The sequence below is a fragment of the Rhinolophus hipposideros genome, assembly GCF_964194185.1.
Source record: "Rhinolophus hipposideros genome assembly, chromosome: 10".
In the NCBI taxonomy this organism is placed as follows: domain Eukaryota; kingdom Metazoa; phylum Chordata; class Mammalia; order Chiroptera; family Rhinolophidae; genus Rhinolophus; species Rhinolophus hipposideros.
Window position 1 is genome coordinate 3,806,143 of NC_138056.1, and position 268,379 is coordinate 4,074,521.

General features: G+C 52.6%; 8 protein-coding genes across 22 annotated transcripts; 5 read left to right on the plus strand and 3 right to left on the minus strand.

Moving 5' to 3' along the window:
• Positions 1 to 627: 627 nt before the first annotated feature.
• On the minus strand, positions 628 to 29,290 carry TPCN2 (two pore segment channel 2). Of its 5 annotated transcripts, none has more exons than XM_081062835.1 (25): positions 29,119 to 29,290; positions 24,776 to 24,840; positions 23,961 to 24,037; positions 23,389 to 23,566; positions 21,918 to 22,034; positions 20,900 to 21,006; positions 20,234 to 20,306; positions 18,212 to 18,314; positions 17,221 to 17,286; positions 14,650 to 14,714; positions 14,040 to 14,137; positions 13,424 to 13,505; positions 13,113 to 13,199; positions 10,545 to 10,664; positions 10,323 to 10,382; positions 9,834 to 9,962; positions 8,967 to 9,016; positions 7,356 to 7,455; positions 5,045 to 5,116; positions 3,725 to 3,801; positions 3,169 to 3,250; positions 2,966 to 3,048; positions 2,413 to 2,494; positions 1,922 to 2,019; positions 628 to 1,274 (listed from the first exon to the last, which is right to left on the minus strand). In XM_081062835.1, the coding sequence occupies exons 1-25, from the start codon at positions 29,216 to 29,218 to the stop codon at positions 1,196 to 1,198; spliced, it is 2,250 nt and encodes a 749-aa protein (XP_080918961.1). In that variant the 5' UTR covers positions 29,219 to 29,290; the 3' UTR covers positions 628 to 1,195. The 5 variants fall into 5 exon arrangements, with proteins under 5 accessions (XP_080918961.1, XP_080918962.1, XP_080918963.1 ...); XM_081062836.1 differs by having other exon boundaries at positions 18,212 to 18,311; positions 29,119 to 29,276; XM_081062837.1 differs by lacking the exons at positions 7,356 to 7,455; positions 8,967 to 9,016 and having other exon boundaries at positions 629 to 1,274; positions 29,119 to 29,274.
• Positions 29,291 to 45,469: 16,179 nt separating this feature from the next.
• MRGPRF (MAS related GPR family member F) lies at positions 45,470 to 53,961 on the plus strand. The gene is made up of 3 exons (XM_081063720.1): positions 45,470 to 46,233; positions 49,069 to 49,186; positions 52,065 to 53,961. The coding sequence occupies exons 2-3, from the start codon at positions 49,139 to 49,141 to the stop codon at positions 53,043 to 53,045; spliced, it is 1,029 nt and encodes a 342-aa protein (XP_080919846.1). The 5' UTR covers positions 45,470 to 46,233; positions 49,069 to 49,138; the 3' UTR covers positions 53,046 to 53,961.
• An 11,754-nt stretch (positions 53,962 to 65,715) lies between these two features.
• On the plus strand, positions 65,716 to 67,098 carry MRGPRD (MAS related GPR family member D; the record flags this gene model as incomplete). Its single annotated transcript, XM_081064298.1, is given in 4 exon segments — positions 65,716 to 66,048; positions 66,052 to 66,234; positions 66,236 to 66,628; positions 66,982 to 67,098. Coding segments are annotated over 4 exon segments (1,026 nt in total).
• A 24,981-nt stretch (positions 67,099 to 92,079) lies between these two features.
• IGHMBP2 (immunoglobulin mu DNA binding protein 2) lies at positions 92,080 to 115,088 on the minus strand. 3 transcript variants are annotated; one of them, XM_081062585.1, is made up of 15 exons: positions 114,936 to 115,088; positions 112,904 to 113,077; positions 110,809 to 110,992; positions 110,521 to 110,618; positions 108,540 to 108,703; positions 106,863 to 107,063; positions 105,394 to 105,541; positions 104,410 to 104,584; positions 101,847 to 102,029; positions 101,454 to 101,569; positions 100,778 to 100,872; positions 99,723 to 99,846; positions 97,802 to 98,827; positions 95,445 to 95,617; positions 92,080 to 93,236 (listed from the first exon to the last, which is right to left on the minus strand). In XM_081062585.1, the coding sequence occupies exons 2-15, from the start codon at positions 112,983 to 112,985 to the stop codon at positions 93,042 to 93,044; spliced, it is 2,964 nt and encodes a 987-aa protein (XP_080918711.1). In that variant the 5' UTR covers positions 112,986 to 113,077; positions 114,936 to 115,088; the 3' UTR covers positions 92,080 to 93,041. The 3 variants fall into 3 exon arrangements, with proteins under 3 accessions (XP_080918711.1, XP_080918710.1, XP_080918712.1); XM_081062584.1 differs by having other exon boundaries at positions 112,908 to 113,077; positions 114,936 to 115,079; XM_081062586.1 differs by lacking the exon at positions 114,936 to 115,088 and having other exon boundaries at positions 112,904 to 113,122.
• Positions 114,283 to 126,904, plus strand: MRPL21 (mitochondrial ribosomal protein L21). 4 transcript variants are annotated; one of them, XM_081062587.1, is made up of 7 exons: positions 114,283 to 115,257; positions 118,616 to 118,673; positions 120,637 to 120,722; positions 121,629 to 121,792; positions 123,553 to 123,605; positions 124,007 to 124,110; positions 126,470 to 126,904. In XM_081062587.1, exons 1-7 carry the CDS (start codon positions 115,158 to 115,160, stop codon positions 126,532 to 126,534), a joined length of 630 nt encoding a protein of 209 aa, XP_080918713.1. In that variant the 5' UTR covers positions 114,283 to 115,157; the 3' UTR covers positions 126,535 to 126,904. The 4 variants fall into 4 exon arrangements, with proteins under 4 accessions (XP_080918713.1, XP_080918716.1, XP_080918715.1 ...); XM_081062590.1 differs by having other exon boundaries at positions 115,140 to 118,289; positions 118,616 to 118,686; positions 126,470 to 126,607; XM_081062589.1 differs by having other exon boundaries at positions 115,144 to 115,410; positions 126,470 to 126,589.
• Positions 126,905 to 152,391: 25,487 nt separating this feature from the next.
• CPT1A (carnitine palmitoyltransferase 1A) lies at positions 152,392 to 212,459 on the plus strand. Of its 5 annotated transcripts, XM_081063814.1 has the most exons (20): positions 157,550 to 157,690; positions 158,833 to 159,007; positions 176,946 to 177,098; positions 179,595 to 179,734; positions 182,326 to 182,497; positions 184,314 to 184,415; positions 185,353 to 185,490; positions 186,342 to 186,419; positions 187,770 to 187,877; positions 189,278 to 189,365; positions 191,222 to 191,417; positions 193,254 to 193,442; positions 194,484 to 194,589; positions 198,622 to 198,738; positions 200,566 to 200,730; positions 206,297 to 206,431; positions 208,010 to 208,162; positions 208,817 to 208,930; positions 209,133 to 209,225; positions 210,290 to 212,459. In XM_081063814.1, the coding sequence occupies exons 3-20, from the start codon at positions 176,958 to 176,960 to the stop codon at positions 210,374 to 210,376; spliced, it is 2,322 nt and encodes a 773-aa protein (XP_080919940.1). In that variant the 5' UTR covers positions 157,550 to 157,690; positions 158,833 to 159,007; positions 176,946 to 176,957; the 3' UTR covers positions 210,377 to 212,459. The 5 variants fall into 5 exon arrangements, with proteins under 5 accessions (XP_080919939.1, XP_080919937.1, XP_080919941.1 ...); XM_081063813.1 differs by lacking the exons at positions 157,550 to 157,690; positions 158,833 to 159,007 and adding an exon at positions 152,392 to 152,555; XM_081063811.1 differs by lacking the exons at positions 157,550 to 157,690; positions 158,833 to 159,007 and adding an exon at positions 154,243 to 154,387.
• A 3,410-nt stretch (positions 212,460 to 215,869) lies between these two features.
• TESMIN (testis expressed metallothionein like protein) lies at positions 215,870 to 251,062 on the plus strand (the record flags this gene model as incomplete). 2 transcript variants are annotated; one of them, XM_081063723.1, is made up of 10 exons in its annotated part: positions 215,870 to 216,367; positions 218,263 to 218,418; positions 220,929 to 221,049; positions 222,855 to 222,931; positions 227,162 to 227,253; positions 231,501 to 231,572; positions 243,628 to 243,730; positions 246,054 to 246,191; positions 247,979 to 248,154; positions 249,832 to 251,062. In XM_081063723.1, 10 exons carry the CDS (start codon positions 215,870 to 215,872, stop codon positions 250,019 to 250,021), a joined length of 1,623 nt encoding a protein of 540 aa, XP_080919849.1. The 2 variants fall into 2 exon arrangements, with proteins under 2 accessions (XP_080919849.1, XP_080919850.1); XM_081063724.1 differs by lacking the exons at positions 231,501 to 231,572; positions 243,628 to 243,730; positions 246,054 to 246,191; positions 247,979 to 248,154; positions 249,832 to 251,062 and having other exon boundaries at positions 215,870 to 216,349; positions 227,162 to 227,257.
• Positions 251,063 to 254,832: 3,770 nt separating this feature from the next.
• Positions 254,833 to 260,232, minus strand: GAL (galanin and GMAP prepropeptide). The gene is made up of 6 exons (XM_081064271.1): positions 260,044 to 260,232; positions 259,725 to 259,805; positions 258,933 to 258,987; positions 256,901 to 256,987; positions 256,411 to 256,494; positions 254,833 to 255,070 (listed from the first exon to the last, which is right to left on the minus strand). Exons 2-6 carry the CDS (start codon positions 259,803 to 259,805, stop codon positions 255,006 to 255,008), a joined length of 372 nt encoding a protein of 123 aa, XP_080920397.1. The 5' UTR covers positions 260,044 to 260,232; the 3' UTR covers positions 254,833 to 255,005.
• Positions 260,233 to 268,379: the final 8,147 nt, after the last annotated feature.

The following is a 268,379-nucleotide window of genomic DNA, read 5'->3' on the forward strand; positions in this document are numbered from 1 at the left end:
CCCAAAGTTCCCCCAAACCTGATTGATTCCAGGTGAATGCCCGGGATTTCAGATAAACTCCAGGACCAGGAACTGCAATGTGCATGGACACATGAAGCATCACCAGGGCTTACAAACCCCGAGCACTGCGCTCTCATGACATTTTAGAAGTTACTTTTTAAAACTTTCCTCTAATCCCATTTCCCAGACAGAGAAGACTGAGGAGCTCCCTTCCCAGGTCAGGGTCAGCACCCGTGCCCACGGCAGACATCACTAATCGATCCCAGCGTTCTTCTCCATGAGGGTCCCAACCTTCCTCAACAGAGACCTCCAGGAGCTGTCGCTAGTCACTCGAGTTGGCACTTGACATGAGAAAACCATCTGTCATCTGTATCAAGTGGCAGTGTGGCCTGCCACGCCCTGCTCACTTTCCCCTCCTCCCGACCCCAGACCGCTTTGCCCCACGTCCTGGGGAGGGCCACCACTGGCTCATACATGCCTTCATGCAAATTAGAAAAAGGTGCCCCTGGCCTCGGGTAGACAGCTCTATGCCAGAATACACCCTGCAGCCAGGTACCCCTTGTGCAGTACACAACCTAAACAGCCTTACCTGGCAGCCCTGCTCCCAAGAAGCAGACTAGAGCTGTTCAAAGTAAAGATGAGAATCTCATTCTTAGCAAGACTTACTGATATTGCATTCTGACCCATAAAGAAACACACCCAACACATTCATCCGAGCCATACAATAGTAAAACACCCAAGATGCACTTCATATAAAACCACCAGGATCCTGAACTTAGAGCCGGGAGAGCCGCCGATCGCCTGTGTGGGCCTCAGGGGGGCCTCTGGTCCCTGACGGCTGCCAGCAGCCAAGGCACCGGGGACATCGCAGGGCACATGGGGGAGCCACTGCTTCTTGCTTTTCAGACTGTCTGAAGGTCCCTCGGGAGTCACCCTCTCCGTCCTTAGAAAAGTAAAAGCTCACAGAGGAGCGTGGCGTGAATGCCACCACGAGTGCTGGTGACCGTCCCAACACTGCAGAGAAGCTGCAGGGGGTCCCAGGCCAGCGCCCAGGGGCCTCGTTCAGAGATGCCCCAGCGTCAGGTGGGCGGGATGTTTCTGTCCCAGGGAAAGTCTCTGCCTCCGGGCCGCGACCGGCATCAGTGCCCAGGCTGCAACACCATCCGCGCCCCAGCCAGGAAGGCGCCCCTGGGGGTCACCTGCACAGCTGCACGTGTGGGTGACGTTTCAGCTTCTCCACCAGCTCTTCCTCTGCTGGTTCCTCCAGGATGTCCCTGCAAAGTGGGGAGAAGGTGCACAGGGCTGTCTGGAGAGAAGGACCCCGGGCCCTTCCGGAAGAGCAAGCGAGCAGAGCACGTGGGGCCCTCTTGTACGAGCTCCCTGTGGGGGAGCCATTAGACATGCACAGGGAATGTGGCAGGGCCTCGGACGCGGGACTCAGATCCATCTTCAGGGTGTTTACATGGCGCTCTCAAAAGCCTGGGGGGAACGCCCCTCCACGCTGACTGCCGGCGCTGGATGGATATTGCCTGCGAGAGCACAGCCAACGCTGGGAGGGAGATGGGGCCGCCCGGAGCTGGGCTGTCCCTGGGATGACCAGCACCATTCAGGAACAGAGAGGAAGTTTCCACATCCACCAACAGGGTCGCCCGGAGACTAAGGGGAGATGAAGGGTGCTTCCTTCAACGTGCCCAAGTGGAGAACACATGAGAATCCATAGCCCGGGTGGCACGAGCAAAGAAAACACAGGACCCTGACCCCAGACCCCAACCCCAGCTCGGAGCTCTGCAGGAGGCAGGCAAGGTGCCTGGGACATGTGGGCGTGTCACCATCACAAAAGACACTGCCCCCCACCTCCCTGCCTCTCTCTGCCTCCCTCCTGGCCCCGGAGCCAAGCAGAAGCCCCTTCCCATCCACACACCTGAACAAGAGTTCCACAGTACTCATCTCATAGGTAGTCTCCAGGTCCCCAGAGACGGACTGCAGGTGACTGCGGCGGTCCCACTTGTGAAGGAAATTCTGGTGAGCGAGGGGGTGGAGGGAGGCCAGTGAGTGTGGGTCCTGTATGGAAGCAGCCTCAGCCCCCACAGCCCCAGTGTCAGCCTGGCGTCCACTTCAGGGAGCCGGAAGGCTCATCCCGGATGCCCGGGGCCACGGCCAGCAAGGCTGCCAGCCACATGCCCCAGCCTGTCTCTGACGGCCCTCCTCCGACAGGTCAATGTCAGGGGCGTGCCAAGAACGTCCCAGCAACAGGTGAGCTGCACTGAGCCCCAAGGGAAGGACACAGCCTGCACTCAGGGCCACCCAAGGACTCTCCCATCCGAGTTCCAGGCAGGCCGGCCAGCAGCTTCATGCCCACCATCAGCAGGTTAGAAAACCCCACGGAATAGCCCCGGCAGGGGTCTCTGATACCTCCAGAATCAGAGCCAGAAACAGGTTGACCCAGATGACAGATGATACCAGCCACCACAACACAAAATAGATCTTCGACCACCTGTGGAAGACAAGAAGGCCCGCCCATGGCCCTCCGTGAGCAAAGCGAGATCATTCAAGGGACGCCAACAGCCCCGCGAGTCTGACAGCTCCCACTGAATCCTGCCCGGTAATTCTGTGATGTTATTATTCCCGTTTTAGAGATGACCAAATCTAGAAAGTCAATGAGTTGCCCAAGGAAGCAGGGCCAGCAAGAGGTGGAGGCAGGATTGGAACCCAGGGCCGTCCCCTGGGCTGGTCTGAGCTTTCCAGGATCCAGGATGAACTCCTGCGCTCAGGTCTGCCCCCTCAGGGCTCCCCCATCCCAGGAGCTGAGGAGCCCTGCTATCGTGGGGTTCCCCAGAGCCATATGGTCCTCCCACACACACCCCCAGGGTTGCCCAGCTGTAACCCAGTCACAGGCAGGGGCGCAGGACATGTGCCTTGCATTATGATGAAAGGGGAGGGGAGCCCCCAGGACAGCATCACTCACGGGCCCGAGTAGCGCCGATAGGCGTCCAGGAACACCTGCCAGTTGTTCACCACCATCACATTCCACAGCGTGACCAGGGCGGCCTGTGGGCAGCAGACATGAGGTCCAGGGTGTGGACAGCTGGGAGGGGGGGCTTGCAGGGAGCGGGGAGGGGGGCTCGCAGGGAGGGGAGGCTCGCAGGGAGCAGGGGAAGTGGGGCTCACCGCGAAGTCGTCGAAGTTGTTGGCCCAGTACTCCAGCTGCTCGTAACTCCCACAGGCCACCGAGCCATTGTCAGGGGCCAGGCTGCGGGACACAAGGGGGTCAGGGTGGGGGCTGGGACACGCACGCCAGACATGCCCCAGTGCAGCATGGAACCCTCTCTGGGCCCCTGAGAAATGGGGGGGAAAAGAAATGCCCCCAACCTCCAGAGGTTCCGTGAGGGCAGCAGGGGGGGAGAGCTGAGGGCACATGAGAAATTGAACACAGAGTGGCCAGCGGGAGAAGCCGTCCCAGAGCTCCAGAGCTGCTTTCAGCTCTACGTGGCACACCCCCCTCTGCCAGGGCAGGACCTTGTCTCGAGGCCCAAAAGGGGGTGCTACACTGAGCCACAGGAAACACTCAGTGCAGACTCTAGTCTGCGGCGTCTAAGACAGCGGATGGGAAGGCAGGGGAGTGGAGGAGGAAGCAAAGGGAGAAAAGGAAGGAACCAGAGGCTCCCTCGTCCCGGCCCACCCCCCACCCCACGTGCTCCCTTAGCACCTGTAGGCCCCACCTCACCTGCCGTTTCCAGGAGGCACCACAATGACGCCACGGAACAGGTTAATGCCTATGATGGCAAAGACATAGTACACCACCTAGGGGGGGCAGGGCCGCTGGTCAGCACCACCCACCGGTGGGCCACACAGCCAGGCTGGCCTGAAGGTTCCCAGCCCCCACCACAGCCCCCAAACATGGGTGCTGCCAGCCTGCCACGAGGAGTGCTGGGATTCTGCTCCCAGGCACACACCCCCACTGGACACCACCCTGTACCAGAGGCACAGGATGGTGGGCCGAGGGGAAAAGGGACGGGTTACCACCAAGGGAGCCCCAAAGATAAACGGGGGTCCAAGGGGGAAGGCCAAGGAAGACGAGCTGTCTGTCCCTCCTCCAGGACAAGTGTGACAGAGACAGGGGTGAGGACTCCGCTGACAACAGGGCCACTGAAGATGGTCCCAGGAGGTGGTCCCAGGGAGGGGTGGGAGCTAGCCTGGCCGCTCCAGGAGGAAGTCCCGCTGTGAGCCCCACGTCCACCGGGGGCGCCCAAGGAGCGCCGCCAGGCAGCCTCTAACCAGTGGCCTGACCCTAACATGCCGGTCACTGCACAGCCTGGGCTAACCCAGCCCCCTCCGGGCCTGTTTCCAATGCTGTACGACTAGATGTGGGGGGAGAGGGCAGTGCCCCGTGCAAGATTCTATTTCTAGCACCCTGTGACAAGCCCTGAGTGCTTGCAGCGCCACTCCCAGCTGGCTCATCCCACATGGTGTTCAAAATAAAGGCCAAAAAGGCCAGGAGCAGCAGCAACCACACAGCAGGGCTCTCTGCAGCTCATCGTCCCTTTGTCACTGTCTCTCCTGTCCAGTGGGCCGTGTGACTAGAGCAGCACCAGGGCCCCCCACCTGTCAGGGCCCCCTGCCTGGGCTGGACCATGGGGCGGAGCCAACACCCTTCCCTCAGGGGAAGTCCTGTGAGTTCCTGAAACCACCCCCCGCCGGAAAGGAGAGCCGACCAAAACCTCAAGTGGGAGGTGTGGACTTTGGGGGTCCCCGGTACCTCATACACTTTTTTTCATCAGACCCATGACCCAGAAAGCAGGGGGTATTCGAAAGTGACCGAAAGGCTCTGGCGTGAAGGGGAACGCGGTCAGGCTGCATTTCCAGCCAGACCAGCCCTGAGGTCCACTCTGGCTTCCTGCCAGCCCTATGCTGCCCTCACAGAGGGACCACGCCAGACAGAGCGCTCCTCGGTCAGCGTCCCACGGAACCCGGCTCACACAACCCAACAGCCGGCCGGAGTGCCCTCATCGCCCCCCCCCCCCCCCGCGCAGGGGGGCAGACTCACCACCAGGATCCCGCCGAAAGCCCGCATGTTTTTGATCAGGTCCAGGATGGTGCTGGCGACCACAGCCATTAGCTAAGGACAGGGACAAAGCAGAGCCTTATTTCTCCTGGTGCCACTGAGGTGGCACTGACCACCCTCCCCCTGGAAAGGCAGGTGGATTACCGCCCACCCACACAGCTGTGCACACACCCCGCAGCCACCCCTACACCCCCACACATACGCACACTTGTACGCAGCTACACACACCTGTACACACTCACACAGCCACCCCTACACACTCACACTGTACGGACGTGCTCATTCACCCCCACACATCCAGGCACCTCCGCCCCCAGCCTATGTGGGTCTGGGTTCCAAATCCCGGTGGTGACGCCCCGACACACGACAGACCCCACTGTCCGCCGACCCGCTGAGGCTGGGCTCGGTCCTCTCTGGGCTGGAGGCCTCCAGGTCAGCCCCTAGTGATGGAGGCTGAGGAAGGGGGCCTCCGAGATGCAGCCGGGAGCCCTAGCTACAGGGCTGCTGCCCTGCATGCAAACCGGCCCCAAGTAAGCCTTTCCAATCAGCCTATTTACCCCCCTGGGGTGTGAGAACATCGTAACGCTGGGTGCCAGCAGGTGGAAAGCGTTGTGGATGTGTGCGTGTGCATATGTCTGCACATATATGCGTATGTGCACACGTGCATGCGTGTGGACTGTATGTGTATGCAATTTGTGTAGGTGCACGTAGCTGTGTATACGTGTATACTGTGTGCGTGTGTAATTACACGCATTGTGCTGAGGACTTAGTTACATGTATATGTATATGTTGGGTGTGTCTGTGCATGGAATTACGCATGGTGGTATGTGTACAATCATATGGGTGTGTGAGTACGTGCATGTGTTCATGAGTGTGTTCACATGCACGTACGGCTGTACACATGTGCATGATCACACTGCATGTGGGTGGCGTACACAACGGCTTCTGCACTCAGGACCCCCTGCCTTCAGATGGTAACACCGCTGGGTAACACGTGACCACGATGGGACAGAGGACAGCTAGGTAGGAAGAACAGGTGTGCACAGGGGAAGGACCTGGACACTCAGAGGCCTGATGTCCTCGACGTCCTTTTCTCCTGAAAAGTTCTTAGGAAAATAGACAGGAGCAGTGAACTCCACCTCCAAGCCGGGCGGGACTGGGCCTCAACTCGCTGAAGACTACCTGTCCTCCCCTCAAGGGTGGTGTCACTCCCGAAGGGGACATTGAGAGAAACCAAGGCTCATCATGGTCATGAGCCACCCCGTTCCTGCACTGGGGGCCCTGGAAGTGAGCGCCCAGCCTATCCTGAACCCCACTCCTGCACTGCGGGTCCTAGAAGTGAGAGCCCAGCCTATCCTAAACCCCACTCCTGCACTGGGGGTCCTGGAAATGAGTGTCCAGCCTATCCTGAACCCTGTTACTGCACGGGGGGTCCTGGAAGTGAGCGCCCAGCCTATCCTGAACCCTGTTCCTGCACTGGGGGCCCTGGAAGTGAGCGCCCAGCCTATCCTAAACCCCACTCCTGCACTGCGGGTCCTAGAAGTGAGCGCCCAGCCTATCCTAAACCCCACTCCTGCACTGCGGGTCCTAGAAGTGAGCGCCCAGCCTATCCTAAACCCCACTCCTGCACTGCAGGTCCTAGAAGTGAGAGCCCAGCCTATCCTAAACCCCACTCCTGCACTGCGGGTCCTAGAAGTGAGAGCCCAGCCTATCCTGAACCCCACTCCTGCACTGGGGGTCCTGGAAATGAGTGCCCAGCCTATCCTGAACCCTGTTCCTGCACTGGGGGTCCTAGAAGTGAGTGCCCAGCCTCACTTCTGCACTGGGGGTCCTGGTAGTGAGCGCCCCAGACGATCCTACCTCTCCCCTGGTTACTGGTAGCCACCAGAAGCCCATGCCTAAGGCTTTTCAGAAACCTCAGGACACTCGGAAACATGCAAGGGTTCCACCCTGCCACTCACAAATGCCATGGGCCCCAAGGAGCTTGAAGCTCCCTCCCACGCCCACAAGTGGCCAAGGGTCTCATACCAGTCCCAGCGTGGGGGCCTGGCCATCCTCATCCATTAGCCTAAGCCGGGCTGGACTGCTCTCACACTTCTAACTGCACCCCATCTCCCCAGAGTCACCCAGCTGCATTGCAGGGCTGGGGGCGCACCCAGAGGGTCTTGATCCCTCCCGGGGGGCTCACCCTCCCTAGAACAATGAGCAATGGGAACGGATGGCGGGAGGGGAGGGGAGGGGAGGGGAGAGGAGGGGAGGGCAGGACAGGGGAGGACGAGGGGTAAGGTCAGACCTTCATGCTGGGCACAATGCGCAGGAAACGGAAGACGATGAGCATGTTCACCAGACGGAGCATGTCCCACAGTGACAGCAGGCCCTGCATCTCCGGCTTCCTGGAGACACATGGGAGACAGATTGAGAGAGGCCCAGGACTCCGACAAGGAGACAAGGACGTACGTGGTCAACAGAGAGAAAGACAGATGCAGAGAGAGCTTGGGGCGCAATGGGAACTCGCCCTGCAGCGGACATCAGCCAGAAGCACTCCCTCAGTGTAAATCACGCAGCGGCACAGCCCCTCACGGTGGTGCAGGGTTAGCTGACCCTCCGCCTTACACAGGACACCACGAGGTTCCAGGCACTGGACGCCCCAGCTCAGGTCCCAGCAGAACTGGGAGAGACTTGTCCCTGACCCCGTCCCTTGCCCCACAACCCCGATTCACATATCCTGTTCCCTGACCCCCATCTCCTGACCCCATCCTGTCCCTGTCTCCTGACCTAACCCTCTCCACTGTCCACCAACCCCTGACCCCTAACCACATATCCTATCCCGACCTCTTCCTCTAACCCCATCTTCCAACACTTGATCCTGTCCCATCCCATCTCTTGCCCTCTGAACCTGGGTGAGGATAGGTTTACATTTAAATAGAAATGAGAGCACGGCCTTCCCATGCTCTCATTTCTATTTAAATGTAAACCCATCCTCACCCAGAATGTCTCCCTCGTGGTCCTCGGACAAGAGCACTATAGACACGAGGTGAGCCGGCCCCGCAGAAGCCAGGCAGTGCAGTATCACCGCTCCCAAGGCATGTGCACGCTGGGCTCCAGCCGGGTACCCCAGAACGGCCCAGCCCTGCTGTCTTCCCCAAGACAAACCTTCCGCAGCCAGCTCCCGTGGAGCTGACGCAAGAGTCTTTCAGGCCCACTCCCCATCTGAAGCAATTTCCAGCTGTTCAGCTAAGACGGACGCAGCCCAGCAGAGGTTCCCTCCACCAGGGCTGCCAAGGGCCTGAGTCCTGTGTTCTGGGCAGCACAACCCAATGGCTGCCACAAGCTACACCACGAGGCACCCTGGGACCCCTGCCCAGAAGTCAGTTCCTCTGTGTGGCCAGAACTGGAGGTGCTAGGGCTCAAACAGCAGCGTGAGAGCAGCGAGCCCCAGGCCCCACCCTTGCCATACAGGGAGGTAGTAAACTGACGCCCAGAAGTAGGAAATGACGACCCAAAGTCCTACAGTGTCCTGCTGGAGGCGGGCCCCAGCCCAACTCCAGTGCTCAGCAGTCACCCAGCCCTGAGCTACCTACTGCCCGCAGTACACCTGGGGTTGGGGCTGGGCCCACGGCACCTAGCGGGGCTCCTTGACAGCCTCCTGCCACAACTCTGGGAACACGACCTTCTGAAGGCGAGTTAGGAGTGTTAGAGGAGTCCTGAGAGCGAGAAGGGTCTGCTCCCACAGCCCTAAGGAGCAGGGGTGGTGCAGCGCTCCCCATCAGCCCACTTTCCTAACAATCGAGTGTTTTGCCCTCAACTCCCCGCAGCCCGGCCGCGGACGGTGGGGCACCCTTCCCCGGGGCGCTAGCCCTGGGCGCTGGTTGCTGTAACCTCCCTCAGTTCTTCAGTCACATACCAGCCTGGGTGTGGGAATCGGTACACAGCCAGAGTTGAGAGCTCCAAAACCTTTAATTACAAAAGAAAAGAAGGCATGCTACAGCAACACTAATCTGGGGGGCTTTTTCATGAGTTATAAAAGCTCAGTCTAACACACATTCTCCCCAAAAGGGGGTTCGGGAAGAAATCAGAGCTCGGTCCAGTCCCCATGGGTTGGTTCCAAACGTCAGGACTTCCTGAAGCTGAGAAAGACACTCTGGTCTCAGCAATTGGGGAGCCTGCACCCATGAAGGGCGGGACAAGGGAAAGGCTGGCGAAGCCCCGGGAACAGAAGCCAGTTGCTCAGACAGACTGAAAGGCCCTTCTCAGACGACTTTCGCTCCTGTCCCGAGGGGCCCACAGTTCTCATTAAATAGGAAGAAATGTCGCACTGCTATCGCTGCTGTGACACACACATCGGGCATGACCCCTCACTCCCACCCACCATCTCTGAGGAAAGAAGGGGACATTTCCAGGGACATCCAGGTGCCCGAGATGCCCCTGCCCTCCCTACACCCACACCAAGGTCCCACTGTCTTTAGTGGCGTTACAGGCTGTGCCCAGGGCTGGGGTGGCCGGTGAGACTTCCATCCGGGTCCTTCAGGGGTCGAGAGGCAGCCTGATCCCACCCACTCACTCACATGCAGCGGAAACCCAGGCTCTGTAGCGCCCATCGGCCACCCGCCAAGCAGCTCAGTGTGGGAAAGCCAGCCCCTTTGTCACTGGAGGCAGGAGCCCAAATCCCTGTGACCCTCAGGTCCTCAAGGGCAGCCGGAGATGGCGCAAAGCTGGGTGTAGAGGGTACTGCCCACAGAGAGGCTGGCACCTCAGCCACCTCAGACTTTACCAGCAGGACGATGGTGACGAGTCCGTCGAACATGTTGCTGGGGTAGGACAGGTACCCCGACAGGCCCAGGGCGAACACCTTGAGCAGCATCTCCACCAGGTAGTACAGGACGAAGACACAGTTGAGGATCTGAAAGGGGCAAACAGGGACCCTGCCTTCGGTCCCAGCGCAGCTGGCCTCCCCAACCCCACCCGCCAGCCGCAGGGCCCATGGGGCCATTCGGCCATTCGGCTCAGCCCAAAGGAGACCGCGCCTCCCTGTCCCCTCGCGCCTCTCTCTCCGCGACCCTCCCTCTGCCTGCACCAGCTTTTTCCAGCCTCTCCCACGGCCTGGCCCCCCTCCTCTGGGGACCCCATGACAGAACGAGTCTCTCAGCACTTGAACGGCCCTGCCTCCCACCAGACCCGGAACCCCAGGCTACACCCTCGTTCTTTCTGACTCCCTGTCACCCCAGCAAAGGCCTGACAGCTGAGTGGCCTTGGCGCTCACCCCCAGGACGAAGTCGTCACGGTTACGGGGCAGCACGTCTGCATCTATCACCAGGAACACCTGCAAAGCCAGAGCGGCAGGGGGCTCACCAGCCCGGCCCAGTGCTGGGGAGATGCGGCGAGCCGAGCCGCAATGGGGCAGTCCCGAGGCAGGGCAGGTGAGAGCGACGGGGTGGGAAACGAGGCGCCTCCCACGTCAGCACCAGGGCACACCCACACTCACACAGATGGACACGAGGTTCGCAAGGACGATCAAGTTCCCCAGGTAGTCAAAGTAGACGTGGCCGAAGAGGAGCTGCGCACTCTGCAGAAACGGAGACTGGTACTGGGGCCGCGGCGGGTGCTGCGGAGGGAACGCACGCTCAGGAACGTGGGCGGCCGTGGCCACGGCGAGCCCAACAACGCCCGTACCCCCCGATTCCAGGATTCGATGTTTCCCTCCCTTCTCTCCTCTATCCCAGTCTACCCAGCCTGAGGAAATCATTGCAAACACAGAAGTGGTTTTATACACCAAGACGTCCATCACAGTCGTCTCTACAACCCCAGGACAGAGGTAGACGTAACCCAGCACCACTGATACCGTAAGGAAACCAGGCTGGAATATGACAGACATCGTAAGTGGACGCAAAGTGCTCTGTATGATGTGACAAGTGTCACACGACAGAATATAAACTGTCTGCTGATAACTACGAACAGTTAGCACAGAACACAAGAACACTGGACAGACAGAAGTGGAAAGAGACGGAGGCTAATTTGGCAATAAATGCTAACATGAAAACACTCCCAAGAGGCACAGGACAGCCCCTGCAGCACTGAGCATGATGACAAACAGGAGAACCACCCAAAGGTGCCTCAGGAGTGGACGCCGACGCAGCATGATGGCGTGACAGGTGCCCACGCCTGCGCTGCCCACACAGGGGCCACTGATGGCACAGGGCTATTTACATCCAGTCAAATTAAACACTCAGTTCCCTGTCACAAGAGTCACATTTCAAGGGTTCAACAGCCAAATGTGACCGGTGGGTGGCTACCGTATCAGGCAGGCAGATAAAGAGCATTTCATCCTCCCGAAAAGTTCCACATGAACATAGAAAGATCGAGAAGACCTTGCTGAGTGAAAAAGAGGAATCTGCAGAGGGAAAGTTATGATACCTCAAAAAAAAAAAAAAAAAGCGATTCTTCAGGCACATAATTGTACGGGGGCAAGTCTGGCAGGAAAACACTGAGACTCCAGGTTGAACACGGTGGCTCTTCTGGAGGGAACCCCAACTGGCTGTGCTAGTTCTTGACCTGCAGGCTCTGGGCACCATGTTCTCCATGCAGCCCTTTCAGCACCTCTCGCCTGTGGGAGCAAGGCTACGCTTTCTCAGTAGATGGCACTGGGGGGGACCATCAGCGGTGTGGGGGGTGGGACCAGGTCATCCGGGGGAAGACATCAGTGGAGCTCCGTCCCAGCCACACACCCAAGCATCTGACTGCCCCCCCCCGCAATCAGCATTTTGGGGGAAGAGTGTGTCATGAATCCAAGGACATCACTGCTCCCCAAACCTCTAAGGACCCAAATTCCCACCTCAGTCCACATTCTGGACTCTAGACCCAGGGCACCGTGGGAAGATGGAACATCCACAGGTCACAGGAGGAAAACACTGGATGTGCGTTAACATACAGTGTCCACCTCCAGTACCCCACTGAAGGACGCTGCTGGGAAGGGACGCCCTAAATGAGGACGGGCCTAGGACGCGGCGCCCTCACGCACTACAGGTCGAGCAGGGCCTGGCTCAGGTGACCTGGAAAACCCATCCTAAGGAAACCACATCTGACAGGAGCCCAAGGCCATGGGGGCAGACAAGGAATACTAAAAGTTGACTGTCATCATGGGCTGAATTGTGTCCCCCCAAAATTCATATGTTGGAGTCCTAACGCCCAGCACCTCAGATTGGGACTGTATTTAGAAATAGAGTCTTTAAAGAAGTAATAGGTTTAAAGGAGGTCACTAGGATGGGCCCGAATCCAATATGACCAGTGTCCTTATGAGGAGATCAGGACACAGACACACATAGAGGGACAACCGTGTGGGGACACGGGGAGGAGACGGCCGTCCACACGCCGAGGAGAGAGGCCTCAGCACCAGCCCTGCCGACACCCGGCTCTCGGACTCCAGTCTCCAGGACTCGGGACAATAAATCCTGTTGTTGAAGTCGTGTCATTTGTCATAGCAGCTGAGCTAACTAGCACAACAGTGACAGAGCTGTTAGGAATCCGGCCAGCAGATGCCTGACTCTACCCCTTTGCCCCCGTCCCCCTTCTCAAGAGCAAGCAGCCCCCTCCCCTGCCCCACAGACTTCCTGTCTCCCAGGACCTCTGCCCACCCCCCAGAAACCCACAGTGTAAAATGTAGGAAGTGGGGTCCTCAGACACAGTGCTGAGGTGGGTGCCAAGGCCCATCTGGTAACTTTACAAATCAGTGTCAAGGACAAAAGACAAGGCTTTACACCAACTCAGGGGTCTCCCGGAAAGGTCACACAGGAAGAACACAAGAGTTTGCCATGGAGACAGAGAAACCGTTCAGAGGGTTCCCCTGGGGCAGGCCAGAGCTCACAGTCTATGGATTTTGTGAGGTCAACCAAACCTCCCCAGTCTCCAGGAGCCATTTACCATCCCAGGGCCAGGATCCCTGGGCAGGCCAGTCCTGGCACTGGTCACTAAGCTGCCCCGGTGATCAACGCCCCAGACTCCACAGCCCTGGGTAGCCCTGGCCCTGGGCAGGGGACTCCAGCCTGGCCCCGGTTACCTCTTTCGTCATCCTTTTGTCAAGCTCATTGAAGATTTTCTGAAACTCGTCAGCTGACAGCAGGCTGCCACCGTAGGATCGCACCTTCTGCAAAGCAGGGCAGCCAGCTCAGTCAGGGTGGCCTGGCCGAGGGCACCACCCAGGGCAGGAGGGTGAGCCGCCCCCACCCCACCCAGACTGGGCCAGCCCTGGCTACTCGGAAATGATACCCCTGTCCTGAAAAGGGGCCACTGGCCCTTGTGACCCCGGGGAGGAGTCCAGAAACGCACGCTGGGGAGGCCGGGGAAAGCGGGGAGGGCGGGGACTGATACCTCCATGATGGCCTGTTTATAGGTACTGTCCACCTGCACTTTCTGAAGCACCTGCAGGAGGTCCTGGGGCTTCACCCCAACTCTGTGGGGAAAAACACACCCACGCCCGAGTGAGCCCACCAGCTCAGTGCCTGAGAGCGCTGGTGAATCGACTATGCAGCCTGGGCGATGATAGGAGGCGGGAACACGGTCACTTCACGGCCATCCTGTCGTCTGCAACCCCAAGACACTATCAGCCACCTTACGGAGGCTCAGAAGCAGCTGGGACTGGAGCCTTCCGTGCTGATGCCGCCTCCAAAAAGGCCCAGGTCCCCCTGCTCCTGACACCCACATAACAGCATAGGGGTGTGGGAGGGGCACAGGGGGCATTAGCAGCCCGAGCGCTCGACCCCTCCCAGCCCAGGATCGCAGGGGTCATGAGGACAAACAAGTTCGCTCAGATACAGGAAGCATGGGGACACTGGAGCATGGGGGCGGGACGTCTTTGAGACTCCAGGGGCCTAGCCCAGTCCGACTGGGCACTCGGCACAGAGCGCTGCTTGGGAAGCACCCGCATGAAGAGCAGCAGCAGCCCCCACTTCCTCAGGGAGGGGGGCTCCAGGGCCTCGGCACTCACCCCTGAGCCTGGCCGTCTCCCTCTGCAGTGCTGGAGAGGACCTCATAGGCAGCCCGGGTCCCCAGCCGCTTCCGGAACAGTGAGGCCTGGAGCGATTTCTGCAAGGAGGATGGCTCTAAGGGGCCCGGCTCAGTTCTCTCCGGGGCCGCACACCCCTCGTCCCCAGGAGCCTCTGAGAGCAGCCCCTTACACCCTCGGCATCAGACGAACAGTCACAGAGTCCGGGGGAGGAGCCCAACAGCCACATGCTATGTCATTCACTGAGGTGTATGTGCCTTCTTAGTGTACTTGGGGTCCCCGGATCCCCACACAGTGGGTTTGGGGTCATTGCCCTGGGAGCTTCTTGCAGCTTCCCTCTAGAGAAGGGGGGGCAGGGGAGGGAACCTCTGGGTGGCCGTGGGGACAGCACCTGATGGTGGAGTGGGGGAAGGAGCAGGATGGGACACAGTTCCTGCTCATCCACAAGAGGGAGCCAGAGGGCAGTGCGGGGACCACTGTGAACCCCCACCGGGCACCTGGCCACCTGGCCACCTGGCCACCGCCCTCCCACACCAGGCTGCTCAGCCCAGGCCACGCCTGAGTGGACTTCAGGGACAGCAACGTGCCTCACCATCAGGTAGCCCCGGAACTGATTGTAGATGATGGCCGTCAGCAGGTTCATCAAAAACAAGCTCCCTTCAAGAGGAAAACGCCACAGTCAGTGGGGACCACCACGGGTTGTGGGCCCAGAGGGTCACACGGGCACAGCAAACCTGGGGGTGCCAGCGCAAAGGGCCAGGACGATCGAGGAGCAGGGAGTAGGGCCTGGGGCACATCACTCAACACCCCGGCCTTCCTGTCCTTGTCTATACAACGGAAGTGCCACCTGGTGTGCCCAGCCACACACACTAAGGACAGAGGGCATCAGCGGTCACAGACTACAAACCACTAGGCGGGTCACACTGAGGCGAAGTCAGAGGTTAGGGGCCACAATGAGGCGAAGTCAGAGGTTAGGGGCCACAGTGAGGCGAAGTCAGAGGTTAGGGGCCACACTGAGGTGAAGTCAGAGGTTAGGGGTCACACTAAGGCGAAGCCAGAGGTTAGGGGGCCACACTGAGGCGAAGTCAGAGGTTAGGGGCCACAGTAAGGTGAAGTCAGAGGTTAGGGGGCCACACTGAGGTGAAGTCAGATGTTAGGGGCCACAATGAGGCAAAGTCAGAGGTTAGGGGCCACAGTGAGGTGAAGTCAGAGGTTAGGGGGTCACACTGAGGCGAAGTCAGAGGTTAGGGGCCACACTGAGGCGAAGTCAGAGGTTAGGGGTCACAATGAGGTGAAGTCAGAGGTTAGGGGGTCACACTGAGGTGAAGTCAGAGGTTAGGGGGCCACACTGAGGTGAAGTCAGAGGTTAGGGGGCCACACTGAGGTGAAGTCAGAGGTTAGGGGGCCACACTGAGGTGAAGTCAGAAGTCAGGGGGCCACACTGAGGCGAAGTCAGAGGTTAGGGGGTCACACTGAGGTGAAGTCAGAGGTTAGGGGCCACACTGAGGCGAAGTCAGAGGTTAGGGGCCACACTGAGGCGAAGACAGAAGTCAGGGGGCCACACTGAGGCGAAGTCAGAGGTTAGGGGGTCACACTGAGGTGAAGTCAGAGGTTAGGGGGCCACACTGAGGTGAAGTCAGAGGTTAGGGGGTCACACTGAGGCGAAGTCAGAGGTTAAGGGTCACAATGAGGTGAAGTCAGAGGTTAGGGGGTCACACTGAGGTGAAGTCAGAGGTTAGGGGCCACACTGAGGCGAAGTCAGAGGTTAGGGGCCACACTGAGGCAAAGTCAGAGGTTAGGGGCCACACTGAGGCGAAGTCAGAGGTTAGGGGGCCACACTGAGGCGAAGTCAGAAGTTAGGGGTCACAATGAGGTGAAGTCAGAGGTTAGGGGGCCACACTGAGGTGAAGTCAGAGGTTAGGGGGCCACACTGAGGTGAAGTCAGAAGTCAGGGGGCCACACTGAGGCGAAGTCAGAGGTTAGGGGGTCACACTGAGGTAAAGTCAGAGGTTAGGGGCCACACTGAGGCGAAGTCAGAGGTTAGGGGCCACACTGAGGCGAAGTCAGAAGTCAGGGGGCCACACTGAGGTGAAGTCAGAAGTCAGGGGGCCACACTGAGGCGAAGTCAGAGGTTAGGGGGTCACACTGAGGTAAAGTCAGAGGTTAGGGGCCACACTGAGGCGAAGTCAGAGGTTAGGGGCCACACTGAGGCGAAGTCAGAAGTCAGGGGGCCACACTGAGGTAAAGTCAGAGGTTAGGGGCCACACTGAGGTGAAGTCAGAAGTCAGGGGGCCACACTGAGGTGAAGTCAGAGGTTAGGGGTCACACTGAGGTGAAGTCAGAGGCTAGGGGTCACACTGAGGTGAAGTCAGAGGTTAGGGGTCACACTGAGGTGAAGTCAGAGGCTAGGGGTCACACTGAGGTGAAGTCAGAGCTTAGGGGTCACACTGAGGTGAAGTCAGAGGTTAGGGGCCACACTGAGGTGAAGTCAGAGGTTAGGGGCCACAGTGAGGCGAAGTCAGAGGTTAGGGGTCACACTGAGGTGAAGTCAGAGGTTAGGGGCCACAGTGAGGCAAAGTCAGAAGTTAGGGGTCACACTGAGGTGAAGTCAGAGGCTAGGGGTCACACTGAGGTGAAGTCAGAGGTTAGGGGTCACAGTGAGGTGAAGTCTGAGTTTAGGGGGTCACACTGAGGTGAAGTCAGAGGTTAGGGGTCACACTGAGGTGAAGTCAGAGGTTAGGGGCCACAGTGAGGCAAAGTCAGAAGTTAGGGGTCACACTGAGGTGAAGTCAGAGGCTAGGGGTCACACTGAGGTGAAGTCAGAGGTTAGGGGCCACAGTGAGGTGAAGTCAGAGGTTAGGGGTCACACTGAGGTGAAGTCAGAGGCTAGGGGTCACACTGAGGTGAAGTCAGAGGTTAGGGGCCACAGTGAGGTGAAGTCAGAGGTTAGGGGTCACACTGAGGTGAAGTCAGAGGTTAGGGGTCACAGTGAGGTGAAGTCTGAGTTTAGGGGGTCACACTGAGGCGAAGTCACAAGGTGGGAAAGGTCGCACTGAGGTGACACCATGCGGTCAGGGCAGCACAGGCACGTTTGAGCATTCGGGATGCTGTCACAGTGGCAGCATCTGGTCCCAATGTCCCCTACAGTCCCTCCTGGACTCACCTATCAGGGTGAAGATTATGAAGAAAATGGCGTAGGCCCGGTTCTTGGAATACGCGGGAACCATCACTGAGAAAACACAAATGAGGAACTGAGACGTGCCCACAACTTCAGCCTCTGGTCTGACTCTGTTGTGACCTATACCATTTGCCTTCTCCACAGAGACGGCTCTGCTTGGGAAGGGCTGGGAGGCCTTCCAATCCAAACTGCGATCCTCTCACCCTGTAACGGGGCGCTCACTATCTGTCGGGATGCTGAGCTGATATCTGCCTCCTTGCGACCACACCCCACAGAAAGTTCGGCTCTCCCTTGGGGGACTCACTAGGGCTCTCAGGACATGGGGGAGAGTCCTCAGGGTCCCACTGCACGGCTCTGGGTGTGGAAGCCAAAGGCTGCCATCCTGGGAAGGACTGTACGGCCGGTGACTATCCCTGAGCCCCAGATGAAAGGTACCAGCTGGGTAGCCGGAGCACAGGAGAGCCCCAGAGGACTACAACCACCCCATCCTGGCCACACCCCCGGCCCGAGCGCACAGAGGCCCCACCAGCAACCCCAAAAGGAGTGTCATGGCCACCTCAGACCCCAGGGCCTGTCACACACACTGCTGCTGAGCCACACCCCACCACTGGGCCCAGTGGCAGTGGTTGGGCCTCAAAGAAGAGGCCACGAGGGGGACCGCACTGAACACACTACCATTGGTCACCACGTATACACCGTTCCTTTTTAGCTCTTCAGAGGAGAGAAGAGGAAAGAGGAGACAGAGGGAACAGAGGAAAACGGAGGGAGCAAGAAAGTAAGATGGAAAGAAAAGGGAAGAAAAGAGAAAAAACTAGAAAAGGAAAAAAAGGGGAAAGAAGGGCAGGATGGAGGGAATCTGACGTCCTTTTGTATCTTCCACCTGCTGACAGAGGCCTAAAGACAGCCCCACCTCCAACAGCCGGGTTCCCCGGCTCAGCAGGGACAAAACCTTCCCCCCACACTGGTGCCCACGCACCGTCGGGGTTGTTGGCAGTGGTCAGCAGCACGAGGAGGGACGTCAGAGCCTCGGGCAGGTTGCGGAAGTATGTCAGCCTCTCCCTATCCTGTCCGTCATCCTGCTGAGAGCAGATACAGCAGCTTTGAGCAGCCGCTCGCGCCTCCTCCCCACCAGCCCAGGCCTTAGGCCGGCAGAGCTGCAGGCCCCGGACCCAACCAGACGGAACAACCCGCCGTGGGCTCAGCCGCCTCCCACCTGCATCTCCCATCATTTCCCAGCAGGCTCTGAGCTCAAGGCCAGAGAGGACTGAACTCAAGGCCTCCAGGCCCAGGCGCCAGCGTCCAGGGAGGCCACACACCGGCATGGATACCAGCCACTGACGCAGGCCTGCTTGGAACCGTGGTGAAAAGCTCTGGGCCTGCCTGGCTGAGAGCGTCAGGGCCCAGTGACCAAGAGCCCACACGCAGGTGCCAGCCAGCCTGCTTCCAGCCCGACTGACACGCTGCATGTGTCGTGAGGCCAAAGGTCAGGGGCGGAAGGAACAGAGGGGCCAAGCTTCGGGAGACCCCCACACCAGCAGGCTGCCATGGTGGGGAGAGAAGCTGGAATTGGAGTGGCCCTCCTGAGAGAGCCACTCTGTCTTCCACTCAGGGGCCTCACCTGCCCTGTGGTCCGTGTGTTCGGGGATTCACAGGGACTCACAGGACATAGGTGGGACACTCACGGCTGTGATTTTTCACAGCCACTGGCAGGGGACATTCAAACCCGGGCTCCCCACCCTCTCCTTCCTGGGGTGGGGGTCCCACTCACTCCTGACATGTTCCCCCAGTCAGGCTAGATGGGACCTGAGGGGGCTAAGGAGAAGGAACCCACATGGGTGGGTCACTGTCACTCTCCTCTGAACTCCGACAGCAGGCAGGGAACTGGACCCTCACCAAGAACCACACGCACAACCCTCTTGCCCCACAAACACACGCCGCTTTCATCGGCCCAGTCCCCTCCATGAGGCAGAACTCAAACCCGGCAAAGGAGCCAACCCTCCCGGGCACCTTGGGACCCTCGGCATTCCTGGGTCAGAGGCCCACCACCCCCCACGCCCACTCTGCCCACCCCACCCCTCCTGGGCTCTGAGAGACAGCAGCAATGGCAGTGGTACTGGACAGGCAGTGGGGGCCTGAGCTCTGTCGGCTGGTCCCACCTCACAGCCCAGCTTACCTGCCACTGCACAGGCACACAGACACAGTGCACACAATGACACAAAAAGGACACACACACACACACACACACACACACACACACACGGCTGGCTCAGTCCTCGGTCTTCCCTCATGGGCGACACAGCCCCAATCCCCTAAAGGTTGAAGACCAGCCCTGGCAGAGCGCAGGCCACATTCCCAGGACAGAGATGCAAGACAGTTCCAGCCCCGAGGAGGACAGTGACCCTGGCCAGGACACAAGGACAGATACACAGGACCACAGATGTGCAGGATGGGGGGGGCATGGCTGAGACCGAGGGCCTGGTGGCTGGTGGCAGCAGCAAGCTGCTGGGGGCCAGGAAGCAGGGAGGGGCTGGAAGGGAGGGGACCCACAGCTATGGAAGAGGGAAGTGTGAGAGGCACCTGTCCGGACAGAAGAACAGGTGAGAGGGGGACAGAGGGTAACCCCAAGTGCCAATCTGAGAGGGCCTATCTAGAAGGGGTGCAGAAAAAACCTGGTCAGTGACCAGCCTGGGAGAGAGGAGGAGGGAGGGAGGGAGGGAGGGAGGGGATGGAGGGAAGGAGCAGGGGCAGCCGGGCAGAGGCAGCGCTATCCCTGAGCCCAGGAGGCCCGGGACAGACAGGTGCCCTGACAAGGAGCAATGGCAGGCTAATGCTGCTTGAAGGAAGACACGTGGACACCTGGCAGATAAGCCACCCTGCCTGTGAGGTGGGCAGACGGCCCACCCTGGTCCTCGTGCCTGCTGGCCCAGCAACCACCCAGCAGAGCTCCCCTGCGGCACTTCACGGAGGGGCGGGCCCCAGGGCGGAGCGCGGTCCGTACCTTCTCGCCCGTGAACAGCAGCATTCCGAGCATGGTGAACACACACAGGTGCAGCGCCAGCAGCAGCACGACACTGGAAGGGGGGGCGCAAGTGCTCAGCACCGAGCCGACGCCCACATGCCCGACAGGATGGGGATCCAGGGACCAGCCGCCCAGGGAGCTCCATGCCTGGCCTCTGGGGCACACACAGCCTCTGCCCCACAGCCTGCCACGCGCTCAGAAGCCCTCTCCTGGGGCAGGGACAATCCACACTCAGAGGGGAGAGCCCACTTCCGTCCACTGGGCTGGACGCTCAGTAGTCAGCCACTGCGGGAGGCAACTAGAGGCAGAGGGAGGCCTGGCGGGCCCCTCTGAACAGGGCTGAGGGGCAGGTGGACACCTAGGGCTGGGATGGAAGTAGAGCAGGAGGGAGGCGAGGGGCCGCAGCCTCATGGGGACAAAAGGGGAGCAGCAGCAAGGAGCAGTGCAAGGCCACCAGGGGCTGCCAGGAACACGGCCTGAGTGCCTGACGGCAGAGCCCCAGGCTGGGGACAGAGCCAGAGCACACAAAGCACCCAGTGGCCCCCAGACTTCATGCACGGGTGCCAGGATGGGAGCCCGGGAGCCCCAACTGCACTGCAGGGAGCAGGAGCGCCCCCCACCCTGCAAGTCGGCACAAGAGCCCACCTGGCCATTTCCGGCAGCGACCAGCGGATACATTTCAGTGTCTTCTTCATCATGGAGGAGTTCTGCAGCAGGAAGAAAGGCCGGAAGAGCCGGCGGATACGCAGGGGCTGCAAGAGACCAGGGCACTGAATGCCAGGCCACACCACGAGGGGCGGCGGGCAAACGGCAGAGACCCCGGCTCTCAGTCCCTCCCAGTCCACACGCCACCGAGGCCCTGGCTTCAGACTCAGACGTCCTCCTCGCTGTCCCAGCTGCCCAAACTTGCAGGCACGGGAGGTCCCTGGGGGTGGCCCGCATGCCTCTCAGAGCAGCCCCGACTCGGCCCTCGCCATGGCAGGTAGTGTCTCTGTTAGGAAGCTGGCCAGGGGCTGCTCCCTGCCTCCTCTCCTCAGCCCCACGCTCTCTGCTCTGGGCCTCACCCTCCCTCACTGAGAAGCAAACTGGCAGGAAGTATGCACCCTCCACAGACACGTGCACACACGCAATGCACCCTACACACACACACACACACACACACACACACACACACGTGCACGCGTGCACCGTTTCCCAGCCCTATTCTACCAAATCACACAGCGTTGCTGCCGGGTGTTTTGAGACAAAAAACAAAGGTGCTGCAGGCAGAGGCTTGGGGCTAGGGACATGCCAGCTCACATAAGTTTCCTACTGTCGGGGCTCACAGAGCTTTGGGCACATGACCGGGGTGAGGCCCTGGGGTGGTGCTGTCCTGGGGGCCCAGACAGTGGAGGAATCAGCTGGACCATGGGAGGCAGGAAGCAGGAGCCCTGGCACTTGCCCCCAGGCCTCATGCATCCTCTACGCCTCAGTGACTTCATCTGCAAAATGGGAACAAAGCTCCCAGGCAGTGGTGACTGATGTACTACAGGAGACAGGCAGAGCGGGGGCGGGGGGCGGGTGATTGCAGGGCCTTGAGACCCCCGCCTTCAGTCACCTGGGCAGCTGTACCCTGCAGCCCGCCCAGAGCCCCCCCTCCCTCCTGAGCCCCCTGACCATCTACCTCCTGACAGACGAGGCTCAGTGACACCGTCCAGTCCGTGAGAGACACGATCAGCACCAAAAGGTAACCCAGCAGCCAGAGGTTCTTCCGGAACTGGACCCACCCAACCAGGTAGCTCTGCAAGAGAGACGGTGGGTGAGCGGGACAGCAGACACCGGCCCTGCAGCAAATGGGCCCATGGGGCACACGGGCGAGGCTGGGACGGCCAGAGCACAGAGCTCCTGGGCAGGCAGTGTGGTCTCCACGTGACTTGGGGAGCGGCGCCGAGCTCCCCGCCCAGCCCCCGAGTGACCTCAGGCAGCTAGTGACCTCAGGCTCGGCACTTAATGGCTCCGGTTTGGTTTCCTCATCCAGAACATGGTCCCTGCCTTCTCTGCCCATCCAACCATCAGCTTAGCTTGTGCGGCAAGATGCAGAGGCACAGGACTCAGGCTAGAAAAGACTAGGAGACAGAGCAGACGCGGGCGGGCATTCTGCACCGCAGTGAGGGGGTCCGGGAGGGTGGGCTTTTGTCACCGGGCCTGCCCTTACCTAACTGCTATTTCCCATCATCACTAACGCCTTCAGAGATCACAGCTTGCAGATAAAAAAGTGCATTCTCTCGCTTTTTAAGACTTCCCCAACATACCAACCATTCAAAACACACTAACAAGAACTCAGTAGTTTCAGTTCCAGTTTAAAAAACCCCAAGACCTCCTAACCTCATAATGGGCTACAAAAGAAGAAATAAGAAACTGACCAGGGCCCTCAGTCACCCACGCCCCTCATGGTCTGCACCCACGGGCTGACCCACCCTTCCCACAGCAAGACTGTCTCCAGTCGGGCAAAGGCACCCCGTGACCCAGGGCCTACAGGCAGCCGGAGGACCCAGACGGGAGCACTGGAATTCTGGTTGTTGGACAAACTGACAGTGTGGCCTGCAGCAAGACCCAGTCCCTCTGAGCCTCCCAGGAAGTCACTAAGGCTCTGACACGGATCAGAAACTCAAGTCAGCAAGGCTGAAGCCCGCCTGCAGCTTCTGGAGGGACTCGGGTCACAGACAGAATCCAGAGTCGGACACACAGCAGTAGCCCCGTGAAGAACAGACCCCATCCAGCCTCGCCCAGCCCCTCTCCTGTGTTTCTCTATCTCAGCGTTGGGAGGGGGGGGAGAGACCCCCAGTCCTCACTCGTTGGGGCAGGGTCTCCACCCAGCGACACTGCCAGACCCTCAGCCACTCCCAGAGGTCCTGCAAGGCTGTGTACCCTTGATGGCTCCACCCAGACTCAGCTTACACTCTGGAAAGGGGCAAGAGCCTCTGCTTTCAGGCCCAGACATCGCTAAGAAAGTGAGCCCTCTGCTGAGCAGCTCAAAGTGCACAGTGAGAAACAAAGGCGGCCGCTGCAGGGGCGTCAGAGTTAAGTGAGAAAGGCAGTGGCAGGGCTGCGGGGCGCTGAGGGCCGGGCTCGGGCCCTGTCGGCGCCCGGCTCACCTTCACGGAGAGGTCAGCCACGAAGACCAGCAGGCAAAGCACCTCGATGGCCTCCGTGAGGCCGCAGGGCGGGTTCCAGGCGGCCGTGCGGTAGCGGACATCCGAGGTGCTAGTGAACGAGGAAGGGGTCTCAATGAAAGCCAGAGACAGGATCAAGAAAATGATGAAACTCAAAATCCTGGAAAAGGAACAAAACCTGGTCAAACTGCGAGCACCAGCCACGCTCTGGTGCCAACAACGCCCCTCAGCAGGCGGAATGTACCCAAAGGGCAGCAGGACAGACTCCACGGGCCCAAAGGGCAAAACCTCACTTCCTGCTTTGTGGTCACTGTGTGTGTGGTCAGATAACAGTAACCAAGCCAAAGTGCAATTGCCATGCCTGACCAGAATGTTCTGGAAAGAAACACCAGAAGAGCCCTTCTGTTTACAGACAGGCTGGGGTCCTTTCCAATGAGGGTAGACAGTGCCTCCTTCTCCACCGTGGGGACAGAGAGGCTGCCTGGGCCCTGAGACCACCCTCCCCGACCCAGCCAGGATGCAGGAGCCCACGTCCCCCATGCGTGCATTCTCACCACTGGCACGTGTCCGAGTAATACCATCGATAAAGCCACATCGACCGCGCGTCCATGCGGTGGTTAATGGAGCGATACTGGAAGTGGAAGTTTACACGGGAGCGTGAGTGGGAGTCCCCTCGGCACCACACACGCAGCCAGCCACGTGCAGGCCACCCCGCTCACCCCACAACAGGCCCAGGTGGGGAGACAGGCTGTGGATCGCGGGGGGGCTTCTCTACTCAGCACGTGGATACAGTGCTCCCTGGTGACCCAGCAAGGTCACACGGTCCCAAGCAGACGGAGAGCCCCCTGAGGGCCAGACCCAGGGCACGCAGTGTCCCCACTGAAGGGACCCTCGTTTTCTGAATGACAGCTGTGCCCTCCGTGTGAGGCCCCCACTCTACCCCAACCCTCCAGGATGCCCCCAGCCTAACTCCGAATGTGGGGCACTGCTCAGTTCCATTTTCCACTTCCCTAACTGAGCCTGTGTGCCACTTGCAGGGAAGGGATGATCTTGCCACCTTTGGGCATCTTTCACAGGACCTGGGATGGGGCGGCAGACAACAGGCCCGCAGGAGGTGGAAAACCAATGATGCGAAGGACTGGGGACTGAAAAGAACAGTGCCCAGCGGGGGCCCCCCTGCTTCAGGGAGGACTCGAGGAAACCACGCCCGAAGCCGGACCGTCACGGTTACGGTGACCACCTGGCCTGCCAACCCCAGCCTTAGCCTCAGGACCACAGGGAGTAAAGGGCACCCCAGGGCACCATCACCCAGTCCTCACAGCCCTGGAGATAAACCTTGGCCCAGCCACCGGCAGCAGGCACTGCCCACCTGGATCGCGTCTTCGATGAAGACCACAGCCTGGTCAAAGCACAGATCCCACCCGGCCTTGGCACCTGTGGGCAGAGAGAACCCACTCGGTGAAGGGAGATCCCATGGCATTCACCAGCTACAGGACAACTGAGATCAAGGAAAGACCCCGGCTTCGTTCTTTCCCAAGGCTCCGGAACGAGACGCCTTTCACCCTGCAGGGGGTCTACACCCCGCTCACGCATGCGGTGCCCCGTGCGGGACAGGGTCTTAAGACGTAAAGGGTCGTGTGCACAGTGCTCCAGGCCCACGGCTCCCACCCGGGGGCAGAGTGAGGCCTGGAACCAGACCCGGAGGGCTCATACCCCAGCTCCCCATACCACTGGCTCAGCAGCCACAGGCCGAGGGCTTAAAACTCTCATCCATCACCCCTCTGTCAAATGGTGGTGTTAGGGGGCACCCAGCTCAGCCCCCAGAAGGGCAATGTGGGCACAGGAGCCCCAGGCCCAGCCTGGCACACAGAATGCTCAGTACACCGGTGGCTGTGGCTGCCCCCTTGCCCACCCCACCACCGGCCTCCACGCAGCATTTGTCAGGACCCCGCACCCCACTTTCCTCGACTGTAAGGTGGGGTGAAACTACCTGCCCACCCTCCATCAAAGGAGATCACAGATTTAACACTGACACATAAAATGGACAGCTAGAGGTGCTACGTGCCTCTCCATCAAATACTGAGCACAAGGAAGGAACTCTGACGTCATCAGGTCCCATCTCACAGGAGAACGGGAGGGGGCCTCTGTGGGCCAGGCAGCTCCCGACTTTCAGGGGCCTTCAGGACAAATCAGGTGGCCCCAAAGCCTTGGCCAGCACCCCAGCCCCTCTTCGGTCAAGGAGCCACAAGTGACACACATGGCCTTCAGGCCTGCCTACGTCTTCCTGGCAGAAGCTGCTAGGTGACAGAGGAATCCCAGGGCCCGAGGCCACAAGAGAGGGCAGCCCAGGCAGCCAAGCCCTTCTGCCCGGTCTCACCACCGGCCTCGAGATGGGGTGTGGAAATGCGGTGGACAGCTCTGTCACCACTGCCCTTTTCCATCTGGTCCCTCAGAGCCAACAGCTGCCAAAACTGCCCTTCGCAGCCCCGAGAACACGGAGCTATACACAGACCCAGAGCGGAGGCCCCAAAGCCAGAGGCCAGGGGGCGGAGGACCACTGCCCACTTGGCCCACCATCCCCAGGGAGGCAGCTACCCCTGTCCTCGGGGCTCATGCAGCAGGCCCGGGGACCAATCGGGGACGGGGGGAGCCCCGGACAGAGGCAGGAGACGAGCCCGTCCTGGCACTGCATCGACCTACTGCATCACCCAGAGCGAGAACCTTCCTGTCTGGGCCTCAGTTTCCCCACCTGTACAACCTTCATGCTCATCCCGAGGCCCCTAAAAGTTCTTCCAGGGAGACTGAGGGTGGTGACGGCCTGCTTGCCCGGAGAGCGACCTGGAACACTGTGGTCAGAAAGCAGTTTTGTTCCCCGCTGCACCCGCAGGGCCAGGCAGCATGGGCTCAGCACCCAGCAGTCCCCAAAGCTTACTAATCGAGAGAATGAGTGAACAGCCCTGAAGGGAGCACGGGGGGTGGGAATAGTGTACAGGCCTGCAAGAGGCCCCGTGGTACCAAATCCTCTGGGAAGAGATGGAATCTTCTTCGACAAGAAGCGACAGCTGGTCAGAGGCCCCAGGCTCACTCCAGGCCCAGGACTGGAGCAGGTGACGGAGCTCCATCCTGGGCAAGCCAGGCCAAGGGCATCGGGCACCCCGGGAACTGTCCAGCACTCATCCAACACTCTCCCCTGGTTTTTGGTTGCTGGTTTGTAAAATTCTGGGTGTGGCCCCGAGCTCCCCAGGCCCTCGGCTCTGGGGCACCAAACCTCAGGAAAGCCCACCCCACTCTGCTTTGCAGCCCCTACACCAGCCTCCCTTTCTCATCCTGCAGCAGCCAGAAAGATCTGGTCACAAACCCTCATGAGCACCTCACAGCTTCCTGTGAGTCCCCACTGCTCCAGCAGAAAGGCTCCACCCCCAGCCTGGCATTGCGGGCGCACTCCTCTGCCCACCGGCCTCTTCTCCTGTTGCTTCCTCCACCCTGTGCCCTCCAGGCCACTCACCCTGAACTTGGCTCCCTCAAGGCCAAGCTCTCCAAGGCCTCCAAGCCCTTGCCCAGGCAGTGAGCCCCACCAGAACCACTGTCTTCTAACTTGGTGGTCCAAGAAATCATCCCCCTGGGTGGCAAGCACCTGTGGGCACCCCTGGTACCCCACTGGCCACAGCAGGTGGGAGCGTCAAGGCGGACAGTGCAGAGGACAACAGGGGCCCAAACACTGCATCCCACATCAGCCCTGGACCAGTCTCCCTGCCCCAAGCTTCTCGTTCCCAACATCCGGGTCTAAAGCCCCCTCTCTGTCTTGCTACAGGCTCCACACTGCACAGCCTGGGTGGACCCCCAACCAGCTCACTGTGTGACCCTGGGCAAGCCTCTTAACCTCTCTGTGCCTCAGTTCATCGAAGACCCTATGCCACAGGACTGATATGCAGATTGAATGGGTTCCTGCAGCTAAAGTGCTATGCCCAGTAACTTTATAACATCTGTTATTGTTATTATTAAAAGGCCCCTCTGACAGCACAGCAATCCTGTGTCCTGAGACTTCTTCACTGCCAATCAGAGGAAGGAAAACAAAAAACAACTGTCCTCACCCTGTGGCAATGGCTGAGTCAGAAGGACCCGACCGCAGGGTCCACTGAGACCCACAGGGCACCCATCAGTGGCAGTTCCCCACCCTTGCTGGTAGGAGAATCCGACTTTAAGACATGCAAACCCGGGGCACAGGGCCCCATCCAGGAGCCCAGTAAGGAGAGCTGGGCTGTAAGGAGAGCAGGGTCGAGGCTGAATGAGCCATTCTCAGGCCCCTCTGCCCCCTGCAGAGACGTTGTTCACATGCTCAGAAGCAATCCCTGAGGCCACAGCATCAGGACAAAGAGCCCTGCCCCCACCCTGATCCTGTGGGTACAGTACTGATGTCATCCTTTCTGCCAGGGCTGGGACCTGCTGCAATCTTGGTACTCCTCCGAGAACAACCATCAGCACCATCGCACCCACTTCCTGGACATGCCCGGCCCTGTGCTGAGGGTGTTCCCTGGATTCTCTCAGAATCCTCAATGCCCCTCAGGGCAGCATCGATATCTATGCCCCTTTCACTGAGACTCAGAAAGGTCAGGCAACCTGCCAAGATCACACAGCCAGGAAGTGGCAGCCCCAGAAAGGCACCCAGACCTCCAGACACAAAGTCCGTGGCCCCTGAATGCCACCAGATGTCCCTGTCCAGGGCTCTTCGGGGCCTGGCAAGAGCTGGATGGAGAACTTTCCAAGGACAGTCTCTAAGATGCGCAGGTACGTGGCCACCTCAGCCTCCAGTTTTCGCATCTCCTGTCAGGGACCCGCCACTGATATTCCACGGCTGGGCACCACAGATCCCTCCTGGACAAGGGAAAGTGGCCCCAGAAGAAGCGTCCCGCGTGTGCTAGCAGCGGAAGCACCAGATCCCAGGGCTGTGACCTTGGATGGGTCCAGAGACTCCCTGGGCCTCAGTTTCCTCTCTGCAAAATGAGGCTGAGGCCCTTCAGTCCTTAAGCCAGTACCCAGTCCCTGTGGTGTCTGCCCGGGGGGGATGGACTCCACCCTCCCACCCTCCTCGGACTCAGCAATCTCTCTGCCTGTCTGCGGGGAAACAGGAAGGGCAGGAGGGAGCTGCAGAAGGCAAAGGGAGGAAGCCGCCCTGTTCTGGGGAAGCCTGGCCCAGCCCCACGCTGATGGGGCTAGCTTCTGCGGAACCTCCTGGGACCAGGAATGAGAAGGCCGAGCAAAAGTCACTCCCACCTCGATTCGAATCCCACCTCCGCCATTTCTTGGCTGTGTGACCTTGCATAGGGGAACGCCCCTCTCTGTGCCTCTGTTTTCCCCATAAGAACCGGGAAAAATGCAACCGCGGCCTCCCCAGGAGTCACCAAGTCGAACCACAGAAAGCAAGTGCTGGGGGTCCGCCCCGGGCGCTCCGAGCGGGCTGCGGAGGTCGGGCTGCCCCCGGGCTGTGTGGCTCCGGGCTGGGCGAGGCCCAAGAAGCACTCTCCGCCCGGCGTGTCCCGGGCCGGGGTCCCGGGCGCAGCGGCCCGCCCTGCGGAAGGCCGCTCGCCTCGCACCCCCACCGCCAGGCGCCGCGGGGACCCCGGCCGGACGGGGCGCGCCCGCAGTGACAGCCGCGACGCGGCGCGGGCCGGCAGGACCCCCACGCCCCACCCCCGCGCGGCTCGGTCCCCTCACCAGGGCCGACTAGGACGCTGCGGCAAGCGGGTAAGCCGACCCGGCAGTCGCGGCCGCTGCCGCCGCGGGCTCGGCTCAGGAGAGGGTCCGACTCCGCCATGGGGTCGCCGCGCGCCGCCGGGACCCGCGCAGAAACTCGGGGCAAGAGCAACGAGCTGCACTGCGCAGGCGCAGTGTCCCCGCCCCTGAAGTTCGGGAGGAGGAGCGAACAGCACTGTGACGCAGGGGATGCCCTTGGCTACCAACCAATGAGGACGGAGGTCTCGCGGGTGGAGGCGGGGCTTCCAGGGCCTCGCCGCTCAGTTTTCTTCCACCAGGGAAGAGCCCACAGGACCCTCCCAGAGCTGGGAGGGAAGCGTTGTCCGAGAAAGACTCCGGGCCCTAAAGCGGTAGCATCACCTGGGCACTGGGTAGGAATGCAAATTCCTAGGCCCTCCCCTACCTGCTGAACTAGAAACTCTGGGGCCAAGGCCCAAGCATCTGTGTTTTGCGTGAGTGTTGGGTATGTGGGGATGACCGCAAAGGACACCTCCCCAAATGGAACTCTGATAATGAAATTAGGATTAAACATAATGGAGGGTAAAGTTTAAAAAGACAAATGCCACACTTGAGAAAATATATACAACATATATAAAAAGTGTTTGCAGCATTAATATAGAAAGAACTTGTTTTCTGTTGCTGCTGAGACACATGACCACACAATTAGCATAAAAGAACTCCTGTTTATTACCTCCGAGTCCTGGAGGTCAGAAGTCCAGCAGCTGGGCCAGCTTCTCATCCGAGGGCCGTACAAGGCCTAAGTCAGGGTGTCAGAGCCTGGGGCAGGCTCATCCAGGTGGTTGGCAGAATTCACTGCCATGGAGCTAGGACTGAGGTCTCCATTTCATTTTTTTTTTTTTAGATTTTTTTTTTTATATTGGGGAAGGGGAACAGGACTTTATTGGGGAACCGTGTGCACTTCCAGGACTTTTTTCCTGGTCAAGTTGTCCTTTCAATCTTAGTTGTGGAGGGCGCAGCTCAGCTCCAGGTACAGTTGCCATTACTAGTTGCAGGGGGCGCTGCCCACCATCCCTTGCGGGACAGGAATTGAACTGGCAACCTTGTGGTTGAGAGCCCACTGGCCCATGTGGGAATCAAACCGGCAGCCTTCTGAGTTAGGGGCATGGAGCTCTAACTGCCTGAGCCACCGGGCTGGCCCAGGTCTCCATTTCTTGCTGGATGTTGTCCGGGGACATTCTCAGCTCGTAAACGTCACTGCATTTCTTTGCACATGGCCCCCTCCATCATCAAAGCCAGCAGGAAAGCATTGGATCCTTCTCATGCTTCAAATGAGATGCTTCAAGATGCTCCCAGGCTCTCAGACTTCCCTCTGCCACATCTCTTTGCTGTCAAGGGCTCATGTGATTACACTGAGCACATCAGATAACCTTTGCAGACAATCTCCTTACAGTATTTAAGATCAGCTGATTAGTAAGTTTAATTACATCTGCAACATCCCTTTTGCCTCTAACCTTCCATAACCACAGGCATGATGCCAGGAGTTGAAGGTCATAGGGCTAAGAGTCTGCCTCGCACAGAGCTCTGAAAAATCAGTTAAAAAAGAAAAAAAGACTGAATTCTCCACAGATTGGAAAGGGGCAAAGAACAAGAACCAGATGTTCACAAAAGAACTATCAATGGTGAATGCTTGAAACACAACACCTCATTAGAATACAGAGATGCCAATTAGAATAACAATGAAATCATTGAGCACATCAGCTGGCAAGTATTTAAAAGATGGTGCAGCTCCAGAGTGTGAGACTGTGGCTATCCCAGGAGGGTAGTGAGAAATCGCAGGATGTGTTCATGTATTCAATTTTTTTTTTTAACAAGAAGCATGCATTTTAAAATTTGACAAAAGTATTTTTATTCTGAAAAAAGGAAATAATAGATGCATGCAGCTCTCTGCAAAAATGGCCCGTGACCCAAGACTTGTCTTACTGCAATTAAAGAATTCCCTTGGTATTGAGGCAGGTTAGTTAGTGTGAAATCAGGCAGTTAGAGACTTCTTGGCAGATAGAACAAAAACAGAATAAAAACAGAACACACCCGGACAACCGTACCAGGGCAAAAATATCATCCATCATGCTCTGGGGCAACTGGGTTTTTCAAAGGTCTCGCCCAGGCTGAGCAGTAGAGCGAGTCTGGGAAACATCGTATCCATAGACACGAACATTCCAGCATTCCCCTCCCAGGTACAAATAATGATATATAAACACCAGCTTTTGGCCTTAGCTAGTGGGCATCCCAGTTTCGGGTACCCCCTCCCACTCGGGAGCTGTAACTCTTTGCTTGCTATAATAAACTATCTTCCTGTGCAACTCTTTGCCTCTCCCTGGACCGTGTATCCATTCTTCAGCTCCACGAGACCCGGTATTCACTAAGCAACACCCTACATCAATATTTGGGTGCAAACTCACAGAGACACAAGGGGCGAGTGGAATTGGGCGCAGTGTAAGCAAACATTTACACCGGCTTCACGGTCAAGGGAGGCTTGTTTGGATGCAGTGGGGGCGGGGTGGCTAACAGAAGGAGCTCTCACAATCAACCATGGGAGAGGGGGTCCAGTGTGGTCCAGCAGCAGGGCACTGACCCTCAGATCCCATTGTACTGCCCTTGGTCCAGCCAGACTGCCCCTGGGGTGCAGGCAGATGGCATCTGGGCTGTGTCCGTCACTAGCTCTCAGTAGGTCAGTCAGTACTTACGGGTGCCTGCAAGGACAGAAAGGGCCGGTGGGGCCTTCTGGGTAGCTGGGTCCTCCCAGCAGGCTTGCTGTCCCATGAGTGGGTCTGCCGGGCCCTGAGCACTGAGTAAGCAGGGCAGTGTTGAGGGAGCAGTGCTGGCCTGAGAAATGCCAACCTGGCCTCTGTATGACCATAACAAATAACCCCCAGATTCTGTGGTTTAAAACCGCACTTGTTGTCTCCCAGTTTTTCTTAGACTGGCATCGGAATGAGGCTTAGCTGGGTGACTTGGGCTCGGGGTCTCTCCAGGGCTGCAGCCAGCTCAAGGCTCAAGGTGGGTCCAGACTTACTCGGCGGCCGTTGGCTGGTCTCATCTCATGGGCTGTTGGACTGAGGGCCTCAGTTCCTCGAAGTTTAGTGCCTGGAGGTGGCCCTCAGTTCCCTGCCTTGCGGCCTCTCCACAGGACAGCTCACGACACGGCAGCTGGTTCCATCAGAGGGAATAATCCAGAAAAGCCAAAAGAGTAGGACTAACAGTCCTTCTTGACCTCGACTCAGAAGCAAGATCTCATCACTCTCGCTCTGTTCGATTGGTCAGAGGTGCACTGGGTCCAGCCCCGCTCAGGGAGAGGGAATGCAGCCAGTACTCCAGGAAGTGGGGACTTTGGGGGTCACTTTAGAAGACCGTCTACCACAGTAGGTGACAAGTGAGGCTTTGTTTTCATGTTATTCCTGTGCCCCTAAAATCATCTCCCAAGCCACAATTCTCATCTGGTTCTCACCTCCGCCCTGTGAACCAAGACAACTGTCACTCTCCCCATGACACATGAGGAAACTGAGGCTGGGGGTGCTCCATGCCATTCCTCCCAAGGTTGCATTGCCCAGTGGGCTGGAGGCACCATGTCTGAAAACAGCCGTGGCCCGCCATCAGCTAAGTCCCGGAGCACAGGACCCGCGTAGGGTGGGATAAACCCCGGGTGGGCAGGCCACAGTCAGGCCTGGGGAGGGCCAAGCTGGGCCCTGCCTAGAGCAGGCTTACGTCACTGTGCAAAGCCATAAAGCAGTGGCTCCCTCCTGCAAGTGAGCCCAGCCCAGAGGAAGTCACAGGGCCGAGCCCAAGCCCCTGGTTTGCAAAGTAGTTGAGAAAGGGGGTCCTTGGCAGGAACCCAGTCCCTGCCCTGCCCCCAGGCAAGAAAACAAACCTGAGATTCATAAGCGGACAGTGTCCTCCTCTCTCACCCCCCTCCACCCACACACACACCATAAATGAATGAAGAATCTGCCCACTCGCCCACAGCTGCATTGCCAATGTTGCTTTTGTTGCCCATCCTGTCCCTTGGAACCTGCAGTGGAGAAAAGCGTCCTCTTGGGGGGGACACTGAATGGCTCAGCGTGAGGATCACTTCATGTCGTCCCAGGGCCACTGTTGGAGGCTTGTGCTGTCCACAGAGAGCTTTTTTCTCCAGGGATATGCACCTGCAGGTTGCACCAAACTTGGTTTGAATGTCAGAAGTATCCCCTTCGGCTCCCAAACGTGTGCCCCGAGCTATGTTACTTTGGGACAAGTGCCAACCACGTCTGTGTTTAGTTCCCACTTTGTCTTACAGGGGAAACAACAGAAACTTTCTGCAGAAGCTGTGCAGGTGCATAAGTGGTTCCAAGAGGGCCCCTGCCACCCTCGCAGCCTGGAGGCCCTGGCCATTGCGGGCTGGGCACTCTGGGCCCACTCTAGACTCTTCTTGTCACATTCATTTCCTTCCTGGATGCCTCAGCCCACTGCCCAGGGCAGGGCTGGGTTTCCTGTTACCTGCGTGAGCAGTGAGCAAGGGACCCACCTGGGTCTTTCTAAAGATAGCTTCATGGTTGTTATTCATTCATTCACTCACTCATCCATGCATCTATTAGGCACCTACTGCATGCCAGGAACTGACCTAGGCACTATTGACTGATACAAAAAGTGCTTATCGTAATAGTTTCAAGTGATTTCTAAAAGCACATGGAGAGGAAAAAAAAGCACGTGGCAACGTGGGAAAAGCACGGACCCTGAATCCTTCAGATCCGAGTTTATACCCCTCCCCACCACTGGCCTCGTGAGCTCTGGCAGCCGCGACACCTCACTGGGCCTGGTCTCTGCACCCATAAAATGGGGTCTGCAGCAGATGGGACACACAGTATGGCCTCCGTCCCTCTTCCTGCTCTTCCACCCACCTCCCTCTCTGTCATCTCTGGGAGAAAAATAACACAGTGTGTTAAGATGACAAAGAACTCTCAAGTCCCTGTGGCACTTGAGCCTCGAAACTCCTGCCAAGAGGAGCACAGCAATTCTCTTTCGGCTGCTCTGGGGGAAACTGAGACTTAGAGAGGCCATGTGCTTCGTCCAAGGTCACACAGCAAGTGAGGGACACCAACCCAAAGCCGGGCCCACGACCCGAAGGAAGGGCTGTGGGCTAAGCAGGGGCCACAAGCAGGGGCAGTGGTGAACACACCCCTTGTTCATGCCCTGGGGGCCATATTAGGAAAACCAAATAATTTTCGGGTCAGCACAGGCTGCACTGGCTATTTTGAGTTCTCTTACATGACACAAGAGACAAGAATCTGGGGAGAACCGAATCACTTGTCACGTTGGGAACTGAGTTGTGGTGGCATCCACAGGGCCTGAAGGTGACGAGGGCCAGCAGGGCAGGCGGGAGAGCGGAGAGCCGAGGCCGAGCCCAGAGGCCTGCAGGGTTGGGGTGCAGCACTGGGGAGAAGGCCCATGGAGAGCCTGGATTGAGGGCCTGGGAAAGGCCTGGGCTCTGTGGGGCCTGACTGGAAGGCCACTGGCCAAGGGGGCACCTGGGGCCTTACCAGGTGAGACCAAAGCACAGACATGTCTTCCTGGTCTGGGAACCCCTGAGACAGGGTCTGAGGATTAGGTCTGAGACAGGGAGAAAGCTGCAGAAGGGAAGTTATCAGCTGGCAGCAATTAGGCTCAGTCCCCTTGGGGTCCTCGTAGAACGAGCCCTGGGGTATCATCACCTCGGGACAAGGAAGCTAAGTGTCCCTCCCCAAACCCCTGCAACACTGGCAGTTGGCCAGGGGCCACTCCTAGGGCACGGAGCTCCCTGCACAGAGAGACGCAGGCATGGGCAGGAGGACACCATCGGCCTGGCCTGGATTGGTGACAATACCTCCGGCACCCATAGCATCCGAGGCAATGAGACCACCCCACCCAATCTGCCCGGCATCAGCCAGGCCCCTGGGGCAGTCAGGCCTGCCCTTAGGCGGTGACCCTCTCATCAAGGAGATGGAGAATGAGAAGAGCACCTGAGAAAGCATAGCACACGTTGGACCGGTGCCAGGAAGGGACTGCTAGACAGATAAACACGGTGTGGCGTGGCCATGCAATGGCTTGGTATTCAGCCGTAGAAAGGAATAAAGTGCTGAATCTCCACAATAACCGTGCTCAGTGGATGAAGCCAGATACAAAAGGCCGCGTGTATGGTTCCATTCACGTGACATGTCCAGAACAGGTAAACCATTTAGAGACAGAAAGTAGGTTAGTGGTTGCCAAGGCCTGGGGTAACATGGAGAGGGAGGATGGGGGGTGATGCCTAGTGGCTACAGGGTTTCTTTTGGGGGTGATGAAAGTGTTCTGAAATTAGAGTGGTGGTGGTTGCACACCCCTGTGAGTATACTAAAACCACTGACTTGTATACTTTAAAAAGGTGAATTTTATGGTAAGTGGATCATGTCTCAATTCTAAACAGCCCACACAGGGCAGGCCATCTTTAGATGAGATGGTCAGAGAGGGCTTCTGGGAGGAGGTGACATTTTAGCTGAGGTCTGAAGAAGGAAGAGTTGGCCATGGGGTGGGGCAGCAGGGGGTGTGGCGTGGGGGGGTGGGTTGACACCAGACTGGTGGCAATGAGCTTGAGGGGAGACGACCACAGAAAGGTGAGGGGGCAGCAGAGGCCCCAAGGGGCCTGGCATCCATGCTGAGGGGGGCAGCTCATTCTGGGAGGCTGCTGGAGGGTCTCACACAAGAGATAGAGACACAATGGAATTTATGTTTTTAAACGTGGTGGGAGGGGGCTTGTGGATCAGAGGGGGCAGCAGGCAGACCCCCAGGAGACCAGATGGCTCCTGGGAATCACTGGGACAGTTGCTAGTGCTAAGCGGTATGAACATGATGTCACCACCATGACTTAAGAGGGGTTGTAGGGGGGTCACCTTGCTCAGTGTGGCCATTTGCACCCCACAGTGTCTTACAGGCACCTCTGCCCTGAGGTGATGAACCCCAGGTGGGGAGAGAAAAGTCCGGGGGTGCCACAGCACAGAAAGGGGGCTCATCAGGAGGCCCACATCAGGGCCAGAGGGAAGGTAAGCTGTGGATGAGCAATAGGCGGGGCCGGAAGATGACCCCGTGCTGCCTGGAAAGCAGCTGGACGTTGAGCCTGCTGCCAGGCCAGCTGCCCGGGGCTCCTCGGCAGAGCACAGGTCCAAGGGGCAGAGAGGACCAGGACCAGGGAGCCTGGAAACGGAGGCCCCCCTGGACTCGAGGCTGAGGAGGGCTGGTCCTGTCTCACCCTGCAGGGGCCTAAGCCAGGCTCGGGGACCTGGTGGTTCATGGTCTGTTCACGGAGAAGCCCCCACCCCGCTCAGGCGGCTGATGGACCCTGTGAGCCCCTCAGAGAGCAGCAGCTGAAACCAGGAGGCCAGTCCGAGAATAATGCCAAGGGACTTCTGCTCCCCTTCAGAGCTGGCTGAGTGTGCCACACTGGGGACGATGGTCCCATATCAAGTGTCTGCTGTGTGCCAGGTCTTCTTGGGGTATTTGGTCAGCAAAGAATCAGCCGTGGTGCCGTCCCTGAGGAAAGGCAGGCAAACACAGGACAGTCAACTAAACTGCGCACTCCCAAGGGACAGGAGCCAGGACTGTCTCATTCACCCCACCTCAGAAGCTGGACACATAGTAGGTGCTCAACAAACGTTTGTTGAATGCCTGACTGAAGCCATGTGTGTTGAATGGAGGCAGTGGTGACAGCACTTAGGAAGGAATGACAAACCGAGCGTGGGTGGAGAGTGAGGCTTTCTGGGGAGGCTTCCTGGAGGAGGTGACATTCAAACTGGGTCCTGCGGGATGCATGGGAGTTTTCCAGGGAATAACAGGTACAGAGAACCTCATGAGCACAGACCTAGAGGTAGGAAAGGGCCTGCACCAACCGGGAAACTGAGCCGTCCATGCCTGGGGCAGGGGTTGGAAAGCTAAGCGACTCCTCCAGGAGGGCCTTGGCCCTCGGGTCCCTCTGCCAGTTCCGTCGGGCTGGGCCACACTAAGATGGGCCAGCAACTCCCTAACTGGTTGGATTCCTTTCACTCTCCGAGTTTCTGTCTTGGCAGAGGGTCAACCTGTTCCCAATTCCTGAAGCTTCCTTCCCAGATAAAGCTGCAGACACATAGGCCCAGGACAAGGGTAAGGGAGCCCTGCATTTCTGCTGGAAGTGACCTCAGTGTAATTCAGAGCCAGGGGGGTGAGCACTCACCATCTTGGGGAGCAACCTAAGGCCCAGCCTTCACTTTGCAGAACCCCCTGCGTGGAATCCCCCCACAGAAAGACACCTCAAAGACATGTGGTCATGCCCTCTCCTATAGCCAGGGACGACACTAGTAATCACGGTGTGTCCTTGGGGTGGAGGGTGCAGCCCCAGGGCTCAGCAAACTGCCCAAGCTGGAATTCAGCCCCACTCACCCTCTCAGCCAGGTGCATTTCCAGAGGGCGCAGCCCAGAGACAGTGCATGGTGGCCCTGCTTGCAGCCCTCTTCCCAGGACTTCTGCAGTCCAGGGACAGGGGCCTGAAAAGGCCCAGATCCCCAAGCGTGTCATGCTCTGCTCTTTGGCACTGCTCATTTCATTGAAGAATGGCCCCACCGTGAGCTGTCAACAACCCTTTAACTTTCAGGACAGATGTTTCTGCTTTTATTTAGAAAGTGAGTGTGAAGGCAACTTTGGGAAGAAGGAACAGTGATGCTATAGTGTTTGGGTCGCCCAAAGTTCCCCTACAAAAATGGACAGAACACCTCGGATAGCCAAACCCAAACCTCATGGATCACATCCACAGGGAAACCAAGAGGCAAGGTGTCCACAGCACGCCAGAAGGTGGGGACCAAACACCAACTGCAAGACCTACGAGAGTGGTATCAGCCACTGCAAGAGAGGATAGGGAGGGAAGTCGGCGGGGCCTGATGATCCTGGGAGCAAGCTTGGAGGTCCCACCACAGAGCAGGAGTCACAACCGAGAGGGGGACCAGGCAGGCTTCCCCTGGCAGTGAGTGTAAGGGGACAGCAGTAGGCCCAGGTGTGGCAGCAGTCTAGGCCCCAGGAACTAACAAAAAACACAGCCTCCTTCCAGGACAAAGCCTCACAGAGAGGAAACTGCTGGGGAAAGCATCCGAAAGGACAGGAAGGGGACAGTGGGAGGATACAACAGAGATCGGCTTATCTCTCCTTCAAAAATATTCAGAAAATTTCATCTCACTGGGAAAATCATGAGCAACGGAAAAGAACTATAGTCAAGACCCAAGTACAAAGACACTACATGGGGGAGAGAATGAGGAGCAGAATGACAGCCCATGAAGACATGCCAAAAAGATAATGTCCTCCAAACACAAAAGCCTTGAGTTTCCCAATCTGTTCTCTGTTTCTATGAGTTTGGTGTTTTGGGATTCCATACACACGAGGTCAGACAATTAAGTTCATGAACTCATCCTAGAAAAAGTGCTACATACCTCACTGCTGAATATCACTATGGTCACCTTTGAAATACTCCCTTTGGGAAGCTATGCACTGATGCCAAGGCCTCCCTTTAAAGCAATTTTGGAACTCTTTTTCTGGAATGACCATCAGAGCTGTCATCGTATTACCCTTGATGTCCTGAATGTCATCAAAATGTCTTCCTTTCCTCTTTTTTTTCCTTTTTTTAAGGCGGGTGCAGCTCAAAGTGGCCCATGCAGGGATCGAACTGGCAACCTTGGTGTTAGTAGCAATGAGCGCTAACCAACTGAGCTAACCAGTCGCCCAAAATGTCTTCTTTTCAATATTTCCTTTATCTCTGGGTAAAGAAAGAAGTCACTGGGGGTCAGATCAGGTGAGTAGGGAGGGTGTTCCAATACAGTTATTTGTTTACTGGCTAAAAGCTCCCTCACAGACAGTGCTGTGTGAGCTCGTGCATTGTCGTGATGCAAGAGCCATGAACGGTTGATGAAAAGTTCAGGTCGTCTAACTTTTTCACGCAGCCTTTTCAGCACTTCAAGTAGTCAACTTGGATAACTGTTTGTCCAGTTGTTAGAAATTCATAATAAATAATCTCTCTGATATCACGAAAAGGTTAGCAACATCGTTGCAACAAGTTCATGAACTTAACTGTCAGACCACCTGAGATGACAGTATTTGTCTTTTTCTGACTGGTTTATCTCACTCAGCCTGAGGCCCTCAAGATCCATCCATGTTGTCGCAAATGGCAGGATTTCCTTCCTTTTCATGGCTAAATAGTGTCTATTATTTTATATATTAAGAAACTAATAGAAGTTGTAAAAGAATAGCTTACATCAGAATCAGAAAAGAAACTCAGAAACGAAGCAATTGGAGAAAAGGAAAATTTGAAAAGAGGTGACAGAACTTAGAAAAGAATTAAAATAATTTAAGAAACTAAGACTATAACTAATGGAAACATAAGAGCAAATGAATACTACAAATACAGCCCTAAGAAAAACAGACTGTGGAAAGCAGGAACATTTAAAAATCAAAAAGAAATATTGAGACAAAAAAAAAAGATGGTAAGGGAAAATTATAGATATGGAAAATCGGCAAAGAAGATCCAAGAAACATACAATAGGAATCCCAGAAGAAAACCAAAGCAATGGAACAGAACAAGAAACAAAAAGTATAATCCAAGAAAGTCTCCTGAAATAAAAGCATTTTAAAACCACATGATGGATGAGCTCACTGCTCAAGAGTAGGAAACCAATTATCAAAGAGCAAACAGCTGAGGGACGTAGGGTGCTAGGTAGAGTATGATGGAAACCACAAGAACAAAGGACATTATGCTCAGCGAAAGAAGCCAGGCACAGAGGGACAAACACTGTGTGGTTCCACGACAGGAGGTCCCTGGAGGAGTCAGATTCACAGAGACAGAAATTAGGGTGGTGGGGGAGGGGGAAGGGAGGAGACGATGGGCAGTGAGTGTTTCATAGGGACAGAGTTTCCACTTGGGCAGATGAAGTTCTGGGCATGGATGGTGGTGATGGGGGTGCAAAGTGTGAATGTACTTCATACCACAGAACTGTGCACTTAAACATGGTTAGCATGGCACATTTTACGTTGGCTGTATTTTACCTTAATTTTTTTTAAAGATGCTGGTCGTTTTTTAAAAGTTTTATGACTTGAAATACACACACACACTGTAATCTGTGTGATCTGTTCAGCTGGCAGATGGAACCAGAGCTCAGGGGAAATTCCAGATCAAACTGCTGTCCCAGGAGCTAAACAATCTTGACTTTCATCTGGAAAACAGCGACTTCTGCCAGAAAGTTTGGGAAGCATGGCCTCCCACAACAGAAGACACCTGAGCACTCAGACTTGAGGCTAAGTCTCCAGTCCTGCACTAGTGCCAGGGAAAACGGTGACTAATTGGATGTGGGCGTCAAGGCACATTTTCATTTTGTTTGCACACATGTGCCAATGGCAGGCCTGAACCCAACTCCAGAAGGTGATCTCGGGTTGAGTGCAGCACCACCCCTGGCCTCCCTCCCTCCTGCTCCCCCACCCCTTAGTCAGGAGTCTTTACACCAGTGCCCAGGAGGGTCTGACAGCCACCTTGACGGCTGCTAGAAGCTTGACTCTTGCCCTGCACTGCCTAGTTTTCGCAGGTGTCACAATGACCCACTGAAAGGGGCAATGGTGACCTGAAGACAACTAAGATTTGCTCGGGCAGGGGTGGGTGTGGAGGGGAAGGAGGAGGGGTGTAGATGAGCAGAGGGGCACCGAAGCTGAGATCACGGTTGCCCATGCAGTTTAAGCAGGTCAGGGCAGGGGAGCCACGATGCTGGACTTCTGAGGTGTGAGTAGCTCGCACAGTGGGGCAGAGTGGTGGCCAGGCCACCGGCAAGGAGTCCGGGCAGGAGATGCCAGAGGCCTGCACCCGGAGAATGGCCGCGGGAAGGGAGAAAAGTGGACACAGCTGGGAAGTGTCTGGACATCAGGGACGTGAGGAATTGGAAACTGAACAGAGTCTCAAACTAGAAAGACGGGAAATCAGCCAAGGCCCAGTGCCTGGAACATCCGATCTATGGTTCCAGGAGGTGGCACTACACTGGGGCTTGCAGGGACCTGGAGACCCCACCACCCCCAGCCTTGTCACATGCTCCCTCCCACGCCTGCCCGCCAGCCACCCTCTCTGTTCCCCTAACACACCAAATCCTTGCCCACCGGGGGGCCTTAGCGCCTGCTGTTGTCTATCCTGCAAGGCTTTCCTGTGGACTCAGTGAGTAACTGGCTCCTGTCCTTCCCCCATTCAGACCTCGGCTCAAGCAGAAAGTGCTTCCAGCCTGCTCTCCATCAATAGGCCTATCTGTCACCCTGCATGAGCTTCCTCTTGCTACTGTAACAAATGACCACAAACTTAGTGGCTTAAACAACACACATTTATTCTATTGTGGTTCTCGAGATAAGAAGCCCAGAAGCAAGGTGTCTGCAGGGCTGGATCCTTCTAGAACCCCTAGGGGAGAATCCATTTCCTTGTCTTTTTCAGCTTCTGGAGGCCACCTGCATCCCTGGCTCTGTGGCCTCTTTTTCACGTTCCTCCCGCCTCTTTCTTCAGACATCCCATCGCCCGCCTGATCTCCTGATAGTCTTCCATCAACACCTCTCTCCCTGAGCGTCCTGCCTCCCTCTTATAAGGACCCTTGTGACTCTATGGAGCCCACCTGGATAATCCAGAATAACCTTCCTATCCCAGGATACTTAGCTTCTCACATCTGCAAAGTCCTTTTCTCCGTGGAGGGACACGTATTCTCAGGATCTGGGGATTAGGACATCAAAATGTTTAGGAGGCCGTTATTTAGCCTGTGCCACACCCCTCCTCGCCCACCATATACTTTTCTATCACCGCAACTCTTCGTCTTCTTCACTGCAATGATCCCAGCTGGAATTCTTCTGTTCATTTGTTTCTGTTTATCACCTGGCCTCTCCCCTCATGTCTGGTTCCTCCATAATTCTTTTCCCAGGATCAGCACTGTTGGTGTTCAGTAACTATGTGTTGAATGAAGATAAGAATGGATGAATGGATGGATGATGGACGGATGGATGATGGATAGATGGATGGATGGATGATGGATGGATGATGGATGATGGATGGATGGATGGATGGATGGATGGATGGATGGATGGACAAATAAATAGCCAGTTTCCCACATGTGGGACAGAGGAAAATGTAGGCTTCTACAGAGATCCCAAAATGTACCTTCTATCACAGATGGTCCAGCCTGGCTGGAGGAGGGCAGAGAGGAGGAGAAGGGGATCCTACTCACCCTTCCCCATCAGGAAAGCTAACTAGACCTTGGAGAGACTTTTTATCTCAAGGGTTGAAACCAAAGGGCCTCGGGGATTTACCTGAGACCCAGACCATGTGCACATTTGCCTGGTCTCCTGGAGGATCTCAGCCACCCAGAAGAGAGAGGGGCCTGGGACCACACAGACCTAAAACCCCAGCCTATCACCACGGAAAGGAATGCAGCACCGACACATGCCACAGCCTGGATGAACCATGAAAATGTTATGCTCAGTGAAGGAAATGAGACCACAAAGTGTGTGATTCCATTTCTATGAAATGTCCAGAACAGGCAACCCCACAGAGACAGAAGTACGTGGTGGTCACTGGGGGCTGGGGCATGGGGGAATAGGGAGGGACTCTAACGAGTATGGGGTTTCTTGAGTGTGGGGAGGAGACAAAAATGTTCCGTGATTAGATTGTGGTGATGGTTGCATAACTGTGAATATACCGAAACCATTGAATTGCACGCTTTAAAGAGGCGAACTGTTTGGAATGTGAATTATATCTCGATAGACCAGCTGAGAAAAATGACGACGCAGCCTGTCAGAGCTACAGTGACAGGAGAGGATGGGGTACCATCGAACGCCACCCCCCTCTCCATGGCACAACTGGGGGTTCCCGAAGTTATCAGAGGCAGAGCCAGTGCCAGATCCCGGGGCTCTGGAGCTCTCCTCACATCTCGATGCTCCATGCCCAGGATAGAGATATGGACACGAAGAGGTCCCAGCCCCCGGAGCAGGCCCTGAGGTGGCGGGGGGGGGTGTCTAACAGATACACAGAGTGACTCCCTGGGCCTCAGTTTCCTCATTTCCAGAATCTGGGTACCTCGCCGGCAGGGAGCCTCCCTTGTTTCATTCATCAGTGGATTCCCAGGGCCTAGAACAGGGCCTGGCACATAGTAGGTGTTCAATAAATGTCGGAGGACTCCGTAAGTGGGGGATGTTATGAGGATTAAATGATTCAACTTATGCAGGCCCTGGCTCACAGGACACAGTAAGTGGCAGCTGTAGTTGTCGTTACCATCACTGCACCTGTCCCCTGAGCACATGGAAAAAATGGCAGCAGGAAGGTGAGAACGGGATAAGGAGCGCAAGATCTCCGACTGGAGAGGGGGAGGGGCGTCAGAGCTGCCGGCCTTGGGCTTCATCCACCCCTGCCCGCTTAGCGTCCCCTCGGCCTCACACAGCCCCCTTCCCCTAATCACCTGTGCACACACCTTCCTGCCTCACACCACACAGCCTTTGCTCATACCGTTTCCTGTGCTGCGATGCCTTCCTTCCCCTTCTCACCCGAGTCACTCCTGCCAACTTTCCCCACGGGCTCCACTGTCACCTCCTCAGAGAAGCCGTCCTGATCTCCCTGGAAAGCCTGGCCCTGGCGCCTTCTGTTCAGGCGTGGTTTTCCTTGTGTTTGGGTCATCTGATTTTGGCCTGTTTCCCAGCTTGCCATCACCTGGGGAAGACTCCTTGCCTGTCCTGTTCATCAGCCTGGGGCCCAGCAGGCGCTCTATGAATGCCTGCAGTCTGAGAGGTGTGTGCAAAGGCTCTGGGGCCCGCTGGCTCAGAGGGGCTGACCCGCGACCCAGGGAGCAGCTGAGGACCACAGAAGGGCCCTGGCGGGAGGCAGCCCTGCCCAGAGCCCCCAGTAGGGGAGGATCTTGGCCTGAGGTGGCCTGGGGTGGGGTATGGGACCACAGAGTCTACCTGTGAGGCCTTTGGAAGGGGACAATTCAAAATAAAGTTCTTTTCTGTCGGGCGGGGCCAAGGAGGGCACCTGATGGCGGGGTGGTGGCTGTTTAGTGTGAGGAAGAATGTGAGAGTGGGCAATGCAGGGACGGTGTCCAATGTCCGAGCGGACCGGCACGGGGCAGTCACCGCAGGACTGAGCCCTGAGCCTTGTGGCCGGAGGGAGGAGGTGACTCCATGCTGCCCATACACTGGCTTGGGCAGGGCCCTCTGAGGTGCACACAAGCACTTTTCTACCTGAATCTGATCCCTTCCTCACGGCCACTCTGTGATTCATGTTTTTTTTTTCCCCACCTGACAGGCGAGGAAACTGAGGTCCATCTGACAGGTAAGGAAACTACTGAGATTGGAAGCAGCCACAGAAACCCCACATGCCAGCTGGGCTCTCTCCACTGTGGCTGCAGGAGCCCTGCCTCCAGCTTAGGGACACCTGGTGGCAACAGAACAGCAGCAAACCCAGGCGAAGGATGGCTTTCCCACTGACAAGCACCTCTCATTAGTTTTGAAAGAAACAAATTTCCATACCAAATAAGGTGGTGGACTCCAGAGCCGCTGCCCACTTCACACAATTCCTTTTAAGTGTCCAGATGCAATTACACTTGGAACTTGCCTGGACTTGGCCTCCCCCAGCCTCTCCCCACCTCCCCCTGGCCTCCCCACATAAACAAGAGGCCCAGCTGGGCCCCAGCTGGCCAGCCCTGGGAAGGAAGGGAGGGTCACCAGCTACCTGCTGCCTGCCCAGCCTCTCAGCCCCTTCAGTAAGCAACTAAAGCACTCCTTTTGCACCTTCCGCGCCCCAGGAGGTCAGCTGGGCCAAGCAGGGAACAACAATCCACACTCCCTCCTCACCTGAGGTTTGCATTTGGGCAGGGACACCCGGGTTCCTGGGGGGGTAGGCGGAGCCGGCAGGAGGTCTGCGGCCCTGGCCCAAGTGCAGGGGAAGCTCTATTTCAGGTTGCCCACAGAGGCACCCCCACACCCCACCCACACACACAAACTGGGCACCATTTGCTCCCGCAGAGAAAGCACTGTTTGGAATTCCCTCGGGCTCCCTGGGCCGTGAGAAAGCTGGCCCAGGGCAGGGGGGCTTTCCCGCGGGGCTCCCTGGGAAGCCACTCCTCACCACCCCGTCCTAAGGCCATCCCTGGGGTACTGCAACCCCCAGGCTTTGGCTTGGTGCCCCAGGACCCCGCGGGTGCTCGTGGGGGAAGGGGGGAGTCGAGGTTGACTCATCCCCCCGCTGAACGCGCGCACACACCAGGCAACACAGCCGCCAATTCCCTGCTCGGCCCCAGGCGAGCGCAGTGATTTTCCACTTGCACCATCTGATTGCCATTAGGGCCGGGAGAAGGGAATTCCTGGTTCCATAAGCCGGCGGGGGGCCCTGAGCAGATTGGGGCGGGGAGTGAGGTGCCACCTGGGTGGCCTCACCGACCTGAGGCCAGGTCTGCCTCTCAAAAGCGCCTGCACCACCTCCTCCATGGAGCCTTCACCCTGCTGCCTCCCGGCTTCTCTGTGTCAGCCCCTTAGCACACTTGAACCACCAGCTGGGACCCGCCTCTCCTGGGCCTGCACGCCCCCGAGAGGCCCCGCTGGAGCCGCGCGAAGGCACCAGGCAAGTGGACAGCCAGGCGCTCCCTCTCCTGGGCAGCGCCGTGGAGCTGCAGGACGCTCCGGAGATTAACAGCTGGACACTGGCAAGAATGCGCGGGGCCAACGTGACGTCACCAGGCAGAGAGATGAGTTCCCAGTGGGGCTCTGGGGGGGCTCCTGAGTGGGCATTCCTTCCCGAAGCCTCATCCCCGCTCAGCCCCTCCTCCTCCTCCCCCCTCCCTCTCCCCTCCCCCCTCCCCTTCCCCCTCCCGCCGGGCCTGGAATTGGGTTTGGGGCGGGTTCTGCTTCCAAAGCCATCTTCTCCGGCGGCAGGCGAGGGCTCTCCTCTACTCTGAGCTCGCATTGCCGAGGCTCAGGCCTTACTCTGCGCGGGACTGCTGCCTCGTGGGTCACAGCCAGAGGCAGGCGTCACCGAAGGAGCCCTCCACAAAGGGACAGCTGCAGGTAGCTCCGTGGGGCCCAGGGCGTGGGGGGGCGGAGGGGGCTGAGGATGAGGTCCAGGAACTGGGGCTGCAGGGGAAGGCCAGGCAGAGGAGAATGAGGTGGGCACCTTCAGGGCAGGCACCTCCCAGAAACCACACAGTCCCAAGCAGGAGCCCTGAGACCCCTGACAGGGCTGTCACCTCCTGCAGCCTCTGAGGCTCCAGGAGTCCCAGGGACATTGGGGATCTTAGAGAGTCCCCCTCCTATGTGGCAGGCCCTGGCCTTCTGGAAGTTCCTGGTCCCCAATCTGTCCTCCACTTCCAGCTCCTGCCCTGTCCTGCTGTGGGTTGGGGCTCCCCCTCTGTCCCTCCACCACCCTCACCAGCAGCTGTCCAGCTCTGAAAGGGTGGGGAGGGAACACCCAGCGGGCAGCATCCCAAGCCTGGTGAGATGGCTCCCACTGCTCTCACGCACTAGGGGCACGCCCCTCTTTCCATCGGGTGCTGAGCTCCCACAGCTGTGGGGCCGGCTCCGGGGTGGACACCAGGGAGGGGTCAGCCTGGGCAGCCACGGGAGACTGGGTAGCTGCATCCCCCCACCCCCAGGCCCAAAGCTCCTGATGTGGTGTTGGCGTTGGATGGAGGCCTGGAGATCTTCTGGAAGGTCTCTCTCAATCCCCCCACCCCCATAAACCTCTTCAATCCAAATTGTGAGCCAGGGAATTGAGGACCTGGAGAGAGAAAATGCTGGCTCTCTGTGTCTGGGGGGAGTGACAGCCAGCGCTCTCAAGCCCAGCCCTAGTGGCAGCCTGGGGACAAAGAAAGGGGTTGGGAAGATGGATTGGAGAAGTGGGGTCTGATGGTTCCCACCTGTGCCTCTTGGAAGCCAGCCTCACCTAGTAGCCTTGGAGCCCTGGGCATAAGGAGCGGGGAGGAGATGAGGAGATTCCTCAGGCTGGGGGAGGCAGACAGGTGGCCACAGGGACCCATCCTAGGGCCTGTGTTTTGAGGGGGAGGGTCAGGAGTGAGCTGAGCTGGCAGCTTTTTTCTTTCTTTTTTGTCTGCTTTAGCGGAAGCTAGCTGTCACAGGCCAGAGCCTGACCTGAGGAGCACAGTATTCTCACATGCACTCACACACGTCCCATGCACATGTCACACACATGTCTTTTTATGGCCCATCTGGGGTCCACTTGGCTTCTAGATCTCTCTGCATGAGTGCAATAGCTTTTCAGATTGCCAGTGGCAGGGCTCAGAGACCACCCATCGAATCAGTCAGCAAAGGTGAGCTCAGGGCCCTGACCACATGCGGGGTCCAAGCTGGGCATCATGGGTAGGTCCCAGCCGGCTGCCTTTGGGGGCACCTGTGTAGTTGGACGTCTGACCTGCCTAGGTGAAAGGGTGAGGCTCTGGATAGCCGGGAACCCAGACCTAAGGGGTGGCGCACGTCTGGAAGGGCCACCAAGAATAGCCACAGTGCAGGGGGTGTACCTGGGGCCAGGAGGGATAGGGGTGAGGCAGGTAGGTTTGGGGTTGCAGGCACCAGGAGAGCTTGGGCAAGCCCCAGCGCGGGGAGAAGCATGCCTGTCGGTGGCAATGGGGACAGTGGCCCAGCTACAGTCAAGACTTCAAGGGGGAGGGAAGAGGCCCAAGGTGCACCCTTCCTAGCACGCGCTCTGTGCAAACCTGCACTGCACACGCATCACCACAAACTCTCACTTATTCTCGCGCACAAGGGCTCCCCCCAACCCCTGCGAGTAACGCCCTGGGGCACCTGTGCAACCCCCACGCTGTCGGGGCAGCTGTCCAGGGTGGCGCCTTCCAACTGCGCGGGGCCCTGGCGTGGAGGGGATCCGGGGAACCAAGGGTTAAAGAGGGATGGGCAACCCGCGCTTACCGCCCCAGCCAATAATGGGCGCGCCTGCCGAGGCCCCGCCCCGCACTGGGAGTGTGGGAGGGAGGGGCGGCAGCCGAGCGGGACGCGCGCGGCGGCGTCTGCAGCCGGGAGGAAGGAATTCCGGGGGAGTGGAGCAGAGCGGGCTGCCCAGCGCTCGCTCCAGGCTGAGGAGAGGTCTAGCAGCCTGCGGCCTGGGCTGTGCCCCTGCAAAGCCCCTTCTCTGCTCACAGCCTCAGTTTCCCCACCTGCACAGTGGTCAGGTGCTTGCCTGCAGGGGCAGAGCTTAGGTTGGGGGACAGGAGTCAATTCCAGGGAACCCCTGGGCAAGAGGACCAATGAGCACTGCCTGGCCAGGGTGGAACAGTCTTTGGCGGGGATGCCCCCACTCCAAGGATATTCACCCTTCCCAGGCCTCCCCACCTGCAGTCCAAAGGGGTGATGGGTATGGGCCAGCTGGCAGTCATTGACACAGGGATTGATGGTGGTAACAATGATGCCGATGGTGACCAAGCTGTCCTGCCTTCAAGGCACCTACAGGAGAAAGACCAGGCACTTTAGCATCTTATAAACACAAGGTCCGGCCAAAGACCTCCTCCACCGGGAAGCCTCCCTGCCTTCGGGCCTGACTGCTGGGAACCCCTGGCGCACTGCAGGCTAAGCACAGAGGCACCCAGGACATATGGGGGGCTCCAGAAATCTGGCACCCAAGGGAGAAGGAGAGGGGTTTCTTCCTCAGCAAGGTCTCACTAGCATGTCAGCACGGGGTGGATGAGGGACCCAGCAGGAGGTGACCTGCTCTGGCCTCCGCAGGACAGTCACTGTGCTTCCCAAATGGCCCTGCTTTTGAGGGAGCCGGGTGATTGCTTGTCAGCCTTTCCTCTAAGGTGAGAGGCCTGGGGACAGGGGTCTAAGTGGGGCTGGAAAGCACAGGTGGCCTGATGTGGCCCTTTCTGCCTTTCGCAGGTGGAGTGTGCCAGTCGGCGGGTGAGCTGTGAGCCGAGTTGTGAGGAATCCAGACTCGCCTGGCCTGGAGATGGCTGGAAACTGTTCCTGGGAGGCCCATCCCACCAACAGGAATAAGGCAAGGCCGCACAGGCACGGCAAGGGGCTCCGCGGCCCCAGGGCTGCAGCGTGGGTGCGGTGGGAGGGGGCACACGTGGCCAGCATCTCCCCTCCCACCCATATGCACTGCACTGCCCAGGCCCCATTCTCTAGCTCAGGACCCACAGGCGGGCAGCAGGGACCCCCTGGGCTGTGTGGCCAGGCATGTTACCTCAGATCTCCAGGGTCCTCATCAGTGATGCCACCACAGGGGACTGGGCACCCTCCAGTCCCTTCCCCTGCTGACCTTGGGGCATCTGTTACCAACCGAGAGTCTCCTTCCATCTCCTCCCTGTGGAGATGGGGTAGTCAGCTACTTCCCATGGCCTGGCCCTGCCAGGAAGCCCTGAGAGGCTGGCTCCAAGGTGGCCGTGATGTCACGTGCTCCACAGAGCACTGCCCGCTCTGGGCCACCCTACCAGGGTTGCTCAAGGAGGATCTATGAGTTCTGGTTTACCTCCCATCTTCAATCACCAGCCAAGGCTGAGATTCTGACAACCCATCGGGTTGACCCAGTCCTTCTGCCCCCACCTCACCCCCAGACCCTTACTTCTCAGAGGGCTTCGAACACTCTGAAATTCCCTCTGAATTCGGGCAAAATACTGTCAAGTTGGAAGGACCTTGGAGTTTACCTAAAGCAGCCTCTTCCACATGTGAGGAAATGGAGGCTTCCATCAGCGTAGTAGCTTGGCTGGGATGAGCCCAGAGGTCGGGGCAGAGCCAGGACCCCTCCCTGGGGCCCTGAACCTCAGACCCTGGCATTTCCCTCCTCCAGTAGTGACCACTATGGAATGGCAGCCAAGGGGAGCAGAGATGGGGCTGGCTGGGGGGAGTGTCCAGAAATCCCAGAGAAAAGTCAGAGCTGGGGAGGGGGCCAGGCTCCAGAGCAGGCCTTTTACAAGGCGGTATGTGTCTGGGGGTGGCAGCTCCACGCCCAGTGACTCACCCAGCCCTCCCGCTCTGACTCCGAGGACGAGGATGAGGATTGCAGGCTTTTTCCAGCCTGGAGAGGCACTGAGTGATCTGACCAGTGAGATTCAGCCCTGCAGCCTAGTCCACTCCCGGTCTTGGAGCTGGCTCTCCACAGGCCTGTCTAGGCCTCTGGTCTCATGAATTACTGGGTCTGGTTCCCCAGGTGAGCAGAGACTACTCTATGGCCTCCAACCAGAAAGGCTAAGTAAATAGCGAGCCAAGGTGTTTGGGGGTTGACAAAACAGAGACATTGAGCCAATAAATGTACTTAGAGGATGATGGGATGCCCGTCAAGTGCTTGCCCTGACCTCACGGAGTCTCCTCAAAGTTTGGCCAACACCCTCCGGTCCCTGTTTACAGATTCCCCTTGACCTGACCCAGAAGTTCTGTCCCTTTGTTACAAGGTATCAGATCCAGAGAGCATCTGGCTTTCTGCCAGAGCTGGGGCCACCTGGAAAGTGGCAGAACTGTCCTGCTTCAAGAACCTTCCCGCTGGTTTTGTTTTGGAGAGTCATGAGCTGTGGGACTGATACCTAGCCTTAGATGGGGGGAGGGGAGAGGGAATGGGGAGGCAAGGCCAAGGCCAGGTTCAGGCGGTGTAGTAAGGAGCTGGGATGGATTAGTGATGTCTGCCAGGGTGTGGGAAGGGCAGTGACAGTGCTTTCGGCAGCCTTTGCACTTGGAGTGAGAGGTCAAAATCCACAGCCTGAGAACTGAATCCAGCTTGAAGATGTGTTGTGTTTGGCCCACACAGTGTTTTTTAAATGTGAACATTTAAAGATCAGGAGGGTCACATTACAATCGAGAGTTCTGGCTTTTCTGGGGACGGGGGAAGAATGATCATGGCTGGAGCAGAGTGGTTGTCCACTTGCTCAGTACAGGTGCTTTCGGGTTTGCCACCAGCACCGCCCCTGCCCCTTGCCATGCCTGGTCCACCTTCAAGCACTGAGATGCCAGCCCAGGCGAAACAGGTACTCAGCTAGATGCACTCGCGCTATCAGAGCAATTGTTAAAATACTGAAGTGCTTCCCTACAGCTTGATAAATAGCCGCAGCCTTAAGCCCTTCTCCCTCCTCAGAGACCCCCCCAGACCAGATCCAGTTGCCTGGATTCAGAAACCCAGAGGCTTGTCCTCGCCCAGCAAGGGGCACCTCTGATAGCAGGTGTCTCCGACCCCACTAGGAGCCAGGTTCACGCTTTTTTTTTTTTTGTAACTTACAAATGATTTTCTTTTTTAAATAAATATTTTCATATTTTAGTGTGAAAAATTGCAGCATACAGAGAGCTTGGCGGAATAGCGTGACGCACACACATTCTTCAGCAGTGCAGTGATTGTTAACCTTCCTCCACGTGCACTTTCTCTCTCCCCGTGTGTCTCCATAGACTTTTCCTCCCACAACTATCTAAAAACATTAGTTTGGTGCAAAAGTAATTGTGGTTTCAAAGGTTAAAAATAATTGCAAACACCACAGTGACTTTTGCACCAACGTAGTAAATTGCAGACACCAAGCCCCTGTACCCCCAGACGGCCTGTATCTTCTAAGATCAAGGACATTCCAGACCGTGACCACAGTCTGTCTTCCCTTTGGTCCAGTGCCATCATCCACAGAGTCTCATTTCCCCAGTTGTCCCAGTGTGAGCGATGGATCATTTTCACTGTCACTCCTGTAGGCCGCTAGCTCCAGACCCGGGGACACAGAGTGGAGGCACTGCGTGGGGTCAGGGGTGTCTTCTGCTCTCGCTGGAGCCAAGTGGTTGCTCCAGAGCCCGTGGCTCTGCATGTCTGTAAGGAGGACCAGCACACGGGGATGCAGGTGCGGGTAGGGGTAGGGGTGGGTGCCAGCGGCCTCACTGGGTGCCTTCCTCCCCCCTCTGTGGCTGCACAGATGTGTCCTGGGAGCGAGGCCCCCGAGCTCTACAGCCGCGGCTTCCTGACCATCGAACAGATTGCCATGCTGCCGCCGCCGGCCGTCATGAACTATACCTTCCTGCTCCTGTGTCTGTGCGGCCTGGTGGGCAATGGGCTGGTGCTCTGGTTTTTCGGCTTCTCCATCAAGAGGAGCCCCTTCTCCATCTACTTCCTGCACCTGGCCAGCGCCGACATGGGCTACCTCTTCAGCAAGGCCGTGCTGTCCATCCTGAACACCGGGGGCTTCCTGGGCACCTTCGCCGACTACGTCCGCGCTGTGTCCAGGATCGTGGGCCTCTGCACGTTTGTCACCAGCGTGAGCCTCCTGCCGGCCATCAGCTCGGAGCGCTGCCTGTCCGTCGTCTTTCCCGCCTGGTACTGGCGCCGGCGGCCCAAGCGCCTGTCGGCCGTAGTGTGCGCCCTGCTCTGGACCCTGTCGCTCCTGGTCACCGGCATCCACAACTACTTCTGCGTGTTCCTGGGCCGCCAGGCCTCCGGGCCGGCCTGCAGGCACATGGACATCTTCCTGGGCATCCTGCTGTTCCTGGTCTTCTGCCCACTCATGGTGCTGCCCTGCCTGGCGCTCATCGTGCATGTGGAGTGCCGGGCCCGGCGGCGCCAGCGCTCCGCCAAGCTCAACCACGTCATCCTGGCCATAGTCTCGGTGTTCCTGGTGTCCTCCATCTACCTGGGGATCGACTGGTTCCTCTTCTGGGTCTTCCAGATCCCAGCCCCCTTCCCCGAGTACATCACCGACCTGTGTATCTGCATCAACAGCAGCGCCAAGCCCGTCGTCTACTTCCTGGCTGGGAGGGACAAGTCTCAGCGGCTGTGGGAGCCTCTCCGGGTGGTCTTCCAGCGGGCTCTGCGAGATGGCGCCGAACTGGGGGATGCCGGGGGTGGGACACCCAACACGGTCACCATGGAGATGCAGTGCCCCTCTGGGAACACCTCCTGAGAGGCGGGCACTTGGAGAGGAGGCCGGGGCTGGGAGCAGCCAGGACCTCCAGAGACCCTCTGCGGGGACAGGAACTGGGCAGTCGCCCTGGTGCCTCAGTGCCCGGTACCCGAGTGCAAGGAGAAAAGTCTGCTTGCCGCCCCTCTGGCCTCCTTCTCCCTGGGCTGGAGGCTCCATGGGTGGCCAAGAGACCACGCAGCCACCTGCAAACAGACCCTGTGGTCCTGCGAGGCTTTCCCAGCCACTCTCGTCTGTCAGTGACCCACTGTACAGAAGTTGTCCCAAGGGGTGGGGCTCTCCCTGCCACAGGTTGGTCTGGAAAGGAGAGGAGAAGGGCCACCCAGCCCTGTCCACCTCCTGCCCCTTTCAACCAGCCCTCATTGAAAATGACACAGCCAGCAGCATCACCGATCAGGCCACCAGCTTCCTCCCTGCCACTGGGGTACCTGTTCTCGCCATTCCATCTTCTCAAGTCCATGTTAGTGGCAGACCTGAATGAAACCATGCTACCTGGGAGAGGGTTCTGGGTAACCTGACTGGTAGCTCCGACTCTGCAAATGACATCTCTGCCCGAGGGATGTATCCTATGGTGACTTAAACGGGTGCATTTCTAGTCATGGGGAGCAGCTGGAGACAGGAAGGACCTTCAGCCAGCTTGGGTGGGGCGCTCTTTTCTGACTCCATGCCAGCCAGCCCCGGCAGCCTCTTAGAGCACATGGTGTGTCCCCTCTGCTGCCCACATGGACCCTGGGCACCTGTAGACCATCCCGGCAGTCTCTGGGCTCCAGCCCCCATCTGAAAGTGGGCATTGGCTCCACCTGGTCACCCCAGCCCACCTACAAGCACAGTGGCCCAGTATAGCCAGAGGAAGTTTTATGAGAGAAAAAAAATGTACATCAATAAACGTTTTATATCTTACTGCCTCTGTCGTACCTGTGGTCTTGTTCACACACTTAGGGTGCCCTCGGGCACCTGGAGGCCCTGACAGGTAGCCTTTTCACCCCCTGAAACCTGCTCTGTCCCCCAGCTCTTATGCTCCCTCTCCCAGCTGGTCTGTGTACACCTCTCCTGATAAGGTGTCTGTTCTCTGGAGGAAGGAGCTTCGGTGGGCCAGCCACACCATCTTCTGTTGGCGAACCCCAGTGCCCACCCAGGCTCCCTGCTCCCCCTGGGAACCTGTTTTTGTCATACCTACTCAGTGCCAGTCCCTGAGCTGGCTACTACAGGCCCTGCCTATACGGAGCACAGTATTTCCACATGGAGGACCCCTGGGGTGGAGGAGCTGCATCTTGACCTATTGCTCCCATCCAGAACTCTGTCCCAAACTGCCTGAGGCAGCGCTGGTGCCCTGTGCCCATGGGGTACCTCCCTGCATCTCGGCATAGGCTGCAGCTCCTTGCAGGAGACTGCTTCTAAGAAGGCCGTCAGAAAGAGTCCTGATGCCCCTGGCTCAGCCCCATCTTGGGCTCCTGGTGTCCAGCCTGGGCCCTGGGCCCTGTAGGGAAGCTCTGGGAAGGCTGCTCACTGCATAGGCGCAAAGAGAGGCCCAGGTCAGAAGCAGGCCCCCCTCCTGTGCGGAGAGCGGGGAGAGGGCAGGGAGGGTGTCTGTCCAAGCTCTGGACAGGCGGGGCGGCTAACAGTGACAAGCCCATCAAGGGAGCAGCACCAGCGCTGGCATCTGCCGCAGACCAGGACCTGCTCTGCCCTAGCCTGGTGGTCCCAGCATGGGGACTGCAGCCCCACCCTCAGGCAGGCTCACCCCCGCGTGCATTTCCCTGGTGACTGGCCCCCTGGCAGCCCGACTCGCCTCTCCTGGCCTCTCCAGGCCACTGCTCCCGAGCTCCCCTTTCCAACAGCCACTGCTCCCAGCAAGGCAACTTCTCTGTGGACAGAGGGGACCCAGTGTGTTTCCAAGAGCTTCACGTGCCGGAGGTCGGGTGCCCGCCTGCCCTCCCCATCCTCCCACCCACCCCTCCCTATGCCACACAGAGAATTCCAGAAAAGCAGAGTTGGAGACCACCACACTGACACTTCTGGGGACTCAGAGAAACCAGATGGGGTCCTGAGGACACACAGGAGGTGGGGCCAGGACCCATCTGCCCGAAAGCTTGCGCCAGCTTTCCACATAAGGGAAGCACCTCCCAGGCCTGAAGGTGGTAGACGGGACCTTGGCAGGGCCTGGCTCCTCAGTCCTCATTTTCACCTCTTTCTCAGGAGACCCCACTCCAGGCCTCCAGCCCTGAGCCCTTGTGGGGAGCTGCCTCCACCCCCAGGAGCTTGAAGGGGCCTCTATGAAGAAGTTGAGAACCCCTGCCCAGTGGGTGGGTGGGCAGCCCTCCCCCACTACCAAGGCCTGGAGGTGAGGAGAGGGCTGGGCCCGTGTATGAACATGTATTTGCCCTTACTGGGTACTAGGCCTGGGTGGGCGGGAGTGGGGAGGAGGGTAAACTCCAGGAATCGGGCCTCTCCCAGCCTGTGGACCCTTCTCATGCGCCCTACAATATAGTCTAGCGAGGGAGTGAGCCTTCCCATCCTCCCCGCCCCCATAGTCCGGGGAGAATTCCTGCCTGTCCTGCCCACACCCTGGACCACCTCACTCCTGTGCTGATGGAGGGAGGCGGCACAGATGCCCCTCTGAGCAGAAGCTGCAGGCCTGCACCAGCTCCCTCCTCCCTCCTGTGGTATTTAATTATCAAGGCCCAGGGAGCTGCTGCAGGGGTGGGTCCATGTGCTACGGTCCAACTCTGCCAAGGCAGCGCTCCTGGGCCCCCCAAAGCTTCCCTGCAAGCCTCCTTCTTTCTGGATGTCTGGTAAGGGCAGGAGGTCCCAGGCCCTGAAACTGTCTGGAGCAAGGGGTCTGGCCATTCCCCCCCCCCCCCCACAACAGCTGGTCCACAGAATAACCTAGTTGAGATCCCGGTAGTGGGAACCGCCACTCCTACTAAGGAGCTTCTAGGTCGCTGGACAGAGAAAGGACACGTGTCCCCCTGCCAGCTGCTCTGCTTAGTACTAAGCCTGACTTTCTACCCCCACAGGACATGCAGAGGGAGAGGCGGAAGGGACAGGGCTGGCCCGGGGCAGGGCAGGGCTCTACGCTTTCTCGTACTTCCTGTCACCACTGGCTCTACAAAAATGAGCAGGTGGAGAAGCGCACTTGTTTAGACAATGCAAGGGGATGAACAGGGCCAAATTTGGAAAGTCAAGAGGAAGCCTCGGGGAGGCGGGGCCGTCACTTACCAGCCACAGGACCTCGGACTTGCTGTGCCTCAGTTTCCTCTAGCACTGCGGTCAGGCATCGAGGCACTGGGTGGAGGGAAAGGAGCATGGTGACCTCAGAAGGAAGGACAGTCACCGGAACAGCCCCCCCCAAGCACTGGTGATTAGGGCAGTGACTGCCACTTCTCGAGGACCTACTATGTTCGCTAGGCCCTGTGCTAAGAGCTCCACACACAAGTCTCATTAGAGCTGCACAGCAGGGCTCCACGGTACCAACTGTCGGCGCCTGCGGCAGAGCCAGGGCTGACAGATGGAGCTCCCCGTCCAAGGTCGTCTCACCAGGTGGACAGCCAGGCTGGAGCCCCCGTCACCGTCCATAGGCTCTGGCACAGTGGCCATATTATCTTGCTTCCCTGGAAGCTCAGGCCTCTTAGCTTTGTGTTTCCCGTCAGCAAAGCACTGGGAATTGGAGTTCGGAGTGGTGTGTGGACTAGACAGGACATCCCCAGCACAGCCCAAGGACGCCCCAGGCCATTCTTGTTGGATTCTGCACTCAATCGACACCAAAGGCACAGCACCGTTTCAGGCTGTCGGCTTCTGAAACAAAGTGGGGGGTGGGACAGGGGCCCGTGCCCACCAGACAGCACAGCAAATGTCCTGTAAGCTGATGCCTCTTCTTGTCTCCAGCTTCCATCGTAATAAGAGAATCGGAATGCCTCCCTGGCGTCTGCCCAGCGTTCCCGAGTCCCCTGCCACCGTGGTTTTGAGACAACGTGGGTTTTGCATTGTAGGCCAGACTTTTAATGTCCCAGATCCTTTGGCATGTGCTTGATCACAACCCTTAGCCAAGAGGGTCCCTCCTTCCCAGGAGCCAAAGGCTTCGTCTAGAAGGTGGGATGGAGAGACGGCTGCATTGATGATGCACCCTCTGAATACCTGGGGAGAAGCCCAGGTCCCAGGCAGCTGGTGATAAGGCCAAGAAGCTACGCACATGCAGCACAGAGACCTTCCTTCTCGAATGGGGACAACTGAGAGGAGCACAAAATGCTACATTTTGAGCCAGTGGAGTCTGGAAAGGAGCCAGTAGGGGCTTGGAGAAAACAACAGGGCAGAGTTCACAAAATTAAGACTCATGGAAAACTCTGCTTCAGTGAGTCACAGTGCCAGCGTGAAAGCTTCCTGGCAATTCAGGAGAAGGTTTACCCAGCTCAGGCAGATTTTAAAAAAACTCTTTGTAATCAGTTTAATTACAGTCTAATTTACACCCAGTATATGTGCCCACCTGATACATAGTTCAGTGACCTTGGACATGTGTGTAGACCTTGTCTTCACCAAGTTGATATATAGAATGTTTCCATTCCCCCAAAAAAGGACATTTCCATGGTCTCCCGCAAAAATTTCCTAGTGAACCCAGGGCCCCCAGCCCCTGCGACAGCCTGAGTCGACCACTCATCTCTGCTTGAAGCCACTAGAGATTATAGATTATAGATTAGTTTCATAGCACATGTTTATACCTTATCAGCCAGGATGATTGCTGACAAGTAACAGAAACCTGAGTTTAATCTAACTTGGGGGGTGTAGCTGGGAGGTGGGGGTGTAGGTGAAGGTGGGGGTATAGGTAGGGGGTGGAAGAGAAGGTGGGGGTGGGGGTGGAGGTGGGGGGGTGGAGATAAAAGTGGGGGGGGGTGGAGGTGAAGGTGGGGGATGGGGGTGGTACACATGTGTTCAAGGGAATTTCCTGATTCACAAACCAAGGAACTTCCAGAAGTAATCTTCACTTCCCACGTAGCTGGATCCGGGGCCTCAAATAATGTTCTCGAAGTTACTTCTTGTTTCCTATTTCTCATCTCTGCTTTCGTCTGTGTTGCGTTTCTTCTCAATGAATAAACTAAATGGCAGGTTCCCAGTTTACATTCGATCAATTCAACAATCCCAGCAAAAAGAGAATGTCCCTTCCCTGATAATTCTAGCAAATGTCCCCACAACCAATTGACTGCCCTCTCTGGCCAGGCCCCAGTCACGTGCCCTGCGCTGGAGCAGGAGGCAGGGACCTGGTGTTGAGAACGATGGGCCATCTCACCTAAACCCACCAGGCTGAGAGGGGGGATGGGTGGGCTCACGGGAACACCAGGGTGCGATGGCATAAAAGGGAGACACTGGCAGGCAAAGTGCCAAACAGACCACGTTCCTCCTGGACATTACCTCCCACACACCCACTTCTTTCCCACGGTTGATTTTAAAATGTTCCCACCCCAAACCCATAGCTGTATTATTTACAGCAGCAAACGCACTCCCCTCTCTGCCCACCCCAGAGGACAGAGACAGCCCAAAGTCAATTCTAGCACCGAGCCCAGAATCTGGAGACTATTTCCATCCCTCTTCATCAGATGCAGACACTTCCTCTAGGAGTGGTACCCGAGAGCCAAACTGTGGCAATTCTCAAGACACACAGATCACAGTGCCCAGAACCAAGGGCATAATCATGATTTTCTTTTTAAATCCCATTTGGAAAGAACGGAAACAGCGCGCAATGGCACTGGTCCATAGCACAGTCCGTACCAGACAGGGAGCAGGAAGGAGTGGCAGATGGGAGGCCCTTGGTCAGCTAAGGAGCATGGTCGTGAGAATTCACGATGGAGCCAACGATCACCGCCTATGTAATCCCATCCCCGGAGTGTGGGCTGAACCAGGTTACTTGCTTCTAACCAGTGGACGGGAGCAAGGATGATTAGGATGCAGGAGGCTGTGACTTCCATGTCGCCCTTGCTGGCTTCAACGAAGCAAGCTGCCGTGTTGTTAGCTGCCCTGTTGGAGAGTCCCCGTGGCAAGGAGTTGAGGGCAGCTTCTGGCAACCGCCTAAAAGGAGCTGAGCCTCTCGGTCCAATCGCCTGCAAGGAACTCCATAACGTTTGGCTTCTTTGCTTTCTGTCAGCTCCACGAGCTAGTAACCAGAACTAGATCCCTCACTGAATCACAGGCCCTGAATCTACGCCCTCATCCAGGGTATTTTCGCTTGCGTCTTAGCTGAATCGCCTCCCTGAGACCCCCAAGCAATGAAAACAACCGCCTTGGGGATGGTAAAGCAGAGCTGATGTGCCTCCTGGTACAGAAAGCATGTCACTGTGTCATCGGAGCCCCCATCCATCAATCAGTAACTGGTTAAGAAACATGAGCATCTGTACATGCCAGGCGGTGTTCTGGGATAGAAGTTACAAGAATGTGGGGATTCCTGCCTTCCGGAAGCTCATGCCCTCTTGGGTAGTTTGTCTCCATCTCTTGGGTCTGTGGTCCTGTGTTTCTCTCCCGGCCAATTCTCAGGCTGGTCGCACTCCTGGAGCCAAGATGTCCACCATGGCCACAGCTCAGCAAGCCCAGAATAAAAGCCTATGACAGTCCGAGCTGTTCTTGTAAAATCAGGATGGCCCATGTCCCCGGGGGACGGCCACGAGAGCGATGGAACCTCCCAGTCATAAGTCACTTGTTATCAACATTGATCTGGGGTCAGCAACAGTTTCGACGTCTGAGTTCCCGCTCTTTCTTTCTTCTGTCACATATCTTTCTGGAGCTGATGTCCTGAGTCTCTCGCCCTCTTCCTCCCTCACAAGCAACAAACTCCTCAGAAGGTCACTGCACAACCAAACTCCACAGCTGGCTCCTCAGTGTATTTTGGGGGGGAGTCTCTGCTGCTAAATACACCCTCTTTGGGGGGCTTCTGGAACCACCGCACCTAAAATACCAGCTCCACCCACCCCTTGGCACCCTATCCCTTCATCCTGATCTGTTATCTGCTAGCTTCACATAACAGCTGTGCCCCACTCGGGAAGAGCTATCACGTGGGAAGCTGTGTTCTCCCCGCTTACCAACCACCTCCCACTCCAGGGAGGCAGCGAGTGTCTGTCTTCTTGTCCCCAGTGCCCCAGGACCTGGAACAGCGCTGGCCCAGTCTGCCCTCAGTCAGCGTTTGTGGGTGGACACCGAGTGACCATTAGGAGATGCCCGGGTAATCTGAGGACCCTGTCCAGGCCCCTGGACCCCTGACCCAGAGCAGGCAGGGGCAGGCTGGGCCTGATATGTGTGGGGAGTAGGGGGGGTGTTGGCCTGGGGACCCCAGTGTCAGAGGACTGCAGGCAGGAGTGTGCAGGCCCGCCCTCCCCACTCAGTCCAAGTCCCCCCTTCTGGGACGGCTGCCCAAACACTCGGTGGGGTGGCCTCTGAGTAATCACGTGTTCACCGAGCCCCACGGCATCGGAGGAGGGGTCTCGTCAACTAGGGAGGGTGGGGAGTTTGGGTCTGAGCCCCCAGGGGAGCCCCGCTCAGTCTTTCACGGGGACCCTTCACCTGGCCTCTCCCAGCTGCCCTCGGGCCTCGGTACCTCTGGCCCCACCCACCTTCTGAGTCCCCCACCTTGTTAGTTTCCCCTGGGCGTGGTAGCAGGTAATCATGTCTAATGGTGTGTTTCCTCCCCTGGACTGTGAGTTCTGGGAGGATAGGCTTTGTCTATCGTGGTCATTGCTGTGTATATGCTGTGTGTGCATGTGCACATATATCTGCATGTGTGTGGTGTGCACGTATGTGTGTATGCAATTGTGTATCTGTCTGTGCTATTACGTGTATATGTGCGATGTATGTGTGTGTATTATGTATATATACGTATGTGTGCTATTGTATTGCTTCATGTGTGCACATATACATGTATTGTGCGATGTGCACACATGTGTATGTTATGTGTACATATGCATTGTGTTTTATGTGTGTTGTTACATGTGTACACATATACTACATGTATGTGTATGGTGTGCATATGTGTATGCATGTGCATGTGTTGTTTTCATGTGTATATGTGCCATGTATATATATGTGTGTATATGTGTTATGTATATATGTATGTGTGCTATACATACAAGGTCTGACAATTAAGTTCGCGAACTCATCCTAGAAAAAGTGCTCCATACCTCATTGTTGAATATCACTATGGTCACCTTCGAAGTACTCCCCTTGGGAAGCTATGCACCGACGCCAGTGCCTAGTCCACCCTTTATAGCAATTTTGGAACTCTTTCTGAAATGGCCATCAGAGCTGTCATTGTATTACCCTTGATGTCCTGAATGTCATCAAAATGTCTTCCTTTCAATATTTCCTTTATCTTCAGGTAAAGAAAGAAGTCACTGGGGGCCAGATCATGTGAGTAGGGAGGGTGTTCCAATACAGTTATTTGTTTACTGGCTAAAAACTCCCTCACAGACAGGGCCGTGTGAGCTGGTGCATTGTCGTGAGGCAAGAGCTCCTTCAGGACCATGTTTGCACACACCTTTCTCATGCCAAGATTTTCAGTTAAGATTTTCCTAACTGTTCTTCTATCGATATTTACTTGATCTGTTATGCTTCTTAGTCAGCCGACGATTTTGACCCACAATTCGATGAATTTTTGCAATGTTTTCATCAGTTCTGCTCATTACTGGCCGCCCTGACCTCTCTTCATCAATGACGCGTTCTCTCCCCTCAGAAAAATGTTTAATCCATTTGTACACTGCCGTTTTCTTCATGGCATTATCCCCATAAACTTGGACTAACATGTCCCTGATTTCACTTCCACTCTTGCCAAATTTAACAATAAATTGAATATTTGTTCATTGCTCTAATTCAAGCTCAGACATTCTCACGACAGCACACAAAAACATGCAACAACAATAATGAACGCCACTCAGCAAGACACCGCCACACGTCAACACGAACACAGCTGTGAGACACTGATCTATGAGGGTTATGAAACCTTACTGAGCCGCTTGTCCAGTGCTGCCAATGTAAGCACACAGTGGCAAGTTTGCGAACTTAATTGTCAGACCTCGTATGTACATGTGCTGTGTCTGTGTGTTACATGTATGTGTGAATATATGTGTGCTATGTGTATACATGCTGCATATATATGTACGTGTTATGCATGTGTGTAATAAGTCTGATAAACACTATTTAACTTTGCATTGAACCTAAAGGAGAGACTTCTGATGGTAGTCACAGTGCACCTATGGAGGTTGGAAGTAAAAAAGCAATAGAGATGGGGGAAAAAACAGTTCTCAAAATACAAACTTTTGGCAAACTGATAAAGAAAATAAAAGGAGCAAAGGCACAAATAAATCATGGCAAAAAGAATTACATTTTTAAAAATTATAAGAATACTGTGTAAAGTATTATACCAAGAAACATGAAACCAGAAAGCATGAACAATTTTCTGGAAAAATAATATTACCTACTCTAACTCAAGAAGAGATTAAAAATTTGAATAGACCTAAAACATTAAATACATTGGAGATGTAAGATTTTTTTTCGAAGCCATGTATATCCACTAACACACAAAAATTACCAGACCAGATGGTTTTACCTTCTGCCAAACCTTAAAAGAAAGATAATCCTTTCATGATACAAATTGTTCTTGAGGGTAGAGGAAAAGGGCAATCTCTCCAAGTCATTTTCTGAAGCCAGGATAACCTTAAAGCTTTGGAATTAAGAAAAAAACAAAACAAAACAGACAAAGATAGCACCAGAAAGCAAAATTATGGTCCAATTTCACTTATGAACATGGATGAAAATTTGCTAAATAAAACCAGAACACCTGGGCAGGGGGAAACAGAATAAACTAAAAATGGTTTTTCCTAGAAATATAAGAGGGAATAAATACCAGAAAACTTGTAACTATATATTTACCACAAATATAGATTAAGGCAGAAAAAAAGAAAATGATTAAGTAGATGCAGAAAAAATAATGATAAACTTTATCATGCATTTATGATTTAAAATAAATGCTCAAAAAACCAAGAAGGAAATTTTCTCACCTTGATAAAAAATAGTTCCACAAACCTAGAGTAAACATCATATCTAATGGAGAAACTGCAGGCACAGTCTCTTTAAAATTAGGAAGAAGGTAAGTGTGCCTGATTCTAGCCCTTGTTCAGCAGAGCACTGTATGTTCTGGACTTTGCTATAAGACACGAAATATAAATTGGAGCTATGAGGATAGTTGAACAGAAAATCAGAACATTCCACAGACAAACTGATAGATATGATCAAATAAATCAGGATGTTTGCCTGCTTAATAAAAACTACACAAATGCACAGAGCTCCTCTACACCAGCAATAAACTAGAGGAAGCTATAACAGAGGCATTTCTGTCTGTGACATGATGGAGTGAGTGGTACTGGGCCAGCCCTCTCACTGGGAACGACAAGAAAACTGGAGAAAACATAAGGAACAACTGTTTTCAGACATTGGACAAGAGATGTCCCAGGACTGTGGACTCTGAGAGAAGAGAAGTAGAAGAGGTGAGCCCTGTGATACCCTGGCTTTCTGTCTGGAGGGACCCTCGGGCATGGGAAAACCCAAAAGAGCACGGTGGTCTCCCTGAGCTGAAGATACAGAAGTCAGACTTCAGGGAGATTGAAGTGGTTGGAATTTGAGAGCTGGGGAATCAGTCAGAAGGGAGCAAGCTAACTCAGAGAAAGGACTCTAAAAATCTGCGTAGGGGTCCCCTTGAGTCTTTGGCTGAAAACTAAGCTGTGCATGGGATAAACCTCCATGACTCTAGGCAAAGAACAACAGCCGAGTAGCTATCAGCTGAACAACTCCCAGAGCTCACACAAAGCCATATATATTTTTAAACACAACAGTATAGGAACAGACAAACCAATGGGGCAGCATGGCGAGTTCAAAGCAGTCCTATATGTAAATGGGAACTTGGTAAGTCAACAGGGAAAGGAGTAGCCATTTAGGAGACGGTGTTGAGAAAACTGGCTAGTGATACGGAGGAAAAATCACACTGTATCCTTTCTGTATCCCACAGAAAAATAGATTCTGATTGGATTCAAGACCAAACTCTACAGGGTTTTTGAAAAAGTACAAAAGTAAGAGAGAAAATGATAAGGGAATATTTTTTCACCCAAGGATATGGAATGTCTTAAGATCCAAAAGGCACAATATTTTGGGGTAAAAAATGTGTGGAAGCCGGTTATACCAAAATTGAGCATGTCTGTCCACCCAAGTTCACAACAGATAAAGTTACCACACTTGAAGAGCATTTTCATAAAATCATACCTGCAGTGTCTAAACACAGAGAGTCAAACAACCCCTGCAAATCAAAAAGGAAAAGAAAAAGAGAAAAAAGGAAAAAAAAAGGGAAAGAAAAAAAACCCGCCTGAAAAGTGGGCAATTGATATGACCAGCCAATTCAATGAAGAGGAACCCCACGTGGCCGGCAGATATATGAACTGATGTTCGTGCTCGCTGTAATCCCAGAAAGCCAAGTTCTGGAAACAGCAACAAAAATTCTGGAAACATCAAAATTCTGGAAACAGGCAAGTTCTGGAAACATCAACAAAAGTCCCCATTGCCACCATCAGACTGGCAGACATTAGAAAAGTGGATAATGCCAAGTGTTGGTGAGGGAATGAGGCAACAGGTCCCTTCCTGCCTGCTGGTGGAAGTGACAGCTGGAGTGGCACTTTAGGGAAGTAACCAAACAATACTCAGCGAAGCTAAGCATGCACATGTCCTACGACCCAGCAATCCCACTTCCAGAATGGATCCCAGAAAAATCCTCAGCCATGTGAAGATTTTTGTGAGGATATTGGACATGATGTTTCTGGTGACCGGGACAAAGGAATGGATAAACAAAACGGTGCCAGTGCACATCATAAAACTTTAAACCACAACAAACTACTTTTCTATAGTCACCTGTAAATATCCTAAAGACACACTGTTGAGGGGAAAAAAAGAAAAACAGCAAGAATTCTAAATCACATTTGTGGAAATTAAAAACATTTCCAGAGAACCCCTCCATTTTGACAGATGTTCAAGGACATTTTGACAGATGTTCAAAAACATATGTTGAACAGGTTAGAACAGATGAGAGGGAGGGAGAGAGGCTGGGATGGAGAGGAAGAGGGAAACTTAAATCATTTTATTTGACTTTTAAATGGCCTGATGACAACGGTGTGCTGTAAAGTGGGGACGTAATTAATTCTACTCTCTTGCATTTGAGGTCCAGTTTAAAAAAAATTAACTCACAGGATTTGAAGATTACAGCAGAAAAAAAAGTGATATGCTCAATAGATGCAGAAAAAGCCTTTGATGAAACTCAACAACTCTTCATGATTGAAAAAGTAACTAAACTCAAAAATAGAAGAGAGCTCCTTAACATGGCAAAGGGCCTCTGAACAATTCAGGGTACATATTGGTGGGACTGGTGGCAGATTCAGGAGGGGTGGGAGCCACAGGGATTGGGGAAAGGGTCCAGCCTCCGGAGCTTGGCCTGCTGCCAAAAGAACCTGAGTGAGGGCCCCGAAGCATGATACTTGGGGGTGGGGAGGTCCCGAGAAGTCCCCCAGGGCCACACAGCACAGCATGTCATGCTGTGCCATCTTCCTTCCACAGGACGAACCAGACTCTTAACGTCATTTGGGCCCCGATGACGGCCCCGAGGTGGCCCCAGGGTGGATGCGCTGGACATGGTCTCCTGGGTCACGCCCTGGTCACATTCACCTGCGTGTGTGGCATAGCCGGCAACAGCCTGGTGGTATGGCTTCTGAGCTGCTGCGTGGAGAGGACACCCTACAGCATGTACGTTCTCCACCTGGCTGTGGCCGACCTCCTCTTCCTGCTTGGCATGGCGTCCCTGGTCAGTCTGGAGACCAGCCCGCTGGCCAACACGCAGCCCCTGGCCCGGGAGCTGCTTCCCAGAGTGAAGTATTTCGCCTACACCACCGGCCTGAGCCTGCTGACAGCCATCAGCAGGCAGCGCTGACTGTCCATCCTCTTCCCCACCTGGTACAAGAGGCACCGGCCCTGGCGGCTGGCGGCCGGGGTGTGTGCAGGGCTCTGGGCACTGTCCCTCGTCATGAACACGCTGGGCTCGGTCTTCTGCCGCTGGTCCTGGCACTCGGACAAGAAGCACTGCTTCCCGGTGGACTCCGTCCTCATCTCCCTTCATCTTGGGCCTCTTCACCCCCGTGATGGCCGTGTCCAGCCTGACCCTGTTCGTGAGGGTGAGGAGGAGCTCCCTGTGTGGGCGGCGGCCCACGCGGCTGCACGTGGTCCTCCTGGCCTCCGTGCTGGTGTACCTCCCCTGCGCACTGCCCCTCGGCCTTCACTGGTCCTTCCTGTACTGGCTGGACCTGCAGCCCCAGGTGCAGCTCCTGTACGTCTGCCTGGCTTGCCTCTCGTCCTCCGTGAGCAGCAGCACCAACCCTGTCATCTACTTCCTGGTGGGCACTCGGAGGGGCCAGGGTCTACTGGAGTCCCTGGGGGCCATGCTCCGCAGGGTGCTGCGGGGCACGCTGGAGCTGGAGGGGAAGGAGACGCCCTCCTCCTACACCAACGAGGTGGGGGGCTGAGAGCTGCAGCTCTGGAGACCCGCAGGCCTGCCCCAGCCCAGAGCCTGGCTGGCCTGTGGTCAGAGCCCCAAGGACTTTGCGTCTCACCCTGGTGGTGTCCCTATCCTACGAGCCAAAGTTCCCCCACAGCACGTCGTGTCCCAGTCTCACAATGCCACTCAGCTGGAAGATAAAATGTAATTTCTTTGTTTGTGGAGGACCCTCCTGTTAGAGGACAAAGGTTAGCTGTCAGCCCTGGCCTGGCACATTCTCTCAGCCTCCTTCTCTCCTAAGGTGGCCTCTGTACAGGAGGTGGAATGTGGCTCCTGTGACCTTATGGCCCCATGCTGGTCCTTGGGCAGGTGCTGGTGGCATCAGATGGCCCCCAGGGCGATGCCTCTGGTCCTCCTTCCAGCAGTGTCCTGCTGACGCTCTCCAAGCCTGCAGCCTGCCGCCAGTCAGCTCGTCCCCTTTGCTGACCCAGCTGTTGCTTATCCTCCCTAGGACCCCTGCACTTCACCCCTGGCCTTTGCCTTCTGGTTGCTGTGCACCACCACCCATGCACCCATGGCAGGTCTGCTCGCTGTTCTCCAGGGGCTACACTGGCCTCCCTGGAGATGCAAGGTGCCTTTGATGGGATGTTGGCCGGATGGTGCAGGCAGCCTGGAGGCAGCTTTCTCCCTCAGGCCCCAGACAGTAGCAGAGAGCTGACCCCTGATTGACTGCCCCTCCCAGGGTCTCCCTCAGTTTGCCCCAAAGGAACTGGGGACACATGCTTAGCTGTCCTCCCTCACTCTTTCCCTCCTACAGTCTCCTGGGTCCAGAACAAGGAGTGCTCCTGCCATCCAGTATCCAGGTTTGTGCCTGGGGGCTTGGGTGGGAAGGGCGCCTAACAGGAGGTCCCTGCAAAGCGGGCCTTGGCCTTGGACATAAAGAGGTGGGAGGAGTAAAGACAGGAAGTGGAAAGATCTGCCCTCGAGACCACGGCCCAGCGCACACGCTGGCATCGGCTGCTGCGTAATCCTAGTTGGTGTGTTAGAAGCTGAAGAACACCTGTTCCTTGTATGGGCACCTTCTGAAGCAGCTCCCAACCTTCTCCCGAAAGATGGAGGCTTCCCGCCAGCTGGGCCAGAGGTCAGATCCTCCGAAAGAAGACAAAAGCTCACTAATAATCTATAAAACGTTACCCGTGGCAGCAAACCTCCCAGTCTGTAGACCTGAGTGGTGGAAGGCAGCAGGGAGTCCTGGGAACTGAGATACTCGTGTATCTGGACTGGGGACCCAGGTCCCGGCTTTCCCTTGGCCGTCACTGACCTGAGCGGGGCTGTGCAACCCCTGGAAGGAGAAGGCACCCTTTGAGTGCCCTCAGCTTCCCAGTCGCCTGCTTCCCCATCTCAGCTCAGACCCCTGGGTCTGTGAGTCTCAGGGAGGCAGATGGGCTCGGGGGCTCCTTCTCAGTCCTTCCAGGCCCCGCCGTGTCCTTGCATGCCGTAAGCACCTCAGAAGTGCTCGTCTGGCTACCAAGAACAACTGAGAGCTGCACGGTGCTTTGTAGCGGTGGGGCGCAGAGGGGCTAACGTTTTGCCCAGCGTCACACAACCAGTCACTAGAAGAGCTCTGATTCAACCCTTATCTTTTGAGCACAAGCCCCATGCTCCATGGCCCTTCTCTAACCTGGGCAGTGACAAAGTGGTCCGTCTGAAGCAGACGGTTGGGAGGAGCCCTAGAAATTGCTCAGTTATTTATAATATTATACATCAGTAAAGACCACAGTCTCTGTCTACGCCAACTTTCCCTCCATCATGCTCCACCTCGGGCAGGTGGCATGGGCGGGGCCGCAGGTCTTTGGAGGGTCCGGCCAAGGGAAAGTTGAGTTGGTGGTACCTGCAGTCTGGGCTGCATAGGGTACCTTTCGGCAGTTCACTGTCACTTCTGTGGATAATTGGGTCATTGCGAGCTGTCCTGGCTTAAGAAAGACTTCCCAGAGCCCGCTGTACCAAGAGACCTGGCATCAGGGAGACAGACGCATGGCCAGAGGCGGCACGCAGATGGGAACACCACCAGCAGTGCGTGCGTCGTGGGGAGCAGAGAGGAAATGAGATTTGAAATGTCCAGAACCGGAAGCCAGGCTCTGGGGAATTGCTCCAGTCGTCAGCCGTGTAAAATCGTAAGCGCAGGTTCAGTTCTCAGGGGTGCCTGGTGGGAAGAGTGGTCCTCCGTTACGCTCCATGTGTGATCATAAAACATGCTATACTTTTTTTTTTGACTGGAAACGTGCAAAATACAACTTATCAGACGTCCTGTCTCTGTAGACATGATCCTGGAGCATGAGAGCTGTGGAAATGCGTGTGTGTGAAGCTGCATGTCTTTTGCATCCCAGCTACCAATATTTACAACTAAAGCTGATCAATGAGGAAAGACCAAGTGATCTGTCTGCTCTGTAGATGGTATTACGCAATGGGCCAGGACAAGAACTCTGGGTCGCAGAATCGGGGTGCAGGGAGGTGGAGCCTGCCTCCCTCACACACTAGCTCCGGTCTGGTCGTCGTGAAATCGCTCGAACTCTCCATGTTTGCGTCTTTGGAGTGGGGCAATCTTAGTGCCTGTGTCACGGGTTTGCGGGGGGCTCCGTGAGACGGGCATACGTGTTTAGCTGTATCTGGCACACAGCAAGGACTCAGTCAATGTTTACTGGTTTTACACACTGGATATCTTGGAGGGCTGGGGACGGGTGCTAGGCAGCCTCTAGCCCCCAGTTTGCTACCGTCCCTTGCCCTCGCTGCAGGACAATATCAACGAGTCCACCATGCCAGAGACGGTAGGGTCCCTGAGTCCCTTCCTACCAGGTCCTCAGCTTCCCTGAACATCTAAGGGGCCGCCCAGGACCTGACGCGGCCAGGCCAACTCTCTCCCAGGACTGAGTCCTGACCAGAGTGATGAAGACAGGAGAAGCATTTGGAAGCCATTCCCACAGTGGCATCCTGACATTTAATTTCCATCTTGTTCCCACGTCTGCTCTGTTTTTATGCCACATCCTCTGGCCTGCGCTCCAGCTGGGTGAACTCTTTGATCTCTTTCCAGTTAATTTCTTTATTACTTAACTTGACCATAGTGGGGTTTTGTTGCCGGCCACCGAGGGACACTAACTCACACAGAAGTATCAGAACGGGTGTGGCAGCAGTGGGGGAATAAACGCATGACCTTGAGGCCTGAGACCCAGTGAAGCTGATAAAGCATGAGTCCCAGAGCTCCCGCCATGAGGACTCCATCTGAGGCCCCACAGTGTCGTGAGTTCACGCTGTCGTGTGTTCGTGACATTTGCACTGTGGCATGTTCTATCCAGGACGTGTTACGCTTGCTGGTTCATTCTCCACCAACTTCTCTGTCACTCTCCTCTTCATGCCAGTGGCATTGGAGCGGCCACAGACTGGACATTTGGGGGGAAGCTGAGTTGGGGACATATTCAGGTCGGGTTTAGTGGAATAAGTTTACATCGCTTACAGTCACTCCTATGGAACTATTGTTCCCCAATCTGGTTAATGGACTTCAGGACACAAAGGGACAACACCAGAGACTGTCTGGAGCTATGAGGTGTGACAATTAAGTTCGTGAACTTGTTACAACGATGTCACTAACCTTCTCTTGATATCAAAGGGATTATTCATTACAGACCAACAGATAGTTAACCAAGTTTACTATTTGGAAGTGTTGAAAAAGCTGCGTGAAAAAGTTAGACGACCTGAACTTTTCACCAACAATTCATGGCTCTTGCATCACGACAATGCACCAGCTCACACGGCACCGTCTGGGAGGGAGTTTTTAGCCAGTAAACAAATAACTGTATTGGAACACCCTCCCCCCTCACCTGATCTGGCCCCCGATGACTTCTTTCTTTACCTGAAGATAAAGGAGATATTGAAAGGAAGATATTTTGATGACATTCAGGACATCAAGGGTAATACGATGACAGCTCTGATGGTCATTCCAGAAAGAGTTCCAAAACTGCTTTGAAGGGTGGACTAGGCGCTGGCGTCGGTGCATAGCTTCCCAGGGGGAGTCCTTCGAAGGTGACCATAGTGATATTCATCAGTGAGTATGTAGCACTTTTTCTAGGGTGAGTTTGCAAACTTAATTGTTAGACATTGTATGATGGAGCCCTATGGGTCCTGGAACACTAAGGATACAGGTGGTGGAGGAGAAATTACAGAACCAGAAGCCCATCCATGAGGAGGTCTTCCAGTCATCAGACATGTCGCACTGTAAGTGGAGGGGCTTTCAGAGAAAAAGCTGGGCCACACCGTTGTGGATGACTTCAGTGTTTCCTGTGGTTATAGGTTGTCTTTTTCAGTTCCTCCTGTAAGTGGAGTATTTTAACACACAAAAGGGCTTGACTTTCCCTTTTAAAAAGCTGAACAAGATGGGCTCCGTCACAAAGCTGCTCAGTCCTTACATTGTGGGTACAGTGACATTGTCAAGACGCTAAAATATATTTTTGAAGACTGGACTTGGAAAGAAAATACAAATTGCAAACAAAAAGAAGAGTTTATTTAAATTTGGAAAGGTATTTTGCAACATTTCAAAAAATAGTGAGAAATGATAAACTCTTGACTTAAATGGATATGCAAGGGACTGTCTTTTTCTATCTTTAACTTTATTTGTGAAAGAAGACAGAGAAAGTTCAGGTTAAAATTAATGGACTATGGGGCTGGCCGGGTAGCTCAGGTGGTTGGAGTGCCATGCTCCTATCGCCGAGGTTGCCGGTTCGATTCCCACATGGGCCAGTGAGCTGCGCCCTCTACAGCTAAGAAAGTGAACAACGGCTCTCCCTGGAGCTGGGCTGCTGTGAGCAGCCGGAGGTCAGCATTGGCTGCCATGTGCTGCCTTGAGTGGCCAGTGGCCAGTGTGAGTGGCCGGCAGCCATTGTGAGCAGCCGCAGCCGGCGAGAGCTGCCGTGAGCTGCTGTGAGAGGCTGATTGAAGACCAGTGATCAAATGCCTCAGCCGCGGGGAGTGCAAGGCTCATAATACGGGGAGTGCAAGGCTCATAATACCAGCGTGGGCCAGGGAGCTGTGTCCTACACAACTAGACTGAGAGACAGCGGCTTGGACAGGAGTGGGGGTGGGGGTAGGCGGAACAAAGGGGGGGAAAGTTAATGGACTATGAAACAAAAGGAGTAAAGGTAAATACTGGAGTCAATAGAAATTAATTTGAAACTGAGAACCAAATTGTAATCAAAAGTAGTTCATTAAGAGCAAGAGATCATTTGGGAATAGAAGGAACCAATATTGGCTGTTGGATTTTTATAAGGTTAATGATGAGAAATGCATTTTATAAACATGCTGGAAATAGTTACATTTCGTGCTGATTTGACATCAATAAAGACAGCTTAAAATCCTAAATTATCACTAATGGCAAGAACACTGGCAACTTAAGTAATTTATAAGTGTCATCAATTCAAAGATTATTTCAGCTTAATCACCTACAGGAAAACTTGAAATGCCCTGAAATCTTTTTTTTTTTTTAATTTTATTGGGGAATATTGGGGAACAGTGTGTTTATTCTGGGCCCATCAACTCCAAGTTGTTGTTCTTCAATCTAGTTGTGGAGGGCGCAGCTCAGCTCCAAGTCCACTTTAGTTGCAGGGGGCTCAGCCCACCATCCCATGTGGGAATTGAACCAGCAACCTTGTTGTTGAGAGACTGCGCTCTAACCAACTGAGTCATCCAGCCGCCCCCGAAATGCCTTGAAATCTTATCATTCGTGTATGGAGAAGCTTCATAGAGAGCTTCCCAGATTTGGTAACAGTCCTAAAAATGTATAAGATGTACCAATAATGAGTTGTGAAGCTAAGAAATATTTTTTAACTATTAGTAACACAAAATAAATTGTGATCCGCTGTGCTAAAAAAGGATGGAATTATCTTCCAGTTCTCTCTGTGGAAAATAATCAAAACAGTAGACACGAAAAGGCATTCAAAAAGTGTGCAGTCAAAAAAGGGAGGAAAAATATTACAGATTTTTTGTGTTTTGTATTCTTTCTGGTATTTTTCGGCTTTTAAAACTCTGTGATTTGGGGCAGCCAGATGGCTCAATTGATTAGAGCGTGCGCTATTAATATTAACAACAGGGTTACCAGGTCAATTCCCACATGGGATGGTGGGCTGCGGCCCCTGCAACTGAAGATTGAAAATGGCAACTGGACTTGGAGCTGAGCTGCGCCCTCCACAACTAGATTGAAGGTCAATGACTTGGAGCTGATGGGCCCTGGAGAAACACACTGTTCCCCAATATTCCCCCCCACCACCAAAAAATAATACTAAAGTAGACATACAAAAGGATGTTAAATGGAATAAAGGAAATTAAGTTAAAAAAAAATCTGTGATTTGCTGTGATTTTTCCCATTCTAAATAAATACTCATTGTTGTACCTAACTTTGTATTATAATTTTGTATTCTTTTTCTTAGAGGAGTACCCCCTCTTGTTCATAAGCTTTGGGCCCCACAGAATTTTCCCTGGATGGAAGGCAGTGGAATTCCCAATGAAACTCCAGCTGATCAGCAGAGCCTGTAGGTCACCTGAGGACAGTTTGAGGGGGTGAACACAGAGCTATGGCCAGATATCCATGAAGAGGGGGGCTGCTTCTGACAGCACTGGACACCTTAAGTCAACAGAATGACAACTCAAATCCCTAATTCCTTGTTTTGAGATCTGGACTGACATTTGAGGACTTTCTATGCCAATACTGATGGAAATTTTTTTTTTTTTTGTAGACTGGAGGCTGAGATTGACTTGGGGGAAAAAAACATGCTCCTGCAATTTGTTGAATTAGAGCATCTGTTGAATTCACAACTTTACAGGTCTGTTATTCACCCAACAAACATTTATGAGCACTTATTGTGAGCCAGACATTGTTCACAGAGGCTGCACATCTGCCCGTGGGAAACGAGATATCAATAAAGAAGGTTCCAGAAGCCACAGGGCAGATCCTGACCCTGAAGAGCCCATGTTTGTGGAACCTCTTCCTGCGTTGTCTGAGGAGGCCATCCCTCCTTCTTCCCGGGGGAGCTCCGTCCATTAAACTAATTTATAGTCGCGTCCTGCCCCACCATACAGCCCCCCTTACCCCGGATCGGATGCCCACCTATATCAGGGTGGGCAGAGAGAAAAGCAGGAATTCCATACTCTATTAATACGTAAACATCAGGTGACTTTTGTGGGAATGGGTTTGAGGGAGTGCATAATGGAGGAGGGGTGCAAAGGTACTTAGACCGAGAGGAATGTGTTGATATGCATGTGTTTATAGAAACTGTACCCCGAGTCCACACCCACGTGGTGGGATGTGGTCCTAGGAGTTTGCATGCCGGTTAACACGAATCTGAAACTTGCCCAAGCCAGCGGCTCAGGTGGCAGGAGAGCCCTCGGCGTAGTGTAGATGGAGGGACCCAAAGAGCTCAGAGAAAAGGAGGGAATCTAGTGTGGGAGTCCCACCCTCCACCCACCACAGCCCCCGGGGGGACGCAGCAGACTTGAGACACACGGAAAAGGCAGTGCTAGAACATTTCGAGACGGGAGATGGTCGGCAGGGAGGGGAGGGGTGTTTGGGAAATGTGTGAATTAGGAAAAGGGCATGTGCAGGTGGGCTTATGGCCGGGTGGTCCAACATCCAATCCCCTTTCTTTTTTTTTTTAAGATTTTTTTAATTGGGGAAGGGGAACAGGACTTTATTGGGGAACAGTGTGCACTTCCAGGAGTTTTTTTCCATCAAGTTGTCCTTTCAGTCTTAGTTGTGGAGGGCACAGCTCAGCTCCAGGTGCCGTTGCTAGTTGCAGGGGGCGCAGCCCACCATCCCTTGCGGGACTCGAGGAATTGAACTGGCAACCTTGTGGTTGAGAGCCCACTGGCCCATGTGGGAATCCAACCGGCAGCCTTCGGAGTTAGGAGCACGGAGCTCTAACCGCCTGAGCCACCGGGCCGGCCCCCTAATCCCCTTTCTTGAACGTCCTTTGTGGGAATGGCCTCCCAGCCATTCGTTTTTAGTTAGGTTGTGTGTGATTAGGTTGTTAGGATACGGTGTGTGTTTTTAAGGTGTGCAACACAGTGATTTAATATACACACACATTGTGACATGACGCCCCCAACCAAGTTAACACATATTTGCCGTGTGCGTGCGCGGGTGTGACTTTCCATTAGACAATACAGTATGATTAGCTCAACGGACCACACTGCGTGTTAACACCCCAGAACTTACCCGTCTTATAACTGGAAATTGGTACCAACATCTCCCCATTTTCCCCACGCTACTCTCTGGTTCTATAAGTACCACTGTTTTAGATTCCACATATGAGTGAGATCACACAGTATTTTGTCTTTCTGTGTCTGACTTACCTCACTTAGCATAATGCCCCTCCAGGGTCATCCACGTCGTCGCAAACGGCAAGGTCTTCTTTTTAGTTAAGCAATGTTCCATGATATGCATGTACCCCATTTTCTCTATCCATTCATCCATCCACGGACACTTAGGTTGTCCCCATACTCCGGCTATTGTAACAAACGCGGTGGTAAACAGGGGGTGCACACATCTCTTCGAGATGCTGATTTCATTTCCTTTGGATGTGTGCCCAGACTTGGAACTGCTGGGTCATAAGGCAGCTCTATTTTTAATTGTTTTGAGGAACCTCCTCAGTGTTTCCCATAGTAGCTGCACCAGACTCCCTCCCAGCCGTGATGGGGGTGGGAGATAAATCTGGCACCATCTGCCACAGAAGCAGAGAGCCCCCTTCCTGCAAACCCTTCTTCTCATCAGCTCATACAACTAAGGGGTGTGGAAGCCGGGCTGAATAGTGTCCCTCCAAGTTCATGTTCACCTAGATCCTCAAAATGTCACATTTGAAAAGAGGGTCTACAGATATAATTAGTTAAGATGAGGTCACACTGTATTGGCGTGGGCTCTAAGTCCAAAGACTGGTGTCCTTAAGAGAAGTCACATGAAGAGACAGAGACACAGAGAGGAGAAGGCCATGTGACATGGTGACGCAGCCACAGCCAAGGGCTGCCAGGAGCGGACAGAAGCTGGGGACAGGCCTCAGATCCTTCCCTAGGGCTCCAGAGGGAACCCACCCTGCCCAGACTTCTGGTCTCCAGAACTGAGAGAGAATCCATTCCTGTTGTTTCAAGCCACTGAGTTTGTGGTCATTTGTTGTGGCAGCCCCCGGACACATATACAGGGCCTCCGGTGGCCTGTGACTTCCAGGAACTGAGTCTTGAGACAAGTAACCAAAGAGAGAAGGCCTTCGGCCACTTCTGACCCTTGAGTGGTTCCTGTACTTTTTCCAGACTGTTCTCCAGACAGCGATCAGCTCAGTGGCTCCCTAACAGGCTTCTGACTGATGTCGTTCCTTTTTCCGCTGAGGTCAGCAGGGTTGATTGTGACTATGTCAACCAGAGAACCCAAACAGACATGTGTCACTGTCATTCGGGTAACTCATGAGCAAAGATGCTTGACGCAGCAAGTGAACAAAACGGACATCCAACTGGGTAAGTGTGAAAAGGAACTTACTGGCTTTTAGAACTAAAAATGCCCCCAAAACATCATGGCTTCAGGTGTGGGTGGATCCAGGCGTCTTCGGGAAACTAGTCTCCTGTTTGTTGGCATAATGGACCTCACTTCTCAGATTCCCATCCTCCTTGTACTAAAACCCCAGAAGGAAAGCACCTTTTCCTCAGTGTTTCCCAAAAAATCCCAGGATCAAGTGCTGTTGGATACATTGGATTCTACTCTTACTGGACGGGAAATCACGCACCTTTTCCCAAAAGAATCACGCAGCCAAGGGGATGGGATTTGCTGAATGTCTGAGTCTGAAGGACGTTACACTCACATGGAGCCAGACGTGAGGTCCACACCCCACCGAAGAACACACCTGGAACTCGTCTCAGCCCAAGAGATGGGGGGTGCTGGCTGGCCAGGCTCGGGGCTCGGCAGCCGGCCGGCTCCCTGAAATAAGCATGGCTGCCCTGTAGGATATGACCATCCATCAGCTCCTTGAGCTCCAATCAAAGCCAAGTCGCGGTCCTTCAACTGGCACGGTGGCCGGGATGCCCCTCCCAGCCCCCAGCCCTCGGCTCCCTCCCGCCTGCGTCGGGCTGGCCCGTGCCATACGCTGGGGTGGGACACATATCATGCCACGGAGCCTAACCTTCTGTGGCACGTCCAAGAACGTGACTGACCATATGTGCTGTGAACAGAAGCCCAGAACGAATCACAGAAACCAGGACGTCACGTAGTTCCACTGCTGACACGAGTGGAAGAGCTGCTGACTGTTGACTCAGAGCAGGACGGGGGCTACAGCTGTCACTTTAATTCGATATAAACAGAGCTGAAAACCCACCAGGGCTCTGGAACCACTTGGCCGCCTCCCTGCGGCCGGGGCTGTGTGTGGTGGTGATGGTTGCTCAGTGATGAGTCACTAATTCCGTATTTATAAATGGGTGTGTCTCTTTGGGTCTTGATTTCTATTTCTCCAGCAGGGCTTACCTGCTGTGCCCCATCCCCAGGGCGCAGCTGAGGGGACAGATGGCTCTTGCAGTTGGGATAACATCCAGCTTCTCAGGTGGAAGGTGTGCATTGGGGGCACTTTCCCAGGTCAGGTGGCAGGACTCCTGCCTTTGCTGGAACTCCGGCAGGAAGCAGGGGGTTCATTGCTCCCTACGGCTCAGGTCATTTGACTCTCAACCCCTCGAACTGCAAACCCCAGTCAGGAAGGACCTCTCTCTGCAGTTTCATTATCCCTGTTTTCAGATGATTCAGCTTCTAGGTGCACGACCTTACTGAAGACACCCCCACCCCCGGAGCCTATGAAATGCTGACCTTTTTATTCATTCTTCTAAGGCTCTGTTATTGGCTGAACCATTCCCCACCCCCCCAAAGTCCTACGTTGAAGCCCTAGTCCCCAGCACTTCAGAATGTAACTATATTTGGAGACAGGTCCTTTTAAAAGGTGACTAAGGTAAAACGAAGTCATTAGGGCGGGGCCCTCATCCACTGTGACTGCTGTCCTTATAACAAGAGGAGATCAGGACACAACCGTGTGGGGACACAGGGAGGAGACGGCCATCTACACGCCGAGGAGAGAGGCTCTCGGACCCCCACCTCCAGAGCTGGGGAGAATCAATCCTGCAAGCCCCCCCGCTGGAGCCAAGTCATGCAGGCACTTTCCTCAGTAAACATACAGTATGAGAGTAACACTCAAATAGTTTGTGCAAAGTAGTTTGCACAGTGACTCACTGCCTTGCAGCCAGGACGGCTGATGTCTGCTGGGCGCTGGGAGAGCTCCCTGCTCACGCCCCACGCAAACCCCTCCAACCCCACACACTAGGTCTGCCACGGGCAGCATCCATACCTGGCGGCAGTTTCCGCATCAGCTAGGAACCTGTCAGTCGCAAGCAGCAGAGACGACGGAAACCAGAGGAAGCACAGTCCTTCCCAGAGGCTTACTGACGCCCTCGATTAAAACGTGCAAGGCGGGTCCTGCTTCAGGCACAGCTAAATCGGGGCATGGTCCAGGATCCTTTCTCCTCCACTCTCATCTTTGACGTCCTTCGTCAACTACTTTTCAGGCTGCCTCCAGCCCCTGAGGACAAGCGTGCCACCAGCACCTCTAGTCCTTTATTGTCTGGCTGAAAATCGAACACTCACCAATGTCCCAGAAAAAGATGGGCCAGGATTGACACTAGGCTGCCTAGAGCCACATGCCCTTTCCTGAAGCAATGACCTTGGGCAGGAGGTGGAATGTTCTGTGGCTGGCCTGGAACAAACGTCAACCCATGAACCCACCTGAAGCACAGAGATAAGGGGAAACCCAGGTGGTCTTCTGGGAAAAAGAGGAAATTAGTGCTGCTGGGAAAAGAAACAGATTTCCCTACAGTGACTGGGGTTAACTGGAGTACCTCCCAGGATCCCTCTGGGTCCCCCAGGATCCATATTACTGGTACCTCATTATCTGCAGTCCTGGCTTCTCCATCTCCACACACATTCTCTTTAACGCTCACCACTAGCCTTTCCTGACACCTGACGGGACTTCCAGGAGCACCAGGAGGCCCCACCCCCACCCCCAAGCTGGCCCTGCCCCGGGGGAAGCAGCAGTGGGCAAGGGCCACGGCTGAGCCCCTCCCCCAGAGGACAGGACGCGGCAGTGAGAGGACTCGCAGTGTGGGCGGCAGGAGTGTGCAGTGGTTAGGAACATGCCACAGGCCTGGGTTTGAGCCCTGCACTCGGCCACTCACTCACCACCGGGTGACACTCGGACGCGCCTCTGACCTTTGTCAGTGTCCCCTTTCACTTCTGCCCACGCCGACAGCCAGACACTGGCCGCACCCCTGGGGACCAGATGACAGGCCTACCGCTGCCTTACGAAGGCCTTTGCACCTGTCTGTGTCCATCCTGGGGACACAATAATCTTCTATTCATACAAAAAATAAAAAGAAAGAAAGCTAAATTGAAAGAGTGAAATATTTTTCTTCATCTGCTTTAATGGGGAAAAAGTAGGTGGGGGAAAAAATACTGATTTGTGAATACTGAAAACCAAAGGCTGATTTCGGGCAATTTTTGTTCCCCTTTCAGCTGGTACTACTTCACTAACACAAACAACAGACACAAAATTCCTTCCATGCCTCGGGCTTTCCTGAGGTGGTTGTTTATGTTGGAAAGCAAGGGAGAGGCCTGAAGCCAGCTTCCTGGGTCCCCGCCTGGGTGGGGGGCCGAGAACATTCCTTCAAAGCCAATGGTGAGGCCCAGAGCAGGAGGGGGTTCTCCTGGCAGGTGACCCACAATCTGTGCTCCTCTAGTTCCTTCCCTGCACACCCACCGTGAGCCTGTGCACGAGGCGCTGTGTCATGCTTACAACGCTCTCGCAGGGGCGGCAGCCACCACACAACAAATTACATGGTTAATTACTGGGCCATCGCTGTGGGAAGTGCAGGGGTGAGGACAGCACGCAGGGTCTGAGTGGGGCCTGGACCATGACTCCGCCAGCAGTGGGGTCTGCTACCAGCAGGAGGTGCCTCTGCCCCACCCGCCCTCACGTCACGGGTCAGAACTACGGCCCCTACTTCATCAGGGCTGAGGCTCAAGGTAGTCGACTGAAGGGTGGCCCCACAGAGATATGTCCACGTTCTAACCCCCAGGACCTGTGAACGCAGCCTATTCGGGAAAAGGGTTGTTGCAGAGGCAATCAAATGAATCGCGATGAGGTCATCCTGGGTTACCTGGATGGGTCCTAAATGCAATGACAGGTACCCTTTTAAGAGACACACAGGGGAGACACAGGCAAGAGAGGCAAAGGTCATGGGACCATAAAGGCAGATGTTGCAGTGATGCGGCCACAAAGCAAGGCAGGCCTGGCCCCCAAGAGCTGGTGAGAGGGACCCTCATGGAGAGCCCTGGGGGCGGGCAGGACCCTGCTGACATGTTGATTTTAGACTCGTAGCCTCCAGAACCACGAGAGAATCAATTTCTCTCCAGTTTGTGGTGATTTGTTACGGAAGCTACAGGACACTCACGCACTTCCTCTCCATCTCATTTGTTTTATTCCACATGCTGTTTGTCCGTGGTTTTCAAAGCAGGTAGCAGTGGGATGGAGATGGGAGATGGAGATGGAGACAGTGATGGAGATGATGGAGATGGAGAGGGAGACGGAGAGGGAGAGGGAGGTGGGGAGATAAAGATGGAGATGGAGACAGTGATGGAGATGATGGAGACGGAGAGGGAGATGGAGAGGGAGACGGAGAGGGAGATGGAGGTGGGGAGACAGCGATGGAGATGGAGACAGTGATGGAGATGATGGAGATGGAGACAGAGAGGGAGAGGGAGATGGAGGTGGGGAGACAGAGATGGAGATGGAGACAGTGATGGAGATGATGGAGAGGGAGAGGGAGATGGGGAGATGGAGATGGAGACAGTGACGGAGATGATGGAGATGGAGACAGAGAGGGAGAGGGAGGTGGGGAGATAGAGATGGAGATGGAGACAGTGATGGAGATGGTGGAGATGGAGACATGGAGATGGGAGACAGAGATGGGCAGCATGGAGAAGGCTTTCAAGGAGTTCACTGGAATGGAAGAGTTGGAAAAGAGATGAGGTAACGAACGAAGGTCAAGGTGAAGTGAGGACTGTTTTGCCCCCACTGTTACTGCGTTCTGCCTTCTGCATCGGATGGGACACGGGGTGGGGGCTGATGGCAGGATCACCATCGGGGGGGAGGGGCAGTGCTCATTGGGCAGGTGGTGTTGGCAGGGGTTGGTCCACCTCTGGAACAAGTGTAAAATGGCTCAGGGCTCCAGGTGCAGGACAGTGAGTAGATTTCAGGTGGGAAGAGGCTCTAGTGCAATCGTCACTGTCACATCTTCAGTGACATTTCTCAGTGGTAACTGGGGTGTCAGAAGGGGGTGGGGTGGTGAAGGCTTGAAACAAGAGGAGCAGGTGTGGAACAGCACACAAGAGAGAACTGACAGGGAATGTGGGCCTGCTGGGTGGGCAGCGGGCACACCTGAGAGAGACGGTGGCCAGGGCCGGCTTTGGGGCTCCCACACAGAGGGGTGCAGGCTTGGTTAGCGTCCCGCTGTCTCAGTCTTGACCTTCCTAAGCCCTCTGAACAAGTGCATCTTTAATCATCACGGGGCTCTACAAGCTACATCGCTATTCCTGTCTGTGAATCTCACTGCAGCAGGACGAGACGTTCACACATCTCTCCTCCATCTCCAGCTGCCCGGGCAGGCGGGGACGAGTTGGGCTTCACCGGGGTTGGGTACCACCAAACCCCGAAAACAGACAAGGTGGAGCTGGCCCGGGGAACACAGGCCAGTGGGATACGGGGGGCCTGGTGGGGGTGGGGGCAGCAAGCAGCAGGAGCCCGGTTGAAATCCATGGATTGGCAGTTCTGAGAGCCAAGAGTTTCTAGAGTGGGGGGTGCTGGGTGAAATGAGCTGGTAGGAGGCTCATCTGGAAAGGGGGGCTCCATCCTCCGAGCCGCCCCACACCCCCCTCACCTGAGGCCGGCAGAAATCCCTGGGCCCCTTGTGTGGTCGTCTGAATAATGGTCCCCGGAGACGTCCCAAAGCCCGGCCTCACTCTGGAAAGCTCCAGCCGAGGCAGGTGTTGTCACCCTGGGGCTGGGCCAAGGGGCACACGCCAACTGCCTCTGGGGCCTGCCCAGCACATCTTTCTGCTTCTGAAGCCACTTTCAGGACGGGGCCAGCGCTCGGACGGGCAGTCAGTCCCCAGTGCGGTCAAACGGTCCTGTAGGAATGCTGGCAGGTCCCTCAACCTCTCTGAGCCTGTTTCTCACCCGTGAGATGGGTGTTAACAATTCCTCCCCAGATTCCTTTCTACCCCGAGAAGCAATCGAAACCATTCCACAACCAAGTTCCACAGACATTTCTTGCTCCCTAGCCAAATGCCAGGCCCTGGGGAAACAGCTATGGCTTAAACCAACAAAACCCCAGCTTTCGGGGGAGAGACAGAGTACAAAATGAGTGACAAATGCCTATGCAACTGGTGTGTGGAAAGAAGGACAGGGATGGAAACAGTCTTCCTTCTGTCCTGCATCTCCCTGTAAGCTTGACCCACTAGCCAGGCCTAGCCAGGCCTCGGAATTTTCTGAGCATTTTTCAGTGACAGTCCCAGAGTCATTTTAGGTTGCAAACACAGTCTTAACTCTAAAATTAAGATGTCCAGACCCAGGTAATGGTCAAAATGACAAACCTGACATGGCATCTCGTTCCGGCCCTCCCAGCACAGCCCTGCAGGGCTCAGGGGACGGGAGGCCGGGGACGGCGGTTAGGTGACTCACCCAGTGGCCTCAAGCTCCCTGAGCCTGGCGATCATTAGGGCAGCAGCCCTTCGTGCATGGCATGGCCCTGGTGGCCTGAGCCTGCAAACCCTGATGCTGGCCGTGGTCCCCGTTCCCGATGGGCCTAGCAGACAACGAACATGGACTCTGTCCCCAGGACTTTCCCAAGTGGACAAACCACTGTCTAGGGCTCCTTCCTCACCTCCAGCCACCTTCTGTTGAGGTGGCCCTACTGGATAGAGCCAAGGAGACCCCACACTGGCCACCTCCCCTGCCACGGCCACATCTGGGCGACAGGAGACACTTGCCCAAGGCAGCAGCCCCCCCGACACACTGCCAAAACAGCGGTCAGCCTTTTTCTTGACTTCTGGCTTTCCCAGCTGAGTCACAACCCTGGCCACGGTCCCTCTGGATTCCACGGCGTGAGGCACACCCCGGGCCTCTTCTGGGACCACATTCCAAAGCCCTTCCAACCTCTCCCCTTGAGCCCCTCCCCAGCTTAGGAGTAGGCTTGTCCCTCAAAGGGAGACACATCCCCAAAGGGGCCAGGTACCAACGAGCACAGGTGAGATGCCATACCAGCACATCACACAACCATGTCCACCGATTCTTCCCCCCAGTGAACATGTACCACCACCTCCTGTGAGACAGACCCTGGGTGAGCCACAGGAAGAGCTGGGGCCCTGCCCAGGGACTGGGGAAGGGCTCGCTTCCACCTGTCCCCGTGAGGACAAAGAGCTCCCAGGGAGCCCCACTGCCACCCGGGGGGCCACAGCCTTCCCCACTTCTGCCCCCAAGCCCACACTGCCCTGGCGAGGGTACCAAGGACGTTTGGTGTCACCAGCAGATGCCAATCGGCCTGACAGGGCTGGAAAGTCCCGAATTCCTCATACGCATACACTTCTAGGCTGTAGAACTTCTGGGCAGCATGTGCAAATTAAAACTGAGTGGAGCACAATTATTTCTAGGAACATCTGGGGGGGACTTCCTGAGCTATAAGTCTCCCGTCACCCACCCTGTCACTCACCCCACCCCCACTGTGCCAGGCAACAAGTTAAGCCATGAGCACACAGCACGTGCCTGTCCACTGCCCTCCACCTGGTCACGTCCCCAGACTACTGGGGACCCCCCGCCCCCTCGTGGCCCTTCCTACGGGATTGCTATCCACCTCAGACACCTTCTCTGACCATCAGCTTTTCTTGAACACAGATCGAGCCTATCTCCCCCTCCTCCCACTTGTGTGAGACCCAGGCTCACCCCACAGGCATCCGGGACCACACAAGGCCGAAGGTGGAGCAGGGCATGGAAGACCCCAGACCCAACGGGAATCTGGCCCTCCTTGGCTGTGACCCACACTACAGACCAACCAGAAACCCAGCCAACAGGAATTGTTCTGTTCTGATTACAAAACCAATTATCACAGAGGACTTCTGGGTAAGATGGTAGACACACAGATTGAAGCTCGCTAAAGAGACTCACACCATAGAATTGCCAAAGACTCCAAAATTGGCCCTGGGTGCTCAGGAAATAGTGCAAGGGGGCTAAAATAGGAGGATGGATTAGTATTTCAGAGAAGGAACCGGTCATAGAGACAGGAAGCAGACGGTGGGTGCCAGGGGCCGGGGGAGGGGGAGGGGGTTTAATGGGACAGTTTCCATTTGGGAAGATGAAAAACCTCTGCAGATGGACGGAGGGGAGGGCTGTACAACAATGTGAGTGTACCTATTGCCAGCCACTGAGCTGAATGCTTAAAAATGCTTCAATGGTAAATTTTTATGTCATGTATATTTTACCACAGTTTATAAAAATAAAAAAGCAATCACATCCTTAAAGCCCACCTACTACTCAGTGGCGTCTCCTTCCAGGTCTGGGAGACTAAACGCAGGGCTAGTCTGTGCCGTGGGTGAAACGGGCAACTCTGCTCTGGGGTCCAAGGGAACAGCAGGGCAGCAGGTGAGGGGGGTCCCCACAGAGATGAGGCAGTAAGTGGGGGGTCCCCACAGAGAAAAGGCCATAAGTGGGGGGGCACAGAGACGAGGCAATAAGTGGGGGGTCCCCACAGAGAAAAGGCCATAAGTGGGGGGGCACAAAGACAAGGCAGTAAGTGGGGGGTCCTCACAGAGAAAAGGCCATAAGTGGGGGGGGCACAGAGACGAGGCAATAAGTGGGGGGGTCCCCACAGAGAAAAGGCCGTAAGTGGGGGGGCACAGAGACGAGGCAATAAGTGGGGGGTCCCCACAGAGAAAAGGCCGTAAGTGGGGGGGCACAGAGACGAGGCAGTAAGTGGGGGGTCCCCACAGAGAAAAGGCCATAAGTGGGGGGGCACAGAGACGAGGCAGTAAGTGGGGGGGTCCCCACAGAGAAAAGGCCGTAAGTGGGGGGGCACAGAGACGAGGCAGTAAGTGGGGGTCCCCACAGAGAAAAGGCCGTAAGTGGGGGGGCACAGAGACGAGGCAGTAAGTGAGGGTATGAACAGTGGGTGCTGAGACACTGCCCCACCCCACTCAGCTCTCAGAGCCCCGGGGATCTGACAAGTCCAAGAGGAAAGACAGACTCCGACCTCTGATCTTCCCCAGTTCCACAGTTGGTGCCAACTCTCCAGCAGAGCTCACAGTGGACAAGGCCCGTGCATGGCTGAGAGTCAGCCCCTCACTAGATATGAGCAGACGATGGCCAGCAATCTGAAGACTGCTTAATGCACAAGGCAGGCAAAAGCAGTTTGGGATAAAAATGCTGCAGGAAGAAGAAAACAGGAAAAAAGACACCAACCACAGCCTGAGAGAGAGAGAAGATGGGAATCGCGGAGACAGTGCAATCCAAATGACACAAAGACTTCTTACACAGTAAAATGTGATCACGTGGATTTCTAAATAGAATGGTTGGAAAATAAGGGTGAGACACATCTCATAAAAAGAAAGCAAAAGATCCAGAGAGGGAAAACGGGAGAAGAGGTAAGAAGATTAGCAAATGCATCCGGATTGGCCCTGCAAATGAGAGGAGCTCCCGGAAAAAGGGAAGAGAGAAATCACCGGGGAGAAAATAATCAACCGTGTGATTTCAGAAAGTTCCCCTGGACAGAATCACGCAAGAGCAGTGTAGGGGGATGGACCCTAGACAGGCACTCAACACATGTGGACCAGAAAGCTCCACGATAGGCCAGGGGTCTGGGGTGAGGCAGACTTAGCCCCTGAAGCTTACAAACGATTTTAACGAGACTCACAGAAAGAAATGCATTTACATCACATCCAGCACACATGCAGACGGGGAGCAAGAGTCATCAAACAGCGCTCGCTTTAACTGCATTTGTGGCACCCTAATGGTTCCTATTCTAGCTTGTTTCACTTTTGTTAAAACACTGGTCACAGCTCAGCATTCAGATGTCACAGCCCACCGCCAGGACAGGACCTGCAGTTACAATAAAACGCTCAAGTTAGAGGGGCAGGCAGGCAAGGCAACAGTGGTTAAAATGAAGTTTCCCCACTTTGCTAAGCTTGGTGATCTCCCTATCTCCCTCTGGAGCCTGCCGCTGGCACAGCAGGGGTGTGAGGATGTGCTTTGCTAAGCACAGCGCAGCACAGACAGGAGCTTTGGAGCAGAAAGAAGCGATGTCAACAGCCAGCCATCCTGAGGTACGAGCGGGGTGACCAGTGGGGACCTACGGGAGACCACTGCTGTCCTGGACCAGCCAGCTGAGCGGGATGGAGAGACACTGTCAGATTCCGAGTGTGTCTTAAAGGCAGGGCTGAGAGGGGTTGCCAGCAGATGGTGTGAGGTGTGAGGGGGGTGAGAAGCGGATGGGCAGCCCGAAAGGTGTGTCAGTGTCCTGGGGCGGCTGTAACAAATGACCACCAACTGGGCTGCTTCAAACAACAGAAACTTATTCTCTCCTAGAATAAGAAGTCGGAAATCAAGGAGCCTAGAAGTCAGAAATCAAGGTGTCGCAGGGCTGAGCTCCCTCCAGAGGCCCCAGGGGAGGCTCCTTCCTGCCTCTTACGGCTTCTGGGGGCACCAGGTGCCCCTTGGCTTCTGGCTCCATCGCTCCTATCTCTGCCTCATGGTCACATGGCCTTTTCTCATGTATGTGTCCTCTTCTATCTAAGGACACCTGTCATGAGACTGAGGACCCACCTGGATAACGCAGGATCATCTCATCTCGAGATCCTTAATTACACCTGCAAAGACCCTTTACCCAAACAAGGTCATGTTCACAGGTTCTGGGTAGTAGGACACGGACCTATGCTTGGGGGCCACCACACAGCCCACCACCCAGGGGCAGACCAGGCGCTCAGACTTGGACATAAAAAGTCTGAGATGCCTCTTAGATCCAGGTGGAGGTGAGAGTTGGCTTTCATTGGAGTGGGGGGGGGGGGAGTAGGAGCGGAAGACAACAATTTGAAGCCATGAGGCTGGGGAAGTAGTGTGGCCTGATTTCCCGAAAGCAGAGCCCAGCGAGGACCCAGCTACATGGTTCATGGGGAGAGACCACTGAGGGGGAAAGTGAGGGAAGGAGGGCGTGCTCCGTGAGACAAGTGATAGCCTGACCCCACGGCAGCGCTAGGGGACACATGTCACCAGGGTCATCCGCCTCAAGGCAAGGGGCCACCTTTTGAAGTTCTGAGTCCCGCTGTGCTCTGTCCCAATTCCTGAGCCCCAGAACCCATGAGCAAACCAAAGTTTTGGGTAAATCTGTTATGCAGCCATAGAAACGAGAACAGCCGTTTTTTCCTCTGATGAATCGGAAAGCGAGCCCGGCCCGCGTCTCGTGTCAGGGTGTGAACCTGGCTCCAATCCCACCGCTGAACCACCCTCCTCACCCATTATCCACGGGAAGAACAGCCCAGCGTCCTGCCAGACCAGGGGCCTCGCAGCCCACAGCTTCCCCGCCTCCGACCGCCCCATCCCTGTCTGTTTTCTGGAATATGGGAGTGTTTACCTTCTTTCCAGTGAGGTGCTAAGTTTTTAAAACTCTTTGTCTATTTCTCATAATCGCTGTGCAGTGGGGGGCCAGACAGAGGTGGGGGTGCTGCGCCTCTAGGCAAACCTTGCAGTGTCACCTTGGAGTCTCAGTCCTGTGCCTCCTGCAACAAGGGCTGCCCTCCCTGAGGGGGGCGGGGGGGCTTCCAGCGGGGCCTGCACCTCCCACTGTTCTCAAGCCAGCTGTGGGGGCAGCCGCCAGGCCCACTCCCGGCCCAGCACCCTGTCATCGACCTGCTGTCTCCCCACGAAGGCATGTTCCCCGTGCGTTCAGAGCCAGCACTCTGGGTGGGATCTGCTAGGGCTTGGCCCCAACAAGCTAAGTACTGGGGAGAGGCACACCGGCAAGCTTCAAGCTCTGTCCTCTCGACTCGAGGACAGGTTGTCCATGGGACCAGGGCACCAAGCCACTCCTTCGTTCACCAAACGGATGGAGCACAAAGTTCCCGCACTGGCCGGGCAGTGTGACTACCCCAATCACCCCACCCTCACAGCAGCCTGCACTGCAGCTCAGTGCAAATTAGGAGCTGCCCACCCTCCCTGAGTGGCCGCAGCCCGTGCGTGCGACTTGATGGGCAGAGTAGAGGGGGGACCGCAGCCCCAACTCACCTCCAAAAAGCCCAACTGCACAGCCTTACGCAGGGGCCTGCTTCCCGCCGCCCAGAGGTGGTCGGGCCCACCTGCGGCTGAAGTTTTCCGCCTTGGGGCTGAGGACTAAAAGAAGTGGCATTACAGTCTCAGAATGGTGCCGCGTTGTGTTTAATAGGAAATAAAGGGGTGTGAGAAACCCTTTGGGGTGGGGAGAGGGGTTCTGTTTCTCTGGAACCTGAAATCTCTACCTCACCTCATGAAAAGAATCCAAGCATGGCTGTCCCATAAAGAGACTCACTTTGGATTTGGAGCAGACCCCAAAAGAGTGGTTCTCAGATGTTTCTGATCATATACCCCATCAGCAGCATCTATAAAGATGATACACAGAGACCACGCGAGATTTATCCCAGGAATTCAAGGTTGGTTTAACGTTCAAAACTCAATTAATACAATGTACCCTATTGAGACATGTGGTCATCCCAGTGGGCACAGAGAAAGCATTTGACAAAGTCCAAAACCTAGTCATGATTTAAAGAAATAAAAGCTCTAATAAAAAGTGTATAAATACTCTCAACAAAAAAAAAGAATGGAAGAGTATTTCCTCAACCCCATTCTGCAAATGGACATTGGCGGGCTTTGTGGGGTGAAGGGTGGCACAACCCTACGCCTTCACTAAAATTCCCTGAGATGCATGTACACTGGCCGCAGGTGCATATTATGGCGTGATAACCACACTCAGTAAAGCTGTACAACAAGACAACTCATTGCAGCTGAGGGCGGAGGCGAGAGCGCTGAGCAGCGGCTCCAGAGGGAAAAGCAGGACCACTGCTGAAAAGGGCAGGCAGCCAGTCACAAAAGGGAAGTGACAGATCAAAATAATCCACGGACTGGACGATCCATCCTGGCATAATTAAAACTCTGCCCGCCCAGATGAGAAGTCTGCTTACTCCCTCCGCTTGTTCTCCAAGCAAAAAGAAGTTTCCAGACCAAATAAGGCTGCAGCCTTTGCAATGCTCCTGGCACACAATTCCTTTTAAGTGCCAGGTTATAACTCGGGCCCAAAACATCCCAGAGCAGCACGATGCCCATCAGCCCAGATCCCTCCGGGTAACGCTCCAAACAAACCCAGGTAAACAGAGCAGGACTGGCCCGGCTGGGTCCTCCGCCCACTGGCAGGCGGCATGGGTGAGCCTGCTGCTCAGAAGGAAGCCCGGTGCCCACATGGAGGAGCAGGGCTCTACCATCCAGCAACTTGCGCTAGCAGCCAACTGGCTCCTGGGGCCCTGGGCACCGTGGCCTTGGCCACAAGCAGCAAAGACCATCTGCTGAACTTGCGCGAGGAGCCACATGTACGTCTTTGTTACGCTGCTGCAGCTTCGCATGATGACAAGGACAGCAGAGGCTTCTGAGCACTGAAGGGCCAGGCTGTTTCCATGGCCTTGCGATGTTGAACACATTCCATATTCATAGCACTCCTGTGAGACAGGACCTATTACTTCCCCATTTTACAGATGAGGAAATCAAGGCAGAAGAACACACAGCCCGCACAATAAATCGGGGGATGAACACACTGCAAAGCCGGGGCTTGTCCCGTGCTGCACTGCCCCCAACCCAAAAGAAGAACTAGCAGGGCCCCCTCCCTGGCGCCTCCACTGCGAAAAGGAGGCACACCCACCGGACAGGGCTGCCCCACTCCCGGCTGCTCCTACAGGGAGGGCTGCAGCCTGGCTCGGCATGTTCCTTTTTTTGGCTCCCCGTCCAGGCCAAACTGTAGGACATTTTTCAAGCGACCAGCTACAAACATTTTCCTAACAAGGCCTCTCTGGATGAGAAATGGAAACTTCTTGTGTTGCAGTGGTCAGCTCTGACATTTTAATGCATCAAAACTGGCTGAAGCAGAGGTCAGGGCTGGAGGGGTGGACACTCCCGTGCGGGGGCAGGTGGGCAACCCGGCACCCAGCACTGCCTGGAGCCCCCAACCCGGACCCAGGCCTTGCCGACACACGATGCTCACCCCCTTGACTTCTCAGCACAGCTGGCCGGGTGGACGACAGGTTCAGAGGGGAAGGGACTTGCTGAAGCCACATTCAATGCAGCCGGCATTCAGACCCAGGGCCCGCCAACTCGGGGCGCTTCCACCACCCCAGCCAGGTCTTCCTTCCTCCCTTCAAGCCCTTCTGGTCAGAATGGCCCAGGGAAGAGCACGTGGATCAAGTGACAGGGCCCCCTCTTTCTCCAACGCGGAGGGGTGTACTGACTGGGCACTGCCTTCCTGCTGGGACTGTAGACACTGAGACATACAGTCATGGGCACAAGTAGACCAGCAAAGACCCTTCTAGTTCCAAGTGACAGAAACCCCAGGCAGACTGTCCTCAGCTAACAAAAGGGGATTAGCTCAGGACACTGGGACCGCAGTAGGGGTCAGGTGTGGCTGGATCCAGGTGCTCAGACAATGTGGTCAGGTGACACCCCCCCCCAGGCCCATTTCTGGCTGTTTCTGTGCCGGCCTCCTCCTCTCCTGCAGACAGGCGGGGAGGCTGGCTGTTGTCCCCCCACATCCTCCACCCCAGGTGGAAGAGCCAACATTCTTCTCTCAGCATCTACGTGTGGACCCCAGGTGGAACCCTGACGGGCTGTTTGGATTCGGGCCCATCCCTGAACCTGACCTTGCTGTGGCCAGGTGAACAAGGTTCTCTGACTGACCCCGCCGAGGACACACAGCCCCTAGTGGCCAGGGGATCGGGGCTCGTTACCACAAAGACAGGGAGAGAAAGAAAGTACCCTCAGCAGGTTAACAGCTGCCACTGTGCCCCGCAACAACCGGGAAACAATGTCTCACACACAGACAGGTCACTGCCCTGCTAACATCTGTCTACGCGTTGCCCACCAGCCATGCGTCCCTGGGAGCAGAACGGCAGCTGACCGACCTCCTGCGACACTCTGGACCACTCCTGCACGTGCTTTTCCACACATCACTGGACGGTGGCACTCACAGACATGATGCGATGGGGTCCCCACCCCTCCCCCTGAGCAATTCAGTCCTAAGTCACTGGATAAGACCAAGCCAGGAAGGCGTCCAGGCAAGAGGAAGGAGGAGGGTCCGTGGTGGCACAACGTGGACATCAGGCCTGGCGGGGGAATGCGTGTCCCGACGAGAGGGTAGCCCAGCACTGGCAAAGCGGAGCGGTCAACATATGCAGGCCTTGCATGGAGAGCACAACGAATGTGCTGACTAAATGGCATTTGGGGGCCAGTGGCCTAACGACAGAACAAACACATGGACACCCAATGCCCGGTCAGGGAGCTGGAACTTCCCTCTGAGGCCATGGGGACACAAGTGGCATTTAAGGAGAGTGGGCACAGGGCCATGTGACGAGGGTCTGCAGGGGTGACGGTAGACGGCATGAAGGAAGCACGTCTGCCAAGAGCGGCTGGGTCAGACCTCAGGCCCTGAAGGCAAGGGAAGAGACTGGGCTGAGCTGCAGGGCAAATGGCGGACGGCAGACCCGGGCCCCTGACGGGCACCCATCTCCACCCTGCTGTTGTCAGTACAGTCTCAGGGTGAAACGCCCCTTCCGCCCCTCAAGGTTAAAAGCCCCCTCCCCATCTAGGATAAAGCGCCCCTTCTCCCCTCTGGTAAACCGTCCCCTCGCTGCCTCTGGGGTAGAACGCCCCTCCCATCCCTGGGGTGAAACGCCCCCTCAGCCCCCTCCGGGCCCCCTCCCTCCAAGGGGGGATGAACCGCCCCGCTCCTCTTTCCACCAGCCTGCCTTGTTTCTCTCCTCAGGTTACAATTCTGAACCTTCCCATAAACATTCATTCCAAGTGGTGGAGAAGTCAAGCTAAACAGGAAGTGTTTTCTCCGGCTCGTCATCTGTTAACAGGACAAGAAGCCCCCGCAGCGGCCTGAGCCCCCTCTCGCTCTGAGCCCCAGCAGCGCCTCTGGTCGCCTGAGTATTCAGAGCAAACATGGCTCATCCTGCATCTTCAACCACCTCAGGAAAGTGAGTGAAGCGGGAAAGAATGCTTACGTTAGACGTAACAGACTGTGGGGCAGTGTGCACGCACTTTAATTTTAAATAACTTACATCCCTTTGAAACAAATAAAACCCTGAGGCTCAAAGAATGCATCCAAACGAGGTCTCTTGAATAAACAGCCAGCAAAGGACATGGGGACGCCTGGGAGGGGCCTCGGCCTGTGCACGCATTTGGGACAGCTTTTCCAAGCCTGACCCCAGGAGCAGCCATTTCACTCTGTTCCCACCCACAGCACCCGGGAGGGGCCATGGCGCCTTCGTGAATCACACCCAAGCAAGTGACCTCCAGGCTTCAGGGGAGCAGGGAGCGGCCAGAGCCACTCTACTCCCCTGTAGGGGGTTCGGGTGTGGCCACTGCAGCTCCCAGGGATAGGAGACAGACTGAAATGGCCTCGGTGAAGTCACAGCTCAAACAAAGGGTGAGCCAGCCACACGGGGACACACGGAGAAATGCCCAGCGTTCTCAGACATCATCTCCAGGCACATTAATGGGGTTTTCAAGTGCCCCCCCATCCTGAAGGGCTGAAAGCTGGCCAGCGCCAGACGGGGGCGGGGGAGGGAGGGTGCCCAGGCACATGTCCAAGGGAACAGAGTCTTCCTGTCCCTCGTGGCAGCACCCCAAGATTTGGTTTGACTGGGAGGGAAGGAAGAGACCAGGGACCAGTCCAGGGAGGGAGGAAAGGAACGCGGCATTCTGGGGCCACCCCACCCCTCACCATGAGAAAGGACCAGCAGGCAGTGACGGCCCCGGGGCTCTCCTCCATCTGTCATCTTAGAAAAGCTCCTGGCCAGGTCAGAAAGCCCGTCCTTCTTCCCAAAGGCCCTGTGCCCCATGCGGGTGGTAGACATAGTGTAGGTCTGGTGGCACACTGTCATCCGGAGCAGCTACAAGGAACAGAAAGCAGCCAGGGGACAGCCCTGCTCGCCCCTCACCCACATTTTCACACAAGCTCTGGAAGCCGTGTATGAAGGCCCGGCGTCACTTTTCCTTCTCCCGTTTGCTCTTCCTCTGGCTGGCCAGCTCATCCAGCTTCTTATCCAGCCTCCTCTGGAGCTGGGCCCTCTTGGCTGGGGCCAGGGACCTGTCCTTGGTCCCACTGCCGGCGTAGAGGACTCCTTCCCGGCTGATTCTCTGCCGGGCGTGGGTGCGAGCCCTCTCCCCGCAGCCATGGATCTGGGGGGGACACAGCAGTCAGTGCGGGGCAATCCTGCCCATCACAGCTCCGAGGGTCTCCCTCCTCTTCCCGCACATGGACCCTTCACCTGCAGGCTCCCTAGGGGAGAAGGGGTAGACTCCACACCCTGACAAGGCTGGGGGCCCCCCACCCCACCTTCGCCTCAGCCCAAACCCCACAGTCTGACAGGGTGATGCAGTTTCGCACTTGTGACACACACGTTCGCAGGCCCCCCAGCGGCAGTGCTGATACAGCAAAATGTACCCAAAGCAGGATTATAATCTCTAGGCAAAAAAGCTATTTATCTCCTCTGACCCAAATGCTAGGCCCGTCGGAGGCGCTCCAGGGTGCGTGCCTGCCTGCACACTGATGCCCGGCGGGACGGAATCTGTCCTGAGCCGTGTGAGACTCTGGCATACCCACTTCTGCAGGTAGGAGGCTGGCCGGGAGGGAGAGAACACAAAGCACCTGCCAGGCGCTACACACAGAAGGGGGGTATTTCCTTGGGGACGCCAGGTGGGACGCAAGTTTCGACCCAGTGAGATCCCAGAACAGGCAGTAGGAGACCGGTGGCCGCACCCCAATGAGGACTTCTCGTCCCAAAGGACGCTGTGCTGGCCTTCCGGCAATGACACTGCCCGACGGCACGAGGCGCGCGGAGCCCGCTGCCCTCCCTGTCCCAGGGACCGCCCAGGCACTCGGCCACTCCACATGGCCCCAGACCAGCAGGAGCTGTGCGACGGACGCACCCTGGCCGCCCGAACCTTTGGTATGACAACTGGTAAACACTCTAAACAAAGATCTTCCGAAAACACGGCACACTTTATCAACAAGCGTGGACGTGGAGAGGCTGCATGGGTGTGCGAGGGAAACGCCCCTCACCCAGGAGACCCCTTTTCCCCCTGCCGTGGACAAGTGGCTGCTACAACCCTGACCTGGCGCAGAGACACTCCCAGGACACTGAGCCGGCTCCTCCAGGACCACGTCCCCCCCAGAGGCTGCAGCCCACATCAGAGGTGGCACAGGGCCCTCCGCCACACCCACCCCTCCCCCTGCCTCCAAGAGCCCCACCACCATCCTGGGCCGCCCAGGGGACCACTCTGGGTCCTCCCTCCTCTTCTCACCTTGACCTACAACCAGTTCAAGGGCCTCAAATCCACCCCTCCACCTTCTCTGTTCCCCACCCCCAGGGTGGACCCTCAAGGTCTCTGGCCTATATCCCCACAGCCATTTCACCTGCCTCCTGGCCTCGCCCTTGGCCTTCTCTGCATTGCAGCCTAGTGTCCTAGTGTCACGGCCCTGCTGAAACCCTCCAGTGTCCCCCGCTGCCTTGGGAACCAGGTCGGAATTCCTCGAGGTGGCTCACTGGGCCCTCCTCCACCTCGCCTCCCACCATCCTGCCTCACATTCTACTCCCAGCTGCCTCGGGGTCCCAAACTTCTCCCTCCACCTTTCATCTGCGAGGTCTCAGCCAGAGCGTTACCTCCTGTGGGAAGCCCACTCTGAAAGGCTTCCATCCCCGGTCACCTGGGCTGTGGCCCACCCCTTCCTGCGTGCCAAGAGCATTCATCCTGGCCTCGTGCATGGGGGAGGGAGCGCGGTGGAATGCAGGTAACTCACAGGTAGAGGGATGTGGGCAGGTAAGTAAGAGCTGTACATGAGGAAAGGAAACCTGGGCAGCCGCTCCCCTGTTGCCATGGGCCCCCGGGTCCCCCCAGGAGCATGCAGTGCACGGCCACATGCTGGTCTCTTATCACAATCCCCACTGGGCCCACTGCCTCCCAAAGCGGAGATAAAGTCTGCTCTGGCCTCCATGACCCCAGGTCTCCACACCTGGCAAAGGAGGTTCCCATCCACATTTGCTCAAGGAATGAATGAAAAAGCAGCCAGCTTCCGGTCCATTTTTGATGGTGAGCCAGAGGCCCGCCTCCCTCTGGTCCTATGCTAACCCATGACAGAACCCAAGAACGCTGAACAAATTCTCTCTGCCCAGAAATCCTACACCGACTTGGCTGTAACTGAGCAAATGTGGCATTGCACTCACTCGTGCCCCGATACGCTAAGAAAAAAAACAAACCCACAAGTCAATGTCTGTTTGAAGAGCTCACGACCAGCTAGTGTTTCTGTTTGGAGCCCATCTGCCCAGGATCCAAGCCCTGGAAACAGACCCGCGGCCGCTCCCCGTGCCCCGGCAGGGGCCGGCGTACCTCGGGCAGGTGGTGGCTGAGGCAGTAGAGGTGGCCGCAGTGCCGGCAGAGCTGGCCCAGAGTCACGACGCTGGCTGTGCACCTGGAAAAGCCACAGGTGTTATCAGCCTCCATGACGGCCGAGACCAGAGCATCGAGGTCCTCCTTGGCCGACAGGTCTATGGCCGCAGGTCCTAGGGGAGAAAGTGACACTCAAATAGGGAAGAACAAAGAAGCAGCGAAGAAGTCGCCCGCTGAGCCTGGCCTGCCCCCGGCTTCCTGCTTCTGAGGTGACAGGGAGTGAGCAAATGCAACTCAGTGGGGCTCAGTGTCCGCCCTTCTTGGCGCTAACAACCAGTCACCGCCGGAAGTGTGAGTACAGGGACCTCCTAGAGGGCGCGGCAGTGCGCGGACACTGCCTCTGAACGGCCTTTAAGCCAGAAACACATGGAACTATCAGGGCGTTCCCTAAGACGTCAACTATAAAAGCAGAAACCCAAGATAACCCAAGCGGCCCCCCCAGGCTAACAGTCAGATGAACTAAAGCACGTTCACGGCACGAGGCCAGAAGACCTGACCGTTTCCACCCAGATGCATGGCAACCTTTGAAAGTGCTAGGAAAATGTTCACGAGTGGGAGAGACACAAAACTCAGTACGGTTGCCATCGTGTAAAACACACAAGTATGAATGACATTACACGTCATCTGTGACAGAACTGTCAAAGAACTGGTGGGGAGCGCGACCCAGGAAGCTGGTAGGATTACCTGGGTGCCGGGCACCCAGGCAGACGAGTCCCTATCTCCCAGCGTTATTCCCCACAACGGGCACGCTCAGTGCCGGGCACATAGGTCAGCATGGTCAGCTTCCGGGGGGAGCCTGGGGACAACCGTGACACCGCCCAGGGTCTCTCAGAGCCCCCGTTCACCTGCCCGTGCCTCGGTGCACAGAAGCCATTTCAAACCTAGGCAGGCACACCTTTGCCTGCCCCGTACCCTACGCCTCGCCAACAGGCTGCGTCAAGGGTAAGCTCTACGGCAGTCACACACGAGCCTGGGGCCACCTGCGGTCAGGGGAGGGCCAGAAGCGCTGATGCTGCAAGAGCAGTCCCGGGAGGCTTGCGGAAGGCCTGGGACGTGCTCACGACTATGGGCACCCACTCTCTCGGCAGCGGCAAGTGTCCTCGGGAGACACAGGAACCGCGAAGAGTGTTCAGGCCCTAACGCAACACGAAATCTCGTCAACACCAGTACTGGCCACCTTCCCACAGGACCCGGCACCCGTCACTCTCCCAAACCCTCACGCATGACGAGCAGGCAGGGACATTCCCTGCGTGGGTCTCCGGCTGTGCCCCAGGGACCTGCTCACGCTGGCCTCTGCTTCTCAGCTGCGGGACCTCGGCACAGAACTTGGAGACCAACTGGGCAGGTCACGTTCAGAGTCTGAGTGGTGATGAATTCTGAGGTGGTTGTTTGAAGAAATGCTTCACACACTGAGTGGCACCAGCATCCCTGAAATGGGGCGCAGTCTCCCCAGGACACTGTCCTGAAATGGCCAGGCCACATGCCCTCTCTAGGAAGGATGTCCGGGTACCTGGCCCTTTCTGGCATTTACCATATTCTCAGCATGGTTTAAAATGCAATCTCTTTCCTCTGCCAGAACGTCAATTTCCACAGGCGTCTGTCTTGCTCACCCACATAAACCTGGCCGGAGCAGCTGCTCACTAAATGCCGCAGAGAAATTCGGCTGAAGCCTGGACCACTCACTGGGAGGCTCATTTAAAAAACCACGAGTTACGTCTGTGCGGCTTCGCTCACAAGAATTCAATGAATAAAGGGGGATGTGAACGGCTTCATGGTCCTGCTGCAGTAAGAGGTCACACAGACGTCTCCAGAAAATCTAGGCTGTGACCGCCAGGTCTTCGAGCTCTAAGTCTGAGGACACCAAGTCAGTACAGGATGGGGACAGAGCACACAGCCCCGCAGGGCTCCCCAGGGGATAACCAGCGTGGCCCTTGACGTGGCCTCTGAGTCAGAAAGGGCACTGTCACCACAGGAGGTCCCACCAGGTCTGTGAATGCCCCTCCCATCCCCCAGAGGATACCCACACCATCCCTGTGTACTCCCCCCGCCCTCTCCCTGCTGTAAGCACACTCCCTCCCTCCCCATGGGCCCGACTCTTGGGATTAGAGGGTCACCACGACCAGTCACTGCTCTCAGAGGGCTCAGCCCCAGCCGATCAGACGTAAGGCACAGAATCAGGGCACTGGCCCCAGCAGCAGGTCCTCGTTCTTTTCAAGAGTGGCAGGGGGTTCGAGTGGGATAAACATCCCAGTTAAGGGGACACCAAGACTGTGTTCTCATGAGTTGACCAGATTTACCTTTGGCTTCTTTTTTCTTTTTCTTTTCTGGTGCCTTCCGCATCCCCGAGCCCGTGGCCTGCTGGAGCACCGGGGTTCGCTGCTCCTGCCCACCCCTCCCCCTCTGCAGTCTCTCCAGGTGCAGGGCCTTCAGGTCTAGCTGGTCTGGGCTGCTGGGCTCCCTGATGGGAGGCTCAGGACAGGGTGGGGCCAGCGGGGCCGGTGGTGCTGGTGGGGCCGATGGTGCCGGTGGGGCCGATGATGCCGGTGGGGCCGGTGGGGCCGGTGGGGCCAGTGGGGCCGATGGTGCTGGTGGGGCCGGTGGTGCTGGTGGGGCCGATGGGGCCGATGGTGCTGGTGGGGCCGGTGGGGCCAGTGGGGCCGGTGGGGCCGATGGTGCTGGTGGGGCCGGTGGTGCTGGTGGGGCCGGTGGGGCCGGCGGCACCCTCTTGCTCACAGTGATGAACCTCTCTTTCCCTTGTCCGGCGCTGTCATGCCTCAGCCCGTGCTCCTCAGCGATCTGGTGGACGCGCATCCTGTCGTGCGAGTTCAGGGAAGCAGGAAACTCCAGCCGCGTCTGCTCACTCGACACAAACTCTGCTATGACAGCCCGTAAGTGGGCTGCACTGTCTCTGCTCTCCACTCCCTCTGGGCTGACTCCGTTGAGACTGAGCTGAGTGTGGCCCTCAGGGCCCAGAGGCTTCCCGCGCGGTGTCTTCTGGGCCAGCCTGGCAGCTGCTCTGGCCCCCCGGGCTCCCTCCTGCTGCCTACTTCCAGGCTTCCTGGCACACGCAGAAGAGCCTGGAGGCTTTGCACCAGCTCGGCCGTGACCCTGGGAACTCTCATAGGAATAGTTTACAGGGACGATGTCATCGAGATACTCAAAGGCTGTGCGCACCTCCCCGTGCTCTGTGAAATAATCCACCAGGGTCTTCAAGAAAGTGTGGTTGTTGACAGTGTGAGAATCGCAGACAACCGCCACGTGGCGCCGAGCGCGGGTGACGGCGACGTTGATCCTCCGGTCCTCGGCAAGGAAACCAACTTCACCTAGAAACCAGGTAGGGGTGAGTAGAGTGCAGATCTCAGACTGAGGAGCAGGAAGCCAGGCTCTCCTGCCCTGATCGGCAACAATCACAAACAAGGATCAGCTGCACGGCTCGCAGCCTCCTGCACCCTGGATGTCCCCCCAGCCTTCGCAGCCTCCTGTGAGGCCCGGTTATGAAGCCACGGCTGCTCAGACTCCCGCTGCCGACCACTGCTTATCAGTCCGGCTCCACGTACCCAAAGTGCACTTGATAGCTACCAGACTTGTTCATTCCCTGAGCCCGGACCCAGAGGCAGCTCAGGCGACTCGGATGTGGCTGCAGCTGACACTCAGGGAAAGCACAAGGGCCACCTTCTTTTTCCCACTTATCCCCACTCTGTTTTCAACCTCCTACTGAAACTGCTTTATAAAGCCCAGTAACTAAAAATTCTTTCTGAGCACAATTTTCTTACCCAATGGCCTACCCACAAGCCCCAGGGGCATAAACACCATGCACTGAGGCTGAACCCACCTGAGGCCACAGACAAGCTGTGGGCTTTAGGGGGCTCCACGTCCTCGGCAGGCGCTCCAGGCCTTCCCAGCCCACACCCCGGCCACACACGTGCCTAACCCTCCGGCTCTACTCCCTCTGCCGGGAACACCCTTCCGGCCCCCACTGCCACCGGCCCACCTGCGACACACGCTGAGCCCCAGCACGTTCCCACTAGAGTCCTCCTCACACCACACTCACTGCGGCACTGTCCTCTGTCCTTTCGCTTGGCGGTGAGCTCGTGGAGGACAGTGTGTGTGCTCCCCCCACGGCCATGCCCGTGACTGGCGGGTGTGGCCCCTAGCAGGAATCTAGCTTGCTCTCCACATAAGTATTTGACCTCTAGGATTCTGGCGAGAGCTCCATACCTTTCTTGTTGGATCTGACGAAGGACAGAACCACAGCCTCCTTCTCGCGGCCTTGGAAGCCATCGACTGACTTAATTTCAAGCTTGGGGTGCTTGTGAGAGAGGCTCTGTCTGAGCAGGTCCACCTGAAACACCAAGCAAAGCCCTGGCCTCAGCACAGGCTGGGTACAGGCAGCTGACACTCTGCCCTGCAGCTCAGCAGGGGGCCTCGAGTCCCAGGAAACCCTCAGGAGCCTCATGGGAAACGGTTTCCACAGCCGCCCTCTCACAGGCATGCAAATGAACAAATAACATGCCCCATGCCAGACATGACCCCCACGGCCAGCACACATCTCATTTCTTTTGGCTCGTGACAGCCCTAAGTGCGATGCCTGCAGACCAGGCAGGGGTGGCAGCTGATCTGCAGACCTCACAAAACTCTGAAGCAAGAGTTTTTCCTACCAAAGGAGACAGGCTTTGCTTCATAAGCACATAGACACTAAGAGAAAATGTGAGGAAAACAGAAGAGAAGGGAACAGTCGTCTGTTGCTTTTGCTGGTCCAACACCAGCACCTTCTCCAAGAACAGCCGGCACCCTGGATTTTCCTTCAAGAAAGCACCCACTCCCACACTCCGATCTACTGTGCTCCATGAAGCTGAGCGGCCCAGCCCGAGATGGGCGAGGATGCCAGCTCGGATGCCAGCTCGCAGCCACACGACTGACTGGCTCAGGGGTGGGGGCAGACCAACAAGGCTCAAAGCTAAGATCCTTGTGGGAAATCCCTGCGGCTGCCCGTGTAAGGACAACGGCAGCCTGAGGTTGCCGTGGCCACGGGGAAAGCTGGCCTAAGATTGAAGCCAACACAGGGGGCCAGGTGGAGAGACCACCCTGGGGTGGATGGACAGACAGACAAATGCTCTGTCTGATGTCATCTAAGCCCCGGAACCAGTCCTGACATGGTTGCCTCTGCCCTGCAGTGTTTGGTCACAAGAACCAGTAAACTGCCCTTTTTCTTTCAGCCACTCGGGTGGTCGAGTCCCACGGATACACATGGAGACAAAGGGGCCCTCTCCCACCTGCAGGTTGTATGGTGTGATGACGGCAATGTCACTCGCTTGGACACCAGCATCCAGCAGAGCCTGGACGTGTAGACTGACGAGGAGCACTTCACCTGGAGGGAAACAAAGAGCGAGTCTCCAGGACAAGGGACAGTGCGAGCTGACATGTGGCATCAGCACAGGTGTCAACCCCCTGACCAAGAGCTGACCTTACATTTTGTGCCTGAGGCTGCGTCTTGGAGCTCCGAACCTGAGTCCAAGGGTTGCCAGATGTAACGAGCAAAGGAACAGGACACCCAGCCAACATGAACATCCATAAACACCTATTCCGTCTAAGCATGGCCACGTGTCCTCCGTGAGTGGCAGCCCTGAGCAAGGGCTGAGCAAGGACCTCTCCCGGAGGCTAGGCCAGGCCACGTGGGGCCACTGTGTTCAGAATAAGGACACAGGACGCTCGCTGCCCCGGCCACCAGCTCCCTCGCTTGGTGCTGCCTGCTTGTTGTGAACGCCGCCGAGTTCAGCCCTCAGACCGTCATGTGCCGACCTCCCCCAGCTCCCAGGCACTGCGCCCGGCCCTGCCCGCACCCTGCGCTCAGCTCTGCTCCGAAGCTGGCAACTTAGAGGGACGTGTGTGTTTACAGGGGAGCGCGGGGTCCGTTCAGACAGAAAAGCCGACCCCTCTAGGCACGCTCACCGGGGTTTCCTTTGGACTCATCCTCCTCTTCCAGTTCAAACAGCCCGCAGCCGGCTGTGTCCACAAGCAGCAGGGGAATGCCCGTGTCCTCTGTGGCCGCCACTCCTGGGAGGTCCCTGCACCCAGGAGGACACCAGATGCGTGAGACCACACATTTCCCTCCTCCCCTCAGGAAAACAGGGTACCACCCACGGGCAACACAAGGAGCAGGAAGAACACAGGCGGGAGCACCCCGAATGCAGATCCCCAGGGCAAGGCCCCTGTCCCTCCCAGAAAAGCAGTCCTAGAGGTGACGCTTCCTCTAAGAGCTTTACAGAGCACTCAGTGACATGGGTGGCTGTCGGGACAGAAGGACTGAGCGGGGAGGCCGGCAGGGCTGCGGCTGCCACTCACCGCAGGAGGTGCCCGGCCACGGAAGGGTGTGCCGTGAGCTGCCCGTGGTACAGGGCGTCCGAGGCCCACTGCATGATGGCGTAGTGCATTCGGTACTGCACGCTCAGCGTCCGCACCACCGCGGCCCCGTGCTCCTGGGCCAGGCGCTCCATCAGGCTGAGCGACAGCCCGGCCTGCGCAGCCCTGCACCGGGAGAGACGGGCGGAGCCAGGAAGGAGGCCTGTCAGCGCGGGGGCAGCCCTCCCCTCAGAGCCTGACTCACCCCCACTGCTGACCTAAGGTTAAGGGAGGGGGCGGCTGAACAATGGCTGCCAACAGTGCCCACGTCCTAACTCCGGGACCTGCGAGTACGTGACCGCAGGGCTCTTGCAGAGGTGATGAAGGGAAGGCTCTGCGGTGGGCAGCTGATCCTGGACTACCCAGCACAACGTCGTCACGAGAGTCCTTATAGAAGGGAGGCCCAGGGTCAGAGTCAGAATTGCTGACTTGATGGGCGAGAGGCCACCGGGAAGGAGCCGGCTCCTCGGGAAGCTGGAAAAGGCACAGGCGACTCTCCCCTGGAGCCTGTCGAGCGAACGCAGCCCTGTAACCCCCAGGGACTGCCTCTGCACTTCGGACTTCGGAACTCTAAGACGGTAAATCTGTGCTGTTTAAGTCTGTGGTCATTTGTTACAGCAGCAGTAGGAAACCAAACCCAGATGTGCTTTTGAAACGCCAGTGTACTCCAGCCGTAAGCAGTCCACTGCTAACGACAGACACTTCTAGTAGCTGACACCTCCTGGGCGCTTCTCACGTGCCAGGAACTTGATCCGTATTTACTCACTTACTCCCCGCAATGACCTTGAATTCAAGGTGCCTGTTGGGACTGCAGGTTACTATGAGCAGCGTGAGACACCGAGAGGCTAAGTCCCTAGCCCAACATCACCCAGCGAGGGAGCTCCAGGGCCAGGCGCCTGGCTCCAGTGCCTCTTAGCCACTAGGGCCCACCGTTCCCCCTGGTTGATGACACGAAATCTGTGGGGAAGGACCTAACTATCTCAGGAATGCCCCCTCTGCAAACCTGTAAGACCCCTGTGGTTACCCTCTTGACATAAAGATCTCTACTAAAAACAGCTCGTGCCAAAGAAGGGAGGCGGTGACGTGCTCGCCAGTCCCAGTGCAAACCTAGACATGCCCAGCACGACCCCACCCAACATCTCCCCCCAACCACCCTCCTTTCTCCAGGGACACCACAAGCTCCCCACACCTCAGGGCAGTTCTAAACTTACTCCTTTCTGGAGGACACAGCCCTCTTTTAAGGACCCCCTGGGACCTCCTCCTGGAACAAGTCTCTGAATAAATACTCACTGAGCCCCTTCTTCTCCTGCAGTTTCCATGCAGGGTCCCATCCCAGAAGCGATGCTCCCACCAGGACAACCCTTCAAAAGACATTTCCCCCACTGCCCCCTTTATCCACCCCTGTCTCCCTGCCGAATCCTCACTCCAAGTACCAGGTTCGATGCCCTTGTCTGTGGCGCCCTGACCTACACTGCCCCAGGCGCCCCGGTCCCCGCTCCCCCAGGGTGAAGGTCCCCGACGAACTGTCTTGAACCCCCTTTCTCCTGGTCCTCAGGAACAGCTAGCCTTCCGAGGTCGGCTGTGATCTACACACACGGTGAGGTAGAGAACTATCTGAAAAGGCAGCAGGATGGAGGAGCAAGTGACTTCTTCGAGTGGAAGGCAGCGCCCTGACACAGGAGCCTCGAGGCTTTCCCTCTCTAGGGCGCCTGCCTGGCCATGACCTTGGATCCATCTTGTAAACGGCCGCCTGGTGCCAGGCCCTCTCCCTAGGCTGCAGTCCAGTTGGGAAGATAAACGGACGCACCGACCACACAGCACTGTAAGGGAGCCATGGCAAGGGACCCGGCGGTGACGGGGCAGTCACGGGAGACCACCCGGAGGGGTCCCCTGAGTAGAGAACTAAATGAAAGGCATGGCCACCCAGCATTGGGGAAGGAATGGTCGAGACTGGGGACAGTGAGGACACAGAAGGCCACTGTGGCAGCGCAGTGAACGAGGGCAGGGATGGGACATGAAACAAGAGGCCACCCGGATGGAGGCGGTGCTGTCACAACTCACAGCACTAGGAGACACTGCGTCCCTAAGGCCGCAGGACTGTCTCTGCTGAACCCTTGTGTCCTCTGTGAAGGGTGTGCCTACAGATCAGGACTCGGGACCCGTGCTGGGCTGGGAGCTCATCAGCCCAGAGCCGTGGCTCTCCGTGGGACACCAGCCAGCGAACGTGCGCATCATGCTGCCTGACTCACCAGGGGACATTCCCTCCAACAAGCACCGCCTGAGCGTGGTACCAGGGTCTGAGGCTACGAAGACAAACGCCGGCCTCGAGGAGCAGAGTCTGAGGCCGGACACTAAATGAGTGAAGGCAGTGGCCCGCTGGGAGCTGTACTCACACCCGTGCAGAGGATGGCAAAGCCAGGGCCGCCTGGGGAGCCGGGGCCTTCCAGGCTGGCCCCCGAGGGGCCACACGGGGGCACAGAAAGGCACTCGAGCGGAGGGGCCTTACTTGTGCGAGACCGTGGTGGGGGGCAGCTGTTTGTGGTCCCCAGCCAGGATGCATCTTCTGGCCCTCAGCAGCGGGACCCAGCAGCTGGCTTCCAGGGCCTGGGAACACTCGTCGATGACCACCACATCAAAGTAGCCATCAGGCAGCAACTTCAGGGGGCCGTCGGAAGAAGCACCTGGTCAAAATCAGAGCCCTCAGTCTCTACAGAAAGCACTGTCATAACAGCTGAAATGGGGCGAGCAAGCCAGCTGGTTCATGACCGAGTCCTGCATTACGACTGTGTGTAATACACTCGCATCTTGGAATAAAGATTCATAGTTCCTGCCCACCTGTGTGTTTAAGTGAGACAGTACATCCTCAGCCCTGGGCCACTCCCAGGCTCCAATCACCAAAATCCATCACCCCCTTGGGCTGCAACCCCAAGTCCTTAGAAGGCTGTCTTATTTCTAAATACTGTTCCTGTATCATTTTCTGAAAGTAGAACTTCATTACTCCTCCTCTAAGGTGTTTCCTTGGACATAACGGAACAATAACTGCCGAGTGTTCACTCAGCAACAAAACCTCCACGTCTGACCACACGAGGCCACCGCACCAGCTCCTCCGTCTGGAGCACAGAGTGGGGCAGTGACAGAGGTCAAGCGCAGGAAGACCTGCCCCCAAGGCTCCAAACCAGCCGAGCCTGTCCCTGAGCTTTAAAATAATAAGAGGGTGTTATGAACACCTTTATGCCTATGAAGTCAACAACTCGATTAAACGAATCAATTCCTTCAAAGATACAAGTTCGCTTAAGAGGAGGTAACGTGAAAATCACCATACCAATGAAAGAGATTGAATTTGTAGTTAAAACCCTCCCTACAAAGAGAACTGCGAGCCCTGGCGGCTTCCCTGGTGAATTCTGCCCCATGGTGAGGACCATTCCGGAAAACTGAAGACGGGGGACAGCGGAGAGCCCAGACGGGACGGATGGGGACGCCCTCTTCTCACCTGTGTTTGTGGCCAGGACCACATCCGCCGACTTAAGGCTTTCCAGCATCGCTGCTTCTTCCCTCTCCTTCAGCTCCTTCCTTAACAGCTTGATTTCGTTTCGAAAGTTACTTTTCTCTCTCTTATCCTGGGTCTTTTTGTTTTTCACCTGTAAAAGAAAGCAAAGAAAATACAATTCTTGTGACCCAGCTTTGCACCCACTTAGCTCTTTTCAATTCACCAACTGCTTGTATTTCTAATCAGTTGGTCCACTTCAGTAATTTCCTTAAAAGGCACTAAAAGGTCAAAACCTTTCTTGAAGGAGCACCAGGTGCGCACAGGTGACTAAGCAGCTGACACCCTGCCTGTCCTTGGAGTCACTGTCACCTGCAAAGGGAGAGTCAGAGAGGGAAAGTCTGGGTCCACCAAGCAGTTGGTGTTTTAACTGCAAACTCGGGGAACCCAGAATGTGTGTCCAGCCCTGCCCTGCAGCCACCGGACAGGCTCGAGGGGCGACAAAGCAGCTGGCCAACTTAGGAGCTGGGCTTTAGTAACTCCTACCCGGAGAGGCGGAGCTTCACTTGGTACACCGCACTTGTCAAGACGTTAAGACAGTTTCCTTCGGCCCATAAAATGCTGACCTACACCCCAACTTATGTGAATGCTCAGAAAGACATGCAACCCCTTCCTTCCTTGTGATTTCTGCTCTGGAGGATGGGGATCTGGCCCAAATGACGGGGGAGGTGTTACTGTGCCTGACTTAGAGAAGACGACCCTGAAAAGCTGATTTAAACGGCAATCAGACAATGAAACCATCCACGTCTGGGACGGACTCCTGCGCCTGTGACCTGGAGTGACACGCGTTTATCCTGTTCCCACCCACTACTCCCACGATGGCATCGAGTGTGTGGTCCCACTATTCCACGGGCCCATCGGAGGCCAGGACACGGAGGAATGCCAGCGTGAAGCCGTGGGACCCGCTGGCGGGGCGTGCACCCAGGGCAGGGCACTTGAGGAAATTAGGGCTCACACAGAAACTGGAGAACCAAAGAGCTCGAAAGTGCTGCCTGCAAGAGAAAGCGCCATCTCAGCTGGAGCTGCCGCCTACCTGGGTCACTTTCACAAGGGTAATGAAAGATGGACCACAAATTGGGGAGGATGAGTCTTCTGAACTTTTATTTTCAGGTGTGTTTTTTTTTTTTGCTTACCAATATTACCCAGACCACATGGGCAGCTCTAAGGGGCACGTAGAGCAGTGTTTTCTTTAAGACAATTCCTCGCCTGCCCACGAAACTACCCTGAAGACAGCCGAGTCCCTATTAAACACTCAGTGCAGATCTCTGTCAGAAATGGGCAGTGCCAACGTCTGAAATTATTAAAGGAACCGACGGAGGCCGAGCACGAGGAATGCAGGCAGGCATGACGCACTCCCTGCAAAGACGGCGAGTCAGAAAACCACCCAGGAAGCGGCAGTGGCAGGGGACACGTACGGAGGCCTGGTCGATGTCCTTCCTGATGTCTGCGATGACCTGGGCGCTGTCGCTGCGTGCTAGCACCGCGTCCAGGGAGTGCTGCTGGATGGCGCCCAGGAGCCGGGCGGGGTGCCCGAGACGCAGGACCCTTCGCTTCCACCGTGCCAGACGCTCCACCAGGTTATCCACGGCAACATTGGAGGGTGCGCAGCACAGGACCTGGGGGGCATTCGGGTTTGGTGACTTCCTCCTGAAGGAAACCACTTTACACTAAAACAAACAGGAACCTTCCAGGGAGAAGGAGGCGGGTGGGGTGTGCACAGCTGGAGAGGCGAAGGTGCAAACCGAGCGCCGTCAGGACGGGCGAGCAGCCCCCAGGACACAAGCTGCCAGTATCTGCACAACCGGAACTTAGGCCTTCAGAACCTACTGGTCTCCAAAGCACCAGGAACGCTGAGCGACTTACAATCGGCAGGGAAAGGACTCCAAGTGCCCTGAACTAATTGGGCTGAGACACCCATCAAGTCACTTCCTCATCTGACAACGTGGAACAGGGACAACCCCTGAAAGGGCGCCCTCCTGCAGTTCCATTAGAAGCAGGTGGCAGCTGGCAGGGGAAGGGAGTCCCCAGAAGTGCCAACGTCAAGAACTGGTGCCAAGGCTGGGCCCCGAGGTCCTGGCTTCGCCTCCACCCCCACTGAGGTGGCCAAGGGCACACCTAGAGCCAAGTGTGAACATCCTGTTTCAGCTTCCTGCCAATAAGTCATGTTTTTATCAAGTTTTCAAGTGTCCGTGCCAAACCATTTACTGGTAGGAAACCCCAGGATGCAGTTTCATAACTGAGTGACAGGTCACCCTGCAGCTCTCAGAGCAGAGGCTCTGAGGCGTCTGCCTCAGCTCCAATTCGGGCTCTGCACTCACTGCTGGGTGACTGCAGCACGTGACAGTAAACTGGGGCTGCTAACAGTCCCAGCGCCGGGGTTTCTGTGAGGACGAAACGAGGCAATATATGCAAAGCACTAGGCAGGGTACAGGGTTTTGTAAAAAGTACCCACTAAATGGAGACCTACAGATGCCGGCCATTATTATCCCAATTCTTATCATTACCCAACATTTATAAACCAGAAAGATTTTTTTAAAAAGCTTCCCACATGCTCAGAATCCACGATGACTCGTGTTGATGCAGACGAGGATAAAAGAATCCTTCCTCAACCATTAAAAACACAAGTGAACAACATTATACAATATTACGCCCACATCTCAGAAGTCGGTAATCTGGGTGCTGCATGTGTGAGTCGTATCAATTAATCATAAACGTAACTGAATAACCGTGACACGTCTGTCTCCCTGAACCAGCCGCAGGCTCCTGAAGCACCCGGTCACCTCCCGTCCCCAGCCCAGGCCTGAGCAGGGCGCAGGCACAGCGCATGTGCTGACCGATGGATGCTGGTCTGTGGCGTGCTCCCAGGCTTCCGGCCTCTGAGGACTCAGGGAGCCTTTCTCAGTAGCCCAGCCCCATGTTCCTGAGCGCGTTCCCACATCCCACGGGGCTGTCAGAACTCAGAAAGCACCCACCAATGCTCAATCGGCAAATGTCAGTCCCAGCAGAGCCCAAGATGTGGCCTGCCGAGCGCCGGCGAGCCTGGCAGAGGGGAGCTGACTGGTGCTGATGGGGGCTGCAGCGCCCCTGCCCACCTTGCAGCCCTGCCTCACAGCTTGAAGGATGATTTCAACCACAGTGGTAGTTTTCCCAGTGCCAGGAGGCCCGTGGATGATGGCGAGTTCCTTCTGGGACAGCGCAAACAAAACCGCTTCCTTCTGGGAGGCGTCCAGGGAGGCGTTGTAGAAAACCAGCGGCTCTGCGGGAGAAGGCAGGTGTTAGGTCTGGCTCTCTGCAGAGCACGCTGGGAAATGAGGGGTGTGAACAGGAGGGAGCTGGGCCTCCCCAGGAGTCACCCAATCAACACAAAATCAACCAACTTTGTTTTCAAAAGATTTCTCTAGAACAGGATTGGCAGGCTACGGGCCACAGGCCACCCCCAGCTGCTGCCCAATTCCTGGGGGGCAGTCATGCCACTCCCTTACAGTTAGTCTCTGGCTGCGTGCTGCCACACCAGCCTGCAAAGCCTAAATTATTTACAGTCTGTCCCTTTACTGAAACAGTTTGCCAACTCAGGCTCCAGGATAACCGATATTTCTGAGGCAAATGTTTCCTAGAGCATGTTTGTTTCTACCATATCGTCCCTTTTTTAAGTGCCCATAGAACGACAAAAACAAATGATAAAAAAGTACTAGCTGAATTGTACACCTGAAATTATGTAATTTCATTAACAATTGTCACCCCAATAATTTAAAAAAAAAAAAAAAAAATTAAAAAGTACTAGCACATTCCAGGATTGTGTTTTGACTCTGAATCTTTCACAACAGAGACTAACTACATGTGTTGGATCCCAGAGCAGGTACCACTGTGCCCAGCTGTCCCACCAGGAACGGCCACTCCATGGTGCCTGCTGCGTGGGGACGCTCGGTAGGGGAGCGTGCTGAGCTCGCGGGCACACGCTACTGGTTGGGGCTTGGAGACCGAGCAGAACCTGGAAGGCAGTCACGCCCTCTGACCCGAGAGTCTGTACACACCCCACCACTCCACACCGAGTCCCTTTTTCCTTAGATAGCAGCCAAAATCAAGGCATGTCAGTTCCTTAAAACAAAGTAAGTTTCTAATTCAGCTTCCAGCAGAGGAGCCTCTTACCACATGTCTGGGAAATATCCTTGAAACGTGAGTGCTTTTAGCATTTGAAAAAGTGCTACGATGTCGCCATGTTTAAAGCCCGCATGACATTGGGTGTACTGGCTCAGGTGTGACGCAGGATGGTTGTGGGACAGTCCCTGTGAGAAGTGACTGAAGCTTGGCTGGAACAACTGGCCGTGTCCAGTGTCCAGAAACTTCATAACGCCTGTGAGCAGCTTCTTGAGGAGACGATAGACTCCTCTGGAAAATGATTTCTGCAAGAACACCGAAGGCTCTGAGGAAGTACACAGACTGGTGTGGTGACAGGAGAGAGAGAGAGAGAGAGAGAGTGTGTGTGTGTGTGTGTCTCTCCGCACATCAAACAGACACACTGTCCTATGTGGATGTGGAAAAGCCTAGAATACTCACAAGTTCTAGTAAGGGGAACTAAATGGCAGGTTTCTGAGAGATTGTTTCCTTTGTTTATCTGCTTCCTTATTTCCAAATTTTCTATGATTAACACACATCACTCGTACAATAAGAAATAAGCTGTCTTCAATTTGAAGGAGGCTGAGAAAATAACCAGGTGAGACTTTTCAAACCAAAGGAAAAAAAGAAGTGCTCTGAAGCACACCGTATGATCAGCTAGCCTGTTTTTACAGAGCACGGAGCTGGAAGAAATCCTACATCTCAAAATAAATCAAAATAAATCAGAAAGAACATTATAAAAAATAAAAAACAATGGAAGGAGCTACTTCTTTGACACTGAGTCTAGGAAAGAGAGCCTCGTTCATGCAACTCATTCAAAGAAACCTATAAGAAGAGATGAAGGTGGATTTCTTCCAATCGTACATCCTGAAACTCTTGCCAAAATGGCCCAAGGTCACACTGTCTTCGACACTTTTTTGGAGTGATTTCAATCAGAAAAGAAAAAGCACACTTTCTTACGTAGTTCGCTGGCAGGACTGGGGGCGGAGTCGCTGAAGAGCACCTCGATGAGGGAGCATGCGGGTCCAGAGTGATACTTCTTTAGGGTGATTAGAGCCCTGCCCCAGGAGAAAACGAAAGTTAGGATCACGGTGAAAAGCAGCAATGAATGCAGTGCCGGAGGCCCACCCCAGGCTGCCGCCTGCAGCCCAGGCTGAATGCATCTGCTGGCTGTGCCCGGGACCGGGGCAGACTGAGTGAGCTGTGCTTAAGGAAAACGTTACACGTGACTTCCAGTCACACACTCACTTTTTCAGTCGCTTGTAAGTGACGTCATTGGCCAGTTTTAACAGCCGGTAGTTACTCTCTTGATCCAAGCTCAGCTGGAAATCATGGGCTTCATCGAAGGCCACCGCGACTGATTTCTGGGTGATGCGGGTCAGGATCCCAGTGGCCAGCTGATTTCCTTCATCATATAGACCTACTATATCACCTGCAGAAGCAAAGACTCAGTTACACAAACACCGAACAAAGTTAAATGTGGGTTATTTTATACAACAAATTCCAGCATGTTTCAAATATTATGTTACCTTCTTTAGTCAGTAGCAGGAAAAAAAAAACACAAAAAAACAACTAACAATAAAACATCCAAATCATACATGAAAATTGACTAGAGATCAATGAACTGTTTAAAGCAAACATGACAGTCAATAAAATATTTAAGGTGCCCACTCTGTGCCAGGCACTGTTCTCGGTGCTGGTCTGATTAGGAATACAGCACCGTTCCTACCCTCCCGTTAGGGAGGCGAGAGACAAATGCAGCAATCTATCAGACGTCCGTGCCAAGGGCTCTAAGGAAAGGGGAAGACCAGGGAGGGGACAGAGAAAGAGGAGGGCACCATCTTAAAAGGAGTGTGCGTTAGGGGCCCGTCCGAGGGGCAACAGGTGAACAGGGGGGCCTGGATGAAGGGCAGGCCACGAGCATACCTGGGGGAGAACATTCCAGGCGAAACAGCACATGGATAAAAGGGGGACAGGGGTTGTCTGCTGTCTACTCCACACGAATCTCCTCACTTCCTGAGATAACTGTTCGGTGACTTATCCATCTGCCAGGTCACGCTGAGGGGCTTCCCCTGACGCCAGGGATGGAGCACATGACCCACGCTTGAGCCAATCAGTGCTTCACACCTGGCCACGGGGACTGTTCAGGGATGGGCATGTGACCTAATCAGATCAGAGTCCCTGAGACGCAGTGAGTCTTTTGCCTGAGCACCTGGGAGAAAGGCCCTCACTCTAGCTGGACAGAACCCTGAGAGACTGGAGAAGCCGGAACTGCTACCACGTAGCACCTGAGAAGGAAGCCGACCCAGAGAAGGACAAGGCCCAGAAACGGGGAGAGGCTCAGGCTGGGCGACGGCCCTCGAACCTGGAAGCCGACCTAGCCATTATCACAACCAGTACCATCCCTTATCCCAGCCCCTTTGGCTTGGGCTTCCTGTCACTTGAACACAGAACACAGTTCTGACTGAAACAGAATCTGCTCTGAGAGAAAGCCAGGGCCACCCACGTATCTGCATCCCACCTATTCCGTGTCTACGAAGCTTTTATTCTAGGCAGTGAGTTTCAGCTCCACCTTGAACCGTTCCTCTGCCTCCTTCCCCAACTTTTAAAGACACATCAGGTAGGAACAATGCTCCTGGGACAGGTCAGGTTCCGGTCGCAGGGTGCACCATGGCGACCTGGAACAGGATCCCTCGTTTCAGAATGTACATCTCAAAACTACGGAGCCGTCAAACTGCTCTTCAGAAGATGAAAAATAAGAACTCTGGCTGAATTTGATCAACAGCTGTGGCAACGTATGAAATTTCCTGCTGGCGACTTTTCCACATAAACGCCACTGTCTCTGACTTCCTGTTTCTCAAACAGCCATCCATCTCTTATTAACTGAATATACATTTTCACCACTGCATTTTCAGAGTTTACAAGCCACCTGCATGGACACTCAATTCTGCTCGTTTAATCCTGACGGTGAGGTTGAAAGACACTATTGTGGCCCCTTAGCCCTGCTCGTGTCAACCCATGTCAACTGGTCACGTGTAACCGGGTCTTTAAAAGAGTGAAAGTGGGGCCGGATGGTTCAATTGGTTAGAGCCCAAGCTCTTAACAACAAGGTTGCTGGTTCAATTCACTCATGGGATGGTGGGCTGCGCCCTGTGTAACTAAAGATTGAAAATGGCCACTGGACTTGGAGCTGAGCTGTGCCCTCCACAACTAGACTGAAGGGCAACAACTTGGAGCTGATGGGCCCTGAAAAAAACACACTGTTCCCCAATATTCCCCAATAATAAAAAAAAGTCAGTTTGAAGCCAGCAATATTCAGTATGTGCCAACGTCAGAAACGCACAGACCAGAAGTGAAGCTGTTACTGGGAAGCACTCCTGCAGACACGCCTCTCCGGGGCTCAAAGGTGACCAGGAGGCGTCCATACAGCCCAGTCTGCTGGCTGGATACCTGGAGCTTCAGCAAACAGACGCCTCGGCTCTGGAGCTCTTTCAGAGAGAGGTTTTCCTGCCAGGACCTGGAAGACACCCCCTGTGAGACATTAATATTGGTGCTTTACCAGCTTTTACTTCCACCCAGGCAGGAGAAAGGGAGAGAAAGACAAAGATGTGGGCAGAGGCACAGGCGAAATCCTGGGTCTGCCCCTCTAAACCCTGCTCCTGGTACTTCCCCAAGTGCATGTCACGCCACAGCCCTGCTCCCAGTCACCCGAGACAGAACCTTCGGTCAGCTTCCCCTTCTCCACGCTCTCCCCACATGCTGCTTCCCGCCACTAAGTCCTCTCAGGCCCCTCCCGTTTTTACCCAGAATCCACCTTCGCCTCTCACCCCCCCCCCTCCAGAGCCGTGATCAAGCCCCCATCACTGAGCCTGGACTAACCAGAGCTTCCTGACTACCTTACCTCTGGGGGGCACCCCTCCCGTCGCCAGCAGCAGCCCCCGGGGGATGCTCCTAAATGCAAATCTGCCCCCCTCCCACCTTCACCTGCTTCGCTGCACGGAGGGCCACCCTCCGCACAAAGTAGAACACAAGCTCCTTCTCAAGCTGATGCCCACGTATCTTGCCAGGGGTGCCTACTCTGTACTGAGTAGCACGCTGAGCGCTTGACCTTGAGTAGGTCATTTCCTGCTCACAGCAAACCTACGAGGTGGGAATGACCCCTCCTTTCCAGAGGAGGTGACAGGCTCAGAGCCGGACCCCGCAAAGTCACACAGCCTAAGTGAAGGAGCTGGGGTTGTACACCGGTCGGCACGATGCACACGTTCTTAACTGGCGCGATCCGAACCTCGCAAGCCAATGCTATGGACCCGCGCAGCGTGCCGGCGGGGTGCCAACTCTGGACTCAGAGCGCCTGACCTCGGCTCCTGAGTCTGTGTCACCCTGCGCGAGTCACGGGACCTCTCTGTGTCTCAGCCTCCTTACACATGAAACGACAACAACAGTCACACACTTCCCGGGAAAGGCATGAGCTTTCAAGGAGTCCATGTACGGGAAGTGCTTTTACAGTCCTGGAAGAGTGTCCGCTCTCAGCGCTTCCGCCACACGGATACCCCTGGTCAGCGAGGCGGCGCCGGCCTCCTGCCCCGCCCGGTCCCGCCCCCCGGCTCAGCCCCGCCCCCGGGCCCGCCCCCGGCCCCGCCCCGCCCGGCCTCCTGCCCGGCCCCGCCCCCGCGCCCCGCCCCCGGCCCCGCCCCCCCGCCCCGCCCCGGCCCCGGCCCCGCCCCGCCCCGGCAGGGATGCCCTGGCTCCCCGTCTCTCCCGCAGTGAGGCTCCCTCCTCCCCCACCTGGGCTCCGGTCTCTCTGCCCGCCGTGCTCAGGCACCCCTCCTCCCAGCAGCTGTCCTCGCCGCCACCCTCCTCCCAGGCCCGGCTGCTCCTCCCGACTGTCCCCAGCCCCGTCCCGCACACGCGGCCTCAGCGTCTGCCACGCTCGCGTCCCCGCTCTGCTCGGACCCAGGCTCCAGGCGGCCGGCAGCATCCCGGTGTCTCCCTCGGGCCGGCACAGAATCGGGGGACACGTTTACAGAGCGGAGAAGGAGGAAAAGCGCCGCGAACACGCCGGGGCCCGCACGGGGGGGGGGGGGCAGCGCAGGACCGAGGCGTGGGAGTTTGCGGAGGGGACTCAGGTCGGGAAAGAAAGGGCTCCTAAGGGCCCGAAACCCGAACGGGCCGCCCGGAGCTGCCGAGGTTTCCGTCCCTGGAGGCAGCCGCGGCCCGGACTCGCGGGTCAGGACGGCAGCTCTCCCCCGAAGCCCGGCAGGCCGACCCTCACCCCCTCCATCGCCGCCCTCTCCCGAGGCTCCGCCCCGGGCTGAGCGGGGCGAGGCCGTGGTAACAGCCGCACGGACCCCGAGAGGACACGCCGGCGTCCGCACCTGCGCTCCTCGACCTCCGCGTCTCTCTCGAGCTCCAGGAGCTCCAACTGCTTGGTCACGAAGTTCTCCACGGCCGCGGAGGCCATCGCTGCAGCCCGGCCCGGACCAGGAGCTGCCGAGGTCCGGCTGCCGTGCAGGTCGGTGTTGCTCGCCGGGCCCCGTGCGTCGACGCACCAGGTTCGCGCCGCTTCTGCTTCCGTTTCCGGCCGAGGCTGCAGGAAGATGGCGGCGGCCGTGGCGGCCTTGGCCCTGCCGGTCACATTTGGGCGGCTGGTGTCCGCGTGCAGCCGCAACATCCTGAGGCCGTCGGAGCCCGGAGCGGGTGAGACCCGAGCCGCGGAGTGAAAGGAGGAAGCGGGGCGAGCGGTACTCCCGGCCATCCCGCTTCGTGTGTGTCTGTCCGACTCGATGCCTTTGGTGCTGATGGCCTTTTTTGATGCGGTGTTCATAGCACTGGCTTTGGAATCGGGGAAACGTGGGTTCAGATCCCGCATCTTTTAGTTAGTAGCTTAAATACTGACGATAGCTCTTCCTCTTCATTATAGGGCCTGTGTTACTGGAGGAGTAAACGGAGGCACAGAGAGGTTAGGTAACTTGCCCAGGGTCACACAGCAGGGACACGGGACAGGAGTGCGTCACACAGCTCTGTCCCGCGTCAGAACCTGTGCTTTACCATTGCTCGGAGACTTCCGGCCGCTCTCTGAGCCTCGCTGTCCTCATCTGGAAAATGGTGATGAATGTCCTCACCTAATCTTAACCCATTCAGCAAAAGCTGCAGCTGTGTTTTCAGCACTGGGTTGTTAGGAGGTTCCAAAAAGGTTATGTTCATCAAAAACACTGGAAATGTCTGCCTGAAAATGGTTAGACTGTATGTTTGTGTGCACGAGTGTTTATGTATGTCTTCAAGTTGGGCTAAATGGACATTTGATGATATTAAGAATTTTCCCTTTTTCAGATGCAATAATGGTGTCGTGGTTACGTTGTTGTTGTATTTAATGAATCCTTTTAGAGAAATATACTGACGTTTTTACTGACTAAACGACTTCTGATTTGCTTTAAACTAACTGCAGAGTTGAGGCAGAGGCGGTGTAAGTCCCACAACATGGGTCAGGAGTTGATAACTGTTGAATCTGGGGAAATGTGTTGGAGGGCTCAGGGCTCACTGTGCTATTCTCTTCTGTGTGCTTGACATTGTCCATCACAAAATGGGGGCATATGTAGGCAGGGAAGTTTTTACAAAAGGAGTGGACTTCCTCTATTCTACTGCTATCAAACCACCTCTACAGTCCTGTGTGCAATTCCAGAGAAGCACAGAGAAACTCCCTGTACTCTGTGTAATGAGTGCAGAGGAGGTGACTAAAATGGTGAGCAGATGGGACCTTGGAGAGTGAGTGAAGGAAATAGGGTGGAAGGACAGCCGCAGTCCTCAGAGATAGAAAGGACGATCCTGTGGGACAGCAGGGAGCACCACTGTCCCTGTCACGTCCATAAGAGGGAGTTACAGGAAAGCCGGTCAAATGCAGAAACTTTCCAACTGAGCTTTTAATGGCGGGATGGCTCCCATGAGTGGTGCTGGGTTCCAAGTCATTTAGACTTCCAGCAGGGGCTTCGTCTGATGACTGAACAGAGTAGGTTGCCTTCATTCATTCCCCAGGTACTGAGTACCTGTTACATGTCAAACACTGGTCCAGGCTGGGCGTACATCAACAATAAACATACGACCACAACCCCTGCTTTTAATGGAGCTAGCATTCTGATGGGAGAGGGGGCAAAGCAGAGAGAAAGGCAGTTTTTTAAAATAAGCAAATGACGTACGTTAGAAGCAGATACGTCTTGTGGAGAAAAATAAAGCACGAATTGGAAGAGGGGTTCAATTTTAAATAGGATGGTCAAGAAAGACCTCTCTACTGAGATGGTGTTTGAGTGGAGACCCAGCAAAAATGAGGGAATTAGCCTTGCAGAGACCCGAGGTGGCAGAAGGGTTTCAGGGGAAGAACACTCGAGGCACAGGTTCCAGGGCAGGTGCATGCCTGGCGAGTTCCAGGAATAGGGAGGAAGCCAGAGTCGCGGGTCAGAGCCAACAAAGGGAAGCATATGAGAGATGGGCTCAGAGAAATGGGATCGTACTGCCCAGTGCCATGTAGGCCTTGTAAGGACTTTTGCATTGTCTCTGAATGAAACAGGAAGTTCTTGGAGACTTTCAGCAAAGTACTGACATGATCCGACCTAAGTTTTAACAGGACCCTTCTAGGTGCTGTGCAGAGAAGGGAGGCGAGAGGGAGAGCAAGGTGGAGGTGACCATCCAGGCAGGGGGGTTGTAGCTTGCATGATTTAAGTGCTCAGAGCCTGGATCTCCGAGAGAGAGCCGAGAGGACCTGCTGGTATGTTGGCTGAGGGGTGTGAGAGAGAATGTCCAAGATTTTTGGCCTGAGCAACTGGAAGGATGACATAACCGTTATGTGAGATGGGAAGAGTATGGAAGAAGCAGGCCTGAGAGGAGATCAGGAGCCTTTGTTAGGTTTGGGGCTGCCTACTAGACACGCAGGTGGTGATGGCTCACAGACAGATGGGTATCCAAGGGCCGGCTGCAGGTGTAAGCTTGGGAGTCACCAGTGTACAGGTGATGTTTAAATCCATTCGACTGGATGCAATCACCAGAGGAATGGCCGTAGATGGAAAGGTAAGGTTCAAGGTCTAAACTTCAGGCACACCAAGATGGTAGAAGAAAAAAACCAGCCAAGGAGACGAAGAATAGGGAATAACTGCTACTGGGTGAGTGTTATGGTGTATAAATTATAGCTCAATTTTTTAAATAACTGACAGTAGTTGCTGAGAAATCTGTCCTCGGCTTGTGCACCTAAGCACTGTGCCTTTTGTTTCGCTCCCTTCTCTCCTCGGGACTGTGAGCGCCTTTGTCCCTTGGTGTATTCGTGTCTACTGCTGCGTAACAAAGTGCCCCAAACTTAGCAGCTTATGAGAACTAACACTATCTCACACCATGTCTGATAGTCAGGAGCATAGGAGCCGCCTCGCTGGGTGGTTCTGGCTGCAGATCTCTCATGAAAACACGGTGAAGCCGACCGCTGGGGCTGCAGTTACCACGGGAATCCACTGAGGCTGGGGACCTGCCTCCAAGCTCACTGCTTGCTGTCAGCAGGAGGCCCCAGTTCTTCCCACACAGGCCTCTCCATAGGGTTCTGGCAGCATGGCAGCCCCGACAGCCAGACACGAGGGAGAATGTCCAAGACAGAAGTTGCCATCTTTCATACCCTAATCTCAGAAGTGCTGTTCCATCACTTCTGTCACACGCCATTGGTCCCAGAAAACCACTCCATGTGGGGGGACAAGGCTGCGGTGAGAATACCAGGAGGGGGGTTCATCGGGGCCATCTTGGAAGCTATTCTCGCACGAGGGCCTGAACCCGCTGGGCGCTTGGTGGTGGAGGACTGAGTTAGTGGCGGGTGATTCGGTTGTAGGCCCTTTTAGAATGAGTCTCGATGCTTGTTGTAATAGCCAACGACTCTAAATGATGTCCTTTTAGCTTTGTTGATCTAGATTTTCTATAGACAAGTTGCAGTGTGGTTGAAACTGATACCAGTAACAGTTGTGCATTCAGGGTTGTAAAGGGCGGTTTGCATTTCACACCAGTAACTATACCTGTGTTTCTCTTATTCCCGCAGCTTCCCTGTGGTCTGTTTCTCGAAGGTGCAGTTCGCAGAGCACTTCGTTTCCACAAGGGTAATATCAAAATGTGGGTTTTGGTGACTCTTCCTTTCCTGTGTAGGACTGTCTTTCTAAAGTCCCAACTTCAGACGTTTGGGTTTTCAGGAATATTTTCTATTTCCCTCTAACTTTTTAACTGTTTTTCTCAGACCCTCAACACGAATAAAAATAGAATTTCAAGAGTCCAACTAGCAAGGTGTTCCTTGACCTTACCTAGCTGTGCTTTATTAAGGAAAAGATTTAGCTCCTATTGGAGATTTCTAACTGGGGAGGTGGGATCAGAATCTCTAGGAGGAATCTGTAGAATTTGAAAGCACATATTCCTTGTTAAAATTTCATACTTAGGGGAAAGCTTTACTATAAACTACAGAGGGTCAATATGACGGAGTCCCACGGGCTGGTGGGAGACACAGGAGCTGTACAGGACGGTGGTTACTAGTGGGGAGCCCTCCAGGGTCCCGAGCCCGCCCGGCACCCAGCAGCAGGACCCTGGGCAAGGCAGGGCTCAGCTCTGCTTCCTCTTCTTCAGGATAGAGTATGAGTATCTACCTTGGTGAAGTTTTGTGAGAATAAGTAAATTTCTACATTTAAAGAGCCCAGAACAGTGCCTGGCATATGTTAAAACACACAAAAAAATGCCTGGCGCTTCTGCACCAGAGCCTCGGCAGTGGGAAGAGACACGGGTTTTTTTGTTTCTCAAAAGGAGAAGTTGAAAAACTGAGAAATCATATGTGGGCATTTTAGTTAATTTGGCCCATTTTTACCTGTTTCCTCTGTGAAACCCACTGGGTTCCAGTTTTCCCATTTTTGTCCTTTTCACAGGTTCAGCTGGGTCCTGCCCGAGTTCTCGTTTCTAGGTGCTCTGAGATTAGCACGCTGGGAAAGCTCAGTTTACTTTTTTGGCCAATGACACCAACATGGCCAGTGAACTCCAACATGGAAAGCGTTTGTGCATTTCACAGATGTGTGTGAGCACGTTCTGAGAAAATTCCACTTTCTGGTGGCAAACAGCGACGAAAACTTAAAAATGGGTCTGAATAATTCGATTTGGGCTCTACCGATCTCTCCATCTCTCCCCTGTTTGTGGAATTGAGGACTTCAAGGCAAAAATAGGTTGGGAAGTTAGGAAGAACCCTCCCCCTCCTTTCAAGCCCAGGCTCCCCTTCTTTGCTTCCCCCCACCTACGCACCCTACTCTACACCAGGCCAAGCAGGGGGGAGAGAGTTACTAAAATGAAGGTGAGGCCCCCACGTAGCTTGGCGGCCCGCGGTGGGGAGGGGGACCCGTGGATGACTGCAGCACAGGACAGAATGGTGGCAATGGTGCCACTGCCCCAGGGCACCGAGCTGACTGTGTCCCCACTCTGCTGAGTCCTGCTGGGCACATGACCCCTCCCGACACCCCCCCAGCCCTGAAGGCAGGTGCTCTTATTCCCACTTTCTCCGTGAAAGAAACCGGGACCCAGTGCAGTTAAATGCATGCCGTGGTCATGCCATTGTCCATGACAGCTGGAGTTCAGACCCAGCACTGTAACCCAGCACCCCCCCCCCCACCACGGGGTGGGCCAGTAGTCCAGAATCCACAGGGCTATTCCAGGGATGGGTTCTTCTGGAATCCAGTATTCAGAATTCCTGTTAGGATTAGTGGTCGGCCATTGTTCCTCGAAACACATGGCAGTGTTCTAAGAGGGTGAGTGGGGGCCTGTCCTCAGGGTCACCCCAAAGGGTGGTGTCTGTCCCAGACAGCCTGCGCTGGTGTTGCCCTGGGCCCCGTGACACCCCACAGCCAGCTTGCTGGTCCCCTCCAGCCATCCTGTCGCCTGAGAATGTGGACGCGCAGCCATTGCCCCAGCCAGTGAGCATCTGAGAGGCAAACGGGTGACGGGGTAGATTCCTGTCCTTCCTGGCACAGCCATTTCTTATGCTTCTGAACTGCCTTTTCACACGGGTGTGACACGCGTGTAAAATGACTTTTACAGATATGTCCCCAAAACATCCCTGAGTTCACCACCTTGGCCAGAAGTCGTTCTGCCAGACCCAGCTGAGGAGACCAGACACCATGCAGGTAAGAGGCAGGAACAGGAGGGCAGCACCTACCCTCTCCCAGAAAGGCGCTCACCTGGCCCCAGAACGAGGGGTTCGCGATGCTCCCAGACCTGGCGCAGCGTGAACGCTCAGGTTCATTTTTTGCCACTGAACACCGGAATCGAAAGCCCCCGTTCATTTAACAGATACCCGCTCAGCCCCTGTGTTCCAGGCAGGTACTGGGGTGCACTTGGTCCGTCCCTGTCTTCCTGCTTTGGTGGGAACGCAGGTTCAGAGAGTGAACCCTCCCCACCCAGCCGGATGAGCTGGTCACATGATAACCAGTGAGGACAGGTGGTAGGAGGCAGGGAGTGTGGCGGGTCACTGCAGCCACCGCTGTCATAGGGGCCTGCAGGAACCTGTTTTCCCAAAAAAGCTGGAAATGCAGATTAATGCACAGAATTACCTAGTTTTAAACGACTGTTAGCGGGTGTGGTGCGAGCTAACTGAGCTGCGGGCTGAGTCCTGCCCCCCTAGACGGGCGCAGCTTCTGGTCTGGACGGTTCCCAGGGCAGGAACTGGATGTGTTCCTGGTAAGCGCTGTGCACACAGTAAACGGTGCAGGGTAGACGGGGCTGTGGCCTGAGTGGGGGCGGCGACCACAGAGGCGTGTGGAGAGGCGTGCAGAAAGCCAGCCCCGGGGGTGTCGTTCAGGTTCCCTTCGTTTCCAAGAAGGTCTCTCCCTTCTCAGAGCTTGCACACTGCCCATCTCTGGCTCTTTATTAATAATGACTGCGAACCGAACAGGGTGGGCTCAGGTTTCCCCCCAGAGCCACAGAAAGGGACCGGTCAGGTCACTGCAGGCCCCTGTGGGGGCGGAGCTGCTGCCTTTCCATCATGGGTGATTGACGGGCCCGCGCCACTGTCCGCCTTTTCTGCCCCGCAGAGGTCGTGGGCAAGGTGAACGAGCTGATCGCCACCGGCCAGTACGGCAGGCTCTTTGCCGTCGTGCACTTCGCCAGCCACCAGTGGAAGGTGACCTCCGAAGACCTGATTTTAATCGAAAATGAATTAGACATTGAGTGTGGAGAGAGGATTCGGCTGGAGAAGGTGAGACGGTCCGTTTCTTTGTGGACTCGGGGACGCCATCAGCAAATGTGCGATCCCTGGTTCCCGGGCCGTCGCTGGGGAGGTGTCCTCACGTCGGAGGTGACCACAGGCAGGAGGTGACCACAGGCAGCGGCGCGGGTGATGGAGCAGGCAGGCGGGGCGAGGGGAGGGGTGGGCAGAGCTGGCCGCTTCCCGAGGACCCCCCGCCCCCAGTAAATTCACTCCTTACCCGGAGTGAAAGGTAAGGAGTCGGTCAGCAAGCTTCTCTAAGGAAAACTACATGTGTCTGTTGGCCGTCTCGTATCTCATTGATGTATTCCCACAGAAAAAATATTTGATCGCAGATTTAATAAAAGTCCCAGTTAAAGATGGAAAGGATTTTGAAGCCTTTTCCCCCATATTTATGGGGAAAATGTTACGTGTCAGCTAGGACACCGCTCTGACATTAGAGTTGGCGGCGGCTGCTGTTTTTAAGCAGTAGGACCGGTTGGGAGGCACAGCCCTGGGCACAGATGGTCTGTCTTGCGGGGTCTACACTGCACAGCTCTGTCTGTGTACTCAGCTAAGCATTTCTGCCCTTCGGCTGTGATTCTGTTTGCTGACTTTGGGGTGTCTATTCTGTTTTTGCCAATTCTGTTTGTATTTTTAAAACTACAAAATAAAAGCTCTCTGTACCAGATCATTTTTCTAGGGTATATGTAACTTAATATGATGCAATATGATATACATGAGTATGATTTGCTTTATTAAGTAGAACTCCTCCTTCTTTTGTGATTGTAGGTGTTGCCTATTTATACCAAGGAGAGCATGAAACTCTGTTCCTTAGATGGTCTTCTCACAGCCTGTGATCTGAGCACATCATTTTAAAACTTTTCACTAACAAAAACAGTGTAGAAAATCTCACTAATGCAGATTGTTTTTCATGACGTGACAAGCCCAGGAATAGAAAGTGTTCATGCTCAGCAAAAGTAACTCTGAAACACTTTGTTTATTGTCATCATCTAATAGACATCATACATTGGTATTGTTATAACTGTGCTTTGTCTTTAGATATTTAAGTTGAGTATGATTGGCTTTTTTTCTTGCCCGTGAAATTTAAGACATTCTTCCAACATCTAATAAAAACATTGTTGCATTTGGAATACAAAGATGTTTCCATCTGTGGCCACACTTAGTGTCACAATTTCCGCTAAACCAAGAATGGTGACCTGGCTATACAGAATTTTGCAGTCATCAAACACGCCTGAGCCTAAATCTTCGCAGTCTTAGCAGGCCCGTGAGCTGCATCAGAAGACACCATAGTCTGATTTGTGCATTTCCCCCTGTGTATGTTATACTTCCCGAAGAATTTTTTAAAATTAAAAAGCCACTGTTTTCACAGAAGGTTAACACTTATCTTGATATGTGGTCACCACATTAAATAGTCAGTTTTACCTCTCCTGCCTCTGACAGTCCAAGGCGTTTCCACAAGCTAGCACTTACAGCCAGTGCTGTTTAAATAAGGTGATAATTAGTTACAAAGCAGATCAAGTCCACATCACAATTTCTAACCAATACCTTTCTCATTTTCTGGTATCGCTACCTTTTTTTTTTTTTTTGAGGAGGGTACAGCTCACAGTGGCCCATGTGGGGATCGAACAGGCAACCTACAGCTTTTAGCACCATGCTCTAACCAACTGAGCTAACTGGCCACCCCAATACTACCTATTTTTAGTGACTTCTATATTATTTATTGGTAATGCACTGATTTCATTTTCCAGGTCCTGCTGGTTGGAGCTGACAACTTCACGTTACTTGGCAAGCCACTCCTTGGGTAATGTGCTGTCACGTGTGTAGCTCTGTATAGGGCCCCGGCAGTGAGGCCTGGCTGGTGGGCGGAGGGGGCGACACACGGCACTGGTATCAACACCACAATGCCACGCACAACATGCTCACATTTCAGAAGAGTGGATATGTAGCGTCCCCATGTGGAGAACATTCAGACCAAATCATTGTTCTGTTACTAATTCATGGTCCTTTAAGATTTGTGGACACACTACACTGTTCTTCATTATGCTTCTTTGTAGCTTTTAAAATGTCTACAGGGAGGGCATAGTACTTTTATAATCAGACAAAAAGGAAGTAAAACTTCATTTTAGAAATTGTTACATGAAACATTAGTAAAACTGAAAAACAATCCAGAAGACTGTCATTATTTCTTTTCCTCCCTTCTAGAAAGGATCTTGTTCGAGTAGAAGCCACAGTCATTGAAAAGACAGAATCATGGCCAAAAGTCAATATGAAATTTAAGAAAAGGAAAAACTACAGGAAGAAACATAGTAAGTTAGAAAGTGGAGCTGGCACCCTGTGACCCCGCCCTGCTCTGAGTGTTCCCCCGTGTCCTGCCCCTGGGCACGGTGGGACCCAGCGCATGCTGTCTACCCCGGTCCCCTGGGTCTGACAGGGCGGAGCAGGTGGGGTTGTGGAGGGAGAGAGCCCTGGGAGCCCTCTGACATTGCCACCAGGGCGGGGACCAGCCAGTCATCACACTGCATGCGCCACGAGACACAGACCGGGACATTAGTGGCCGCTCCCTTTGTGCTGACAAACCCCAGAACTAGCTGACATCTCCACGGCAGAAGGGGCGAATGAGTGGAGAGAAACTCTTAAGTGGAGCACCACCCAGGGTGGGTCTTGGGTGGTGTACAGGATGACACGTTTCACGGAGCCTAAAGTGAGCGGAAGTCAGCCCCTGCTGCTGGGCGCACAGACCTGTCCGCACACATGTGCACGTGCTCACACACACACAGCACTTCTGAAGGAGGAGTGATGAGCAGAATCCATGCTTTTGCTCGCCTCGGGGGAGCGGGAGGAGGAAGGGGCCGGTGTGTTCTTACGGTCAGGTGCCGTGGCAGGCTCCTCGGGGCTCTGCGTCCCGTTGTGCTGCAGAGCGCTCGCAGGTGCACCCTGTCCTCTCGTGTTGCCAGTGTCACATTAAAATCCTTGTGAGAAAAAAGTGCATCGGCCGTGAACCAGAGACTCGAGGACAGTATCCTTTGAAGGCAGTGAAAGAGGCAGTGGCAGGCAGGGAGTGAGGTCACAGGTGGGCTGGGAGGAGGGCTGGTGCCTCTTACGCAGTGGGCGAGGCTTTCACACCCCTCTGCCGCCTGGAGGACGGGAGCATGGGAGAGGGAGGCAGTCTGGACAGGCTTCCAGGCCGGCCTGCGGGGACAGAGGCCCGGCGTTGTCGGAAGGGAGACATCAGAGGCAGCTGAGTGATGGTGGGACCGAGGAGGGTGGGCTGGAGCCCAGAGAGACGCCTCAGAGGGTCCCTCTGTCCCCGCTCGGCCGAGGTGAAGGGGCGTGCAGCTGGGCTTACACGGTTGGTAATGAGGGCAGGGGTGAGTTTTGGCTTCACTGAGGTGGGCAGGAAGTACGGGCGTCTGCTGGGATAGCTGAAGAAGCACAGTGCTGCTCAGCTGGGGTGCGTGGGGCTCAGCCCGGGTGCTGCTTGAGTGCTGGCTGTGGCAGGTGCCACAGAGGGTGAGGGCATGCCAAGGCACTGACAAGTGGAGGACGACAGAACCAAAGCTGTGTAGGAAGGCAGGATGGCCGGAAGGGCAGGCGGGTGAGAAGTGGACCCAGTCGCAGCAGCAGCAGCGAGTCTGAGGGCTGATCTCACGGCAGACACCTCGCCGTGGGAACTGTGGGTGCCTCCCGGGTGGCTGAATGCTGGTGGGAGGGTGCACAGGGCCCAGTGTGGCCAGTTGGTGGCCAGCTAGCTTCATGTGGTGGCATTTTGGTACATGCCGCAGGGGTGTTGTGGAAATGCGGGGCTCGAGATGACAGCCCTGGTGGGCGGGGACAGGAAGGAGTGAGAACAGGAGACCTGAATTCCCTTCCCAGCCTCGGGGTGTGGGTGCTGAGCTCCGTGCATCAGAACAAGGGACACGGGGGGCTCGGATGAAGCCCCAGGCAGGTCTCGGGCCAGCCGCCACTGCCCACCTTTTGCCCTCCTGTCCTGGACGGGGCACCCACGTGGGACCTGGCCTGCGCTGTCCCCAGTCTCCCTGACCCCCACGTTACCTGCCTTTGTTCCCATCACTGGCCACCAGCATTGCCCAGTTAGTGCACAAGCAGAAAGGGGACTGTCCTGCAGGGGCTCCTCAAGGCTGGGACCCGGCAGGTTGTAGAATGCTGGCTCCCAATATGTCTGTCACCCATAATCCATGGTCACAATGGTAATTGCTGCCAAGTGGGGACTAGTTCACATACACCTGAACCAGTGGCACTGCCTGTACCTAGATTCGGGTCACGAAGCCTCCAGGTCAGGCACCCGGGCCGTTCACTTGCCCCCCTGCAGTCCAGGGGTCTCAGAGTGGACACGGTGGGGGAAGAAAGGCTGGGGGCCGCAGCCAGCGCTCCCCTGCCACCAGACCTCCAGGTGTCACAGCCTCTGCATCTTCTAAAGGGCTCGAAGCAAGGGGGCCAGGGGCTCGGCACACACCACAAAGGACTGGGCACGTGGCTGGTAGGAGCCACGTGGGACCTGCTGGGTGGCTGGTGCCGCGTGAAGTGGGCCGGTGTGAGGCTGAGCCCCTCATGGAAAGGGCGGGCGATGGGCGGCAGGGTCTCACGGAACGTCTTTAAGGTTGGAATTTGTGGACAAGCTGTGACCGAGTTCTCTCTCTCTCCCAGTTATTGTGAACCCACAGACAGTCCTCCGGATAAACACCATTGAGATTGCTCCGTGTCTGCGCTGACCTTCGAGCTGACAGTTCCAGAACTATAAAAATAAACTCGCGTTTTCCAGGAAGACCGAGTGTGTCCTGGTGTAAACGCCCTGGATGTCTGTTGCGGTGCGTTCTGGCTGGAGCGCTGCGTCTGTGAACACAGCCTCCCCGAGCCAGAGAAACCAGGAGTGGGGGGAGAATCACAGACTTGGCCCTCCTGGGTGGAGCCCCATGCTTGTGTGAGAGACCGACAGATTCTTGGCTGCCCCGCACCACAGGCGGCAGGGCCAGAGGTGGAGAGGACACAGCAGGGCCCAGGGAGCTGACGCCAAGAGGGACAGTCTAGATTCCACTTCTGGGTGAGATGGATGAAGACATGAGCAGATTCCATCTCTGAGCGAGCCAGTGTCCCTGTTTGTAGTGCTTTGCTTTTCTGAAAGCTGGGATTCAATCCAGGCAGTCTGGGTCCCGACCCGACTGCTTGGCTTTGCTTGGTCCAGCAGGAAAGGAGGGTCACAGTGCGGGGCTGGCGCTCTGACCACAGGAGGTGCTGACCTGGCGGGAGGAGGGCGGCATGGGGCAGTGGGGCTTGAGAACCAGGCCTTGGGCGGGGGGGGCGCAGCGCAGTTTTGAACTTGGTCCTGAAAGCAGCCACTTATCCGTAAAGGGTTTGGGGCTGCCCAGGTCTGTTTGGGGCGGTCAGGCAGCCAGCCAGTCCAGGAAAGAAGGGACAGGTTCTCGGCCCAGAGAGGCCCAGGGACCGGAGGGAAGGACTCGGGGGAGCTAGTGTGGGGAAGAAGGGACTGGCCACCCAGGCCTGGTTCTGTGCCATCCACAGAGGCAGGGCCTCCCTCCAAGACAATAGTGCATTCAAGTGACAAGGGAATACTTTCTTCCCAGCGTGCCTTCAAGACTCCCTTGGGGGATCGTCCCTGTGATGTGGGAATCAAAATGAAGACAGTGCTGTTCTGGGAGGCCCTCCTCCTCTGTCTCCCTCTCTTCTCTCCCCCCTGAGGCACCCAGTCACCCTGACAGGATGCTGCCCCCCCACACACATGGGGACACTCCCTCCCCCTGTAGTGGCCTCTACAGCACAGAGATCATGGAGCCGTGCTGGTTGCTGGCTGGGGTGGAGGGGTGGTGGGACCCACCCTCAGAACGTGGGGCGCCCTCCCTCCGATGCTGCCCACTGGGACTTGGTAATAACTTCCCACGTGTCCTAGCTCACAGGCCTCAGAGTCCGGTGTCTGGAGCCCCAGGGCCCGGCATTCTCTCTGGGTTCTTGGCCAGCTTGGCACCGTCTCCTGTGGTCATTGTTCCACGTGCAGGTTGTAAAATGTTCAGACAGGAATCGCCTTCCTTGTTGCTCGACGGCTCTGTCTATAGGCTTGAATACAAAACAGATTCTGAAAAGTGCTGCAGGAAGCAGTACAGCTTTAGTGGGGGTTCTGGAGCCAGACAGACCTGGCTGTGACCTGCAGACGCCCCAGTGAGCCATGTGTGATCCTCGGTTACCAAGCGCTGGGCCCCAACTTCCTCCTACGTCCAAGAGGGGTGAAGGGAGTAGCCACCCCACTGGGCCACCTGCCGTGAGGATTCTGGGCCATAGTCAGTGCTTGGTCACTATTTGTCCGTATTGCGTAGAAGGGCAGAGGCTGTGTGCCCTGGGGACCTGGTGACTTGCATTACTATTGGTGTTGAGCTGGTGAAAGTTTACTCCTGTTAGAAAGTGGACCGGGCATCGTCCACAAAAAAGCAGACATAACTCAAATGTGCGTTGACAGATGGACTTCCGGTGAAATATTAGCAATAAAAAGAAAGGGAGCGCCGACCCGGTACCACACGAACGGACTTTGAAAACACGCTAAGTGAGAGAAGTCAGATACAAAAGCACAAATACCGCAGGATTCTATGGGTAGGAAATGTCCACAACAGGCAAATCCATAGACACAACGTAGGTCAGAGCCAGCCCTGGGCTGGACGGGGTGGCGGGGGCGCAGGAACGACTGTTTAGCAGGTGCAGGGTTCTGTTTCAGGTCATAGAAAAGTTAGGGAGCAGTGGTGCAGGACGCACGACATTGTGAATGTCGTTGCTGCCCCAGAGTTGTCACAAATGGTTAAAATGGTATGTTTCGTGTTTTTGATGGCAAGTGGGATTTACTGGTGGACGTGAGGAGGGGGCAGCGCCGAGACTCCTGAGGGCAGGGCCCACCTTTTGTCCAGGGACCACAATTAGGGATGCAGTTGACCCCACGGCCATCCTGGATGAGCCACTTTTCAGCTACCATGTCTTCAAATTCATCCACATTAAACAGTACAGCCCACTCCTTGGAGATTGGGGCAGCCCGGAACTTGAAGTTGGCCCTACACTAGGGCCAAGTCACAAGCTCCTTGTTCTGCAGCTTGGTGCCAACGGCCATGAGGACTTGGCCATGTGGCCCCTGGCCACCGTGCCCTGGGGCTTTCCAAAGGCACCCGCATACCTGCCTGGAGTCTGCCAGCCCCAGCGTAGGACGGCTTGTTGACAGGGGTGACGTGAAAGGGTGGAGCCACACGCGGATGTGAAACCAGCTCTGACACCATGTGGCCACCGAGGGAGCTCACCACGCTGCCCTCTTCTGCCCCAGGTCAAAGGTGCGAACCTGCTGTCAGGACCTCGGCAGAAGCGAGACTTTGGGTACTGCCATTCTTACACGATACCTGCTACACGGGGCGGGGCGGTGGCCCAGAGCGACACCGGGGTCCTCAGGGGAGTGCGGGAGGGAAAGAGTACAATGGTAAGTTTTATGGCACGTATATTTAGCCACAATTTTTTAAAAAGAGGAAAAAGCTGGACTAGTTTAATGACGTCGCTTGACCGGCAGGGGATGAGGGAGGAGCAAAATCAGATTCCCATCACTATCTTTGCAGAGTATGAATGTCACCTCGCAGGTGACGGCAGACACGCTGTGGGTCACCTTGGAAATGGTAAGACGCTTGGCCACGCCAGCAAGTGTGTTTATTGTCCTGGGTTTCTCACTTGCCTCCCTGCCCCACAGGACTGCCAGCTTGGGTGGGGAGGGTGTCATACATCTGCCTCACTCATTAATATATGCATATCCACCGTTAACCGCCACACCAGCCCACGGCAGGCATGCAATCAGCACTCTGAATGAATGAATGTCTCCGTCAGAATCTAATTCCTCGCTGCTGGTGACCAGGGTGGGTCCCTACCGAGGGCTAGAGTGCTCCTTCCATGCAGTGCAGACATCTGGGGGAGGTCTGGGGAGGCTGCCCGGTGGTGTCGGCTGAGGTGGATGGTCCAGGGGTTTTGTGGAAGAGAGAGAGTTCTTTGTGCCTTCGCGAACCACAGGTAGCATAGCTCCAGAAGCATTAAACATGGAAACCTTCGTAACCCAGTGCAGGCGGGGCTCAGTCTTATCTACAAAGTCACAGAAAGGGCTGCCCTGGTTCCGCCTGGCTGAGCCCAGGGGCCTGGACAGCAGCTGTGGGTGGCATTTCCTGCCAGCATCTCCACACCCCAGGGCCTCAGACTCCTGGGGCCACAGACACTTCCGCTGGGGTGGGGCACCACCCCCACAGTCGCTGGGAGATTATCGCGCACACCTGGGAGGCGGGTGCCCTTTCACCCACTTTCTGTGCAGGCGACAGGGCAGAGGTTGGAGGAGATGCAGAACCCAGGCTGCATAGCGTCCCCGAAAGACACCATCTGGTTTTCTTTCTTTCCGCCTGTTGATGGCTACCAGGTGACACACACGTCCCCGCGGGAACCTGACTAACCGTTCCAGGCCTGGATGTGCAGAACAGAATTGCGAGGGGAGGGTCTAACCCAACCCCCAGGCTCCTAATAAAAGTCCAGGGCTGGCGGAGTCTTTATTAGACTGTCAGGACTGATACTAGAAATGACACTGCATGGGGGCTGCTAGGGAACCAGCACATCGAAAAGGACACTGAAAGAGGGAGACGCCGCAGCCTCTGCCCTGAGCTGCCAAAGAAGCTCAAAGTGTCACGGTTCTGGTCCAGGGGACTGGGACCTCAGGCCTGGGAAGGTCCACGTGTGCCATTGGGTCACGACAGTGACAGTGGGTAGTCACGCCCCAAGCATACAACTTCCTTGTGAAAGGCTTATCTCGGCCTTACGCTGCCCGTCCATTGTTTCTGTGCACCCAGGTTAGCACACCTTTGAAAAAGCTGAAGTGATGCCCCTTGAAGAAAGCACATAATCTTGTTAACTGTCCTTCAATCTTCCTTCCTTACCTCAGATCCCACAGGTGAAGGGCTCAGTCCCACAAGACTGCCCCAACTCCAGACGCCAATGGCAAGTCCAAGTTGTTCCCTGTGCTTCGGAGCAACCGGTTATAAATTCAAGTCCCCAAGATCCCTTCCTCAGGGTCCATCATTTCCGGGAAAGGCTCACAGAATGCAGAAAAGCAGTTTTCTTATGCGATAACTCATTACAAAGGATAGTAAAGGAAATGAATGCTCAGCGAAGAGATACGTAGGCCAAGGTCTGGAAAAGTCCGAAGCACAGGAACAACGGTCCCCATGCAGTCTGGGGTGGGACACTCTCCAAGAACGTGTGGGTACATTCTTGTTCACCAAACCTGGAGCTCTGCAAACGCCATACCTTAGGGGTTTTTAAGAAGGCCTTGTTACATAGGCATGATTTCTTTTCATGGGGAAAATACTTCTTTCCAGCTTCATTAGGATATAACTGGCGTATCACAGTTTAAGGCGTTGATTTGATACACAAATATACTGCAGAGTGATTATCACTGCAGCTTTCGCTAAAACCACCACCACCTCACCTAATTACTAAGTACGCATGGCTGATTGAATCATTGGCCCTCTCTCTAACTCCAACTCCAGCCCCTCTCCCCATCTCAGCCGGGTAATGGGACCCAAAGTGCCAACCCTCTAATCACATGGTTGGTTCCCCTGGCAACCAGCCCTGCTCCCAAGGCTGTCTAGGGACTTCCACACATCACCTCATGAGCATAAACTCAGGTGTGGCTGAAATAGGCCAGTTACAGCAAGATGCCCATTTCACCTGGCGGGCTCTTAGCACTTAGGAAATCCTAAGAGTTTTAGGACCAGGGATACATTTCTTATTATAAATCCAATGTCACAGCTTGGAAATGGTGGGATACGGTGGCGTGTAACACAGGGAAATTAGAGAGGATTAGTCAAGTCTCTAGGGGCGGTGGACAAGAAAAGCCGTCAGGAAGGAAGGGATAGGGAAGGTCACCAGCATGCAGCAGGTCTGACCTGATGGGTGCTGACAGCTGCAAGCAGGCAGTGGGGGGTCTCAGGCAAGGCCCAGAGCTCCTACTGGCCAGGGAGGTCAGAGGGGCTGGCCTTGCTCTGGGACAGTGGAGCAAGGGACAACATATCCTTCTGGTGTTTTCCCAGTAGGACGGGGACTCGTGGTTGTGTCCTGCCAAGACAAAGCAGGCCAAGGCTGACCCAACTGGACATGGGGGGCAGAGAACCTGGGAGCCTCTAAACACCCACCTCCTTAGGGACCCTTGCCCTCTCCTTGTCATATCCCCGTCCTTCCAATAGGCCGTGGGTACCTGGACACCTGGGACCAGTGGTCTTGGTCCTTCGGTGGAGGGTGAGGAGGGGCCCAAGGTTGGGTGCAGGGTGGGGAAGGTGGGCCTGTCTTTCTGCCCCAGCAGAGAGAACCGTAGGCAGTAGGACCTAGGAGCCCTCATGCTTCCAGCAGACCGAGGGTGTGTGTGCGCGTGTGTAAGGGGTGAGGGCAGGGCACATGGAAGCTTAAGACCACCACTCTGCATCTGGCCATCTTACCTGTGGTCTGCACTCAAAGGAAGGAGCAAGGTGGGCAGTGAGACCCCCACCTGTCACTACTGTTCCCAGGCTCCCTTCAACTTCGATCTTCGTGATTTCTCCCTAGCATGCCACGATGGGTGTTAATATGTAATTTTTTAAATTTTCCTCATTTTCTTTTTTTACTGAACCCCCTCCTTTAGCCTTGCCATAAGCCATCGTAGCTATAAAATCCTAGCCTTGATGTAGCCACTACTTATTGATGCATGTTAAATATTAAATAAATGCTTAACTGTGAAAACAAAAACTGCATTCCTGTGTCTCCCAGATCGAGAATAGGGAAGGTCACCAGCTTGCAGCAGGCCTGCATCGAGTGGCACCTCGACTGGCACGCGGACCATTTTCAGTCCCAGCCGCCTCCGTTGCTAGGGACGACCCCACAATGGGGTCTTGCGCCAGTGTCCAACCTCCTCTAAAGCTCAGTGTCCACCTCTGGAAAGTGGAGGGGACCTGGCAGGGGAAGTCACTGTGAGGTCAATTTATAGGTGACTGCCCAGTGGCCCACAGCAGGTGTTGGGGAGCGTCGCTTCCCTCTCCCCTTCTTTCCTACTCTGCAAGGTGCCTGGTTCTGCCCAGCTGGCCAGGGCTGAGCACGCAGGCTCCACCCACTGCATCACCACCTCTCAGACACAGCTTGCTATAGGCCAGGCGCTGTGCCTGGCACTTTACCTCGGTTATCACATTAAATCCCCCAAATAATCCCATTGTATTACTCAGGGCTGTCCAGGCAAAAGAACCAAAAGGATCTATGCAGATATATAGAAAGAGGGTGATTATGGCTCATGCTGTTATGGAGGCTGTCTCACAATCTGCCATCTGCACGCTGAGACTTGGGAAAGTATAATTCCAGCCCAAACCTGAAGGCCTGAGAACCAGGGGAGCCAATGGTACAAATCCCAATCTGACGTAAAGGCCCAAGAACCAGGACACCAATGTCCAGGGCAGGAGCTGATGGATGTCCCAGCTCAAGCAGAGAGAAGAGTCACCCTTCCTCTGTCTTCCTGTTCTATTCAGGAGTGTCGGGAGGAAAAACATTTTTCCTCTACCCTTCTAGGTTCTTCTGGGTGGTCTCATAATTAAATTAACATGATACAGACGAACAGGGGGAGAAAATTTAATTATATATGTACAAGGGCCCCATGAGAATATGAGACCCTTAGACAGTCAGGCAGTTGATGTTTATATGTTATCCTAAGCTAAGGAGAAGCGGGTAGGGGTCTGGGTCTTCAAAAAGAAGGAAGGAAATTCCCTAGATAGGAAGAGCAAATGTTTCGTGAGACAAAAATTTGCCATGCCCTGCAGTGACAAAGGGACACAGCAAGGAATGTGAACAAACTGGTCTTGCTAAGTTTCTCCCCCAGTTCACTACACTTGTAGCTATCTCTGATAATAGCTCTCTCCCTGCTACAAGCCCTCTATCTAAGTTCTTTTAGGCAATTAAGGAAGAGAGAAAAAAAAACTTCCTGAGTCTTCTGTTTCTGAAAAATAATGAGCTTAAGATAATCCTTATGCCAAACAGACACATTTTGGGGTGGTAACTTTTTGTTCCCTACACAGGCCCTCAGTGGATTGGATGGTGCCCACCTGGTCTGGCGACAGGGAACTTCTTTACTCAGTCTACTGAATCAAATGCTAATCTCTTCTGGAAACACCCCCACAGACACCCCCCGAAATAATGTCTTACCAGTTGTCTGGGCATCTCTCAGCCCAGTCAAGTTGACACATAAAATTAACCATTACATCTCCATGAGATTCTCATAATAATCTGCAGGGTAAGCTTTATTATCCCTCTTTTTACAAAGGAGGAAACTGCAACTTAAAGAAGTTAAAACAAAGAAAAACAAACAAACAAACAAAAACGCATCTGTGGCCACACTGCTAGTAAATGGAGCCCCCTGGATTTGAGGCTGGGGGCCTATGTTCAGAGCTTGCCTGGGGAAGTTTATACCTGGGGGCGATAAAAAGGGGTTGTATAGAAAGCAACCTCACAAGGTGATCTGGTTATACATTCCTAACTGGGCAGGTCATGGTGGGGAGTGACAGCCCCAGGTCTATAACTTGTTTAATAACAGGTCATAAGCCAGCCCTGTCCATTGTTCTTGAAATACCAAAAGCGATAACCCTGGAAGGGGGTATTAACCCTCAAAACAGCACATAATCCTGTTCACTGTCCTATAATGGAACTGTAACTGATGAAATACTCAAGCCTCTCTGACTCTATCTTGTTCAAGCCTGCTCTGCTCCCAGGGCCTTCAGGCTCACAGGTTCTGCTTAATCTTGCACACAGCCACGTTAATCATTAGAGGAATTCCGCTTGGGGCTTGAGTTTTATAAAAACATCCCCTTACGAGAAGGTGCCTCTCCTCAGGAGGTAAGGGAAGTAGGTACAAAAAAACGATGATTGTTTAATCAAAGATTTGCAGGAACCTCGTGACCAGATGCACATCAACTAGAGTCAAGAACAAAGAAGTTTCACAATCTTCCTTGGACCCCTGCTGGCTTCCAGATGTCTGCAACTGTCAATCACCTCTTGCCCCTCCCTCCCATTTCCTCCTTCCCTTGATATAAAAACCGTCTGAATTCTGTGCTTTCTTAACATGGATCTTTAGGACACTAGTTCACCATCTTCTTGGCTTGCTAACTTTCTGAATAAAACCACCTTTCTTGCCCCAACACCTTGTCACTCGACTTACTGGCTGTCATGCGGTAACTTGTACAAACTTGGACTCAGTTACACAATCCCTGCTTTGCTTTCTCCCTCCTCCATGTAATCTCCCTTACGTCCCCTCCTTAATTTCAAATGCATAAAAGAAACTGCAAAACTGTTATTCTCTGGAGCATTTGAGATCTCACTCCCCGGCATATTCGTATGTCATCAGTTTGGCTCAAATAAACTCTCATAAAAATTTTCTACAGGGTTGGATATTTCTTACATCAACACGCCTGTAGGGTAGAGAAAACATCTTTTCCTCTATGCAGCTTCAATGCTCCAGCTGGGTGCTGTAAATGAGACTGGCCAAAGACAGCAAACAAAAGTTTATTAACATGTGCTTCATGCATGGACACATGGGAGAACCCAGCCATGGGTAACCCAATGGGGTGGTTACAACTTGGACTTAAATACCCTTTTAAGTTAAAACCAAGGAAATGGGGATTTGGGCTTCTGGGTGGAGGATGAAAATTGTGGGAAAGTGACCAGGAAAAGAATGGCAATCAAGGGTTGTATAGTAAGGTTTGTTATACAGATTTAAGTCCCTGTCTTCTCCACTGATGAGAGTTAAGTGTTGTGGGGACAAAACCCCAAAAAACAGTTTCCAGGCTCTCGGCCTCACATAGAAAGGTGCTGGCTCGGGTAGTAAATGGCCATCAACTGTGATCAGATGCCAGCAGCTGTGGCTAGTTGGCCGTCAGCTGTAACCCGTAAGCCATTGACCACTAATATAACAGCTGTGGCTATGCTAGCAGAAAAGGAATGGGGCTAGCAAGAAGGTGGTGGCTGGCAAGCGCGGACTGCTGTTAGGCAGATTGTGTAGATCCTGCTTCCTGTGTCTCCAGTCCAGCCGCCAGCGAGAATATATTGGTTTGATTCCCCTACTTATGGCTCCGTGGGTGTTCCTTTTTGGCCTTACCGTGTCCTGCGTTCTTGGGCGGGGAGCGGGAGCAGAGACCCTGCACGACAAATGGCGCAGCGAGCAGGGTCCCCTGCACGACACATGGCGTAGTCGGCAGGATACGGTGCTGGCCAAAGCTTTCCGAAGGGCAGTGGAGCAGTTTGTGCGTATGAAAGCTCAGTCTGAGGAAGACCAGGAGGAGCAGCTGCCGGAGAGCTCGATTCCCGTGGAGGGGTGAAAAGATGTGGATGGTTCCCCAACCAGCAGAGGCCGGAGAAAGTGAAGGTTGTTGCCGCCCTGTGGGCTGGGAACTGCTTGCTGAGGCAGCCCGGATGCGGGACTTGTCCCAGGAGGAAATGCATGCTGAGTCCTCCATGGGAGATGAGGGTGAGGTCAAGGTCATCCCTCACCCCCAGGACAGCCCTGGCGAATGACTATGGACTATGGGGAATTGCCTTCTATCCCTAATTTATTGGACGCTTGACTGTTTGGGAACATACCACCATGTAGTGGGACTGGTTTGATGTTTGCTTTTGTGTCTTGACTGGCCGCCATTGATAATATGTAAGCACCTTGATGTGAGCCGCTGTTGTTCCAGCACAGTACCCCGAGAGGCCCAGAGAGAGAGCGGCAGTGCCCTGAGAGCCCTGGCTGTGTCCAGGAAGTCTGGCTGTGTCCAGAGAGTGGCAGTGCCCTGAGAGCCCTGGCTGTGTCCAGGAAGTCTGGCTGTGTCCAGAGAGAGTGGCAGTGCCCTGAGAGGCCCTGGCTGTGTCCAGGAAGTCTGGCTGTGTCCGGAGAGAGTGGCAATGCCCTGAGAGGCCCTGGCTGTGTCCAGAGAGAGTGGCAGTGCCCTGAGAAACTCTGGCTGTGCTCGGGAAGACTGGTGGTAACCTAAGAAGCCCAGGAAGTCTGGCTGTGCCCAGAAGTACTGGGGTGGTGCCCTGAGAGGCCCTGGCTGTGCCCAGGGAAACAGGTGGTACCCTAAGAAGCCCAGGATGTCTGGCTGTGCCCAGAAGTACTGGTGGTGCCCTGAGAAACCCTGGCTGTGCCCAGAGAGCCTGGCTGTGTTCAGGATAGTGCATTCACCTCCAGGCTCCTTGCACAGGGCCCCTCGCAGAAGACGCTTGTCGCGTAGATTGTGAGGCGAGACCCTGTAGGGGTGGAGTGTGGGGACAAAACCCCAAAAAACAGTTTCCAGGCTCTCGGCCTCACATAGAAAGGTGCTGGCTCGGGTAGTAAATGGCCATCAACTGTGATCAGATGCCAGCAGCTGTGGCTAGTGGCCGTCAGCTGTAACCCGTAAGCCATTGACCACTAATATAACAGCTGTGGCTATGCTAGCAGAAAAGGAATGGGGCTAGCAAGAAGGTGGTGGCTGGCAAGCGCGGACTGCTGTTAGGCAGATTGTGTAGATCCTGCTTCCTGTGTCTCCAGTCCAGCCGCCAGCGAGAATATATTGGTTTGATTCCCCTACTTATGGCTCCGTGGGTGTTCCTTTTTGGCCTTACCGTGTCCTGCGTTCTTGGGCGGGGAGCGGGAGCAGAGACCCTGCACGACAAATGGCGCAGCGAGCAGGGTCCCCTGCACGACAAGTGTCTTCCACTTCTCCTCAGGGAGAGGGATTCTTTTTATAAATGGAAACACTTTCATTAATGTAAATTTCCTTTACAAGAGGAAAATTGGTGCTCTGTTTTACAGTTTTTCCTGCATCTGCTGGTTCTCAATGGCCTTTGCTCAAAATCACCAGTAGGCCAAAGAGGCCCATTTTGGGGTGGCATGTTCTGGTACCCCAACCCTGCGGCAAAAAGGGTTACATGAGATCCATTGCTATTAGATGAAAAGGTGGGAGAAAGCAAAGAGGAGAAATGTCTAGGTCTGGGTAAAAAGCAAAATTGAGGGACAGACACATACTTTGTGGGTACAGAATAATTAATAATTGACATTTATGGCACATAACGTTGGTATTTGGAGAACGAGACAACAATAAGGGGTCCTGTGGTCTTGTGCTCTGGTGCCATGGTTGTGCCCCGAGGGGTCTGGAAAAAGAGGTTACTCTGACATTTCAAAGGTATGTTATCTTTGATGCAAAAAAAACCAAACAATAGATAGGTTCACCTAAGGTAAAGGCTGACCCTTGTCACGGATGCTACAGGCTGAGGATGTGGCTAACTGCTATGATTGCTTGTAGTCAGGAATTTTTATGTTCAGACCATCCCGTGTGGTTCCTTTCAGTCTCTGGCTTTGTAGGGCCTGCCATACAGGCCTCACCTGTGCTTGTTAGGTTGAGTACGTGGCCTCATTGTTGCTTATACGGTGTTGATTGTGGCGATGGTTTCAAAGGTGTGTACATATGCCCAAACTTACACACTTGTACAGCTCAAATGTGTGGAGTTTATAGTATGTCAACTATACCCTAATAAAGATTAGAAAACCAAAAAACCATGCAGTCATTAAACCATGTTTCAAAAATATTTAATAAAAATGGCAAATGATATTACAATAACAAAGGGAAAAGAGGAAGGAGAATAAATCCACATAGCCTTTTTAGAGGACAATTTGGCAGTTTGCAGCTAAATTGAAAGTGCGCTTAACCTTTTTAGATTAACCTTTTTAGATTAATATCCTTTTTAGATATTATCGAGCAAACAGCTGTAAAGATCTTACCTGCAGTTCTTCAATACCATTAAACTGAAAATAAAATTCTATCCACACAGAGACCTGCAAGGCCGTCTCTGACCCGGCCACTTCTTGGAATCCAACTCTGTACTCTGGGATTTTCCACCACCTGCAGCCACATGGTCTCTCTCTGTCTCTCTCTCTCTCCCTCTTTTTTTTTTTTTTTTTTTTTTTCTGACAGGGAACAGGACTTTATTGGGGAACAGTGTGTACTTCCAGGCCTTTTTTCCAAGTCAAGTTGTTGTCCTTTCAGTCTTAGTTGTGGAGGGCGCAGTTCAGTTCCAGGTCCAGTTGCCTTTGTTAGTTGCAGGGTACACAGCCCACCATCCCTTGCGGGAGTCAAATCAACAACCTTGTGGTTGAGAGCCCACTGGCCCATGTGGGAATCCAACCGGCAGCCCTCGGAGTTAGGAGCACGGAGCTCCAACTGCCTGAGCCACCGGGCTGGCCAGCCACCTGGTCTTATGTTCTCAGAACTCGCAAAGCTTCTTACCACCTAAGGGCCTTTGTACCTGCAACCTTCTCACCTGTGATGCTGGCACACTCTTGAACAATGTTCCCTTCCTGCAAATGTCACCCCTTCACACTGGCCTTCCAGACCACCTGATCGAAATCTTTCCCGCCAGGGGTGCCAGGACACAGCATGGCTTCTGGAGAAAAGAAGGAAGTGGATGCCTATTTCACATGGAAGGGGAGCAGAATTTGCCACCCCAAAAGATGCCTTATTGGCGTAAGGATTATCTCGAGCTGATTATTTTTAAGAAAATGCAGACATAGGAGAGGCTCTGAAGACAAATAAAAGTTACCCTTTTGTAAGAGACATTTACAGTTATAATGGAAATCTTCATTTGTAAGTGTCTCCCTTTCTGTCCTAGGAAGAGCATGACCAAATAGCTAGAAATTCTTATCAATGGAGAAGGTAACTGACCTAAATTCGCATAACAACTTTACCCGTGTTTACGGTGCTTTTCCTGGTAGTCCTATAACTGGCTCCCACCCTATTTCCCCAACGTTTTCCTTTGTCTTTAGCTGGAGATGGTATTTAAGGTGGTGGTTTGGGCCATGTCAGAGTTACTCAGTTTTCCTGGGTTTCTCCATGTATATAAGAGGTATATATGTTATTAAACTTCTGTTTGTTTTTCTCCTATTAATCTGTCTTTATTTGTTTTAGCGTGTCTCAACCAAGAATCTAGAAAGGTAGAGGAAAAATTTTTTTTCCTCCCCTACATCATATGCCAGAGTAAAATGGAAAGGAATCCAAGCTTTAAATGAAAAACCTGAAAGCATAGAAGTACTAGAAGAGAAAACAGGAAAATTGCTTTATAATCCTACAGTGGGGACAATTTCCTCTATGAGTCAAAATTCAGAAGCCATAAAATAATAATAAACTTGATTATAGAAGGAAATCATAAAAAGAAATCAAAGTCAAAAGATGAACTGGTTAGTGATCAGGGAAATGCAAATGAAAACCATAATGAGGAACACCTTCATATCCTTGATAGCTAGAATCAAAACTGCAGGTAATAACAAGTGTTGGTGAAGATGTGGAGAAACTGGAACCTTCACACACTGCTGGTGGGAATGTAAAATGGCGCATAGCCGAAAAGTGGAAACAAGACAAATAGACATCAACAGATGAATGGGTAAACAAAATGTGGTCTATCTATCCAATGGGATATTATTCAGCAATACAAAGGAACTTTAAGTACTGTCATATACTACAACATGGATAAATCTCAAAAACATTGTGCTATGTGAAAGAAGCCAGATACAAAAGGCCATATGTTGTATGATTCCATTTATATGAATTGTTCAGAACAGGCAAATCCATACAGACCCCAAATAGGTTAGTGGTTGTTTAAGCCTGGGTTGGGGGCCAAAGGGAAGCGATTGCTAATGGTTGGAGATTTCTGTCTTAGGATGATGAAAGTTTTTGAAGCTTGATTGTGGTGATCATTGCACAACTCTGTAAACATACTAAAAACCATTGAAATATACACTTTAGATGGATGAATTGTATCATGTGTAGATTATATCTTGATAATGCTGTTTTAAAAAGACACAGTAAAAAAACACATTTTTTTCAGCTCAGTCTATAAAAAGATCCACAACCTAATAGAAAAATAGGAAAAGTGTATGAGCAGTATACTGAGAAGGAAATACAAATGGCTCTGCCATTTACGAAACAACACCCAACCTTCCTCATAATGAAAGAAATGCAAATTAAAATGGTGCAAGGACACCATTTTTCACTTCTCAGACTGGGGAAAACCTAACATTTCGACACACATTTTTGGTGTGTCTATGGGACAGTGTAGCGGGGCATGGCAAACTGGGGCAACCCTATGGAAGGTGTGAGGGTTAATTTTATGTATCTACTTGACTGGGCCATGGGCATGGAGGGCAGAGGCCCAGATGTCCAGACAAACATTATTCTGGGTGTTTGTTTCCAGATGAGGTTAACATTTGAATCAGTGCACTAAGTAAAGCAGACTGCTCTTCCTAATGCTGGCAGGCCTCATCCAATCAGTTGAAGGTATGAACGGAAGAAAAGGGCTGACCCTTCCCTGAGTAAGAGGGAACTCCACCTGCCTGAGTTGAAACTGGGACATAGGTGTTTTTTTTTTTAATCCTGCCTTTGGACTCAAACTGGAACAGTGGCTCTTCCTGGGTCTTGAGCCTACCAGACATCATACAGGAATTATCCCATCAGCTCTTCTTGGTTTTCAGCTTGCCTACTGCAGATTTTGGGACTTGTCAGCCTATTTTGCCCCCAAAAAGGATCTATTCGGGAGAATAAAAAGGGTTACAACCCAACATATATGGACATGTCAAGCCACGTGCATATTATGGCCAGCATGCCAAGATGCAGGGGTATGTAAGGAAGAAAAAAAGGAAGTTAGAACTATAGGGTTCCATTGTAAAGGAAGTTAGAACCATGGGGTTCTTCCTGTAGGGTTCTTGCGTGAACTTCCATAAGCCCTAGCTCCTCCCATCTATTACCCATCCCCTGCCTGAGCATGTTTTCTTAAAGTTCCAATTCATACACACACACACACACACACACACACACACACACACACACACAGAGGGTACCCCACAAAAGGAAAAAACTGTATTAAAATTGTAATACTCAATATTACTCAAGGTCTGACAATTAAATTTGAGAACTTGTTACAATGCTGTTGCTAATCTTTTTTGATATCACAGGGATTATTCATTATGAATTTGCACCCACTGGACAAACAGTTAACCAAGTTTACTATTTGGAGTGCTGAAAAGGCTGCATGAAAAAGTTAGATGACCTAAACTTTTTGCCAACAATTCGTGGCTCTTGCATCACGACAATGCACCAGCTTACACAGCACTGTCTGTGAGGGAGTTTTTAGCCAGTAAACAAATAACTGCATTGGAACACCCTCCTTACTCAGCTGATCTGGTCCCCAGTGACTTCTTTCTTTAACCGAAGATAAAGGAAATATTGAAAGGAAGACATTTTGATGACATTCAAGACATCAAGGGTAATATGATGACAGCTCTGATGGCCATTCTAGAAAAAGAGTTCCAAAATTGTTTTGAAGGGTGGAGTAGGCGCTGGCGTTGGTGCATAGCTTTCCAAGGGGAGTACTTTGAAAGTGACCATAGTGATATTCAGCCATGAGGTGTGTAGGACTTTTTCTAGGATGCATTCCCAAACTTAATTATCAGACCTCATATACTGATAACAAAAGATGAATACAAGTCACATCTGACTTCTGCAGTTACAAGAGGTGCTCAAAGTGCTTACCATGAGCATCCAGACACTTCTGATTATGGCGAACTATTGCTTGAGCCACGTTGATCAAAGTATCCACATGTGTACATAAACCCCCGGTATATGTATTTCTGTCTCTGTTTCTCTTATATAATATGTATGTGTTATGTTATACACACACACACACACACACACACACTCTGTGTTTCCCTGAAAATAAGGCCTAGCTGGACAATCAGCTCTAATGCATCTTTTGGAGCAAAAATTAATATAAGACCCAGTCTTATTTTACTATAATATAAGGGTCTTATATAATATAATATAATATAATATAATATAATATAATATAATATAATAAACATAATACTGGGTCTTACACTAATTTTTGCTCCAAAAGACACATTAGAGCTGATTGTCCAGTTAGGTCTTATTTTGGGAGAAACACGGTGTGTGTATTTATATGTACATATATATGTGTGCATATATATGTGTGTGTGTATGTGTGTATATACACATATGTATATATATATATATATATATATATATATATATATATATATATATAATATCGGTTCTGTTTCTCTGGAGAACCCTGACTAATACCAGCACAGAGGGTAATTCAGTAATATACAACAACACTGCACACACATGGCCTTGACCCAATCACAATTCCGAGAACCCACCCTACGGACAGACTTGCAGGTACAAGAACTGACCTTTGTACAGTTATTCATTGCAAAAATGTTTCTAGGGCAAAAGACAGGAAATACCCAAGTGTCACAGAGGACAATTAAATGGCGATAAAATAAACCATATGATGGAACACTGTGTACCATTAAACCATATTGAAATAAACTTAAACAGAGACACTCTCTATTTAATGACAGAAAGATAGCTTCAAGGCATGTAACTAAATTTTTGAAAAGGCAAACATAGGACGGGAGATATAGCAAGCTTCCTTTGACATGAGAAAGAAGGTAATAGACATACATACTAATTTTTGCTTGCATCTTCATAAGGAAATTCTGGAAAGACAACATAAGAAACCAGTAAGAGTGGTTACCTGGGTGTGTCAGATGGGGCAGAGGTGAGAGTAAGGCTTTTTCCTAGATACTTCTTATACTGATTTGATATTTAAACCATATTAATGATTTGAACATATTCCCGATTGAAAAATAAAATATCCCCTGCTTATCCACCAGCAGTGTCCTTGTTCGTTGCCCTTGTAGAAAGGAGTGGGTGGCATCCAGTCTGTTCATTATTGTCCTTCCGGAGCCTAGGAGAGGTCCAGCTCACAGTAGGTGCTGGAGAAACACATTTGGGTTGAATGGTTGACTAGAGAAACTGGAAACAAACTAAAAACAAGAAAACAACAGAGCGTGGTCGGCATAAATGCAGGTGCGCTCAAACTGTGGAAAATAGCGAAGCAGTTAAGGAGAAGGTAGGTTCAGAGTGATTTCCAAAACATACTGTTAAGTGGGGAGGGGGAACAAGAGCCAAAATTATATATAAACCCAACCTGATCGATGTAAAAGAGATCCCTAAAACAAACTATTCTGGAAGATGTGGAATGTACAATGTGGAAAAGTCTGGAAGAATATACAGCCGACTAACAGTTGTGGTTACGGCCAGAGGGGGGAGTTGTTTGGAGGAGGGAGAAGCTGACGGGGGGGGGGGGGGACGAGGGGGGGGGAGTTCTGCCTACGATAGTTTCCGTTTATTCCTGAGAATGCATTGGTTACCTGGGAAAAATGGATAGCGTCCTATTAAGAAAAAGAGAGCAGAAACGCCTGTGTACCATACGGCTTCCATTTTGTAAAAATTCACGAAATCAAAGATACATAGAAAGTAGCACAAAACACCGATGGGATTAAGCGTTACCGAGAGGTGAGATTTCAGGCAATTTTTTAAAAGCTTTTTGTGACGCGGTCCACCGTTTCCCCTTTTCCCACGGTGAATACACCGTAATTGCGTAACTTGAACTTACTAAAAAGCCGCCAGCTCCGGAGGCCGTCCCCCGCGCAGCCCCTGGGGGCGCTGGCCGCGGCTCAGGCCGACCGCCCGGCTTGGCTGCGGTGCAGACCGAGGGCACCCAGAGCAGGAAGCCGCGCAGCAAGGCGCACGCCGCCGAGGAAGTGCTGGCTCCGCGCGGGGACAGGCGCGGGGCGGGGCCGCTCCGAGGTCCCCGGCTCTCGACGCCCGGGACCGGGTGCGGTCTCCCGGCTGGAGGGCAAGCACGCTGCCCCCACCCCGCCCATTCGGGGCCGATTTCACACCGCGGCCCAGCTGGCGCCGGTCCCTCCCGCAGTCTAACCCCGCCCCCGCGCGCGGGCCCGGCCGACCTGCACCCGCGGTGATGGCCCCGGGCACCCTCTCCCTCCCGCCGGCGACTCCGGCTGACCCGGGGCGGGTAGAGGAGATGCGCGAACTAGCGCATCTCCGGTACTGCCTCCCCCTCCACCCCAGCTCCTTCTCGTGCACAAAAGAGGGGCTCTCGGGGACCCTGGGACGCAAACAGGGCTCTGGGTGGACGCCGAGAGGAGCAGGAGTGAGCTGGGAGGGAGAGCGCCGGGAGCTGGGGGGCAGCGCGGGGTCTCCTCCCCACCGGCCGCCGGCTGCCCCCAGCGGCAGGACTCGCGGCTGTGCAAGGTGCCGGAGACCTTGGCCGAGTTGGCCTGTCCCTTGGCCTGGGGCCTGCACCCAGGCGCGCCGGGGAGGGGCTGCAGCGTCGGGATCGCCCGCGGAGCTTCCTGCAGAAGAAACAAATTCAAGGGAGCAGGGCAATTGGACGTTTTTAAACTGCAAGTGCTCCTGCAACAGCCTAAAGCCTCTGTCGCTCCCGGCCCACCTCCCCGCCCTTGCGGTCTGTCGCTTCGTCTCCCCACCCCCGAAATCGCCCCCACACACACACACAGACGCTCGTCTCCTCCCATCAAAGCAAGTGACCTTAAGGAAACAATTACTTTATCTGGCGCCCAACTAACGCTCAGCCAATTCCCCTCTTTTCCTTTCCACAAAAGATCTGGCGAGTTGGCCGAGCCCCGAGTCGTCAGAAATGGGACTCAACCGTAGTTCCGGATCTGGAGTGGGGTGGGGGAGACCCTCCAGATCTTAGGAAAGGCCGGACGTCCTGGAACCGGGCCCTGGAGGAAGAGGTTATCAGTCTAATTTGGGTAATCTGGAAGACTTCTTGGAGCAGGTGGTGTCTGAGTTGGATCTTGAAGGCTAAGAGGGACTTTTCCAGGTGGAAAAGGAGACAGACATCGGGTTCTATTTCAGGGTCAAGGTCAGAGTGGGAGCTCCGCACCCCACCCCCAGCCCCCACAGGCAGATTGGAGGCTGGTGAGTGAAGGAGCTGTGGGCATCCATCAAAGGAGGAATGGTGAAACAAAACGTGGTCCAGACGTACAATAGGGTGTTACTCGCCATAAAAAGGAATGAAGCACTGACAGGCTACAACGTGGAAGAACCTTGAAAATATTATGCCCAGTGACAGAAGCCAGATACAGAAGTATTGTACTATTTATTGGAGGATTTTACTTATAGGAAGTGTCCAGAATAGGGAAATCCATAGAGACAGAAAGTAGATTGGTGGTTGCCACCGGCTGGCGGGAGTTGAGGGGAGTGATGGCTAGTGGGTCACGGTTTCTTTTAGGGAAGCATGTTTTGGGAAACTTCTGGGATTAGATTGTGGTGATGGTAACACAACTTTGTGTATATAGTACAAACCACTGAATTGTACACTTGAAAAGGGTGGATTTTATGGCATACATGAGTCATATCCTAACAGATTTTTTTTAAAAGGAGGAGGATTATGGGTAGAGCACTTTCCTGGGTTGTTATCCCATTTTGCAATAGAGGAAAGTTTACTGGCTTGGGGCCTCACAGCTGGGCAGGGCTGCTGCTGAGCCAGAACCCAGATGCTCTCTGAACATCTGGAGGGTTAGGAGTGGGTCCTGGTTTACCTTGTCTCTGTGCCTGGCATTTAGCCCACCACTGGGCACAAAGATAAGAGGTGGGCCGGCCCACTGGCTCAGGCAGTTGGAGCTCCATGCTCCTAACTCCAAAGGCTGCCAGTTTGATTCCTACATGGGCCAGTGGGCTCTCAACCACAAGGTTGCCAGTTCAACTCCTCGAATCCTCAAGGGATGGTGGGCTGCGCCCCCTGGAACTAAGATTGAACAGGGCACCTTGAGCTGAGCTGCCACTGAGCTCCTGGATGGCTCAGTTGGTTGGAGTGAATCCTCTCAGCAACAAGGTTGCCAGTTGGAGGGGAGAGGGGAAGAAAGAGGTGAGTGGGAAGGCACTCCAGGCGTGGGAACAACAAGAACAGATGCCCAGAGGAAGGAAGCAGGGTGAGAGCTTGAGTGGAAAAAGCACAGAGTTAGTCCATCGAGGCTCATAAGCACAGGCTGGTCCTTTAGGTGCAGGCCTCGGAAGGTCTTGTCGGTCCTGCCTTGGGGACAGGGCCAGCTCCATGGGTGTACAACCCCACCCAGTCACACAGTGCCAGCACTCAGAAGGGTGCTGAAGGGCCCGGTGGTGGCTTAATGCCCAGTCTTTCTTTCTTTTTTTTTAAATGAAGGCCTTAATTTTAATAATTAAAAAAAATATATTGGGGAATATTGGGAGACAGTGTGTTTCTCCAGGGCCCATCAGCTCCAAATCGTCTTTCAATCTAGTTGTGGAGGGCGCAGCTCAGCTCCAAGTCCAGTCACCATTTTCAAACTTTAGTTGCAGGGGGCACAGCCCACCATCCCGTGCAGGAACTGAACTGGAAAGCTTGTTGAGAGCTTGCGCTCTAACCAACTGAGCCATGCGGCCACTCTAATGCCCAGTCTTAAAATTCTTAATATTTCTTAAACAATGGTTTCTGCATTTTCTTTTTTTAAAAAAAAACTTTTATTTATTTTCAATGTGTTTTCCCAGGATCCATTAGTTCCAAGTCAAGTAATTGTTTCAATCTAGTTGTGGATAGTTGTCTCAATCTATTTGTAGAGGGTGCAACTCACACTGGCCCATGCGGAGATCGAACTGGCAACCCTGGTGTTACCAGCGTCGCGCTCCAACCAACTGAGCTAACCGGCTGCCCAGGGTTTCTGCATTTTCATTTTGCACGCGGCCTGGCAGACAATGTAGCTAGTTCTGCCTGAGGCCACAGGATGTCGCAAAGGTGTTCAGACAGGAAGGTGAGCATAGGCACACCAGGAAGAAGGACAGAGGCAGGAAAACTGAGAGATTTCTGCTACGGCCCCTCCTTGAGGATTTGGGAGGATCAGACTATGGGTGCTATCTGGCAGGGTGGGAGCTAGCAGGAGAGCAAACAAGGCTGGTGTAGACACCGGCCAGGGTCAGAGCCACATCTAGGTTGGAGGTGGGGGAAAACAGAAGGGAGCTACGGTAAACATCTGAGAACAGGTCCCAGGGGAGGAGAACCTGGTGAGGGTGATTCAGAGGTTACAGGGAGGCAGTGTTCCCAGGACATGATGTGGAGTAGCAGTGAACTGCCGCAGAGGGTCCAACAGGATGGGACGCGGGGCAGGTGGCAGGTGCTGGTGGTCACCGGTAAGCTTCCGGATGACCAGTGCCACAGTTGGAGGAGAAGCTGCTGGGTGAGATGGACTTTCTTAAGGAAAAGGAAACTATGTGGACACATTTGAAATCTGAGGACAATCGCATCTGCAAGTAGAAAGGTACTGTACAAAGCGTGAGTCTTCTAAAAACTGGTCTCATGGTTTACCAAGTAGCCTCTGGAGAGTCTGAAGGGGCGGGGGGTGGGTAGTCTTATAGGACTGAGCCCTTAACCTGTGGAATCCGATGCTCTCTGGGTAGATGGTGTCAGAATTGAATTGAATGGCTTGTTGGTGTGGGGAACACCCCCCGCCGAAAGCACATTTGGTGACTAGAAGTGTCAGAAGTGAACTGTTTTGTGTCAGTCATAAAGATTTTCAGAAGAGAAACACACGGTAGGGAAAAACCAGATTTTTCTCTACACAGGAAGGTAGACAAAATCTGTTTTTCCTAAAAAGGTACACACCGGTTATCCTACAGGGCAAGAAAACCATAACTTTGAGGAATCTTTTTTTTCTTTTTCCGAATGACAGAACACTTTGGTCAGACAAAAACCTACCAGTTAACATGTAACTTCATAGATTCTAGGGCCCAAAGATATATTTCCCTAAAGAATGAGCTAACCCTTAGGTGGGCCTGTTAGATGAGGAGCCCATGAAAGGACGTTTAGCTATCCTTTTGCCTTATTTCCAAGTTTCAGATAATTTTTCTGAACCTGTGTGGGTCAGGAGTCTATAAATGGGCTTTGAAAGGCCCGAGAAAAATTATTTACCACTGTTTGTATGTGTGTGTGTGCATTTTTCTGGGAAAAGCGTTTGTAGCTGTCATCAGGTTTTCAAAGGGTCAGTGACCTGTACCCTCCCCCACCGCCATCCCTAGAGTTTAAAAACTATTGACTCAGTGTTACCTGCCTAGCTCCTTCTCCCTCCAAAGGGGAAGAATTTGTCTTGACACAGAAGCTTCTGTCAGCGCTGTCATTTGCATATTCAGCATTTGCTAAAATGAGCTATAAAAATATCATCCCTCCCCCATCTATAAGGCCCCATGTCCAGGCTGGGCCCGTCCCAGCTGTGGGCCAGTCAAGATGCCAACTTCCGGCCCGCCTGGTGGCTCAGGCGGTTGGAGCTCCGTGCTCCTAACTCCAAAGGCTGCCAGTTCGATTCCCACATGGGCCAGTGGGCTCTCAACCACAGGTTGCCAGTTTAATTCCTCGAGTCCTGCAAGGGATGGTGGGCAGCGCCACCTGCAACTAAGATTGAACACGGTACCTTGAGCTGAGCTCCCACTGAGCTCCTGGATGGCTCAGTTGGTTGGAGCGCAGGCTCTCTCCACAACTAAGATTGAAAGGACAACTTGAAGCTGAACGGTACCCTCCACAACTAAGATTGAAAGGACAACAACTGGACTTGAAAAAAAAAAAAAAGTCCTGGGAGTACATACCATTCCCCAATAAAGTCCTGTTCCCCTTCCCCAATAAAATCTTTTTTTTTAAAAAAAAGAGGATGCCAACTTCAAGGAGCACCCACTGAGGTGTCACCTGCTCTGTGCCCAGAATGGGCTCTGGTCACACTAAGAAGCTCAGATCACAGGATCACACCCTCCAAGTGAGCTGGGCTAGTGGGGGCCTCAGAGATGACTGAGATCTGAGGTCACAATGGCGACCTTTGAACTACTCTAACCTTTTCAAAAAGCCTTAATGGGACCGCACATGTATCTGAAACGAACCCAGATGGAGCAAATTATCCAACCTGTTTGCTCTGGGCTGGCAGCCCCTCGGGTGTTAGCGGCTTCTATCCTGAGGGAGGAGCGTCTGAGGAACGGATACACCTCACACTGGTGGTGAGCTCCAGCTGGCAGTTGGTTAATAAACGAGGAAATAACTTATTCTTTCATTGATGTTTACTGTTTACAGACAAAAGCTTTTAAAACATGGGCTCCATAGAGAAAAAATAATAATCATAGCTAATGCTTATATGGCGCCTACTGTGTACTGGGGAATGTTCTGAGCACTTCCCATCAGCCACTCGTAATCTTCCTTAAGACCCTCTAAGGCAGCTTCTATTATTTGCTCTCCCCGTTTTACAGGGAAGGAAACAGAGGCCCCGACAGGTTACAATTTCTTAGCTGGTAAGTAGCAGAGTCAGGATTTGAACCCAGGCTGTCTGGCTCTAGAGTTCACATCACTAAGCCACTAGAATTAGTGCTTCTCCAAATAAATTTTGTAAAAAACGATGGTGAAAAGGTTGCTCATTAATCCCCTAGCCAAACGTCCTCATTATCTTAGGTGAGGAAACTGAGGCCCAGATGGGGTAGTGAGCAGACTCCGGCTGCTGGTCAGGTGTGTTCACTCCTGGCACCGCTCTTGCTTCTGTACTGGGATGCCTCCCGAAAGGCAAACCTCTGCCCACCTTCTTTGGGCCTAACACGGGCCGTCAGGGTGCTGGGTACTTCGAGATGCAGAGGAAACAGAGTGGTGTTCTTGGCCTGGAGGGGAGGAGGCAGCAGGACAAGGAGAGAGGAGGAGAGGGGATGGGGTGCTCAGGCCTCCTTCCCCACTCCTGCCCACAGCTTTGCCATCACCCAGGCTTCAGACGCTCTCCCTGCCTCTCCCCTGCACCAGCGAGGGGCTGGCAGCTGGGCTCTACGGTTCCCCAGCTCCCGACTCTGCTGTCTCCCCCAGTGATCTCAGGGTCTCAGCTTCATCACCTCCTCTCCTTTCATGACTGCCTGGATGGCATCCCCCTTGCCACCAACAGTCAATGGCCCACTCACTTGTCAATCACTTTTAATTTTTAATTAAATAACATTGAGGCCTAACGTACAGGTAGCAAAAGGGCATAATGTACATAATTTTAAGCGTATGGACCCAGGCATTGCCACCTACCCCACCAAGTCCCCTGTAGCTTCTTGACACGGTGCTCCGTGGTTATCCATCACTGCCATTACCAGGCATCACTTACCTTCTGGAACATACAGCACACATACTTTCTGTGCATTTGCTTGGCTGTCCTTTGCTTAAAGATCTGCAACATTCACCCATGTTGCGTGTATCAGTAGTTTATTCTTTTTCCTTGCTGCTTATGATTATACTGTGTGGAGAAACCACCATTTATTTATCCATTCTACTGTTGATGGATATTTGGGTTATTTCTGGGTTTTTGTTAGTTTAAGTAAGTCTCCTCCAATCATTTCTGAACAAGTCTCTGCATGGACACGAGCTCTCATTTCTCTCTGGTGTGTGTACCCAGGAGTAGGATTACTGGGTCATAGGACAAGCCTGTTTAATTAGAAATACATTTTCACTGCTGCTGTTTGTTCCTTTCGCTGGCACCTTGGATTCAGCTTGTTGCCTCTGTGTGCCCTCATTCTGTCCTCACCAAACCCCATGCTTGCTGAGCAAATATTATTGACACCCTGACATGGAAGGACCACTATTTACTCACTGCCTGGAGGGGCTCAAGGTTCAAGTTCAGAGGGACTCAAAACTCTGCAGAAGAGAAGGAAGCGCAGAACCCTGAGACTATAAAGTGTTTCCTATGGGAAACGAGAGCTGAGCTCTAAAAAATCTCACACACTTTTGGATCAGAACCTGCTGGGAGCTGCCAGCAAGAGAGAGGCTGGCAAGAGAGAGAAGGACTCAGCTGTGCTCTTGGCAGGCCTAGAGGGCTTTAGAAGTTTCGAGTTACAATTGTTCCTCCACTTTCGGTTGCACAATGGTATTGTGGTTATGTTTTTAAAAAGAACCCTTACCTTTCAGAGAGTCCTACTAAAGAACTTGAGGACAAAATGGTGGGATTTCTAGGTTTGCTTTGAAGAAATCAATAGGGGGACAAGGGCACAAACAAACGCCCTAGCTTGAAAACTGTTGATCCCGAGTGTTGGTTGTATAGGACTTTATTATACTATTCCCATTAATTTTTTTATCTTTGAATTTTCCCACAAAAAGATATTTTTAGAGCGAAAAAGGGAGATGTCTCTTAGAGAAGATATAGTACGTGCGTTAAAAAAAATAAAACAAGCTTTCCTTTAAAGTATGTTCGTTTCAAACCGGGGGAGAATTTGAAAGAAAACAAAACAAAACAAAAAAGCGTAAGACAGATTTCTCTAGTTTTGGGATATTTTTGGCCCCCAGGGACTCAGGATCAGACCGTGTCTGGAGCTCTCCAGGGGCCTAGTCCCTCTGCTCTGTATTAATAGCCACCGCCCCACCGCCCCGCCGCCCCGGGGGCTGCAGTCCCAGGGAGCAGAGCACGAGAGGGGAATGACGCCTCCATGGAACGCAAGGAGTTGCCGCCGAGCGTGGGCTCATCACCGCCGCGGGAGTCACCGCGGCCCAGGTGAGCGCGGCGCATCGGTGCTCTGACCCACCGCGCTCCCTGCCCCTGTCCCGCCCAGCCTGCAGGTGGCACAGAGGCTGAGCGCAAAGAAGGGTGTACGGTCAAGGCCAGAGAGTCCTGGGAACAGACTGGGCACCGGGCCAATCCCGGCGGGACGCACGACAGAGCACCGAGTGAGGGACGAAAGTGACCTTGGGATGGGGACCTGCAGGCGGCCTGGGTTCCAGTGAGAGGAGGAAAGCATTTGAGGTGAGGGTGACAGTCCAGCTTCCAGGAAGGTCCACGTGCAGGGAGAGGCGCGCAGGTAACCCTGGAGGGGCCTGGTGAGACAGGTGTGCCCAGGCCCAGACCACCTGCCTTCTTGGGCGGTGAAACCCGCGGGGGTCGTAGCCAACTTCTAACTGTAAAGAAATGCAAATTAAAATAAGGAGAGATATCTACCGTCACCTTTAGATTGGCAAAGATTAAAAAAAAAGGTAATGACTGCCAGCGCTGGTGAGCTCCTGGAGACAAGGCCGCGCTGTCATGCGCGGGTGGGAGTGGAAGTTAGTAAGCTTTTCCAGAGGGCAGCTCGGTAAGCGGCACCAAAATGTCTCACGTGCCTGCCCTTTGACCTGTTGCTTCACTTCTAGGGTTTTACAGAGAGAAACGGGCGCTCACTGACAAACATGGAAGGCCAGTGCAGCTTTATTTATACCTGCAATGGTGAAAAGCGGGGTGGGGGGGTGGGAGGGGGCTAAGTGTCCTTGGGGGATTAAATACTCTGAAAGACGCGGTCATCTCTGAGCCTCCCCAGGGAACTCTGTCCACGACAGAAACAACTGACAACAAAGAGTTTTACAAACCGCACATATCCTGTGACTTCGTTGACAACAGGTTGGACAGTACGCACGAACAGTTAACTGGAAGAGTGGCAGCGGTGGGGGCGGGAACTAGAGAGAACTTTCGTTTTCTCTTCCAAATCCTTTTGCGGTAACGACCAAATAATTAGGACAGAAAGATAGAGGCAAGCGTGGATTTTTCATAACCCAAAAGAGTGATTGACCTTTAGGAGAGCCGAGTCTTTGTTGATAAAACTGGTGCATTTATGGAGCACCTGCTGTATGCAGGGCTGCCAGCTCCGGCCTGGGCAACGTTGCGGGTGAAGATAGGGGAGGGGCGGCTCACCGGGCAGGACGCGCGGAGCCCCAGCCCCGCACCCTCTTCCCCGAGCCCAATGCTGCAGCTACCCTCGGCTAGACCCCTGGGATCGGCCGCTGAGCAGTTTCCATGGTTTCTCGGTCACTCTGTCCTCGCCTCCAGCCTTTTCTTTCTAGGCACCTAATGTGCTGTAGGAACCTACATAATGAATTTGCCAAATCTTACCAAAGTCCCGCAAGGGAGGTATTTCTATCCCAGTTAAATGAGGAGGAGGCTCAGCAAGGTCTCCAGAATCCCCATTAGCACAATGGCCCCGCAAGCAGCACTGCCTCCGGGTCGCATCAGCTGTCCCTACGAGGATAAGGCACGATTTGGAGCGTGGGCCTTGGAGTCAGCCCTGGGCCACTGTCGGATCCATCTTCTTAGCTGTGTGATCGTGGGCAACTTAGTGATCCTTTCTCCCGCCGGGGCTGGGATCAGCTATTTATAGGGGTTAGGGTAAGGATTACACAGGATAATGCCTCTAAAGGGCGAGCACGAGCTGGGCACCGAGCTAAGGCCCATTTTTCAGATGAGGAAACTGAGGCTAGCAGGGCGAGGACTCTCACCCTAGGCCGCACGCTGGCGGAGACCGCGGTGGTGAGCACGCGTGGGAACGTCAGTTTCCTCACCTGAAGCTCTCCCCAGGACTCCCCGCCAATGCCCCGCCCCTCCATATGCCCCGCCCCGTCCAGGTCCCGCCCCCGGCCCGTCGGGCATCCCAAGTGGTCGCCCACGCCCGCCTCAACCAATCCCCGGCGGCCGGCGTCGGGTGCACTCGGCCTCGCGGGCGGCCCTCCCGCCCCTGGTGCCGGATCGCTGCTCGCTCACTCCGCCGCCCTCGCCGCCGTCGCTGCAGCTGCCGCCGCCTCCGCCTGCGCCGCGCCTCAGTCCCGGACTCGGTAAGGCCAGGCCGAGGCCGCGCGCCTCGGGCAGGGCTGGCGGGCGCCGCCCTACGGGCTGCGGCAGACTCCGGGGCGGGGAGTGCGCGGGGACTGCCGGGGCAGGGACCAGGCGGAGGGTGGGCCGCTGGAGCAAGGGCGCGTGGGGTAACCCCCAGCATCCCCTTCGGACGGCAGGCTCAGGAGAGAACCCGAAACCGAGCGGGGCAGGGACTCCCCAGTCCCCGCAGTGAATTGGGTCTGGGGGTCCTCCCCGGGGTCGGTCTGCACGCGGGCGGGTCCTTTGCGGCGGCGGGAGGGATGCTTAACCCTCCGGAGTTGGCAAGACGTCTCCAGCCGGGGCCACTGTGGCCACCGGCTCCCTTCCCTGCCCCATCTCAGCCCCATCCCCCAGGAGTGTATTGGGTCTGGGGGTCCGCCCGAGGGTCGGTTGACCAGCAGGCGGGTACAATTGCAGAAGATGAAGGGATGCTTCGTTCTGCGGACTTGGCAGGACGCCTCCGGCCTGGGGCCACTTGGGCCGCAAGCTTTCTACCCCATCCTCCAAGCACATTCCCCGGAGTGGATTAGGTCTGGATGTAGGACAGTCCGTTAAGAAGCCAGGGGACGCTCGGACCTCGGAACTCCGAGGGGTGCCGCCCCCTCCCCGCCCCACTCCCCCGCGGTGCAGCCGTCGGTACACGCCCTTGGCGCGGGTACTCCAGGCAGAGGTACCCCAGGAGCTGTCCGAGCGCCCGTGGTGGACGGGACAAGGGCGCTGGGCCCGGGTCCCCGCTTGCAAGTGCCCCCACCATTTCCCGTGCCGCGCGAAGAACCCGCGCAAGGTCGCGCGGGACCCCGGAGCTGCCGCGGCGGGAGTGAGGGCCTCACGTGACCAGGCCCGAACGAACCTGGCCTGCCAGCCTGACGCCCGCAGCCCCTAACCCCAACTCCCTCCGTGAGCCCACAGCCAGTTTCTTTCGTTTTGTCCATGTGGATCAGCGTTTTTATAATGTACATCGGTGGTTGGCTTTCATTAAAGCCGGAGGGAACAAAAATGAGGGCTGATGTTTTTTTTGTTTTGTTTTTTAAAAACACCGAGAGTTAAAAATTCCAAGTAATTAACCAGGTTGAATACAGAATAGACTTAAGTATTCCCAACCCTGGACAGGTTTTCGGTCCCTCTATGCTCCGTGTATTATTAAAATATCCAAGGACAAATTTTAGCAGGACACTGGTAAGTTACTGAATAAAGTGAAAATCAGTTTAACCTTTTGAAATTTGTATTTTGTTACACCACTTTCTTGCATGGGAGTCCGGTTTCTGGTCTATCCAGATATTCAAGCATGTTTGTTTCCTTTTAAACCACAAACCAAATGAATAAAAAATGGCCGAACTCACTGGTCTTTTATTTATGCCAGCATGCATCACCCCCATCACTTTCCAAATTAAGGTGACTCGCAGTGAGTGTGGCGTAAATATGAGGACACTGATGCGGATAATGCGTGGTTGTGGAGGTGTGGGAGTGTCTGGCACCGTCGTGTCTGATTAGAATTGAATGTCGCATTTAGATGGAGAGTTTGGGATGGTTCTGCCTCTGTGCTACCGGGGGCTCTTCTCGCCTGCCAACGACCGGTTTCCTTCCAATGTGAAGTGGCTAGACCTGCCCTTGCACACTGAGCTCCATCTGAACAGCTGTTGGAATCAGACAGAAAACAGGGCCATCTTTAGGAGTGCACCTACTTTGTATCAGAGTGGCAGAAATTGGCATCATGCACAGGCCAAAATAACTTTTCGTGTTTGTACTGAAAACAAGCGGCCTAATCCGGAGGTGAAGGGAAGAAACCTGGCGTCGCTGCCGCCCTTGGCCCCGGTCCGGCCTATTGGTCACCGAGCTGTCAAGCCTGGGCCTCCCGGGAGTCCTGGGGCGAGGGCCTGCGCTTACGTAACCCTGGCCCCGCGTGCCCATTCATAGAAACACTGTTAATTTTTTCCTGGGCATCGCAGCGAGCCCCTTCCGGACGCGCTCCAGGCTCGCGGAGGCGCGGTGCTGCGTTTATGGTGTGGGGTGTCATCAGTCGCACTAAGCTCTTAACTGTCCCCAAGGTTGACCACGCAGGACTGGGCCTTCTCACCAAGAGGCGCTGCGTTGCGCCCGCCGGGATGGTAGCGCGGGCGACACACGCCCGCGAGCTCCGGAAGGTCTCTCTGGGCACGGCGGGTGGAACAGGATCTGAGCGCTTGGGGCGCGCCAGGCCGGGGGCGGGGCTCGCGTAACCTTTCCCCTACTTTTCTCAGCCGTCACGTGACTCCTGCGGCGGGGTGGGGGAAGGAGGAGGCGGGGCGCGCCGCGCGTAGTTGCTGGTGGAGCCTTGGAGGACGCGTTCCAAGCGAGCAATTAAAGACAGCCTGAACTCGGGAGGCGGTGGGAAGGTGGGAGGCGGAAACGCGCGCGGGCCCGGGCCCAGGGCTGGGTATGCACGTTGATAGGAGGGAGCTTTTTTTTTTTTTCCTTTGTTGGAAAAAATGTTTAGTCACTCTGCATGGTTCCTATTGGCAGGCCAGAGTTCTTTTGTCGGTGCAAGCCTGGAATTGGATTCTGGAGGAATTGGTGCTTTTAAGAATAAAATTGTCGTTAAAGCTAGTGTGTTTAAAGTATGTTTCAGAGATCGTCTGTCGCCTACTTGAACGAGGCCCCTGCTTTGAGTGGCTTGAGCCAGGCTCAGGTCCTGCGAGGACTTTTCTGTTTCAAAACTAAGTAAGACAAGCACTCGGTGCAAATGGGAGAGTACAGCGCAGAGTTGGCCGCCTCACTCTGGTTCCTTTTCCAGAAGCCACCACTGTTAAGAGCTTCTCTGATGATTCTAGGGCATGCTTTAAAAAAACACAACTGCTACTTAACACAAATAAGGAATGTTTCCTGCTTGCTGGTTTTTAATATTTTGTTGCCTTTTGTGAACTTCATCTTCTGCCCTAAGCAAGTAGGTGGACATTGGGTTCCCAGCAGGCCCTGGACTGAGGCCCACTTGACCTTTGTGGGTAAGGTGACTGGGAGTCTGAGTTCTGCAGAAAGTACACCTTTACTTTTTTCATTGGTGTGGGTTGTTTTTATGTCCTAGACTGTTCTTGGAAGTTAATAATTGAAAGTTATGTTGCTGAGTGAGGCTGGCCCGTGGGGGTGGTAGGGTAGGGTGATTGCCAACTGGAAGGTTGGGAAATAGGGTGGCTACTGCCCTCCTTCCGAAGGAATATCAGCTCATTGGACAAAGCAAAAAAAAACTCCATTTTCTCCATGAGGCGGTTCACCCACCTATCCCTGGAACCGTGAGTGTCCTCCCGGATTCTTCCCGACTGTATCCTCGGCCCCACCTGTGCCTTCTGCTTCCTAAATGGCTCCTAAACTCACTGTCCTCCCGGTTTCCATGAGCCAGAACACAATGTTTGAGCACGCTTTCTTCCTTGGATTGCTGTGGCCTCCTAATGTCGTGTGGGATGTGGGGTGGTGGGGGGGAGTAGGTGGGGGTGGAGGGGTGTGCTTTTGTGTATGGGAAGTTCCTTGGAGGGAAGCAGGGAGCAGAGGAAGCTGTTGGGTCCCTCCTCACCATGCACCTTGCTTTGCCCTATGACTCGTCAAGGTCGTGTGGACTGGAGGTCAGCGAGCTCATTCTTTCCCATTCGGGTGTCGGTGACCCCTCCTCTCACCACCAGTCCTGGCTTCCTATGGGGTTTCATGGCTGTTGATCCCCAGCATACCCACAGCATTCTGCACTTTGTGTTATGTTGTGTTATGACTCCCTGGGGTAAGCGCTGTGAGGACAGGGACATTGGAGTTCTGAGGGGTCAAATTAGGGGTTAATTCCCTCCCTTTAGAATCCTTTGCCCCTCATTAAAAGCAAACACAAAATAACCTTGCTTTAAAGAAATTGCCATATGTTCTAATTCAGACTTTGCTTTTTATGAAATAATTCTTCATTTATAAAATTATGCATTTATCATTGATTTTCCCAAGTGTCAGCTCCTGTACTGCCCTTTAAAAACATTCAATGCGCACAGTTGGGGTTTCTACTTTTGTAAGTATATCTTGTACAATGTGAGAGGTACAAATAAGGTACGCTAAAAATAAATCAGCAACACTGCTGAAAGTTAAATGTCCAAGACAACTGGCCAAGGTATCAGACCCTGGCATCAGACCCTGGTGTGGGGGGGTAGGAAGAGGAAGGAAATCCACATTCTTGGAGGACATGTTTGCAGCGCCCGTGCCACAGTTGGGAAGGAACAAAGACTGTCTCTGCAGTGAGGTTCAGCTTGTCACTTGCTCTCCTTCAGGTGATATGAGGTGTGGGTATTAGGCATACAGACCATCCCCAACTTAGGATGGTTTGACTTAACGACTTTTTTACTTTACCGTGATGCAAAAGCGATATGCATTCAGTAGAAGCGCAATTTGAATTTTGATCCTTTCCCAGGTACGTGACATGCATGCGATACTCTCTTATGATGCTGGGCAGTGGCGGCGACATTTCCCATGCGGTCACCAGGGACAGTAGCTGAAACTTGACGGTGTGCTGTGTGCCAGTGGTTTTTGGGTATTGCTCTCTGGGCCCGTTGAAAGTTGGCTGGGCTAAGCTCTGGTATTCCAGGGTAGGTGTATTAAGTACATTTTTGATTTAAGTACATTTTGATTAAGTACATTTTGATTTAAGTATATTTTCAATTTATGATGGGTTTATCGGGATGTAAACCCCATTGTAAGTCCAGGAACATTTGTACTTTATATGCCAGGAAACAGATCCTATGAAAGGTGATAACATTTACTCAAGCGGACACCATACAGATGAATAAGTGGCAGAGCTGGAGTTTGAAGCCAGGTCTGTGTTCTCTGAAGCCTGTGCCCACTCCTTTTGCCGGCTGCTTCCCAGACCACTGCAGGCAGAGGGCCGGCTGGGTGTTAGCATCACCCACCCCCCGGTGCCCACGATGTGGTGCTGAATCAGCCATGTGCAGTTCTGGCTTTCCATTTCCTCGTCTGTGAAGTGGTGCCACTGACCCCTGTCATTCTGTCACACAGGGATTTTATGAGGATACAACAAGAGGCCAGATGTGAGGATAGTTCTGAGTGTATGAAATGAATACAGATTCTGGCAAGCAGAGCCATGGCTGCAGGGGGGTTTGATGGACATGGCAGCATTCGGCAGTCCCCAAATTGGAACATGCGGTTTGACAAGTTTAGTTGCACTTCTGGCTTCAAAGGTGAAGAATATGTATGGGAAATATGCCCCCCACGATGGTTTTGGGAACAGCATCCTGGTACCAGGAGGGGTTCAGGGGTCTCTTTGGGTGGGTCTCTTTGGGTGGGTCTCTTTGGGTGGGTGCATGCCCCTCCCATGAGTCCCTGCTCACGTGGTTGTGCCCATGTGGGCAAGGTGTGTCCTTCTGCATGCCTTCCAGAGAAAACCTGAGTAGATAGAACCAGTAGTTGGGGCTGCCAAGACTTCTGTGTTTTCTTAATCAAAATGTGGTCTCAAGTGACCTTTCCCCAATTCTCGCAGAGATTGCATTTCTCTGTCTGATTCCCCCCATACTTGTTGGTATGGTACAATGTAAGGCTTACATTTGAATTTGCTTTATTTTTATGCTACCTGGGTAGGCAGAAGCTATGCTGTTTTTTGAGAGCTGTGGAAAAAAGGATAATGATTCAGAATTCCTTGTATAACCTGCCTTGACTTAGCACCTGTAAATGTAAATGGTTTATTATAAGATAATTCACTGCAAGAAATTAGCCATGTGGCCAGTGTAGTGTGACTTTTGAGTGCTGGGTCATGCATTCAAGATACACCCTTTCATAAATGAAAGTTCCTGCCGCTTCTTGTACACGAAACCCTCCCAGAAACATAAAGTGAGTTCTGAATCTCACAGCCTTGTTCTAAGGGGCCTCCCGTCAGGTTAGGGAAATAACAGTTGGTATTTGTACACACGTGAAGGACGACATGGCTGGAGGAATGCACAGAGGCTGTGTGTGCTCATAGCCAATGGAGAGGAGCCCTTCCTTCCTTCCTTCCTTCCTTCCTTCCTTCCTTCCTTCCTTCCTTCCTTCCTTCCTTCCTTCCTTCCTTCCTTCCTTCCTTGCTGCTAGTTTCTGCCGACAGCTAACTTCTTATCCTGATCAGCAGCAGGAATACTAAGTAGTAAAGAGTACAGAGGGACCTGAGGGAGAGTCATGAACCCTGCGACACATGCAGGTGTCAGGGAAACCCCTGGGCTGGTGATGCCTTCCTGACACGTTCCTTGAAGTGCTTTGGGTAGCAGTGCTGAGGCCGCCTGGGTGGCACCTGGCAGGGATGGGGTGTCCCCACCTTGGAGCTTGTCCTGGAGGGCAGAACTAGCCCAGTGGGACCCTCCCAGGCACTGGTCACCAGACCCTAGGAGATGTAGGGATACAGCTGTGCCCTCCACTAAAGATGAAGCCACACATTCTGTCCCTGCAGTGTCTTCTCTCAGCGCTGTTTTCCAGGGGTGGTTGGTGGCACGAGTGTCATCCAGCCTCAGTCCTTCTCCCTGATGAGGGATACCGGGCTGCGCTAAGCTGTTGCTCTCTGTGAGTAACCTTTTCTCAGAGGATCTCCAGCACAGTTCTCGGCCTGCTGTGGCCAGCTTGTCGGCTGGATGTTAATAGCGCGCAGGCCCTGCTGCTGTGTGCTTGTGACTTGTGCAATTCCGGCGGGAAGGCTGGAGCACGTGACTAAGGTTTAGCGTTGGCACCGTTGTGTTTGTAGTTACTGTAGTTTTATTGCTCGATGCAATCACGTCGTTTTGGTCACTACAGTGTGACCTAACTTTATGTCTGTTGTAACTTGAGGAATCTTAAGTGGAATGTTTTATGTGAAGTGCTCACTGCTTCACTTGGTAGGTAAGAAACAAGAGTTTTGGAGTTGGACCTGAGTCTGCTTCCCAGCTTGGCTGTTTGCTAGCTGTGACCTTGGGCAGCTTTCTTGACAGCCAAGCCTTTGGTCTTCTCTTCAGTAAATGGGATAGCAACAGTACCCGTTTCCTAGGGTTTCAGTGGGAATTCAATGGGCTAAGGCAGGTAAAATGCGATCACATTGTCTGGCATATGCCAAAGAGTTTGGTAGAAAGAATATTTCGTATGTTCGTTGTTAATAGCACAAAAGTTACCTTCTGTGTGACTTACCTTCCTATGACCTACATACGTGTCTACTTAGCTATGAATCTGTTAGGTTGGTGCAAAAGTAATTGTGGTTTAAAAGGTTAAAAATCATGGCAAAAACTGCCATTATTTTTGCACCAACCTAATATTCACCCTCCGTTTATTTATCTGTTGATGTTGGAGGCTGTGTTGAAAAACTTCTGAGGGCACATAATTTAGTTACATATTTCAGTGTCTATAAAGACTTTCCTTGGAAGCCAGCTGTCACGTGGCAACTTTTATTGTTTGTTTTACTTTACAGAGGTGATTGCCACATCTCAATTCCCTGGGCCTGTTTTGAAATGAAGCATCGCACTTTGCATTATGATGACCTTAAACCTCCTTTCCTTAAGGCACGACCTGTTTCAGGACCTGGGGTGGAGGGAGTGACACTCAAGGAGGGCCGCGCGGCCTTTCTGCCAGAGGACCTGGTCTTCTCCTTGGGGGAAATGGACCTGTCTTCTCGATGGGCTCTTGATCACAGGGCCACTGTTAGGATTTGCAGGCTGCTGACCTCTGAGGTGAAAGGTTTTAGGTTAAAAGGAATTGATTGTGGAAAATGAGGACAAAGTGAATGACACATTCGAGGAACAGTACAGACCAGCTGATTGGCCAAGGATCTTGGGGGGAGAGGCTTTGGGCAAAGTTATTAAAATTCAGGTGTGCTTACAAAAGTTGAATGAGAATTTGCAGCGTCTCCCCTTCTCCCCCTGCAGGTTGTTCATTTGACCTTCAGTGTTGGAGAAATGTCTGTGAGCCTCATGGTTTGATTCAGAACCATCAAACAAGGAGGCGTGTCTCGGAGCAGCTTTAAATTGGTATTGGGAGATTAAACGAATAATTTACAAGTGATAGTCATTTGCTGGCAAGGGCAGGTGACGTTGCAAAATGTAATGGGTAGAATTCTTGTGCTCTGGGAACGTGGATTCTGTCAACGGAAGTAATGTCCAAACCTGTAGAGAATTTTTATCAGCGTTTAGTTGATTTAAACTGATGACCTATGCCGGGAAGCTTAAATGCTTCTAAGAAAAAGATTTGCAGCTTCTTTTGTGCATTTGACATTCAGGAGGGGACGGAAGGAAGGTTACATGGAGGTGGGAGAAAGCAAGGTGGGGATTGGATTATAAGATTGGGGCCGTGGACCTGTTCACTGTCCCACAGGTCAGAGATCACTTCTGTCTGGACAGGTGGAGTGCCCACCTGGAGCCCCCACCTGTCAGATGTTAACAAGATTACGTGCTCTCTTGAAGGTGGTTACTTCAAAGGTGTGTTAATCTGGGTGCACAGAAACAATGGGACGGGCAGGGCAGCTTAAGGCAAAGGTGAAACTTTCACTAAGGAAGTTGTATACCTGGGTCTTGACTACCCACCTGCGCAGGGAATGTATGACCTGCTCAGGGGAACTTATGATCAGAGCACCCTATGAGGTTACTTTCCATAGAACTCCTTTTTTCATCATAGTTCATAGGCTGGCTGGAGCAGGCCCTGGAAGAGAGGAGCATGCTACCGTGTTTCCCCAAAAATAAGACCTAAGCAGACCGTCAGCTCTAATGCATCTTTTGGAGCAAAAATTAAATTAATATAAGACCAGTCTTATATTACAACTGGTCTTATGTAAGACTGGGTATTATGTTATACCTGGTGTTATGTTATGTTATGTTATGTTATGTTATGTTATATTATATAGACCAAGTCTAATATTAGAATAAGACTGGGTCTTATGTTAATTTTTGCTCCAAAAGACACGTTAGAGCTGACGGTCTGGCTAGATCTTATTTTCAGGGAAACACGGTAGGTGTGAAGCAAGGAGAAGACAGAAATGGAAAAAGAACATAAGACATTTCACCTGTGAGTCGGAGTTCGCAGGCCACGGGTCATGGCTAGTGGGCCTGGCCGAGGTGACCTTGAGAAGTTGTAGGGAATAGCCATGGAATAGACCAGAGAAGTGAATTTTTAGAAACTGTAATCAGTAGGTCCTTGTGTTCACCAGGGCGTCTTATTTTGGATTTCAGTGTTTTCTGAGATCGGATTAGCATAAGGTGCTTAAGTGCTCTGTGTGGACCTTGGTTAGAGAATGTCTCCCTCAGTGACTCTCGTGATTTCTAAAGTGGCACGGTTGCTTGGGGGTTTCGGTGCCTCAGGTGTGTTCCAAACAAGGTTTGTGCCAGGTGGGGCTCCAGGGGGGCGCTCCACCTGATGAGCCGGAAGTGATCTCTGTCCTGCGTGCCCAGCCCATAGCATGTTGTACCACAGGGACACATGGCCAGAGGTGGCCCGACCTCAAGAGCAGTCCCCAAGGCCTTCTCAGTCACCCAGCCAGCCTGCGTCCTTAGAAGGTGCTTCCCCCATCCCTCCGTTCCCTGCAGTGGTTGCTCACACTGAGTGGAGGGCCAGTGACGACAGAGGGGAGGGGTTAAGCTCTTCTTCTGTCTGTGTTTTCTCTTCTCATTTCTTCTTTGTGACCTGGCTTTTCTCATTTCCCCCCTTCTTCCACCTCCCCTCCCTATCCAGGTTCCAGCCGTTGTCTCTCAGTCTAGTCGTGTAGGACACAGCTCCCTGGCCCACGCTGGTGTTAGGAGCCTTGTGCTCCCCCCAGCTGAGGCAGTCGGTCACCGGTCGTGGGTCGGCCGCTCACGGCAGCTCATGGCAGCTCTCGCCAGCTGCTGGCCGCTCACCCTGGCCACCGGCTGCTTATGGCAGCACACGGTAGCCCATGGTAGCACTCAGCAGTCCATGGCAACCCGCGGCGGCTCATGGCAGCCCGTGGCATTTCATGCCAACCTCTGGCTGCTCAGGGCAGCCCAGCTCCAGGGAGAGCCGTTGTTCACAATCTTAGCTGTAGAGGGCGCAGCTCACTGGCCCACGTGGGAATCAAACTGGAGACCTCAGCGTTAGGAGCACCGCGCTCCAGCCACCTGAGCCACCAGGCCGGCCCTCTGTCGCCTTTCTTCAGTCGGTGCACATGTTCTCTCCGGAAGTCCTTCCCGTCCCCCACAGAACTCGGTGCCCAGGTGCACGCCCTGCCCTGTAGATAGAGCCCAACAGTCATGCTTTGTCCCCAGGGAAGCCACCTCTCTCCATGCAGGTAGACAGGTGCCTAGGTGGCCATGGGGGGTGATGAATACTTGTTAGAACCAGCAGGTGTGGTGTCTGCATCCCGCAGGGGAATGAGGAATGTTTGTGCAGGGCTTGGCGGTGTTGCAATAAGAGCAGTGGTGGGGCGGGTGTGGGAAAGAGCGAGACTTATTCTCAGTTGACTCGTTTTACATCAGTGGAGACACGCCTGCAGCATTGATCCTTGTGTGCACAGGTAGAAGGTAAAGCCCCAGGCAGGGCCTGTGGGTGCAGAGGAACTGGAAGAGGAACGGCGATCCCAGGTCCGAAGACACAGGAATGAGGGGGTGAGTGGAGGCAGCAGGAGCGGACACATGTTAGCCAGTCTGGAGACCTCCACCAGCAGGAGGGGGAAGCTGGGCTGACGCCTCCCGGAGACTAACAGTTTAGTTATACACCATATGTAGGACATGGCAGAGCCCCTTGCCAGCCCTGGGAGGCCTGCTCACCTGACCCCAGGGCCCTGCTGTGCCCTTTGCTGTCGTCCTGGAAGGTGGGAGGGATACAGAGGAGAGGCTGTGTAATGTGGGTGGCTCTGCTCCAGACACAGGCCAGCCTGCCAGCTGGCCCCAGGGCCCTTCCTCTCAGCGTGCTGGGGTTCCCAGCTGCGCTGACAGCTGTGCCTGGCCTGGGCAGGTATGTCCTGGGACTCCAGGAAGGCCGGCTGAGAAAGGAGAGTTGGAGATGGGACAGTCCCAAGTCAATATGGCAAAATATTAATATTCATTTATTCTAGGAGGGGTACGTCGGTGTTACCGCATTCCTCTGTGTTTACAGTATCTGGTGATTTAAAACATGTAAGACAGAAGACAGTCTTGGTGTATGATACAGGGAAGTTCACGGGGGCTTTGGTGAGGACCTCGTACTTCCTAATTGTCCATGAATTTTGTTAATGGCTTGCTCCCTCCCACCTGGAGCCGGATCCCAGCATTTCTCCCACCCCGTGTTTCACCTGGCTATAGTGTGTTCACGTGGCAGGTGGACTGAGCAGCTGTGGGGGGGCACTCCTAGGTGGCCCCAGTGTTGCTTCAGCTTCAGGCACTTGTTCCAGCGCAGGGAGGCTGCTGATCTGATTTACCACAGCCGGTGTCACGTCTGGAGGTACAGTGTGGCTTTCTGTTGGCTGGGCTGCGTCACTCGAAGCACATAATGTCCTGACCATTCTCACCAGATTTTCAAACTGATCTGGGAGCCCTCCATCCTTGCAGTCCATGGGAGGAGGGAGCAGAGTGAACGGCTCAACCCGCTGACCTTTCCTGTGTTTCCATTTGAAGGAAAAGGTCCCTAGTTTTAGGGACATTAGATACCCTCTGGCCCCGTGACCTGTGTGGGGATGGCCTTTCGAGAGATTGCAGTTGTTGAGAAATGATGGCGGTTGTGTCGTCAGTTACTCTGGTGGCTGTTTCAGGTGACTTGGAGACAGTAGAGGCAGGGCCGTGTGGTGAGGCTGTACCCACACCCACTGGGGGAAAGACAGAAAGGGATGTGCCCTGCTGTCATGCGGGGACTCTGGTCCCGCTCCCTGCACAAGAACGCAGGACACGGGGAGGCCAAACAGGCACACCCACGGAGCCATAGGTAGGGGAGTCACATCACCGTATTCTCACTGGCGGCTGTGCTGGAGACACAGGAAGCAGCAGCCACATGATCAGCTATCCACAGTCCGCTTCTCTGCCAACCAGCCCACCTATCAGCGTAGCCACGGCAGTTCTATCAGTGGCTAATGGCTAACCGGTCACAGCTGATGGCCAGCTAGTCACAGCTGACGGCCATCTACTACCCGAGCCAGCACCTTTCCACATGAGGCCGAGAGCCTGGAAACTGCTCTCTAGGGCTCTGTCCCCACGCTCCACCCCTACAGGGTCTCGCCTCACAATTTACGGGACAAGCGTCTTCCACGAGGGTCCCTGTGCCTTGTTAGCCTATAGGCACCTACGGACGAAAAGAAACAGCAGTCTTAGGAACCAACAATGGCACATCCCTTCCATCTGGGAGGATACACGCTAGCTTTTTGTCCTGGGAAAGGCGGGTCGCTGCCACTGGCACCTTTCCCGGTTTGTGGTACCAGACCTTTATGGCAGTGCTTGGGGTCCCTTTCGTAGTTTCAACATGTAACAGAACAGGGGACCCCATCATAGGTCATAGTGAGAGCACATAGGTTCCCCGCAAAATCTTCCTGGCATTGGGACCACTGTATACTACAGTCACTTGTGGTGGCCACTCGGCCACCACCCCTGGCGTCACTTGCAAATCATGCGTCAAACCAGCTCCCCATGGGGCTATCAGGTCCAACCACCAATAGTGGGGGCTTTTGACCTGCCAGGGCCATGTCCATTGATGCCGTTCCCCTGCTTTCAAGCATGTGGGTGCTGGCAGCATAATGTTTCCATTTCTGCCCGTAGCCTGGCTTTACCCGAGTCTCACTGGTGGTGACTTGTAATTGAATGGGAGCGGCCGTTCGATGTAGCAGAGCTTCTACTTGTGCCGGTCCTCCCTTCCGTGGTCTCTCATTCAGGACTCTCAGGACGTCCCACAGACGCGAGGCCCACTCATGCATCATGGGAGGGTATTTTGACATTCGGAGGCCTCGCTTCAAAAGGCCATTGTAGCGTTCAATCATGCCAGCTGCTTGTGGGTTATACGGAGCATGAAACAACCATTGCACGTCCATCCTGGCAGCCCAGCACTGCACCTCTTGCCCTGTAAAATGGGTACCCCTGTCACTTTCAATGACTTGGGGGCGCCCATAGAGAGCGCATAGCGTGTAAGAGCGACTACTGTATGCCGCTGATCCGCGGCCGGACACGGCCAAGCAAACATCAGCCCCGTAGCAGTGTCCACTGCTGTGAACACATACATCGCATTGCGGGCCTTAGGCAGGGGTCCAATGTAATCCACTTGCCAGCGAGTGAGGGGCACCCTCCCTCGCGTTATCTGCTGTGTCTCCCAGGGGAGCCTCTGCCTTTGGGGGCTGCCCTGGGCACAGACGGCACAGTCATAGCAGGCATCTGCTATCTCCTGCCATTTCAAAGGCAGACCCCAGCGTCTGCTCACCTGCGACATGGTTCGGCTTCCCGCGTGCTGCAATTTCCTATGCAGCCAATGGGCTACGTCAGTGGCAGGAGCTCGTTCTAACCATCGGACCCGTGCTAGGGCATCTGCTTCATCGTTACCTGGGGACACTAAGGGGGAGTGACCTGTGACATGCATTAGGGTCACCTCCTTTCTCTGCCCTAGGTCCCAGCCACATGGCTTAACCCCACAGTGGATGGTGTCCTACCAACCAGTTTGGGTGTTCCCACGTAGGGAGCCACAGCGTTAGGCCCTGGAACACTGCCCAGCTGTCAGTACAAATAACTAGGGGCCCGGGCTCGTGGCTGATTAACATCCACACAGCCCATAGTTCAGCCCACTGGCTGCTCTGGCCCGTCCCAGCATCAAACCAAATGGTGTCTGTTTTGGGCTGCACACCAATAGCCGTCCAAACGGCTGCAGCCCCTCGGCTAAGACCATCAGTATAGCAGGCATCCTCAGGTACTGGGGCGTGGGGACAGAGCCAGGAGTGCAGTTTCCAGGCTCTTAGCCTCACGTGGAAAGGTGCTGGCTTGGGCAGTAAATGGCCATCAACTGTGATTGGATGGCCATCAGCTGTGGCTAGTTGGCCGTCAGCTGTAGCCAGTGAGCCATTGGCCACTAATATAACTGCTGTGGCTACACTAGCAGAAAAATGGGGGCTAGCAAGAAGATGGTGGCTGAGCTAGCAAGCACGGATTGCAGTTGGCACAGCGGACTGCAACTAGCCAGTGAGGTAGGTTGGCAGAGAGAAGTGGACGGCAGGTTGTGGACAGTGTGACTCCTGCTTTCTATATCTCCAACCCAGCGGCCGGCGAGAATATGGTGGTATGACTCCCCTATCTATGGCTCCATGGGTGTTCCTTTTTGGCCTCACCATGCGTTTGTCACTTCTGCGTTCTTATGTGAGGAGCGGGAGCTGAGACCCCGCATGCTACCCCGCGTGACACATGGCCCAGTGAGCACGGTCTCCTGCGTGACATGGGGGGGGCTGTCCTTCTCTGAAGGGCGAGAGCTCCAAGTCCTCCCCTCTAGGCAGAGCGCTTGGCTCAGCCTGGGCTACAAACTCCAAGGCCTCAGGACCTGTAGTAGCTCTGTGCTCAAAGGGCTTGAACTAAGGGTGCTACGTTGCTCCAAGAAGGCACCCCACTTGGCGAGGGTGGTGGTCTCTGCCACCCCCGTTTTGGGTCCCTGGGTCCACATACGCACCCACCCCTGGACGGGATAGGTTGTTCGAACCAACACCTGTGCCGTTCCTGTGATGGCTTCTGTGGCCACTAGGGCTGCATACACAGGGGCCAGCTGTTTCTCTATCAGAGAGTAGCGGACCTCCGCTCCTTTCCATAATTGGGACCAAAATCCCACTGGCAACCAGAGACGCTCCTGCTGTTGCCAGAGGCCCCAACGGTACCCCTCTTGGGCTACGTGAACATCAAGTTCCAATGGGCGGCCGGGGTCCACTATTGCAGAGCCTGTGCCTGCTGCACTGCCCGTTTCGTGGCAACGAAGCCTTGCTCTATAGCCTCTGTCCAATCCCATGAGGCCCCCTTTTTATCATATTGTACAAGGGCCTTGCCATTTGTGCTAAAAGGGGTACAAACGCCCACCAGTACTCCAGCAGACGCAAATACATCTGCAGTTGGGAGACCTTGGTTGGTGGGGAAAGGCTTGTATCTTATCAATAATCGCCTCAGGTATGACCTTTGTCTTACCAACCACACAACAGCCAAAAACTTGACGGATAAGCCAGGGACTTGGACCTTTTCCTCATTTACCGCCCAGCCACGTGACTTCAGGTGGCAGAGAAGAGAGGGAGCTGCTTGCTCTAAATCTGAAAGAGAATCTGATGTTAATAAAATATCATCGACATAATGAAACAAGGCCACAGAAGACGGGTGATCCCACTGTGCCAAATCCTAGGCCACGAGCCCGTGGCAGATAGTGGGGCTGTGCAAGTATCCTTGCAGAAAGACTAAAAGTCCACTGCTGCCCGTCCCAAGTAAAAGCAAACTGCTTTTGACACTCGGGTGCAATGTCGATGGAGAAAAAAGCATTGGCCAAGTCCACTACGTAGTGATATGTCCCCAGGCGGACAGTCAGAGGATCCATTAAGTCATGTATTGAAGGCACTGCAGTGTGCAAAGGTGGTGTCACCTTATTTAACTTCCTACCGTCCACAGTCATTCGCCAGGTCCCATCTGGCTTCTTGACAGGCCATCCTGGGGAGTTGGCCTCACAATATGTGCCTTCTCCAATTCCAAAATTGTACGATCAGTCTCCTCCTGCCCTCCTGGCAGACAGTACTGTCATACTGTAACCACCTGCTGGGGCTGCAGCTACACTTGAGGAGGGTGATGAGCATGCCTGCATGTGACCATTTTCACCACCCGGATCTGGAGATGGAACTCTCCAACCGACGTCTGTAAGCTGAGGCCATGTAGCACGTCCAGCTCTAGAATATCCTCCGGAACGGGGGAGACATACACCTTGTAGGTACGAGGGGGAAGCCTTCCTATACCCAGTGGTAAGGAAACAGGTTTTACAGTCACAGTCTTTCCCCTGTAGCCATCAATGCAGATTGCTGGTCCGGGGGACAGTTCTGGGTTCCCATAAATGAGACTGCAGTCTGTGCCAGTGTCCACTAGGGCCAAAACCCTCTGCACATTAGAAGGGGACCAATGTATGGACATGGGGCCTCCGGTCCCTGCTCGTCCCCTCTGACCGGGTACCTTGGCCCCACCCCTAATCAAGCTGAAAGGAGTCGGCCTCAAGCAGCTTCATGAAGTCCTGGAGGGACATGGGTCGCGCTTTCCCAGACTTCTCCTTTAGGCTTCTCCGGAATGACTGTTCCAGACACAACTGTTTCCAAAGTTCCAACAAGAGTGCATTGGGTTGTCGGTCTGTTGTTTCCTGATGAACCCCTGCTGCCACAAGATCACGCCACATCTACGTGTGTTACTCTCTGAGGCCCGCGACCTCGCCCCCTTACTTTTGATTTGGGCTTCCAGGTCTTAACTTCTCGGACCTCTTGTCTTAACTTCCCTTGCCACCGGCTTTCAACATCCCCTAGGGTGGCCATGATGGTGGTAACTTCATGGATCCGCCGCCCCACATAGGGCATAAGAATGGCAACCAAGGATCCAAAAGCACTTGCAGGAGCTGTATCGAAAACCAGATCTCTCATGCTGGCTATAAAACGCTCGTCATCCGGCCCCCACATATTAGGGTTGAACATAGCATGTCTCATACCCATTTCACGGATGATTTGAGTAAGTTCAGTATATGACTGCCATTGACTCACAGTGTCTGGCAGCTTGCCATTTTCTCCCCATACTGAGCATACTTCACCCTCATCCCATAAACGTGGTAGCCAAGCCGAGACTGGCTCTCCAGGGCGCTGTCAGCACTGCCTCCCCAGCTCCTGCAACTCAGAGGGATTGTAAGTGGTGTAGGTTGTTAACTCATTCACTGCTGGGTTGCAGGCAGCAATGCCCCTGGGGCCCATAGGTTGCTCTTGCTTTACCTTTTGCTTCAAGACTGGCCGGGCTTAGGGGTTGGGAGCTACATTGTCTCCACTTGCATTGGCTGCCTCTACCTCAGAGTCTCCACTGTGGGGCTCCTCTAACAGGTGGACCCGAGCTTCCAGCACCTCCCACCAGGACACCTGGTCCCGCACCTGGGCTATTTCAGTAAGAGCTTCCTCTGAGTTATCATGCACCGCTGCCGGTGAGAACCTCCTCCAACCGGTGGTCCCGAGTGTCCAGCGCCTCCCATTGGAGCTGCTGGTCCCGCACCTGGGCTGTTTCATTAAGCGCGTCTTCGGTGTCAGGACACAACGTGGTAAAGAACATGCAGCCCACACGGCCGGCTGTCCCCTTCACCTTCTCTGGCAACTGCTCAGCCAGAACCTGCAGGGCCCTCTCCACACTGGCTGGAGAGCTATCCATGTCCTCCCACCCCTCCTCAGCGGTCCAACTCCTGAGATCAGCAGCCACCGGGCACCACACACTGTGTGAGGCCACCTGTCTTGCCCAGATTCAGACTCCATTCCTACCTGGCTGGAATCCTGCTCACTGCGCCAGGCCTCCAATTGGGTGGAGGGCTCGGTGTAAGATGCCCATAACCCTCGGAACCAACGGCAGCCACAGACCACCAAAGAGAAGGTGACACCCGCCACGGCCAGTAGGGCGGCGTGCCATCTGAAGGCTCGAGAGGACCACCAGTCCTCACGGGCTTCCCGAGACAGTGTTCACACGCACGAACTTCTCCACCGTCCTTCGGAGAGTTTTGGCTGGTACCACACCCTGCTCTCTGAGCCATGTGTCATGCAGGGCCCCTGGTCCCGCTCCCCACATAAGAACGCAGGATATGGTGAGGCCAAAAAGGAACACCCACGGAGCCATAGATAGGGGAGTCATAGCACTATAGTCTCGCTGGCGGCTGGATTGGAGACACAGGAAGCAGGAGCCACATGATCCGCAATCTGCCGTTCACTCTCTGCCAACCAACCAACCTACCAGAGTAGCCACGGCAGTTACATCAGTGGCTAATGGCTAACTGGTCACAGTGGATGGCCATCTACTACCCGAGCCAGCACTTTTCCACGTGAGGCCGAGAGCCTGGAAACTGCTCTCTGGGACTCTGTCCCCACACCTGCGGCCAATGCAAAGGTGGCAGTCTCTGCAAGGGTGCTGTGGGGCAGGGGACACAGTGACCCGCCAGGCAGCCTCATGCTTCCTCTGTTGTTAAAGCAGGTGTAGTTGGGTGGATCGAACAGGTATTTCTGTGTTGTGGATGCTGTGGACAGGTGTTTTATTTCACCAAATATATTTTAAGAAATTACTAGAAAAGATCACAAACACAAGAAGAGCGACTAGCATAATAGTCCCCCATATGGCCACCAGTGTCACCAGTTCTTACATGCAGCCAATTCATAACCTGGGTCCGTCCATGCCCCCCACCCCCAGCGATTTTGAAGCAAATCCCAGATATGATACAAGATAAAAGTGCATTGGTAAATATTTCAGTATGTAATGCTAAAAGTTAGCAGCTACAGTGTGCACGTGACTAATATTGAAAACACCTGAAACTGTTGAACAGTCATTCCTTAATACCACAAGGTAGCTGTTGTCGGAAGTTTCCCTTAGTGTGAATGGAGCCTTAGGGTGGACACGTGAGGGCACAGGACGAGTGGCACATCCACCTGCCTGCCTACCTGAATTATATGTTGGAGGAGGGTTTATGTGCATAAAGGTTAAACAAACACCGCTTCAATTTCATGAGGCAGTGTTGTTTTAAATAACAACTTTATCGCAATATAATTCACCTCCATGCAATCCACCCATTGAAAGAAAGTATGTGCAACACATCTCCACATTCAGTTTTGGATCATTTTCATCACCCCAAAAAAACCCTCCTGTTCTTAGCCATCACCTGCCCCCCAACCCCCATCCCTTCCAGCCCTAGGCGACCACTACTCTACTTTCTATCTGTTGGGTTCGCCTGTTCTGGGCATTTTACATACACTATGTGGGGTTTTGTATCTGGCTTCTTTCACTTAAGCATAACGTTTTCAGTGCTTCGTTCCTTTTTATGGCCAAATAACTGTCTATTATGTGGATGGACTGCATTTTGTTTACCCATTCATCAGTGAAAGGACATTTGGGTTTTACCACTTTTTGGTTATTATGAGTAATGATGGTGTGGACATCCGTGTATGCGTTTTTATATGTTTTTGTGTGGGTGTGTTTTCATTTCTCCTGGGCATACACCTAGGGGTGGAATTGCTGGGTCACATGGTAACTCTGTGTTTAACCTTCTGAGGACCCGCCGGGCTATTTTCCAAAGCAGGCACAAGGGTTCCCAGGCTCGTCACCTCCTTCCTCATCAGCAGCACCTGTCAGCCGTCTTGTTGGTTATAGCCATCCTGGTCTGGGGTGACAGTGGCATTCTGCTGTTTTTTTTTTTTTTTTTTTAAGATTTTATTGGGGTAGAGGAACAGGACTTCACTGGGGAACAGCGTGTACACTTCCAGGCCCCTTTTTCCAAGTCAAGTTGCTGTCGTTTCAATCCTAGTTGTGGAGTGTGCCGTTCAGCTTCAAGTTGTTGTCCATCCCCTCAGTCCAAGTTGTGGAGGGCGCAGCTCAGCCCCATGTCCAGTTGCCGTTTTTCTAGTTGCAGGGGGCACAGCCCACCATCCCCTGTGGGAGTCGAGGAACCAAACTGGCAACTTTGTGGCCGAGAGCCCACTGGCCCATGTGGGAATCGACCCGTAGCCTTCGGAGTTAGGAGCACGGAGCTCCAACCTCCTGAGCCACCGGGCTGCCCCTCTGCTGTGGTTTTGATTTGCATTTCCCTGGTGGCTGCAGGAGGCGGTATTCCAATTATAAATGTTTTTAAGGACCCATGAGGCTGTGGGTACCAGGACTGAGGGTGGAATTTCCACTCATTCGATTTGCGAAGGGAGCTTTCTAAGCCTCTGTCGGTGGCCGGTTCACTAATTCCTGCTTATGGCTCAGGGCAGCCATCCTACAAAACGAGAGAAACAGATTGTCCATTTTGGGGGTAGTTAGGACACTTACGTGTGGTTTTTAGTCTGAACCAATCAAAGCAAGAAAATCCTTAGTTCATTTCAGAGAGTTCGGACAAGGCATTGGAAGGAGATTGCAAATGTTCTCAGTCTGTCTGCCTCTCCCCAGCGGAGGTTAGATTCCTGAGCAAACATACCTACATGTCCTTGGACAGAGTGGCCACAAACACCATATTTAATCTACGCCATGAGTGATCCCTTCATGTTCTGTGTAAAGCCCTTGAGAGATCACATACATCGTTGCAAGGGTAGCCATATACATAATTTTATCTGCCGTAGTGCATGCTGTGCAGAATCTTGTCTCTTCCGCCCTGCTGAAGGCCTTGATGGGGGTGGGGGGCTGAGTTAGCCTGGGAGAATGTTAGAGCCACTTGCATACTTTTGGAGAAATGGATCCAATCTATTGGTTTGGGTGCCCTTTTCAACATTCTGAAGGTACCGTGTTTCCTCCAAAATAAGACCTAGCCGGACAGTCAGCTCTAATGTGTCTTTTGGAGCAAAAATTAATGAAAGACCAGGTCTTATATAACATAGCATAACATAATACCAGGTCTTATATTAATTTTTGCTCCAAAAGACACATTAGAGCTGATTGTCCGGCTAGGTCTTATTTTCAGGGAAACACGGCATCTGTAACACATTTGCTTAGAGACCTTGCTGCTTTCAAGAATGGGATCCATTCCTTCAAACTTGCCCAGGCTATGGCAGCTTGCTCCATGTCTGCTAAGTAGTATGTGAACATTCTGGAATGGTTACAGATTGCACTAAGCTAAGGTTATACCGCTTTTTTTCAAGAATCGTCAAAGTGGAGCTCTCAGGTTCTGTGCGTTGCCATTTCCCAAGTGTGCCCATCCCAACCTCTCCTTCTGCCTGGTGACATCACATGTGGTGGGTCCACGTGTGAATTCTCTGCTCCCAGCCCCAACCTGTCCTCCCACACAGAGACTCCCTCTCATGTCAGGGAATGGCTCTGCTGAGCGGATGGTGCAAACCGGAATCCCCAGAGTGCCTCTTACACCTGTCTGGAGTGGCCGTCCTCCCCACCCCACTGTCCCCACTTAGGACCACTCTCTCGGGACACTGCCTCAGCTTCTTGCTGCTCTTGCTTCCTCGCCTCACCCAAGCTCTACATGGCAGCCAGGGTGATGTTGAGAACAGAATGGGCACAGATACCCTGCCTTCCAGCCCGAGACGCTGTTCCATCGCCCTTGGTGCAAACCCCAGCGCCTCCTGGCTTCCTCTGGGCCATCCTTTCTGCAGTCAGCTGTAGCTGCCCTGCTCTTCACTCCATCCGTCTTTCCCGTGGCCCCAACCACTCTGCCCTTGCCGCCTGCCTCGAGTCCTTGCACAGGTCTGACTTTCGGCCAGAAAGGCCTGCCCTCCTGGGCTTCAGTGTCCCCTCTTTTTTCTGCCTCGTCTGAGCTGAGGGAGGACAGGGATCCCATCGTGGCTGGCACATAGGAGGCAGTCAGCAAATATTTTTTTGTTCATTTGCGTGAACAAATGAATGAAAGTTGGTTGCCTTTCAAGGGCCTGCTAATGGAATCGTTTGTTCTGACTAGCTGAAGACTAGGCTAGTCTGACTTCTGTAACTGGGTGTCTGTTTCTTGTGATAGGTCCTACCTCTACACTGAGGGGGCGTACATGGGGGAAAACAGGAAAAATTGCATGTGATGAGAAAACACATGTGCAAGTTCAGATTTTTATTATGGCTCTTGTTAGTTTTTTCCCCTCTCTTAGCCGTCATTTTATCCATGTGGCGCTCTGTACAAATGGGTTAGGAAGAGAAGGTGCCTTCAGAAGGTGGCAGAGGGGCCCGTTGGGAGTGAGGGGAAGCCCTGAGGGAAGAGGTGGCTGTGTCAGGAGGCAGCTGAGCAAGAAGACAGGAGCAAGGATGACGGGAAACAAAGGACATAGTGTAGGTTCCCACGAAGCTGGAATGAAAGGTACTTTCCATTGCTAGGGGTATGTGGGGGGGGCGGAGCTAGCCCAGGGGGCTGTGCTTGGGAGGGTAAATGCTCCAGGGATGCCCCACCCCTTGTGTTGAGTTTGATTTTAGTCACATCCCTGAGGAGGAAGGCCCAGCTCCATCCTGAGAACTCTGTGCCTGGTTTTCAGAGTCTCCGATGGTGCCGTACAAGGTTTTTCAAGACACCAACCACACATTTGCATTTGGTGTCAGTCTGTTTCTATCTGAAGGATTCAGGACCTTTGTGGACTCATTTCTGGCAGGAATGGGATTTGCCTTGGCAAGTTGCTAAACAGCCCCCAGCTTCCTGTGTCAGCTGGGCGTGACCTGGGGGGATGGCCAGGGCCAGGGGTCAGAGGGCAAGGCTTTCCATGGGCCTGGGGCCTGGCCGCCAGGCCAGAGGTGAGGGCTTTCATTCCTGGACTCTGCTGATGACCCAGGGCCTCTGATTGTCCGTATGGTATAGTGCTGGACGGGGTGATGGGTGATCACAGAATTGGGTCTGTTAATGACATGTTGAACCTGTCAACTGGGGTGGAAAAACTTAAATTCAGAATGAATTACACTTCCAATAAGGGCAACTACCCTGTAAAATGTTCTACGGTGTTACATGGTCCTCTTCTCTGTCCAGGAGGCCGTAAAGATGGCAGAAGCTCACCAAGCCGTGGCGTTCCAGTTCACAGTTACCCCGGACGGGATCGACCTACGGCTGAGCCACGAGGCACTCAAGCAGATCTACCTGTCTGGGCTTCATTCCTGGAAAAAGAAGTTTATCAGATTCAAGGTTCTCAGAAACTCGTTTAAATCTGTACAGTAGTCACTTTGACACCGAGAACTGTTTGCTGGGTGCTTTTCAAGCATAAGTTTTTCAGAGTGGTAATTAGCACATCCTTTCTCTTTTCATGGTACTTAAGTCTTGGGAAACACTTTCCTATGTGGCTCGCTGAGTTCCTAAAGAAATGCCGAAAGGAAGGTAGGGCAAGTCATTACCTTGTCAGGCAGGTGAGGAAGTCTGGGCTCGGTGAGTGGTCTGCTCTGAGTGGTCTGCTCCGTAGAAGAAAAGTTAAGGCTAAAATCCGAGTTTCCTGCTCTGAGTCCAGAATCCTACACACCTTCTAGAAAAAGGATTGTTTTCCAGCTGTGTGAAACTGCAGTGAGTTTATTTAACAGGTATCTGTCTCAGTGATAAAATATTCAAACGTTGACAAATAATGCACGTAAACTCAAGTACAGTTGACGTCACAGGTTCTCAGTTCTGTTTACCTGTAAGAGAGGACATTTATTCACGGTTTCAAGCACCTGTCTTGTTTTTGAGTAGGCGGTGTTTTAATTCTCCCAGTTTCTTTTTGGAGGGTTGGGTACAGGAGGGCTGCTGAGAAAGTCCCAGGAGCTAGAGTAGGTGAGAGCTGTGACCGTGGAGGTGGATGGGTCCCTGGGAACTGGCCCTGGCTGGACAGGTGTCCCTGGGCTCAGCCAGTAGGTCCTGGAGTCCAGGGACAAGGCCGGGTCACATCCCATTGGTTGTCTGGCACTGGCTAGCCTGGTCCACCGAAGTGGCGGGGGTGTCACCTATAGGGGAAGCGAGGTTTGCCCTCCTGGCCTTGCTGAGACCTTTCCTCATTGCTTTCAAATGGAGGAAGATAAAACTGGGGTGCAGAAGGAGCAGCCATCATTTTACCACAGTGCAAATGTTGTTCTCTGATTTCAAAGACCTGAGAAAGCAAGGCCAGTAGGTATGAAAACAGTGCATGGCCGTGCCCAGTCAAGGGGTGTTAGAGGAGCATCTCGTGGCTCAGAGGACGAGGGGCCAGCAGAGCTGTCAGAGCAGCTGCAGGGGGAGGAGCAGCAGGCACTTAATCTGGAATCCTCCTTCCTCCATTTTAACTTAATTTTGTATATTTGTATATTTATTTTAAAATAACCTTTTTTTTACTTCAGAGAATACCAGAAGACCCCCCCCCTTTGTTTAAAATCTGTTGCCTTTCTTTCTTTTTTTTTAGTACTTTTTATTGCATAAGTACTCTTTTTGTTTGTTTGTTTGTTTTTGTTTTTTATTTGTTTTTTTTAACTACACTTATTTTGAGATAATTGTGGGTCCACATGCAGTTGTAAGTCATAAGTACTCTTAATCACAGCTTTCTTTTTTTTAAATTAAAGTTTATTGGAGTGACAATTGTTAGTAAAGTTACATAGATTTCAGGTGTACTATTCCGTAATTCTGATTATCTATATCTCACATTGTGTGTTCACCACCGAGTCAATTCTCCTTCCATCACCCTATATTAGAGCCCTTTCACCCTCTTCTAGAGTCCCCTCCCCCCTTACCCTCTGGTAACCCCTAAACTATTGTCTATGTCTATGAGTTTTTGTTCCTTCATTTGTTTGTCTTATTCTTTTGTTGTTATCAGTTTTATATACCACATATCAGTGAAATCATATGGTTGTCTACTTTTTCTGTCTGACTTGTTTTGCTAAAATCTGTTCCCTTTCGATAGTGGAGGAATCCAATAGAAATAACAGGCAGGGGTGCAAGTATCTTCTGAAGCATTCAGATAAATCTTTGAGAGTTTTTAATCCACTGTCTTAGTCAAATCCATCTCTTACTATGATGACTTTCGCAATAATTTTTTTTAATTGGAAGCTTTGAAACACGCAGAAGTAAAGAGTAAAGAGCCCTACCACTCTTCTCCCAGTTTCTACTGTGGTCAACATTTTGCCAATTTTGATTCATATATCCTCCTTCTCCCTTCTGCTACTTTTTAGTTTTGTTTTTTAGGGGTATGGGCGGGGATTTTGGCTAAAGAATCTTACAGCAAATTTTCAACATGGAGTGAGGTCTCCTGTAAATACTTCGGGGTTAAGCAATGTCTTGATTTGGGAGGGGTGGTTTTGGAGTGGGGGGGGCCTCAGGGATCCCAGGTGGAGCAGATTTAGGAAAGGACTTCATGGTTGGCTCAGTAACGTCCGTAACCCATGGGTGTCATGAGTGAGTCTCGGTGGAGCTCAGGAATCTGTATGTTACGCTAGTCCCTGGGGTGATTCTAATGTCCTGGGTTCGGGTAGGGAGGGAGGCTTTTGGATCAGAAATAGAGGAAGGGAAGGAGCTGGACAGAAGTTGGAGCAGCTGCAGGTAGAGATTTCCAGTAGTGACAGTATAATTGCTTAGCCACCCGAGTGCTGCAAACACCCACCCCCCACTGCCGGGCGTCTCCCTGGCCCCCATTGCCAGAGGCCATGCAATTTTGTGGGCGGGACGTTCTCACTGCGTGTCTGTTTTCAGAATGGCATCATCACTGGCGTGTACCCGGCGAGTCCCTCCAGTTGGCTCATCGTGGTGGTGGGCGTGATGTCAACAATGTACGCCAAAATCGACCCCTCGCTGGGAATAATTGCAAAAATCAATCGGACCCTCGACACGACGTAAGTAATCCTTTCAGATCTCACACCGTCTAGGAAGTGGTCCGGGTTTTGGTTGTTGTTGCTGCTGCTACTATTTTTGTGTCTTTTCAAGTATAACATGCCTATTACCGTTCTGGATTCAGTGTGAAGCTTTTGCTGCAGTTCTCAAGGTCAGGTTTCTTCCCATGTCCTGGGCTGCTGTTAAGGGTGCCACCCCTCTTGAACATTCCAGGTCTCTTACTAGAGAAATAACAGTCCCCACATCCTCGTCCCATAATCAGGCTTTGTTTCTCGGGCCAGGAGTTGTGGATGGAAGGTAGGGTCCCTAAGGGATGAGATGCAGCCCGGCTGTGTCCACACTGTCCCCAGGCCACGTCTGCCATGTTGGGGTCTGACCTAAGCTAAACAGATGGGCTCTGGGCCTTTTTAATACATTAACACATTGCTGGTTGTTTGGAATTAAATATTGTTCCTTCAGAAGCCCCCGGACTCACGGGAGTCCCTGAGAATCCAGCTGAGTCCAAAACTCTGCGTAAAACCTCCCTGTCATTTCAGTGGAAGCGTGCAGATGCCTTGGTCCGCCTGGGGGCCGGGGCAGCTGAGGCAGCGACCTGGCACTCTCGACACTCCGGTCCCTAGCCACTCTCCGTTCATCCTTTAGTTCCCAAGGGGCACAGGTCCACCCCCTGCAGACAGTTCCACCCACGCACTGTGCTGTTCCTACCTGCTTTTCAGACAGTTGTGGGTTTAACAGATGATTATTTACTTTCGAATGTGGGCTGTCGCTTTACACTGGATTATATTTAGAAGTGTTGGCTATTAAAGCCCTTGAAATCTGGATCTTCATAAGATTTGTGTTTGTCCCTCTAAACCAATTGGGGTAACTGGGCCATCCCTGTCCCAAGTGGAGAAAGACCAGCTTACAGGCCAGTGTCACCCAGGCGCAAGGGCCGTTCTAGAACTCTCTTCCTGGAGGGATCTCTCACATCTCTGAGAGGCTGTGTTCCCAGGTACTGGTGACCGGGTGTTAGTCCATCTCCTGTAGCCTCCGAAGGACGTGTTCTTCACAAGAAGCTCTTTTGCTCATGTTTTTTCTCGAAGTACTGTATGTATATACATAAAAAATAATGTCTGATATTTGTGAACTGAGTATGTCGGTATGTCCTTTGGTGAGGTAGCGCTTTGAGACAACTGAACTGTAGAACGTCTGTAAGATAAGTTCTTAAATCTTTACATCCACATTTGCATGTAGATTAGACTCTCAGAAAAGAAGGTTTCTAGTAGAGACTACGGTTAAACTTGAACTCAAGATTGGACAGGTTCTAGAAAGATACAAGTTTTGAAGCAAAAGCATTTTACTTTGAAGATACGTGTTTTTGTGTCACTTAAGTATTCGAAAATGTTAAATTGGTGGTTTCCAAATATTGGAGATACCTTCAAGTTGTATATTGGTTTGCTCTAGGAATTTGAAACACACTTAGTTTTTATTTTGTAAATATTTTGCGGTTTCCACAAAACAACTAAAACTACAAGCAAAACCACAAAGACGTGTGAATAGCTGCATTTCTTCTCATTTCTAAAGGCTCCTCTTTGCTATGAAATAATCACTTTCCTTAGCAACCAAAAACATATTCTATCTTTATTATTTAAATGATAATTCTGTTCGATCATTGTCCTTCCTTCCCCCAAAGTAACCTCGTTCTAAAGTGTGAGTTTGTCCATTTAGCAAAAGTACTTTTCTAAATTTTCCAGTGAAGTGTTCCTTAACAATATCAGGGAAGTAATACCCTGTGTTCTTGGGAGCTTCGGGGTGTAGTTTCTAGTGGCTCGGCAAGTCTCTTCAAAGTCTCCTATTTTAATGACAGATTATAGGAATTTTCCACTTCATAATATGTTTGTCTTAATATAGAAATGATCCTTTCAAATAATTTCCCCCAAATTCCCAAATAGAACATTCCTTAGGAAACCACTGCATGTGTGCCCCTTCCCCGTGGACTCAGGAAGCACACCCTGAGAAGGTTTATATATGATATTCCTTGGTTTATATATGATAAATATTCCTGCCTAGATCAAAAACTAGCCCTGTTGATATACGTAGTTGAGGGAATCGCTTTGCCAAATGATCTGAGATTCTTTCGAGTAACGGCAAACTCCAAATCTGTGTTCGAGGAAAAACACCATAGAGAGCAGGATGGGAAAGGCATAGAACTGCTGCGAGCCCCCAGCTGAGGTGATGCAGGTCCATCGGGGGCGTCGTCATGGAGGCAGGCCACAGCCTCATGTCACCTCTGTCATCGTCCCTAGACCCTGGAGGACGTTGTGTACCCCCTGCCCCCCATTCCGGAAGTTAGCCTGGGTTTATTTTGAGGACCGCCAAAGCAGATGGGGCTGATTCACTTCAAGGTGAGGAGAAAAATGCCTGAGTCTCGACGGTTGGATTAACATGCATGTCGTCTCTCTGATCAGGCCCGACTCTTGATTCCTGCTCCGGGGTCCGCGGTCTCCTTCGTGTCCACGGAAGGCCGCTGTGGCTCGCATCCCATGGAGCTGTCGCCCCCCAGCCTCTCTTGCTTGCTAACGTATTTGCTCCTTGTCTCGTTTTGTCCCGGTAGTGGCTACATGTCCAGCCAGACAAAGAACGTGGTCAGCGGCGTCCTCTTCGGCACGGGCCTGTGGGTGGCCCTTATCGTCACAATGCGCTACTCCCTGAAGTTGCTGCTGTCCTACCACGGCTGGATGTTTGCCAAGCATGGCAAATTGAGCCGCGCCACCAAAGTCTGGATGGTAATTGAACGTCACTGTCAGAGCAGGGCTGGTGTACGCGTGTTTAACCCCTTTGTGGAGATGTGCTTGACATGGAAGAGCTGTGGCCAGTGACCCACACAGCTTGCTGTGTCTGGAGATGCGTACACACCTGGGGACCCATCATCCCTCTCAGTGCCACATACTTATCACCCCGCAAAGTTCCTGTGTGCCCCTCCCTCCATCTGTTCCCTTCTGTGGTAGCACTTAACCTAAGATCTACTTCTTAGCAAACATTTGAGCCTCTGGTATTGTCAGTCTCAGGCCTCGTGTTATACAGGAGACCCCCGGGACTTTCTTATTCTGTGTAACTGAGCCAACACGCCTTTATTTCCCCAGCCCCCGCTGTCACCATTCTGTGTGCTGTGTCTGAGTTGGACTCTTAGATTCCACAGATCGGTGAGATCGGGAGATACTAGTCCTTTGTGTCTGGCTCATCTCACTTGGCCTAGTGTCTCGTGTGGGTGGCTTTCACTTTTGAAAGCAGTCCTCATGGGACCTTTGACCCTTCGCTGGTGACTAGGGGTCAACCTCTAATTGCTGGAAAGGATGGATTCACCACAACTCACAATGTTTGGGTCCAAGAGCATTTTTCTTAACGATGTTGGTGACTTCTGAACATTTTACATTAATGTCTGCTAGCTTTGTCATCCAGGTTACCCATCCAATAAAAGTGCCGTCCCTCCACGTCTTTGTGGCTTTTCTAACTTGAGGTCAGGTATTACCTGGTTTCCTTGGCTGACCGGTCTGACCAGGTCTCCCCGACTCACCCTTGGCTTCCAGCATGTTCCACCAACTCCCGTGGCCCTCAGCCCGAGTGTCACTCCTTTACCCTGTGTGTGGATGTTTGTCCCAGCCTCAGCACACGCTGGCTCCATCTGCGAGCTGATTACCACCTGCTGGGGGCCAGTTTGGGAGAGAAGTCTTGAGAGCCACCCCAAGGCGTGAACCCACCACATACCCTGCCCTTCACTCTTTCCCAAACCTACTTCTGCTAATTGCTTGGATTATGTTATCTGATTTCCAGAGAAGCAGAATTTAACACCCAGAAGAGATTCAGAGATCGTTTCCCATATCTTGCAAAACAAGTTAAATGACGTTCCCTAGGATGACATTTCATGGCTGATGTCCAGTTGAGTCCCAGCGCTCTTCAGCGTTAAGAATCTCACACACACGCACACACACGCGCGCGCGCGCACACACACACACACCATGAGCCCTAGAAATTCCTTTGAGGCTAGTCAGTGTGAGATGATCAGTTATCACACCAAGTTGAGGTCATTCTAGCCTAAAGTAAGGGCCGATGGCAGGCAAGTGTGTGCTGTCCACTAGGCTTGACAGGGACCGAAGGGGCCACACTGCTTCTCATGGAGTTGGCGTGAGGTCCAGGCACCTCCGCTTAGCCCCTACTCACCCACCATTCCTGCCAGAGCCTTGAGCCAATCCTGAAACCAAGGGCCTCGCAGAAGTAGGTGGGTGAGCTTACCCACGTGCAGAAGTGTAGTCAGACAGTGATACCCAGGCAGGGTGCCCGAGGAGGGTCCTGGCTGGAGACCGACACCTCCTGGACCAGGTAGGAGATCTCGAAGCAGCTGTGAGACCTAGGCTTTCATTCAACCTGCTTTTTCTGTGGGGTGACCTGTTGGCCAAGGCCTACAAGGGTAGGGGCAGAAAATAGACTAGAGGGAAAATAAACCGCCCCAGGACATCTGTACATAGTTGGCAAGTTGTAGACACTTGAGAACTGGTTTCAGATTTTCACAGTCTCATCTTTTGAAGTGTACCTTTTTGTTTTAAGGGTATGGTCAAGGTCTTTTCAGGCCGAAAACCCATGTTGTACAGCTTCCAGACATCTCTGCCGCGTCTGCCAGTGCCAGCCGTGAAAGACACCGTGAGCAGGGTAGGTGCGGCATCAAGCTCACAGTCACACCCCTGGGACATGCCAGGCATCTGTGGGATTAAAGTTTACAGCTTGATGGTGATTGTCCGTTACTGTCATGTGTCTGTATGGGCGGCCAGCAGTGCACCTTGTAGGGCTGTTATAGGAAATTTTTTTTCCCCGCCAACGTATCAGCACGTCTTAGGTATTTGCTTGTGTTTTTTTTTTTCTTAAGGGCATCATATTTGATAGAGAAACCACTTGGCAAAACTTTTTAACAGCATTATTGAGGTACAATTCACATACCATACAGTTCAAAGGGTCCAATTCAGTGGTTTTGCTATATTACATTACTAATTGTTTTAAATTGTGGTAAACATATATAATATAAACATGACCATTTTAACTATTTTAAACCATTCTGTAGCATTACGTACCTTCGCAATGTTGTGAAAATCCTGGACCTGGAGATCTGGCCTTGACCTGGTGGCAGGACCATCCCCGCCCCTGGTCGTGATTCTGGCTCCTCCTTCCTGTTCTGCAGTCCTGAGCACTGGGGCAGAATTGCCCCACACTTTGAACTCCAGCCCCCACCCACCCCCGTTTCATCAGAACATCATAGCTTAGCTGAGAACGGAGCTCTCGCTACGAGCCAGATAATGGAGAAAAGTCACCACTGACCTTTCCTGGTTAACCAAACTGGGACCTTGCCATCTAGAAGTCACTTTGGTGATTCTGTGGTGATTCAGGGTGTGGGGAGCTTTGGGCCAGTAAAGGACAAAAATGTTTAATTATTACCTCTGATCTAAACCGTCGTTTACTGTGGCAGTTAGCCAACTGGTGTGAGGACTGGCACAAGCAGTTTCGGGGAAGATGTTCCAATCTGGGAAAGAGGTTTACATTTTTTGGTCAGGAAACGGAGTTTTAACTCGGCTCCTATTTTCCTCCTTAACCCCAGTACCTGGAATCGGTGAGACCTCTTATGAAGGATGCTGACTTTCAGCGGATGACGGCTCTGGCAGAAGATTTTGCTGTCACCCTTGGGCCAAAGTTACAGTGGTATTTGAAGTTAAAGTCTTGGTGGGCTACGAATTATGTAAGTATACGCGCACACTATTTTTCCTGATGGAATTTTGTGTATGAAAATATGAAGGAGTTCCATGAACCAGCTCGCCTTCCCCGTGCATGGTGGGCAAGGGGACATCTGGCCGTGAAATGGGTGGGGGAGGGACTCTGGGATTTGAGGAATAGCTGACGTGGAAGAGAAGGTGTTAAAACGGGACCCAGAGAAAACCCTGGACGCGGCTAGCGGTGGGCGTCTGGTTGGGTGGGCAGTGCCTGCGGGGAGCGCCGGGGGCCAGCAGAGGTGGTAGTGGGGTCATGTTCTGTTTCTGATCAGGTGCCGGTTACACAGGTGTATTGAATCGTTAAACATGTTCACACGCACACGTAGACTCTGACACACGCACCATTCTGTGTACGTGCACTTCAACACAAAGTGGGGGGAAAAAGCTCCTCCAGAAGCTTTGTGGGTGCGGTCAGGAAGAGGTGGCTGGCCCTTTGGGGGACAGTGGGACGTCGTGTTGGGGAGTGACGACGACACATGTGGGCCCGTGTTAGCGCCACGGCTCTGAAGGGAACCAGACGGGATTGAGAGGTGGCCACTTCAGGGAGACCCAGCCAGCAGGGACAGGAGAAGCAGTCTGTGGCACAGTTTTGGATAATAGTGATTATTAAGAAATGTCAACAAACAGTTGTCACTTATTTTCCATTTGGTCTTTTTTTTTTTTTAACCATTTCTAAAGTGAAGGGGATCCACCCTCTAGCTATGTCATGACTTGAAAACAAAAACCACTTTCCATTTCCCACTTTTTTGCACAAAATGCACTCCACACGGTGTCCTGAGTGCCTGCGTCACTTCTTGAGCTTGTCTATTTGCACCAACAGGTGAGCGACTGGTGGGAGGAATACATCTACCTGCGAGGACGCGGGCCGCTGATGGTGAACAGCAACTACTACGCCATGGTGAGCCAGTTCTCAGGGCTGCGTGTCCTGCCCGGTGGGGGCCGGGCAGCGGGGCGGCATCTTCATGGCCCTGCCGGTTGCTTGTGGAAGCTCAGGGGTTTGGCCCGTGCTGCTCCCGGTTCTGCTCCCACTGTCCAAGGCTCCATGCTCCACCAGGGAGCCCAGCTCCTGCCTCCGACACCGGAGAGCAACATGGATGTCCCTTCTGTATTTGCCAAGTAGCTCAGGGGCTCCAAGGTACTGCAGAAAAATCTGGGTTGCGAACATGCCCTTGTGATGAGCAAGGAGTCCTCACAGAGTTGTGTGCCTTTGCCGGCTTTCTTAACTGAGCTCTGCGTGACGGTGCCACCGTGATGTGAAGAGCTCAGGGACAGCCAGGTGGCCGAGAGTCTGCCCACCGCCCGCACGCTGAGCTGTCCTGCGTGCTGAGACTCCGGGGGTCACATGTTGCGTGTCGTTTCCTGTCTTTGGTCTTTCTTTGTCTTTGGAGACACTGCGGGGCTAGGAGAGCACACGTCATTAATTGTGTGAGGAGCCCTTCATGTGGGGTTCCGGGTCACCGTTCAATAACTGATGCATCAAATTCTTTCAGTTTCTCTTTATTTTTGTTCCTTGCTTCCTTTTATTTTTTTCCCCCTATTTCTCTTTTTTTGAATTTTCTCTTCTTTTTCTTTTAATTTTTTCCCCATTAGAAACAATCTCAAACTTACAGAAAAATGGTTAGTGTGGTACATAGAACATTTTTCTAGAGGGAGCTGTCCACCGGGTACCTTTTCATTCCTGTCTCTTTCCTACAAAAGCACTTTCCTACACAATCGAAGACATACTATCAGATTATAGTGTAGACCTGTGTCCCTTGGCCTTTTCTTCCAGTCGTGGAAAATGACATTTAGAACGAAATGTGTCTCAAAATTTAGAACGTTGCAGGCACTGCTCTATGTAAAAAGTTATTTTAACTTTTGGTTACTTCTCATTCAGAAAACTTCCTATCTGATTACTTATTTATTTGTTTGTTTATTTATTTATTTTTGCATTACAGAAATATATTTGGGACAGAATACTAACTTTTAAAAATTTGAATTCTGTTTTTTGAAGATTTCATTTTAAAAGATCCTGTTCCCTTTAATATCCCAAAAATTCTTTGGGGTCTTGTGTTCTTATAAAACGTGAACAAAATAATACAGACAAAGTATAGGAAATGAAAGTACAGTTTATTTTCTAGCAGAGCAGGTATAAGTGACCACATGTATGGAACTATTTTCACAGTGTTGAAGTGCTTTGTCATGTGTGTAAATCAGCCCGTCTTTCCTGTGAACATTCTCCCTGCTGACGCGTGTATTCTCGTTTCAGGACCTGCTCTATGTCCTGCCGACTCACATACAGGCAGCAAGAGCAGGCAACGCAATCCACGCCATCCTGCTGTATAGACGCAAACTGGACCGGGAGGAAATTAAACCCGTGAGCACAAACTGCTTTTTAAAAAAAATTCTTTTAAAACAGCTTTATTGCAGTATTATTGATATATTGCACATACTTGAAGTATATATAATTTGTCAGTTCTGACATATACCGTATTTTGCTGTGTAGAATGCACATTTTTTTGCCAAAATTGATGAGGGAAAATCAGGATGCTCATTATACGTGGGTAGTACTAATTCCATATCTATATGAATGTTTCTAATTCTTTTATTTATGCTTATGAGTTAAAAGTGTAGCTCTAGAAATCAATAACGATATCCCTAAGCAAAATAATTCCCTGGAGTACGATAATCGGTTTTGAACTTACGAAGAACTTGCAACAATGAAGAGCTCTTGACCTTCTAGGATGTGTAAATATCGTAAATTTGTTACCGGTACAGAAAATTTCTTGTACCTTGTATCTGTTCTTGTGTTCTGTAAGTATTTGTTACATAAAGTTTCTGGTACCATAACGTTAAAAAACAAGTGCTACAATTCCTTTATAATACAAAAAACAAGTACCTAAATGTAAACAAATAAAAATTTGAATTAAAAAATTAAAATGAAAGATTGTTCCCCCCTGAAAGTTTGGGCCAAAAACATGGGTGTGCATTATACACAGGAGCTCATTATACACAGCAAAATACGGTATACACACACACACACACACACACACACACACACACACACACCCATGAAGCCATCACCACCATTAAGATAGTGAACATATCCATCACCCCCAAAAGTTTCCTCGTGCACCTTTGTGATATCCCCCTACCCTGTCCCGATCTCTTACTGTGCCCCTTCCCCATCAGTCACTTGAAGTATATATAATTTGTCACCCACCAGGTAACCTCTGATCTGCCTTCTGTCACGTTAGACCATTTTTCATTTTCCAAAGCTTTATATAGATGGAATCATACAGTGTGCACTCTTGTGGTCTAGCTTCTTGCACTCTGCATAATTATTCTGAGATTTAATTCTCCTGTGTTTCCTACATGGACATCCATCTGATGTACGGCAGTTCTGTAATTTGCCCCTGGAAGAAACTCCTGGTTAACTTTTGAAGGAAAATGATTTCGCTGGTGAACAGCTCAAGAGAAACAAGACATTTCTTTTGTAAATACCCCGTCGGTTTAAGTGTCAGTTTATACCTGACCGATGAGAGTGTGTCATCTAGGAAGTAACAACGCAGGAAGCTGTGCCCTGCCGTGGTCCTGCGAGTCCGCAGTGAAGCCTGGCGTCCAGGGAACAGCTGTTCTTTATGGAGACTGGGAAAATTAAGTCAGATCAGGCTGTGTGCACAGAACACAAATCCAGCATTTGAATGTGTGGTCTGAATGTGCTCCTTTTCTCCCCGTGTGGAATTTTTGTTAGTCTGACACATTTTTCTGTCACAGATTCTTCTTTTGGGATCCACAGTCCCACTCTGCTCTGCTCAGTGGGAGCGAATGTTCAACACATCTCGGATCCCAGGAGAGGAAACCGGTGAGTGGCACGTCCTCAGGGTCCCTCTGCGAAGCATCCCTTTTCGTCCTTAATGTCAGCGTCAGGAGGTGGTGGAGGAAATGTCAAAGGCTATCACCGATTTGCTGTGACCTCCTGAGGTGTTCAAGGTTTCAGGCCTGAGAATGTTCCTTCTGTTGTTGACTTCCCTTTGTCTTTGTTGGGCCTTCCCGACTTCCGTTTCTCTTGGGTTCAAGGCTACACTGTGTGTTTTTGACTCCTTTGTTATAAATTAATTGACCAGATATGTGTGGATTTACTTGTGGGCTCTATCTTCTCTTCCACTGATGCAATACCATACTATTTTGATTCTTGTAGTATTGTAATATGATATAAGTCAGGAATTGTGATGCCTCCAGCTTTTTTCTTTTTTAAGATGGCTTTGGCTGTATGGAGTCTTTGTGGTTCCATACAAAGTTTAGGATTGTTCTACTTGTGTGCAACATGTCACTGGAATCTATATATTGCTTTGGGTAGTATGGACCTTTTAGTAATATTAATTCTTCCAAACCATGAGCATGGACTATCTTTCCATTTATTTGTGTCGTCTTCAATTTCATCAGTGTGCAGTTTTCAGTGCATAGGTCTTTTACCTCATGGGTTAACTGATTCCTAGGGATTTTATTCTTTCCGATGCAATTGTAAATGGATTGCTTTCTTAATCTCTCTTTGTGATGGTTTGTTATTAGTGTATAGAAATACATGTGATTTTGTATATTGATTTTGTATCCTGCAGCTTTACTGAATTTGTTTATTATTTCTAACAGTTTTTTGGTGGAGTCGTTAGGGTTTTGTATATGTGATAGATATACCATGTTGTCTGTAAACAGTGACAGTTTTTGTTTCCAATTTGGATGCCTTTATCTTTTTTGTTTTGTTTTTGTTTTTTTAGTTTTTTTAAGGGGAACAGGACTTTATTGGGGAACAGTGTGTACTTCCAGGACTTTTTTCCAAGTCAAGTTGTTGTCCTTTCAATCTTAGTTGTGGAGGGCGCAGCTCAGCTCCAGGTCCAGTTGCCGTTGCTAGTTGCAGGGGGCACAGCCCACCATCCCTTGCGGGAGTCGAACCGGCAACCTTGTGGTTGAGAGGACGCGCTCCAACCAACTGAGCCATCCGGGAGCTCAGCAGCATCTCAGTTCAAGGTGCCGTGTTCAATCGTAGTTGCAGGGGGAGGAGCCCACCATCCCTTGCGGGAGTCGAGGAGTTGAACCGGCAACCTTGTGGTTGAGAGCCCACTGGCCCATGTGGGAATCGAACCTGCAGCCTTCGGAGTTAGGAGCATGGAGCTCCAACTGTCTGAGCCACTGGGCTGGACCTGGATGCCTTTATCTTTCTTGCCCAATTGCTCTGGCTAGGACTTCAGTACTACGTTGAATAAAAGTGGTGAGAATATACCTCAACATAGTACAGTCCACATGTGACAAGCCCACAGCTAACAGACGCATGGGGAAAAGCCGAAAGCTTTTCCTCTGAGACCAGGAAGGAAAAGCCTCCTGGTCAGTATTGTCTTTTCATTCTTGCGTATCCGTACGAGAGAACCAGCTTCATGTTACAGATGAGAAGATGGGGGCTTAGCGAGGGTCAAGTCATTGGCCTGAGACGATATGTCCAGTGAGCGGCCGAGCAGGGTCTGGAAGCCAGGCCTGATTGCAGAGCTCTCAGCTCTGATGCTACACTTAACCCTCTATGGACTCTTGAGAAACGGACTTAGGAGCTGAGTAGAGGGACGCTGGGGTTGCAGCTGGTGCCCTTGAAAAGCCGGGGTGACGTTCTCTCCTCCCTCTGACCTGTGCTTGTGGGTTTTGTGTCTCGCCCCCCGCCCCCCACCCCCACCCCAGACACTATCCAGCACATAAGGGACAGCAAGCACATCGTCGTGTTCCATAGAGGGCGCTACTTCAAGGTCTGGCTGTACCACGATGGCCGGCTGCTGAAGCCCCGAGAAATTGAGCAGCAGATGCAGAGGATCTTGGATGACCCCTCGGAGCCTCAGGCCGGGGAGGAGAAGCTGGCGGCCCTCACTGCGGGAGAAAGGTGTGCAGCTCCCCGTGACACCGGTGGTGTCTGGGCTGTGGGGGTAACACATGGCTCTCATCTTCCCCGTGTGTCCGAGGCCCGTGGGGACACGAGTGGAACGAGAGCCCTCGTCAGCCTGGCTCTGTTCCGAGGGAGCAGGTCCCGCCCCCGCCCGTGGGTCCCCTCGGACATCTCTGTGTGTGACAGGCTGGCATCTGTGTGCACAAGTACCAGAGCACATGACACAGAAATAAGGAGTTAGGCTTTCTCACAGGGCTGCCTTATATTTAATTTAGGGACAGTGAGTTTGAACCGAGGACTCTGTGTTAGGGTCATTTCCTGCCTTGTCTGCTGGTCAGTGAGAGGCCTCTGTTTACCTGAGAACTGGGCTTGTGCAGATGCTGAGGGTAGGCTGTCTCGACCTTGGCTCGATATGTTTGGGGCTGGATAATTGTTTGGGGTTGGGGGACCATGGGATGTGGTTCCCCCACTTGTGACACGCACAGCTGTCTTCAGATTTGCGCGGTGTGGCCTGGGGGCTTAGGGTCCCTGGTTGAGAAGCCCTGAGGTACAGCAATGTGGCAGCACTGGGAGTCAGATGGGGAGTGGCCCTTCAGCAGAAAAGAGGAAAATGCCCATGGTGAGGGTATCCAGGGTGACAGAGGTGTCTGGGGGTGGGTCACTTTCTGGGGAAGCACAGCTTGCTGGGGACCCTGGGTCTTGAGGCAGGATGGGTCCCATGTGCCCGACTACATTTGGCCTTGGTCCTGTGACCGGGTGCCAGTAAAGGGACCAGTTTAGGCTGGAGTGACCCAAGCAGACTTACGAGATGATTCTGGTCCTGGAAGCAGAGGGGGTCCCCAAGCAGTGAGGACGGGAAGCGGGGTGGTGTGAGTGGAAGGCTTGTCCAAGAACCCAGGAGAATTCGGCCACCACTGGGGCATGAGTCCGTGCTAGCAGTGGGGAGTGTCCTGCAGAACGAGCCCCATGTCCCCAGTGCTGACTGTGCATCAGCAGGACCAAGGGTTGGGAGGGGGCGCCTGGCACCCGTGGACCATCTCAGCTGAGTGTTGGGAAGAGGAGAGGGCGGGAGACAGAGGCCAGATGACCCTGGTCTGGAAGGATGGACAGGGGCACAGGACCTGGGGAGGGCCGGGGTCAGGGGGCCCAGGAGGTATTAGAGGAAGCCATGGCTGGGGCGACCCTGGAGAAGTGGCTGTCACGTCAGCTCAGCTACCTCATGTAAGGTGGGATGGAAAAGAATCCCTTGAATTTGGCTCCTGGGGCACCCCACATCACGGGGTGTCTTGTGTCATTAGTTGCATGGACTCGGGGCAGGCTGGCCCGGGCTTGAATCCCTCCCTCCTACAAAGTAGCTGTGACCTCATCTCTGTACCTCAGTCTTGCCATCTGAAAGATGGGAGTGGCAGTGTAGGTCAGTGAGCCAGTCCACGGACCAGGCTGGGAGTGGAGCCTGGCACGAGGGGAGTCCTCATGCAGACTTGCTGTGACTTCTGCTGACGGAACTTATTTAGGACTATCCCCATGAGGGGGCGCGGGGAGAAAGTTCCCTCTGTGAGTCTGTGGCCCCCAGACAGCTGAGCTCAGGGGCCAGTCAGCATTTATTGAACAGTCACCCAGCAGGCCCTGTGTTCTGGTCTGGAACAGATAACAAGATAATAGTGAGTCTCCTGTCCGCAGACCAAGCAGTCCAGCTGGCAGGCAGTTGGATAGAGAAAATCACAAATGTGTGGTTTTCCTACAAAACTGAAAAACACTGTCATTTCAAACATCACGTGCAAGGAGCTGTTACCCTAGGGCTGCAGGTTTAACTGTATCGAATCCTTACTGCAGAGTGCCCTGGGCCAAGTGTCGTCAGGCCTATTTTGGACGTGGGAAAAATAAGCAGTCTCTCGATGCCGTGGAAAAGGCAGCATTCTTCGTGACATTAGATGAAACGGAACAGGGATATAAGAAGGAGGACCCGGACACATCAATGGATAGCTATGCCAAGTCTCTGCTGCACGGCAGGTGTTTTGACAGGTACTGTACTCGTTCTCTGAAAGACAGTAGTCTGCCTGTGAACTTGGAAGAAATGTTACATAAGGCTGACCCCAGCCACACGTCACCTCTGCTCTTAACATTTTCGCTGCCTTGGGCGTCTATAGTCGAATGATATTTCCATGCTGCTGACTGCGGCATTCGACTTCACCCTACGAGCTCAGTGTTCCAGAAAGGACTTTTAGAAAAGCAGATCTTTCTATATTTTTGTGGTTTTCAAGAATGAATAACAATAGGATATTTTTATACTTTTAAGTAATCACGTATATTAATCAAATGTAGCACCTTAACTCTATTTACTTAAAAATATAAATACTGCAATTATTTTCTGTGGATTTTTGACACATTTCGGGGAACAAACTTGAACTCAGTGATTGCAGTGGAAGGGTTAAGGAATCAGGCTAGCATACAAATTCTCTTAATTCTCTTCTTGTCACCAAAACACTCTCTCTCTCTCTCTCTCTCTCTCTCACACACACACACACACACACACACACACACAGCTGAAGAAGCAGCACATTTGAGATTCTTCTCCTCTGTGCATGACCACCTGTGTTTGGAGATATAAGGTGTGGCTGCAGGAGATGGTGGGCAGGGCCTGACGTGACTGTCATTCTGGCCTTGCTCACTGGTCCCCTGGTGTTACGAGGCTGTCCCACGTCCTGGAGCCACCTTTTCCTTAGCTGTAACGTGAGGTCCTGCCTTCCTGTCAGGCGGGGGCAGGGATTGCTGCGGTGGGGGCATGTGTGGGCCGCCCAGCGTCCCGTGTCTCCGCAGTTGTCTTGTGCACCCTTTCACGTTGTAAAAAGATGTCCTGTTCTTCTAGTCTCCGGTACCTGAGAGCTTACCTTTGTGTCTGGAACAGGGAGGAAATGAAGCACTTGAGGTCCTGCGTGTGCTTTTATTATTACTCCGCAGAGCTGTTCGAGGGGTGGGCGCAAAGTCAACGAGCCCATCCACAACGAAGGTTTCTTTTTGTCTTTTGAAACATTTACGTGACATAAACATTTTCGTTTCCCGCAGGTGGTTTGACAAGTCATTCACATTTATCGTCTTCAAAAACGGGAAAATGGGCCTGAATGCTGAGCACTCCTGGGCAGACGCACCCATCGTTGGCCACCTTTGGGAGGTGAGTGTCTGCAGGTTTGACTCGCAGGAAGGAACCGCGGGTAGAACCCCAAGCCCCACCGTGACTGCAGTTTCGTAGTATTTGTCTGGTTGCATAATGAGAATTTTCAGCACGTGCTGGCACTGTACATAAACTTAAATGACTAAGCAAACGGCGTTCGTGTCTTCGTTTCCTGAAACTTAGCTTCTTGAATAGAAACACATGCGATGCCACCTCCTGATGGAATCCCAGAAAGGAGTGGCAGCTGCTGTGATGCGGTGACTTCAGGGCAGAACCGGAGCTCAGTTTATTCTGGAAGAAACCCTCCCTTCTTTGCTGTATTTTCTTAATCTGCCACGTTTAGGCCAAGTAGAAGCAAGCATATTGACATCTTGGTTTATAACAATGCAGCATGCCCTTTCCCAGGTCATTTCGTTCTTAAAATTACCACGTTGTTGAAAAACCACCAGGCCCCTGTCATCCTCTCCCTCCCCCCAGCTTTTTAAATGACCGTGTAGATTGGCCCTGGCACCTTTAAACTTTTAAAACTTCATGTCTTTCTGAACTTTCCATGTTTGGTACGAAACGTTGAATGGAGGTCTTGTTTTCTTAACTCACCCATCGTGCTCTTGTTTAAAGAAATTGCTCGATTCCAGGGTCTTCAGTCTCTGGACTTGACCCAGAGATTCCATACTTTTGGTTTGATGAGACTTGAGGTAACGTTTTGTTAAATCAGCAGGCCCTCTTAGAGTCACACTGCATACAAAGACTGTATTCTTACAGTCTGTTTTGTTGTTTATTTCTCTTTTTTTATTCGTTTCAGGTGTACAAAACAATGTAATAGTTAGACATTTACACCCCTCACAAAGTGATAACCCTCCTCCCCCAGTCTACTACCCCTCTGACATCGTATACAGCTGTTACAATTCCATTGACTCTATTCCCTATGCTGTACTCCATATCCCGTAACTATGTATATATATATATATATGTGTATATATATATATATATATATATATATATATATTTTTAATTATAGTTGACCTTCAATATTATTCAGTTTCAGCTTCAGATGTACAGCGCAGTGGTCAGGCATCTACCTCATCCCTGAGGTGGTCTCCCTAATAAGACAAGTGTCCATCTGACACCCTACATAATCTTTACAACATTATTGATTGTAGTCCCCAAACTGTCTTTCATACCCCTGTGGCAATAGTGTGACTACTAATTTGTGCTTTCTGATCTTTTTACCTTCTCTCCCATCCCTACCCCCTGCCATCTAACAACCCTCAGTTTTTCCTCTGTATCTCTGAGATTATTTCTGTTTAGTCTGCCCATTTATTCTGTTCTTTAGATTCCACGTATAAGTGAGATCATATGGTATTTGTCTTTCTTCATCTGACTTATTTCACTTAGCGTAATGTTCTCTAGGTCCATCCATGTTGTTGCAAATTCTTACCGTCTTTTTAGTTGCTGCTGCTCTGATAAATGGAGTGGAATAAATTGACCCTGAAGTCGCTGCACAGGGGGGAGATACCTGTCCATGACCTCTCTGCCCTTCACAGGGTGTCCATCCGGGGTTGGGCACCTGAAATTAAATCGTGCCGTAAACTTGTGAAGACATCTTAATGCATTCCCCTCATTCTTTTTTCTTAAAATTTTTATGGAGGCTTTGCGTCTCAGCATTTCTTTTTAGAAGATTGTCCCTGTCCAATTTTTTTTCCCCTAGAGCTAAACAGATTCTGGAGCATGTCATGCTTTCTCTTGCAGGGCCTTTGCATGTGTGCTCACCTCTGTCCAGAACATTCTTTTCCTAGCCATTGGCTCCTTTCAGTCTCAACTTGACCCCACTTCCTCTAGGCAGTGACCCCCTCCCCCAGCCCTCTCTCAAGGTTCGGTTAGGGGCTCCTGTCATCTTTTCCTCCACTTCTCCTGACTGTCTTAAACCTCTGGTTCGGGTCTTGACAAAACCTAACATGCCATTCCTTTAGCCAACGAAGGTTTCCTAGGTGGGAAAAAGGATAAACAGAGAAAAAACCAAAGTGCTCCAATCTTTTAAGACAGCAGTGTGGTCCCAAGACAGATACATGATAAAAGCAACCAGGTATCAAAAGGGCTCTTTGCCACTGGCCGTCTTTGCTGATGCTGACAGAGGGGTAGGGTATTTTCAGCTGCAATTCCAGCAACGATCAAAGCACCTTCAGCTCCTCTGGAGAGGACAACAAGCCACTTTATACCTCTTAGTGGAGCATAATGATCCAAGCTTGTTAACACCCCATTCTGATAGGTGCATAAGAGCGAGTCTTTGGAAAAAGAGGAAGAATCTTCTTCACAGGCAGTATGCATGCAGGGCTAATGTACCAACTGGAGACGTCAGTGGGTGCTGACAGTCACGCTTCTTCTTAGCTACTCTGCGTCAGAGGAGAGTACTGAGATTTAATCTTAGACCAGGGTGGCCAATTAGAAGTGCTGGTTTTAAGTGTTACTGCTCAGCCGGCCAAGTGGCCTGTGACTCCAGGGACTGGACGCTCCCCACTTGGATGGGAGCTGACCTCGTCCCTTGTCACGGAGGCCGGTGCCCAATTAAAAGGGGCCGGTGCAGCGATGCCATGCCAGTTAAAGACAAACCGAGTCACCTTGAATCCTGTTTGCTCTTGATGTAGTTCTGATGCTTAAATGTGCTGGACTCTTACGTGGGCTCTGATGCCGAGCCGGTCAGAGGCAGGCAGGCTGGCTTCTGCACGCACTCAGGTCTGCGTGGCCCCCAAGTGTACACGGCCCTCCACACGCCTGCCTCCCGGAGCCCCCATTCCTCTCACCATCCGACAGTGTCACCATCTGACCTTGGGTTGTTCCATTGCCTCCCCCACTGGAATGTAAGCTCTCGGAGCCCAAGGATTTCTTTTTTTTTTTTAAAGTTTTATTATTTTTTTATTGAGGGAGAATTCACGTACCATAAAATTCACCCTCTGAAAGTGTACAATTCAGTGGGTTTTGTATATTCACAAGGTGGTTGTGTAGCCATTGGTACTGTCTCATGGCAGGATATTTTCATCACCCCCCAAAAAAAAATCCCCCATTTCCCCTTGTCCCAGCCCCTGGCAACCACCTATTTTGGCCGTTTCATAGAAACGGAATCATACGGTATGTGGTCTTTTGTGTTTGGCTCCTTCACTGAGCGCGTTTACAAAGTTCATTCCTGTCATGGTGTGTCAGAGCTTCGCTCCTTTTCACGGCTGAGTGGTTAGTGTTTCTCTGTATGGACGAACCGCACTTGATCCATTCGTCCCTCGATGGACAATTGGGTTGTTTCCACTTTTTGATTACTGTAAACAGTGCTTATGTGAACATTTGTGCACAAGTTTTACGTGAACATATGTTTTCATTTCTCTTGAGTGTAAACCCAGGATCGGAATTTCTGGGTCGCGTGGTCGTATTTAACTTCTTGATAAAGGGTAGCAATTCTTGTCTGTCTGGTTCACCGTTCTGCCCCTGGGGCTCAGAAGAGATGCTGTCCCATCATAAGCGCTCGGTAAAGACCGTTGAGTAAATGGTGGCATGACAGCGTCCGTACCTGTGCTCAGGTCCCGGCCGCTGAGGAGTGTCAGCTCGGACAAACTGCAGCTCTGGTCTCAGAAGCCCAGTTTCCTCATTCATACAATGGGAATAATGGACCCGGTCTTAGGCTAGACGTGAATATTCCACAGGTGGCTCCCAGGGAACACTGGCCTGTGACCGGGAAGGGAAGGAGGCTGCGAGTGGCATCAGCGCCCCTGCTCGAACCTGGCTTTGCTCCTATCAGCTGGCCAACTGTTAGGCTTTTTCAGGTCTCTCTTCTCAGCTTGAAAGTGGAGATAAGAACTACCTTCTCTGTGCAGAGGACCTGAAGTGCTAAGGCTGTAAGCATAGGTCCTCGGGCTGTTGTGAAGTCTCGGTCACATCCCCATAAAGAACAAGGAGGTGTCTACTCTGGGAGGTCAAATACATTTTACGTAACTCTATTAACTGTAATGTCCTCTCTGACTTGACATATATATTCTTTTTGCTCGGCAGTATGTCATGGCCACTGACAGCTTTCAGCTGGGTTATTTGGAGGATGGGCACTGTAAAGGTGACACGAACCCGAACATTCCATACCCCACTCGGCTGCAGTGGGACATCCCGGAGGAAGTAAGTCCGAATTACCACACTTGTTAATTACCGTGGGTGGGAATTTTCCAGATGTACTTCCTCACTGTGCACAGCTCACTTGACGCCCATGAAGACTGGAATTTGTCCACCTAAGGAATTTCTGCTGGGGTCATGGAGCTGATTACAGTTCCTGTTACCTTGGAAACCCGGCAAATATTTCTTCTTCCATTTAAAGCTTGTAGCTAAGGTTGTCAGTGAGATTTCCAGCTGAAACATAGCTACACATCACAATGAAAAAGTAAAAAGGGAAAAAAAAATCACTTCCTTTAGAGTTGAAATACTCTAAATCACTAAGTCATTTTTGTTTCTCTTAGAGATTTTCAGACGTTGTCTGTTTAGTGCATACCCTTACAGGAAGAAATTTTAGGGTTGGAAGTACCAAATCCTAGCTCATGTAATCCAAGCAGGAATTCCTGGGGTCCAAGAAGTCTTTTTTTTTTAATACATTTTATTGGGGAATATTGGGGAACAATGTGTTTCTCCAGGGCCCATCAGCTCCAAGTCGTTGTCCTTCAGTCTAGTTGTGGAGGGCGCAGCTCAGCCCCAAGTCCAGTCGCCATTTTCAATCTTAGTTGCAGGGGGCGCAGCCCACCGTCCCGTGTGGGAATTGAACCGGCAACCTTGTTGTTAAGAGCTCGCGCTCTAACCAGCTGAGCCATCCAGCCGCCCCTGCGGTAGCTCAGCAGCAGCTCGTTGTCTTCAATCTAGTTGTGGAGGGCGCAGCTCACTGGCCCATGTGGGAATCGAACTGGCAACCCTGTTGTTCAGAACTCGTGGTCTATCCAACTGAGCCATCTGGCCGCCCCTCAAGAAGTCATTTCTGATGTAGAAAATAATGTGTCCTGTGTTTTAGTCTTACCCAGTTGTGTCTTTTCATCCTGTGTCCCCAGGGCTGGTGTGTGTTCCTCTGAGAGGTGTAACCTCTGTCAGGGCACGTGAGCTTAGGGTCCTTGTAGATGACCACGTCACTTACCATTTATTAAAAAAAAAAAAAATTTAAGTTTTTGGAACAGTTTTGGTTTCACAGCAAAGTTGAGGGGAAGGTGCAGAGATTTCCCAGGTACCCTGCTCCTCCCCAGCTGGGACATGTGTTGCAATCGACGGCCTGCACTGACACGTCATTGTCACCCGGAGCCCACAGTTTACACGAGGGCGCATCTTGGTGTTGGACATTCTGTGTGTTTGGACAATTCTCTGAGGACACATATCCACTATGACAGTGTCCTACACCTTGTATCTCACGGCCCCAGAAATTCTCTGCGCCCCATCTGTTCACCCCTCCCCCAACCTTTAGCAACCACTGAGCTTTTCACTGTCTCCACCGTTTCACCTTTTCTAGCATGTCCCTGAGTTAGTCACACTTATGTGGCCTTTTTAGACTAGCTCTTCTCACTGAGTCACATGAGTTTATGTTGTGACTTTCCACGTCTCTCCATGGCTTGGGAGCTCTTTTCCATTGTAGGTTGGGGCACCATCTATTTATTTTTTAAAACTGGTTCCTTGATCATTAATGTATAACAACAATGGATTTTATAAAAGAAAACCAATAGCCATTGGAAATGCGCTTTGGAGTCCCACCAAGAAGCCCCAGTGTCCTACCTGTGTTCTGCCTGCTTGGGGCACCCCACTGTTCCTCGAGGGGCAGCTCTCAGATAACCTTTCTGGAAAGAACGAAGAAGAAAACGTGACGCATGCATTTCCAAGCAGCAACTCCATTAGCTGCACTGAAAATGAGCTTGTGGTTTCCTTTACTGTGTGTGTCGTGACTTCCTCCCACTAGGAAAATCTCTTTCTTATTTTCTCCAGTGTCAAGAGATAATAGAGACTTCCCTGAACAGTGCAAACCTTCTGGCCAATGACGTGGATTTCCATTCTTTTGCATTCGACACTTTTGGTAAAGGGCTGATCAAGAAATGCCAGACGAGCCCGGATGCTTTTGTGCAGCTTGCCCTCCAGCTGGCTCATTACCAGGTAAGAGCCACGAGCCTGGGTTTTTGTCAGGAGCGCTGTGGGGGTTCCTAATCACAGGCTCAGGGCTGTGTGCCCACTGGGTAGGGAAGGTGGAGAACTGCCGTGGGAGCGGGCGGCCAGTGGCACAGAAACACAGCCCCACTGGGTCTTGCTTCGTGGTCACTCGCGGGCAGTCGTAGCCCCCTGTATGACACAGGACGGGTGAGTCTGGGGAGGAGCAAAGTGAGATCGCATTGCTCTACAAAGGGAAGACTTAAACCTTAAAATAAGCTTAGACTGCCGGAATTTGGTAAAGTGGAAATGCTTAGGGCAGTGGACTGCTGTCTCTGATCTTTGACACCCCCTTCCATACAAGGGGACACTACCAGCCCCCTGGAGGTGCTCTGGGACGGATGTTTCTGTTTCCCTTTCTCTCAGCGCTGTATCACATTTTGGCTTGCACATGACAGACTCATTGGAAAGCAGCCTGGGCCCGTGGGAGGTCATAAATGGAACTTCCTGCCTATTGGAGGGGACGGACGTTCCACCCCAGGGAGGGTGGCCCTTGGTTTCCAGGGTCTGCAGAAGTCACGTAGCATTGACTCAAGATACACCCCCTTTGCAGTTGAAAACTTGTATTTTGAAACCCCAACGCTGCGCACATGCGCCGTGTGTCATGTCCCTGTGACAACACTTGCCACCGTGTCCGAGTTTTGCTTTGTGCCAGGTCCTGTTCTTAGCGCTGTACACACAGGACTCTCACAGCCCCTGAGTGGGACACACCATCATTAGCCCATGTCTCAGGTGTGAAAACTGAGGCACAGAACAGTGTGGTGACCTGCCAGGGTGAAGTGTACGTGGCAGGCCTGGATCCGGGTGGCAGCTGTGGAGGCCGCCCCTGGCCTGGACTTGTCGTTTGGCTCTTTGTCTGACAGTCAAGTGACTACAAGATAGAACGGGATTGAGGAATGGGATCGAGGGTTAATAAGCTTGATTTTTTAAATTGATAAGCAAATTTTGTACCGAACTGTGCAGTATTACTAGGACTGTCGAAGGAGGTGACCCTTCAGAGACAGAGAAGATTTTCATAATGGACACCAGGTTCATGAGGAATACATTTGACAATCTTGATGGAGTGACCATCTACCGCGTTAGCACAAATAGTAGGGCTGACCCGAGGCCAGGGAGAAGGCCCGAGAAGCGCGGCACCTGTGGGTGGAAGAGAGCCATCGGAGAGCCGCCCTCCACGGTGAACCTGCTCAAGGCTGCTTTGCGGCTTTGGAGAGCGCAGGAGAGTTCAGGAAGGAAGGCAGCTGCCCCATCGGTCCCCAGACCCAGCTGGGGACCCAGCGTCACTGGGGTCACGGTAACGAGGTGCATGGAGACTGCCCACTGCTGTGCTGTGCCTGGCAGGCAGCCTGAGCAGGACACTTACCATACGAGGCGGGTCAGGTACCCTGCCTGAGGCTGACAGCTCCTGGTGGCTGAGCTGGGGTCCTGGCAGGCTCGTTCTAGAACTCACGTCTTTAGCCGCTGCTATACAGCTTCGTTTGATGGAGACACAGGAGGAGAAAGCCATAGACCAGTGTTGCTCACGACGATAAATGCGGAGAACCTAAAAACAGCACTAGCAAAGAGTATACTGGTGCCGGGAAAGTATAATCACCAGCAGCAGCTTATACTAGAGCAGATGGGGGTGTGGTATTAGCAAATCCCATAATACGCATGTAATACACGTATTACATAATACGCATGTCAGTCGTATTACTGGGTGAGAGAAGAAAGCAGACAGCCTTTTTGACAGATACTATAAAAGGCATTCAGGATATCACATCCGTTCGGTAACTCTTAGTCGCAGGGGCTATTTCCTTACCGTGATAAATGCCACCAGGTGTCAGTAACTAGCGTATGGCTGTAAAGGTGAGCGTGTGGAAGCAGCCCCATTAGAACAAGAAGGGTGAGGCTGCCTCCAGCAGCCCCACTGTTCTCGAATGTCTTTCCTTGAGTGCAGTGAGGAGTGCAGGAGATTGGAGCAGTGGGAAAGCTTTAACGGTGAAGACGCGTGGTCAGGAGGAGGCCCAGTGCAGGATTATACAGAGGCTCTCAGGAAGGGCAGGAAGGCTGTGAGTCTTCACATAGCACTCAATCTAATAAAAATGGTCGATTTATTCAGTGGTCTACTAAAAATGTAAATCACATTCAGCCATGTAGAAGTTTTTAATGTGCTTAGTTGGGCAGCAGCCCTGTTAGGGACATAGCTCTCTGTGGAGCTCACTTTCAGACCCATCTCTGCCCAGCTGGGCGTCCTACTCCACCCCCCGACCCCCACCCCCGTTGGCTCAGCAGACATCCAGGTGTCCTACCTGGATGTCCTACCTGGTCCTGGGGTCTGCTCCAGGCCTCCGAACCTTCTCTGTGCCTAGAACCCTTGGGCAGTTTGGGAAAGCCTTGGGGAACTGCTTCCCTGAATAACATTTGTAAAGCATAAAAGGAAATACACAGGTTAACTAGTTCGTTACAATGCAGATGTCAAGAGATTGAACATAAATCTGTGATGCGGTAAATATAATTCTTTATGCACTAAATTTTGAGTAGCAGGTCTGATGGCCGCTGTCATTTTGAAGTAACAATAAGCCTGGATGATGTTTTGGGATTTATGCAAACAACCGCAATTTCATGTGAAAATAGCTGTGATTTTCTATTCAAAGTCACAGGCTCTGCTCATAATTAGTGTGGTTTGTTGCCTGTGCTTCTAAATGCTATGTTTCAGTTTGAGGTTAGAGGAAATTAAAATATTTGTATTTTTTCCTTCTAAGTTCGTACCTCCCCAAAGTTAGTAACCATTGGTCTCGTCCCTATCTAACCTTCCAGTCTTCTCTAACTCCACTTTGGACCTCATTCACTCTGTTTTTGCCACACTGCCCTTTCTGCTGCTCTTGCATATGCCAGGCTCATTCCTACCTCAGGACCTTTGCACTTGCTCTCCACCGGAAGTTGCTGACTCCTGGACTGAGGTGTGATTGGTTAGGTTGCTGCTCCATCTCCTATTTGAAATAGCCTCCACCCCATCAGTCTCACTAACCCCGCGTCACTTCTGTTCAGTGCACCTGTCACTACGTGACATCATGTCCATCTCTCCTGCTAGGATGTTTGGTCCTTGAGGGCGGGGACACGTTTGCCACCGTGTTCCCAATGCCAGGAACAGGCCAGCCACAGAGAAAGGCATCAGTAAACATAAACGTAATGACTGATGGATGGAGACACTGGACAGTGGTCATAGAAATTTGAGTCTGTAGTTATTTGCTTCCTGCTTTTGGGTCATGTGTATTTTTCATTTGGAAATGAGTGGTGAACATGGCCTCTAGGCACCACCTCCCTGCACAGTTAGCCAAAGGGCAGCAGTTGCAGCATGTAGTAGGTCTGTGTTCTCTTACCGTGTGTGTTAATGTCTTCATAGATGTTGTCTTTTGACCCTGGTCGCTAGACCCTGGAGGTGTTTCGGTGGCGAGCGGCTGCGCTCCCGATGGCACCTGGTCGTGGCAGGTTAAGTGGGGCTGCAGGCAGAACTGGCTTGGCTCCGTAAGAGGCCTGAACACACAAAGGCCAGTGCATTTGCCAGGAGATTTCTAGATGCTCGTGTTGGCCACTGTGTGGGCATGCTGCATGATTGTGCTGGCCACTTACATTGGGACATTGGGAAGTGTGTGGCATTGGGAAGCTGACTGCCAGTAAGTCATTGCCTCATAGCTCCTCAGTTAACCTTTATTAAATGACTAAAGGACCAATTTAAACTTTTTTCCGTTCTTCCTTCGCCCCTTTCTACTGCTTCATAATGAGCCCCCTTGAAAACACCTGTAATAAGGGGGCCTGTAGGAAGCTCTCTGAAAGGCATGCTTGGTAAATAACTGGGACCCCTGCTTAGGAATAGGATACGGAGTTAGGACCCTCTGGGACCCCATCCAAGTGAAATGTAGTGACTGGTATATTAGGACGAGCATTCTGAGCTGGTGTTCTTTGTGCTGGGTGTTGGGGCGTCTCCTGGGTTGACTTAACAAGACTAGCCTGCCACAGGGTACCTTCTGTCACCGTGGAGTCCCCAGGGCCTGTATATCTGAATGCCCAGGAATGTTGTCTGCTCAGGAAAAACTTGGGTCCACAAACTGCCACTTTTCCATCCATGCTGGGAACCTGCTCGTCCTTGAGATAGCTGGTGGCCATGGGCAACCACCCAAGACAGACTGCAAATGATTTCCTCCTACGGTGCGTGTGGCTGGCTGCCACGTACTCCTCGGACCCTGTTTCTGTCCTCGCCTGCTGCTGCCATCAAGAGCCCTTGCTATGCTGTCATCACAGCACCTCCCGGGTCTCAGCTTCAGGCCACCAGCTCTTCTGCCATTCTCGTCCCCTTTCTAGTGTGGACCTGATCAGGACCTTCACCCATCTTGCCCTCCCTTTTCTCCTCTCTGGGCATAGATTCCCCAATCTATTGCCATTGTCCCTTACCGTGGCCCTGTGGCCCCAGCACAGCAGAACCACCCCCAGTTCAGTCTAGCCCTCTGCCTGCTCAATCCTGTACTCGAGAAGCTGGCGGCGTGGCCAGAGGAAAACCCCAAGCCCCTGGCTCGTCTCACTTGATTGTCAAGTGCTGACTCTGGAGTCCCAAGGCACCCACTCTCTACACCCCTAAATGCCCAATTCACCCCTCCTCTGATGCCCAGCACCTCCTCTCCATCCTTACTCTTTTTTTTTTTTAATTGGGGAATATTGAGGAACAGTGTGTTTCTCCAGGGCCCGTCATCTCCAAGTCGTGTCCTTCAATCTAGTTGGAGGGCGCAGCTCAGCTCCAAGTCTAGTCACCGTTTTCAATCTTAATTGCAGGGGGTGCAGCCCACCATTTTATGCGGGAATTGAACAGGCAACCTTGTTGAGAGCTTGTGCTCTAACCAACCGAGCCATCCGGCCGCCCCTCCATCCTTACTCTTAACAGGCGACCTTGTTTTACCCAGAGAACGAGAGCTTTCGGAAGCCCTCCTGTCTGCCGCCCCACGGTTGCTCCCTCCTGCATCATCTTTCCTCCCGTCTGGTGGGGGAGCTGTTCGTGCTTCAGGCTCCGGCCACCTGCCCTCTGGCCACCAGCTGAGGGACATTCCACCTGACCCCTCCCCTCTCTTGAAACCCTAGTCTCTCTACTGGATATTCTCACCATCACCCAGATACGATGGACTATCTCCTGCCGACACTTTGTCTTAAATAATTTCAAACGGTTGCATGCAGACCTCGTTGCCGTGTGTTCCTTCCATAACCGTGTCCCCACTCGCGTAGGTGTGTGAAACTCGGGAAATTGTGCCGTGAGATCCATTGCATCTGGAAGTGGAAACCTGGGTTACCCAGAAACTGACCCCCTGGGCCTTTCCGAAGCTAACGACATCTCCATCTGCCTGCTGCATGACCCCCTATAAAAACAGACGATAACTAAAAACTAAAGCTAAGGATGAAGCCTGCTTTTCCTTGCTGACCTTAACCGATCCCGTCTTTTGTGTTTGAGTTCATTGGCATGCCTTGTAGGAAAATATTTTTCTTTTCCCAGGACATGGGCAAATTTTGCCTCACGTACGAGGCCTCCATGACCCGGCTGTACCGAGAGGGGCGGACGGAGACAGTGCGCTCATGTACCACGGAGTCCTGCAACTTCGTGCTCGCCATGTCGGACCCCACCCAGACGGTAAGGTGCCGCTGGGCTGCAGAAACAGCGCTTTTCACCGTGTCCAGAGAAGGACTCCTGAGGCCTCTCTGATAAAATCCTGTGCATACCTGCTTCTCCTTTCCTCCACCCTTTCAAGGGAACAAAGTGTTAAAATGTAACATTCGGGACCTGCACAAATAGGTTAGTTTGTGTCAGTCCCCTGTCATTCTGTAACTGGTATAAATCAGGTGATACTTCCTAAGAGTCTTTAAATTAGCACAGTACACAACAGGGGAATGAAGGCATCCGAGGTTGGTCCTGTAGGACAGCACAAGTAGTTGGTATCTAGGTGTGTCTAGCTGACGGGTGGTGACCGTCCCACAGGTGCTTTTGGGTCGGGGTAACTGCAACCCCGAGCAGGCTGGTGCTAGGGCTTCCCAAACACGGCTTTTTAACATCCTGGCGGTAGCCTGTGAAGTGTTAGCTGTTCATTTTTGTAAATAAAGGAATAGATCAGATGAATCCAGCCAAGGTCTGCCTGACCCAGCGCACAGGCAATTATGCTGATGCCCAGGAGACATGGACGGGGCCGCCTGCTCTGCTCTGCTCTGCTCTGCTCTGCTGTGGTGGGGGGGAATCTTTGTCCTGGAAGCGCTTCCATTCTGGGAAAAGAAAGCAAGCAATAGGTGTTATGACAGAGTGCTCGGAGCTGTCATGAGCTGCCTTCAGAAACAGCCTTGAAGACCAGGTCTGGCGTTGGTGGGTCCCAACCTAGACAGATCTTGACTCATTCTTGACCTAACAGAGCCCAGAAGAACCCGCAGCAGCCTTTTCGGGTCAGACATTAAGGCCCAGAAGCGCTGTTGCTGCAGAGTTGTTAGATCACTTTGGAGGAATATTTGCGACCCGCTGCAACTCGAGGTTTCCTGACTACTTAGTGTTCCCTAAAAGTAAAGGCCCAAGTGAGAGGCGACAGGCATTTATTTGAGAGCAGAAAGACAATAGCTGTTCGGGAAGCATTGATTCAGGCAGAAGCCCGAATGGTGTTCCCACGGACAGTTACGTTGATTCTATCGGTGCAGATACGCTAACAGAGAGAAGCTAATTCTACACAATGCTTTTAATTTTCAGTGTGGTAGGGTGGTCATAATACCTGCTTTCTGGTTTTTTGTGCAAGCAGTTCTTTGGGGCACAATGTTGCTTTAGGCCAAGTCCAAAGGTTATTTTGCCCTAAATTTTCACATTCCAGAGGTTTGAGGAATAAGACATGCAAGGTGGTTCCATTGGGATGGCAGCTTTAACTCCATTTTAAAGCGTCTCCGTTTATTTTATTTATTTATTTTTACATTAGCAATCTCGTTTGTGTAAAGGGTGAAAGGATGCCAGGTGGGCTGCCCACAGGACCACCCCCCCACCAAGTGCTTCTCCAACAACCTGGGGGAAGGGCAGTCAGGGGGTGGGGCTTCTCTGCTCGGGGCACCTGGGCAGTCTCTCCTGGACAAGCCCCAGTCGCCTGCCTTCTCAGGTCCCCCGGGGGAACCACTGCAGAGAAAGGTCTGTTACCTTCGCCTTGGATCCGCACAGCAAACCTGAAACTTACCATCCTTTGTTGTTCAGGTTGAACAGAGGCTCAAATTATTCAGGATCGCGTCCGACAAGCACCAGCACCTGTACCGTCTTGCGATGACCGGCTCTGGGATCGACCGCCATCTCTTCTGCCTTTACGTGGTGTCCAAGTATCTGGCTGTCGAGTCGCCTTTCCTGAAGGAAGTAAGTTGTGGTTCCCTATGGCAGCTCACTCACTTAATTGGCCAAACCAAAACGTAGCGAATCAGTCGGACAGATTTTACAAATCGGAACTGGCTCATCAATTGGGTCCTGGGGCGTAAGCATCACTGTGGTGGAACATGGGAGCTGCCGTTTTGGAGGCTGCATTTCTTCAGTGCCCAGAATGTTTGGGGTCTGATTTCCTGCCCTGACCTAACTAGCTGTAAAGAACCTCCAGGGCGTAGATAATAGTAAAATGCACTGAAACAACTAGGAAGTGACAAGCTCTTGAGGATTTATGACCTTTGTTGTTACTAGAGTTTTAAGTTTATACATTTTAATTTTTAGTAATGGCTGGCTGTGTTTAACAAGCAGCTTGGAAAATTCCTGAAAATTAGCAGCTGTCTGACCAGAGCTGGTACCATTCTGCTCCAGCTCCCTCTCTCCCTCCCCCATCCCAAATCACTTAATGTAACTGCCACCTTTTCTGCTGGTGACACTGTTAGCTGGGGTTGCCCGTCCCCCCCCAATCTGGTGTCCTCACTGGCCCCGTCCCTCTCTCCAGGCCTTTCCCTGTCTCCCACCTGGGCTCCTTGGGGACAGAAGAGGATGGGATCGGGCAAAGTGTCACTGGGACATTTCCTTGTTTTACTACAGGTCTTATCTGAGCCTTGGAGATTATCAACCAGCCAGACCCCTCAGCAGCAGGTGGAGTTGTTTGATTTGCAGAGAAATCCGGAGTACGTGTCCAGTGGAGGGGGCTTTGGACCGGTAAGTGACCCGGCATCTGTGTACACAGAGCTGCCAGTCCCAGGGACAGGAAGTGCCCGTCTCAGCTCTGAGTGCTGTGAAGGAATGCCTGCCGATTAGTAATGCAGATGTTAGCAGCAGTCTTGTATTTGCATGTTAGAAAGCACCCCCTTCACATCATCTCATCTCCCAAGGTTAAATTGCCACTTACTTTGTTCTGTAGGTTGCCGATGATGGTTACGGTGTGTCGTACATTCTGGTGGGAGAGAACCTCATCAGTTTCCACATATCTTCCAAGTTCTCCAGCCCTGAGACAGTACGTACCAAAGTCCCCTTTTCTAAAGATAGGGTATTTTTAACCGTTTCTTTTTTTAAGGGGAGCATACCATTAGGTTGACAGAAAATTTCAGTTCAGTTATGTACTTTGACTTGGTTTGAACATTTTCACCTTAATGAATTTTTAAATTCTCTTAACCTAGTTTTAAAGAAATTGTCTTATTTGGTTGAAAATGTTTATGTCCGTGCATGGCAGTGGTTTTAGGTCTCAGTGTTGGAGTGCTTGTGTAGCTTTCAGGCTGTGTAACATTGGAGGGTGGACTAGGGTTAGTGTGTACATGCTAAGAAATACGCGTGCGTGATGAAGCAGGGGTCTGTGGTGTTCTCTGTGAGAGAACACGTGCCCTCCTTAGTGTGGCGCTCTTCATCCTCATAGTTCTCTCCTTCCCACATGGTACACTGCCTAGCAGGCAGTGCCACGTTCACTGCTTCCCCCCCCTTCTCCTGCCTCCCCCCACTTTCTCCTGCCTCCCCCCACTCTGGTCAAAACCGCTGTTTCTCAGTCTAGTTGTGTGGGACACAGCTCCCTGGCCCAAGCTCTATTATGAGCCTTGCGCTCCACCCGGCTGAGGCAGTGGGTCTCCGTTGGTCGGCCACTCACAGCTGCTCACGGCAGCCCAGCTCCAGGAAGAGCCGTTGTTCACAATCTTAGCTGTAGAGGGCGCAGCTCACTGGCCCATGTGGGAGTCGAACCAGCAACCTCTGTGTTAGGAGCACTGGGCTCCAACCATCTGAGCCACCCGGTCGGCCCGAGTTCTCTGTTAACAAAGGAGATTGGAACTCATTTACTGTGCCATGTAATGCATTTTATGTATTGCATTGAAAGTAGGGAGCGCTTCAGATTAAAAACTCACCCCCACAGATGCGTGACCTGTTATGTCTGTCAACCCTTAATGTTTCTCTCAATGATTAAGCCATGAAGTTGAAGCTTAGGGACTTTGGCAAACGGGTGTTCGTTGTTTGAGTTAGGTTATAAGTGGAAAGGCCCAAAATGTGGGAATTGCCACGTTGTGATGTGCATTTGCTTTTTGTTTCCCATGAAAGGATTCTCATCGCTTCGGGAAGCACCTGAAACAGGCAATGACTGATATCATCACTCTGTTCAGCGTCAGCTCCAATTCCAAAAAGTGATCCCCGCGAGAGCTGCCCTGAGGGAACATGAGCTCTTCTGACAAAAACCAAATGAAAAATAGCTGTTAGTCCTGATTATAGTTCAGGATGAAAAATTGCTCTAAAAATCTCAGACATTTTCCTGCCATCGAGGGTGTGGTATTTTTTTTTTTCTCCTAGAACAGCAGACTGTCTATCACGTGAAGTATAACCATCCTCCTTCCAGGCGGGTCCGAACTTCAGGAACATTTGATAAGTGCCCCCCCGAAAGTCTTCGCATCAACTTGGGTTTATTAAGGGATAAAAATATTGTTGAGCTCATTAAGATATTAGTGGGGTTGTGACTTCACATGTGTTGGAAACGGAATTGTCGTACTTCCTCGGCTGTGACCGAATACCTGGTACTTACGGGCATTTAACATTAGCAGCATAGTATAAACATGTTTTGTTCAGAGAGGGAAGCATTCAGTTGGAGATGTTAACAGTTAATAGCTGCCACACATGTAACGCACTAACAGGACGCCATGCTTTGGGAAACCGTTTCTGTCACCGTGCGTAACTGTTCTCATCTGGTCTGCTCATGTGTATTTGCCTCTCCATGTCTGCCACGTCTTTAGTTTTCCTGACCTTGCGAGTCTTCAAAACCCAGTGCCTTAAAAACGGAAGGCCCTAAAATGTGAGGGAGACCATATGAAAGATTTATTTTTTGGTGAAGACTTTAAGTGGAATAGTGGGTCTCTTATTCCCTTCTCAATGTCCTGAGTGAATAGCCCTAAATAGGCATTTTCCTGTGGTTACTCCCACCCCTAGAAAGACCAGCTCTGTGAGGGTAGCTATGCTGGCTCCCCCATCAGACTGTGGGGGTCAGAAATAGGGAACCAGGAGGAAATGATGGTCAAATATTATGTGTCTGGAGCATTCCCTGGTGAATAAAATATAATATGTGCCTCAGGTGTACTGTGTACCCAAACTGACAATTAGGAGAACATGACATTTGCCCCTGAGAAAAGAACAAAACTTGAGAAATGGGAAGGGGGACCTCAAAATGGTCAGGAGAGTCAGCTTCTAATCCCACCTGGTAGAGAAGACCCACTGTTTGCAGAAGCGATGGGGGTAGATGGAAACAGTGCATCTGGTCATCTCAGTGACCAACTAAAGTGTCACAGGTGATGGCAGCTGACTTGAACACAGCCTACCCTTCAGATGCGAGTGCCTTGTCGAAAGACGGTGAGTGACCAAAAAGCAGTTATGCACTGAATCGTCTTCAGTATTTAATGTAGAAATAAAGGATCATGAAATGAAATACCCACTGTCTCTGGGCTGTAATGACAAGCTTAGCTGTCCATTTAAAGTTGTGTATTTATTATGTTGACCACTTTGTCCTAGTTGGGCTTGCTTCTGTGACAGTTCTGCACTCTGGTTACAAGACGGGGCTGGGCTATTGGAGGAGAAGAAAGAAGGTGCTTGCCACGAGCGCATGCATATTGTATTTATGTTGTAATGTAAAAATTCCACCTGAATGGGCCAAATGTTTTTTTTTTCCTTAAATGCAAGAAATGAAAACGCAAAAAAAATAAAAATAACAGCCATAGTCAGAATATCTCCTGTTCACCTGTGGTACGTAAGAGCCCAGGAAGTGTGGGAGGAGTAGCCCACTCTGCCTCAGGCAGGCGTGGCTGCCAACCAAGCCCCATCAGTCACTGTCACAGCCACCTAAATCATGCATGATTGACCACTGACCGGTCTGTATTACCTAGTGTTCAAGTGTACACGTGTTAGCACTCATATTTGGGCTTATCTCTCAGGTTTTCAATGTTTCACATGTAATTGTTGCTAATCAGTGCAGTTGTCAATGCAATTTTTATATTCCTTAAAAGAAGGAAGAGTGGGTTTTTACTGTACATGTTGAAAGGAAGAGGTAAGAGTATTACGTATTTAATTTAATTCGGAACAAACCAGGGTGTTAATGGAGCTGTGGTTTGAATTTGTTATCTTGGACTGTCCGTTGCATGTAAATACAATATGCTCTTTCAAGGATGTAAATCTTAGAAACGCAGTTTGAATGTTGCCATTAATAAAAACATTAACCCCAGTCTGCCACAGTATTTGTTTCTCTCTTTTGTTCTGTTAAGAAGGAGATTATAAGTCAGGTACCAAGCTCAGGCCTTTGGGACAAAGGTGAGAAACCAAAATATGCAGAAAGGCCTGGGGTTGGGCAGAGCGGAAGTCCCTGGATTTGTATACCTGCCTGAGAAGGGAAGGTGTGAAGTAGCGCTGTGGATTTTCACTCTACATCCATTCATCCATTCCCTTGCCCTGTGCCTAGAACAGTGCCTGACACATAGTAGATGCTCAATAAATATCTGGTGGATGCATGAATTTAGTTTTCTCAAGCTCTTATTAAGCACCTACTGTGCGCTAAGTTCTGTTCTAGGCAATACTGTGGGACCCCACCAGGTTCTGACTGTGGATGGAGATCAAATTCCAGTGGGAGGAGGTAGAGAACCAAGAGAACCAGTCACAGGACTTCAAGTGTCCAAGGCAGAAGAGAGGGGTGTGGAGGGTGGGGTGGGGCAGGAGAGTAGAGGAGCTGGCAGGGGAAGGAGGCTAATTTAGAAACAGGTTTGAGTTGAGACCTGAATGACAAGACAGCTGGCTTTGGCCAATCCAGCAGGGCTGGAAAAGCATCTAGGAGCAGCAAGTGTTACAGAGGTTCCTGGCTTTTGATTCTGCCCGGCTTGGTGACGCAGCTCGGTGTCCAGGTGGCTATGCACACTGCATGTGATGTCTGATGCGTGGGAGTTGCCCAGTAAAGATGTCTGCTGTGTGAATGGGGTTGACGTGCTCGCGTGGGCTAGTCACTGTTCTTTACTTGGCCTTTTGGATATATTAACTACATACCTTGTAGGACCCTACAGTTTGACAAGTAGCACTCAGCTCTGCCCCTGAACTCCGCAGATTTCTACATAACGATTAATCCAGCCATAAAATGAGAGTAAAGCCATCTACACACACATAAGCAAATACTGGGCAAAGGGCTGAAAAGACTTCAAAGGGACCCCCTCTGTGAAAGGCAGCGGGATTGGGAGTGGCGTGGTGCTCAAGGGACCATCAGTTTTATCTGTGATATGTAAATATTTCAGTAGGAGGTTTATGTTTGTATAATTCAAGAAAAAAGCTATCTTAGTTTTCATGTGAAGAAGCCAACAGAGCTTTCTCTGGAGTCCTGCCCCATAGCTCACAGGGACAGAAAGTAAATTCTCCAAGAAGTTGACTTCAAGTCAAGTATGTTTGTAATGAACTAGTTACCAGGAATATATTTTAGGCAACTCACATGACAGGAAAATTCCAGTGGTGATAGTTTATGTTCTTTGAAACTCAACTTTAATGTCTCAGAATAATTGTTCAGATAAGGAGGTCCTAGCACACTTAAGGCTGTGCCTTAAATTTGGAAATTCTCAGTGGCACATTTTCTGGGGATGTCTTTTGTTTTTATTGTTCACTTATTTTCTTCTTGGAGTTTCTTGAATGCAAACATGTACGGCTAAAGAGTACTACACAGTGTTGCTGTGTCTCGGTTACTACTGCTTGGAAAGGATGACATTTTTAAAATGAGATTAGGAAGCTGATGTTCTCCGTTTTAATTTTACCCGAGCACAGGAAACAAGACTTGAGTTACAGTTGGCAGGAATCTCTCCTGACCCCCCCCCCGCCCCCTCCCCACCCAGAACACCTTTCCACCCGCTCGGTGGGATCGGCAGATCAGGGCCACGGCCCTAACCACGCTTTCACCTCCTTTCTTGATGGACAGGGCCTCCCTCCGCGGCTGTGAGGGTGGGTTGAGCTCGCTCCCCACGCAGGGCGTGCGTCCCGTTACTGTCGTCGTACTTGTCCCTTTCGGGTCTTGGCCCCTCCCCTTTAACCTCAGTCGTTAACGTCGGGTTGTTTCTGTTCGACGAGGGACACGCAGTTTCCAGCGCCGCAGCCCACGCGCCGGCACCGGGGATGTGAAGGGCGCACTTGGCTGGGAAGGTGCCTGAGCAGGTCTCCGGCCCCGTGCAGCCACGGAGCTCCCCGGTGGCTGTGTCCTGTGGAGCTCGGAGCAGAGAAGGTGTTTTAACGACTAAAGCAAGTCGAGCCAGGGAGCCCCACCAGCGCTGCATCGGGCTGCTCTGGGGCCTCAGTTTCCCCCCACTGAGCCTGGAGCTGCTGCGCCCGGAGTGTTCTCTGTCCACCGCCACGTACAGCCAGCCCCAGGCCCCGGCCTGCTCTCCGTCCGGGTCACCGGCCCCGCCGCCTCCGAGTGCTTCTCACACGCCCTCGCCTGAGACCCTCTCACACTCCCGGACAGCGCCCCACTCAAGTTCCCCCAACCCCGCGCGCTCCTCGCTCCAGGCCCCGCCCACTGCCCCGCGCCCCGCCCCCCGCCCCCGCCCCCGCCCCCGCCGCGCGTTCCTCGCTCCAGGCCCCGCCCACAGCCCCCGCCCCGCCCCCTCCGCGCGCTCCTCGCTCCAGGCCCCGCCCGCTGCCCCCGCCGCGCGCTCCTCGCTCCAGGCCCCGCCCACTGCCCCGCGCCCCGCCCCCCGCCCCCCGCCCCCGCCCCCGCCGCGCGTTCCTCGCTCCAGGCCCCGCCCACAGCCCCCGCCCCGCCCCCTCCGCGCGCTCCTCGCTCCAGGCCCCGCCCGCTGCCCCCGCCCCGCCCCCGCCGCGCGCTCCTCGCTCCAGGCCCCGCCCACTGCCCCCGCCCCGCCCCCGCCGCGCGCTCCTCGCTCCAGGCCCCGCCCACTGCCCCCGCCCCGCCCCCGCCGCGCGCTTCTCGCTCCAGGCCCCGCCCACTGCCCCGCCCCGCCCCCGCCGCGCGCTCCTCGCTCCAGGCCCCGCCCACTGCCCCCGCCCCGCCCCCGCCGCGCGCTCCTCGCTCCAGGCCCCGCCCACTGCCCCCGCCCCGCCCCCGCCGCGCGCTCCTCGCTCCAGGCCCCGCCCACTGTCCCGCGCCCCGTCTCACCACCCCGCCCCTGTCCAGGCCCCGCCCACTTCCCAACCGCTAACTGCCGCACCTGCACTTGGTGTTCCCGAAGCCCCAGGTGGGTCCCTCTGGCCAGGGCTGACGCAGCACCCCGCCTGAGACCCAGCCGCCGTCGGGTCTCCCCCCGGCCCCGGGACCGGTCTCTGGTCTGCAGGAGGGAGGGGGGACGGTGGGCCCTTAGCCTCGAGGGGGCAGTGGGAACCCCAGGTCAGCACCTCTGGGACGGCGGGCCCCTGTGTCCGGCCCGTGGCCGGGGCGGCGGGCCCCTCTGTCCGGCCCGTGGGAGGGGGCGGCGGGACCCTGTGTCCGGCCCGTGGCCGGGGCGGCGGGACCCTCCGTCCGGCCCCTCGGAAACAGCGGAGGCCGTCCGCTGAGCCCGCGGGCGCGGGTGGGCGCGGTGTCCGCTTCATCTGGCTGAGTCTTTGCAGGTGCGCGGCTCCGCGATCCGGCCTGGAGGTGACGCCCCGCGCGAAGTCCGGTCAGTGGTCATGGAAGAAGCCACGCTGCTTGACGGAATGTCCAGTCCGGAGGTTGAGATCGTGCATGACCTGTTCGGCGCGGAGAGTCAGTTTGTTTCCGAAAACCTGCCCCTGAAAGCCCCGGTGGCTGTGAAGGCCGAGGAAGACGAGTTCCACGTGTTACAGGACGCGTACCTGAGCCCCGCAGACCCCAAAGAGCCCCTCCTGCATGCGTTCAACCCCCCGCTGAACGTGAACTGCAGTAACAAGGACAAAGTCGAGCTCCTGGTGGATGACAACGAGGAGGAGGACGTGCTTGGGGAGTATCCCAGTCTCCCTGAGCTCGCCCCCCTGGAGGACACCGTTCTTCCCGCCGCCCCGCCGCCGCCGCCAGCTTACAACGTCCACTTCCTGTCCTCCCTGCTGACCCCTCACAGGAGTCCTGCCGTCGTGCCCCTGGGCGCCTGGGCACGGGAAGGAGCCGCCCACCCCGGTGTCCGGGTGATTCCAGTAAGATCCGTGTGGGAAACAGGCACAGTACTCCGCCCCCCTCCCCCACTGGGGACGCGAGACTGCTCTCTGCAGCAGGATGGCCCTCTCCAGGCGTTCCTCCGGTACCAGTAACACCCCTGGTTGGATCTCACATACTCCAAACAGGGTGCCTCCCTTTGTAATTCGAGATGCTGTTCTACCTGGAGGTGAATTATGTCCTGGGTCCCTGGTTCAAACCGGGCCTCAGCCCTGCAGACCACATACCACAGCAAGTGTGTTAACCTCGCACTGCTGCGCTCACGGCTTTAGGAGAGGACCTCTGTTTATGTTGGAGTAACTAGTGTCTGTGAAAACAAATGCAGTGTGATTGAGTTCTCATGTTTCGCATTTAATTTCCCCCCGCCCCCTTTTGACTTATGAGGCTTGTAACCCACAGCTAACGCTGGTGTTTGGTGAGCCTTGAAATCAACATATTAGAGCTCCCCTCTGCTATCCGGTGATGGTTCTTCAAGCATTTGTAATAGAAGTCAGTACATTCTTGCTCATTCTCAGCTAAGTACTCTCTCCGTTGCTATGAAAAATCACTGGTCATTTTCTGCTTTGTTCTTGCTGAAACAAAACAAATCCATTTCTAATGGAAGCAAAGGATCCCAAGGAAATGTATGCTGGCTCCCCAAAGGATCTAGTTCAGAAAACTCAATGACTCAGCCATAAAATTCTAATAACTCATAAATGATGCCTTTGTGGAACCTTGGCTGGGACCTGACTTGGTGTGTATGAGCCACAGCGGCGGGACCTTGGATTTCTGCTTCCTGGTTAGCGCAATGCCTGCTCTTTAGTGTGAAGGAGAGTCTGGGCCTCCGCCATCCTCGGGGTTTGATGGAGAGGGACCTCAGAGTGCGGCTTCCCCCCAACCCTCCCCAGTGCAGAGGGCTTTCTCAGAACCTGTTCGAGTGGCTTCAAAGGTCAGCTGTCCATTTGCTGCCAGGTCCAATGTGTCAGGTCCTAGCCTGGCTCCTTTAAAATCACCATCTTTTTCGAAGGACCCACCCGTGCTCTGTAACAGGCAGCTAGGCAGGTGGAGGTTAAGGAGGGCAAGGGACGATGCAGAGTGCGGAATGACTGGTTTTTCAATCCTCCTTCCAGTCTTACCAAATTTAAAAAGCACCCCAATTTTCAGGCCCTCAGTTGTGATGGTAATTTTTTTAACTGAGACTTTTTTTTCCCTTTAATCCCATTGATTTTTAGTAATGTCACTGGTATTGCTCCCAGTTTTTTGGTCATTTTGCTGGTGTGCCATTAAGTTGACAGTTGGTGTAGAGGACTCTTGAAAACAAAGCTGGTCAGCTCTTCCTTACCCTCACTGCTTTGTAGTGATTATTGTCCTATTCAGTCAGGAAACCACTACTATTTAATTATAAATATTACTACCAACACCTTCTAAGTCACATTCTAAGTGTTAGTAAAACATCAGTTGGGATTCCAGGCTTCTTGAGGAAGAAGCAAACAATGGACCAGAACATTGCATACACCCTGAGCGTGCTCTAAGAACGGTGACACTGTCAGCGTGTCAGGAGGTGTTAGGAAGGCCACGAGGCTGCCAGGTCCATAGGAGCAGGGCTGTCGAATAGCCCGAGACCACCTGCCCAGGAACCTGCTCAGTTACTTACCCCACAGCACGAGCTCCACATCGAGAGCATGTCTGCACACCTCATCGGCAGGTGGTTTGGGTCCTTGAGGTCCTCAGTCCCTAGTGAGGCTAGTCAGGTGACTTGTTGCCCCGTGGGGAGAGTAATCGTGAGGAAGAGAGGCTCTGAGGTCAGGGTGCTCTTTCCTTTAGAAGTGTAGCTTCTACAGGGAATTTCTATATTATGCACCTGCCAAACTCAGTGTCCACAATGTGACTTCTCAAATAACAATTGCTTTTTAAGGTTGAACTAAAGGAAGGAGGTGGCCCGATCACAAGTAACAATCCGGAGGAAGCAAATCAGCAGAGCCGTCTTGCCCAGGAACCATCGTGCAAGTTTCCATCATCCCAGGAAGCAGAGGAGGCCTCCGGCTGCTCTCATAAGGACTCTAATCCGATGGTAATTACGGCAAAGGAAATGGGACTGACTGACATTGCATTACTACTGTTTGACCCTCATCATTACTAAGTCGGCAACAATGGGCATTTCAGTCATTGTTTTTCATTCAGTTTAAATGGTGAATCACATTGTGGTTGTCTCATGTATCAAGAAGGGCCTAATCAGAGCCTTTCTCATAGTCCTTTCACCTCCAAGATTCTCATTTCTACTGATCGGGGCAAACCAAGCAAAGATGAGGACCTCTGTACTTTTAGGATGGTGGCCACATGTCACATCAGTTCACGCAGACTCAGGTCTGCCCAGCCTGTGGCTGGAGGCCAGAGGCTGCCCCAAATTCCTAGTGATACCAAGTAACACTGGGATAGGAGAGGTGATCATGGACATTTGTGGCTTATGGGATATTGTGGCACGTTTGTAATTCCTTTAATCCTCTTATCAACTCTGTAGGGTGGGCATTATCTTAATCTCCATTTTTTTTAAAGATTAATTATTTTATTTTATTGGGGAATATTGGGGAACAGTTTGTTTCTCCAGGGCCCATCAGCTCCAAGTCGTTGTGCTCCAATCTAGTTGTGGAGGGTACAGCTTAGTCCCAAGTCCAGTCACCATTTTCAATCTTTAGTTGCAGGGGGCGTAGCCCACCATCCCATGCGGGAATTGAACCAGCAACCTTGTTGTTGAGAGCTCGCACTCTAACCAGCTGAGCCATCCGGCCGCCCCTTTACCTCTGTTTTAATGATAAGAGGGCAGAGATGTTACTAGTGTGCTTATAAGTGATGCGTCCCAGACTTCAGGTCTTAGCAGTAAGGAGTGGAAAGCAGGGGAGCCTGGGACTCTGGCTGCAAGAATCTTTTTAGCCAAGAGCTGAGATTGCTTTTTCCGAAGCAGCTTTTATTCTGAGCAAGGAGGCCTTTGCTGTAAGGCATACACTTGACTGGGAAATACTTGCAAATGAGCCCATGGGGAACTCTGGCTTCGCTGTGGTGTATGCCAGGACTTGCCTCTGCCTACGGTTCTGCTCAGGCCCACGGATTCTGAGAGCAGAGTTTTTCCAGGACATGGGGACCAGGCGAACAGGATGAGACCTCTTTCTGTTACAGCAGACTGCAGAGTGATGTCAGCTTCTCCCAGGAAGGGCAGGGTGGAGCCAGGGTCTGGAGAGGCCACTCTGAGCCCTTCTCCCAGTTGCATGTGTGTATGTGTATATGGGGGGAGGGTACAACTTCATCCTCCAAATACAAATACAACTCCATCAAACATGAATGCTGGCTTCTTATCAATATCACGATGAGCTGAATGTCGGATGCAGTGCTCAGCAGCCCCTCGTTAACACAGGCTCTATGTGTGTTATTTTGGTAACATCGTGTTTGGACTGAATCCAGGTTGTTCCAAGATCTGTGCCTGAGAAGCCGCAGCCCAAAGAACACACCAGCGGCTGCGAGAGACAAGTCTGTTGAGACATTGCCTGGGGAGAGTCTCTGGTGGCGGCTGCCAGAGGGGTAGTGACCCACCCGCAGGTGGAGAAGAAGCAGGGTTACATGGACACAGCAAACAAAGCGTCCCTGGGATAAGTCATCCCGGCACTTGCACGCCGGCTTCCGTGCACGCAGGTCCCAAGCAGCTGGAGACCTTGACCAGTTCATCCGCCTCTATACATGGGTCCTTTATGCTTATTTGGGTTTTCCTGTCGAGGAATCCCCAAGGCAACCTAAAGGCAGAAACCACAGCTTCTGTGGCTATTTGTGGTTTTACCATCGCAACTGGAAGCTGTGTGTGGCTAGAAACCATGGCTTCTCTTGCATTTATGTCATGCCTCAGGCCTGCACCCAGTGAGGGCTCCACGGGTGCTGCTCCTGAGTGATGGACTCGCCTGGCTCGCTGGGGGTTTATTTATGGTCTGAGAGTGCCAGTCAGGCCCTGGAACATTGACATAGCTTCTTAGAATTTTCCAGTTCTTGGACTAACCTTTCTAAATTGTATTGTAGGCAATAAAATTAATGGGCATAAAAATAAATCCCACATATTAGAGAAGGTCCAAGATGGCTGATTCGTGAAAACATTAAAAAAAAAAATCCCCCGTGTTAAATAATAACGTGTGCGTGTGGCAGGAAAGGACAAGCGTCATAAAGTGAAAGATTATTCTAAGTATGTGACCAGTTACCGAGATCCACTCAGGGGATGGAGTCTTTCTTAGAGCTAACCGGATCTGAGCAGGGCAGGGTCGGCGGATGGACACGGTCTCCACGCACGTAGGCCGTGGAGTGAGGGACGGTGAGGGACACTCGCGTGCGGAGGGAAAGGCGGAGCGGGCGGGCGCTTTGTCCACACGCTGACCATCGCACGCACACGTCCCTGCAGGGAGAGAGCGCTCGGAACAGGTCTGCAGTGTCCCGTTTTCCATTAACACTGAAATTCCGGATTGAAGCTGTGTTCCCAGGCTCAAGTTTATTTTGGTTCATATTACTGGATATCTTTTTAAAATGCAAGCTGATTATTATTTTCCATTTTAGGTGATATGTCAGTTGAACGGGGGCACACAAATGCTGTGTATAGACAATTCTGGCACAAGAGAACTGAAAACACTCCATTTGGTTTCTCAGTATCAAGACCAAAATGATTATCCACAGTCAGGTACAAAGTAAATTAAATAATTATTTCATATATATAAATTGGGAAGCAAACGTGTTTGGCTTTGTACATGGAGTTAAAGTGAAATAGGCAGGCAATTTGCAAACTCCATAGCCCATTTTAGTGAACTAAGAATAGAAAAAAATATCTTTACAGACTAATTTAGGTGCACTGTGTTGCCTGTCCCATATCCATGGACAGCTGCCCTCTACTTCTGCTAGCTGCAGAGAGCTTTGTGATTCTAACAGGTGACAATTCATACCAACAAGTGGGTGTGCTGGGAGCTGCCTGGGCTGAAACACCAACCTTTCCCAGATTGGGTGGGCAGTTGACTGGTCAGGTGTGGTATAAACTAAATTTTAATGTAAACATTTTTGTGTAATCAATGAGAACTGTCACACTGCTTTAATGACCATGAGGTCTGAAATAACTATATTAAATGCTGATTTAAGCTGTCACAATAGCAATAAATGACATCTAAGTGCTTGATTATACTGAAATGCCTTATGAATGATTAAAATGATTAAAAAATATTAAATGGCATTTTAAGGATTGTATTTAAGAAGTTAGACACCAATTCCTGGAAACTGGGCATCTCTATGTGGACATATATGTCGCTGTGCTACTTTAACTCCTGGGTTAACTAGAATGTTTCATTATCGGGTGATTCACTGACCTTGCCAATAGTTTAAATCAACAGTCAACCCAGATGTCATTTCAGTGGACCTTTGAAGTCCAGGGCAAAAAGGAAGACTGTAACTCCTGTTGTATCCTAGCAGTTTCCTTACCCAGGGACAGATAAAATGCCTCCAAGGCATTTCCTTTTCCTAAAACGCAGACGCCGACGCCAGTTGGGCCTTTGGCTACACAGCGGCCGTGACTTTCTGGCTCCGTTCCCTGTAGGTCAGAGCGGCATCTGACTGTCGACACAGGCGGGGGAGGGTTTTCCCTGATCCTGGTGCACGGCAAATTCTAATGCCTTAGGATCTACAAAGAGGTTTATATAATGCTCTCCAAATCTATTACCGTGTCATGTCATCATAACTCCTCTGCCCAGATATTTGGTATGTTGTGAACATATTAAATATCACCATAAAATAAATGCAGGCTGTTACCTCAAAGGGTGGGTAAGCCTGGAGCAGGAAGTGTGCCCAGCTGGGTGACTCAGGAGACTGAGACACATCTCTCCTTCCACTTGGAGTCATGAACACGGAGGTTCACAGGCCCTTCGTGTCTCAGGAATGTTTTTCACTGCACCCTTAGGCCAAAGAAATACCTGTCCATTCTAGTGGTTAAGCAGTTTGGGCCAAATAGCCTAATTAGTATTTACAGCCTAACAACTTAGTATCCAGTTGAAAAAAAGAATACACTTAAATTGGAGGTAATTCACATGATGTCCAACAGATGTCACTGTGCTTTCTTTGAAAACGCAAACTGGCCAGCTGGGCACTCCAGGTTATAAGTTTAAACTGGGTGGTCATAGCTGGGTACTCCAGGGCACCTTGGCACACAGTTCGGGAACCTGGGTACTGGCTGCATTTTTTAGCAAATAGACTATCGCTGGAAGCTCAGGTTAAGTAGCATTATGACAAAGGAAAAGCATGTAATAAGTAAAAAAATTAAAAAATAAAAAAAATACATTGACCCAAAAGGTTTTATAGAATAAAAATAGAAATAGGAGATCAGGATAAGTTTAAATGACTTTGCACATGATAATTCCATGACACATTTTCATTTTTGTACTTCCATGTGCAAGTGGAAGAGGGACAATATATAGTATCAATTAATTTTAATTGTCTTTCTTACAGATGCCCCCAAACCAATGACTGCTTTAGTAGGAAGGTTTCTGCCAGTACCAGCAAAATTAAATCTCATTAAACAACAAGTAAGTCATCGTTTTAGTAAAAAAATATAATTGTGGGTGGCTGGTTAGCTCAGTTGGTTAGAGCGTGGTGCTGATAGCACCAAGATTGTCGGTTCGATCCCTGCGTGGGCCACTGTGAGCTGCGCCCTCCTTAAAAAATTATACGTATGTATATATGTATATACATATGTATATACATGTATAAGTGTATACATACATACATATATATGCATATATACACACACACATATGTATATTTATGGGCATTATTGTCTCTTGAGATTTCGATTGTCAAACTTAGAATTACTCAGGAAATGTAATTTAGCCTCCATTTAAAAATCAACAGTGAAACATTTAGCAGGATTTCCACCCCTTCCCCACCATGTCGGGCTCTGTGGGAGGAATGGGGTGAGTCTCAGACGTGGTCCTTGGCCAGACTGCTCCTGTGTCTGTGAAAGCGTCTCGTGCTTTCCTGCAGCCCCAGACCGTCATTCTGCCCCATCTGCTGAACACGCCCCTGTGGTCCTGCCATCAGCACTTAGGCCCACTTGAGCTAGACTATCCCTTACCTTCCTCACTGCGATGGAAATGCTTCTCTAAAGTTTAAAATGCTTTTATGATTCCACTACAGTACGCATATCTTCAGTATAATTATAAGACAAATGTGCTCTTTTCCTTAAGTCTTGATATCAAACATCACCTCCCAGCAGAGCCCGTGACGCCCCATGTACACAGCCAGTCACTGCCACAGGGCCTGTCTCGTTGTCTGCCCAGCGCAACCCCGGTTTTGTGTTTGGGGGTTTGCTTGTTTGTGTACATCCATCCCGGGAATGCCAGCCCCACAGGAGCGGGGATCTGGTGAGTCTCGCCTGTCTCTGTTGCCTGAGAACTGCAGCAAAGCCTGGCGCACACAGGGCATCGCTCCCCCTTCAACAGGGCACTCGTTACATTAGCAAGCGAGCGTGAAGTGAACCCCAAAACAAAATACAACTCCACCCTTGTGCCCCTTACATTTTCGCGTGAAAGACACAGAATAAGCAAATCTAATAAGTCAATGACATTGTGTGCTAGGAGAGGAGAGGATGGGCTCTGGGGCGGGGGTTTGGTGGGGAGAGAGGCAGGTTATAAGTTGAAACTGGGGAGTCACAGTTGGCTCCATTGGGAAGGTGACACAGGTGAAGAATTAAAAGAGAAGAGGGACTGAGCCATGTGACTATCATGGGGAAGAAGATTCCAGGCGGCGGGACAGCCCAGCACGGGGTCACACCTGTTGTGGAGACAATGAGGAGGCCAGTGGGCTGGGACGGTATGAGTGGGAGGAAGGAAGCAGGGGAGTCAGACGTGGTGGGAGGACCATGGCTTTCCATCTGCTCAAAAGGGGACTGGCACGGGGGAGGGGGCACGGCGAAAGGGGGTAAACCTGCTGTCTAATAATCTTGGAGAGACATGGGGGTGGCTCAGGCCAGTGGTGACAAACTGCTAGTGAGATGCTTTGAAGGCTGAGCCAGCAGGGTTTGCTGATGGGCTGGATATGGGCTATGTGAGAAAGAGGAGTCAAGGATGGCCCCGAGAAGTTCAGCCTGAACACGTGGAAGGATGGAGTGTCCATCAAGAGATGAGATACTACAAGTTATTGGGGGGAGACCAAGAGTTCCAGTATATTAAATATTAAACTGGAGGTGTCTCAGGGAGCCAAGTGATGACGTCATGTAGCGCGCATTGTTGAGAGTGAGGAAGTTCTGGGCTGGAGGGATGAGTTTGTCAGCACACAGATGGTATTTAAAGCACGAGACTTGAGGAGATCTCGGAGGCAGTGTGCGTAAATAGGTTGAAATATCAGTTGAGTACATAGTTCTCAAATGATGCGTTGGCCAGGAGGCGACAGTGTACTTATTGGTGCAGGAGACGGATGAGTCTAAGCCGTGACCCTGGGCCACCTGACGAGGAGTCTGTGTTCCTGGTCCCTGCCTGCCTCCTCCCTCCACCCACCCTGCTTGCTTCGCTGTGTCAGCCCCACTCAGAAGGGCACCTGCAGGCCTCATCCTCCCACCTCTAAGGTCTTGCTCTAGAAATGCCCCTTCAGATCACAGCCTCCTCCCCATTTGGCCTTGGCTGCGTTTATCTTGTCTCCTCTGACTTCCTCTCCAGTGTATGGACCTTGGGACCATTACATCAGTAGGGCACATGCTGCATCCCTAGGACCCCACTTCCTTGCCAGACCCTCAGTTCTGTACGAGGTCGGACAAATAGGTTTGTGAACTCATCCTTAAAAAATTGCTCCATCCCTCACTGCTGAATATCACTACGGTCACCTTCAAAGTACTCCCCTTGGGAAGCTATGCACCAACGCCAGTTCCTAGTCCACCCTTAAAAACAATTTTGGAACTCTTTTTCTGGAATGGCCCTCAGAGCTGTCATCATATTACCCTTGATGTCCTGAGTGTCATCAAAATGCCTTCCTTTCGATATTTCCTTTATCTTCAGGTGAAGAAAGAAGTCATTGGGGGCCAGGTCAGGTGAGTAGGGAGGGTGTCCCAATACAGTTATTTGTTTACTGGCTGAAAACTCCCTCACAGACAGTGCCCTGTGAGCTGGTGCATTGTCGTGATGCAAGAGCCATGAAATGTTGGCGAAAAGTTCAGGTCATCTAACTTTATCACGCAGCCTTTTCAGCACTTCCAAATAGTAACCTTGGTTAACTGTCCAGTTGGTACAAATTCATAATGAAGAATCCCTCTGATATCAAAAAAGGTTAGCAACGTCGTTGCAACAAGTTCCCAAACTTATTTGTCAGGCCTGGTATGTTCTTCAGAGCCTCGCTACTCAGTGTGGCTCATGGAGTGGGAACACGAGCGTCGCCTGGGAGCTACTTAGACATGAGGCTCTGGAGCCAACCCCGGACTCGCTGGGCAGAACCTGCATCTTAGTGAGATGTCCAGGTGACGTGACCAGAGCCTGCCTTAGGCTTCACGTCCATCACCCTCCGGTGGCCACACACTGCTGAAGAAAAGCCTGGATTCTAGCACAAAGCTGCTCTGGCATTACTGCTACGTAGTACCTAGAAGACAGCTGGCTCTCTTTCTCTGCTTGACTTTGGGGCTAAATAAGCAAAAGAGAAAATTGTTCCTGCTTTATGCAAAAAATTGCCTTGGCTCTGAGAACTGTGAAATCCTTTCTCCAAAATAATCGAAGCTCTTTGGACTGCCATGTGGATGCATGGTCCAACAAGTCAGTGTCTGGTGACTGTAAAAGAAACATTAGTTACAGTAAGTTGTGGACACTTCCCTCCTGTAAACTGAGTGAGAGGAGAGAAGCCACAGCTCTTGGCCAGACCGGAGAGAGGGGGTCCTGGGGGTGAGGCCTCCGTGCAACTCAAGGGGTCTGTGTGGAAGGAGTTGGTCCAGGGTGCTTTCTCGGTGCCCTCGAGTCCCAACAGGCAGCGATTACACACAATTTTAAAAGAAGCAGAAGAGAGAAGATGAAGAGGATGAATAAGGTGGTATTTTTCCCAGGCCATACTTCTTAAATAAACCTTATTGTTAAATTTCAAATTTTCAGGGGAGAACAGGACAAGGATAGGATGTGTAATGTGATATATACAAATAATTGCAAAATTAAATTTATCCAGTACTTTTTAAGTTCTTCAAGCTTCTGATGAGAAGAAAATTAGGGCAGTGGTGATTTTGCAACCTTTTCCCCTGACTGTCGTCTGTGAGCCATGCTACCGAGTAATATAAAAAAAAATAAATGAGAATCACCAAAGCAAAGGACATAGGTAACCCAGAGATTATGACATTGCTTTTGAATTTGTTAAAACTGACTACAAAACACATTTTGTTGAATAGATTAAAAAGCGGTTGCTAATGAGACTTCAGATGTCAAGATCACTTATGTTATACACAAGGATATAATAATAAAGGACGTTTTTAGCTTATAGAAATTTGTAATTGAATTTAGTTCACAATTTGTAGTTCATAAAGATGAAAAAGGTATCTGTGACAGTGTCCCTGGGCAGCCGACTGATAGCTGTGGGGATGGTTTGCCGGCTGGTGGGCAGCCTGGCCCAGCAGCCATTTCCCTTTGTCCCACCCCCGGTGACCAGGCCCCGCCCACCCTGCACAGCTAAGGTCCACATATTGTTGTAAAGCTCTAGAAGGAGAGGGCTTGTTTTTGTCTGTACCTAGGGGCTGGCTGGCTGGAGTGTGTAAAACATGGACTAATGCAGTGTTTGCTTTCCTTGGCTTTGTACAGCTGGACAATGGAGCCTTACCACCCATAGTCAATGGCTCTCCTTTCCCTTCGGGACCGGCTCTTCCAGGACCACCCAAAATAACATTGGCTGGGTAAGGATCAGAGCGATCGGTGTCACTTACTTTATTTAGTAAGAGTTTAAGAGGCTCTTGGGTACATTTGTGATTTTCTTCTAAGTTATAAAATTAGCTTTCCCTGCAACCTCATGACTCCGAAAAGACCCTGCGTTGAGCAGTGGCACCAGCAGTGCCACCAGCAGTGTCCCTGTGCTTGTCTGGCTGGTTGTTGCCGGCGGGGCTCCCGCTCTGTCTGGGGTCCAGTGTCCGGGTCTCGGCGGCTCGCTGCTGTTCGCAGCTCTGCCTTGGTTTCACATTGGTTGACACGAGCTGTCCTGTCTCCTTTTTGCTGTCATCAGTGTGTGTAACGGTGTGGCGGTCACCGCATGTCGGTGGTCGTCTGAGTGCGCCTGTCCTGTGAGGTCCACATATGCGCTTGGACAGGTGCCAGCTGGGGCACGGTCTCCAGGCGCACGTGGGCTGCACCTCCTTATCTGGGACCTGGTCTTGCCCTTCATGGTGGTGCCTGTGATTGTAACTAATGAAACTAACCAAGCTGGTCGAAACTCTTCGTAGAGTTAACATTTGTGTGATAATCGTGGACGGGGGCAGCCCTTTCTGCTCGTTGAGCCCTTTGTTGGTTCTGGAGATCATTCTGCTCCTGCCCCGCACAGGATTTTGCCGCTCATTCTGATGCAGTGTACATCCCGGCCGGGCGGAAAGCAGACCAAGCAGTTGACAAACTGTGGGTGTGGCCTCTCGAGCCTCGGCGCCTGCAGACCTCTGCCCTCAGCCGTGTCTGATGCGCTGCGTGAACGTGGCCGAGTCCTGGGGTTGTCCTGGGACTAGGGACAGTCCCCGCTGCACTGACACTGCAGTGGTGGTTGCTCGTGTGATTTGCTGCCTCCATTGTAGTGGTTGTTCCTTGTGCTGGCTCTACTGCTGCCCCACGTCCGCTGCCAACTCACAGTTAATTGAATGCAGTGAGTCTGTGTGCAGCCATTCTCCTTGCTTCGCTGTCTTGGTGGGACGGCTCAGAGGGGAGGTGGTTGCTGTGATCCTCACTGGTCCTGTCGTCATGACCCTCAACATTTCCGGACCAGACAAAACTACACAAGCAACTTGCCAGTTCTGCTGGTAGCATTACAGATTTGGTTCCACTACGTGAACCAAGATGTCATGATCACTTTATCTTCTTGTAACCTGGGAGCACCGCTTGTGTGCGTTAGTGCGTCCAGAACACTGCTGGGAAAGGGGCTCCTAAGCTGTCCTTCCAGCACGTGCTGTCACAGCTACAGTACTCCCAGGCCACCGAGGCCAGAGGCGTTTCCACTGCTTCTCCCTCCGCTTCTCCCCCACCCCTTCTTCTCCAGTCTGCCCTGGGTGTCCTCAATCAGTCACGTATTTTTCTTTATTTTGGAGTAATTATGTAGGTCCTAAAAGATTTTTCTGTTATAAGTGATGTGCCAGGGACAGCATGAGCTTGGTGTTTGCATTTTTTGCTGCAAATAATGACTTGATTGACGCCCGTGTGCTGAACCAGCCCTGGTTATTTTTATCTGAACGTGCCGGTGCTGACAGCAGGCTGGAGTCCCACCAACCTGACTGTGGTAAGGGACCCGTCAGGAGGCTGGTTGCTGCTGGTTTCCTTCTGTGTGAGTCCCGACCACGGCTGACGAGCTGAACCTCGTCACCTCTTTAGAGACTTCATTAGTTCCTTTCTGACTTACCCAAGAGCAAGGTCAAACTAGGTCTGGAGACATCAGAGAGGAACTCTGTCAGCACCACAGGGCTCAAGTGTGTCTAACCTAGTAGATGGCGTAAAAGCAGGTCGCTCGGGCCTCCTGGCCGGCGGTCCACGCGGGTGAATTCAGCCGGTCATCGGTCCTCAGAGTCGGGTGGTGAACTGGCTAACTTATTAACTAGCTTATCACATTAATAAAAGTCCTCTTCATAAAATCCATGTCCCATTTTTCTCTATAGCTTTAATCATCTGATAATCAGGTGTTAATGTGAATTCTGATGCATCATTGGTGCTATTATTTTTGGTAACATAATGAAGATTATAATAAAGAATATTCATGATTCTGCTTCTCTGGACATTTTTTTTCTTAAAGATGAAGTCATGACTCATTGTGGAACAGTTGTTTTACAATGCTTTTCTGAGGCAGAACTGTCCTGCTGTCTTCTAACTCTTCAATTTTCAGATTGGCATAAGAGGGTAGTCAAATATTATTAGAGCCGTGGAAGTTCTTTCCCAGTGTAGCTTCCATTATAATCGACTTGTCTGCTAATGTCCCCTCACCCACACTGTGCTCGTTCCAAATGTGCTCTTGGTTCGTGCTGTTATTTCAACTGAAATGTCCTTTTGACCAGTAATGGAGAACCTTACAGCCTTAAAAGTTAATGTCAGGTTTTACCTCCTTCACAAGTATTTTGTTCTGTTTTAACTTCTTCTGTCTACATACTATTCTGTCTCTGAATTTTATACCATTTACAATCAGGATCAAGCAATTTGACTATTGATTATATAGTGTCTTCCGTTCTCTAATGTTTCAATTGTGTGTGTATCTCATGTCCCCAGTTACTTGGTGAATTCCTCCAGGACAGGCACTGCAAATTAAAAATTGTATTTTTTGGTGTCCCTGGAAGCACTTATCACAGTCCTGGCCACATGACGTCCCTTAGTAGATGCCTGTTGGCATTTTCCTGACACTATAGGTTCTCACTGAACTATACTTTGTCCTTCCACAGTTATAGCACAGCTGCCGCTGGGATGTCTCCTCGTGCCGCCGCCCCAGTGTTTAGAGGAGTTTTCGTTCTTCTGGTCAGGGAGGGCCAGCCTGCACTGTGCTCCTTTTCAGGGGCAGGTGCGAGGGCCAAGGGAAAGGGCAGCGAGGAGGTGTCCCACCCCCTCCCCCGAACAGCTCATGTCTGATCCACGGTGGAGAGCCAGGGGGCAGTATAGCCAGACCTGCCACCTCTGGGCACCCATGAGGGCAGAAGCTGCCGTTCTCCTATCTATAAAGGGAAAAACGAAACTAGATGAGTAATAAATCCATATAGTGTTCACTGACATAGTTTGGACACATTATGCTAAAAATAAGAGACCTCTCCAGAAGAAGTAACAATTAGCAGCTTGTACATGAATCCGGTACCATTAGCTTTTCTGAGGGGCGAGGAAGGAGTGTCATTCAACAGAAACGTAGATGGTGAGAATAGCGGTGGAGGGCCCATAAACCAGGCACGTCAGAGCAGAGAGAAAATCCAGGATCAACCTCAATCCTGACTCAAGACAGTTGTGTGTGCAACGGCAGAGTCCGGGGCAAAGGACTTTGGCCAGCACGCTCTCTCCAGTGCACTTGTATTCATTATAACACAGAGCGAAAGGGCCAGAGCAATTCCTGTGCTCCGTGTGGTAGCAGGAGAGGTCGGTCAGCACTGAGTGTGGGCCGCCACGCGCTGGGGTGGGAACCCGACCTACATGTGCCTTGGCCGGAAGCAGCCAGTGGTTGAGGAAAGGCAGCCCCAGGGCACACGTCCTCACCAGGGCATGTTGCACGATGAGGTGGCCACACACGCCTGGGAAGAGCGCTTATCACAGCTGGTGTTTCTGCACACGTGCCTCTCCTTTTCACCCTAATGCAGCAAACTCCTTACATTACCAATGTTCAGAGTTCTCTCAGTGAGCGGCATGTCTGAGCAATGCGTGGGGACTCTCCTGACTTGTAACCCAGCAGCCAGGACACGTTTGTCTTCCTCTCATGCCCCTGAAGGTGGCTTCTGGGCTAATTCTCACAAGAGCAGTTAGGAGGGAGGTCCCCAGGGACCACTTGATGCCCTCGCAACACACTTTGAAATTGTTGGTAATATTGCAATGGGGCAGCTCTGGTTGCTGCAGCAGTAGGAATGTGGGTCAGCTATTGCTCTCAGACTTTCTGGTAGTGTTCAGATTTTAGAAAATACAAAAAATAAAACCAAGAGCTATTTGGTGGGGGGAGAGTGGGGGGAGGGGCACACACAATAGAGGTTTAAGCAGAACCGGGGAAGAAACCCCCGGAAGCCTTCTCAGGGAGGGGAGAGCAGCAGGCCCCCCCTGCACCCCCAGGAGGCTCTCTGGGCAGCAGGCTGGAGTTGGCATTTCATGATCAGGCACCTGTAAGTAGGACCTAAGCTGTCAGGTGCTGAGACCTTCGGTAATTGTTCAAAAACACCACATGCTTAGCTAAGTCTCTTTTTCAAGAGTAACCATCTGAATACATTTTCCTTTTTAATCTTTATAGAGTAACTCTTAGTGCATGGAACACAAACTCTAAAAAGCCATGTAACTGTACCAAATCCCAGTGTCTGAAATTGTAAGTAATCACAAATCCTTCATTATTAAATAGAAATAAGGTTGTTTAGAAGTCAGTAAGTGGGGCAGAGCCCAGACAAAACTGAATGGCTTGCAGGCTTCAGGCCGCGGCCAATGGAAGCCACGCATCACCAAACCCGCTGCGGCTGTTCTGGTGTCACCCTGCCCCAGTGACTTCGTAGAGGACACTGTCCACACCCCAAGTGTGTCATTTTCTTGGGTTTGCTTTACGTCCCGTAGCACATCAGACAGACACGAAGCACGGCCTCCTTGTTCAGCATTAACTGTAACCTTTCCACTTGCTAGTTTTTAAAAGTTTGATGAATTGGTTTACTCCATATTGAATTTTCTCAGAGACATTCATTCATCCGCAAGGATGGCAGCTCCCAGGAGGCTCAGGGGTGGGGCAGATTGTGAAGCGGCATCTTGGGCCCCGGGGTGGGGTGGGGGACAGAACAGCTAAAATAGGAGCTGGACCACATCGCCACAGTTGAACTTGAACTTCCTCTCCCACCCCGCCGAGTGCAGCCTCTGTCGTTAGTGTGTGCACACTGCTCTCGGCTCCTACGGGCGGCCCATTGTCTCCCAAATGCTCAGCTAGCTTGAAGTTCCGTGTTGGAAGGGGGGCTGACAGCCAAGGCCTGGAGTCTAACGACCCTAACCACCGTCTCCACGTGATTTTCCCTTGCAGAGCTCCTGCTGAGGTCACTGAGAGCTCCACCGACGGGACAGTGATGTGGGGGTGTGGACGTGGGTACAAATCCAGAAGCCCGTGAAACTTGGTTCACAGAACAAAACTGAAAAAATAAATTGTTGTTTTACAAAAGTAATGCTGAAATCTAGGGTTGACTGTCTGCAGACACGTGAGCTGTCATTGGTTTAGTCTGGGGAGGTGAGCCGTACGCCTCACTGAATGTTGGAAACGCCGTGAGACAACTGGTCAGGGACTAACAGTGCAGCTCGGGGACAGGAGGAAGGAGGACAGCAGAGGGAAAGGCCTGGACCATGTGACCTTGTCAAGCAGAGTGGCCTGCCCCGATGGACACCTCTGATGCGATGGAGGACAGGTGGTGGTGTCTAGAGCGGACAGAGCCAGGAGGGGAGGGGCACCCTATGGGTGGCGGCTGCTGAGCTGCTGGCAGGGTCTGGGCCCGGGGAATAACCCGCGAAGCCTCAGCAAGGTGTAGGCTATAACTGGGGACCAAGTGAGGTGACCCCTAAGGACTTGGAAATCAGATGAGCAGCCAAGAAGGGTTTAACTTATTGATGACCTCACAATGGAAGGCCCAAGAGACAGCTTCTTGGCCTTGAAGCAGCTTTCCAGATTAATCGGTGATGATACACGAAAGAAAGAATTGTCACGGGGGCTTGGTCAGCATTGGAACAAAGGAAAAGGAGGCGGAGTGAGTCCAGTGCTGCCCAGAAGGAGGCAGTGTCTCTGGGGAACATGGGCGCTGCCTTCTCCAAAGAAGCACTGCGTGCGCGGTTGGGCCTTGCAGCCCGCTCATTGCGCTGTTACTTTCCATGCTCAGTGTGCAGCCGTCTTCCTGACGATTTAGCCTCCTCAGGAGCTCCAGGCCAAGCCTAAGCAGCGTGGGGCCCGGGATACAGAGGATGTGCGCACGATGGGCACAGGAAGGGGACGTTCTTTCCACCGCGAATTAACACCCAGTGTCCTGATCTGTGCCTCCTGGCTTGGGTGATGTCAGCCCATCGCGGAGAAACTGATTCTCTCTGGAAATACTGTGTTCGGAAGGCGGTGCAAAGTCCCAAGCAGAGCCACCTGCGAGGTGACAACACTGCCTTGTCTCTCCATGTGTGCCTCAGGTACTCCTACCGGAAAACTGGCACAGGAGTCAATGGTAGGAGCTTCACCAGCCAGCGCTGCACGATCGCCATTGACAGCTTTCAGTTTTCTTTGGCGTTTTGCTGCCCCCAGCTACGTTATGTTCTCAAGGCAATAGGACACAATTTTCTTAGGGTGCATGTGTCCTCCTTTATTGGGAGTCTCTACTGGATAAAAGTCAAGAGGGATTTCTACTAATTGGCCATTAATAAAGAGAAAAACATGTTACCATCTTTTTAAAAAATCAAAGCAATACCTACACGTGGGTAAAAATTGATGACTATTGGCGGGATCACAGTAGGAGGTATTAATACCCATCAGAGTGGGAGGTATTAATACCCGACTCCACCTCTCCTTGGTCTCTGGACTGGTCCCAGTAGCGCCCTAGTACTGACTTCCGTTTTCAGGCTTTCCGGAGCTTTCCTCCACCTCTGTACCCTCTGCTGCCTTCCCGATGTGGTAGGCGAGGGTTCCGTCTCTGCACTCATCCCCCTTCTCCTTCCTCCTCCAAAGAGGGGTAGAGCCAGCCTCCCACCTTAGCTCCTTTCCTGGTTACCCTTGAAACTTTAAATACACTTCAGCTTTTGTTGTTGTTCCATTAGCCATAAAATGTTGGGAATTATTATTAAATGATAAAAAGAATCTGTAATTAAAATGCTGTTGATGTAAACTTAATAAAAAGGGAGATAAATGTCTTGTGATTCATTGAAAATGTGTTGATTATTGAAAATGATTTTAAGATTTTTGAAGCAGTTCAATTCTACCTTCTCATCACTGTTGGATATGCCTTTCTTCATCGTTTTTCTGCATTTGAAACATTGATTTGCTTCATACTCACTTTATGAGAGCGTTGCTTGGGAAACGCTTTTGTAACAGGAACTTTTTCAGTACAGGCAGGATCGTCGTAAGTCTTAAACTGTGAACCTTTGGCACAATTTCATCGAGTGGCAGGAGCCCTCCTCAGTAGGTGGGCATTTCACATGGAATAGGTTCTGTGTTATGAGTATAGATTTTTTTCAGGACAGTTTTAATTATCCCTTTCATATACTGACTAAACAAATCTCAACTCAGCTTTTTAAGCATCCTCCATTCCAATTCCGGTTTTGCTGGGATATTGGGTGGGATTTGTTGTGAGCAGTTGTATTACCTACCTTTTTTTTTTTTACTCTGATAAAATCTAAATCAAGATTTTGATCATAGATTGAGCCGTCTCCAATATTGGTTTTTCAAATGGCCTTTTGTCTCTGATTAACCAGCTTGTTTATTAACCAGAATTCTGTGGGGAGAAGGTCAAATCTGGATGGTCCTTTATAGTCTCTTGCCCCTTACTCCTCATACTTTGATTTCTTCTTTTATGTTTTAAAGCAGTAAATACTTAATTTATATTTTGTAGCTTATAACTCTAATATTTAAAGTCTCTGTCTGATTCTGGTGTCCACATCTTTTGATTGTTCACTCATTATGACTTGTTACCTTACGTATTTTGTGATTTTTTTAAATTGTGAATTACACTATTTGGAACTTTCTTTGTGGGGAATTGTTGAGTTTGGCTAGAGGGTGCACGACGGCTTCGGAGAACGTGCGCGTCTGTCTCTGTCTGGGGTTTTCCTTTCCCTTGCCTCCTCATCAGGGTCGGGACCTGCACGTACGCACACAGTGATGAACGGCAGGCAGTGCTGGTCCTACCGTTGTTGGCTTGCTCCTGACTTTAATAGAAATGCTTCCAAACTTCTCTTGCCCTGTCCTGAGTAAGATGCTTGCTGTTGGTTTTTGAGAGGCATTTTATAGAACACATGGGCAGACGCTGTAACAGAGACTCGAACTGCGGCCATCCCAGGGCTCGGGGCAGCTCCTCAGTGCTTGTGCCTCAGCCTTCTTTGTCACTTGTTCTGCATCCGCAGGAATCCTTCCATCCTGCGGGCTGAGAAGGCGGCCCCGGTTCTCACCCTCACATCCAGTCTCTTTGGGGAAGAGAAAAGAGGAGGGTGAAAGCACACTCCCTACCTTTCAAGGTATAATCAGAAATTGCCATAATCACTCCCACCCCTAGCCTAGTAGCCAGGTGCAAGCTGGGAAATGTAGTCTTGAAGGAATCCAGCCTGGGGGCAACAAGACTGCTGTCCGTGGCCAGTGCAGGGCGAGTGGACACTGCAGAACAGCTTGCTCCTCTGCCACGTGCCGTGTCAGGTCACGGAAGTCTCCTCCAGCTTCTGGTTTCCTAAGAGGCTTTCTTTTTTTATTCCTATTGTAAATGAGTGGTAAATTTTATCAAATACGTTTTTCTGCACTCACTGAAATGTCCAGATTGTTTTCCTCTTTAAATCTTATAGTGTGATCAATTACAACAATTTTCTAATGTTACTCCAGCCTTGTAGGCCGGGGACTGAACCCAATATGATCATGACGTCCTGATTTTATCTGTTGGACACAATGCAAGATTTAGTGTTCGAATATTTTTCTTAGGATTTTCACATCTTTGTTCACAAGTGAGATAGGTCTGTACTTTTCCTTTCTTCTATTTTCTTTATTGGGTTTTGGTGTCAGTGTTGTATTACCTAATAAGATGCATTAGCAGGCTTCCCTACCCACCCTCTCCTCTCTTTTGCTCTAGCCTCTGAAAAAGTCTGGGTAAGGTAGGATATATTTGTTCACCTAAGTTTGGCAAAACTTTGCCTGTAAAACTGTCTGGACCTGGTGTCTTTGGGGGTTGGGTGGGGGGAGGGGATCGATTACTCATTTGCTTTCCTTAGTTGTTATTGTTTTCTATTTCTTCTCAGTCCATTTTGATGTTTTACATTTTTCTTGAAAATTGTTTTCTTTACATTTTCAAATGCCTTCGTATATTCTTACATTATTTTAAAAATTATTTCTGTATGTGTAGCTATAGTCTTTTATATTATCTAATTTTCTAATTTGAATTTCTGCTATTGTTTATTTGTACCGTTTCTCTTTCTTGATCAGTCTCATGAGAGGTTTGTCTATTTTGTAGTCTTTTCAGATTATATTGATTTTTCTCACTTGTATTCCTGTATCCTGTTTCAGAAGCACATAAATTTTTACTTTTTCCCCCTTATACCTTTACTATTTTACTATCTTTTTATGGTAAATGCTTATTTATTTTTAATATTTTCTGATTTTTTTTAGAAAAGAAGTGCATTTAAAGCTATAAATTACCCCTATGTACTGTTTTACTGCATCCTACAAGAGTTGCTATGAGGTACTTTTATGGTCACTCACTTGAAATAGTTTATAATTTTCATTGTAATGTTCTCTTCACCTTATGGGGTATTTATATGTACATTTCAAGGCATCCAAATATATTTGTATGTGTATATATTTTTTGAACTATATTTTTATTGTTAATTAAATTTATACTGTGGTCAGATAATGTGGCCTATATGAAATCAATTATTTGAAATTAATGTAGATTTCCTTTATGACTTAATGTTTGACCGATTTTTAAAATATTCTGTATTAACTAAATATGTATTCTCTATGTGTTGGTTGTAGTAATCTACCCAATAGCTCAAGTTTGTTCATTTTGTTGTTTAAATCTGCTAAATGCTTATTAAATTTTGTGTGATTTATCTGTTTTTGATAGAAGTGAGTTAAGACTTCTCACTATGATTGTAAATTTCTCTACTTTTTCTTGTAATTTCATCTTGGTTTATATATTTGAATCTATAGTATGAAGGGCATATAAATTCATGATTGTTATAACCTTTTGGTGACATCTTCCATCAGCTGTTAAATGATTGTAAATTTCTCTACTTTTTCTTGTAATTTCATCTTGGTTTATATATTTGAATCTGTAGTATAAAGGGCATATAAATTCATGATTGTTGTATCTTTTTGGTGATGTCTTCCATCAGCTGTTACATATACCTCTGTGTCCTGTTGCTTTTCAATTTAAATTATGTTTTTGTCTGATGTCAATGTCACCACACCAAAGTTTCTTTGGTTAGTGTTAGAAAATTATACTTTATAACACCCTTTATTTTCACAGTTTCTGTGTGGTAGATTTGTTTTAGCTGTGTCTCCTGTGAGCTAAAACTATCATGTCTAATAACCCATGTCTTTAATAGGCTTTTAAAATCCATTTGCATTCTTTGTCTCTTTACTGATACATGTGTATTTGTTTGTACGCTTTATTTCTTTGAAGTTTTAACTTTTTTTTTCTTCACTCAAGCAGCAGCATTCCAGACCTGCTTCTCTGGATCTAGCTTTTTCTGTGTGTGTGGTAAAATAAGCTTATTATTTACCATTTTAACCATTTTCAGTGTACAATTCAGTGGCATTAATTCCACTCACAGTGCTGTGCAACCATCACACCACTATCCATTTCCAGACCTTTTTCATCATCATGAAATCGAAACTTTGTCCCCCTTAAATACCTCTCCATTACCCCCCTCCCAACCCTTGGTAACCTCTGTTCTACTTTCTGTCTCTGAATCTGTCTATTCCAGGTAACTCCTATCAGTGGAATCATACAATATTTGTCCTTTTGTGTCTGCCTTCTTTCACTCAGCATAATTTTTCAAGGTTTATCCGTGTTGTAGTGTGTGTCAGTGCTTCACTCCGTTCCAGGCTGAATAATATTCCATCCTATGCGTATGTCACATTTTGTGTAGCCATTCAACTGTTGATGGACACTTGGGTTGTTTCCACTTTTTGGCAGTAGTGAGCGACGCGGCTATGCACATGGGTGTAGACGCATCTGTTTGAGTCCCTGTTTTCACTTCTTTGGGGACGTACCTAAAAGTGGAATTGCTGGATCACATGGTAATTCTATATTTAATTTTTCAGGAAACGCCATAGTGTTTTCCAGAGTGGCTGCACATTTTTCGTTCCCACCAGGAATGCACAATACCACCTTACTTTGTGTTTTCCAATTGCTGCTTTTTCCTTGCTTCTTTTTGTCTGACATGTGTTTTAGGAAATTAGCACTAATGGCCCAGTGGAGGACGTGAGTAAATTAGTTAGGAGCTGTCACAACAGTGTAGACAAGGGATGACGAAGACCTCAATGAAGGCAGGGGTGGTAGTAATAAAGAAAAAAACAGATTTAAGAGACATTTCAAGCATATGTATTTTCCCACTCATTTATTCATTCATTTGACAAATATTTTGAATGCCTGTGATTTCAGGAACAGGGAAGACAGAAATGAACAAGATAGCTATCGTCCCTGCCCTCTCGGCACTCACAGTCTAATGTGGGACACAGATGTGAATAAAGGTCAGAGTGGAAATGTGGAAAATGTGGCAAAGGACCAGTAACGGGGGGGATGGGGAAGAACAGAGGCGTTGGCCCATATGACAGTCAGGGAAGGCTTCCCTGAGGAGAGGTGCTTGGATGAGGAGGCGCTCATCAGGTGGAGGTGGATTGAAAGTGGGTTGGTAAGTGTATTCTTGGCAGAGGAGAGAGAGGTGCGAAGGTCCTGTGGCAAAAGAGGGAGGTCCAGGTTGCAGGAATAGAAAGGAGGCCCACGCACTGGTGCAGTTCTGTGTATAAGTCCGCAGTGTGTGAAGCAACGTGAGTGGAATTATTAAATAAATTATGGTGCCGCTTTCAAATGGGGTACTCTGCAGCCATCAAAATTGTGTGTACATCTATTTACATGGGAACCACTCATAATTTTGTATTGACAAGTAATAAAAGCAATATGTTATATTGATAGTGATAAATGCACACTGAGATAGTACATAGAATACCTTGTTTTTGCTTATATATAATATGTAATCAAACAATATATATTTATTTCAGTGTATATAGGTTTACAAAAAAAGTGTGAAATATATTCACCAAATCATCATCTCTACGGAGTGGGATTCTAAGGAGTGGCAATTTTTCTTTTTTTGCTTATTTATATGTTTGAAATTTCTACACCAAATATGATTTTGTTGGATCACAAATAGTTTTTAAAAAGACATTTCTGAGCAGAATCAGTAGACTTGGTAACCCCTTGGATGTGGGGAAAGAGAGAAAAGTAACTGTCGGGGTTAGCCGTAACGCCGGGGTTCTGTCCCTGGGTGGGTGACGACACCGCGAATGGCAAGGGGGACACAGTGTGAGCAGGGTGAGGGATGAAGGGGAAGATCAGAAGTTCAGGTCTGGACACATTAAGCTGGGGTGGAAATGTCTGGTAGGGAGTTGGGAGTGTGGTTCTGGGGCACAGTGTGGTTCTGGGGCGCAGTGTGGTTCTGGGGCGCAGTGTATCACGGGCTGCTCAGAGCTGATGCGCGGGGAAGAGGTCCTCCCGTTTCCCGGTAAGGAGGTTGTGGATTGCCTTTGAGAGTCAGTGGGGTGGAGAAGATCTGAATGCAGAAGGTTAAGGACTGAATGGGAAAGGAGGAAGGATAAGCAGCAAATGTGGACAGTCGTGAGGTTTGGGGAAGAGAAAAAGGAGGATTTTAGGGTCTGGAGTGTGGGACACAGAGCAGGTGGGATGAAACAGATTTTAAAATCTTCAACGTAAAGTAAAAAAAAAAGAAAGAAAAGCAGAGGGACAATAGTTAATAAAATCACCGAGCAAAGTATGGAGAGCCAGAAAAGAAATGCATCTGGCCTGGACCTTGATGAACAGATGTGGTTTGACTACAATTCTAGATTGTCCATTTTTCTCTCAGTGCTTCGAAGACATAATTCTACTGTTTTCCATTATTTCTAACAAGAAGTCAGATTTAGATATATTTGGTTAGATCAGTATTAAGTACTTAAAATTTATCACTATGAAAACACTACTCACTGTTGATTGATTCTCTTTCCTACATTTCTTTACCTTTTTCCTGGAGTTAATACTTAATAATTAGTTTTGTATGGCTATGCCACGAATGTAACCTAACCCCTTCTCTGGTTGTGTACCTGTCTTCTCCACATGCTCCGACATGCCAGGTACTGGGTCACTTTGTCTTGAGAAAGCCGTTCCCCAGGCCTGGCCCTGCTGGGGTGCTTGCTGTGCAGTCCTCACCCAGGACCAACCCCGACCACCAAGCCAAGGGCTCCCTTTGCTACCTTTTCACGTTGGGCTCCTGGCACCCTTATCTTCTTCGTTTGACTCACTGCATGGTTCTGGTGTGGACAGCCCCCAGCAGCTTCCCGAGAGAACCCACGGAAGGTAGCGTTGTCAGACTTTGCACTTCCGCAGACGTCTTAGTCTGTCTCCACCATCGTCCCGTCCTTCTGGATGGGTTCGTTGGGTTCCCAACTTCAATTCAACTTCAAATAGTTGAATTTCCCTTCAGAGTTTTGAATGCTTTACTGTATTTTCTTCATTTCCAGTGTTACTATTGAAATTTGGACACTGTTGTTTTTCCTGATCCTTTGTATAAAACCTGTTTTATTTTTTCTGGAGCCTTGTAGAATCTCCTCTTTGTTCCCAGTATTCTGGAATCTGATAGTGGGATGTCTTGGTTTTGGGCTCATTTATCTGGTGGACTGACACTCGGCAGACCCTGGTACTTTAAAAACCCATGCCCTTCAGTTCTGGGACATTTTCTTGAATTATTTTCTCCCCTTCATTCTTGAATTCTGTCTTTTGGGAACTCTAATGACATCAGTGTTGGACCTTCTGGCCTGGTGTCCTGTTTTTCTTTCTCTTATTGTGTTTACTTCTTTTGCTGTTGTCCTAGTTTGCATACCTTCTGCTAACTTTTTCATCTCTGATTACTTTTTTTATTTCCCTGCACATCTTTTTATATTCTGAGTGTTTTTTAGGCATCATTTTCTTGTTTCTTGGGTGCAGTCATTTTTCTTAATCTGTCTAAGCTGTGGATGACCTCCCCTCACCCCCCAACCCCGTTTTCCCTCTGCACAGTCTGTTTCTAGGCCTGTTTCATGTGGGAAGAGTTCCTAAAATGTCTGCTGACCTATGGCTGTCACTCTGCTCACATTTAGGGAGGAGGCTAAGCTGGCTGGCGGCCCTTGGTGCATGGGTGAGGCTTGCTCACGGTGGTGAGATGACTGAGACTTTTATTGCGAAACCTCAGTGTCAGACTCTTTCTCTGTCTGTTTTCTCTTGGGCTAGTCAACGCTCTCAGGGAGGCTTTTCCAGTCTCTGCTGGAACTCTGGGAGCTAAATAGAAGAAACCTGGGGTCTTTAGTTCATTACAGTTCCCCAATCTGCAGGTGTTCTACCCCGGAGAGTGATTTCAGGCTTGCCACGTAAGGGAGAGGCAGTCACCTGCTGCCAGAAGCGGGAAGGAGCCTGGGGCCCACTGCTGCCGAGACAGAATCTCAGCCAATTCTGTCCTTATCTCACCCGCCTTTTTTCCACTTCAGAGCAGCCTGGTACCACCATTTTCTGTCTTCCGAGCTGCCTCTCTGCTCTTTCCTGTTGGCCAGGGTTCAGCGTTCTTGGGCGGGCTTGTCAATTAACTCTCTCCCCCTCATTCCTGGCCTCCAAACCTGTCATTGTCTCCTTTCCTTCTCTCCATGCTTCTGGTTAGGCAGCCTTAGGAGAAACTCCCAGATTTTGCCCCTGTACTCCAGGCTGTGGGCCACAGAGTGATGTATCTCCACTCTCTCCTGTGTGGAGTAGATTTATGGGCAGGTCCCCTTTCAATGTTCCACACTTTAAGTGGGGGTGTCTCTGATCCAACACCACCTTTTGTAGCCCAGACTTTGTCTTCTGCTTCCTGCATGAGCAGCCCCTTTGGACGCAAGCTCTGGACCATTAGGGACTGGCAGATACCCCAGAACAACACTTGGCAGCTACAGAAGCCACCCCTCTGGGGTCACAATTTCTTGTCTTTGTCACCTCTGCTCTCCTTTACTGTCCTCTTGACTTGACATGCATTTAGAAATATTATTTTTTAACACCTAAAATAATAAATATTAAAAGAATCATGTTTAGGATTCTATAATAGGAAGGTTTCTGCAGACATCTAGTCTACCACTTTGCCAGACACAGAGGCTGTCTCTGCATTCATGCAGCCTGCCTGCCTGCCCGTAGGGGGCCCGCCTGCCCTGTAGGAAGCCCATCCGCCCACATGATCTTCAGGGCTTCCCTGGGGAACCCTTTGAGACTGGTAGGTTAGGTGCCATGACTTCCATTTTACAGCTTGAAACGCTGACTGATCAATTACTGTATCCGATAACATGGGGAGCTGGTGGCAGAGCTGATATTAGAAACCTCAGTTTGAGGCTCTTTTCAATGAATCATGAGCTCAGAAGAGAACAATGTAGGTCTTCTCTCATCACAAACGGAAGCCATGGAGAGGCTGGTGAGCGTCCCAAAGCCGCTCCTGGGCGCAGGTTACAGGCAGGTGATTAGTGGTCCTTGCCTTGACACTGGATTTCTACCTGAGTTGAGGAAACGTAAAGCATAGGCCCCAACACGTCTGTACAGCACAGTAGGAGCAGGCGTCCTACAGGAGCACGCGATGCAGTTACTAGCTGTAAACACTGATGCGTCTTTGAGGAAAACATCAGAGAACGTCCTCGGCACTGCCCTTCGGCCTCAGGTAATGTCGTGATGACTTCCAGAGCCCAGGGCACAGTGGACGCGTTCTCAGAGCGGCCCTGCTGACAGTGCTGTGCTGTCGAACCCAAGTTCATGAACAACCCTTGTGTTACAACCACGAGTGATAGCAGCCCTTTCACACATGTGTGTCCTCCACCATTCATCTCTCTTTCCAACACACACTGACGTGGAATGAAAGTAAGGTAAAGCCTTGACCAGGTTCCACCTCTGGGTCCCATTAGTTGTCACTCCTAGTCAGGGTCTGGCCGAGAAGTGGCCTCACCTGCAGTCGTGTTGAGTGGGTTGGGATAGCTGATGGGAAAAGAGCTCTTTATTGTTTGGTGTTTCCACCTACCAACTTACAGTGCTCCTGGGAACACAGTGGTGGCATTCAGGGGCAGGCTACACGTGACGTCAGGGGACATTGCCAGGAAATTGTTTTGCTTTGCCAAGTCCTATCTGATGAAACCGATGGTTTTCCTAGCTTCTGTCCTCTGGGGTAGTCACTGGAGAATCATCCCAGTTGATCTAGTTTCCGTTAAAAACAGAGAGTTGTCTAAATAAAAGTTGTGTTGTCTGCAGCACACGGGCCGGCTCCTTCCGTGCACGCGCGCGCGCGTGTGTGTTTGTGTGTTTGTGTGTGTGTATGTGTGTGTGTGTGTGTGTGTGTGTATTTTTTTGTCTGTCCCTCTCGTTTTCTTTGCCCGCTACACCATCTGCACCTCTGACACACTGTCCTTCTCTTCACAGGTACTGTGACTGCTTTGCCAGTGGGGACTTCTGCAACAACTGCAATTGTAATAATTGTTGCAACAATTTACGTCATGAAATCGAACGGTTTAAGGCCATTAAGGTAACTTTCCATTAAATACATGTATTTAAAAAGCGTTTAAAAGGGCTCAAGATGTTCATAAAACCGTCTCCAGAGATACCTAATTTCACTATAGGGAAAACCCAAAGTGTTGAAGAATATACACTGAATATGACTGATACTGAAGGTGGGGCACTGGCCCGTGACAGGGGCCACGAGGGGAGTGGGAGCCGGGGGAGACCTCCACCCTCCACCTGTGTGGGATGGCTACACAAGTCCAGCGGGTCTTGGAATGTCCCAATTTAAGAACATGCAAATGTCCACTTTGTCTTGATTTGGGGTTCAGAAATTTGTAGCAGAGAAGCCCGAGTTCAAAGAGTGTAGCCTGAAGAGAGGTGTGGATGGTCCGCTGTGCAGAGAGAACTGGGTGGGAGCTCTCAGCCGTTACATATGTCTAGTGTTTATTCCCTGGGCTCCTGCATGAAGGGGCGACTCTGGGCTTCCTCCGGGGGTAGCAGCCCTGCCGGCCACTTGCAGAAGACTCACTGCAGGAGCTCACAGCTTCCGTCCCTTCCTGTAGACACAAATGATAATCAGAGAAGGAAGGACATTAGGCCTGGGCCTCAACCTGCTCCGGGATATGAGTCGGTGCCCTCTAATTCCTGTAGGCTTGAGACTGCCGTGGTTGGTTGGTTTCTTTTTTCTAAAATAATTTAATTCCCCTGTTGAGTTACAGATAATTCAGTTGAAAATATCTTTGTCAGCTTTGGTACAGCCAGATCCATAGGACAGAAAAAAATCCTGATGCAGCTAACCTTCAGGATAGCAGCATTTTCTTTAGGGGAAAAGGACACTATCTACAGAGAATAGTGTAAAAAGTTTTATTTAAAAAGTGTGGAATTCTATGCATTGCTGATAGGAATGTAAATGAATACAACCACTTTGGGAAATTGTTTGGCAGTAGCTACTAGAACTAAACCTTTGTGTGTACTGCGACCCAGCAGTTTTATTTCTAGAAGTAGAACCAGTGGAGGTGAGTGTGCATGTCTCCCAGAAGCTTGTATAGGAATGTTCACGGCGGCTTTATTCAAATAGCCCCCAAACTGGAAACAGCCCACGTGTCCGTCCATGGTGGAATGGATGAATCTGTTGAGGGGTGTCATGGAATCGAATACTAGACATGAGAGAACAAGAAAGGACCACAGCTCTGTGCAGCTGCGTGGAGAGCCTCACAGACAGGGTGCACGCTGGACTCCACATGCATGGAGGCCCAGAGCAGGCCAACGGACGTGATCCAAGTCGGAACAGTGGTTCCCACTGCGGTGTGTCGAGAGGGGAGCCCCCAGGGGGCTGGGCTGTCCTCTGACTTGCCCCGACTGGGGTTCCACAGGCTCGCACGCCCTCAAACTCATGACACCGCACTCCACAGACGTGTGCACGGAGGGGCCTTGTGCTGTGGTAAGAAGTGAAAATGCACAAGCAGAGCAGCCTTGCTGCCCGAAGGCCCTTCTGCAGCGGCCATTTCCAGTGTCTCTGGTGTGGGATGGTGCAGCTCCCAGCTGCCAACCTGGGGAGGGGAGAGGGAAAGACCTGCCACGGTGACTTCTGTGTTGCTTGAATCTTTATAAGGAGCACTGAATCACTTTGTCATAAAAAAACTACAGACATAAAAATGTTAGACAAGCCGGATAAAGAGCTGTGCGTGCTGCCTGAGCCGTGCGTGGCCCAGCGGTTGACACCCTGGCTCAGCGTGAGCCTTAGGACTGGAGTCCATCTGTTATTACTCTCTCGGTGCCTCAGGGTGTAGCATTCTCTTCATAAGGTTGCCCTGATGATTAAATAAGAGAATGCACATAAGTCACATATGAAGATGCCTGGACCATGGCGAATATTTCATAAATGTGAGCTGTAGGCAGAGTATAGGATCCCAACCATCCTAGGATAACGCGTCCAAGAAATGCTGGAAGGAAAAGTATGTTCACATGGACACACGATTTTCTTGGCATCTTTACTGACCATTAATTTTCTACAATAAATCCGTATGACTTTGAAGCTCGGGAAATACAGCAAAGCCTGAAGAAACTGGCTGCAGTGTACCTTTAAGTGTGTAAACGAATTAGAATGAAACAAGGACATGTATTTTCTTAGTTGTGTGAGGAGACACAACGCTTATTGTGGCTTCTGTTAAAGGAACAAGTAGGTTCAAATGACAGGTAAATGAGACACCTTTCGCTGAACAGTATTTCTCCCATCCAAGTACTAACCAGGCCCGACCCTGCTTAGCTTCTGAGATCAGATGAGATTGAACAGTATTTCTTGATAACAAAGTACGTCTTGATGGAGTGTGTTGCATTTTCTGTCTTAGGCATGTCTTGATAGAAACCCGGAAGCATTCCAGCCAAAAATCGGGAAAGGGAAACAGGGGGACGTTAAGCCACGACATAACAAAGGCTGTAACTGCAAGCGGTCAGGCTGCCTTAAGAATTACTGTGAGTGCTATGAGGTTAGTAGCCAAATTTCCTAGTGTTATTCGAGAAAACAGGTAAATATGATGGCCTAACTAACTGTGGCGTTAAGAGAAAAGCTTTCTGTAACTTAAAAAGAGAACTAGAATTGTTTTCTTCTTCCAGGCTATCTAGAAGCGTACTCATACATCTGTATTCATTTCTTAAATATAAATTACGCTTTACAAATCAAGCCGGTTAGCCCAGGGTCCCCTTGGGAGCATGTGCCTTTGCCGAGCCCACCCGTGTCCAGGGGAGGCCGCCCCGCCCACCACTGTGGCTCTCCGCTCTGGCCCTGGGAGCCACACTCAGTCCAGCAGTGTGGTGGCTTCCGGAGGCGGCCGGGCCTCTTCCTCCCTGAGCAGAGTGAAGACGCTCTCAGGGGGCAGTGGGGGCCATGTCCCCAGGACATCTGTCGGGGTCGAGCAGCTCCTCCCTGGCTCGCAGCCGCTCAGAGACCAGAGTGGACAGTCGCCTGTGTTGCCAGAGAGATGCCAACAAACCGAGGTGCAGACAGACTCTTGGACAAAGGCTTCTTTCTCTCAGACTCTGTGGCTGTAGACAGACTTGCTTTCTCCTTCAGTTTCATCCCTCTCTCGCCTCCCTTTTCTGTGTCTCTGTGTTAAAGGAAAAGAGGAGAGAGGCAGGGAGGGAACCCGCGGCCCTTCAGTGGAGCAGCACAGAACCCTTCCTTACAGGGCTCTCCTTTGCTTTGCTTGAGGGCTTTTGGGGGTATCGTGAACTTTATTTTTAAAAGATGGTCGTAGAAGGTCAGTCTTAAGACAAGTCTTCATGGTTCTGGAGACACACATTAAAAGCTCCAAGTAAGCAGACATCACGTCGCCCTGCCAGGAGTTTGAAAATACAGTCAAAACCATTGCAGAGATATAGAGTTCAAACCCTGGCGTCCCCACAGGAACTGTCTTCAGATGCACTCTCTGCTCTTCCCTGCGCCCTTACTGGCTGTCGTGACAGTGAGTCAGCCCGCGTGCCTCTGCCGGCACCAGCCCACGTGGTGTGCACGTGTCCTATAGTCCTGGCATTAGAGTAATTAGAAATCCCGAAAAGCAAAAAGCGTCCTGCTGAAAACACCCCGATACCCTTTGAGATGCATGTGGAGTGGGAGTGAACAGAGGGCACTCCCCAGTGGCTGAAAACCCCAGTGGTTGGCAGGGCCAGCGTGCAGAGTGCCCCAGGGCCGGGGTGAGCAAGGGGTTGAACCCAGGCTTGCTGGGCACAGCCAGGACAGCCCCCTGAGTGTCACACTGCCATGTGGCAGGAAACAACCCCGTCACACACCCCGCAAGGAAGCAGGAACCTCCCCTCCAACACCCAACACAGGCCTGCTGTGGGGGAGGCGGTTCCGATTCTCCCCCCACGGGTCTTCAGCAATAGCACAGCCAGCACAATACCCACCACTGCGGGAGGACATGGAGTTATCCCCAGCTGGCACAGGCTTCATTCAGAACCAGTCAGATGAAGCCTTCTCTGGGTTCCCAGGAGGAGGGAGCACCCCCACCAGACACAGCCACACGTGGCCCCCCACCTCCCGGATCAGCCGTCCCACTGTGTTGCCATGATGGCCACGTGCGGACATGCAACCCGCTCTCTTCATATCAGTTACTTGCTCCTCTTCACGTTGACTGTTTTTGGTCTGAAAATTGCAGATTAAGCGTGCTCACACTATGCAGATATGAGCAGAGTTATTTAAGGTCCAAAGAGAATGTGTTGTTTTTTGATGAGTTGTAGGGCAACCTAATTTTATTGAAGCATTTTCTATTACCAGGCCAAAATTATGTGTTCTTCTATTTGCAAATGCATTGGCTGCAAAAATTATGAAGAAAGCCCAGAACGAAAAACACTCATGACCATGCCAAACTACATGGAAATTGGAGGTTCTGAAGGCAGCCATCACTTGTCACCCACTAAGTTTTCAGGACGACCAAAATTCAGGAAAGAAAAGTAAGTTCTCTGAACTAACCCTCCTAATAGGGGAAATCGAGGGTGATTTGAGAGGAGGGTTAATTTACACACAGGGAAGAAAGTGGGTTGTCTGTGGGGGCTGGAGGAAAGGGTGGGGAAGGAGGCGCCTGCCTCCCGAGGGGCCCCACTGCTTTGTCCTGTCTGTCCTGTACCTCCGCCCCTTTGTCCTCACGGAGCAGAGGGCCCTGTAGGGGTTACCAACAGGCTACTGACCTCAGGCTGCAAGGGCATGACATCCAGACAGCAAGTGCCTGAGCCACTCTTACCACGTGAGGTGACAGCCCTGGGATGTTCTCCGTACACACTGTTTTCCTTACTAAAGGGACTATGGGTTCCACTTTAGTTGGATATTTTCCCATTTAATGATTTTGAGGCCCTAAGGTAATCCTACTAGGTGTCAAGCGTTGAATAATAATTTTACTAAATATTGGACTAGATTCACCATTTTAAAAACATGTCTTTGCATTTGGTGTGATGGATGGGTCATGTCATGGTAAAGTACCAGGTGCATTAGTTAATTAATATCATTGAAAAGCCAAATTCCTGCTTATTTGGTTAGACATCAGAAGTGCACATCATGGGGACCTGCAGAGAGCTTTATCAGTAAAAATGTACCCACACGTGGCTGCATCTTCTGTAAAATGACATATGAAAATGTTATTGCCGCCATCGGGATGGTGTGTGTCCGATGGAAGGTGCTGGAGGCGCCATGCCCTGGGGTCTGGTCTCCAAACGTGACGATGACTCTTGACCCGGGGGCAGCACTGTTCTTCCACCTTCAACAAAAGCCCTTGCCTGTTTTCTTTATAGAGAGACTTTAATCAGTCCCAACATCTATCTCTCTATTTTCATAATTCAATACTTTTTTATTTTTTTGTTTTAAGGAGGGCGCAGCTCACAGTGGAGCATGAGGGGATCAAACCGGCAGCTTTGGTACTGTGAGCACCACGCTCTAACCAACTGAGCTAACTGGCTGCCCCTCCAACACTTTTTAATACTTGATAAAGTTTTCCTAAAATCGTTCCGTTTGAGCACAGCTTGGGCAGCTAAGCCACGGCTGCTTCCTGAGCTCAGCGGGGCACATAGCAGATCCTGGAGGACACAGTATGGCGGCCTCTCAGAGCCTCAGTCAGGGCTTCACGGCATTCTGTGGTTGAGGCTGTGTTGACATGCACCCCCAGGAAGGTCCTCAGAGCCTGGCAGGAAGGTCCTCAGAGCCTGGCCATGCAGGCGTCCTCTGGCCCCCGTGTCCCGCGGGGAGGACACCCAGACACTACAGAGAGTTCAGGCCACAGCTGCTTCTCTACAGGGCTTGTCCTGTCTATCCAGGGTCCTGCTGCTTCTGTGCCTGCCCAGCCCACGGCTGACACTGTAACCCAGGCCTCTGGGTTTGCTTGTGGATCTAATTGTGAGAAAAGTTAAACTCTGCCATGAGAGGGAGGTCAAGAAGCTGACGTTTTCCTTCCTCTATATTTTTCTTCTAAAAGTAATCCTGATATTATCACAGTCAGTAGTTCCCAGTATTATGAAGACAACATTAGATGTTACAGTGACAGTCTTTAAAATACCGTGACAGGCGTGTCCCCTTGGCTGTAACAGGTGTGTAAAAGCACTGGGGCTATTGACCACGGCGTTTCTCGGGTCTGTTTCTGACAGGCGACCGTCCTGCATCTCCTGGGAGGTGGTGGAGGCCACATGCGCCTGCCTGCTGGCTAGAGGAGAAGAGGCAGAGAAGGAGAATCACTCGGAGAGCCTGGCCCAGCGGGTGATCCTAGAGGAATTCGGGAGGTGCTTGTCGCAGATTCTCCACACTGAGTTCAAATCCAAAGGGTTGAAAATTGAGTAGAGAGCAGTGAACGCGTGTGGATTTCATCCCAAAGTTCTGGAGGAAATCTGCACAGAGGAAGGTGGTTTTAAGCAGGAGAGCCTGGGTCTGCATCAACAGCTCCACTGTTAAGGACAGCTCCACTGTCCCCCTGCGTCAGGGGACAAGGGGACTCAGTCCCCCAGGGAGCACGACATAACCGGTGCTGTTGGACCAGCGTGGGGAGTCTGGGCCCGTGGGATGCTGGGAGAGCTGCCTGCACTGACCTTGGGTCCTGCAGGATGGACACGAGTCCTCGGTCCACAGGGATTCCTAGTCCTATGACTCGGTCCTCCTTCGGGAATTTTCCTTTGGAGGCTTCTTTGCATAAAAAGCCACAGTGATTTTCCCTCAAAATTATTTAGCAAGAAATTCTCCAGATGAGCAGCTAAGATACAACTTAAAATCTCTAAAGAACTAAACACCCTGAAGAATTTCTGAGTGCAGGCATTTCCCTAGAGGCGCACGAATTGTCAGTCTCTGTTACGATCTCCGAGAAATGCAGACAGCCGGGGTCCACGGCCCTGATGTCATCAGTAGCGTCTTGAGCTGTGGGACTGAAAATTATCTAGTTTCTTATGTCTTTCTGTTGGAATATGTGGAAAAGGTCTACTACCCAATTAACTTCTCTGTAATTATTATAACATTATTGTTGGTAAAACATGGTTAAAATAACTAGTTTGCAGAAACCAGCAGGTAAGGTTAGTTATTAAGTTGACTTTTTTTTTTGTTCTATTGTAAAAGCAAACAGGAATAAAATTTTCAAATGTCTTCTGTTGTAATTAACTTAGTGACTGAAGGGACGTGGGGGTGTAGGCTTTGTGACCCCTTCCGGGCAGGCCGTCAGCGCTACCAATTGCAGTGCCTGCCAACTACACAGGCAAGTTAAGATTTTCTAGTAGATACATTTAAAAAACTGAAAGAAACAGGTGAAATTCATTTTTACCCAATGTATTTAACCCAGTATATCCCAAACACTATCATTCCAACATGTAATCAAAATAAAAATGATTGTGATAGTTCACATTCTTTGTATGTACCAAATCTTTAAAATCTAGTGTGTATTCTACGCTCAGAACACATCTGAATTCCCACCAGGCACATTTAAGTGCCAGGAGCCTCACAGGGCAGGTGTGGGGGAGGGGTGGAAGGTAGCTGGGGGGGGGTTCGTACAGGGTCCTCCAGCACTATTCTGAGGCAGCGAGCTGCCTGGAAAGTCCCTACAGCCAGATGTAGCTGTCATGCAGGGTCTCTGGTCCCGCTCCCCACACCAGAACGCAGGACATGGTGAGATCAAAAAGGAACACCCACGAAGCCATGGATAGGGGAGTCATACCACTATAGTCTCTCTGGCGGCTGGTTTGGAGACACAGGGAGCAGTAGCCACACAATCTGCAGCCTGCCGTCTGCTTCTCTGCTAACCAACCAACCAACCAACCAACATAGCCACGGCAGTTATATCAGTGGCTAATGGCTAACCGGTAACAGCTGATAACCAACTAGTCTCAGCTGATGGCCATCTACTACCCCAGCGAGCACCTTTCCACGTGAGGCCGAGAGCCTGGAAACTGCTCTCTGGGACTCTGTCCCCACACCAGGTATTCTGAGCTAAACCCTGAGAGTTAGGCAGAGACCTCTGGGAGCACATGATCCCTGCAGGGTTTCTCAATGTGGGGAATTTAGCAAGTCGGAACAGCTTTTAGGAAATCCAATACGAAGTAAAAGCCAGGTACAGCTGTGTATGAAGCCACGTGATGTGGCCCAGAGGCAGCAGTTACGTGGACGACTGAACAGATATAAAACCGCACCTGATTTGTTTCTGGTAGGCGCCAATGCTATCTTAAGACCCATAAAATAAAAGTAGTAAGTCCTTATTTCTGGCTGTGTTGTGCAAATTTAACCCCCTATATCTTTCTACTCTACTAAATGATTTGGGCCACCTTTGTGATTTTTTTTAAAAGATTTTATTGGGGAAGGGGAAAAGGACTTTATTGAGGAACAGTGTGTACTTCCCGGACTTTTCCAAGTCAAGTTGTTGTCCTTTCAATCTTAGTTGTGCGGGGTGGAGCTCAGCTCCAGGTCCAGTTGCCATAGTTAGTTGCGGGAGTCGAGGAATCGAACCGGCAACCTTGTTGTTGAGAGGACGTGCTCCAACCAAATGAGCCATCTGGGAGCTCAGCAGCAGCTCAGCAGCAGCTCAACTCAAGGTGCCGTGTTCAATCTTAGTTGCAGGGGGCGGGGCCCACCATCCCTTGCCAGAGTTGAGGAGTTGAACCAGCAACCTTGTGGTTGAGAGCCCACTGGCCCATGTGGGAATCAAACCGGCAGCCTTCGGCATTAGGAGCACAGAGCTCCAACTGCCTGAGCCAGCGGGCCGGCCCCCAACATATATTTATAGCGTAGCCACAGCAGTTATATTAATGGCCAATGGCTCACTGGTTACAGCTGACGGCCAACTAGCCACAGCTGATGGCCATCCAATCAATTGATGGCCATTTACTACCTGAGCCAACACGTTTCCACATGAGGACGAGAGCCTGGAAACTGCATTCCTGGCTCTGTCCCCATAGCCAGCCACACATGCTGAAAATTTTCTTTCCCATCAGTTAACCACAAGCTGGTATACAATACAGAAACATGGGAGCAAATGAACCATCCTTAAGAAAGAAACTTCTGTGACTGCAGACTATCAGCAGAAATCTACTTGTAACCCTCCTCTTGGCTCTGAGGCCCTTTATCCCTTTACGAATCCCTGTACCATGCCTGAAACTCCGCCGGGGTGGGTGCAGCTTAAAGCCACGACAGACAGATTACTGTATGAAGTCAGTTAAAATACTGGCTTAGGGAACTGAAGGTGTACCTTTCATCCAAGATAACAATGATGGAGAACTTAGAGACTCTAAGAGAACGGAGTCTAGGTGAAAATCAAGACACTGGTGGGGAAGGAGCTGCTCACTGTGCCGGGGGAGCTGTCTCTACGGGGGGCAGTATCTGTGTTGTGGACTTCGGCCATTCTGACAGTTGTGCGGCCACATCTCATTGTCTTAATTTGGTGACATACGATGTGGAGCTTTGTTTCACTTGGCATCTGGTGCTGCTTCTTTAGTGAGGTGTCTGCCCAGGTCTCTCGCCCATTTCTAACTGGGTTGTTCACTTCCTTATTATTTTAAGAATTCTTTGTATACTTTGGGAAATAGTCCTTTATCACATGTGTCTTTTCTTTGTTTTTCCTTTTTTTTAAGGAGGGCGCAGCTCACAGTGGCCCATGTGGGGACTGAACCGGCAACCTTGGTGTTATCAGCACCACGCTCTAACCAACTCAGCTAACCAGCTCCCCCCACGTGTGTCTTTTGCAGATGTTTCCTCCCAGTCTGTAGCTACTCTTCTCATTCCCTCAACAGTTGGCGGTCTGAACATCAGCGCACCAGGGCACTGGCAGGGAGGGCTGGGGCTGGGACGGGGGTGCATGGCCACTGGATGGAAGGAGATGAGGCTAGAGGAGACCCAGCAGGACGGCTGCGGGCTGCAGGGATGGAGAGAGGGCACAAGGTGAGTCCCCGACCAGCAGCGGTGGCGTCACTGGGCACTTGTTAGCAGTGCAGATTCAGACCCATCCGGCCATCCTGAATCAGACACTCCGTGAGAACTAAAGAAAATTAAATGTGAAAGAGGAAAGCTGAGGGTGGCGAGGGCAGGGAGTGAAGGATGGGCCCTCTGTCTAGAGAGCCGGGTGGCTGCTGTTGCTTCACCCTCAGCTGGACCGGGCACCCTGCATCTGGACGAGGTGTGTGCAGACGGAGGAAGAGCTGCGTGGGGTCGCAGCACCACAGGAAAGTGGAGGAGACGTGGATCCACATTGGGGAATGGCTGATGGAAGGAGAGAAAGCTTCCTGAGTGTTGGAGGCGGGGAGAGAGAGGCAACGGCTCGGGTCCCCACTAGTGTCCACTTCGTCCTGGAGCAGGTTCTGAGACGGTGACGCTCTTCACACTTGGCTGTGTATTGCAATCACGGGGTGGGGGGGGCACTAAAGGCACAGCCCCAGACTCTGAATGCCACCCGGCCCCAGACGACACTCAGGAACAGCCAGTGGGGAGCCACTGGAGGGCAGCAGCCATGGAACTACGCACCCACCCCCCTCAGACCTGCTCTGGTAAGCCCCCCAAAACCCCGTCTGTCACAGAACTTAGTAAGAGGCTTTCCATCTCTGCCTGTGTTCTTTTAGGACCTTTTGGGCCCTCTGTACTCCGGCTCAGGAGACACCCTGTGGGAGTGCTGGTCCCACGTGCTGCTCCCCACACAGCACTGGCGTGACGCACGTCACCATCTACAAAACAGTGAAGATTTTCAGGACACTCACCTTTCTACCTCAGCCACACGAATTCTGATACTGCACCCTGTCCATCTCCACCTCACCCCCAGCCCCCACCCCGCCGGCCAATCCTTTTCTCCTTATCATTTGTCACACTCATGGCGCCAAACAACTCTGCGTCCATGACTGGAGTCGCTTTAGACATTCTCCCTGGAATATCGGCTCCCTTGTCTGTTTTGTCCTTTTGTCTCAGTAACAGACTTACCTTCACGATCATGTTAGACTCGGCTTCATGTGAAGATAACTTCATATTCCCTTGACGGGCAGTGACAAGGGAAAGTATCTCAGAGACGCTCTCACTAGTACAATTTGGGTCTAAAACTTGTATCCAACACACATGATTAGAATCAAGCTTTATCTTTGAAAACACACTGGTGGCAGTGGTGACAAGACAGACGCAAGGAAGAAAAAAGACAACAAAAGTAGTTGCTATTTTTTATTTTGCCACTCAAAATAAAATAATTACCAAAGGGAGAAAATCTTAAATGATAAGAGCACAGCATCAAAGCAGTGAGGACAGGACTAGTTTACTCCACGTAAGTTGTCATCTTAAAGTCTCCGCGTGATGTGACCTGACGAATTTCCCCGGGGCTTCCTCAGGACTGCTCTGTGTCTTCTGAGGAAACGGCTGAGGGGAGCACATGTTCCAGGGCCCCAGCCTCTGCAAAGGGAAGGGGCACTTAGGTGGCCAGCCCTGGCCGTCTGCCCGGAGATAACTGTGGCTCCAATCCTAAATCAGATCCAACGTTTCCTGTTTCTTACCTTTCATGATTTAATTCTCATACTTAGTATGCATGTGAAACTGTCAGACATTCAAATTCATGCTTTAAGGAAGTATAACTCCTGTTTGAGTGATAAAAATTGGTATGGCCTAATGAAAGAAGTTCCATGCTACAAGATTCAAAACATAAAACACGGTAAAAAACAAAACGAAAAAAAATAAACCCTGGAAGAGTCCATCTGCTCCTTGCTGGAGAGTCAACAGCAGATTTTCTACGGCTGGGAGGACCCCGAAGGCGCCACTAGGCTCAGACAGAGGGAACCTGGTGATGGGCTTTGAGATTTCTAAATCCTCCTCCTCCCACAGTCTCCCTGCCCGTGGATGGTTCTAAGGAAAAGCAATGGGCTTTAAGTCTCCTCCCCCCACGTCTTCCCCCTCCCCACACCCACCTGAAGTCCTTCAACCAACGCAGTGGGGACGGAAAGCAAATGGGTCAGGACAGAACCAGAATCAGCCTTGACTTTTCCAAACTCATAACAAAACTGAAGTGTGAAACTGGACAACCAAATGGCTCTTGGAGCATCACAAGAGATGCTAAAGAGCAGCCCCCTCTCCCTGCTGTGTCCCCCACCACCCCTCATGGTTAACTCTCAGAGCCATGCCTTCCACAGGGCGGTTTTGACCTGTGAGATTATCTGACTGAGGCCAGACTTGAACGAATGACAAGCATGAAGCAGAGACAGAAGTGCTAAAGTTGACATGGGGCTCACAGGGAGACCTGGTCATGTACTGGATGAAGATGATACTAGATCCAGGATCGAGAGCCATTAGACTTAAACTCAGCCTGCCCCAGATGCAAAAAGAAAACCCGAAATTTGAACTATGGCCTCCTATTAGTTTATCGTGCTTATGAGACAGATAGGGTTTAAGATGGCCTACGGGGAACCTAGCTTGGGTACTGTGGCCAAACTGGCATTGCGGTCGGCACCATGTCAGTAAATGCATGGTGTGACCTGAACCCCGAAGCCCTCTCTCTTCCCGGCAGCGCTGTTGGTCCGAGGACCCTTTCCAGGGACAGTGCTGGACCGGCCGCCATCCCAGCCCCTTTGTAGCTCGTCCCAGTTCCCAGCTTTGGAATCCCAGCCAACAATGGTGACAGTAGGTATGTGGGGTTGCTCGGTCACTTCCTCGTAGAAGCCTATGGAATCCTTCCTTAATCGGCTTCTTATGTGCCCAAAGCTCCAAGAGGTGGAAATGTAAATCGGTCATATGTCACATACCTCTGAGATGCAAGAAAGTCAGAAACTCGATTATCATGCGCACAATGTCCTTCTCCTCCTCCGGCAGTGGCCTGTCGAAGCTTCCTAGAAACCAGAAGGATCCGCGTTTATGACTTACCACAGGTGATCTGGGTCCTAGGACAGCACCATCCACGGGGACCTGGGCACCAGGAGGTCAGTGAACCCCTGGGCGTGAAGCCTTCACCAAGACACCCCCCACCCCCTGCCCAGGGCCCTGCTCATGCATTGGAAGGAGTGGGTTCAAGGCCACTTCTCTTGGAGGCCCCGTCTAGAAGGGCTCTCTGCTGTCCCTATGGCTGCCTCTGCCTCTCGGGTTTTGCTGCTGCTGTTTCTGGCAGTCGACAGCTGTGGCTGTGGGTTGGGGGCACATCTGTTGGAGCCTGGAGCCCGAAGGTCCCACTGCCCCGCGTGCCCTGGGAGGTGACAGACAGCGAAGCGACTCGGAGCCCCGGGATTAAAGTCCTCTCACCTGGCCTCCCTTCGTCTTCAGGTGGGAGCTCCCGCTTGCCAGCAAGGCCATGCTTGTCATGGAATGACCTGTGGTTGTCAATGGCATCTGTGCAGATCAGAGAGGACAGCCCCTGAATGGCGTTACTAAGGTGATACCCTTCCCACACCCAAAGGACATGCAGCTGCTTATAACCCAAAGTTCAGGGAACCGGACTGTAAAGCTGGAGCTGCAGCGTGGAAACCCCAGAGGAGGGAAGGTCAGGCTCCATGGACCTGAGGGAAGAACGTGTGCCAGGGCCCAAGAAGGAGCCTGCCTGCCCAAAATGGGGAGAGAAAGAGGGCAGACGCATAAAACTCCAGCAGAGCCAGACAGGCCCTGGGGCAACACAGGCCTGGTGCACCCAGGAAGCACCGAGGAGGGTTCCAGAGGGGTTGGGGTCGGCGGGGACTTTGGTCCTGTGTCCCTGAAACCAAGGGGAGGCCACCGAAGAATTTCAAGTTCTGATGTAAGAAGATGTTTATTTTTCAAAGACCACTCTGGCAGCTGTGTGGAAGATGGATCGGAGCCAGGAAGTGAGAGAGAAACACAGAGGGGGAGGGAGGGAGGGGAAAGAGAGAGAGACTTGGAGATAGAAGAAAAGAAGGAGGGTGGGAGGGAGGGAAGCAGGGAGGCTGAGTGTATGTGTGCGCATGCGTGTGTATGTGTGTGTGTGTTGGGTGGTGTGAATCTTGATTGCAAGCAGAGAGATGCCTAAAGAAACTACTGGAAAGAAAGAATGAGGGCTGTAAACCAAATGGCCTGGAATGATGAGAAGGGGCTGGATTGGGGGCTATTTAGGAGATAAAGAAGTGGGGGGGGGGGCGTGGACAGCTCAGGTTTCCTGGCTATTGCCCTCGGGGTTGTGTCTTCTACAACGCTAGACATAAGAAAATGAATTCATTTTTCCAGAGACAGGGTTCTTGGTACTCAATTTGGGAGAATGGTGGTGAGCTGATCCTCCGATACACGACTGGGTGTCGTCAGCAGACATGCTCCTTATGTCGCCATTTTCTACGTGGGCAGTCAAGTCAAGGGCACGCTGGGAAGCACTAAGAATTTGGACAGACGGGTAGTCTGCATGTCCAGCTCCTGGTGGTCCAACTTGACAGAGATAGAAACTTGACAGTGAAAACGAACTTGTTTTCTAACTCAGGATTCGAAATCTTGATATATTCTCAATATTCCAAAGTACCAGGAATAGATATTTTTGTTGCAGGGTTCCTCTTGTCTTTTGGGCCAGCAGCACACAGCACAGACGAGGTGCTTTCTGAGTGACAGAACTCAGGGTTGCAAAGGGTTCAGGAAAACGTGCACCCTTTGAACCAGTGAAAAGACTGCGTGGGACCTGAGACCAAAGATGCCCAGCGGATCTGCTTGTGACCCCTATCTAGCTTTTGTCATTTCTGTTCCCTGAGTTTCTTAAAGCACACAGCTCTCAGGACCCTCCAGGTGATGGATAAACAATCATTGTAGTAGGAGGAAGTCTATTTAAACTCCCCCTGTAGTTTATACGGGGAGGGGGGTGGGGGGACGGAGGCAACCCTGAGGAATGGAGCAAACAGGGGAAGCCTGGCAGGAAGGCAGGAGAGAGGGTGCTGAGGGTCTGCCTGGCTGCAGGATGGGTGATGGGCTTTGAGATTTCTAAATCCTCCTCCTCCACAGTCTCCCTGCCCGTGGATGGTTCTAAGGAAAAGCAATGGGCTTTAAGTCTCCTCCCCCACACAGCCTCAAGGCTGGGGGGTAGGGGTGGGACAGGAGGGGTCAGTGGCCCCAGGAATCAGTCCATCGCTGTGGGTGAGGGGAGTGAAGGGGGAGGAGGAGGACTGCCACAGGTGGGGGCTGCCTGTAGGCAGTGGGAGCAGGTGCCATGTAGGGATGTGGCAAATATCATTAACCTACATGGAAACCCACCCTCAAAGTCTCAGGAAACACCCTCCTCCCCATTTCCCTCTATCTGACTGTCACTGGAGTCTTCGGCACACATTTCAGAAGGTGGTGCTGGGTCACTTACGTGGACCAAGAAGGTAGCCAGCGCTGTTCAGAGTCCAGCCCCTCTTTTCCTTCACCTTAAGTGGGAGAAAAGGGGGGTCAGAGCGTGCCTGACGCGGGCAGCTTGTTTGTATAGCCAGCCATGGTCCCTGTGAAGTTACGAACTTCAAATAACCACAGAACTTAAATTACAAACCCACTCTCCTTACTCTTTCACGTACTAAACTTAAGTGACGCAAACCCTTAAAGGAAGAGTGAACGTTACATGACATTCACCCAGGCTTTGCAGGCATAACACAGGAATTAGGATGGTGCGTGTACTTGTGCAAGCTTCCAGCAATTCCAGGTTTGCCCCCAAACACGCCACATTTGACATGACCACAGGACTACGTGCTTTACGAAATCATTCCTTGTGGAGCCCTAGACCGCAGACTCATCTCCAGGCCTTGCTTTTAAGCGAGGCTGGGACACGTGTTGATCGCAGCGGCTCCCAGGCCGTGCGCGGAGGTGTGCGTCTGACTTACCCGAGGCTCCCGGAAGGCACAGCGGTGCTCAGGCCTGCAGGTTTGCGGCGGGGCGGTCTAGGCGCCGCGGGCGCGATGCCACGAGGGCCCGACGGAGGGAGCTCTCCGTGGATGCCCGCCCTCAGCCTGGCTCGCAGGGCCCCCGCCCCCGCCCCCGCCCCCGCCCCGCCGTGTGTTCCGTCCCTGGCACGAGGCGCCCACCCCCCGCCCAGTCGGGTTCTGATGCGATCGCCCCCCTTCGCTGAGGGGGGACACGGCTCCGGGGGCGTTTGTCCCCGCCCTGCACTTACCGGCGACCCGAGCCCCGGGGCGGCTGAAAGGGTCCCGGCGAGGAGCAGGGCGGCGAGCAGGAGGGCGCCACCTCTGGGCATCTGCAAGGCAAGGGGCGGTGGGGGCGCCGCGCGCGCGGGGCGGAGGGCCCACCCCGCCCTGCCCTGGAGGGAGCGTGCGGGCGACCGAGGGCGACGAGGACCCAGTGGTTTGCGACGCCCCCGGCAGCCGGTGCCCCGGCGGGAGACAAGGGACGAGCGGCAGAGGCGCCGCGGCCCGGGCGCGTCCGTCGGCTGGAGGGCGTCTGCAGAGGGAGCGCGGGGACAGGGGACGCCGTACCTTAGCGGCGGTGGGTCCGGGGTGTCAGAGACCCGGCGGGGCGTCGGCCGATCCCGGGGTGTCGCAGGGTCCGGGCGTCCGGTCGGGTGGCGTCGGGTCGGGTCGGACGGGAGCGCTCACCGCATGGCGCGGCCTCGGGGACAAGGAGGCGGGAAGCGCACAGCGACCGGGATCCCTCGACGTGTCCGCGCCCAGAGCGGCCGCGACCGGCGTATTTATGCGGCGCGTGCGGAGCCGCGCGGCCACGTCACTGGCGCGGTTCCCGCCTCCCGCTCGAGCCCTGACGGGGGCGGGGGTGACCTCAGCCCGGCTCCCCAGCGGCGCTCCGAGGCCCGCGCGGCGGCCTTGTATTGGGGGGCTGTGTGAGGGTGGCTGGGACGGCAGGGAGACCCCCGATCCGCGCGGGAGAGACCCAGCACCCTGAGAGCAAAGCCTCTATCAGCCCATGCAGAGAACCCCAAAACCACCTCGGGACGCCCTAAAAAGCTCACGACCCAGGTCACGACCCAGGTCGCTGAGAGCCCCACCCTTGTTACCCAGACCCTGGGCCCTGGAGGAAATGAGCCCCCGTCCCTACTCCCCAACAGGGTGCTCCCCTGCCTGGAAAGCCACTGAGCTTCGTGGTCAGGAACCCGGGGAGACGGCAAGGACCACGCCTCCGTCCTGGCTGGCCCAGCAGGGCAGTGCCAGGGCTCCCTGCCTCCAAACTGGCGCCCAGCTTTTCCTCCTGGCCCTCAGGTACCCAGACCCCTGTCCTGTTTTGCTAAAAGGGGGCAAGTCAGCGAGGGCTGTTGGGCTGTAGGAGGGGGCACCGCCCCCCCACCCCCGTGTGGATGTTCCCTATATCCGTGGGCAGTTGCTGGCCTAGAAGGGTCCCTGCTGATGTCCCTCTCTTGACTCCCAGGTTCAGGACACAGCAGTTTTGAGCAGGGTCAGGTAGTGGTTAAGCTCTTGGGGACCTGGGGGGTCTGGGTGGCCCAGAGCAGAGACCAACCCAGGCTCCCAGGGGTGCTCAAGGTGTGGGCGGGTGGGTAGGGCAGCAGGAAGAGAAATCAGGCAGGAACAGGCCCTCCTTGGCTTGCTCCAAGAATACTTGGTAAGCTCCGGCCAGGCCCAGCGGGCTCCTCACTGCTCACAGACAGCGGGGGCTATAGAGGCAGGGCACCTCTGGGCTTCTAAAGAGGGATGAGGCCATCAGGTAAAACCTTGCCTGAGCCCCTCTCCCTGGTCACCGAAGTCCTCAGCAGTGGCACACAGAGGCAGGCAGCCCCTGCCTGTAGGTGCAGGCCAGCCCGGGGCTGCAGCCCTCTCCCCACCAGCCAAGCGGAATATTAGGGTGGCTGACGTCATCAGGCACCCGCAGTGAACAGGATATAGGACAAATGATGCTAATGGTCATGCTACCCTACATCTATCCTGCATTTTAGTCTTAGGAACCTTTTGTGCAGACAGCTCGGGCCCCCTGCAGGGGGAGCCATTTTCCTCTGCATGGATGAGGAGGACACCCTCGTGAGGGTCATGGCCAGCTGGCTGGCTGCTTAGGAAGGTTGGGGTGCTGATTGCTGTCCTGGTTTGCTAGAGGGGTGCTGGCGGGGAGACCTGGCTTGGCGAGGGGTCTCAGGAACCGACGGGGGAGGGGGGTGTTCTCAAGAGCACAGTCTGACTTCCAGTCACTTCTGTTTCTGGCAGCCTGGGCTCCGAGGAGAGTAAGGGGCAGGGGAGCTGACCAGGACTCACAAACTGATTTCCAAAGCCCACAGTAAACCCAGGGGCACATTCCTGCCAGGGAGGGGAGGGGGAATTGGGGGGCTGCCTCCCTGGTGGCCATGGTCAGTGGTGGGCAGAGGGACAGCTGAGATTGCGGAGCAGCGGGAAGCTTTCTGGGACTCACCAGAGAAGAGATAGTGATGCCCTCTCCTGCCCTGAGTCCTTGTATTTAGAGGGCAGCACTGGGGAGTGGGCAGGGCCAGCCACGTGTGTTGCCCACCCACCCCCCAACACACACACTACCTAAGAAATGCCACTGCCTTTTGACAACTGCTGGTTTAACAAGGAAGTCTTGCTACCACTCAGGAATACTTGCTTTTCTTCTGAGAACCAATGCACCCTGTGTAAGGTACATGCGGGCTAATTTCAGCCTTCTCCTGTCTCCCAGGTTAGGCGCTTCTTGCCATCAATGAGACCTTGAGGTCCCTTCTGCTCTTAACTTACTTTTTGTCAAGAGCCTCTCAGTCAGAAGGAGCAGGAAGTCAGAACTGAAAACCTGGGTCCGGAACCCCCTGGCCACAGAGCCAACATTCAGGACTCACAGTGGGGACAAGGTGGTCTCCACAGACAAGCAGGACACATGTCCCACCCTGGTCAAGTGAAGCACTTAGGTGGGGCCGTGACATTTTTATCTGAATAGTTCCAGACCATCTGGAAGCAGAACTGTCCTGCTTACAGGGCCTGGGTGCAGCCAGGGAGCCCGCCGGTGCTACCAACCCGAGGGGGCGTTGGCACCATGATTCGCAGAGAACAAGAACGTGCAAAAAAACAAAAAACCTGCCCTCTGGCCACTTTTCCCACGTGTCTCATGGAAAAATCGTGAGCAGTCTTCACTCTATAATTACACACCTGTGCTCAAAACAAAAATACGTCCTCCTAGTTCATAAGGTCTTTCACTCTGAGCCCCCCTGGGGGACACCCACTATTGCCGCCTCTCCCTGAGTCTGCGCTGTGATTGCTGATCCTGGCCAGAAGAGTCAGGAGGACGCCAGAGGGAGGGCTACAGGCCGACAAGGCAGGAGCAGAGGCGTGCTGTCAGATGCGTTCAGACAAAGGAGGGCAGCACACCTGGGATGACGGCGCCTGCTTCCTGGCACAAGCTGTGCTGGAACCCACGGCCGCGTTCTAATGGGCTCTGTGTGCTCAGCCCGATGGGAGTCATCGTCAACTTGTCATCCTGAAGACAGCCCAGTGTGTGGCAAACAAAATGGGTCACCATTAGAGTAATGGAAATCAGGCAGAAAGCATAATTTTACCCCTGCATCGTGAGCTGGCCCATCTTCCCTTAGAAGCCCTGTTCGCTTCCACCAAAAGCTGGGTCTGATGAGCAAAAACAGTAAGGAGGCAGATAAGCCTGGACCAGGTCGACCCCGCACTAGAGCTCAGCTGTGAGCCCGAGGAGACAGAGGGACACTGCTTCCCCTGCTGGGGTGGGGGGTGCTGCAGCAGGGAGATCAGCAGCAGGTGTCCTTGCTCTCAGGGAAATTAGTAGTGAAGACCCAAACATGCAAAAACAATTATACAAATATACAAATAACCGCCTCATTATCATGAGAAGGAGGTCTGTGGATTGGATTCAGGGAGCCTGACCTTCCACGTGAGCAGGATTGGCCAAGTGGGGCCCAGCACATTCCAGGTGGAGGGGTGTCACATAGGTAGGCCCCCTTTTAGGTCCCTTTCCCTTACTCCTTTTGCTGCCTGGAATGTGGATGTGAGGGCTGGAGCTGAGCAGCCATTTTAGACCACAGGGTGTTGGCGTTGGATGACAGCAAGGAGTCTGGGGTCATGGGCTGCCCACCTCCAGGTTTGTTTTGCAACAGAGAGAAATGAACTTCTCTCTTAAATAAGCCAATGTTATTTGAAGATTTTCTATTCTATGTAGCTGGAATGACTCCTATTGGAAACTGTGTCTCACACAAAACAGGCGACAAATGTTTTGTAAATGAATCAATCAATACAAATGTTTGATACATGAATTAATGAATACAAACGCATGAAGGGACGCACCACCTCCAATGCTGGTAAGGAGGTCACATTGGCGAGATGGACTCATAAAAACAGGAGGCTCGGAAGAGAAGATGATTCCACAATGATCTCATTACTGTTGAAGAAATGGGAAATGGCTAATGATGTAACATTGGCTTTTATTTGACCCTGCCAATGTTAGCGCCCTGAATCTCCCCTTCCATGGCTTCTAGCGGCTGACCCCACCCCTACCCAACCCCACTCCAGTAACACAGTCAGCATCAAAATATCCTGAACTGCTCCTTAAAAAATCGCTTGATAAGGTAGTAGCTTGCTGAGGGTCGGGCTACAGTGAAAGTTGCTATAATTCTTGGAGTGGGTTTTTGAGCACATGTATTCAGTTCTTCAATATGACTTTGTTAAAGGATTCATGGTCTGAAGACTTGCTTGCCCGGAAATAATCGGGTGCTTTTACTAGGGGTGCAGGCTGAGGAGAGGGGGCAGGAGGCAGAGAGCAGGATGTACAGGTTTGGGACATTTGGTGACAGTCCCTCCCCCCTTTAGGCAGCCTTTGGGGAGCCCCCTCCTCCCACTTCTTTGAACATCCTGCTCGCCAGATTCACGTCCAGCTGTAGTGGAGGCTGCAAACAGGTCTGTTTTATGGACGGGCCTGGTGTCCCACTAAAATCAGAGTTCCCGGGCCACCGGAAGGAAGATGTCTGCAACTGGCAGGCTCTGCCTCGGGACACTCGTCTTCCTCTGAGAGCTCGGGCATCTTGGTCAACTTCCGCCTTCTCCTGCCTTCCACGTTAGGAGAGCCTCTTGCAGATGACAAGAGCAGTTGTTTTCATGGCTGCAGTTTTGTAAAATCTGAAATAAGCCATAAGCACATCCGTCCAGACCTGGCTTTCCACATCCCTGCCCTGCGCCGTGGTTGCCCTCACGACAAGCGGAGGGGCTGCAGGCGGTTCTGGGTTTGCCCGGGAGAAGTGGATTGAGGATGCATTTCGTTTGATGGGTTGTGGTGGTGTGTCTACAGGGGGGTCGATTTATCTCACGTTCGTGTACAATTGGGCTGCGGCCCTCCTAGCGGGGGAACGGCTTCCAGGAACATGAGCCACCCACAGTGCCCACCCCCCTGGCATCAGACGGGTGACAATGGGCCCGACGGCCTTGCTGGTCCAGCTCGGAAAGCCGTCATCTCCGGGGGAGACGGGGTTGGCCCAGGCCTGGGGTCCCTGGAGGAAGGCAGAGACGGCAGCTTTTGATCAGCTGACCCCCTCCGCCAGTGTCCCGGGTGCCGTGGGGCCTCTCGTTAAGCCCACAGCCCCACACCACCTGCACCCCGAGCTCCTTCACCCCACACGCAGCTCCGGTGCAAACTCGGCTCCCATGATGCTCTCGGGGGAGTGCAGTGGGCGGACCTCGTTCTGGATGGTCCTGCTTCGGCCGTTTTACACGTCCTGGGCTCTGGCTTAGCCAGCCTTGCCCCACCGAGTGGGGCCTTCCCCAAACCCACCACCGGTGTCTTCTTGCCCCAGCTCCCCACCCCTGTCCTCTGCTCCACTGCCTCGGGCTCGGGGCCAGGAAGTCTCCCCGGACCGGCCCACCCCTGACCTCTCCCGCCACGCCCACCCCTGACCTCTCCCGCCACGCCCACCCCTGACCTCTCCCGCCCCGCCCACCCCTGACCTCTCCCGCCCCGCCCACCCCTGGCCTCTCCCGCCCCGCCCACCCCTGGCCTCTCCCGCCACGCCCACCCCTGACCTCTCCCGCCACGCCCACCCCTGACCTCTCCCGCCACGCCCACCCCTGACCTCTCCCGCCACGCCCACCCCTGACCTCTCCCGCCCCGCCCACCCCTGGCCTCTCCCGCCCCGCCCACCCCTGACCTATTCCCCCGCCCCGCCCACCCCTGACCTCTCCCGCCCCGCCCACCCCTGACTTCTCCCGTACCCTGGCTCCTCCCATCCCTGACCCCACCCACCTTTGGCCCCTCCCACCCCTCCTCAGTGCCAACTACCCATGACAATCTATCCAGTTGAGCTTCCCTGGGGACATCGCTGCTGGTCAGTGGCTCATCTCCCCTCAGGGTGTCCCGGAATCCACCTGTGCCCTGGGTGACTCACAGAGTTGGGATTTTTCCGGGTGGCTCTGTCTGGAGGACAGAGCTGATTCCCTGCGGTTGGGGGGTTGGACGCTGGTGACTCAGCTGCAGGCCCTGAGCAGCTGCACTTGCTTCCTGGCCCCGAATCGGGCCCACGGGCAGCCCCCCAGGGCCATGTGGGAGCCCATCTGGCTAATGGATGTGGGTGCCCAGGAAGACGGCTGGTGGCTGGGGAACCACAAGGGAGGGGGCAGTGTCAGAGGCAAGGGTGTTTCCCCCTGGGGGCCTGAGCCCTGTGGAAAAGCAGCCTCTCGGTGCACCCAGAGGCTCCTCAGGGTCCCAGAAGACGTCAACGGACTTTAGACCATAAGCGTTTACAAAGCCTTTAGTTAAAGACTAATCCACACACAAAAAGGTGCACAGTGAGTGTGGAGCTGGCTGAATGTTGGCAGAAACACAATCCCACCAGTGGGAGAACCGGGCTGTCAGGAAGAGCTCGCTCCCTCACCAGCTTCATCCACTCATCGCACTGATGGTGGTGACGAGGCCTCCTTAATGGGAAATCGCTGCTGGGCAAAATCAGCTGCCCCCACCCCAGGGAGAACCAAGGAAACCCACACAGAGGCCCGGCAAGGGGCTGAGGCCAGTTCAAATCCCGCCTTAGCATTCACAAGCCACGTGGCCTTTCATCTGTCACCAACCTTCTTGGGCCTTCATTTCCTCACCCGGCAGAGATTAGGGGCTGGGTGGTTCAGCCAGCACAGGACTCTGAATGGTACTGACTGATTGGCTAGAATGGACTGGATTCCAGGCTCCCCAAGTGATGCTAGAGGGACAGGGTCTTGCCAGACCCCTGTCTCGTGAAGGCTACCATTGTAGTCTCGGTATTGAGTTACTTCACTGTAAATGCTTGTTGTCAAAGATATAATATTTGCAAAAGACAGAAAAGTGTACAACAGAGCAAAAATCACCCATAATATCATCCCCCCCTTTTTTTTTTTTAGATGTTTTTTCTCTTTTCTTTTTTATTGGGGAAGGGGAACAGGACTTTATTGGAGAACAGTGTGTACTTCCAGGACTTTTTCCAAGTCAAGTTGTTGTCCTTTCAGTCTTAGTTGTGGAGGGCGCAGCTCAGCTCCGGGTCCAGTTGCCGTTTCTAGTTGCAGGGGGTGCAGCCCACCATCCCTTACGGGAGTCGAACCGGCAACCTTGTGGCTGAGAGCCCACTGGCCCATGTGGGAATCGAACCGGCAGCCTTCGGAGTTAGGAGCATGGAGCTCTAACCGCCTGAGCCACAGGGCCGGACCCAGTCATATCACTTTTTTAAATGTTTTTAAAATAAGAAATGCAAGTTCTGCCACCTATGCTTCTAGAAGAAACCTCTGCAAATGGGCACGTGTGTGCTTCCAGGTGTTTCTGTCTTACCTGTGGTTAGCTGTGCAATTGGAAATAAAAAAGCGACACAGACTTACTGTGCTTAGTTTTCTTCAACTTGCCGCTTTCACTTGAGCATCTCAGATGTCTTTCCAGTCGGGGACCGACTGCGGTGTGCCCTCCACTGCGTGGCACAGACAACCCCGCTGACCCTCCCTGGTCAGAAACGTGCCCCGTCCCAGCGTCCTGGGAGGAAACGAACCGCCTCGTGCAGACGTCTTCCAGAATCAGGCGAGATGGCGTGTTAGCCGTGGGGACACGGAACACCAGGTGTGTGCATTTCAACTATCCATACGACACCTAGTTTCCTTCTGGAAGGGCTGTGACCATTTACGGCCCCCTTACAGAATCCAAGTGCCCTTTGCCCCAAACCCTGGCTGGGTGCTAGCAAGCCTCCAAGATATTTGCCAGACTGACGAGGGCGACTGTGTTAGTTGGTGGGGGCCACTGTAAAAAAGCACCACAAACCAGGCAGCTTAAACCACAGAAGGTTGTTGTCTTAGTTCTGGAGGCTTCTGAGGGCTGTGAGGGAGGATGTGTTCCATTTGTCGATTCTGGAAATTTCGTAGAAACGAAACCATGCAATATGTGTTCTGTATCTGCCTTCTTTTCACATACTGTGTTTCCCCGAAAATAAGACCTAGCCAGACCATCAGCTCTAATGTGTCTTTTGGACCAAAAATTAATATAAGATGTGGTCTTATTTTAATGTAATATAAGAGTAGGTCTTATCCAACATAATATAATATTAGGTCTTATACTAACTTTTGCTCCAAAAGACGCATTAGAGCTGATGGTTCATCTAGGTCTTATTTTCGGGGAAATACGGTAGCCGAATGAGGTCAAAGTTCATCCTGCTGTAGCACGTATCAGAGCCTCATTCCTCTTTATGGTCGAAGAATATTGCGTTGTATGGACAGACCACATTTGGTGTATCCATTCATCTTGTGATGGACATGGGTTGTCCCCACCGATTGTGAATGATGTCGCCACAAACCTTTGTGTACACCTGTCTTCGGTTCTTCTGGATACAGACCTAGGAGTTGAGTTGCTGGGTCATGTG

Bases quoted from the DNA above. Each gene is read 5' to 3' on its own strand.
- TPCN2 (XM_081062835.1), bottom strand. From the start codon at position 29,218: ATGGCGGAGTCGGACCCTCTCCTGAGCCGAGCCCGCGGCGGCAGCGGC. The intron at 3,802-5,044 runs GTGAGTCTGCCC...TGCCCCCCCTAG, and splicing joins CTTTCGGCGGGATCCTGGTG to GTGGTGTACTATGTCTTTGC. The intron at 3,251-3,724 runs GTGAGGTGGGGC...TGTGTCCCGCAG, and splicing joins GTGCCTCCTGGAAACGGCAG to CCTGGCCCCTGACAATGGCT.
- MRGPRF (XM_081063720.1), top strand. From the start codon at position 49,139: ATGGCTGGAAACTGTTCCTGGGAGGCCCATCCCACCAACAGGAATAAG. The intron at 49,187-52,064 runs GCAAGGCCGCAC...GTGGCTGCACAG, and splicing joins ATCCCACCAACAGGAATAAG to ATGTGTCCTGGGAGCGAGGC.
- IGHMBP2 (XM_081062584.1), bottom strand. From the start codon at position 115,021: ATGGCCTCCGCGGCCGTGGAGAACTTCGTGACCAAGCAGTTGGAGCTC. The intron at 113,078-114,935 runs GTGCGGACGCCG...GGTGTCTTCCAG, and splicing joins GCGGAGGTCGAGGAGCGCAG to GTCCTGGCAGGAAAACCTCT. The intron at 102,030-104,409 runs GTAAGGCCCCTC...CTCCCGGTGCAG, and splicing joins CCCACCACGGTCTCGCACAA to GGCTGCGCAGGCCGGGCTGT.
- MRPL21 (XM_081062590.1), top strand. From the start codon at position 118,173: ATGTCCAAGACAGAAGTTGCCATCTTTCATACCCTAATCTCAGAAGTG. The intron at 118,687-120,636 runs GTGGGTTTTGGT...TGACTTTTACAG, and splicing joins CACAAGGGTAATATCAAAAT to ATATGTCCCCAAAACATCCC. The intron at 124,111-126,469 runs GTAAGTTAGAAA...TCTCTCTCCCAG, and splicing joins AAACTACAGGAAGAAACATA to TTATTGTGAACCCACAGACA.
- CPT1A (XM_081063813.1), top strand. From the start codon at position 176,958: ATGGCAGAAGCTCACCAAGCCGTGGCGTTCCAGTTCACAGTTACCCCG. The intron at 189,366-191,221 runs GTGAGTGGCACG...CCCCCACCCCAG, and splicing joins GATCCCAGGAGAGGAAACCG to ACACTATCCAGCACATAAGG. The intron at 198,739-200,565 runs GTAAGTCCGAAT...TATTTTCTCCAG, and splicing joins AGTGGGACATCCCGGAGGAA to TGTCAAGAGATAATAGAGAC.
- GAL (XM_081064271.1), bottom strand. From the start codon at position 259,805: ATGCCCAGAGGTGGCGCCCTCCTGCTCGCCGCCCTGCTCCTCGCCGGG. The intron at 256,988-258,932 runs GTAAGTGACCCA...TGATCTGCACAG, and splicing joins TGGCTACCTTCTTGGTCCAC to ATGCCATTGACAACCACAGG. The intron at 255,071-256,410 runs GTATGTGACATA...TTCCCTTTGCAG, and splicing joins GACTTTCTTGCATCTCAGAG to AGGCTGGGGCCCTGGAACAT.